We start from the raw sequence: 288,358 nt of genomic DNA on the forward strand, positions 1-288,358 counted from the left end.
GCTTCTCACTGCGGTGGCTTCTCTTGTTGCAGAGCGTGGGCTCTAAGCACCCAGCCTTCAGTAGTTGCGGCACGTGGGCTCAGTAGTTGTGGCTCACGGGCTCTAGAGTGCAAGCTCAGTAGTTGTGGTGCACGGGCTTAGTTGCTCCATGGCATGTGGGATCTTCCCGGACCAGGGCTCGAACCCATGTCCCCTGTATTGGCAGGCGGATTCTTAACCACTGCACCACCAGGGAAGTCCTCCCCATTTATTTAGTTTGATTTTATTCATCAGAGTTTTATGTCTTTCTTATATAGATTTTGTATATATCTTGTTAGATTTATACCTAAGTACTTCATTTTGGGGAGTGCTCACATAAATAGTATTATATTTTAAATTTCAAATTCCATTAGTTTATTGTTTGTATATAAGAACGCAATTGACTTTTTTATGTTAACCTTATGTCCTGAAACCTTGCTAGAATCACTTATTAGTTCCAGGAATTTTTTTTTTTTTTTGGTAGATTCTTTTGGATTTTGTACATAGATGATCATGTCATCTGCAAATGAAGACAGTTTCACGTCTTCCTTCCCTATCTGTATGACTTCTATTTCCTTTTCTTGACTCACTGCATTATCAAGGGCTTCCAATAAAGTGTTGAAAAGGAGTGGTGAGAGGAGATCCTTGCTTTGTATCTGATCTTGGTGGGAAGTCTTTGTCAATGAAAATTAAATTAGCCATCAAGTTAAGAAGAAAAAAAGGGATTTTTATTCGAGCCAAACTGAGGATTATAACCCAGGAAGCAGATTCTCAAAGCTCTGAGAACTGTTCTGCCTGTAGAAGTTGAAGGCATTAATCATATACATTTTTAAGACAAAGGATCATACATCAAAATGACATACTGATAGTTTACCAAGTATACATAGTCCGGATAAGCACGTACAGAGCAAGCAGCAAGTCACCATGACCTCCTACAGAGCTGGGAAAGAACACTATTCTTTTAAGAAGTTACTTAGCTAGGGTAAGAAGAAAGAAAAAAAAATTGATTTATGGTTGAGCGGTCCCTCCCAACTTTGAGAGGAGCTCTGGTTAATGTGTAATGCATTTGCACACTGCACATTAAGGAGGGAAGAGGCCCAAACAAACACAGAGAGAGAGTTTTATGTTTAATTTTTTTCTTGTTCTACCTTAAAATACAAATTTTATTTCATCAGCTTCATGTTTCTCACCATTAGGTACAATGTTATCTTGAGATATTTTGTGGATAGTCTTTATCAAGTTGAGAAAGTTCACCTCTCTTCCTAGTTTACTGAGAGTTTTTATCATGAACGGTATTGAATTTTGTCAAATACGCTTTCTGCATCTATTGATATGATCATGTGGTTTTTCTTTTATAGTTTGTTGATGTAATGGATCACATTAATTGATTTTCAAATGTTGCACCAGTCTGGCATATCTGGAACAAATACCACTTGGCTGTGGTATATAATTCTTTTTATACTTTCTTGGATGTGATTTGCTAACATTTTGTTGAGGGTTTTTGCATCTATTTCATGAGAGATATTGGCCTGAAATTTTCTTTTCTTGTAATGTCTTTGTCTGGTTTTGGTATTAGGGTAATACTGGCCTCATAGAATGAGTTAGGAAGTATTCTCTCTGTTTGTATCCTCTGAAAGAGCTTGTAGAGAGTTGGAATAATTTTTTTCCTTAAATGTTTGGTAGAATTAACCAAGGAATCCATCTGGGCATGTTGCTTTCTATTTTGGAAGGTTATTTATTATTTATTCTGTTTCTTTAATAGATATAGGCCTGTTCATATTGTTTTTTTTTTCTAGTGTGAGTTTTGGCAGATTGAATCTTTCAAGGAATTGGTCCATACTCCTTTCTAGAGACATTATAATTTAATGTATTAATGATTTACAATCTAATTTATTAATATTTCACCTTCTGTTCTCAGTGATAGACACACAGGCCTCAGAGAATTTATACCTTCTGTTCTATCACAGGTCAAAAGTCAATACAGAAACACAAGAACTCTCTGGCCATATCTCAAAGAGCTATTCTCCTTCCCAGTGGGCACAAAATATTTTCTGAATTGACTTGTGCTCATGAATAAACAAATACAGAAACAAAAAATGACTAATAGACCATATTCTTTGTCTGTCACGTTTCACCCAGTGGAAGATTGATCCTCATCATTCTCAGAGAGACCACCAAGGAGGCAGATGATGGAATCAGACCCTCAGTTATTGCAATTATTGCTGCCACCAATGAGGAGATTTCCACCATGTGCGTCACATGGAAGTGATGCCTGGAAGTCCATTACCCGTGACTTCCTGGACCATACTGTAGAAAAAATGTGCTCCAACCACTATTTCCTAAGGACTCAGGAATATACAGGGTGCTCTCTCAATTATAAAACAAAGACCCGTCTAGTGGTCCAGGACCAGCTGTGTGTTGCAGCAGCTCCACTGGCTCACAAGAACCCTTCCTAGCTTTGCAGCCAGGGACTCCATATTCGTAGCTCATCATTGGCTATATTGGAAGCATTTATACCACAGAAGTCAATAGATGCTGAAAATCAGCCCCTGTGCCACTTCAAAGAACCAGTTGTTAAACATTTACCAGCATACCACTCTTTTTTATCCACTAGTTTCTGGACCTAGTAATGAAAAGACAAATGGCCCAAATCACAAGTTAAACAGAATGTGGACAGATTAATAGTTTTGGCCAAGAAAAGAAATAAAAACAAATACACAGAATTAAAAGAAAAGGAGGGCTTCCCTGGTGGCACAGTGGTTGAGAGTCCACCTGCCAACGCAGGGGACGTGGGTTCGTGCCCTGGTCCGGGAATATCCCACATGCCGCGGAGCGGCTGGGCCCGTGAGCCATGGCCGCTGAGCGTGCACGTCCGGAGCCTGTGCTCCGCAACGGGAGAGGCCACAACAGTGAGAGGCCCGCATACAGAAAAAAAAAAAAAAATTTATTTCATTCATTAACGAGGGAGTCAACATGAGAATAAAGCTGATTCCAGAAATTATAGGAGAGACAGAATTATTTGTAGTCAGTGAAAGAGGGAATGCAGAAATAAGATAGCTAAGTTATTTTGCATAATTATTTAAACTAAAGTTTAAATTAGCGTATTTCTCAAATAGAAAGACCATTTTGACTTGGGGCCTTTGCAGATCCTTGTTATTATTCAAGAAGGAGTGTGATAGAGATTGTGTGACACTTGATTTAACGGCTAATGAATGTACTGCACTAGGACCACGAGGATGGAAGAGACTAATTGCCTCCCAAGAGTTTATCAGGTAGTGGAGACAGGTACTGCAGAGACCTCTCTAATAGATGATAGATTTTATAACCTGCCTAATAAAGAAACAAAGTGTTCTGGAAGGTTAGAAAATAGAGCTAGTAGTTCTTTTAGTATAGGACAGTTCACAGTAGGCAGACAATATTTTACTTGTTGAAAAAATATTTGAATAACTTAATTCTGGCTGACATTCACTGAGTATTGTCTCTGTGGCAGGTACCACTTTAAGCACTTTGTATGTTTGAAGTTGTGGAATGTTTACAAAACCTCTTCATATTGGTAGTATTATCATTGTTGTTTTCCCGATGGTGCTGCTGAAGCACAGAGAGGTTAAGCAACTTGCCCAAGGTCACACAGCTAGTAAGTAGCATAGCTGGGATTTGAAACCAGGCAATCTCCTCCAATCAGGACTTTTAACCACCATGCTCTGCTGCCAAGGAAGGAAGGGAGTTACAGAAGGAAGTGGAATCAGGGAACTCCGCATGAAAGAGGTGGCCTTTAAACTAAGTCTTTCTGTAAGAACAAAATCCTGTGTAAGAGAGTAATATATTTTTTCAAAACTGGCAGGAATATGTCTGCAACATCCGATGTCCCATATAATTAGTGTTTTTCACTAGTGTCACCACTCCCACTGAGAGGGTTTATGGGAAATTTGGAAAGTCAGTGAAGAGCAAAGAAACAGATTACAGCAATTCACCATCACAGGTCTAGATGGTAATCTCCTGGAAGGCAGTCCTAAGGTTCTGTTCATTTTTTTCTCTAATATCTTGATTTTACTTAGGTTCTATTCATTTTTGTACTCTCAGTTCCAAGAGATAAGAAAAAATTTTGTATTATGTACACATCTGTGTCACAAAGTAAGTAACCAGAATTTTCTGATATCAGGCAACTTTTCTTTCTTTTTTTTCTGTCTAATTTTTTTTATTGAAGTATTGTTGATTTACAATGTTGTGTTAGTTTCAGATGTACAGCAAAGTGATTCAGTTATATATATATATATATATATATATATATATATATATATATATATCCATTTTTTCAGCTTCTTTTCCCTTAAAGGTTATTACAGAGTATTGAGTGTAATTCCCTGTGCTATACAGTAGGTCCTTTTAGGTTATCTCTTTTATATATAATTGTGTGAATATGTTAATCCCAAACTCCTAATTTATCCCTCACCCCACTTCTCCTTTGGTAACCATAAGTTTGTTTCTTATGTCTGTGGATCTATTTCTGTTTTGCGTATGAAGGATAGCTGAATTTCAATTTCTTAGTTTTCTATAATGGATTTCGACCGCCCATTGACATTGCAAATCCAATATGGAAAAGCTCTACTTAAAACATGCATGTTTGTGTGTGTGTATGTGCATGTGCACACACACATACACACACAAGTACATGGCTTTATTTTGGAAATACTGGAAGTTAAAGAAAAGTAAAATTTGACTACTCAGAACTTCCATGTTAATAATTTGGGTTTACTTTTCAGGCTTTTTCCTTTTCTCTTTATATATTTGAGATCATAGTATATATAATTTGCTTTCATTTGCTTTAAAAATTTAAAGATTATTTTTGTACTATTCTCGTTTTATCAGCTTTGGGTGTCCCCCTGCCTTTTTAGTTGTATTTGAGAGTTAACAGAAGATCGACTCCTCAGAACTGTGTGCTGCAGAAATGCCACCACAGCTTTTTGAGCTGCCAAAGAGCTTTATTAAGTCAACAAAACACTTTCTCAGCTTTGAGCTGCTGTGCAGTGGGATTCAACACAGACATTCCACTTGTCTGGATTTTCCATTTTGAGACTCATGTACGTTAGAAAAATATGTAAGTTCTACCATTTTCTTGTTCTTACTTTATTTATGCTTTTATTGATAGCCACATTTTCTAAAATAAGAGGTATTCATAGACATAGGACTTTGGTTGGACATACAGAATATCTTCGAGGAAGGTGTTATAAAGTGTATAATTTACTTTTAAAAACTTCAGTGTAGTTGGCATAATATTACATATGTGCCAATTAGTTGAAGCTGCATTTCCAGGGGTGACCAGCTGCCCTGCTCTGCAGCATGTGTTCCAGGGTCGTTATCTAGCTCAGCACAGAAAAAGCCAGCTCTCTGCTATCCGAGCTCCACCATCAACCTTGGCAAATTAGCATATTGGATGTTAAATGTGGGTTTGTATTGCCAAAATTCATGTCTGTTTAGTAAGAGTGTAGATGTTAGAAGCTGGTTCTCACTGGGGAAAAGAATATTCTCTCTCGATCTATGTATAGGCAAAATAATTTAGGGACCCCCTCTAACTCAACTCACAATCAAAGGTATGATAGGCTCTCCCCAGTGAGCCCTGCCTTTGTGTTATCCCTGAATCCAAGTGTGGGCTGGATTTACTGACTTGATTATAATGAATAGAATATGGCAGAAATGATGGGATATGACTTCCAAAATTAGGTTTAAAAAGACTTTGCTATTCTTGGTCTGTGTGTGTGTTTGTGTAAATTCCTCATTTTCTCTCCCACTTTCTCTTGGATTGCTCACCCTGGGGGAAGCCAACCGCCAAGTTGTGAGGCAGCCGTGCTGAGAGACCCATGTGGTGAGGGATGGAGGCCTGCCAATAATCACGGGAGTGATCTTGGAAGTAGAACCACCAAGCTACACAGTCCCAGATTCCTCACCCACAGAAACTGTGAGGTAATACATGTTTATTGATCTGGGCCTCTAAATCTCGGGGTGATTTGCTTCCCAGCAATACATAATTGATAAAGACAGATGCGTAAGACCTAGAGAAGCTGAAAGAAACTACTTGGGGTGTCCGATATAATTTTGGCAATTATATAGCTAACACTCGGAGCGCCTGCATTGTGCTAGGCAGTGTTCTGTGTACTTTACATATAGCAGTTCATTTAATCCTCACTTTGATCACCATTTTACAGACAAAGACACTGCCACAGAGAGGTTAAGTCCAAGAGGCAGAGTTTAGAGGAAACTTCGGCAGTCTAGATCTTGAGTCCATGCTCTTAACTGCTCTGTTGTCCTGTTCCTCTTATGGTTAATTCTAGTGGGGTGAGTGAAGCAAGTTTGGTCAGAATAGGCAGGGGCCATTGCCATTATAGGCAGGGGTGGAGGGGGCATGAGAAGAAAGAAGAAGTTGGAACGGCTCCTTAAAGGCTGACTTTGACTTTACTAATCGTACTCTACATGAATAAAATCACCCCCCCTTTCTCCCACTAAGAACAACTAGCAGACTAGGAGGAAATCTGCCTGTTTTGGGAGGAGGAGCATTTTTCAAGAGATGCAGAAAGCCTAAGTAGTAGATAAGGCAGATATGGCCATCAGTGCCGTTTTGTGATAATATCTTTTTTTTTTTTTTTTTTTGGCTGCTTGTGGGATTTTAGTTCCCTGATCAGTTATCGAACCAGGCCCCCGGCAGTAAAAGCGCCAAGTCCTAACCACTGGACTGCCAGGGAATTCCTTGCGATAATGTCTGTTTGCTCAAATAAGTTAACATTCCCATCCCAACTGACTCACTCAGAAGAAATAAACTCATCAACAGATGCATCAACCATGCAGCCTTCCTCCAGGATAAAACAAAATATATTATGGTGATTTTTCACAAATAATGGAAGTCATAGGCTATTTTGCTTTCTTTCTCTTCCTTGTCACAGTGACCTCCGTGCAACCATATCTGGCACTTAAAATAGCGTGAAGGGAGCAGGCACTCTGGGGTCTCAGCAGAGCCTCAGATTCATTCACGCCGGTCCTGTCCATGCAGAGGCCACCAAGAAACCCCCAGCATCTGTGCTATGAGCACTGCCACGTGATTGGCGAAAAAAATAAATCCCAATAAAGTTGTAGAAAAGAAAATTCCTACATGAACTTGTCTTTAAGGTAAAAAATAAACAAATAAATTGATTTGTGTACTTAAAATAAACAAACAAACAAATAAATAAATCCCCAGCACACTTTGGTTGTGGTTGACAAAAATGCTATATTGAGGGTCAGGAAATGAAGCCCAGTTGAGTTGTCCCAGAAAGAGAATGATAGACAAAGCAAATTATTGGAAAGAATTTTAAAGAAGGTATAAGTATTGATGACTCTCTCTTATGACCTACACAGCGCTGACTTATATCACAGGGGTCAGGATCATTCCACCCTTGTCACAGTTTCAAAGGTGGCTGCTGATTTGCAGGACTAGAAGTTCTTGTCTGAGAAACTTCCTCTCTCCCATAACACAACAAAGCTGAATCTGTTGATCTGGGTATGTGGAGCATGCGCAGGTTTTACAGAAAGTGATTTATTATTCAACTCCGGGTGCTAGTTACTTCGTGAGTAGTTTTATGGGGGGAAAGTCATGGCGAATAAGTGATTGCATTTTGCATATCATAAAAAACAAGAAAGTGGGTGGAATATTTACGGAACACAACACTAACACTAATTCTTACCTGCCAGGCAGGAAAAGTAAAAACATGCTTGTCTTGCAAACTAAACAGAGCTCTGGTTCAAGTATTTATGATTGCACATTTGGGAGGAATGAAATTCCTCTTCCATTTAAAAACTATGGGTATGTGTTCTATTTGGTGTTCTAGTATATAATATGGACACATGAACCACTTGAGGGCTTGTTTTTGAAAGTATACCCCAGGCTGATATATAAAATATAAATGGCTCAGTCACTAGAGCCATACACAGCCTCCTCTTGGAGAAAGAACCTAAACTTTGGGTTTACAGAGTTATTGGAACACCCTACCACTGCCACTCATTGCCACAGTCATACCCTTGACCTTGTTTTTTTTTTTTTTTTTTTTTTTTTTTTGCGGTATGCAGGCCTCTCACTGTTGTGGCCTCTCCCATTGCGGAGCACAGGCTCCGGACGCGCAGGCTCAGCGGCCATGGCTCACGGGCCTAGCTGCTCCGTGGCATGTGGGATCTTCCTGGACCGGGGCACGAACCCGCATCCCCTGCATCAGCAGGCGGACTCTCAACCACTGCGCCACCAGGGAAGCCCCTGACCTTGTTTTTAACAATAGCCAGAACCCTGTCGAATCCCAAATTCTGGATTCCACTCTGACTGCCATCTTCTACCGCATCTTCACCGTTCTTCCACTCCAACAGGATCTCCCCTCCACTGATTCTGTTACTGTTGCATCGTCCTGTATCCCCTCGCTGACGTCCTATGTTTCCTCTCTGCCCAGGCTAAACCCCATGTCCATCAGCAGAGTCACTGCTTTGCACACACTCTCAGATCCAGACTCCTCATGTCTCATATCAAACTTGCTTGGATAAATCACAACCCTAGTTAACTCCAATTTTCCATTGACTCTGTGCCTATATACACCCACGCAGCTAAAAATCATGCAACTGTGCTAGCTGGTCTCACGTGAGATTTGGGACAATGAACCTTCGTGCTGACTCTCATACTGTCCAGCAATCATACTGTGCTTCCCTAATCCAGTCTCTCTCATGCTTTCTCCTAGGTTCTGTTATACGTTTCCCTCTCTCCTCAAACTTCCAACACTATTTCCCTTTGCTGAGATAATCGAAGCAATCAGAAGAAAACATTCACCACCCCTCCCCTGTACCCACCTACCTGCATCTGTGCCCAAACTCAGTACCTTCCCAGTCCTGAGGATAGGCTGTCTCTGTGGCTAGCCCTTACCGGCTACTAGGCCTCCTCCTCTGATACATGGTCACCCACAATTTCCACCATTCCCAACTCTCTCTCCTGCAATCTCAATTTTTCCCTCTGCATCAGATTATTCCCATAAACATGCAAGCATACTCTTATTTCTTCCAACTAAAAGAAACCCAAAGCACTAAACTCCCTTGACTCCATTTCCTTCTCTGCTATTTTCTGTTTCTTTCCTTCCTTTCATAGCAAACTCTTCTTCTTTTTAAACAGCTTCATTGTGGTAGAATTAACATCCAAAACCTCAGCACATACTTAATGCATACAGTTTGATGAGTTTGGACATATGCCTACACCTGTGACACCATCACCATTAACAAGGCAATAATTATATCCATTACCTCCAAAAGTTTCCTTATGTCTCTTTGCTCTTTTTTTTTAATTGTCAGAATACTTAACAAAAGATCTACCTCTTAACAAACTTTTAAGTGCACAATATAATTTTGTTAACTATAAGCACAATATTGTACAGCAATCACAGTGAACTCTTTTTATTAAAAAATAATTAATTAGGGCTTCCCTGGTGGCGCAGTGGTTGAGAGTCCGCCTGCCATTGCAGGGGACACGGGTTCGTGCCCCGGTACGGGAAGATCCCACATGCCGCGGAGCGGCTGGGCCCGTGAGCCATGGCTGCTGAGCCTGCGCGTCCAGAGCCGGTGCTCCACAACGGGAGAGGCCACGACAGTGAGAGGCCCGTGTACTGCAAAAAAAAAAATAATAATAATAAATTAATTAATTTATGGCTGCGTTGGGTCTTCGTTGCCTCATGCTGGCTTTCTCTAGTTGCGGTGAGCAGGGGCTACTCTCCATTGCGGTGCGCTGACTTCTCATTGCGGTGGCTTCCCTTGTTATGGAGCACGGACCCTAGGTGCTCAGGCTTCAGTAGTTGTGGCTCCTGTGCTCTAGAGCGCAGGCTCAGTAGCTGTGGCGCAGGGGGCTTAGTTGCTCCACAGCATGTGGGATCTTCCCGGACTGGAGCACGAACCCATGTCCCCTGTATCGGCAGACGGACTGTCAACCACTGCGCCACCAGGGAAGCCCCCTCCTGTTCATTTTTAAACACATATAATTGTCAACTGAAAAAAAAAAAAAGCACAACGTGAGAGCTGTTAAGTTTTATGTGGGGCCTCCTGAGGACTATAGCCCGGGTGTCTCTCAGGTAGCTTGAGGAACTGCTGCAAACGGGTGCAGGGGGAGGTCAGCATGTAGGTGATTTTGGTGAAGGGGTTACGTGCAACCAAGCACAGATCTTTGTAGAAGGTTGCTGCTGGGTCATGAGGAGCAGGTGTCTCTGTTAATGATTTTAGTGCTTTTCTAGGTATGAGAAGAGGCAAGACATTGGGTTCATAAAAGTTTCTCCTGAAGATAACTATCTGAAGGCCTGTTCTGCCAGTTTTTCCCAGAGCACAGAGTGCTGCATTCCTGTTCTCTGCCCTGAACTCCTTTCAGGGTGTGTTAAAGGTCAGTGACTGCAGTGGCTAGTGACTTCATTCTTGTAGAACTATATGGTGAGCAACATTCTTTTGTCTACAAAATGAAATCGCTTTTTTCAAGATTACCACCTACCTGCTCCTTTATTGCTAATCCAAAATCATGTCCTGGTCCTCATTTTACTTGACTGATCAGCAGTTGATCACTTTGTCTTCCTTGAAACTTTCCCCACCTGGCTTTGAGGACATCACATTTACTGGAGTTTCCTCCTTCTACCTTTCTTTCTTTTTTTTTTTTTTTTTTAATATTTGTTCATTTATTTATTTGGCCGCATTGGGTCTTAGTTGCGGCATGTGGGCTCCTTGCGGCATGTTGTGGTGCACGGGTTCTAGACTGCGTCGGCTCAGTAGTTGTGGTGCATGGGCTCAGCTCCCCCACAGTATGTGGAATCTTAGTTCCCCGACCAAGGATCGAACCCACGTCCCCTGTACTGGAAGGCGGATTCTTAACCACTGGACCACCAGGGAAGTCCCCCTTCTACCTTTCTGCTGCTCCTTTTCAGTCTCTTTTGCTGGTTCCTCCTCATCTCATTACCCATACTGATAAATGTTGATGTGTCATAGGTCTCAGGCCTTGGACTTCTCTTTCCCATCTGCCTTCACTTCCTGGGTGAGCTCAATAGGTCCCACAGACTTATATGCCACCTTTATGCTGAGGACTCCCTGTTTGTTTTTTTTTTTAATTTTATTTATTTATTTATTTATTTATTTTTGGCTGTGTTGGGTCTTCGTTTTTGTGCGAGGGCTTTCTCCAGTTGAGGCAAGCGAGGGCCACTCTTCATCGCGATGGGCGGGCCTCTCACTGTCGTGGCCTCTCTGGTTGTGGAGCACAGGCTCCAGACGCGCAAGCTCAGTAGTTGTGGGTCACAGACCTAGTTGCTCCGCGGCATGTGGGATCTTCCCAGACCAGGGCTTGAACCCGTGCCCCCTGCATTGGCAGGCAGACTCTCAACCACTGTGCCACCAGGGAAGCCACAGGACTCCCTGTTTTATACTATCTCCAATCCAAACTTCTCCCCTGAATCCAGACCATGTACTCAACTGCCTATTTGACAACCTCCACTTGAATATTTAATATTTATGTATGTATGTACGTATGTATGTATGCATGTATTTTTGTGGTACGTGGGACTCTCACTGTTGTGGCCTCTCCCGTTGCAGAGCACAGGCTCCGGACGCGCAAGCTCAGCGGCCATGACTCATGGGCCCAGTCGCTCCACAGCATGTGGGATCCTCCCGGACCGGGGGACGAACCCGTGTCCCCTGCATCAGCAGGGGGACTCTCACCCACTGCGCTACCAGGGAAGCCCGGAATATTTAGTATTTAATAGGATCTTAGGCTCAACTTTCTGAAACTGAGCTCCTGACACTCATCCCTCCCTCTAAGTCATCTCAGTTAATCGCAGCTACATTCCTCCAGTTGCTCAGGTCAAAATCTTGAAGTCATTCTTGAGTCTTCTATTAGTCTCATGCCAGTATATCCTGTCTCATCTAACAACATCTATCTATCTACCTTTCTATCTATCTATCTATCTATTATCTATCTCTCTACCTATCTGTCTATCTATTCATCTATCTATCTATCGTCATCGCCTGTCCATCTCTCTATGACTTCTTGTCATTATTTCTCCTCCTAGATTCTTGTTATAAACATCTAACTAATCTCACTGTTTCTACCCTTGACTCCTTTCAGTTTATTCATTTATTGAGAGCACATATCTGCTCTCCTTAAAATCCTTCAATGGCTTCCTATCTTGCTTAGAGTAAAAGCCAAAGTTCTTTTATAACCCAAATATCTTACATAATTAGTTTTCCCCATTAATGCTCTCACCTCATTTCCTATTACTCTCCTCTATCCTTTTCACTCCAGCCACACAGGCCTCCTTGCTCTTTCTCAAACATGCCGGGCAAACTTGCACCTCAGGACCTTTGCACTTGCTTTTCTGCCTGGATGCATTTTCTCGGGTATCTCCTGGCTAGCCCCTTCACTTGCTCCAGGTCATTATTCAAATTCACCCCTAGGTAAGCCCTCCTTTGGCTACCCTATCTACAATTGCAGCCTTCCCTCCAAACTCATTTTTCACATTATCTTTATTTGTCTTTCTTCAGCATTTATCAGACTAGCATACTATGTATTTTTTTTGTCAATTATGTTAATTTTGTCTCCTTTGGTAGGAAGTAAGCTCTATGAGAGCAGGAAGTTTGCCTGTTCACAGTGTACCCCAGCATTAGGTTGTGCCTGACACATACCAAGTACTTGATATCTGTAGAATGAATGAGTTATAACAGTGATGAACATGATGAAAATATACAGCCTGACAAGACATACACAATGTTGCTTACTTTTATACAAATTGTTGATAACTATTGTTAAAAATAGTTATTTTATTCTCAATATTCCAGCGTTCTGTACTCAGACAACAGTTAAAACTCTAGAATTGTGAACTGCTACAAAAATGTGTGATTTTTTTTTAACTTTAGGAAACTCCCACTGTGATTTTTTAAAATTATGATATAAAGTATTATTCACTCATGATATACTGAGCACATGATAATTATCACAAAATAAAGCATAAGATAGGTTTATTAATGATTTCTAGGTCATTGAATTTCAACTGATCACCAGCAGAGGGAACTGCTGATCCACATTTTTTACACCTATATATTAAAAAGTGCTAAACTAAGGGGCAGGTTTCAATGATGTAAATGATATTATCTTACAAATCTACATAACATGGTAATGAATCAGCCACCAAAATAGAATGACTTGAGTTTAAAAAATCTATTATTTTTTCTCTTTTTTATTCATTTATTTAAACTGATGATCTTGTACATGAATACAGTACAAAAAATATAAAGAAATAATTAAATCTCTTCTGTACCCGTTTCTTAGTCCCCCAGGTTATCCTTGTCTCTAGTTTTTTCTGTAACTATGTGTACCTATGTTTTGCTTTGGTTTGTACTGTATGTATATTTTAAAATCAGAAATTGTATAAACAGTGTTCTTCACATTAGGGTTGACTTAAAACTTGACCACATAATTTTGGGATTCCATATCAGTCCTTGGACAACCTCTTTCTTTTAAACAGTTGTATTTTATTGTAAGGTGTGAATAAACTCTAATTTATATAACCAGTCCTTATTAAAGGATGCAAAGGTTGTTTTCAATATGTTGTCATTCCAAACAAAACTATAATAAATATATTTTAACATTTATCTTTGTAAATATGTGAAAGTATATCTCTAGTATAACCTCCTAGAAAAACCTGAAAAATAATGAAGGTGGAGTCCTATCTCCCTAAACACTAAAATAAAGTCTAAATGTATTGACTCATGAAAGTACTAGAAAAGAACATGGGAGAATGATTTATGATTTTGGAGTCAGGAAGGACTTTCTAAGTCTAACAAAAACTCAGAAGCCACACAGAAAAGATTGAAATCTGAGTTTATTTTTTTTAAATATACGTGGCAAAAATACCATAAAAGTAGAAATGACAAATTGTACAAATGCATTTTTAACACATAAAATACAAAGAACTAAATTTCTTCATACGTAAAGAGCTTTTGTAAATTGGTAAAATCAAGCCCGTATTGAAAAATGACTAAAGAATACAAACAAATAGAACCTAGAAATGGAAACACAAATAGCTTTAAACACATGAAACCATATTCATAAGGAGAGAAATGCAAATTGAAATGAGGAGGTGCCATGTTTCACTTATCAGGTTGGCAAAGATCAACACATTGTTTTGATGAGGGTGTAGGGAACCAAGCAGGCTCGCAGATTGTTGGTGAGATGATAAACTGATACAATTGCTATGGAAACCAGTGTAGCAACAGCTATCCAAATTTTCAAAAGGAAGTTTATGGAGTGTTTTGTTTTTGTTTTTTTGTTTTGTTTTTTAAGTCAAATCTCTTTCTTTGAATTAGCTGCATGTACTTAACCAGAAGGAAAGGCTACTAGAATTTAAAAATAAAAACAAAATATTTTAAGGGAGGTATTATGCCCTTTGTGTAATGTGGATGACAGCCATATTGGGCTATGGAAATTAACATGACAATAAAAAGAATCTCTGAGTGTATATCAGTCAGGGTCCCTTAGGAAACAGATGGCACAGTTTTTTAAAGGGGAGGCTGAAAAAAATTTTGATCACGATGGTGTGGGCAAGGTTAAGGGAAATAATAAGGAGTGGGGAGCACCGCGTGGTGCTGGGTCGTGGCTCTAGGGAGCCATCAGCATTCCAGCAAGGGCCAAGGGAGGGAAGATGTTCAGAACCAAGTGAAGGTTGTCACTTTAGGAGAGGGCTGCCTGACAGGAGCCGTGAAAAAGCATGGACCACTGTCAGACAGACCTGGCAGGGTGGGATCCAGGAGAAAAATGTCCCAGGCTCTTTCTGCTCATGCCCATCTATTTTCTACTGGTGCCTTGTACTGGCCAAGTTCAACGGGAAATCAGAGGGCAGGGGAGCCAGACTGATGCTGTCCATAGAGGTCAGTCTGCTGGGAAACTGAATGAGGACGAGTAGGTCTTGCTTTATTTCAGGAGTGTAAATCTGGGAGGGCAACAGATGATTATCATTCAGCTAATACACACCTTGTAATATCTTCAGGGCCTCACGCTATTTTAACCTCCCTCCAAAAATATATTGCCGATTTTCTTCCAAAGTATTCTCTTCTGGGTTCTTCCTTTTCGAAATGTAACCCATAAATCCCTAAAATTCCCAGTCCCTTTCTTTCTGGGATAGTATCTTTATGAAAATTGGCTTCCTGAAGACACTGCCTTTGCTTATTAAGGTTTAATTAACAGAAAGCAATTTAAAGACAATGATACCTAGAATCTAAGGGAGCTACTATAAGAAATAGTCATTAGAAAAAAAGGAAATAGTGCATTTTACATAGAGCAGGTTTTTTGTGGGATTTTTTTGCTGTACGCGGGCCTCTCACTGTTGTGGCCTCTCCCGTTGCGGAGCACAGGCTCCCGACGCACAGGCTCAGTGGCCATGGCTCACGGGCCCAGTCGCACCGTGGCATGTGGGATCTTCCCGGACCGGGGCACAAACCCGTGTCTCCTGCATCAGCAGGCGGACTCTCAACCACTGCGCCACCAGGGAAGCCCTATAGAGCAGCTTTTGAAAAATAAAATATATGTTATGTTTGGCCATGCCGCTCATGAAGGAGGACTCTGCTATCTGGTTTTCTTTCTTTCCTTCCTTCTCTTCTTCCAGTAGTGCTCCTCTTCCCCTCCAATCCACTTTTGGTTAGATAAAATGAGTCCCTTAGATCAACCAGAGATTAATTCCAGAGATCCAGCTACTGGCTAATGTCTAACAACATTAAAGATTGCATTAGAGGGACTTCCCTGGAGGTCCAGTGGTTAAGACTCCATGCTTTCACTGCAGGGGGCATGGGTTTAAGCCCTGGTCAGGGAACTAAGATCCCATATGCTGAGCAGCATGGCCAAAAAAAAAAAAAAAAAAAAAAAAAATCGTTAAAAAAATTTTTAAAAGACTGCATTAGAGAGAAGGGGATATATGTTGTTTAAATAGATTTTTTTTAAACCTATTTACACAACAAGATTTAATTTCCTTGAAATGTAATTTTGAAGAGTTGGGGATGGCATTTCTTAAAGGTTCTCTAATTATAGCAAGACAAAGGGTTGTTTTCAGGTCTGGCAATATCAGGGGCCTTGTCTGGTCAACCTATCTTAAAGGGAAATGACTTGGCAAGGAAACATGTTATCAATCCTACGTGCAGTATATCCAAAAGTCAAAGCCCCATCTTAGCTCTTTTTGGGTAAAGTCTGCATTTTATCCCTTTGTACTCCCTCCCCTGTTAACAAAGCATGTTTTCGGGGCTGGAGAAGCTGTTTTGTTATATGCAAATACTATGTCACTTTACATAAGGGACTTGAGCATCCACAGATTTGGGTATCCAAGCAGGTCCTGGAACCAATCCCCCATGGATACCCATAAGCGACTGTATTCTGTTAGAATCAGCCCAAGGCAAACAATAAAAAGTGATGACATAAATAAGTGATAAATAATAAGTGATGAAATAACATGTTTATTCAATTCATTGCAGAGCCACTGGAATTTATTCAGACTATTCCTGAATAAATTCAGGTTACTCGTTTCACTGCTCTGAGAAACATCAGGTATGAAACACTCATTTGGAGCAGGAAGAAAGAGTAGAGTTTGCCAGACAGGTGATACAGTCTAGTGGATTCAGAATTTGAATATTATTTCTGGCTCTGCCACTGGCTTCCTTTATGACTAGGAGGAAAATCTCTCTGGGTGTCGCTAGTTTCAGTATCTGTGGATTGATAAGAAGATCACAAGCATGGATGTTATAAGAGAGTTCATTTCATGGGAAATTAAACAGGGCAGGTCTAATGAGAGGAATGGGTTAATTAGTTATTTCTGGCACTATTTTGTGCTTTAAGAGGACATTTAATATCCGAATAAATACACTGAGTTTCAGAAAGTGTATCATACATATGTTATCTCATTTAATCCTTGCAGTAAACTCAGGAGGTCATTCATAATATTGATGCAATTTTGCAGACGAAGAGACTGAGGCACAGAGAATTAAATATTAATACTTTGTCACAGTGTATGGACACCAAGGGGGGACAGTGGAGGGGGCGTGGTGGGATGAATTGGGAGATTGGGATTGACATTATACACTAATATGTGTAAAACAGATAACTAATAAGAACCTGCTGTATAAAAAATAAATAAAATTCAAAAAAATATAGAATTTTTCTTTATAATGTACTATCAGAGACCACTTTGGGTATTAAATGTTTTCCCTAGGAGAAAAAAAAATTACTTTGTCACAAAACTAGTGGGCAGATGGACTAGGATTTGGCTGAGGTTATTTGAATCCAGAGCCCCAGTTCTTAAGTACTACACTTCCTCTCCCTCTTGCCTGGTGACAGAAATGATGACGACCCACAGGCATAGGAGCATATATAAAAATCTTGATATTCTGAAAATAGATTTTCAGAGCACCCTATGCAGAGTGGGGGAAGAGAGAAAAGAGGAGAGAAGTAGGAAATCACCGATGCTAAGGTCTGTGAAGAGTGTGATTAGGGACTGCAGAGGTCGGGCTGGAGAAGCACCACAGGTAGTAAGTAAAGCTACCAGTTTGAGAACAAAATGTTCCAGTTATGATGCTTCGGGTTGTACATGTGGAACCCTGATTCTGGTTTGCTTTTCTGTTTGTTTGTGTTGTGGTGGGTTTGTTTTGTTCTGTTTTTAAGATGCTTGTCACAGCTGAATATCATCACTTCCTTGGATGGGAAATGGCGTTTTATGAGGTTTCATTTATTTCTGAATCCGCCTGTGTCTTCCCTACCTAAAATTACATTTTTTTCCACTACTCCACCCCCTCCCACCTATTTCACGGTTCCATCAGGCTGTTTACTCAGTGCCGCCAAAACAACAAGCTTAATCTCACCCCTAGGCTTTACTCAGGCTCGCCCCACCTCCCAGGTGTGTCCAAGCCCCTGTTATGCAAACTACTGTATTATTTAAAGCCCAGCTTATGTCCCACCTACAATACTTTATAATGGCTTCTCAACCCGCATGGAACTCACCCTATCCTGACGTCCCCTGGGGCTTAATGTACCACTCATCTACTTCTTTGCTCATTCACTGCACTTTGCATAATTTATATGCTGTGTCTCCCAAACCAGATAGGGTCCCATAAAAGACGCAGTGATGAATAGCATTAATCTTTGAGAAACCATACGGCATTTGGCCCAGTAGAAACATATGAAATTTAACTTAAAAAGTGACTTTTTGGGCTTCCCTGGTGGCGCAGTGGTTGAGAGTCCACCTGCCGATGCAGGGGACATGGGTTCGTGCCCTGGTCCGGGAAGATCCCACGTGCCGCGGAGCGGCTGGGCCCGTGAGCCTTAGCTGCTGAGCCTGCGCGTCTGGAGCCTGTGCTCCGCAACGGGAGAGGCCACAACAGTGAGAGGCCCGCTTAAAAAAAAGACTTTTCACCCCGATTAGAGAGTATATTCTAGATGATCTTCACTTTGTGATAACGCTGTGATTACGGGGTGGCGAGCACACCAATACGGCGCCGATCCTCTGCAAGCGGTGGTCCCCATCCTCCCCGTGCCCTTTCCTCACGCCCCTTCTCCCGTGAGCCTCGCCGAACCCGAGACACAGGTGTAGCTGGTGAGTGGCTTCCCTCTTCTCCAGCCTTTGTGCCTCACCTCGCTCCATTCCGCCCGGCAGACGTTAGCTCCACCCACATCATCTGATCCCGCGGGCCTCTCTCTCCATTTCCAGTTCTCAGAAGACGGTTCTTGGATGCGGGTGAAGGGAAGCGAAAATAAGGTGGTGAGTTTTCCCGGAGCAAATAATGAAACTTTGGCTGATGGTGGCTCTTGGTTATCGAAAGTCAAGAAAATCCTCCCCTAAACAGGGAAAAGCAACCCCAGATGTAGCTGCTTTGTTGTCTCCAGTTCAATGTGTTTGTTGTGAATGAGACAAACCTCCAAAATTGATACACGGAGGTTCAACAGAGCTCACTGAAAATTTGAAACAACTGTAGGAAAAACAAACCCAAAACACTGAAAACATTGGGAGAAAAGATGAGTAGCTGAAAGCGATAAAGCTAGTTTCCCCCAAAGCGTTTTTTTTGGAAACAAATCCCAGAATTGTTTTCAGAGGGTAAAGCACTGAGTTGTTGTCTCCAGCCTTGGTCATTTGGAATGTGTGTTAGTAGAAAGTGGTCATGTGGTTTTGTAGACTGTCAGAATGTGGGAACACCCGAGTTCTTGGAGTTAGAGATATATCATAGGTTTTTTTCCTGGTCTCTGAGAAGAAAACCAGACTTCTTATAATAAGGACTGAAACGGAAGAACACAGTTTTCAGAAGCATAATCTGTGACTCTGCTATTTCAGGAATGGTTCCAATATGAGATGTTTATAAGCTTGGTATGACCCAGCCAAGGAGCTTAATATAACAAGGTTAAGTGAGTGGTGGGAGGAGATGCTTCCAGTCTCACCAGCTTGCAATTATTAGAAGTGAAAAAGGTTTGTAGATGGCAGACTCACTGAGCATTTACTAAATCTGGGACTTGTGGTTTGCAAATCATTTTGATTAACAGCTGCTACCATCTATCTAGAGAGGGTGGGAAAAAGTGTTATTATTTTATCACATTATATACTAGTCACAAAGAGACTAAAAACAGCGTGATTTGGCAAATATAAGGTTTACTGGTTAAGTAGAAATCCATGCTCTGCTCTCCCACTGGGCTCCCTAAAGATGAGTCTCCTGGGAACATCTCAGTGAACAGATGTTTCTTCTTATGTGTCAATAAAGAGTTTACCGGCATCTAACTATGGAGAACAGTATGGAGGTTCCTTAAAAAACTAAAAATAGAACTACCATATGACCCAGCAATCCCACTACTGGGCATATACCCTGAGAAAAACATAATTCAAAAAGAGTCATGTACCACAATATTCGTTGTAGCTCTATTTACAATAGCCGGGACATGGAAGCAACCTAAATGTCCATCAACAGATGAATGGATAAAGAAGATGTGGCACGTATATACAATGGAATATTACTCAGCCATAAAAATAAATGAAATTGAGTTATTTGTAGTGAGGTGGATGGACCTAGAATCTGTCCTACAGAGTGAAGTAAGTCAGATAGAGAAAAACAAATACCATATGCTAACACATATATATGGAATCTAAAAAAAAAAAAAGGTTATGAAGAACCTAGGGGCAGGACAGGAATAAAGACACAGACATAGAGAATGGATTTGAGGACATGGGGAGGGAGAAGGGTAAGCTGGGATGAAGTGAGAGAGTGGCATGGACATATATACACTACCAAACGTAAAATAGATAGCTAGTGGGAAGCAGCTGCATAGTACAGGGAGATCAGCTCAGTGCTTTGTGCCACCTAGAGGGGTGGGATAGGGAGGGTGGGAGGGAGACACAAGAGGGAGGAGATATGGGGATATGTGTATACATATAGCTGATTCACTTTGTTATAAAGCAGAAACTAACACACCATTGTAAAGCAATTATAGTCCAGTAAAGATGTTAAAAAAAAAAAAGTTTACCGGCATCTAATTGTTAGTGAAGGACTCTTTTGGCAAAAGGAACTCCTTGTTTATCTATCTACATATACATATGTATTTACGTTTTTTTACATATATTAATTAAGGGCTTTGCCTTAATTAAACCACCAAGTGGAATTCACTTAGATGAGTCATGAAAGATTTGCCTGGATTTCATAATTAACAAATGATTGTTAAAATAAGCCTACTTGATCTTAACTTTGGAAGTTCAACATTCAAGCAATAACTATTAGTAAAGGGAGAAGAACTTTAAATGGTTGTTAAAGAAAAGATAATTACATTGTTAACATAATCTTTTTTGAGTCAGTTTGATTCAGGAATCTTTCTAAAAATCTTCTTCAAGGATGTTATTTTTGTATCTCTGTATAAATCTTATGTCTTTCTTTACAAAGAAATCCAACTGTTTTCTTAGTGACTGAAGAATATGGATATTGAAAACACAAATTATGCTCTAATATTTTTTGTAAATTCCTAAGGCATATGAGATAGTGTCTATGTTATACATACATGGTGAATTTATTCTAATCTATTGAAGACTTCTTTAGGAATTCAGAACAAATGTAGAAAAATTTCTGTAAGTCTCAAAGAGTGCAAATGCCTTAGAGATTAATGTTGAACTCTGTAGTTACAACACTGGTGAAAATAACCTTACTTCAGATAAGAAATAAATCACACTTGTTTTATAGATGTTGCCATGCATCAGAGGTTTTCAATTACTGCTTTATAGTTCTGGATCAGGGAGATGGTTGAAACGTGTTGATTCAAGAGCTTTTACTACATACAACAAGGCAATTCAGGCAATGATAATAACGGGACTCATTCTAGAAATGAGAACAATGGGATACAGGTAAAACAAGAGGAGAAATAAAGAAATAAAATTAGTGAAATAACTTGTTTGGAGAATCTCTAATATTATTTTATATTACATTTATCTAATGTGAATCCAAATAGACATTCCTACAGCAGATTTATGATTCCACTTCTTAATTTTCTGTTTATAACCTTGGATTTAGCAAACAATCTGTATAACATTATGTACAGTGCATGACACATAATAGATGCCCCCAATTTTTCCCTGTCCTTACTCCCAAACTAGGATAACCCCTACTATATGCTCTCATAGCCCCTAGCACTTTTCTTTCCTAGTGTGTAATTATTTATTATCTCTAGGCTTTAGGGTTGCTAGATTTAGCTAGTTAGAAATGCAAGATGCCCAGAGAAATTTCAGTTGTAGATAAACAACAAATAATTTTTCAGTATAGATTTTTCCTGTGCAACTTTTTGATGCCTGTGACATACTTATACTAAAAAAATTAGCCATTGTTTATCTGAAATTCAAACTTTATTCAGCATCCCAGATTTAATCTGGCAATTTTGGTATCTTACTTGTTTTTCTCTGTATCTCTCACAGACCAAACATTTTAGGAGAGCAGATATTCTGTTTTGATTATCATTGTGCCACCCATATCTGCACTGGGTTTAGCACATCTTAGGTACTTAGTAGATAATGATAGAATGTCTAAAGGGATGAATGGTATGGAGTACAACTGAGGTTCAGAGAATTTAAAAACAAAAGAAGCCATTGGGATTTCTACAAGTGTACCATCTTTACATAGTAAATATTCAATCACCTAAAACATAAATAAGGAGGAAATTCCTTGTAAAAGAGAGACTCCAAGCAATCGATTCTACTAGTACAATTAACCTTCAGTTTTTAATTTTCAGTTAGTACTCTTTAAATGACAGTTATTGCGCAAAGCAAGTTAAGCTTGTATTTTTAAGTGTTTTGGCAGATTGCAGTAAATCTTTTCTACCAGGATGTAAAACTAAAAAAAAATGTTTGGACAGGACGGACAGGAGATGTTTCCAGGCCATATATGGAGAAGGTAGCACAAATTTTGAAATCTTTATCATCACATCTTACTTATTGAACTCCCACAAATGTTCTGCGCTATATTAGAAAAAGCAAAACAAGTTAGTCTTGCGAAGCTTTGTTAGCTCATGAAGAGCCAGTGTCTTAAGTGTGCTCTTTGTAAGGTTTAGTTTATAAACTGTGGAGCAGGGCTCACTTAGGTGAGTCATGGACATTTAGAAAACAGATGGTAGGAGGAGAAAAATGCCTCGGAAAAGCAGATAGAAATGTAGTGTCTTATATACTCGGAACATTCATCTGGATCAGTCACAAATGCCCACAGAGCGAGGCTTTTCAATGGGGCTCAAATAGCATCCCACGTGGAGGTTCACAGATGTTCTTAGGCAGACAGATCTAGGAGCCTGAGGTTCAAGTTCTAGGGCTTCTATTAGACCCAAGCTCAACCTGTCCCTCAATTCACTGGCTCTAGAAGGGAAAAACAGTCACATCACATTGAGAACACTGACAGATACTTACCCAGTCTTTAAGAGGGTCTTTACTTGATACGGGGAAGTCAGATGGTTCCTGCCGTGTCCCCACCCCAGCCAGCCGTAGATTTGGAATGCATTGTATTCTCAGGTGAATTCTCTTCTGTCATTACCACTACTTCACTGCCAACCTCCCACCTGAGCAATGAGAAGCTCCCATTTGGATAGGGGAAATTCTTCAGAAAGAGTAGTAGCTACAAGTCGTTGAGAGCCAGCACTCACTGCAGCTGGGGGAGAAGTCCACAAGCCTTGTAATTATTTGTATTATATACAACTGTGGATTATCAGTGATGCCAACAATAATGTATTGAGTATCTAAAAGAGAATCACATCATGGCTTTTGAATACAAGAAATTAAAAGTGTTTTTGAGGAGACAATGTACATACACATTTGAAACAGTCCAAGAATAGAAGACAAAATCTAATTAAATGACAGAATATACAGTACAGTTATACATCCTAGGAGAGAACAGAAAGCTTGAGTTCAGTGAGTATACACTGATTCCAGAATTTTAATAGGGCAATGTGTTTCAGGCTTGGCATTGTAAGATAAGCCTTGAATAGACAGAGAGGAGGGTATTGTCAAGTGACAACATAAAGGTTCAAAGATGATCATTACCTTAAATAGTGAAGGATTCTGTTGATGGAAACTTCATTAGCTGTAGCTGGTGGCCAAAATCTTGAGGTAAAATGAGCCAGATTGAGAAGATTTTGAGTATCTTCTTCTTCCCAGTCTTTCTAAATGCCCCTTTGTTTATTTTCTTTTAGGGGACTTTTTTTTTTTTTTTTTCCTTTTTTTTTTATTAGTTTCTGCTTTATAACAAAGTGAATCAGTCATACATATACATCTAGGGGACTTTTTAAAAAGAGCCCTGAACGGAAATTTTTGTTAAGGTTCTAAAAATCATAACTTTCAAACTCTTTGTAATTATTCAACTATTTGTTTATAACTATTCAAGTTATTGTAACTCTTTGCATAGATTAATTTAAATTTTACCAGTTTAGGCAAAATTTTGGATTTGTTTCCAAGTTCTTTAATTACTATCTTATAAGAAGTGAGATCATGCTTTTTTTTTTTTAAAGGTCATATATGCTGCCATTAAATAAAATGCTGCAGTCAGACAATCTGGCACAAATCTTAGAGATGTGACCAATAGAAAATTACTTGACCTTTTTGAGACTTAGTTTTATTATCTGTGAAAAGAGGATATTTCTACATATCTGACGGGGTTTGTGTGAAGTTTAGACATAATACATGTAAAATGCTCAATAAAGTGGATATTTATTAAGTTCTCAATAGATGAGAATCAGAATAGGTACTCAAATGGGAGCTTGCATATCGTCACCATCATCATATTTGACATATACATGAAAAGCAATGTGGTTAGGAGTCCTCTGGAGCAAGACTGACTGGGTTCAAATCTGGACTCTGGCACTTATCTAAGGTAACTTTGGGTATGTCCCTATTCTCTCTGTGCCTGAAAATGGAGCTAATAGTAATGCTTGCCTCATAGAGTTGTTCTGAGGATGAATGAGTTGATACATATAAAGAACTTAGTACCACGCCTGGCTCATGGGAAATACTTTATATTGTTAGCTGTTATTATTTTCTAGAAATTTAAGGGCCAAAGTTAGACATGCGGAAATTTGTTTAATGAATTTATTTAAACCACAATGACTTACTGTATACCACAGGGAACTATATTCAGTATCTTGTAATAACCTATAATGGAAGAGAATATGAAAGAGAATATATATGTATAACTGAATCACTCTGCTGTACACCTGAAACTAACACACCATTGTAAATCAACTATACTTAAATATAAAAAAGGAATTGTTTAAAGATAGTTGTTTAAAGACATCTTGATCCCTTCAAAGTCGGTTTGGGAATACATAGCTATTGCTACATTATTGTTAGGACAATGCTAACTTTGAAAAACATGTCTACTTTTGCCGGTACTTTAGCCACTTCCTCTGTCTCATTGGAGGAAAGTCAACAATGGCCTCTGTCAAGAAAGCAACTGAGAAGCGGCATAACCCAGTGCAAAGCATCTATAGAAAAATCCAAGCCATCCAAAAGAGAGAAGAGAGTACAAGTTCCATCCAACAGATTATCAAATACCAATCTAGCAGGTTTGACAGTCCACAGACTAACCCCAAGAAAGACTTTGAAGAGGTACTGAAGAAAATGACGACTGCTCCCATTCCTCTGCCCGACCCTCGCTCCTCAAGTCCTGAGGAAGTTGGTGCCTTTACTTCGCATCCTCAACGAGTGTCTCCAAGAACCCCATCCATCTCTCATCTCAGCTCTCCTGAGAACGCAACATATTCTCTTATCCTCACAAGTTCGGAAAACATCTCAAGGCCTAGATCACAGAGCTCCCAGAATTACACATCTTTGATACCACAGATCAGAAAAAGGGAACTCTTCTCTAACAAGGATTTGAAAAACTGTTGTAGTGAAAATGATTTTAGTGCCTTAACACTTGACTTTGATTCCACCTCTAATCAGAGCTCTGAACTTTTTACTCCTCAGGATTCAGTGGTGAAAAAATTATCTCTGGATGAAGAGGGTAAATATTCATCTTTTAATATTTGTTCTTCTGATAAAGCCTTGAGCATATCACATGAGAATACCTGAACTAAAATGAAATACCAGTGTACATTATCGAAACTTGGAGGGAAGCATCCATCTTTCCCTTAAAATTGTTTTTTCCTCTCTTAAAAAACTCTTATATGTGAAATATAAGTATTTTCTATGCTTTCAATTATAAACCTGATAGAAATTCTAGATTGTATTTACAATCATAATCATTGGCATTTCTCTGCTGACCTGAAAACAAACTTTCTCCTGGGCAAATTAGAATGTCATGATGGGAATACATAGATACAGGGGAGCTAAAATTCATATAGTTCCAACATGCCTTTCTGAAAACTACCATTTTAGCATTTCGTGTGTGTGTGAGAGTAAAACATGTAAGAAAATGTAGAGCCAATAAAGTAGACCAGGGGAGAATGTAAATTTTGGAGGCCAATTTCAATGAAATTTTGGAATTCTATTTAGTGGGTTGCTTACAGAGTCCCAAATATGATAGGCCCTGAAAAACAAAACAATGTAAAATGGCACATTTTCTGTAGAGCTAGTCTTTACGTTCTCTCTATTTTTCCTTAAAATATTTCTATTTGTGCTACACTATTTGCTTTTTCATAGAGTGCTTCTAACATTACAGGGCAGTAAAGCTCATTTCCCTCTTCTTCATCTCTCCTTTTATTCTACCTCTATAAAACTTATAAGGAAAGGAAAATGAATAATCAGAGACCCTTCAAGACCACTTTTTCTGCTTGATCTATTCAAGTTAAGTAACCAGTATTGTGGACTGCTCTTTATTTAAATATGTTTTCTTTGTTAAAATTAAAACAAAAAAATTAGCAATTAAGCATATTAGCACAGAAAAGCATCTGGATATGCAAACTTTTTCTTCTACTAGGGTGGAAACAAGGAGCTGATGATGTCAAGGAAGAAGTAACCTATAGCAATAACAGGACCTGTGAAGAGGAGTTGCTTACAAGTATTTTTAATGCATGTGACACCAAATGCAGAGGTCAGTCGAAAATTATCTGCTCAAATGTTCGGTGGTACTCATCAAGTCATTGTACTTTCTCTTGCGAGAGAAAGGGAAATGGTTTATGTGTGGTGCTCTGTGTATCTGTGTCTACACACGTAGTGGGTACAACCTAATTTGGGAGGAAGGGTGGCTGTCTAGATGTTGATTAATTTCTGTGTACCTGTTTTGCATATTTTACCAGTGTCTTGAATTATTTTATTGAGCTTATCAACTGATTTACCAGCTGCAATCATTGACTGGAACTACTTGCCTCTCATAGTTGTTGCCTCACAAGCAATATATACTTCATACGTATGAAACCGCTACACAAATTTAGCTCAAATTTTTGAGTTAATTTTAGATTTTCAGTTCTGTTTTTCTTAGAGATGTGTTCTTTTAAAAATTTCCGCAAGTAATTTTTAGCATGTAAATGGCTCATGATCACTGTAATAAAATTAATAATATATAGAAAAGAAGGGAAAAAAACTCATCAGTAATCCTGTTTCCCTGAGTAAGCATTGTTAATGATTTGTTGTATAAACTTCCACAAATTCCTTGGTCAATATGGTTTTGTTTTATTTGGATTAAAACTTTTTTATTATAGAACATTACAAACATATACAGGAATAAAGAGGTGTAACCCTTATAATGTCATAAATAGTGTCATAAATAATGATGTCTCATTTCTAGCCCCACCCACTTTCCTCTCCTCCACTCTGGATTAGTTTGAGACAAATCCAAGACATCATATTATTTCACATGTAAATATTTCAGTACGTTCAAAAGATAAAGACTTATTTCAGACACAAATATACAATGTCATTTTTATGACCAAAAAGGTGACATACTTTCTTAATATCAAATATCTTATCAGCATTTGTTTTCTCATTTGTATGAGAAATTTATTTTTTCTTAAACAGTTTAATTGTTCAAATCAATATCCAAGAAAAGTTTGTTCATTGTTATTGGTCTTCTAGCTTATCTCTATGTTCCCTTCCTATTCTCTCTTTTTTGTATTTTAAGTTATTTGTTAATGAAACTGGTTCTTTTATCTCATAGTTTCCCCCAGTCTGAATTTTGGTGATTGTGTGGTCTTAGAAACACAACCTGTTTCTTTGTCCCCTGCATTTAGAAGTTTGATCAGATAAAATTTTGTATCTTTTTTTGGCAAGATTCCGCATAGACGGTGTATATAGTTTTATCAGAAGACAAAACTATTTGAGGATGAAGGCCTAGATTTATTCTTTCATTAGGTGTTGTGAAAGGTGATAGTCTATTATTCCTTCCTATTTTATCAGCTGGAATATCTATAAAAAGAAACTCTACCCTGCCTAGCAAATATTTGGCTGTGGCTGAGTCTTGTTTCCCAAAGGAAAGGCAGGATAAAAGCTTGATTGTGCTTCTGATTGAGAGTAAATTGCAGATATTGTGCCTTTTTACTCCTAAGTACATCAGTGTGTATTTCCTACAAAGAAGGACATTTGCTTGCATGACCACAGAATGATTGTCAAAATTAGGATATTTAACCTTGATACAATATTATTATCTAATTTAAAAGTCTATATTCAAATTTTGTCAATTTTCCCAATAATATTCTTTATAGATTTTTTGTTTCCATGTCCAGGATCGAATTCAATTGTCACATCTCTTTAGTCTCCTTAAATCTGGAGGAGTTCCTCGATTCCTTGTCTTTTATGACCTTGAAATTTTTCAAGAATATATGCCAGTTACTTTGTAGAACATCTGATATTTCCTCTTGATTATTCAGGTTATACATTTTTGCAGGCATACTACGGAAGTGATGTTATGTTCTTCTCTGTACAATATATCAGGATTTTTAACTTTGATCACTTGATTAGTGTGGTGTCTGCCAAATATCCCTATTGTAAAGTTACTATTTTTCCTTTATAATGTCTATAAAAAATCAATCAGTCGATCTAAGAAAGAAATGGAAAATTTTATTCGAGGCAAATTGAGGATTATAACTCAGGAACAGCCTTTCAGAAAGCTCTGAGAACTGTTCTGCTTGTTAAAGGTCAAAGCACATTTTGAGACAGAGGGCTGTACGTTAAATGACATATTATTGACAGTCTACACAATCCAGATCTAAGCACACAAAGCGAGTAGTGGTTCATGGGTCATCGTGGCTCCTTACAAGATTAAGAAGGAAGGTTATGTCCTAACGATTTGTCTTGCTGATGCTCAGAGAATGTTGCTCTTTATGGTTGAGCAGGTATTTCTGCTGATGGGGATGTTTGAGATGCATAATGTAGATACACAATGCACAGTAGAGGGGAGAGAGGAGGCCAAAGAGCAGAGAAAATATTTTATGTTTAAATTTTCCTCGACTTGCCTTAGAATGTGAATTTTTATTTCATCAGTAATTAATAAATAATTTATGGGAAGATACTTTGAATCTATGTAAACATCCTGTTCCTCATCAAACTTTCACTCACTAGTTTTAGCATCTGTGATATTATGATTTATTATAAGTAGTCTTTGGTCTTTGTCCCATTTTTGGCACAGAGCTCCTAAAACCATTAGAATTTCCTAAGTGATGAGAGTAGTAAAGGTGCCTTTTTTCTGTTAATGAAATGACTTTTGGACCCTACCTTAGGATGAGGGCTAGTTGCCAGTGGAGCCAATCATGTGATTAGGTGGTTGGAACTTTCAGTCCCACTCCCCAGACCTCCAGGGAGGGGAGAGGGGATGGAGATTGAGTTTCATCACCAATGGCCAATGATCTAATCAATCATGCCTATGTAATGAAGCCACCATAAAAACCCAAAAGGAGAGGTTTGGAAAACTTCCATGTGGAGATTTGGAAAGTGTGGCATGCTGGGCAGAGCACGGAAGCTCCATGCCCTTTCCCCATACCTTGCCCTGTATATCTCTTCCATCTGGCTGTTCCTGAGTTATATCCTTGTATAATAAACTGGTGATATAGTAAGTAAAAAATTTCTTTGAGTTCTGTGAGTTGCTCTAGCAAATTAATGGAACACAAAGAGGAGTCATGGGAACCTCCAATCTATAGCTGGTCCATCAGAAGCACAGGTGACAACCCTGCCTTGAATTGGTGTCTACAGGGGGTGGGGGCAGTTTTGTAAGACTGAGCCATTAACCTGTGGCTCTGACACTATCACCACATAGGTAGTGTCAGAAGTGGGTTGAGTTGTAGAACACCTAGTGTCTTGAGAATTGCTTGGATGTGTGTATGTTGTGGGGTTGGGTAGGGGGTAGGTGGAAGAACCCTACACATTGGAATTGGTGATCAGAAACATAGCATCTATTGATATTTCTTGCCTAAATCAATTCTTACCATGGTGGTTGCCAAATAGAAAATTTTCAATTTACAATATTCTTTCTATATTTTTTACTTGTCAATCTATCATCAGGGTTTTACCATTTCTCTAATTAAGTGAATTAATATCACTATGAATTTCTGGATTCTTCTTAATTCAATATATATGATCTGTTACTTTCATTATGTATTTTGATGCTCAAATTGTCCCAGAGTTGGCCAGTAAGCGGGCTCCTATGTCTGTTTGCATTGTCCCCATCTTTCTTTGAGCATCTCATTACTTCCTGGAGCAACCAGGTGTCCCAGGTACTAATACTTTTGAGACATCCCCATCCTTTTTAGTAGCTTCCTTGTTTTCCCTAGTATTATAAAAGTCTTTAGGCTTATCTCATACATTTCCTGCCCCAAACTTGGAATCAGTTATTTCTTCAAGGATCCATGGTTCCTTTTAATGGGAAATAATATATAGAGACCACAATCTGGAGGCAGGGGACGGTGGTTGTTTCTAGGCATTTTCAGTGGGCAGACCTAAGAAGTACTTAAAAATTTTGAAGATATATTGCATTATGAGTTCATAGTCTTCCTTCTAAAGCAAATTCAGGACTATAACGTTTTTACTCATCTCATATTCTGTATGCCCTTTTTCAACCACAGAAAATCTTGGTTCTCAATGACACCAGTATAAATGTTCCTTTGCTTTCTTCTACAATACATACACAATGGTTTCAGATGAGCAGTACCCAAACTACTTATGTTGTTTCCTATTGCTGAATTATGACAAACTTGGTGGCTTGAAACAACACACATTTACTACCTCACAATTTCTGTGAATCAGGAATTCACACATGGTTGACATGGGTCCTCTGTTAAGGAACTCACTCACAAGGCTGCAGTCAAGATGTTGGCCAGGGCAGCTGTCTCATCTGTGGCTCGACTGGGGAATGACCTGCTTTAGGTGGCAGAATTTAGTTTCTTGCAGTTGTATACTGAGGGCTTCAGAGTCTTGCTGCTGTCAGCTGGACAGTTTCTTACTAATTGGACCTCTAAACATAGGTAGTCCATAATATGGCAGTTTGCCTCTTCAAAGCCAGCAAGGGAATGACTCCAGCAAGATAGGCACTGTGATCTTATGTAACTTAATCATGCAGTTATATACATGTAATCCTGTCTCCTTTGCCATATTCTACTGGTTAGAAGCAAGTCCCAGGTCATGCCCACACTCAAGGGAGGAGACTACACAGGAGTGTAAACATTAGGAGGCAGGGATCATAAAGGGGCACCCTGGAGTCTGTCCACCTCACCACCACAATGGTTTAAGGCCTGTTTTTGGTCATTCTTTCTCCTTAAGCTATATACAACAAGTTCCCTAAGTATGTATGGGAACGTTCCCAGACTTGCTTTATAATCTGCTTTTGCTCACTTAATAATTTTGAGTACTTGTCTGGGTCAACAAATTTGCTTTATATACTGTACTTTTGGGGGATGTAACATAGTATATTTAAACAATATGTCTCAATTGGATATTTTTTTCTCTATTATGAACAGCACCATAATGATCCATAATGAACATTCTCATAGCAAAACATTTGCCGATACTCTTAATTATATTGGTAGGATGAATGGGACTTATTTATTCCCCAAAAGCCTCTCTGTTTGGACAGAATTTAAGGAACTATTTCCCTGAAGAAAATAAGGAAACTCCACCGAAGGGAGATGGAAGGTGTGTTAGAAACAGAACCAATGTGTGTGTGTGTGTGTGTGCATGCGTGCGCGCGTGCACGCACGCACGTGTGTAATGTACATAAAGAGATTTATTGTAAAGAATTGACTCACAGGATTATGGAAGCAGACACGTTCGAAGATCTGCAGGGTGAGTGAGCAAACTGGAGACCTGGAGAGCTGATGATGGTTTAGTCCCAGTCAGCGTCCAAAGACCTGAGAACCAGGAGAGAACCTGTCCAAAGGTCGACAGGCTGAAAACTGAGGAGGAGCTGATGTTTTTGTTTGAGTCCAAAGTCAGGAAAAAAGACAAGTCCTGGTTCCAAGGCAGTCATGCAGGAAGAACGCTCTCTCACTTGGGGAAGCGTCTGCCATTTTGTTCTATGCAGGCCCACACACGTTAGGGAGGGCAGTCTGTGTTACTAAGTCTACCAGTTTAAATGTTAACTGCATTCAAAAACACCCTGACAGAAGCAACCAGAATAATGTTGGATCAAATATCTGGGCACTCCGTGGCCCCGTTAAGTTGACGCATTGCAAAACCATCACAGAAGACCTTTCGAGTTTTGAGGTATATGATACAGGTTCCAGAGTTTTAGTGGAGGAAAATGAGATATAGGTATTCTTTTTGACTCTCCAACTCTACTGCAAACAGGAATAAAAATCATCTCTCTAAATAATTATTAATAATTTTATTTCCATTTCTTCCTGTCACAGCCAAATGACATTTTCCATTAAAGTAATACTCTCTTTAAAGTTGTTCAGTCTCCTTTACAACTCTCCCTTCCTTCTAATTATGTACTGGACTTATTCTATATATATACCAGGGTCTCTGCTTACCTCCTGGGGGAAGAATCTTCACTTCCGTATCTACCCTATCAACCTTCTACTTCCTTTTCCTTCTCCCCTTCAAGCAGCTAGCCTAAGTCAGGACTTAGTTCAAAGATGTGTCTTATGCTTAAGGAAGATTGGTGTGTTAATAACTAACAGAGTTTGTTTGACTTTAATTTCTGAATGTGATAGTAGGACTGACTGTGTCTAAGAATGACTTTTCTACCCCTCCCCCCAAATAAAAGTCAGACCACTTACTGGAGGCTGAAATTTCATCTAGGGCAGAGGAAACCCTTCCTTCACCGAATGTTTTTTAAGAAAAGAATGGGAGACAAAAATAGTGGCATTTTGATCACTTCCCACAAGTGATTATTGAATACATAGATCGTTCTTATTTAGATCTCACAACAACTCTGTGTAGTAGGCATCATCTCACAGACAAGGACACTGAGGCTCAAAGAGATTGAGTGATTTTCCCAGAGCCACACAGCTGACACAGTCCAGAGCCAAGATCTGACCCTAGTCTGTTAGACTCCAACCCAAGGCCAGTGCTCTTTTTACTCTGTGATACCAACTCAGCAGTACTGCGAAGGTTATAAGGCACGTTTAGGTTCCCAAGAGACCTAAAAGAGTTAAGTGCCTCATTTTAAAAAAATAATCTTTCCCCACCTTTTATAACCAACTTGGCTTTTTTCTTCCTAAGGCTCAGTCAGAGTTACCAAAGTAATAGATTACTTGAGACAGACAACTAGACAAGGTTCTGAAGATGGTAGCCTTGAGGAGCTGTGGAACATGCTTGATCCTGAAAAGAGAGACATGCATGTGAATCTGGAAACCTTCCAGGCCATCATGAGAGAATGGATAGCTCACTGCAGAAACAAATGGTAATCATCGTCCCAGCAGGATGGTGTTTTCGGGTTCTGTTTTAACAATTGCTTACAATGAATGCTAATCACTGTTTTCTGCACTGATGGAAATACTGTAATCTGGTGCTTCTCACATTTGAGCATGCACTGGAATCACCTAAATGATATTGTACCTGATTGTTGGGTATTTCCGCCATGATCAAGTAGGTCTGGGGTTAAGCCTGATAATTTGCATTTCTAGCATGTTTCCAGGTGACACTGATACTGATGGGGGGAGTTGGTGGGGGGTGATGGGCACACTTTGAGAACCTATTATGTTAATTATGATAACATTCATTTATTGTGATTAGGGGCAGCACATATTATTACGTTCTTCTGGCATAGGAGTCAAGCAAGTTATTGGTACTGACCACCAAGTCACCAAATGCATTTAAATTCAGCATGACCTCCCTTTTAAGGTCAGTGGGGAGATGTAGTCAGTGAGTGTAATTTAGAAGCCTAGAATATAGGGAGGCTGAAAGGAAAAGGAAAGGATGGTGAAGCTGAAAAAAGGAGAAGGAGAATGGTACCCGTGAGATCAGGTGCCCTGGGCGGATACTGGGGAAGCATCATCTTCTTTCACAGGAAGCCTAATCCTTTGGCTTTTACTCAGCCACCAATCTCCAGCTACCAGCTGATACGTACTAGGGGTTTTCTTAAAGAATGCTTTGAGCCCAAACGGTGGCAAAGCTTGCTAGATTTCGGGGTTAGATGCGGGGTTAGGATGTGTATGTTGCAGGAAGGGGGACCCGTTCCGGGTCCTGAGAGTGGACTCTTGTCTAACAGTCAGAAATGACTTGTCCAAGGAGACACAAGTGCTGACAAAGCAAGAGACTTAATTGGGAAGCGGTGCCCAGGTGGAGAGCAGCAGGGTAAGGGAACCCAGGAGGACTGCTCTGCCACGTGGCTCGCAGTCTCGGGTTTTGCGGTAATGGGGTTAGTTTCCGGGTTGTCTCTGACCCATCATTCTGACTCAGGGTCCTCCCTGGTGGCGTGCGTATCCCTCTGCCAAGATGGATTCCAGCGTGCGGGTTTCTGGGAGGTTGGCAGGACATAGAGTCTCTTCCTTCCTCTTTTTGGCGCCTCCCACATTCTCCCGGTTAGTTTTCTGCGGTAGCACTGTGGTTTTTTTTTTTTTTTTTGGCTGTGTTGGGTTTTTCGTTGCTGCACACGGGCTTTCTCTAGTTGCGGCGAGCAGGGGCTACTCTTCGTTGCGGTGCGTGGGCTTCTCGTTGAGGTGGCTTCTCTTGTTGCGGAGCACGGGCTCTAGGCGCGCGGGCTTCAGTAGTTGTGGCTCATGGGCTCTAGAGCGCAGGCTCAGTAGCTGTGGTGCACGGGCTTAGTTGCTCCGCGGCACGTGGGATCTTCCCTGATCAGGGCTCGAACCCGTGTCCCCTTCATTGGCAGGGGGATTCTTAACCGCTGCGCCCCCAGGGAAGCCCAGTACTGTGTTCTTTTTTTTTTTTTTTTTTTTTTTTTTTTTTTTTGCCGTACGCGGGCCTCTCACTGTTGTGGCCTCTCCCGTTGCGGAGCACAGGCTCCGGACGCGCAGGCTCAGCGGCCATGGCTCACGGGCCCAGCCGCTCTGTGGCATGTGGGATCTTCCCGGACCGGGGCACGAACCCGCATCCCCTGCATCGGCAGGCGGACTCTCGGCCACTGCGCCACCAGGAAAGCCGCCAGTACTGTGTTCTTTATCGGTACCTCCTGTTGTGAGACAATTCATGCACGTGGTTATCATCATGCCTGGCCAAGTCAGGCGGTTTTGGTCAATGGTTTCCTAATATATAATGACTTAAAAAATGTGACTGAGGGCCTCCCTGGTGGCGCAAGTGGTTGAGAGTCCGCCTGCGGATGCAGGGGATACGGGTTCGTGCCCCGGTCTGGGAGGATCCCATATGCCGCGGAGCGGCTGGGCCCGTGAGCCATGGCTGCTGAGCCTGCGCATCCGGAGCCTGCGCGTCCAGAGCCTGTGCTCCGCAACGGGGGAGGCCACAACAGTGAGAGGCCCGCATACCGCAAAAAAAAAAAAAAAAAAAAAAAAAAAATGTGACTGAGATGTTGTTTGCTATACACGAGTTAATTGTGAAGGCAAGATAAATATATATAAAAATATCTAATCTTACTAGTAATCAAAGAAATGCAAATAAAGAGAACATATCATTTTTGCCCATCAGGTTAACAAAGATTTAGAAGAATGACTCTATCCCATGTTATCAGGGCAGGTGGAGAAATAGGACCTCTCATACTTTGTTGGTAATAGTGTAAGTTGGCACAGTTTTTCACGGGCAATTTAGGAATGTGTATCAAACCCTTAAAAATATGTAATGTGGTCAAATAATGTAACTTCAGGAAAAACAACCAATCATATGCTCTATATATGCAGAATGTTGTTTATCATAGTGATAAATATAAGCAATGTAAATATTTAAAAGCAGATATTTGGACAAATGACTTACAGTACTTCCACACACTAGAATCCTAATTAGTCACTCAAAATTATAATTAGATAAATATTTGACAAGAGAAATATTCATATGTATTTATTTCAAACAATTGGCTATAGATCTGTATATGTAGTACGATCCCTAATTTGTCAAGAAATAAAAATATGCACAGAAAAGTTGGGAGGAATATACTCCAAAATGACTATCTCTGCATGATGACCTTAAGTTTGTGTCCTCTTTTCTTATGAATTTTCTATTCTTACTAAAATATTTATGTTTGATTGTTTAATAAAAATATCAATAATTCATTTATAAAGTGGAATGAGGGCTAAATAGAAAACTTATTTTTATAACAAATATAAAGGAAAAGAAAAAACATGGGAGATATAAATACAAAATATAAGAAAGAAACTCAGAAATGGTGATGGATGTAGGTCTAGGAATAGTAAGAGTGATATCTGAGTTATTCTCTCAGTCATCTTCTGACAGACATCTCACACTGAAATGCAACGGGATGTAAGTACAAATTTAGTGGCTTTTGTAGCTGCTCCAGAGAGGTAATCTAAGGGTTTGGCATTTAGAAAGATTAAGTGACAAAACTAAAATCATAGTATAAAGACTCTTGGAAAAGAAATGGTTGAAATTTTAATATGTTTATTTTGGGGATTAGAGCTAGCACTGGTGTCCTGGATAGAGGCTTGTGAAGAGGGTTCCCCAAATTTCAGGTGTGAAATATTCCGAAGTACAGTTAGTCTAGGTTCAACTTGGTTTTTCATGAGAAAGAACACCATCAGTGTATCCCAAAGTATTAGTTGTTCGTGTCTTTTCCTTTCCAATTCTTTAAGGCCCAAGGTCTTGCTACCTCTACAAGTGTCCACTTATCCCTTTAAACTACATCAACTTCCTGACCCACTGAGACCTCCCATCCCCTAAGCACAGCTGCTGTACATCAACACCTACCTACTTCTGTGCGCACATTTTCTTTTCATGTTAGATTAAAAGTTTATGGAAGGTGGAGATACGCCTTATGTTTCTTTTCTATGACCGTATTTAAGCACAGTGTTGGGTTCCAAGTAGTTGCTGAATGAATAGATGGTTTTAAAATTCAGAAAGAAAGACCTGAATAAGAAAGTACAGAACACATCTGAAAAATTAGCTAAGCTTTGGTTTGGCAAAGCATCCTAGCTCATTGGTTTTGTGTTTTGGTTACAGGGAAGGAGTGAATAGTGGATCAAGCAGCAGAGCGGGTAATTCTGCTTTGGAACAGGACGACATAAAGTCAGGTGGAGCAAGTATGAATGGATGTCTTTGGGATTGTTCTGCCACTTTCTTGTGGTTTGGAGAAATGGATTTTTCATAAACCTCCCTTATATGTGTTTCAGTTAAGATGACCACAGATATAACAGATTCTTTATCACGGAGCTTTGAGGCTTTGGGTGGAGACGTGTTTAAAGGAGTCTTGTAAGCATTCTTACTTACAGTGCTTTCTTAAGTGCCTCAAGTTTTCTTATTTGTTTCATAGATTTATGTATTTTATTTACAGTAAAGTCACTTAGCTCTTCTTGTGTGTGGTAGGGTTAACATAATTTACTTTTAACTTTTACCTATTCTATCCCAGTTGCATTAGAAGTAGTTTCACTAGGAACGCAAATTATGGAAGATTAGTATGACATAAATTAACATTTTCTCACTCATGAAACGCTTCTCCTTCTTTGACTGCTTGTGTTTTCCATGGAAAACAAATTCCATTTGAAGTAGAATTATGACATTGACCTTAAGCTCTTTGGGGGATTACTTTTAAAGCACTTCTTTAATAGATACTTGTAGATGTGAATGAGAAAAGCTGTTTTCTGCTAAATGTGAGTTTTAGATATTAAGGGGAGGTGACTCTGTCCTTCCTTATTATTATTGTTATTATTTTGCCACACACCACACGGCATGTGGCATGTGGGATCTTAGTTCCCAGACCAGGGATTGAACCCATGCCCGCTGCATTGGATGCACGGAGTCTTAACCATTGGACCTGTCCTTGCTTATTTTATCTTTGACACTTCAGGTTTATCCATGCAAAAATGGTGGAGTAGGACCCATGTAGCCAATCTGTGCTAAACTCTAAGAAAATATGGCAAAGAGGAAGAGAAGGCCTGCGACTCCATGAAACACACAGTCCTGACTCTCACAGGGTTGATGATCAAATGTCAGGGGCAAGAGAGACATCCACAAACATTAACAAGCTGTAGAAAATTATAGGAAAGATGAGTACTAAATTGTGAGCTTCAGGCTACAATTCTAAGACTCTAGGAATTGTTTCCTAGGTAAAGGCCTATTCAAGCCTGCCAAGATTCCTGACTGAAAGAGTACAGTGTCAGTTTATTTCAGGACTTTCCATGACCCAGGCAGAAATAGGAACTCTTCAGTGTAGACAGAGGCAGGTGTTGGGAGCAAAGTGGAAAAGGAAGAAATAAAAGCTGTAGAAGTCGACTTCACAAGTGGCAGATGCTAAGTATCTGGGAATTTTGGAAAAATCTTTGATGCTCTTGTAATAAGTACTTGAATAAATACTGTGTAAATAAACTACACGTATGAGGATGAAAGAAGATAAAGTAGAAAATCTCCTGGGAATATTTAAGCCTGTTTGGGCTTAACCATTCGCCTTCCTTTGATAGGAAGGGATTAGAGATGTTGAAGATTATTCTCATTCATTCTTTCACCTGCAGAGAGATGCCTGATTTGATTACCTGTGTAGCAGACCTGCATTTCAACAAGCAGAAATTGGAGGAGGAAAATAATAAGCTTAAATTGGCATTAGAAAGCTTGGAAGACGCTAACAGCCAGTTATCAGAGGACTGTACTGAATTGCGCCTTCAGTTAAAAAGGTGAGCCATGATAGGGTTACTGTGTGCTGGGGACTTTCAGTTCTTTTTCCGTTTTAAAAAAATATATATCTGTTTCTTATTGAGATATAATTCACATAGCAGAAAATTCACCCTTTTAAGGTATGCAATTAATTCAGTGGTTTTTAGTATATTCACAAGGTTGTACAGCCATCACCATGATTTAATTCCAGAATATTTTCATCACACCAAAAAGAAATCCCATGCTGATTAGCTGTCACCCTCCATTTCCCCCTCCTCTCAGTGTCTGGCAACCACTAATCTACTTTCTATCTCTCTGGATTTGCCTGTTCTGGGCATTTTCATAAAAATGGAATCATACAGTATGTGACCTTTGTGTCTCGCTTCTTTCACTTAGCATCATATTTCCAAAGCTCATCCATGTTGTAGCATATGTCACTGCTTCATTCCTTTTTATGGCTGAATAATAGTCCATTGTATGGATATACCTTAGTTTGGACACTTGGTTTATTTCCACTTTTTGACTCTTATAAATAGTACTGCTATGAACATTTGTGTACAAGTTTTTATGTGGACATACGTTTTCAGTTCTCTTGGGCATATACCTAGGAGTGGAATTGCTAGGTAGTAACCTATACTTAGCATTGTGAGGAACTGCCAAAGTGTTTTCCAAAGCAGCTGCTCTATTTTACTTTCCCACCAGTAAGGTTTGTTAGTTCTTTCCTAGCAATGATGTTCTCTATGTCATTCAATCTCTGTGTAAGACCAGTATGCCTAAGGATCAAGCGTGAATCCATCCCAACAGCCTGTGGTTCGGTAGAACTCTTACTCTATGCAAAGTCCCATGCTAAGTATTATGAGAGATATATTGATGAGTCATGTTTAAAATGTACCCTCAGGGTACCTGTAGCCTAGAAGGATGATAAGAATTTCATGATCTTAGCTTAAGATAGGGGGATAATGGACCTTGGAGACATACCAGATAAAGTGTCAGACACTGGTAAAATAGGTTGCTGGGAGATGCTTGAGCATCAGGAAACAAGCAGCATGGTTCTCACAAAGTATGTGTGTACAGATGTTGTAGGTCTAAAATTCCGAACAGAAAAGTTCTAAGTTAACTTGAAAAGACAGTAAAGCATTCTGACCATGAACTCTTACCCTCATAATTTTTGACCAGCCTCCAAACCAATCTATAAAATTAAAAAAAATATATGCTAACCTTGGGCTTCCCTGGTGGCGCAGTGGTTGAGAGTCCGCCTGCCAATGCAGGGGACACGGGTTCGTGCCCCGGTCCGGGAGGATCCCACATGCCGCAGGGCGGCTGGGCCCGTGGGCCGTGGCCGCTGAGCCTGCGCGGCCGGAGCCTGCGCATCCAGAGCCTGTACTCCGCAACGGGAGAGGCCACAACAGTGAGAGACCTGCATACCACACACACACAAATATATATATATATATATATATATATATATATATATATATATATATATATATACGCTAACCTCAAGCTCTCTCCATTCCATAATTGGCTCATTTATTATTTATTTGAAATATAATAATTCAAAGTTTCTTTAAAAAAGCAAACAAAGTATGCTTTGGGTGAATGTGCCAGACAGGGCTTTTGGTTGCAAGCACTAGAAGCTGACTCTGGTTAACTTAAGCAGTGAAGACACGTCTTGAAGGGAATTAGGTAACTTGCAGGATGGACAGAAAGGCTAGAGAATCTGGATGGACAGTGGGAATGCCAGTGTCTACAGAATTAAGGCTCCTCTTTTCTACCCCCCCCCCAATTCTCCCCCCACCCCACAGTCCTTCAGGAAGAGCCTGTTTCCTGTCGGCACTCCCAGTCTATTTTTGATATCATGCTGTTGTCCCATCATGGTATAATTTGCCTTCTGTGTTAATGTGTCCTCGTTAATGGGAGGAACCGCGTCTTATTTATCCTGGTTGCCCCAGTGCTTAGTAGAATGTCTGCCATAGAAGAGCAGTCCCTTCCTTCCAGTTGCCTACAAACCAGAAATCTCTGTCTCCTTTTACTTCCTCAGACTTCACTTCTACATCAAATAGCAAGTCCTGTTAATTTACCCACTTCATGTCTCGCAGATAGATTTACTTCCTTCCGTTCCCATAGCTGCCACTTAGTTCAGGTCAGCATCACCTTTCACCTGGGTCACTGCAGCAGCCTCCTGGTTAGGTTTCCCGCCTTTTCCAAAGCTTGTGCCACCCCAGCAGGCAGGTTCCCCCTAACTGCCAGTCTGACCACATCATACCCCTGCTTTAACCACTTCAATGCATTCCTTTCACACTCAGGGTAAAATCCAAAGTCCTTCATCTGGTTTGCAAACCCCTTCATGATGGGGCCTCTGATGCCTCGTCTCTACCTCCCATTTTCCCCTCTATGCTCAGCAATGTCCGACTGCTTGCAGTCCCTCAGTGAGCTTCTGTTCTCTCCCCCTCTGTCCCCCTCCCCTTCCTCCTTCTCATTATCTGAGCCATCTTCCTTTTATAGTGTCTACAGAACTTGGGTTCACTCCAGCCTTGGTTCTTATTATACTGTAATAGCCATTATGATTGTCTACCTTACTAGACTATAAATTCCAGGAGAGCAGAGTTCTTATGATTGGATTCATCTTTATCTTATTCAATGCCTATTAGAATGAATGGCATGGAGTCGGAGCTCAATAAATATTGGTTGAATGATCAATGTAATTTCTTAGTAAGGAAAAAATTATACCTTCTTCAAGACCCTGCTCAGAAAACAGTTTATAATCTTTTGGGAGTACAAATAGGTAATTCCATGATATAGATTACCATAATACATTTAATAGGTTCTCCTTTGTTGGACATTTAGTTTCTTTCCAATGCTTTGTTATTGTAAACGATGTTGCAGTAAACCTTTTAAATAAAATATATCATATAGAGACTATCTGTAACTACTTGTTTGTTTAGTTGTCATCTCCTTCACTAGTATGTAACCTCTCTAAGGTTACACCATGTGTCTTTTGTCCAACATCATGGGTTCTCTTGCAAGGTACAGCACCTGATCATGATATTATTCAATAACTGTGGGATTGCATTAACTAATATTACATCTTATTAGTAGCAGAAAAGAACCGTGTGATTCAGCCAGTGATGGATTTCAAAGGGAGTCTCCAAATCTCTATCTTCAGGAATATGTTTGTTTCCTTCTAGCCTTTTCCCCCCACCATGCTCCACCCAAATCCCTTCCTTTTCCAAGGACTGTGGAAGATCTTAAGTATGTTTTTTTTTTTTTTTTTTACTGTTGTTGGCATCTGGTTTGAGTTTTCAGTGGTTTTCAACTTGGGTTTAAAAATAGTCCATGGCTTTACTTAGTATCTTGACGGTTATATTTGAGGTTTTGCTCATTGCCTTCTCTCCCCACCCCACAGTGCCCACAAGGCTATTATGAGAACAAATCTGTTAAAAGAAGAACTGGAGGAACTGAAAATTAGTATGAACGCTTCAGAAGAGCAGAAGACCATGATTGTAGCCCAGAACAAACAATTAGTAAGTCATCCAAGCACTTTGAAATGGACCTATATTAATAGTTTATATAACTAAAATCCAAGAGGGTTTATTTGGAAACAAAAATCAGCAATCAGTAGACTGGTGAATGAATTGGTAACACCTTAGAAAAGTAAAGGCAGGTAGGATAAAAAACTGTGTTTTCCTTTTCAACCAGGATTAAAATTCTTTACAAATTAGTCATATTTGCAATGATTTGTGAAGATCTAGAATGCCTTCTGAAGTTAATAGGTGAATTCATAAATATCTGACACTAAAAACCACTTACATTTTCCAAAAAAATTTTCTCTGTCAAACTTTCACCTTTTTCTCAGGTTTTTTTTTTTTTAAATCCATTTCCTCAGCACGTAGAGATTAGTAATTAGTTCCATTAATCAGTCCTTATGCTAAAGAAGCACAGGCTTGTAATTTTTAGAGCAAAACATTATTTAGACTAAGCTTTAATTCAACTACCAGAGAAGTAATTATTTTTATTGGGAATGTTAAACTATTATCTAGAGCTTTAGTAATAATCTTCAAAATCCTTCCAGCAGTATTTGCACATTGCTAACCATGGTGGGGGGGTCAGCTGAAAGTCATTCAGACTCATTTATTTTTAGGTCTAAGTCATCAGAAGACTTGGATTCCAGGCCTGTGTCTTTCACTCGTAACTTCCTACAACCAACACAACTTAGCTTAGCGTTTGCCTCAACAGTAAAATTTGGGGACTGGACTCGTTGAGTGTCAGGTGACTGCAAGTCTCTGTGAATGCATTACAGCAAAGACTCATTCTGGGACCACTGAGGAGCTTCTATGTGGAAGCCATGTAGAGCAATGATCAAGAGCCCACCCTTGGGTGTCAGGCAGTGAGCATCCAAGTCCCGACTCTGAGGGCTATCTAACTTTAGGCAAACCACGTAACGTCTTTAAGCCTCAGTGTCCCCCTGTGCAAAGTGGACATGGCAATACTGCCTACTTTAAGGCTGAGAGGATTAAATGAGTTAATACATGTAAAGCAGTCAATGTCCTCTTTCCTCCTGGGGCTAGATGTTAGCTGCTACTAAAGTGCAGAGTCCTAGATATACAGTCCAAATCCTTTGCACTTTTACAATTCAATGTTTTACAATTTCAAAAGAATTTTTATTGTTTCCTCTCATGGGTCCTCACGGAGATTCTGTGAGGTAGAATCAGAAGCTGCTATTCTTCATTTTAAAAAATTAATAGAGTTATAGCTAAAGTTTAGAAATGTTTTGATTATTCAAAGTCCATTGTCTAATAAATGGTAGAGTGATAACTGAACTCAGGTCTTCTGATTCCAACTATGTGGTGTGTATGTTCCTTCCTTCTTGTACCAATGACATCCTAGCCTGAGATGGCCTCCCTTTTATTTTTATGTTATAAAGGTAGTACCTGTTCACTCTGTAAAAATAAGAAAATATATATTAGCAAAGAAAAAATAAAATCCCACAAAATCTTTACCCTACCCTATCCACAAGATTTACTGTTAACATTTTGGTGTATATCCTGTCCTAGAATATGTTTTCTTCTGATGGTTCTGAATTTAGGGCTCCTAATTATAAAATGATTTTTGATGTTCCTATGTTCTGGTAATGTTGAATCTAAGAATATCCGCAGCTTCAAATAGAAAGCTAGTACTCTTTGATTTCAAGGTGCTGTTTAAATAGATGAGTTCACACTATCTGTCATAAGCAGATGGCAGTAAAGTAGCAGGGGAAGAAACCACGCTGTTTTCTTTTGTTTTTCGTCTTTCCTTTCCTGTCATAGTTAGATTGAGTCAAGAAGAGTGACTTCTCACTGATCCCAAGAAACCGAAGCCAAAGGCTTAACCCCGTATTGAGAATATTTTAGACTAGGATTATTTATGATATGTCAATGCCATATTTAAGGTTGATAAAAAGAAACAATGTTGATAGCCCTGGAAGTAAATATTTGGTATTTTCATAAACTTCTCAAATACTTTAAAATTATTTTTCTCTTAATAAATCAGGAGGCAGAAAACCGGGCTCTGATTCTTAAGATTCAGATTCTCCAAGAAGAGGTATGTTGAAATTGTTAAAAGGGCACAGATAAGCATATGGAAATCATACAATCATGGGTCCTGACCCTGGGTTAAATATAAATCATGTGAATTTCAGGCTCCTGTGGACCAAATACCAGGTAGCTTTGTCAAATGAGAAGTGAGGAAGAGTAGACAGGGTTTTCCTTTCTGGAGAGAAGTATGTTATACCTTTGTAATCATCCATGGAAGAAATGGGATTTAAGAGATTCAGACTTAAGATGAACTGAAATTAACCCATCTAAAAAATATACAAATCAAGAAGGAAAGTATAGACATTATCTAATAATTTTCTATTATTATTCCACAAAGCTAGATGGAAAAGGTCTTTGAGTCTAAGACCCAGATCTTAAATTCACTGACAGTCTAACCTTGGAAAAGCCATTTATCTTTTGAGGGATTAATAATACCCATTCCCTACAGCTATTTTAAAGATTAAGATAATGCATGTGAAGCCATTTGGTTAACCATAAATACCTCATATATATTAGGAAATACTAGTAAAATTGCTAAAAAAAATTCTATGCAATATATATTTTTAAGCAACAGAATTAAAACATTGAAAGAACAGGTAGCAAAGCTACCAGAAAGTTACTATTTCGGAGGAAAATTCTCTATAGGTACCTTTTGAAAGTTAATCATTATGTAGGGTTTTTTGTTTGGGTTTTATATAAGTTTATTAGATGTATTTATTAAGCTGTGGTGAACAGTCTGATGAGTTATCCAATTTATGGCCCAAGTGGACATTAAAAAAATTCATAGTAGAAAGGAAAGGAACAACTAAAGATTGGAAAGAAACCCTATGTTAGATTCAGACATGTTACAGCTACAAGGCCAGGTTTCCATGAAACTAATGCTTTACAGTTAAGCTCCCAATGTAAGATATTTTTGTCCTCATATTTAAGATGATTGACTAGCATCAAAGAACTGTACTATACCAATTTAGAATTGAGATAGAAGGAAGGAGACTTAGAACCCTTCATCATGAGATAGCATTACAATTATTGATTTATATTAGAAAAGGCTTATAGGTGTCACTAAGATTCCTTTAGGAAGTAAAAATCTGATGTAATGTGAAGAGTAATGGCACAGTGGTTCGGGTAATTACTCCCTTACATTTATTTGTTTGTTTATTATACACACATTCATTGGGAGATAGACTCTATTCTAGGTGTTAAGGATACAGACTTAAACAAAATAGCCCATGTGAAACTAGCATGTTAGATGGTGATTAGTGCCATAGAGAAAAGAAGAGCAGAAAACAGAGTTGTGGGGAGTGCAATTTAAACTAGGGTGGTTAGGAAAAGTAGAACTGTGAAGTGAATCATGCGGTTAAAAACTAGAGGTTAAAACCTAGGAGGTTCGGGCTTCCCTGGTGGCGCAGTGGTTGAGAGTCCGCCTGCCGATGCAGGGGACACAGGTTCGTGCCCCGGTCCGGGAAGATCCCACATGCCGCGGAGCGGCTGGGCCCGTGAGCCATGGCCGCTGAGCGTGCGCGTCCGGAGCCTGTGCTCCGCAACGGGAGAGGCCACAACAGTGAGAGGCCCGCGTACTGCAGAAGAAAAAAAAAAGAAAATAGTAAGAAGTAGGGGAGAGCCAAGGGAATTGGAGGGGTGTGGAAGAGAGAGATTGTAACGATTGACCATGGAAGAATTTAAGCTGAGTCAAGAGGGAACGGAGCTCATGGGAAGGTGGAAAGATAATGAGAACGTAGTAGGAACAATGGATTGTAGGCTCCAGTGGGGATTGAAGGTTTGTTGATGCACAAAGAAGTAACCTGGAAAGACAAGAAATGGTGGTTGAAGAGTGAGATGCTTGCAGTTAAGGTAATGGAGGGATCCCAGTTGCTGGTAATTACAAGTTTGAAGGTGTGACTAGGGAGTGAGTGCTCGAGGTGAGATGGAAAATAAGAAGGGATTGCTGGGGAGTATTCCTGGCAGATCACGTTAAAAAGATTGTGTTATTTTTGGACAAAGTCTAAAGTTTTGTCCCTTAGTTTAAAATGGATTACAATGTCAATGATGAAAATACTACTTCCTAAAAAACACTTAGTGATTTCCTTTTATTTTTTTGGTCTGAATCTAAGAATACTATCTTATTTTACATTAGAATGCTAAGAACATTATGGATATGTATAAATTGGAAAACAAGATTGAGGAATTGTCTAAAACTGAGAAACAGCATCAAGTAAGCACTTCTCAAATACTGGTAAAATATTTTCTTTCATCAAACTAATATTACTTTTTGAAGTTGTATGTGACTCATTGACCCAATAACCTTTCGTTATAAATTTTGAAATTTGTACTGCTCTAGCTGTCTGAGTTATATAAAAGGCAGTTTCTGTTTTTCAATGTAGCAGCTTTACTGATATATAATACACATGCCATTAAATTCACCCACTTAAAGCATATGAGTCAGTGGTTTTTAGTATATTCAGAATTATGCAACCATCACTAAAACCAATTTTAAAATACTTTTATCGTCCAAAAAGAAATCCCTTTAGCAGTCACTCCCCATTCCTCCCCAACCCCAGACAACCACTAATCTGCTTTCTATCTCCATGGATTTACTGATTCTGGACATTTCATATAAATGGAATCGTATACATTATATGGTCTTTTGTGATTGGCTTCTTTCACTGAACGTAATGTTTTCAAAGTTCATTCATGTAGGAGCATATATCATTATTTTATTTCCTTTTAAGGCTGAATAATATTCCACTGTATGGATATAGCACATTTTGTTTATCCATTCATCAGTTGCTGGACATTCGGGCTGTTCCTACTTTTTTACTATTATGAGTAATGCTGCTATGAATATTTATGTACAAGTTTTTGTGTGGACATATATTTTAATTTCTCTTGAGTATATACCTATGAGTGGAATTACTGTATCATATGATAACTCTGTGTTTAACATTTTGAGGAACTGCCGGACTTTTCCCAAAATGACTGCGCTGTTTTACATTTCCACCAGCTGTGTATGAGGGTTCACATTTCTCCACATCCTTGCCACCCCTTGTTATTATTTATATTTTTTATTATAGTGACAATTTCTAATTTAACAGTATCTGATTTTGCAAATCCCTAAGTTAGGGAAGATTTTAGCTATTGTACCTTCTTAATGCAGAAAATGAGGAGAGATGGGGGAAAAATCTATCTTGATTTTTTAATTCAATTCTATTGCCTTAAGGAATGATATCTTACAAAAATGATTTTTATCTATATTACATCTAGAAAGTCTATATTTTGTATATTTTTGTTTTATCTGCAATACATTATTATCAGGAAACAGAAGACAACTGTTATTAAATTCAAGAATTTGTGTCATGCTTATTCTCATCTCTAATGGTTTATTTGAACAATATTTTTTGTTGTATGTGTTTGAAATGATGTTGTACTTAAATTTCATATCTATATGTGGAATTCTCAATTTTCTTAGCAGACACCCCAATTCCATGTGGGTGTGTACATATACATATATTATAGCAGTTATAATTTAGAGATTAAAATTGATTTTATTCTAGGAATGACTGTTTTGGAAAACACAACTGTCATAAACTAGTGAAAAGAACCAGAAGACATGGTTTCAAATCCTGTCTTCTCGACTTAAAAGCTTTGTAACCACAAGCAAGTAGTTAACTTCTCTAAATCTCAATTTTCTCATCTATTAAATGGATATGATAGTTTCTACCTCATCCACAAGCTTGTTGGAAACTCAAATGAGATGATTATGTGAAGATACCTTTAGAACTATAAAGGGATATCAAATATATATGATTATGATGATGATGGTTCTACTTCTGACTATGCTGATTATTTTTCCAGGTTTTCCATTCAATCAATATACATTTTTATCAATTACATCCTATTTAGAAGCCTATGCCAACAAGCCTGCTTTTGGTTTGAATAAACTGATATATCCTTAATATTCACTTTGCTAAAAGAAATCTTGAACATTTTTAAACTATGTTTTTAAAAGAGGAAGAGCTTTCTATATGTCCATATGGACTCTGTTCGTGTCCTATCTAGATTTTTAATTTCATCAAAAAAATGAAGACTCTCTATGTCCTCTTATTATATGAAGTGTGAAATAGTGGGAAGAGCCCTTGGCTGGAGTTGGTGACTCAGATTCTAGTCCCCATTCTGTCACTTACTGGGTGTGACTCTGGGCAAGTCTCTGGATGCGCTGAGCTTCAATTTCCTTCCTGGTAGAGCAAGGGCAATGACCTTGACCTCAAGGGTTGTTGTGAGGCCAATGTGAATGTTCTTTATAAAGTGAAAAACACATGCACATTTAAGGTGCCAAAGAAACATGTCTCCCTATTGGATGATTTTGTGGCACTGTCCTTTACCAAAGCAATGTCCCAATGGCCTTTCCTAAATGTGTTTCTTTTCAGATGCTGTTACACACATATGAGAACACTTTGCTTAATAAAGATGCAAGTTTGCAGAAGGTTGGTCCTGTCTCTTCACATGAGGGCCTGTGGGATTCACTAGCTCTCTCCAAGTCATAAAGGAAGGAGATGGTCATTTGTGTAACTTCACCCCTGTTAAAATATCTGATTCTAATATTCTATCACAAGACATTTCTTTATTTGTAAGAACAGAAATGTTCTTCTGAGTGAAGAATACTGACTTCTCCATCTGGGATGTTTTAACATATCCTCTGTAAATTCTGGTGAGGTTCATCCCTTTATTCAACAAATACTAGTGTGCCAATTTGCCAGTCACTGGCTAGATAGTGGTGATGCAATTTTAATTCATAACAACAGAAATGAGTGTGCAGTCAGTCATTTTAGGGAAAAAGAAGAATATATCCTCAGTTATTTTCTACCTAGTTTGATCGATTGATTTGATAGATAGATATTATTCTATTTATCTTTGTGTCCTGTGATTATAGCCTATCTGGTAACAAAGTTTGCCGGCTACCAAGATGCTGGTTATGGTGGCTTTAACAGACCCAGGAAGGATACACACTAAGTTAATAAACTTCCACATTCCAAGACAGGAGAGTGAAGAAAGAGCAGTATTTCACTTCTTTTCCTTCCCCTGCAATTTATGAGGTGTCAAAGGAGTCATTCACGGCTTGTGGACATTGATCAGGACACTGAATATTGTACCAACAGTATCTCCTCATCGTGGGTGTTCTCGCTCCCCATGTAGTGCCATGGGGTAGTGGTGGTTGTTCACTTCCTCTGTAACTCTGGTCTTTCCACCATTTTGCACTCTTGCCCAGCACTCATAATACACTTCTCATGCTCCAGGCACCATGCTAGTCATGGGATAGAACTATAGGTCAGACACTGACTGTACCCTCTGGTCTTGCAGTACAAAACTATGGTTTTAACAGAGATATGGTTTGAACTGGATAAAATTGGATGCCTCAATAATTCATTAGTCATTCTGCAGGTAAAAAACTGCTTTTTTTCTTAAATGTACCATAGTAATATAATTCTGACTTGGACTTAAGAATTACCTTGCAGGGTATGATTCCACTGGACAGGCAAAGACAGAATATAAATAACACCAGTCACATACAGTTGCCTTGCTGTCCCATTCTTTTCTGCTTAGTTTTTTTAAAAATTTTTTTGTGGTACGCGGGCCTTTCACTGCTGTGCCTCTCCCATTGCAGAGCACAGGCTCCGGACGCGCAGGCTCAGTGGCCATGGCTCACGGGCCCAGCTGCTCCGCGGCATGTGGGATCTTCCCGGACCAGGGCACGAACCCGTGTCCCCTGCATCGGCCGGCGGACTCTCAACCACTGCGCCACCAGGGAAGCCCTCTGCTTAGTTTTAATCACAAACACAGACTAGTTCAGTTTTCCAATAATGAGATTAGTAGAAGGTCTCATCATCATTGGGCATTTACAATTCTTCCATGGCTCAGATTGATAGTCTAGTAAATGCAATTTAGTGGACTCATACATTTATTTGCTATTAATTCTCTCTCCTACTTTTCAGAAGGATTTAAGTATAGAAGAACTTAAGTCAACCATCATAGAATGTGAAAGCATTATAGAGGTATACCATAATGATCTCACAGCTTGCAAGGTGGGGTTATTAAACGCAAATGTGAATGTCCCACTAGAGTAACACGTGCAGCCTAATGTTGTATGTGATTCCAGAACTTACGAGGGGAGAAAAACAAACTGGCTCATGAGTTACAGCACTTGCAACAGGAACTCATCGTGTAAGTTCAGAGCAACCCTTCACCAGCCTTCTGTCATGTGCCCCCACCCTACATTCTTCACCTACCGAGCTATGTGCAGTTCTTTGAATGTGCCACGTTCTTTTCTTCTGTACCTTTGTAAGTGATATTTTCTCTGCTTTTCTCCTAAGAGGATGAATTTCTTCACAAGTTTTCCATCACCTTGCCTTACTCTTCCTTGCTTTTCTGATACCTTGAGATTAAGTAATCCTTCTGAGTTTGTGCATGGCACGTTGTTCTTACCTCTTTCCTAGCACCCACTACCTTATATTATAATCGTTTGTTTCTGATTATGTGTCACATGCTAGTCCAGGAGTCCATAGGTAACAAAAATGAGTACAGTCAGTGGGGTAAGTGCACATACTTACATTAGGGAAGTGATGATGAGGAAAGTGCATTATCCAGGTAAAGATGGGGGTTACTCTGCTTAGCTCCAGACAATTGTTACATCAAGAATATATGGGGCTTCCCTGGTGGCGCAGTGGTTGAGAGTCCGCCTGCCGATGCAGGGGATGCGGGTTCGTGCCCCGGTCCGGGAAGATCCCACATGCCGCGGAGCGGCTGGGCCCGTGAGCCATGGCTGCTGAGCCTGCGCGTCCGGAGCCTGTGCTCCGCAACGGGAGAGGCCACAGCAGTGAGAGGCCTGCGTACCGCAAAAATAAATAAATAAATAAATAAATAAATAAATAAATAAATAAATAAATATATGGACCCAGTGTAGCCACATGTTCCCATTTTTTAAAGAAAAGCCAGAAATCTAGATTTTTAGTGAAAATTTTAACAATTTAAACTATTGGCTCCAATTCTTAAAAAAAAGAAAATATAGCTTACCTGTTTGCAACCACCTGGAGTCACTAGTGTGTGCAGCTCCTGGAGGGCAGGGACTGCCTACCTACCTACCTACCTACCTACCTACTTATTTATTTATTTATGGCTGTGTTGGGTCTTCGTTGCTGCACGCAGGCTTTCTCTAGCTGCAGCAAGCGGGGTCTACTCTTTGTTGCCGTGCATGGGCTTCTCACTGCGGTGGCTTCTCTTGTTGTGGAGCACGGGCTCTAAGTGTGCAGGCTTCAGTAGTTGTGACACGTGGGCTCAGTAGCTGTGGTACATGGACTTAATTGCGCATGTGGGATCTTCCCGGACCAGGGCTCGAACCTGTGTCCCCTGCATCGGCAGGCGGATTCTTAACCACTGTGCCACCCGGGAAGTCCCAGGGACTACCTCTTATTCCCCTCTGTATTCTTAGGTACCTTATACAATCCTTGGCACACATGGGTGTTTACTGATTGTTTGGTGATAAATAAACCTTATTCTGGTGACTTAAAACATAATATTGGAGGCATACCTAACCAGACGACTACTGGTTTGTTTGGTTTTTTTCCCCCAAGGAATGGAATCCAGTTCAGTGTCAGTGGAGAGCATAAGAGTGTCAACTCTGAAGGAGAAAAATCTCTACATTGTGAACTCATTCTTGCTCAGTCTGCAGAGGTATGTAATTATCATCAAATGGAAGGCTTTAAAATATAATCACCACGTGGGATAGCTTGCTATTAAGTGAAGTTCTGTAGCTTGCTGAAAAGCACTCATGACATTTTGAGGGAATCTGTTGATAGTTTATAGAACCTAAGTCTAAAGTCTCTTAGCCTGGAAGAACAGATCTTTTTCAAGTTATGGCTGAATACTATAGTGAGACTCCAGCATGGGGTTGTAGAAATGTGTGTTCAGTGAATCTGGACTTTAGAAATCTTTATATTCTTTATATTTTTCAGGACAAACTACCTGCAGTGATCCCCAGCCTGGGGTCTGAAAGATAGCGGTAGAGATCCATGAACTATTTTTAGTATTTCTCCAAACCCCCAAAGTAAATGTATCTACCAAAAATAAAGATGCTCAGAAACAAGATGAAATTTCTTTGCTTTAAGATGTAATTGTACCAACCCAAATTAATGACACTGATTATTATGTTCTGAACATAAATTAGCATTTTTATATGTTTTGGGTTAATTTTAAAATGGCAAAATGAATTGTTGCTTTAAAATCTCCAGTTTGTTCGTAGACCCATTTCTTTACAATAGGGGAGGAAACAGTCGAAAGCTTTCTTGTGGATGAAATGTTGGGACCCACCTCCCTACTATATTTTTACTCCTTTGTACTTTCTAGTTTTGTGCTTGTTATGTTAGGAAATGTTTTATTAGCAAATTGCTTTTTTTCGCTACTTTGATGGTCTTTCCATGTTGGGTAGATGATGGATATGCCCAGAATGTCCTCCTGTTGACAGCTGTGATATGACCTTGAAAGGAGAGAATGTCCTTGGGGCAAATGCTGTTTGAATTTCTCCTGCCAAGGATGCAGGGCAACATATGCTGCCTTCACCTAAGGCTGTCTCAGGCAGGCTTGAACATTCTGCTGAGGGCTGTGCTTTCCTGACATTCTGTTTCAAATACTCATCATTTTTGCTGTGTTTTTGATACCAAGCCAAACTTCCAGACTGAATGAGGTGGTGGCAGATCTGCCACGGCAAGGTGTTTTTATCCCCGGTCCTCCGAGATAATAATGAAGCCAAGATGCCAGCTTATAAAGCTTTATAGTTCTGAACAGGGGTTAAACAGCTGGCAATGTTTGGCTCTGAAGTTTATCCCACTAATGGATTAGGAAGTCTTTGCCTTCTAATTGGAATCTGGAATAAGAGCCCTATGACCTTCCTCCAACAGATAGCAAGAAGAAGTTAAATTTGTTGTCATATATCTAAAATATGACAGGACATAGAGGCTTTGAGAGACGTATAAGAAATTTGCTTTGTGAATTATCATCTGAGAGTATCTTCCATGAACGGAGGACAGACAAGAGAAACCAGTCTGTTTTCAATGGGATTTATTGAATGCCCCCCAGCAGTTTTTTTTTTTTTTCTGTGAATTTCTTTCCTTCCCCTCTTTTCATAAAATTAGAGCCATAGGGCTTCCCTGGTGGCGCAGTGGTTGAGAGTCGGCCTGCCGATGCAGGGGACACGGGTTCGTGCCCCAGTCCGGGAAAATACCAAGTGCCGCGGAGCGGCTGGGCCCGTGAGCCATGGCCGCTGAGCCTGCGCGTCCGGATCGTGTGCTCTGCAACGGGAGAGGCCACAACAGTGAGAGGCCCGCGTACCAAAAAAAAAAAAAAAAAAAAAATTTGAGTCATAAAATATCACCTACATGTAAATGTTATCTATTGGATACATGAATTTTCCTTAAGAATGAGTAAATGTTAAGTTAAAGCCGTCTAAGAGAGAAAATGAAAACAATTTTGGGGGGATATTAGGAGGATTTCATAAGACTATTTAGAGCTATTTGATGGGGATAATTATATTGACCCATGGGCATCATTTTCATAAAGTAAAAATAATGTTCTTTATTAAGATGACAGAGTTGTGGACATTTTGGTAATTATTTCAGAACAATGAAACCAAGTGGCAGTGCAATTTAATCAGCTTGTCACCTCTGGACACAATGATGGACCAAGAAATGCTACTGTTACTGAGAGAACTTGAACAAAAGGGAGTGGAGTTCACAGCTATGCTTCAGAAGCTGGTATTGTATAACATCTGCATATTGTGCTGTTTCACTGGCCAGGAACGTCTGTAGATAATTGACCTACAGTCTGTTTGCTGAGCACAAGCATATCTGTGTGTTGGGACCCAAATGTATCCTACTACGAAATGAGAAGATTTTTCTCAAACCTTCCTGATATGGATCTTCTAGTTCTGGGTCAATCCGGACTAACAAGTTGACCATTAGATGTGGATTGCTTAAGCTTATTTTTCCTACAGGTTAATCTTTAGTATCAAAGGGCTGAAGATGCAGTATCTGTTGAACAGTTTCCTTCTAGCTAATGGCTGGTAGTACCTCCTTCTCCATTTTGATTTTTAACTGGAAACTCTAGATGGTCAGAAAAAACAGAGAACAACATTTTCATGTTGGTATTTCCAGTCCCTTTCACAGTACCTAGCATATTGTAGGTAGTATTTCATTTGATGAATGAAAAAAATCCATGAAAATGCTTGTTTCCTTCTATTTGAGAGGGGAATGAAAATGGGTAGGTTTTATTCTGGAAAACAGTTCTATCCAATATATTCAGCATGTATAGGGCACCTGACGAGAGTTAGAATCTACACATGGCAACATCCTGGGGTAAAGGAAAGTCACTGGGTGGCCTTAGATGACAAGAAACTCTCTCTGGTGGCTTCTGAAATTACCTGTATAAAACCTTGTCTAAATTACTTTTTCTTATATAATTGCATATGGCTTTCACTGAATTCCTAGTTGAAGACGTGGAACTCTTTTTCAGCATGAAGATGTTTCTGAAGTTGAAACACTCATTGATAGTTCTCTACAGTGGGTAACTAATCCAGAAATTACTGTGAAAGAAAAGTGGGAGAACAAGCTTACTGTAAGTGTTCTATATTTTGGTATTTTCCTGGTTTTTCTTCTACTTTCTTAACCCAGGTAATGCTTATTATACACAGTATCATTTCTAAGACTTTATTGTAGTGTTCTGCCATCTCATTCTGGCGATGTGTGTGGAGTGTGTGGGGATGTGCATGAGTGTGCATATATGGGTGACAGTAAGAGTGTGATGGTTACAATAAGTGTGTGTGAGTGTGAGGGTGACCAACGAAAGAGACAGTGAGTGTGAGGATATGGGATATGCCTTGGAGAGACAAAGAGTAAATAAGCTGACTTAATTAAAAGTGTATTTTATTTGAATCCTTGTGAGGACTGGCTGGTCTAAGCTTGAATTTTTCCTATCAAAATTCTCTAACTTTGATAGAATGATTATTGTGCAAAAAAAAGAATCTTATTCCTGAGACTCTGACAGTTTTATTATACCAGAACTTAGCAGAATATCAAAAATGGAAACTTCTTAGGTAGCTGGTCCCAGTTTTGTTAGAAAGGAAGCATATAAAAAGAAATCTCTTTAATTTATCCATCACTTATTATCTCTGCTTCTTGACTGCCAGACGACTTCCTAACATCTCTCAGCCCCCTGAGTTAAGCTAAAGCATGAAGTAAACTCTGAAAACTCTGGAATATTAATTTCAGTCCTTGCCAAACTTACCTTTTTAAAAAGGTTTTTAATATGTGTTTGAATATGGTAATCAACAAATACTGATTTTATTGCATTTCCTAGTCCCATTATATTATAAAGCAATTGTGATTATTGATGAAATGGTCACGTATCTTAAGAAAAAGAAAGCAAAGCTCAATTTTAGGCACACTATGGGTACCTAATATGTACTTGTTAAATTGAGATAACCCACAGGATAATCAATCTGTAGGCAACTGCGAATTGGTATCTGTTCAATTAGAATTTTAGAGTCCAGTAACAGTGAATGCTATTGAGGTGGGAATGGCCACAGCATGTTATATTGCCTGTTATTTCTTTATATTTAACATTGGAACAGTGGAGTTTGTTTTGTGACTCTTCTTATAGGAATTCAAATATATCAAGGAAGAGAAGCTAAATCTTTGTATATTAATGCTGAACAGCTTGAGAAACCACAAAGAATCCCTTGATAAAGAGTTTGCCAAATTGATAGAGATTTTGAAGAGATTCAGGCTGGAATATTTTTATTTCAGAAAAGAATTTCTTCCCAGGTGATGATCCCTTATATATAAGAAACCCATGCTTTATATACATAACATGTTTGTAATTGTGCCATGGCATTCAGTTTACCTTTTTCAAATTGTATACCTTGATTTCAGATGACACTTTTTCAGGGAAGACATTTTGTCTGACAATTTTGGATTGTGAAAGGGTATGAAATTGACTTATATATTCAAAGTTGCAAGTAGTAAACTTGAAATATATGGAAATCCATATATTGAGTTATTTTTCCCAAGAGAAGGAGTTTGGAATCAGACTATAGAATTCTTTTAACCAGAAGGGGCCTTAGAGATTTTTTAGTAAAACCTCATAATTTTACAGAGGACTGGGGCAAAAGGATGTAAAGTGAATTGATCAAGACCTGAGAGTTATTAATGGAAAATCTATGAATAGCTCTGTTAATGGAAGGACTTGATGTTGGGACTGTTGACTCCTATCCCATTGGGCTTTATGTTCCATCTCAGGGTACAATGCATTACATTGGGCCCTAGTCAATTAAATTTCAAGTAAAAGAAGTCATAGGGAATAGAAGACTCTATATGTAAAGTGACTTAAAATCTTATCCTTCCTCTCACCTTAATTCTTTTTTTTAAGTACCTGTGTTTTATGTATGTGTGTATGTGTGTATGTATGTATGTATGTATGTATGTATGGCTGCACTGCCCAGCTTGTGGGATCTTAGTTCCTTGGGATCTTAGTTCCCCGACCAGGGATTGAACCCTCGCCCTCAGTGAAAGCACAGAGTCCTAACCACTGGACTGCCAGGGAATTCCCCTTAATTATTATGTTTTCTGGGGAAAACTCTCGAAATTTGTACACTATGTAAACCACATACTAAACAAGGACAGGGGTTAGATCTTTCGTTAACCACTATTTATATAGCTGCTAATGCCTTACTTAGCATTCCCTTAAGAAATGCTTTTTGAGTGAATGAATGAATGAATATGGGTGTATTTTGAATTTGAATAAAGTAAAAGAAAAAATTGTACTTAGAGACCAAGATTGCTGAAAGAAAATAGCAAGAAGAAACTATTTTATTCCCCCCAAATAAGGAAACTAGGTATCAGAGAGAGTTTAATACCAGAAGGAACTCTCAAGAAGATGATCTGCTTTCCCTAAGAAACCAGGAGCCCAGACTTCCCCATAGTGGTAAAGGCATGGGTTAAGTAGATATGCAGCTTCCTTACACAGATACCATCTCCACAAAAGGGAGCATTGAAATTCTTCTGTTTAGCAACAAAGGACTATTTGGAGAGAGGCCTGCACTAGAGTCATCTAGGAGTAAGTGAATCTTCTGTATTATCCTATTAGACACACGAACGGCCCAGTTAAATAATAGTAGGTACGATTTGTTGAGAGCTCATTGTGTTGCATATAGTGCTAAGAATTTGACACACATTTGTCTCCAGAGAGGTCACCCTAGTGGGGTTAAGTGACAGCTGGGATCAGGCCCAGATATGGTCTACTTCAAAACCTATATTCTTTCAACTATTAATCCCCCACCTTATACTTGTTAAAATCTAATGTAATATTTTAGGAACTTAGCATTGGGCAAAATAATACTCATCAATGGAAGGATGGCTTAGCCCCTGCCTTCTAAACATAATTTAAAAGACACAAAGCCATATAGAGGCTACACACAAAATGATCTGGCTATAGGTATTAACTATGAATAAGCACATGAGTGAAGTATTTTGTGGCGGTGAGAGGGAATTAATTCTATATTTAGATGAAGTAGGAAATATTTATTAAAAGTAAACTTTCAGGAGTTAGCTGTTTGCTGAGGAGAAAGCTTCTATTTTGGTGCAAGAGAAACAGAATCCAGTGCTGAAGAATGGAAAGAATTGAGTGAGGCAACGAGAGGCGGTGAAAGAAAGAAAAAAAAAAAAAAGGCTTTTGGAGGGCTTGGTGAGAAAAACATGTCATCATTTGTACATGCTTTTGTACATCCAAGTGCCACCTCTTTGCCAGACTTTTTTCCCCCCTAAATGCTAGGGAATTATAGAAAATAGGACAGAAATCTCTACCTCCATGAAACTAACATCTATTAAGGGACACAGATAATGAATGAACATATAATTATATAATATAATCCCAGGGAGTAGTAAGTGATATGAAGAAAATTAAAGCAGGATAAGAAGACCAAGAATGACCAGAACCTAATTTTAGAAAGAATGGTCAGGAAGGGCCTGTCTGAGGGATGATAAATTCAGTAGATAAATGAAGTGAGAGAGTGAGGTATGTGATGATCTGGGGAGTGTTCTGGGCAGGGGAAATAGCTAGTGCACAGGCCCTGGGGTTGTAATGAGCTTGGTATGTTTGAGGAGCATCAGGAGGCCGGCATGACAGGGGTGGAATGAGTGCTGGGCAGTGGTAGGAGATGAGGTCAGAAAGATAGGCAGGGGTCAGGTCCACAGCCTTGCAGTTCATATTTAGGAATTGAGGTTTTATTCTGAGTAGATGGGAAGCAATTGGAGGATTACAAGCAGGGAAGTAACATAACTTGTGTTTTGAAAAATCATTCTGGCTGCCATGTAGAGAATTGTCTATAGAGGGCAAAAGTGAAAGCAGTGAGACCAGTGAGAAGAGGTATTTTTCAATAACAGATCACCAATTAGAGATCCTGAAATCAATTTACTGGATTATGACCCACTTAAAAAAATAAATACAAAAATATCAGAATACACTGTATATAGTAAGTGTAAGTAATATATCATAAAATTTTTGTTTCAGCTAGGTGTGTGTGTGTGTGTGTGTGTGTGTGTGTGTGTGTGTGTGTGTGCGTGCTTATTTAAAATATAAAATATTTACTGAGTCATGGTCAAGAAAGCCCCTGAGATAAGTGTTGTTGTAATAGTCCAGGTGAGGAGTATAATGTGAGCCAGGGTGATAGTTATGAAGGTGATATGAAATGGTTGGATTCAAACTATATTTTGAGGATAGATCAGATCTGACTTACTAGTGAATTAGATGTGGGAATGCAAGAAAGAGAATCATCCTTGACTTAGGTGGTTTTGGTCTGAAAACTAGGTAAATGGGGTGCTAGATGACAAAGTCTGGGGGAGACTCAGACGTGGCAGGAGTAAAAAAATCAAGATTTAGCATTAGGACATGTTAGCAAGGAGAGTTGTTGAATTTAAACACACATGCACACCCAAAGCTAAAGCTACTATGCCTCTCAACATGATAATGAAAATCTCTATAGAAGAAAAATCTTTGAAGTTTCAACATTTGTTGAATATCTTTAATAAATGGTACTATCTAATTTTTTAAAGCTTTTTCTAAGGCTGCTGTGCTTCATAAAGTAAATAAATGTTATTGTCTTATAGGTACAAATACATATAAGTGATTAAAAGCTTTAGTATTATTAAATACGGGTTTCTGTTGGGCCTTACAGTCCTTCTGCTTTCCATTGAAAGATAATGGACACTCCTGATATCTTAGACTATTCCCGGAAAAGATAAAAGTAGATAAAATTGATGTTTTAAAAAATAGAGGAGGTGATGTCAGCAAGAAGGTGGAATAGGAGGCATTGGACCCTCATTCTCCCATTGGGTACACTGACTCAACAGTAATACATGAACAAATTCCTTTTGTGAGAAACCCAGAAACTAATATTTAAGAGGCTCCTTCACTTTGGGTAACCATGATGGGTAACCAGCCACATCAATGATGGTAGGAAAATTCTACATACCCTTGCATCATAATTCCTGCTCCTGGCACAGTATTATATGATCAGAAGGAAGCCCCCAGCTCCTAGCTTTTTCCTGAATAGGGAAAGAGTTGGACTATTGTGCCCAACATTCCAACTTTGCTGAGGACTGCCCAAAATACCAGCTTCTGTCTCACCTGTCTCAGAATGAAGACAGAACTGGGTGTACTATAGACATCTGAGGGACACTGAGAACGAAGACAGTGGTTTGAATTGGCACACAAGCACTCATCATAGTTCCTCCCCCTAGCTCAGCACAGAGTAAGCGGATGAAAAATTCCAGATCACAGCTTCTCCCTAGGGAAGGAAAGAGTTGGATCACACATCCAATATTCCAGCTATTCTGGGGGGTTCCTAAGAGACTGGCCTCTGTCACACCCATCTTAGAGCAATGATGGGACCCTTATACCCTGGATGCCTAGGTTCCACTAAGAACAAAAATGGTGGGTTGAACCAACATAAAGATTTGAGAGGCTCCTAGAATCTCTGCTCAAAGTGACTGGTAAGAAATTTTTCCTGTGTAAGTCCAGTCTGCTAATACTGGGAGAGGTGGATCTTTTTTCTGATGTGAAGATACCAATACAAAGAGTCAAGAAAAATGAAGACACAGGAAAGTATCTCTCCAACAAAGGAACAAAATAAATCTACAAAAACTGTACCTAATAAGACAGAGATCAATGATTTACCCCACAGAGAATTCAAAATAGCTGTCATAAAGTTGTTCAATGAGATTGGGAGAACAATGCGTGAACAAAGTGAGACTGTCAACGAAGAGACAAAAAGTACCAAACAGAAATCTTAGAGCAGAAGAATCCTGAAAATTTTACCAGAAGAGTTCAATAGCAGATGCAGAAGAAAAGATCAGTGAACTTGAAGAGAGGTCATTGAAAATTATCCAGTCAGAGGAGTAAAAAAAAAAGAAAAAAAGAAAAAAAAAAGAGAGATTGAGAGAGAGAATGAAAAAGAGTGAAGAAAACTTAAGGGACTTAAGGGATATTATCAAGTAGACCAATATATGTATTATGGGAGTCCCAGAAGGAGAAGGGAGAAAGAAAGGGACAGAAAGGTTATTCAAAGAAATAATGGCTAAAAACTTCCAAAATCTGGGGAAGGACACCCAGACCCAGGAGGCCTAGTAGATCTCAAATAAGATGAACCCAAAGAAATCCACACTGAGACACATTATAATCAAATTGTCAAAAGTCAAAGAGAGAATTTTGAAAGCAGCAAGTGAGGGGTTTTGTCAGGTACAGGGGGGATCTCATGACTATCAGTGGATTTCTCAGTGGAAACCTTGCAGGTCAGAAGGAAATGGGATGATATATTTGAAGTACTGAAAGTAAAGAACTACCAACCAAGAGCACCATACCAGAAAAACTAACTGTCCCTCAAAAATGAAGGTGATATAAAGACTTTGCCATACAAACAAAAGCTGAGGGAGTTCATTACCACTAGGCCTGCCTTACAAGAAATGCTAAAAGGAGTTCTTCAAGTTGAAACAAAAGGACCTTAAACAACAATATGAGAGCATATTAAGGTATAAGATTCACTGGTAAAGGTAGATATATAGGTAAACACAGTAAATCACTTTTAATTCTAGGATAAAAGTTTAAAAAAAGTATTATAAACAAAAGTATAAAATTTTGTTAATGGTATACTATATAAAAAGATATAAATTGTGACATCAAACATAAAATGGGGGACAGAGAGGTAAAAGTGTAGGTTTTTTTGTATGTGATTGAAGTTAAGTTGTTATCAGCTTAAAATAGGTTACTATAACTGTAAGATGTTTTATGTATGCCCCATGGTAACCATAAAGAAAATACATATAAAAGATACACAAAAGAAAAAGAAAGGAATCAAAACATATCAATATTAAAAAAATCAATGAAACACAAAGGAAGACAGGAAAAGAGGAACAAAAGAACTACAAGACAGAAAACAATTAACCAAATGGCAATGGTAAGTCCCTCCCTATCAATAATTACGTTAAATGTAGATAGATCAAACTCCCAAATCAAAAGACATAGAGCAGATTGAATGGATTAAAAAAAAAAAGACCCAACTATATTTTATGAGACTCATTTTTTGAAAAAATTTTTATTTTATGTAATGTTGTGTTAGTTTCACGTGTACAGCAAAGTGATTCAGTTAAACATATACACATATCCATTCTTTTTCAGATTCTTTTCCCATTTAGGTTATTACAGAATATTGAGTAGAGTTCCCTGTGCTATACAGTAGGTATTTGTTGATTATCTATTTTATATATAGTAGTGTATATATGTTAATTCTAAACTCCTAATTTATGCCTTCCCCCCACCTTTCCCCTTTGGTAACCATAAGTTTGTTTTCGAAGTCTGTGGGTCTGTTGCTGTTTTGTAAATAAGTTCATTTGTGACATTTTTTTAGATTCCACATATAAGTGATATCATATGATATTTGTCTTTCTCTATCTGACTTACTTCACTTAGTATGATAATCTCTAGGTACATCCATGTTGCTGCAAATGGCATTATTTCATTCATTTTAATGGCTGAGTAATATTCCATTGTATATGTATACCACATCTTCTTTATCCATTCATCCTTTGATGGACATTTAGGTTGCTTCCATGTCTTGGCTATTGTAAATAGTGTTGCAATGAACACTGGGGGGCCTGTATCTTTTCGAATTATGGTTATCTCCAGATATATGCCCAGGAGTGGGATTGTTGGTTGAAATGGTAGCTCTATTTTAGTTTTTTAAGGCATCTCCCTACTGTTCTAAGAGACTCAGTTTAGATTTAAGAACACATATTGGCTGAAAGTGAAGGCATGGTAAAAGGTATTATGTGCAAATGCTAATCAAAAGAGAACAGGGATGATTATACTTATGTCCAAAACAATAGACTCTAAGTCAAAATCTGTCACAAGAGACAAAGAATATTATAAAACGATGAGTCAATTCACCAGGAAGATACAATTATAAATATAATTGCACCCAATATCAGAGCACCTAAATATATAAAGCAAATATTAGCAGAATTAAAGGGAGAAATAGATAGCAATATAATGGCATTGTAGGAGACTTCAATACCCCACTTTCAATAATGGAAAGAACATTGAGACAGAAGATCAATAAGGAAACAGCACACTTGAACAATACTGTTGATACAATGGACCTAACAGACATATATGAAGCATTCCACCAAATAGCTACAGAATATATTGGGGCTTCCCTGGTGGCGCAGTGGTTGAGAGTCCGCCTGCCGATGCAGGGGACACAGGTTCATGCCCCGGTCCAGGAAGATCCCACATGCCGTGGAGTGGCTGGGCCCGTGAGCCATGGCCGCTGAGCCTGCGCATCCAGAGCCTGTGCTCTGCAACGCGAGAGGCCACAACAGTGAGAGGCCCGCGTACCGCAAAAAAAAAAAAAAGAAAGAAAAAAAAAGAATATATTAATACATTATCAGGTGCACCTGGAACATTCTCCAGGATAGATCACATATTGGGTCACAAAACAAGTCTTAACAAATTTAAGAAGATTAAAATCATACTCAGTATTTTTTTTTCAACCACAATAGAATAGAACTAGAAATCAGTAGCAGAAGGAAAAGTGGAAAATTCACAAATGTATGTAGAAATTAAACAACATACTGCTGAACAACCACAAAAGTATTAAAAGGGAGATCAGAGACTATCTTGAGACAAAAATGGGGACAACATATCAAAACTTAAGGCATGCAGCAAAAGCAGTACTAAGAGGGATGTTAGTAGTGATAAATACCTACATTAAAAAGAAGAAAGATCTTGGGAGTTCCCTGGTGACCTAGTGGTTAGGATACTGGGCTTTCACTGCCATGGCCCAGGTTCAATCCCTGGTTGGGGAACTGAGATCTTGAAAGCTGCACAACACAGCCAAAAAAAAAAGAAGAAGAAGAAGAAGAAGAAAGATCTCAAACAACCTAACTTTACACCTCAAGTAACTATAAAAGAAAAAAGAAAAAACTAAGTCCAAAGTAAGCACAAGGAAGGAAATAATAAAGATTAGAGCAGAAATAAACAAAATAGTTAATATAAAAACATTTTTTAGAAATCAATGAAACTTGATTTGTTTGTTTTTGAAAAGATAAACATAATTGAAAATCTTTTGCTAGGCTAAGGAAAACTCAAATGAGAAATGAAAGAAGAGACGTTAAAATTGATGCCACCAGGGGGAAAATGGGACATAAGAGACTGCTGTGAACAATTATACAGCAATAAATTGGAAAACCTTGAAGAAATGGATAAATTCCTAGAAACGTACAACCTATCAAGACTGAACCAGGAAGAAACATAAAATCCGAACAGACTAATAACTAGTAAAGAAGTTGAAGCAGTATTCAAAAAACTCCCAACCATTAAAAACCCAGGACCAGATGATTTTACTGGTGAATCACCAAACATTAAAAGAAAATTAATGTCAGTGCTTCTGAAACAGTTTCAAAAAATTGAAGATGAGGGATCACTTCCTGGTTCATTTTATGAGGGCAGCATTATTCTGACACCAAAACCAAAGATATTACAAGAAAACTATTCATCCTTGATGAATATAGATACAAAATCTTCAGCAAAATACTGGTAAACCATTTTAAACATCCCATTAAAAAGTTGATACTGCATGACCAAGTGAGATTTATCCCTGGGATGCAAGATGGTTCAACATATGAAAATCAATTAATATGATACACCACATTAACAAAATGATGGATAAATAGTACATTATCATCTAAATTGATGCAGAAAAGCTTTTTATAAGATTCAACACCTTTCATGATAAAAATATTCAAAAAACTAGAAATAGAAGGAAACTACCTCAACATAATAAAGGTCGTATGTGAAAAGCCCACAGCTAACATCATACTCAATGGTGAAAGACTGAAAGCTTTTGCTCTAAGATCAGAAACAGCTCAAGCATGTTCGTTCTCACCACTTCTATGCAACATAGTACTGAAAATACTAGCCTGAGCAATTAGGCAAGAAAAAGAAATAAAAGGCATCCACATTGGAAAGGAAGTAGTTAAATCATCTCTGGAGATGACATGATCCGCATATAGAAAGACTCCACAAAAAGCAGTTAGAACTAATAAACAAATTCAGCAAAGTGGCAACATACAAAATCAACATACAAAAATCAGTTGCATTTCTATGCACTAATAATAAACTTTCTGAAAAGAAAACTGAGAAAACAATCCTATTTAAAATAGTATCCAAAGAATAAAATAAGAATAAACTTTAAGGAGATAATAACTTGCATACTTATAACTATAAAACAACACTGAAATAAAGGAGATGCAAATTAATGGAAAGACATCTTGTGTTTATGGATTGGAAGACTTAATGTTGTTAAGATGTCTGTACTACCCGAAACAATCTACAGATTCAATGCAATCTCTACCAAAATTCAAATGACATTTTTTTACAGTAATAGAAAAGAACAATCCTAATATTCATATGGAACTACAAAGGACCAAAAGAATCTTGAGAAAGAAGAACAAAGCTGGAGGTATCACACGTTTTGATTTCAAAATATATTACAAAGCTACAGACCAATGGAATAGAATAGAGTGTCCAGAAATAAACCTTCACATGTATGGTCAACTGATCTTCAAGTAGGGTGCCAAGAATACGCAATGGAGAGTGGATAGTCTTTTCAACAAATGATACTGGGAAAACTGGATATCCACATGCAAAAGAATAAAGATGAACCCTATCATACACCATATGCAAAAATCAACTCAAAATTGATTGAAGACTAAAACATAAGGCTTAAAACTGTAAACTCCTAGAAGAAAACTTAGGGGAAAATCTTCATGACATTGGTCTTGGCAATACTTTCTTGGATATGAAACCAAAGGCACAAGCAACAGAAGAAAAAATATGCACGTAGGTCTACATCAGACTAAAAAGCACACAGCAAAAGATTTAACAGAGTGAAAAGGTAACCTATTGAATGGGGGAAAATACTTGCAAACCATATATCTGAAAAGAGGTTAATATTCAAAATATAGAAGGAACTTCTACAACTCAATAAAAAAACCCAATTTAAAAATGGGCAAAAGAATTTAATAGACATTTTTCCAAAGAAGATATAAAATTGGCCAACAAGTACGTGAAAAGATGTTCCACATCACTAGTCATCAGGGAAATGCAAATAAAAACCACAATGAGTCATTCACAATGATGAATGAATCACACCTGTTAGGAAGGCTATTATAAAAAAAAAAAGACCCAAAAGATATCAAGTGTTGGCAAGGGTGTAGAAAAATTGAAACCCTTGTATACTGTTGGTAGGAATGTAAAATGGTGCAACTGCTATGGAAAACAGTTTGGAGGTTCTCAAAAAATTAAAAATAGAGCTACCATATGATCCAACAATCCCACTTCTGGGTATATATCCAAAAGAATTCAAAGTAAAATCTCGAAAAGATATTTGCACACTCATGTTCATTGCAGCATTAGTCATAATAGCCGAGACGTGGAAACAATCTAAACGGTCATTAAAAGGATGAATAAATAAAGAAAATATGGTATATACGTGCAATGAAATATTCAGCTTTAAAAAAAATTTTTTTTGAAAGCTTTTCAAAAAAGAAGGAAATTTTGCCACATGTGATAACGTGGATAAATCCTGAGGATATTATGATAAGTGAAATAAACCAGTCAGAGAAGGACAAATACTGCATGATTCTGATTACATGAGGTATTTAAAATAGTCAAACTTACAGAAGCAGGGAGTAGAATGGTGGTTTCCAGGGGCTTGGGAAGGGGAAATGGATGGTTGTAATTCAACGGGTATAAAGTTTCAGTTACACAAGATGAATAAGTTCTAGAGATCTGCTGTACAACATTGCGCCTATAGTTAACAGTACTGTATTGTGCACTTTAAAGTGTTAAGAGGGTAGATCTCATGTTAAATGTTCTTAACCACAATTTAAAAAAAAAAGAAAAAACTGACTACATGCTGTTGAACAATGCTCAGGAGAATGTGTGTTTAGGTTGTTAGGTTGTTTTTATTTTTGGTTAGGGTTTTGTTTGTTGGCTTACCATAGTGGTAAAGCATTCTCTGAAACCATCCTTGTCTCTCATATGGTCCTTCTTGTAATCAGGGCTGGATTTGTGTCAATGTACAGTGGGATTCTGACTATGTATGAACATTGGAGAGGTATGCACAAGGCCTAAACCTGACAATGTCTTCCTCACTGCTTTGGAACTCCCAAAGGTTCTCATTCATTTGAGCTAAGGTCCTTATTCAGGTCAAGTTGTTTCCAGATAGCCATTGATATATTGATACATAGCATGGTTTAAATAATCTCATCAGCTAACAGATGCATTTTTATATATTTGGGGGATTAGGGTTGGATCCAAAAGAGAAGTAACATAACAACACTAGGAGATTTGGGGTGAGGAAGAAAGGGAGGGGAAAGGCTTTAGAAAAGAGAGGACTGCAGTGGAAACACTAGCAGCTAACTTCTGTGTGTTCTTGGGAGCAGCCCTTCCTGTGCTCATGGCACATTGTTATACCATGACTGACAATTCTTAAGGAGAAAGGCTAAGGTCATGAAACAAAACACTTATTTCTTTTTTTCTCTCTTTTTTCTTTTCCCTTTTCCCCCTTTCCTTTCCTTTCTTTCTTTTTTTTTTTTTAAAAGCTAGCTTTGATATGTAAATATGGCACCTGTGACCTTATTGTAGTACCAATGTAGCTAAGTACTATGAATGTAGCTTGTGGGGAACTGAATATTCCAGTGTAGAATAGGAAACTAAATATTCTTATCTGTAAAGTGAGGTTATCAGACTAAGTGATCAATACGATTGCTTTAATTAAAATTCTATATTTGTGAAGCATTTATCTATATGTAAATACTTTCACTTTTTCCTCTCATCTCTGAGGAAGTATATTAAGTTTGAATTTGTCATAACTTCCCAGGGGGTGACTCTTAGTTGAAATGTCACTGACAGCTTGTGGTTTGGACTTTTTTTTAACTAGGCAGAAACAACTAGAAGCCATCACACAACTGCAAGAGGGTGCTGTCAACCAGGAAGCCATCCTCAGGAAGAAGGTCCAAGAAGCCAGCCAATGGTTGGAGGGGGCAGCGGAGCAGGTAGGGTGGCCTTTGACTACATTATATGCACAGGAAGTCTCCTCAGATGTCCTAAAAACCCTGAAGTAAAAATGGAGGAGGAACCAAAAAAACAAAGAGGAACTGCGAAGTTCAGTCCCTCTCGATTAGCAGTGAGTGGAGGAAGTAAAGGGGGAGTTGTAAGAGGCGGTGACAACAGCCTGCTGATGAAAGAGGCAACTTTGCAGAAAGAGGCGACCTGACATACCAAGACTTTTGCCGCTGTAGAAATAGCTCAGGCATACGAAGCCCATGCAAACACAAAATTGCAGAAGTTCAGTGGAGGCTTATCACTTCCCTGAGAAGAAAAGCACATTTTCAGTTTCGTGTGCATAATAAGAGTGAGTGCTCAATTGCTTTCTTTCCTGGCCACCCTGCTAACATCCAGCATTAACTGTCGGTATCCAGGTGGAGGAAGGAGATCAGGCAGCCCACTCTGCCAGGGAAAAAGCTAAGCCTTTGCTGCGTAAATTAGAGGAAGCAATTTCGGATCAACGAAATCTCCAGACTATAAATACTGAGTTAGTGAACACTTGCCAGACACTTGAGCAGAAGACAAGAAAACCGAAAAGTGAGTAGCAAGTGTTCGTTATGTCTGAACTCAGTCCACTCTGAGGTGGGGCAGGACTACAGCCATTTTTCTAGATTCCAGCTGCTATCTTATTACTGAATTCATGGTGATGAAATGGCTCCAGAAGCAGTGTTCTGGGCTTCCAGAGAGATCTGCCTAGTGGCTAGGTGGATGGATTTAACCATTAACTTTCCCTTTTGGTTGTCTATTACAAGCTGGATTTTTCCATGACTGTTATTTCTTTAAAAATTAAACAAAACCTCTCAAGATCTATAAAAGTAAACATGGGAAAAAATCTTGTATGCATGAGATAGTTGAACTTGCAAATTGTTTACATATTCTACTCTGACTTTATTAGCTGGTTTGTACCCATCATATGGTAGAAGAGGCCCTGCCTCTCTCTTTTCTTTTAAGCAGTAATTTTAGAGTTGAGCAAAATACTTATGAATGCAATGTGCATCAAAATATTATATATGTGTGAAAATTCTTTTAAAATTTTGTGATCTTCACCTATATATTTTACTTTAAAAACTAGAACATTTGCCATTTTACCTAAAAGTAGATAAGCATTTACTGAGGACTGAGGTGAGAAGACAATTGTCAAATCACAGATGTCAGATTATTTTTAAGCTTATTTTATTCTAGAAACATGGTTCAGTAAAAAGGAAGCTTATGTATATGACCATGTATCAGACAACTGCTTTTGTTCAGCCAGCTTCTCATTCTAGCAGGATAAAGGTTCTTTTTATAGAAAGTTATTGGTTTGGGTAATAACTAAATATAAGCTTAAGGTAAGCTAGTGATGGAAATTTTCAGACTTGTGTTTGTTTTGGATTTATTGTACCCTTTCTACTGTTATCTGAGAAAGCTGTTTAAGAGTTTAAAGGAATTGGCTAGTTCTAAAATAGCAGTGGTTATTCAACACTTTATTATTATTATTATTTCTAAGCCTTGTAGAACTTGATCATTTTCAATAACAGTAAGTGTCATTTTACTCTGCTTAACTCTGTCAGACAATGTAAAGCATGCTTTAAATTACATAATCTTTATGTTATTTTTTTGTATTGCTCAGAGGGCATTGGAGAATGTCCCCTTGTGATTAGAGTTGTTAATTTTGAGCCATGAACATGCCTTCATTAAGGCATTCCAAATTTGCTTTGTGGTGTGTTTGCTTTAGACACTGTGCTTAGAGGTCTAATCTTTTGATCTAGTTATTTTTGTCCTTTGCTTAAATCAATATTATACCCCATAGTCTTATAAAACAAAGAATTTATCCCCTCCTCCAACCTACTATGGCTTGTAGTACCTTCTTGGAAAAGTCAGCTTTTGTAACTTATTCCAAAATATACATTCTCAATATTATGAACTTGCTAATGCCTTCCCAGTCTATCCTCAGGGGATAATTGGTCCAAATACCATTTAAAATGGAATATGAAAGCTGCCCTATGTTGAATACATGTATTTTTATTTCTGGCTGGATAAAGTAGGGTGGATGCTTCCTTTCTGTCTTGAATTGCTCACAATCTGCCAGGCTTTATTAGCTCCTTTACTTGTTAGTATCTTTTGCTGCCCAAAGAAGGCATACCTATCAAAATTTTGCTCTTAAGATCCTTTGCTTACGAAGATCTTTCTAATAATGCCCTTAAAAATCAACCTTTAGGGCTTCCCTGGTGGCGCAGTGGTTGAGAGTCCGCCTGCCGATGCAGGGGACATGGGTTCGTGTCCTGGTCCAGGAAGATCCCACATGCCACGGAGCGGCTAGGCCCGTGAGCCACGGCCGCTGAGCCCGCGCGTCCGGAGCCTGTGCTCCACAATGGGAGAGGCCACAGCAGTGAGAGGCCCGCGTACCGCAAAAAAAAAAAAACCCAAAAAACAAAAATCAACCTTTATAAGAAGAGGGGAAATTTGGGTAGCACATATTTTCAAAAAGTCTATAGAGCAGATTTTCCAAATAGACTGTCAACAAACGTCAACAAGGTAGGACAGTTACAACACAAACACATCCTCACACATTCCACCATGACCACTGCCATCACATACTGTTTGAATTCTGAGTCAGACATTTGAATTCTGAGTCAGACAACAAAACTGTTTAAATCCATTTAGTTCTTGTGAAACTTTCTGGTTAGCTTCATAAATTCATTAAGTGTTATGGCAATTACGTTCTCCTACATCTAAGACAGGTTCATTAGCAAATTGTGTGAGGATGCAGTTGTTGTGTCCAAATGTTTAGGTCAATGACAATGTTCAAAAACAGGAAGTAGGAAGTTGCTTATGACATTTGATGAGATACCTGAATTTAATGTTGAATAAATAATATTGTTCAAGTTTTCAATTGCCAGCAGGACTGGACTGATTTATGAGGTAATTAGTGTGCATGCTTGCCCCCCTGAAATGCACCATTAGAACTACGAAATTTCTTGAATGGTAACATATATTTTCTTCCTTCTGCTTCTTCATATGTATCTAAGTATCTTAACAAAGGCAACAGTGCATATGTAAATGAATGTTTGCTTTAAAAAGGAATGAAGCTTCTTAGATCTAGGGTATGCATGCAACATATTAGGGTGGATCCAATGTGCAGGAAACACAGACTAAATGATCTAATCCAAGCTATCACCCCTTTAGTATTCATCCTTTTTTGCCCTTATCTACGTAAAATCTTCATTGACTTGCTCATTCAACAGACAGTGAGTGAAACCGTAAGTATTTCCTTTAGAAACCATAAATATTTCTTTGGGGAGAGAGCCTGAGAAGCTCCTGTATATTATAATTCCTTATTTGAACATAGTATCTGATATGAACTTCATAGTTTAGAGAAGACTTTCACCTAGATGAACTCACTGGAAACTCTCTTCTAGCTTGCTATTCTTAGCGTGGAGGGCATGATGTACGGGGCAGATAACAGCCTACGGCTTTGAGGCTGAATGCAAGATGAGAGCCACATGTCCTGAGCAGTCAGTACACAAGAGGGAAATGAGACAGGAAGGGGGATCCAGGTGATGGAGACACTTAAACATAGGTGTTGGGGTGAGCACCAAGGAGAGAACCAAAGTCAGATACAGCTTGCTGGACAGCTCTGATGGGATGGGAGCCTACATTCTCCCAAATGAAAGATGCAGGTATGGATGAAATAATCTAGGAGAAAGTATTGCACAAAGGTAAAGAGCATGGGATTTGAGGTTAAACAAACCTAGATTCTAAGTCTACAAAAGGCTTTGATAAAGTTGGGCAAATCTCTTTCCCTCTCTGAGCCTCAGTATCTTCTTCCAGAAAATGCCAGAATTGTTGATTTACAAAGAACGTAACAAATGCAAACAGTAGCTAATGCTTGGCCATACTGGGTACAGTCTATTCTGCTAGAGTATGTTTCTATCACGTAAACTATCTCTTTCACGATTGACAAATGGGTGAAGACGTGTAAGGATAATATGGGCATTTCATTCACAATTTTCCTGGGAATAGGACCTAGATTGGTAGGAATAGAACTATAACCATCAGCAGGAGAGGAAAAAGCCCTCACCTTGGCTGCTGAGAGGCAGCAGGAGGCTTTCAGCTTTATTTTAAGAAAATTAAAAACAAGGGTCTGCACCCGGGCCTCCCTCCCAGAGACGTGCCGTCCTAGCCCCGCAGAGCTCCGTTTTGCGGCAGGTTGTGTTCCTGCCTGCGTTGCTGTAGCAACCCCACTGCCTCAGAGTTCCACTTCCATCTGCATTGTCTCAGCACCCCACCAGCACTGTGCCATTTAAAGTGTCACCAGCATTCCCACTCCATTGTTTTTGTGCATTTCTAGGATCCTGGGAGTCAGCCTTTAGCCATTTTAAGTTGCATGTCTCAGCGATCCATGTTATCTTCCTAAGTACTACTACTAATCGTGCTTGTTAGTGGTTACGATGTTGCATATACATTTTTAGTGGTCTCTTCCTAACCCTATTTATTTTATAAGCCCCATTATTTTCGTTCTTGTTGTAGTTTTTTAATTCTTTGTTATTGATGAGTAATTAACATATCATGAAACGTTCAGACCTTAAGTGCACTGTCGAACCAGTTTGACAAATGCACATCGAAACACAGAACTTCTATGACCCCAGAAAGTTCCCTGGTGCTACTTCCCAGTTACTCCCCACTTCTACCTTCACCACCACAAGGAGCAACCATTGATCTGATTTCTATCACTGGTGGGTTAGTTTAGGCTGTTCTAGAATTGAGTTATACAGTATATACTTTTGTGTGTGTCTGTGTGTGTTTCCTTCAGCGTAGTATTTATCTATGTTGTGTTTATCAATGGGATGCCCTTTTCATGGTTGAGTCACATTTCTTTGTAAGAACATTCCACAATTTGATTATCTTTTCTCCTATTATCGGACATCTAAATTATTGGGTTGGCCAAGATAATTTTCATTAATCTTATGGAAAAACCCGAACGAACTCTTTGGCCAACCTAATATTTACAGTTTTAGGTTGTTAGGGAGAAAGCTGCTATGAACATCTGTGTATAGGTCTGTGTGTGGACCTGTGTTTTTGTTTAACCTAGGATAAATATCTAGGAGCAGAGATATTAGATCATAGTAGAGCTGTAATTCTAACTTTTTAAGAAACTGCAAGCAGTTTTCCATAGAGTTTGTAGCATTTCACACTCCTAGCAGCAATGTGTGGGAGTTTCAGGTATCCACAACCCCAGCATTTGGTGATTCAGTCTTTTTCATTTTCTCTGCATGACTGAGTATCTCACTGTGATTTTAATTTGTTGGGCTGATTAGCCATTGTATGTCTTCTTTGTGAAGTATCTAAGTCTTTTGCCCTTTTTCAAATTAGGTCACTTGTCCTTTTGTTACTGAGTTGTGGTTGTTTATATATTTTGGATACAAGAACTTTGACAGATATGTGTGTTGTGAATTATTTTCTTCTAGTCTATGGATTTCAATGAACTTTAATATTTGTAATGCACAATTCTATAGAACATTGAGTAACACATTATATTACAGTGTTATGAAGTCCATAATCCATAAACGTCAACACATATTGATACCTAACATTATTACAGCTCAATATCATGGTTTTGATTTTCAGCAGCCAATTAATCGCAGGGCCTTTGCCTGAAAGCTTTAGTGCATAGTCATTTAGAAAGTTGTTTTATCTCAGCTTCCTTCAAAGAAAATGTATCCAAGACAACTGGTCTCATCCTACATCACAGATGGCAACAGCAGGGGAAACAGTGGCCATTGTTTTACTTGCTTCCATGTGAAACCTAAATGCCCTAGAGACATGGCAGGTCCAACTCCAAACACATAAAGAAGAATGCAAAGGTACATGCAAATTAATGTCATAAGCCAGCTTGTTTCGCCTTATGAAACATATGAAAACAGTTGCTACCCATTGCACAAAACATCTGTTGAAATGAGGTTTACAACTTGGAACTTGTTTTGAGATGGACTATTTCTAAAAATCAAGATTGCCTGGTGGGAAAGCAGATGGGCAATTTAGACAGTCTTATACTAACTCATTATTTCTTCTGAACACAAGCTTAATTTGGAAATTCAAAGACAGTGTTTTGAGATACACAACTTCAGAAGCATAATGTTGGCCACTTCTGAAATCTTTGATTGCTGTTGCTCAGATATAGGTCAGGAGGAAGACACAGCCTTATTTCTTTTTTTTTTTTTTTTTTTTCTTATCAAATTCTATTTTATTTATTTATTTATTTTTTTTCATTTTACAAATTTAATCAGTTATACATATACATATGTTCCCATATCCCCTCCCTTTTGCGTCTCCCTCCCACCCTCCCTATCCCACCCCTCCAGGCGGTCACAAAGAACCGAGCTGATCTCCCTGTGCTATGCGGCTGCTTCCCACTAGCTATCTACCTTACATTTGGTAGTGTATATATGTCCATGCCGCTCTTTCACTTTGTCACAGCTTACCCTTCCCCCTCCCCATATCCTCAAGTCCATGCTCTAGTAGGTCTGTGTCTTTATTCCTGTCTTACCCCTATGTTCTTGATGACATTTTTTTCTTAAATTCCATATATATGTGTCAGCATACAGTATTTGTCTTTCTCTTTCTGACTTACTTCACTCTGTATGACAGACTCTAGGTCCATCCACCTCATTACAAATAGCTCAATTTCATTTCTTTTTATGGCTGAGTAATATTCCATTGTATATATGTGCCACATCTTCTTTATCCATTCATCCGATGATGGACACTTAGGTTGTTTCCATCTCCGGGCTATTGTAAATAGGGCTGCTATGAACATTTTGGTACATGTCTCTTTTTGAATTATGTTTTTCTCAGGGTATATGCCCAGTAGTGGGATTGCTGGGTCATATGGTAGTTCTATTTGTAGTTTTTTAAGGAACCTCCATACTGTTCTCCATAGTGGCTGTACCAATTCACATTCCCACCAGCAGTGCAAGAGTGTTCCCTTTTTTCCACACCCTCTCCAGCATTTATTGTTTCTAGATTTTTTGATGATGGCCATTCTGACTGGTGTGAGATGATATCTCATTGTAGTTTTGATTTGCATTTCTCTAATGAGTAAAGATGTTGAGCATCCTTTCATGTGTTTGTTGGCTGTCTGTATATCTTCTGTGGAAAAATGTCTATTTAGGTCTTCTGCCCATTTTTGGATTGGGTTGTTTGTTTTTTTGCTATTGAGCTGCATGAGCTGCTTATAAATTTTGGAGATTAATCCTTTGTCAGTTGCTTCATTTGCAAATATTTTCTCCCATTCTGAGGGTTGTCTTTTGGTCTTGTTTATGGTTTCCTTTGCTGTGCAAAAGCTTTTAAGTTTCATTAGGTCCCATGTGTTTATTTTTGTCTTTATTTCCATTTCTCTAGGAGGTGGGTCAAAAAGGATCTTGCTGTGATTTATGTCATAGAGTGTTCTGCCTATGTTTTCCTCTAGGAGTTTGATAGTGTCTGGCCTTACATTTAGGTCTTTAATCCATTTTGAGCTTATTTTTGTGTATGGTGTTAGGGAGTGATCTAATCTCATACTTTTACATGTCCCTGTCCAGTTTTCCCAGCACCACTTATTGAAGAGACTGTCCTTTCTCCACTGTACATTCCTGCCTCCTTTATCAAAGATAAGGTGACCATATGTCCGTGGGTTTATCTCTGGGCTTTCTATCCTGTTCCATTGATCTATCTTTCTGTTTTTGTGCCAGTACCATACTGTCTTGATTACTGTAGCTTTGTAGTATAGTCTGAAGTCAGGGAGCCTGATTCCTCCAGCTCCATTTTTCGTTCTCAAGATTGCTTTGGCTATTCGGGGTCTTTTGTGTTTCCATACAAATTGTGAAATTTTTTGTTCTAGTTCTGTGAAAAATGCCATTGGTAGTTTGATAGGGATTGCATTGAATCTGTAGATTGCTTTGGGTAGTAGAGTCATTTTCACAATGTTGATTCTTCCAATCCAAGAACATGGTACATCTCTCCATCTATTTGTATCATCTTTAATTTCTTTCATCAGTGTCTTATAATTTTCTGCATACAGGTCTTTTGTCTCCTTAGGTAGGTTTATTCCTAGATATTTTATTCTTTTTGTTGCAATGGTAAATGGGAGTGTTTCCTTGGTTTCACTTTCAGATTTTTCATCATTAGTATATAGGAATGCCAGAGATTTCTGTGCATTAATTTTGTATCCTGCTACTTTACCAAATTCATTGATTAGCTCTAGTAGTTTTCTGGTAGCATCTTTAGGATTCTCTATGTAGAGTATCATGTCATCTGCAAACAGTGACAGCTTTACTTCTTCTTTTCCCATTTGGATTCCTTTTATTTCCTTTTCTTCTCTGATTGCTGTGGCTAAAACTTCCAAAACTATGTTGAATAAGAGTGGTGAGAGTGGGCAACCTTGTCTTGTTCCTGATCTTAGTGGAAATGGTTTCAGTTTTTCACCATTGAGGACGATGCTGGCTGTGGGTTTGTCATATATGGCCTTTATTATGTTGAGGAAAGTTCCCTCTATGCCTACTTTCTGCAGGGTTTTTATCATAAATGGGTGTTGAATTTTGTCAAAAGCTTTCTCTGCATCTATTGAGATGATCATATGGTTTTTCTCCTTCAACTTGTTAATATGGTGTATCACATTGATTGATTTGCGTATATTGAAGAATCCTTGCATTCCTGGAATAAACCCCACTTGATCATGGTGTATGATCCTTTTAATGTGCTGTTGGATTCTGTTTGCTAGTATTTTGTTGAGGATTTTTGCATCTATGTTCATCAGTGATATTGGCCTGTAGTTTTCTTTCTTTGTGACATCCTTGTCTGGTTTTGGTATCAAGGTGATGGTGGCCTCGTAGAATGAGTTTGGGAGTGTTCCTCCCTCTGCTATATTTTGGAAGAGTTTGAGAAGGATAGGTGTTAGCTCTTCTCTAAATGCTTGATAGAATTCGCCTGTGAAGCCATCTGGTCCTGGGCTTTTGTTTGTTGGAAGATTTTTAATCACAGTTTCAATTTCAGTGCTTGTGATTGGTCTGTTCATATTTTCTATTTCTTCCTGATTCAGTCTTGGCAGGTTGTGCATTTCTAAGAATTTGTCCATTTCTTCCAGGTTGTCCATTTTATTGGCATAGAGTTGCTTATAGTAATCTCTCATGATCTTTTGTATTTCTGCAGTGTCAGTTGTTACTTCTCCTTTTTCATTTCTAATTCTATTGATTTGAGTCTTCTCCCTTTTTTTCTTGATGAGTCTGGCTAATGGTTTATCAATTTTGTTTATCTTCTCAAAGAACCAGCTTTTAGTTTTATTGATCTTTGCTATCGTTTCCTTCATTTCTTTTTCATTTATTTCTGATCTGATTTTTATGATTTCTTTCCTTCTGCTAACTTTGGGATGTTTTTGTTCTTCTTTCTCTAATTGCTTTAGGTGCAGGGTTAGGTTGTTTATTCGAGATATTTCCTGTTTCTTAAGGTGGGATTGTATTGCCATAAACTTCCCTCTTAAAACTGCTTTTGCTGCATCCCATAGGTTTTGGGTCGTCGTGTCTCGATTGTCATTTGTTTCTAGGTATTTTTTAATTTCCTCTTTGATTTCTTCAGTGATCACTTCGTTATTGAGTAGTGTATTGTTTAGCCTCCATGTGTTTGTATGTTTTACAGCTCTTTTCCTGTAATTGATATCTAGTCTCATAGCATTGTGGTCGGAAAAGATACTTGATACAATTTCAATTTTCTTAAATTTACCAAGGCTTGATTTGTGACCCAAGATATGATCTATCCTGGAGAATGTTCCATGAGCACTTGAGAAAAATGTGTATTCTGTTGTTTTTGGATGGAATGTCCTATAAATATCAATTAAGTCCATCTTGTTTAATGTATCATTTAAAGCTTGTGTTTCCTTATTTATTTTCATTTTGGATGATCTGTCCATTGGTGAAAGTGGGGTGTTAAAGTCCCCTACTATGATTGTGTTACTGTCGATTTCTCCTTTTATGGCTGTTAATATTTCCCTTATGTATTGAGGTGCTCCTATGTTTGGTGCATAAATATTTACAATTGTTATATCTTCTTCTTGGATTGATCCCTTGATCATTATGTAGTGTCCTTCTTTGTCTCTTCTAGTAGTCTTTATTTTAAAGTCTATTTTGTCTGATATGAGAATTGCTACTCCAGCTTTCTTTTGGTTTCCATTTGCATGGAATGTCTTTTTCCATCCCCTTACTTTCAGTCTGTATGTATCTCTAGGTCTGAAGTGGGTCTCTTGTAGACAGCATATATATGGGTCTTGTTTTTGTATCCATTCAGCCAGTCTGTGTCTTTTGGTGGGAGCATTTAGTCCATTTACATTTAAGGTAATTATTGATATGTATGTTCCTATTCCCATTTTCTTAATTGTTTTGGGTTCGTTATTGTAGTTCTTTTCCTTCTGTTGTGTTTCTTGCCTAGAGAAGTTCCTTTAGCATTTGTTGTAAAGCTGGTTTGGTGGTGCTGAACTCTCTCAGCTTTTGCTTGTCTGTAAACGTTTTAATTTCTCCATCAAATCTGAATGAGATCCTTGCTGGGTAGAGTAATCTTGGTTGCAGGTTTTTCTCCTTCATCACTTTAAGTATGTCCTGCCACTCCCTTCTGGCTTGTAGAGTTTCTGCTGAGAGATCAGCTGTTATCCTGATGGGGATTCCCTTGTGTGTTATTTGTTGTTTTTCCTTGCTGCTTTTAATATGATTTCTTTGTGTTTAATTTTTGACAGTTTGATTAATATGTGTCTTGGTGTATTTCTCCTTGGATTTATTCTGTATGGGACTCTCTGTGCCTCCTGGACTTGATTAACTATTTCCTTTCCCATATTAGGGAAGTTTTCAACTATAATCTCTTCAAATATTTTCTCAGTCCCTTTCTTTTTCTCTTCTTCTTCTGGAACCCCTATAATTCGAATGTTGGTGCGTTTAATGTTGTCCCAGAGGTCTCTGAGACTGTCCTCTGTTCTTTTCATTCTTTTTTCTTTATTTTGCTGTGCAGCAGTTATTTCCACTATTTTATCTTCCACCTCACTTATCCGTTCTTCTGCCTCAGTTATTCTGCTATTGATCCCATCTAGAGTATTTTTTATTTCATTTATTGTGTTTTTAATCGATGCTTGATTCGTCTTTAGTTCTTCTAGGTCCTTGTTAACTGTTTCTTGCATTTTGTCTATTCTATTTCCAAGATTTTGGATCATCTTTACCATCATTATTCTGAATTCTTTTTCAGATAGACTGCCTATTACCTCTTCATTTGTTAGGTCTGGTGGGTTTTTATCTTGCTCCTTCTCCTGCTGTGTGTTTTTCTGTCTTCTCATTTTGCTTATGTTACTGTGTTTGGGGTCTCCTCTTTGCAGGCTGCAGGTTCGTAGTTCCCGTTGTTTTTGGTGTCTGTCCCCAGTGGCTAAGGTTGGTTTAGTGGGTTGTGTAGGCTTCTTGGTGGAGGGGACTACTGCCTGTGTTCTGGTGGATGAGGCTGGATCTTGTCTTTCTGGTGGGCAGGTCCACGTCTGGTGGTGTGTTTTGGGGTGTTTGCGGACTTTTTATGATTTGAGGCAGCCTCTCTGCTAATGGGTGGTGTTGTGTTCCTGTCTTGCTAGTTGTTTGGCATAGGGTGTCCAGCACTGTAGCTTGCTGGTCGTTGAGTGAAGCTGGGTGCTGGTGTTGAGATGGAGATCTCTGGAAGATTTTCGCCGTTTGATATTATGTGGAGCTGGGAGGTCTCTTGTGGACCAGTGTTCTGAAGTTGGCTCTCCCACCTCAGAGGCACAGCACTGACTCCTGGCTCCTCAATTTGGGATGATTTGTTGTCTATTCATGTATTCCACAGATGCAGGGTACATGAAGTTGATTGTGGAGCTTTAATCCACTGCTTCTGAGGCTGCTGGGAGAGGTTTCCCTTTCTCTTCTTTGTTCTCACAGCTCCTGGGTCTCAGCTTTGGATTTGGCCCCGCCTCTGCGTGTAGGTCGCCGGAGGGCGTCTGTTCTTCGCTCAGACAGGACAGGGTTAAAGGAGCAGCCTCTTCGGGGACTCTGGCTCACTCAGGCCGGGCGGGAGGGAGGGGCACGGAGTGCGGGGCGAGCCTGCAGCGGCAGAGGTCGGTGTGACGTTGCACCAGCCCGAGGCGCGCCGTGCGTTCTCCCAGGGAAGCCGCCCCTGGATCCCGGGACCCCGGCAGTGGCAGGCTGCACAGGCTCCCGGAAGGGCGGTGTGGACAGTGTCCTGCGCTCACACACAGGCTTCTTGGCGGCGGCAGCAGCAGCCCCAGCGTCCCACGCCCGTCTCTGGGCTCCGCGCTTTCAGCCGCGACTCGCGCCCGTCTCTGGAGCTCCTTTACGCGGCGCTCTTAATCCCCTCTCCTCGCGCACCAGGAAACCAAGAGGGAAGAAAAAGTCTCCTGCCTCTTCGGCAGCTCCAGAGTTTTCCCGGACTCCCTCCCGGCTAGCTGTGGCACATTAGCCCCCTTCAGGCTGAGTTCTCGCCGCCAGTCCCAGTCCTCTCCCTGCGCTCTGACCGAAGCCCGAGCCTCAGCTCCAGCGCCGCTCGCCCTGGCGGGGGAGCAGACAAGCCTCTCGGGCTGGTGAGTGCCGCTCGGCACCGCTCCTCTGTGCGGGAATCTCTCTGCTTTGCCCTACCCAGGTATGTGGGGAGTTTCTTGCCTTTTGGGAGGTCTGGGGTCTTCTGCCAGCGTTCAGTAGGTGTTCTGTAGGAGTTGTTGCACGTGTAGCTGTATTTCTGGTGTATCTGTGGGGAGGAAGGTGATCTCCGCGTCTTACTCTTCCGCCATCTTACCCGGAAGTCGCCTTATTTCTTAATACAGTTCACACAGAGAATTTTTAAAAACTGAATCTTTACTAGAGTTCTAAGCATTAAGAGTTTAATTTTTCTTACATATGTTAGAAATAGTTTAAAAATATATTTTCCTCCTTGTGGGCCTCATAAACACTGTCAAGGTTAGTTGGGAAATGTTATTTTTACAAAAAAATATTCTTACAAAATAAATTTTACATGGGTAATTTTCCACATAATTGAAGATTTTCAAGCTTTTTTCCCTGAAAAATATTTATAATTAGATTCTGTAATTTCCACATGTATTACCATTATTTTCATGGCTCAGAATTTCTTCAGGCTACTGAGATGTAAAACTGTTGGTCTTTAAAATAAGAAGCACCAGATTTCTATGTGTTTTGGACACCAGAGTATCTGCTGTTAATTTTCCTGGCTGTTAGTGGTTTTTTCTTTTTTTTTAAGTGGCAGCTATTAATACACCTCCATCTAACAGAGCTTCGTACCCTCATTTAATTTTTGTTTTTAATCATCTGTGGGCTGAGAAAACAGTCAAGCTTGTGAGAATTATGTATAAATTCAGAGCCCACTGTCTGAGTGAAGTGTGAGGATCTGCCACATGAATAAAGGGCATGGATAGCAACATCTATTTTGATTGTTCCAAAGATTTCAGCCTATTTTCTGGTTCTTGGCTATCTTTCAAAGGGTATAGATTGTCAAATAAGTAATATGTTGCTATTTAACTTAAGAAGTTAAATAGGTATTTTTATCACTTTCATTATTCCAGAGAGGACAATTTGGAAGTTACTGGGAAGCAGATTTCAGTTAGGTAGAGAGACAAATATTTTTAATTTCACAAAAGAGTATAGTGAATGGAGCACTGTCCTGTGAGTCTGATCTCAGCTCCATGAATAACCATTTATCCACTTAAATCTTCTGGACATCAGTGTCTTCATGACCCCAGGCCTACTTGTAGGAATCTAGGATTCTATGGCTCCATTTCCAGGGCTTCCATTGCTTGTAGCTCAAGCAAAGGCTTATTGAAGAGACAATTTCCCCATGGGTAGGAGGTTGGACCGAGTGACCTCTGAGGTGTATTCCCTTTTTAGCATGAATAATTCTGTGACTCACTTCTAGAAGATAATTCACTTGCATCTATCAAGGTTAATTTTAAATACTCAAGGGCAATAATGGTTTAGTTGCTCCTACCTGTTTTGTTTCTGCTTTCCCAGTTTCACGAGTCATGAGTTGAGAACGTCATTCTCAGAAGCCATTGTTTTCTCTTTCCTTTCCTCAGGCCTCAAATTGAAAGCTGTTAAAAGTTTATGAAATGGGACTTCCCTGGCGGTCCAGTGGTGTTAAGACTTCACCTTCCAGTGCAGGGGTTTCCGGTTCGATCCCTGGTCAGGGAGCTAAGATCCCACATGCCTCGGGGCCACAAAACCAAAACATAAAACAGAAGCAATATTGTAACAACTTCAATAAAGACTTTAAAAATGGTCCACATCAAAAAATCTTTTTAAAAAAGTTTACAAAATGAACTAAGGGAAAAGGGGGTTACGAATTGTCATATTAAGCTGGTTATAAATTCTCTTTATAGCAACAATTGAGCCACTAAGAAAGAAGTTAATTGAAGGACAACTCCATGGCTTGCTGTTTCAGGTAAAAAACAAACAAAAAGACCCAAACCTCTGTGATATGTGTTTACTGTGGGGAAGTTGTCCAGTTGGTGTAAGATTTTGAAGCTAAGTTATAATATATAATAATTTTAGTCATAAAATTAAATAATCAAGTTAGAAAAGATGCTCTGGTAGACTTTGTTTTCTTATGCACTGAAAGCTTTTAACGAAACAGGAGGGGAGAATGCACATGAGTGAGTGGCTCCTAATAACATCTTTCAGAGAGGAAGCATTTCAGAACTGTATCTATTAGCAAAGGGCCAGTTTGCTAGTCTTAGGCACCTCCTTTCTGAGCCTCTTGAGTGGGCTTTGATGGTTGCTGTCTCTTTTCTCTCCTATTTGAATTAAACTTTCAACTCCTTTCTGTCTGGATATCTCAAGATATCCATGGTACAGTTAAATGTATTTCTTTCCCTTTGACACTTGGTGAGTTTCTCCTTTCTGTTCATAAATGAAGAACATAAGGAACAGCAAGGTTGGCACCGGAGGGAAGGGGCTGGAGGAGGAAAGAGAGAAGGGTGATATTTGCATGTATCTGTTTCTAGGGCATAATGCAGGCACATCTGTTTAAGCAGAAAAAATATATATATTCATGTAGGAGATTAAGCTAGGCAGAGTGCCTGAAAAACCCCTTACAATAAGTTGAACTGGAAAAATCTCCATAATCTTCTCAAGAACACCAATTTTCTATTATACTGTACCTGATAGACATGTATCTACCTCTTGGACAAAAGTCGCAATTTTATTGCTGTAAAATTTTCACAGACAGCATTTTCACTCTCTGAGTTATGTCTCCAGCAAGCTTCTTTGGTCTCTGCTTGAAGATTTCAGTGACAAAAACATTCAGTTTCCTGTTCCTGATCTTTGGATTTCATTCCTAGAACAAGTAATGGGAAAGATGCAGTGAGAGGTTTACCATTACAAACTTGTTCCCTTAATGTAAAATACAAGATAAAGAACTAGTCAACTTTCTCCTTCTCAGGTAGCATCACATCTTAAATCTAATGTATTTTGTATCTGTCACTCTCCCATCATTCTGTCTTTGAATGCACTCCACCATTTTTCTCATGACAGAGCGGTTTAGATGAGGAATTTCCTCACTACGATCCCTTGTCCTGCACAGATAGAATCCATCAACCTCTCCAGGAACAGTTGGTGAGTTGAAGCTTTTTGAAACTATTTAAGTGCCAATTGTGAATCTACTACTGTGCCAAAATAGAAAGTTAAGTCCAATGTGTATTAGTAAGTTAGAATTCTAAGCTATACTGATTTTCTTGAGAGGGTATCAGACAAAGCAAGATACCTATTTTTTTCTTTAGCATGTGCACACACACAATTTTGATAGGCCCTAGGAAATGGTACTATTTAAAACTTTTTGATTATGGTATCATGAAGAAGAATTATATAACTAAACTTGCCCCTCACTCATATTTCTTTCCTTAGAGCCTTTGTTTATATGAAAGTGTTGATTATTGGGAATTGATGTTATCTTTCTGTTAAATTATTGAAGAGTGATTTTTAATAAGAATTACATTTTTACTTATAAGGTATGTACCTTTTGATCCAAAGCATGGAAACTTTGTGACTTGATGTCATTTATTTTCTTCTCAAACTCTCTTGCGGGAGAACAGTGATATTCTTTCTAATTTTGGAGATGAAGAGAGATTATGAAATATATTACAGCCCTTTGGAAAGCTAATAGTACTTGATTTTCTGTTCAGAGGCAGTGTTGCCATAAACGACATAGTGGTCAAGAAGCAAGAATACATCAGCTACCCCTGACCTTCAAACATACATGCTGGTACACACCTCTGCTGGGTAAGCATGGATAGACCCTTTCCTATACCCTGTCAGACACAGCTGGGGGTGGGGTTCTTCTTGAGAGAGAAAATAGTTAATCACAATTATATAGCAAATGTTGAAAACTTAGATGTTTATCCCTGAATTCAGTCAGTCAGCTTATATTTGACCACCTACTCTGTACAAGGCACTATTTTATGTATACTAGAGAGTAAGTCCTAAAGTAGCTCACACATTATTAAGGAAGTAAGACCTGGGTTCAGAGAAGGCTCTGTAGAAGAAATGAGTGTTGAACCAGGCATGGAAAGACGGGCTGCATCTGGAAAAGCAAAAAGCATGGAAAAAGTATTCCAACTGGGGAGAATGACATGAGGGGGAAAAATGCAAAAGTTTTAAGTGTTTGGAGAAGAGTCCATGCTGGATAAGTCACTGTGGATATAAGAGGGCTTGGGTCAGGATGGAGTAGAATTTAAGTTTGGAGCATGTTGTAGGTCACATCAGGGACTATTACTTAATGCCAGTCTAAGGAGAATGAACTTTATCTTAGGAAATGCTGAAAGTGGTGGCATCTCTCATCACAACCTGGATGTGCTTGAAAGCAAAAGTTAATGGTTGGTTCCGAAATGACAAAAGAAATGGGATGCTTATCAAAATAAATTTAAGAAGGAATAAAAAGCAAGTAGAGTGACTTGTGGATCATTTCAACTAGAAGAGAGAAAACTGCTATCACTACTAACAAGTGGCCAGTTTGTGTCAGACAGTAGATGAGTGCTTTATAGAGACGATTTTACCCACACTAACTCAGTGATGGTACCAATACTATGGCAGCACTGAAAGAGTGCCCGCTATGTACCAGGCACAGTTCTCTGCTCTCAGAACTGTATGTTCACGTACCTGTTAATTCATTTAATCCTCACCATATCCCTGTGAGGTAGATGCTAATGTAATTCACATTTTAAAGATAAGGAAGCAGGAACACTGAGTAATTTGCAGAACTGTATGTTCATGTACCTGTTAATTCATTTAATCCTCACCATATCCCTGTGAGGTAGATGCTAATGCAATTCACATTTTAAAGATAAGGAAGCAGGAACACTGAGTAATTTGCCTAAGGTCATGTGGCACTTAAAAAAATATTTATTTATTTATTTTTGGCTGCATTGGGTCTTAGTTGTGGCACGCAGGATCCTTCGTTGCAGCGTGCAGGCACTTCATTTTGGCATGTGGGCTTCCCTTTAGTTGTTGCACGTGGGCTCAGTAGTTGCGGTGTGTGGGCTTAGTTGCCCCGAGGCATGTGGTATCTTAGTTCCCCAAGTAGGGATCGAACCCCAGTCCCCTGAATTGGAAGGTGGACTCTTAACCACTGGACAACCAGGGAAGTCCCCATGTGGCACAGAGTTGGTTTAGTTATTTAACTGAGATCACATACCTGGTATGTGTCAGGGTCAGGATTTGAACTAAAAATTGTGATTAATTCCAAAGCCTATGTTTTTTCTATTAAATTCTGCTGCTTCCTATACTCAGAAAAACATAACAAGACAGTTTTCTCAAAAAAAAAAATTGTCACCCTATTTCCTGCACTCTTCAGTGGTTTACAATTACAATGTCGAATTGTTTTTCTCTTTAGGAGTTGATAAACTGTTTCTGTAAAGGGCCGGATAGTAAATATTTGAGATTTTGCAGGCTGTACGGTTTCTGCAGCAACTACTCAGCTTTGCTGTTGTAGCCCACAAACAACCTTGGATGATACTGAATGAATGGGTGTGTCTGTGTTCCAATAAAACTTTATTTACAAAAACAGGAGGCTGGCTGGATTTTGCCACCTTGCAGCAGATTGTTATTGACCCCTCTAGTTGCTTACTAGGTAAGGGTTTCTGTTTCCCCTCCTTCACCCCTACCCCCTGCTTAAAAAAAGAAATGACATTTCTACCCCTCATAACTAGGCATCAAAATTTAGGGGGTGGGGGGGTGTAACGTTAAAATGTTAATTGAATAGATAAAGATGTGGTACATATATACAATGGAATATTACTCAGCCATTAAAAGGAACGAAATTGGGTCATTTGTTGAGACGTGGATGGATCTAGAGACTGTCATACAGAGTGAAGTAAGTCAGAAAGAGAAAAACAAATATCGTATGTTAACGCATATATGTGGAACCTAGAAAAATGGTACAGATGAACCGGTTTGCAGGGCAGAAATTGAGACACAGATGTAGAGAACAAACGTATGGACAGCAAGGGGGAAAAGCGGCGGGGGGTGGTGGTGGTGTGATGAATTGGGCGATTGGGATTGACATGTATACACTGATGTGTATAAAATGGATGACTAATAAGAACCTGCTGTATAAAAAATAAATAAAATAAAATTCAAAAATTCAAAAAAAATGTTAATTGAATTGAACTGACTTTTGTTTTTTCAGAAATGATCTTATCTCCCAAGAGGAAAAGAAATAGTATATATATATAATTTGAACCATTAATTTCTATATTTATTCTTTTCTGTTCTACTGCAGATGCCTTGTATCTGGATAGTCTTACAGCAATTCCAAGACTAGAATTGACACCTTTCTCATGTGTAGCCAACCGAATCCATGCTTCATGTGAAAAGCCCAAATATGGAGAAGTAGAGGATGGTGCTTTGGATGTGACTGAGAGGCACAAGTAAGTTAAAAGGGCAAAATACACTTGGCCTACTTTTCATGGGTGGCCTATTCCTACTGCCTAAACTTTTACTCAGTAAAAGTTTCATATCTTGACATCATGACATCTTTATTGTGGAATTTTTTTTGTGTAACTTCTCTAACTTTCTGAAAATTGACAATTTTAAAGCAAAGATACCTTTATAGTTTTCTCTATAGCTCTTTTGAATTTCATGATATCCATTCCAAAGTGTAAAAGACAAATTAGGCTACTTAAAATGTTTCCCAGTTTTTAGGAATATACTGTGTACTGTTAAGTTAACTCATTCAGCTAGGTTTTGATCATCTTTCTATTCCTTCACACTCCAGGTGAACAAGTCTTTGGGACTGCACATACCCTCTCCCAAAGCTCACCTGAGCTCACTCACCTTTCTAAGTACACAGACATTTCTTCTTTAGGAAAAGTTCAGAAATGTCAGTGGAGTTTGTGAGCACTGTTCACCCCAATGAAATTTCCTTTCTGTATCGAGGGTCAGGAAGCAAGACTCTGAATTGCAAATACTTCATTTTCATTTGGGACTAGATTCTCTATGGTTATAACCTCTCTCTCTGATGGAGCTTGGAGCTCTCTTTCATCGTGTCTCAGTTAAGACATGAACTTAATTAGAAATTCGGTAAAATTGGGGCAGGGAAGGGGAACTATGTGATAGACTGGTATCTGCTGAAATTTGCAGTTTTTCCACCTGTATTAAGGAACTTTACTGTCTATTATTAGGTGTCCAGGTGCTACAGGTGGTCCCCACCCAGGAACAGATCTTTCAGGTTGCATCAGGATGAATAATGACCTAAGTATGGAAGTGAGTATTGGACTATATTTCAACTTCATTTTTAGCTCTACCGTATCCTGACCCTCATCTATGGTGTTTTTTGGTTTTGTTTTGTTTTGTTTTGAAGTATTATAGAGACTCTTATGGCAAGTACAAGTCTTATACCACAGAATTCAGATGCATGAGAAATGTCAACCTTTGATGGCATCTGGGGGGATTTCTACCCCTTCTATAGTATAAACTCAAGGATATGATATCAAAATGGAGATTTTGATGAAGTGTGCTGAACTTTTTATTTGAAAGGCAGGCTGGTTTGGGACTTAAATTCACTATTGGCTCTCAGGAGTCTCAGGTCTCATTGACTCTCTAAGAATCAAGGTCAAGGCTAGATAATCTTTGAGGTGCTGGTACTTTGCTGTACAAAGTAGGGCAATGCCCAAGGAGTACCCATTGCTGCAGTTAGGTGCTAATAGTACTTCTCTACCCAAGAAGAGAATACTAAGTAGCTGAGGGCACTTAGGCAAACACCCCAGGTCGTGGAGATGTGCCTGGAGCACTTTCCTTGGTCAGCAGTCTGAGCCTGAGGGAACATCTTCTCAGGCAAATGGAGCAGACCATTCTGTTCCAGAATCTGGAAATCCATCACCCTTCCTTTTTTTTTTTTTTAAGATGTTGGGGGTAGGAGTTAATTAATTAATTAATTAATTTTTGCTGTGTTGGGTCTTCGTTTCTGTGTAAGGGCTTTCTCTAGTTGTGGCAAGTGGGGGCCACTCTTCATAGCAGTGCGCGGGCCTCTCACTATCGTGGCTTCTCTCGTTGCGGAGCACGGGCTCCAGATGCACAGGCTCAGTAGTTGTGGCTCACGGGCCTAGCTGCTCCACGGCATGTGGGATCCTCCCAGAGCAGGGCTTGAACCCGTGTGCCCTGCATTAGCAGGCAGATTCTCAACCACTGCGCCACCAGGGAAGCCCACTCTTCCTTTTTTAAAAAAAAAGGTTTATTGTGATATAATTCTCCTACCAAACAATTCATCAATTTAAACTGTTCAATTAAATATTTTTAAAAATATTCAGAGTTGTGCAGCCATCACCACAATCAACTTTAGGACATTTTGATCCCCTTAGAAAGAAACCTCATACCTATTAGCAGTCTATCCCTATCCACCACCACACTCCACCCTAGGCAGCCACTAATCTGCTTTCTGCCTCTATAGACTGGCCTATTCTGGATATCTGATATAAATGGAATAATACAATACGGACCTCTTGCGACTGGCTTCTTTTCTTAATATAATGTTTTCAAGGTTCATCTGTGTTGTAGCATGTTATCAGTGCTTCATTCCTCTTTATGACTGGATAATATTCCAATGTATGAATATACCACCTTTTATTTATCCATTCACCACTGATAAGCACTTGGGTTGTTTCTACCTTTTGGCTACCATGAATAATGCCACTAAGAGCATTAGTGTAAAACATTTTGTGTAAACATATGTTTTCAGTTCTTTGGGGTATATATTTAGGAGTAGAATTATTGCATCGTATGGTCACTCTATGTTTAACACTTTGAGGAACTGAAAAACAGATTTTCAAAGCAGCTACACCATTTTACATTCCCACCAGTAATGTATAAGGATTTCATTTTCTCTACATCCTTGTCAACACTTGTCTATCTTTTTCTTAATTAAATTAAATTTGATTTTTTAATTTCTATTTTATATTGGAGCATAGTTGATGAACAATGTTGTGTTAGTTTCAGGTGTACAGCAAAGTGATTCAGTTATATATATACATGTATCTATTATTTTTATCTATCTTTTTGATTATAGGCATCTTAGTGGATGTAAAGTGGTATCTTGTGGTTTTGATATGCATTTCCTTAATGACAAATGATGTTGAGCATTTTTCATGTACTCGTTGGCCATATGTATATCTTTAGAGATATGTCTACCCAGATCTTTTGTCCATTTTAAAAAATGAGTTTTTTTAAAAAATTGATTTATATGAGTTGTTCTTATTCTTTTTTTTATTATTAGTTTCTGCTTTATAACAAAGTGAATCAGTCATACATATACATCTGTTCCCACATCCCTTCCCTCTTGCGTCTCCCTCCCTCCCACCCTCCCTATCCCACCCCTCCAGGTGGTCACAAAGCACCGAGCTGATCTCCCTGTGCTATGCGGCTGCTTCCCACTATCTATCTACCTTACATTTGGTACTGTATATATGTCCATGCCTCTCTTTCGCTTTGTCACAGCTTACCCTTCCCCCTCCCCATATGCTCAAGTCCATTCTCAAGTAGGTCTGTGTCTTTATTCCTGTTTTACCCCTAGGTTCTTCATGACATTTTTTTTTCTTAAATTCCATATATATGTGTTAGCATACGGTATTTGTCTTTCTCTTTCTGACTTACTTCACTCTGTATGACAGACTCTAGTTCTATCCACCTCATTACAAATAGTTCAGTTTCGTTTCTTTTTATGGCTGAGTAATATTCCATTGTATATATGTGCCACATCTTCTTTATCCATTCATCTGATGATGGACACTTAGGCTGTTTCCATCTCCGGGCTATTGTGAATAGAGCTGCAATGAACATTTTGGTACATGTCTCTTTTTGAATTATGGTTTTCTCAGGGTATATGCCTAGTAGTGGGATTGCTGGGTCATATGGTAGTTCTATTTTTAGTTTTTTAAGGAACCTCCATACTGTTCTCCATAGCGGCTGTACCAATTCACATTCCCACCAGCAGTGCAAGAGTGTTCCCTTTTCTCCACACCCTCTCCAGCATTTATTGTTTCTAGATTTCTTGATGATGGCCATTCTGACTGGTGTGAGATGATATCTCATTGTAGTTTTGATTTGCATTTCTCTAATGATTAATGATGTTGAGCATTCTTTCATGTGTTTGTTGGCAGTCTGTATATCTTCTTTGGAGAAATGCCTATTTAAGTCTTCTGCCCATTTTTGGATTGGGTTGTTTGTTTTTTTGATATTGAGCTGCATGAGCTGCTTATAAATTTTGGAGATTAATCCTTTGTCAGTTGCTTCATTTGCAAATATTTTCTCCCATTCTGAGGGTTGTCTTTTGGTCTTGTTTATGGTTTCCTTTGCTGTGCAAATGTTCTTCATGGGTGTCGAGAACATGTGCAAATGTTCTTATTCTTTTAAGTGAATGTATCTCACATTTTCCCATTCCTTAGTACCCCATCTTATTGAATAGCTAAGAAAAGGAAAGAAAAAGGAAATGAATCAATTTTGCTACTCCTTAGCAGTTCTTGTAAAGTTTTAATAAAGGAAGTTGAACTTAGAAGCTTACAGGATGTTTGGTTGTTAGTAATTTCCCTTTTATCTGGTACTGACTTCACCAAGAAAGGGGAAGGAACCAACATCAGTTGTGTACCAGGTACTTTGTAGGAAAACCTTTCCACATGCCATGTTATTAATTCTCTCTACAACTTTGGATGCTAAGTATTCTCTGTTTCTACAGATGAGGCAACTGAAGTTCAGAGAGGTTAAATAACTTAACCAGGATCACTCAACTAGTAAGTAGCAAACCTGGGATCAAATTCAAGTTTGTATAGCTTCAAAGATTAATCCCTTCTTACAGCTCCTCTGAGAACACTGAATTTAGACATTTCTATCATAATAACTACTCCTAGTTACCTTGAAAGTAGTTTTTTGGCTAAGAAAGTTTTTTGGCTACCCCTTCATGCCCCCCACCCATCTCTTAAACAAATAGAACTCTCTCCTTTGATAATGCTTATCTATGCATTCTCATTCATAAGAATTAGGATGAAACATGAAATTAAAATTATAAAACATATAATCCGTGTTTGTCCCAGTGACCCATAAATCGTTGTGTTTTCCTAACTCTTTGGCTTCAAACTCTTGGAATTTGGTTAAGTGTTTGGTTAAGTGGAATTTGGTTAAGGCCCTCATCACTCTTGAGGGCCTTCAAAACAAACAACTTGCCGTGGTATTCAAGCTCTTCTCTAATCTGGTTGTAACCTAACTTTCCATCCTTTCCCCATCCATGCCTTATAGTTGCCCCTAAATGTCAGCCAAACCAGGTGGTCTGTATTGTTGGAATATGTGACACAAAGCTGTTTATGCTGTTTTCTCTGCCCAGAACACTTCCACTTCTCCACTTGTCAAATTCTATTTGACTATCAAGGCCCATGCCAAAAACCAAGCGTTCCATAAAACCTTTTGTGGTAGCGAGAAATGTTTACCGTCAAGCATCTGTAGTCCTTCCTGAGATGGAAATCATAATGGGTTAGAAGTCGAGAGGTGAGGGTTTTCCCTGGTTCGACCTCTCTGCTACTATGGAAAAGTCTTGTCATTCAGGCCTCATTTTCCTCATTTCTCAACTGTAGCACTCAGGAAAACATAAGTTCACCCTTTTCTTTTAGACCCCGGTAACTCTGTGCTCCTCTCGTCTATATTTTGGTTACATTGTAGTTCTTTGTTTTCTTAACATGTTCCTGTATCAGATTATAAACTTGGTGTAGAGTGCCTTTGGCCATTAACTGATGTGCATCTAGCAACCTGAATAGATTTGGTATACAGTAGCTGCTCTATTAATATTTGTTGAATGCCTATTTACTTATTTATTTTTGTACTCCCTACAGGGTCTATTTAAAACATTGAGAGTGAGCACCCAGTGAACTTGTTGAATTGACAGTCTTGCCCTATTGCTTTCTGACTGGTGTTCCTGAGAACCTTAGATTTATTTATTTTTATTCCTCTCCCATATTCACAGAGGTAGCTATATTCTAGCATCTTTTTCAGAAAGCACAATAGGAGATAAGAGTGAACATCAGTATTCATAAGGGGATCTTTGGGTGACCAAAGCACTCTAGCAAGACTAATACCTCAAAAAGAACGTGTCTTAGTAAAATAATTTGGGGTCCAGTTTGGGACATTCCTGGGGAGAACAGAGCTACTTTACTGACCCAGTGAAATCTATTTATTTGGGATATTTTAGTGTAAAGAGGAAAAAAGGAAATAAATTATTTCCAGTCCTCGTCTTTTAGAGACTCAGACTAAAATATTTATGAAAGAAATGTCTATGGTATCTAGGATATGCTTCAAAACGATGCTAAGGTAGTGGGTGACGGTATAATGAAAGGAGATGGGCCATAGGTTGATAATTGTTGAATCTGCAGAATGGGTACACAAAAGGTAATTATTCTATCCTGTCTACTTTTGTATTTATTTGAAATATTTCCCAGTAATGACCTAGAATTTTTAGCCACATAGCATAGGCTTTGGAATTAAGCAGTTGTGGGTTTAAGCTGACTCTGTTACTTATTAGCTGTGTGAACTGAGACAAGTGGCCTAACCTCTTTCAGTTTGTGTGTGTTTCCTTGTGAAACAGAGATATTACTTTGCAGAGTTCTTTTCAGGATTCAAATACACACATACACATATACATATATTATGCATATATATATATACACCTATATATATCTGCAACAGCTAAATTCTGGCCTAACCAGTCCATGGAAACAAACCAAGTAGGTCATATTTAGAGGAGAGACAAATCTCAATGCTCTGTTTCCCCACTTGCTGATGAATAGGAAGGCCTTTTTGATTCATGGGGTCCCTTCTCAGCATTTCCAAGAATCCCTATACTGGTGCCTACCTGTATATCTTAATGTCCTTCTGATCTCACCAACTTGTGGGTCCCAAGGAAGGACACTTAACCTCCTGAGAGATCGTTGGAGAAGGTAGTTGGTTTCACCACTCACATCTCTGCAGTCCTTTCTGGTTGTTGTCCACACTGCCCACAGTCCCTGCCTGCTCCTCGGTCAACCTCCTTGGAATGCTGTGTCTGGATCTTTGGTGATCTTCTCTTCCTGGTCGGTAGGGAGATGACTCTCACTTCTTTTTTCAGCACCTTCAGAGCTGGGTACTACTGTGGGGTTGGGTGGACTCCTTGTGATGCAGTTAAAATTATCCTCTACTTTTCAAGGCAAATAGATAATCTAGCAGGGCTGGCTAGTAGCACAGTCTCCCACTGAATCAGGGATTGCTGCTCCCTTCAATAGCTAGACCCAGCTGTTCATTTGGCCCAACTTTCTCAGTTCTTCCTCACTCTTGGCAATTTCTCTTGGGGGCTCAGTTGTCTCTCCTTATAATCTTTCTTTCCTTATTCACTGCTCCCACCCTGAAGAGCAACCAAAGGATTTCTGGGACTTTGCAAAACTGGACTTGTGATTAGGTACCTGTATTTGTCCCCAAACACTCCAAGAATTAAGAAGCTTCATGAAAATTACATGACAATGAAACTGATTCTCCCCTCTACCTACTCCAACCTCAGATTTGACCCCAACAAGATACTTTATAACATATATAAAGTGCCTGGTTCATAGTAAACACTCAGAAAATAGCAACTGTAACTATCACCCAGAATCAGAATTATCAGCAGTGTGAAGCTCAGAGGATACAGGTCAGAGGATAGGAAGATGAATTTCTGTTTTCTCTTTGGCTGTTTAAAAAAATCACATACACTAAATATTAAGTGCTTTGCCATCCTTTTGAGGTCTCCTTCATGTCATTACATGTTTTTGCTTAAGATATACTATCACTAGGAAAAGGTGATTTATGAGGCAAAGGACAGAATCAGTTTTAAAGTATCTCAGATTTTCTGGCCATTGTCTGTCCTGTTCTCTCAAGCTGTGCGTGGGTGCAGCTTTAATAAACTTGGAGAATAAATAACATTGCCAGGGCCTCCCTGGTGGCGCAAGTGGTTGAGAGTCCGCCTGCCGATGCAGGGGATACGGGTTCGTGCCCCGGTCTGGGAGGATCCCATATGCCGCGGAGCGGCTGGGCCCGTGAGCCATGGCCGCTGGGCCTGCGCATCCGGAGCCTGTGCTCCGCAACGGGAGAGGCCACAACAGTGAGAGGCCCACATACCGCAAAATAAATAAATAAATAAATAAATAAATAAATAAATAAATAACATTGCCAGTTGCAAAACTGGGACATGTAGAGAAGTTGGCTGATAACTGTATTACAAATGAACCTCAAAGTGGTGGGTGTGTCCTGTGGATCTGAAGGTGTGGTGTCCTTTTAGTTAGAAATTGCAAAAAAAAAAAAAAAAAAAAAAAAAAAAACTTGTGAAGGAATTTCATTTTATTTAGGTTATAACAGTGATAATCTTTTGATGTTTAATTTTACATTCTTTTCTTTTTAGAATATTGAAACCAACTTCAAGTCAAGGGCAATTTTTTTAAAAGTTAGAATAAAATAAGTCTATATAGACTCCTTTTGTTCGGTTTTTCTTCTTTTCTCAGAAAATCATATTAGTTTATTTGAGTAACGTCAATTGTCTAAAATGGATCTAAAAGTAAAAATTACATCAGTAACGTGAATGTTTATTAGTGGAAGGGTTTCTGATCATAAAAATCTATGGATGAAATAGCACTTCATCTAGAAGAGTAACCCTGGGAGATTATCTAGGCCTGTTAATTGCCCTTACTAATATCTTAGAAGTTATTTCTTATTGTTCTTCATATTTTCTATCTAAATATTAAAATAATACTGCTGTGTGTGTGTGTGTGTGTGAGTGTGTGTGTGAGAGAGAGAGAGAGAGAGAGAGAGGGAGAGAGTGAGAATATGTGTGTGTGCATCCTGCATTTGCTATCTAGCCTGTGGGAGAATGTCTCGCTTTGTTCCATGAGTACCTTAGCTACCCCACCCTACGTTAGACTTTTACTCTCAAAAGCAAATGGGCTGGACCACGGATTTTCATGTAAATGTTATGCAGGTTGATATTTAAATGGCTCAAACAGGAAGAACATGCTTCCTGCTCTATGCTGTCGGCATGTGTTAGACTCATTGACTTGAGCCAATCTTCTACATGTAGGTAAGTCTCTCTTCTGAAATTTCTTTTTCTTGCTTTTAGTCAGTTTCTTGATTTTCCTTGGTTTTAAAATATATCCAGTAAATTATCTTTTTTATCATCTGCCCAGATCCTACAGTTGTTGTGTGTGTTAGGTTCTCCTGTGGGTTTAAATAGGGGTGCCTTTTGAAACTGGAAGAAAAGAGCACAATTGTAGAAAGTTTTTGCTGAGATATTTTTCACCCCCCCTTCACAAGTACAGACACCCTGAGGGGCTATATCTCCAACTTTCATTAACTATAACCCTAAATTTGGAAGAAATAAAATCTCCTTCTTTTATCTGCTTCTTCTTGTAAGGAGGAAAAAAATGTTAGACCAAATGTATGAAAATCTAGGATTGAGATATGTTGTATATAATGTTGTTTTCTGATTAGTGAGATTTATAAAGATTAATGAATTGGGAATAATATCCAATAATATCCAATATCCTTGCAACAGAACAATGTAGTAATGTACAGCTACAAAATATATGCCATTTCTCGAAAATCACAATTGTTACTTATTTAATCAATAAATATTTTATGTTTACCAAAAGGTTTCACATATAAAAAATAGGACAAAAGAAGGGCTTTACACAGACCATTATGGCAAATGAGATTTATTTCTAGTATAATGAAAGCAAACTGTATTTTTGCTATATTTATTATTTTGTCTTTAAAAAATAAACTTTTTTTAAAAAACAAAGTTTACAGAAATAATGTGTTCCCTTTCCCCTAATACTGGAAATCAGTTTAATTGAATAGAAAATAACTGCATTCTCTTTCATACCTCTTAAATTCAAATACAGGTATTTATGACTCTGATTGGTAAGAAGAAATATTTTTCTGACAAAATTAGCTTTTTAGTTAGTGCAATATAATTATTATATACAATATATATTATTAATTATAGCACAGTAATAAGTGTTTTTTCAAGCCACACATAATAACTGATTTGTATGTTATGGAGGGTTAAAAGGGCCTGAATTTTTTATTATTAAGGAATCAATCCTTGTTGACTTTTATGGAGGATACTTAATGAGACTGAAGAATGTTTAATTTTTTCCTATTTTTATAGCTTCATTTCTTATATATATATTGGCAGACAGTTAAATAAGCATATACTAATTACTAGTGCAATCTATTTAAATATCTTAAGGATAGAGCCAATATCATTTAACTACCTGTGAAGTATAAGGTATAATTTCTCTTCAAAATTTAATGAAAATATTACCCTACTCTGTTCTGTGCATGTTACTTTCCTCTGTGGAATGCTGCTTATAATTTATGAAGTATTTGTTTTACATATTTGTCTTTCTGACTGGCCTATGAGCTCCTCTGGGACAAAGAATGTGTTTTTGGTCTCTCCAACCTTTCTGCTTTGTGCCAGAAACAGCCTTTCACTGTTTCTGGCACAAACTGGGCCTTTGATGAAAGTTGTTGACTTAAATTAAACTGATGTCACAAGAGGCTTCAGTTACATATAATCTGACACAAAGACATTTAAAGCAGGGACAAAAATGAAATAAAAGAGAAGATTGTGCAACATTTATATGTAGGAGGATTAGGTGTAAATTCTTGCTGTGCAAGTTTGTGGAGTTTTTAAACATTTGAGGGGAACATTTTAAAAGTTTTTATTCAAATCATCTACCAGTCTAAGACAATCATTGTGAAGTCTTTGCCTCTCCAATAGCCTTAGGGTATTTCAGAGACAGTTCTGTTTACAATGAAGAGGACACTGTATTTAGTCTGATTGTTTAGACTGTTTAGAGGCTGACACCACCACTCTGAATACTCCTGAGAAATTACTTTATTCATTGGTTTTATTTCCTTACCTGAAATAAGTAAATCTGTTTTTTTCTTCATAAAACCCACTGCATAAAGTTGTTGGGAGAATTAAATGAGATGATACGTAAAAGGGCTTTTGTAAATTTTAATGTGCTGAACAGATGTAAGCTATTGTTTTTTGTATTGGATAACTATACATTCAGCAAACTCTTGCTAAACCTTTATCTTTCTGTGACTATAGTCAGTATTATCTTGGAGAGATTCTAAATACGGTGTATGATATACGGCATCCTTCCATTGAAACATGTTGTTGGATGTGCCAGTTAACAAGAAGCTGTGTGTTTGATTATGGAATATTTAAATGTCTTCAGTTTTGCATTGTCTGTGCATATTTTGGATATGTCGAAGTGATTTCAGTTTTAATTTATTAAATTTTGATTTCTTTTCCTAAATAAACTGAATGATAATGAAAATATACTTATTATTGAATAGAAAAACTTTTTATTAAAGAGGAACCTGTATTCCCACTGTATTTTTTGAAAGAGAGTAAGTGAACCTAATCTCCTGAAATTCCCCCCAAATTAGGAACTCTTGATAAAGGTTAAGAAGCTCAAATGAGACTTTCAAATGCTTGCCCTGGAAGGCTGGGACCACAGTTTTGTTAAGTTCTTTTTGAGCCCCAAGTAAGAGGTGCTGACGTAGATGGAATCCCTCAGATCTTTGAGAATTGGATTAACTTTAAAATGTATTATGTGTCTAGCTAGAAAATTGAGAACCATTTTAAAATCAACAGGCCAAAAGTTTTAAGTTGAGTAATATTTCCATAAATAGAAATGTTGTTTTATGCCCACCTAGAATGTTCTGTTTAAAGAAAACTTAAGTTAATGATATAAACTCTATCTGCCCTTTAAGTTTAGAATTTGTTTTGCCCAAGAATTTAAATTTTCTTTAAATATTGGACTTGTAAGTATACTTAAAATTGGATTTCTTTTGGCAAGTACAGCTTTGAGGAAGTATGTATATCAGTCTGCCCTGTGCCATCCCATTCCCATATCCTCTCCAAAAGAGCAAAGCAAATATGGGTTCATTTAAAACTCTATGAAAATGTTTGCTTAACACAACTTCTCTGGAATGGAAAATGTCAAATTGTTAAACTTGTTTCTCTCTCTCTCTTTTTTTTATCTTAAGGAGAATGGTGTTGAACGCTTATATTCTGAGAGCCTGCCACAGTCCAGGTTTGCTTGTTTGTTTCTGTGTATGACTTTTGATGCGTATTCAGTTAATTTCTAAGAGAATTCTTTGGACCAGACACTCTAAAATACTTCTACTTTTTTGACAGGGACTATTCCACCCTACCATCTTCTGGACACACTTCATCCACAGAGAGTACTGTAACTTCAAGTGGTGAGTAGATTAGAAAAGATATAAAAATAGAGTGTTAGTATTATAACTATAAGCTTGGATGTTCTGTGACCTGCTAAGGTGTGTGCAAATGAAAAGGACATAAGCAAATAATTCTTTTGCATAGTATTCATGCTGTTAGTTTCTTCCTGTTGATAGATTCTGGATCAGAAATTTTGCATATGGCTTCTGGTGTCATTGATTGTGAGAAAGAGGAGGATAAAAGGTCAGCTTCTGCTGTGAAGAAGATCAAAGGTAAGCTGTTGAAGGGTTCAAGAAGAGTTTCCATTCTGAAACACTAAGCCAACTTGGAAGCTAGTGGAGTAACTATCCTCAGTGGCTCAGTAATACTATTTTATAAAAGAATTTTGAAGACATAGTCTGGAGAAAAGAAGTCCGGAGGTGACCATGGCCTTCATATATGACAATGTTACCAACTTTTTTCCAATTCTATATTTAAAATAAAAATTACAGTATATTTTAATGGGATTTAAATATTTCCTTATGGCCAAAATTGATTGGACACACCTGAGTCTCAACTGTGCCACAGATGTGGAATCACCTACTTAGGAAATTCTCAGAATCCTAATTAGAATCTATTGGGTTAAAAGGATGGATCGATTAGTGATGGTCCACTCAGGAGGCAGATATTAACTAGATAACATGTTAGATCCTTTTCTGCCATTTGAGTCTGAAAATAAAGTGCTTATTCTGAACCATTCCCAGTGAGACATCACTACAGTTGACACTCATGGGAAACATAGGCTCCCATTCCAACCAAAAACACTGATCAAGGAAAATTCATCTTATGTTTAAATTGGACAATTAAATTTGAGATACAGGTGCTAAGTTAAAGGAACTGTAAAATTGTAGAAATGGAATCCATTCCTTCAGTTGACTGAAGAATATCTTTATATTCTACCTCACACCAAATAAGAAAAATTTTAATTAAAACTGCACTAGGATACTATTTTTTACCTGTCATGTAGACAAAGATAAAAAATTTGATTGCACACTGTTGGTAAGGTTGTTGGGGGGAAAAGAATTCTCATACACTGCTGCAGGGAATGTAAATTGCTGTAATTAGTATGGAGAGGAATTTGACAATATCTACCCAAAATTTAAATGTACATATTCCATGATAAAACAATTTGGTTTCTGGGACTTTATCCTGTAGATCTAAGTACATACATACTATATGACATATATGGAAGTTTATTTACTGCAGCATTGTTTGTAACAACAAAATATTGGAAACAAGTTAACTATCAGTAGAAGACTAATTAACATATTTTGGCATAGCCATGTAATGGAATACTAGTATACATCTGTAAAACATATATAAAGAAACTTTTTTCTTGGAAGGATATCAAAGAACTATTTTGGGGGGGGGAACGCCAAAGTACAAAACATTATGTATTGCATGTAAAAATTTGTGGAAAAAAAATAGAAAAAAGTTTTTGTGTATATATAAAATATCTCTGCAAGGCTAGACAAAAATTTGTAACATTGTCTATGAGGAGGTAAAGTAGGTTCTGGCAGGCGTGATAGGAGGGAAAACTTTCACTGGAAAACAATTTTACACTTTTTCATTTATGGGGCATATGAATCTACTACCTGTTTTAATTTTTTTTAAAGAACTAAAATAAAATTTCCATAGGGAAAAAATTTTATAGCCCTGAAGAAAGGGGTTACCATTTTGCTCTTATTTCCATGTAAATTAAAAATATCTAATACATCCTTTAAATATTCTGTTTCTGTTTTCTTAAGAAGAAAGAAACAAAATCTGACTATAGCCGCTGACCTTTGTCCCTGCACTGAACTAAATTCAGGACAATGGATCATGTGAAGAGGAAAATCATCATCAAGTACATTACAATACAAATAAACAAAGGGAAATTACAAAAAAGAATGGCATAAATTAAAAGTGCATCTTTTCTTCTTAGTTTGATTACATTTTATTTAGAAAGATACTGTGTTTTGGAAGGATATACTTTGTTATCAGTCTTGCATATATAATTGTTAAAAACCTGTTTGTCAATCTATAAAGAAAAAAGCTACTAAGTTACTAATTGTTCATCCTTCTTTCATTCGGTTTCTGTAATTATACTAGTAATGTGTTTGATTTAAAAAAGCAGCAGTAGCTGCTTTTTATTTTAAAAACCCTACTGCTTGAAGGCCATTTATACAGATATTCATTTCTGTTAAGAAATCTTATATGGTTAGCTTCCTTGGGAACTTTAGCTGACCTAGTCCTGATTCTGAATGAATGGACACATTTAAAGTTTTTTAGTACAAAACTTGTCTCACATGTTAAGCACTTTGCCACTTACTAGTCCGCCCGTATTGCCACCCTCACTATTCCTTCCTCTTTTACTTGTTACTGCTCCCCCTGCCCCCCAACACTGTTGATGTGTTTCCTCCTTCTTATAGGTGGAAGTCCAGCTCCTGAAAATATTTCACTCCAAGGCTCTGTGAGTGAAGAAAAAATCATGTCAAATCAGGTAAGGAAATACATGCATGTTAACAGTAAAAGTAATGATATGTCACAATGATATTTAGAACTGTCCCTTTAAGTTTGCAAAGTACTCTTAAAAGCACTATTGCATTTTATCTTTTCAAAATATTATGAGGTTAATAGAGTTTAGTTATACTAATATTGTATAGATGAAGAAGTTGAGTCCAAACCATCCAGGGTCACTCAGTAGACTCAGGTAGGACCTCCTGACTCCACACTGATTTTTCTTTCATTCATTCATGCATTCATTCACTCATTTATTCATCAAAGGTCTGCTGGAAACAAGCTAAATATCCATCTGTAGACTACTCTTAAATAAATGAAGGCATTAATAAATAAGGCTAAACAAAACAATGATCTCTATCTCAAAGATGTGTTCTAATTAATGGAAGAAACATACAATTACTCAGTAATTAGACTGGTCAGTGATATGAAAGAGAAATGGTTGGGGTGAGAGGACAGAAGAGGTGTCATGGAGGAGATACCTCCTCCATGAGGAGGTATCGAATGTGATCATTCGAGTGAGTGGTATCGAATGTTATACAGGTACATGGCAAACTGCTATAAAACATTATAAGGATGAATATTTAAATGTTTATAGAAAAAGAATTAAATTCCTTTCCTTAAAGGGAAGGCATATCGCCACTGGTATGAATTAACAATTATTTGAAGGGTAACTTACAGACTATGGGCAATTCTACGTTCCTTCAAGGGTCTTATTTATACATCAGTCCCTCTCTGTATTCTATGTGCGGAGGTGTGTGTCTGTGTGTCTCTGTGTGTGTATTATTATTGTTTTCCCCTCAGTGTATAAACATTCTTTTAGTTAGGCCTATTTGATTACAAGAAACAGAGACTCATGCAACTAACTCAGGTTAAGAGAAGGTTGTGGCATGTATACATTGGAGGTAATAAGATAGATAAAAATTTTATACTATTCTTGTCTGAAGGGAGTGGAGTAATTGGATATGTGATTTGGGATAATTCTTTGTAGTGTAAAGTATATATAAAGTGTAATGTTGGCTAACCCACATGCTGAAAGTGGTTGCCCCTTATAAAAAATGGACAGAGGAAAATTCAAGTCCTCTAGTCTTTCCTAGCTCATCTCAAAAAATGAAATAAAAAAACTTTTAAAAATAATGGATTAGAAAATGTAATAACGGAGGTGGAAAATTGGTTAGAATGCTATAATAGTAATTCAGGCAAGAAGTGAAGATAGTATGAATTTAGCGATGATGGAAAAACTGAGACTAATTTGAGAGATACTTGAGGTATAGCATTCACAGTACATGATAACTGATAATCAGGGGTCTGGGAAAAGGTCAATACCCAGGTTTATGGCCTAACCTACAGAATGAATAGAATGACATGAGAGTAGGAGGGAGTTAGAAGAATTTGTGGGGTAAATTTAATTTAATTTAATTTGGGATAAATCAAGTTTCAGGTTGATATGAGACATCATTAATTCCCTGTAAGGAGATTTTATAGATAACTATATACCCATATTCATAAGCTCACCCGTGGGACTTTCAGAAGCAGACACATATTTGTGAGTTATCAGCAAAGAACCAAACAGGTGGATGAGATTCCCCAAGGAAGGAGGGCAGGCAGAGAGAGAGCACAGAGGGTAATGGACTCTTGATGATTCCATTGCCTAATAAGAGAAGGCAATGGTGGAGGAGACCAAGAAGGAGCTTTGTAGTGATGGGGAGACATCAGGAGAGGGGAACCAAGGGATGAAAAAACTTCAAGAAGGAGAGGACTATAGATCGATTTGGATGCTACAGTGAGGTCACATAAGATAAAGGCTGGGGCTTTCCTGGTGGCGCAGTGGTTGAGAGTCTGCCTGCCTATGCAGAGGACACAGGTTCGTGACCCGGTCCGGGAAGATCCCACATGCTGCGGAGCGGCTGGGCCCATGAGCCATGGCCGCTGAGCCTGCGCGTCCAGAGCCTGTGCTCTGCAATGGGAGAAGCTACAACAGTGAGAGGCCCGTGTACTGCAAAAAAAAAAAAAAAAAAAAAAAAAAAAAAAGATAAAGGCTGAAAATTATCCATTGGATTTGGCAGTAGGGAGTTCACTGATAACTGGGGAGGGCAGTTTCCTTGGAGCATTAGGTGCAGGGGCAGAGTAGTTCAGTGATCACAAATGGGAGATGAGGAGCTAGAAACAGCAACTGTGGACAACTCTTCCCAGAAGAAGTGTAACCACGAAGCGCAGGACAGGAAGAAAATGCCATAGCCGGAAGATGTCACAGGGTTGAGGGGGGATTAAAAAAACTTGAGTATGTAAATATTGATAAGGATAATCCAGTGTTTTACCTGTATTCTTTCATTTGTTACGGTTGTCCAAAAATTACATGACATGGTATCAAGGGCCCTACCAAGGAAATTTGTCTTGGCCTTATTTTTTATGGAAAATTTCTGAGAATGTTGAATCATGATTATCCTAAAATAATAGTATACCTATAGCTTCTCCTTTAGATTTCCCCAGGCAGTAGAGTGCAACTCTCCTATTATGGTGATTCCTGTATGGATACATTTGTAGGACAGTTGGTCAGTGACCTTAAAATATATCCAGATATAGGCTTCCCTGGTGGCACAGTGGTTGAGAGTCTGCCTGCCGATGCAGGGGACGCGGGTTTGTGCCCTGGTCCGGGAAGATTCCACATGCTGCGGAGTGCTAGGCCTGTGAGCCATGGCCACTGAGCCTGCGCGTCCAGAGCCTGTGCCCCGCAATGGGAGAGGCCACAACAGTGAGAGGTCCGCGTACCGCCAAAAAAAAAAAAAAAAAAAAAAAAAAAAATATATATATATATATATATATATATATATATATATATTCTGGTAGAGTAAAAGCCAAACATAGCACAATCTTAACAGCTATTTTGCCATAATTTCCCCAACAATCCATCTGGAAAGCTGCGTGTGATAGTCCTAGATCACCGCGCCCCCTCTTCATCCATCCAGTCCTATCTCTCCCTCAAGCTCCAGCTTGTTCCTTGTCTGCAGAGACTTTCCATGCTTCTTAACCCATGGTGTTGCTCTCTTCCTTTTGCAAAGTGCATATTTATCTATCTCTCATTTACTTGGCAAATAATCCTAGTTTGCTTTGAAGTAACTTGTATCACGATTGCAGCTTCTCATGCACTTCTGTTCTTTACGCCTCGGCTAGATTAGAAACCCCCTTGGAGTCAGTCCACCTTTCTTCTGAATGCCAAGCACAGTTCTTTGCATACTATAGAGTGTTTTTTGAACAGGGTAAGCAGGAGAGGACAGGAAGTTGAGAAATGATTGGTTACGAAGGATTTCCACTCTGTGTTCAGCAATAAAATCTCTTTATGATTTTAGGAAGCCAAAGGGGAACCAGAAACAATAAATGAGCACAGAAAAGAATGTGTGGCAGGAGGTAAGGAATGTTCTCTTCCAACCCCCATGTGAACTTTTCTTCACTGCTGGTATGTTTTATGGATGAAATCTTTCTGAGTGAAGATATGGCATCGACAACTCTGCATCTCTAGATAAAATCAGCCAAATAGAACTGATTTTGATTCAATTTGTAGCGTTTTCAGAAGGCCATATTTATGTTGCATTGCCTGTTAAGCCCAGAGGTCTTGTAATAACTAGTGCCCTATTGTGAACTAAGAACCATGCCAATGTTGGTAGCAAATTCTAAGCTCTACTCTGAGATTTTTTTTATTGTTCCGTCTAAAAGCAAATAAGCCAGTATTTGAAGAATGAGTGCTAATATGCTTCTCTCCCCATCTCCCTTCTGTTAGGATGGAATAGTGAATAGAGTTCTGGCTTTGGAGCCACTCACTGTATGCTTGGTCACTCTCTTACTTGCTGTGACTTTGGCAAGCTATTTAACCTTGAGTCTTAATTTTTTCATCTGCAAAGTGGAAATGATGAGTAAAAAAAAAAAGAAAGTACCCTTTATGAAATATAGACTGTACTAAGCACTAGGCTAAATTCTCTACATGCATAGTTTTATTTACTTCTCCCCAATACCTGTGTGAGGTAGGTAAGCTGCAATTCAGTTTCCTAGCCTATAAACTGTAGATAAGAATGGTACCCACTACAGAAGTTTGGCTGTGAGGATTGAAGAAATTATGTAAAAAGCATTTTAAAAAGTGCCTGATAAAAGTTCCCAAAAAAGTTAGCTACTATAGAAAAATCATCCTTATTTTGTAGATGGTTTGATGAAGTTGTGACTTGTTCCAGGTCACTTAGTTTTAAGGATCAAAGTGTCGACTGAAAAAAAATGCACAACCTAAAAGTTGAGAATTATGTTTTATCCGCAGATTTACTGAGGACTTAAGCCTGGGATATAGCCTCTCAGATAGCTCTGAGGGACTGTTCCAAAAAGGTAAGGGAAGAGACAGGACATACAGGAGATTTTGCAAAACAAAACAAAACAAAAAACCACCAGGTAGTCCAACATCAAAAGATAACTGCTAATTATAAAAAAACCCAGACATCTCAAGTTAATGAATTTAGCTCTTTTCTATGGATGGGAAGATGCAAGAGTCTGGGCTTATTGAAATCATTCCTTTGATATATAGGGACAGTATCCTGCTTTTCTCCATCTTAAATCCCCTCAGGGTGCACCGCAGCTACGCAGCTATGGTGGCTGATGGCTTGATGACCACAACATCATTTGTTTACTGAATGGCAGGCCACATTCTTTGTCCACAAAAGCTAGGATTTAAACCAAATCTTTTCAACTCTATACTTAATGCTCTTAATAACTATTATTGTCTTCTTTGTGAAGTAGTCATGAAGAGTATCATTAATATGTATAAAGAGCTTTGTTCTGGGACTGGCATGTAGTAAACCCGTGATAAACGATTGATATCATGTTTATTGTTGCTGTTATTATTAGCAGTATTATTATTATTATACTATTGCTACTACTCCTAGTACTCCTAGTACTCCTCCTCCTCCTCCTACTACTACTACCACCCCAATACCTGTGTGAGCTAGGTAAGCTGCGATTCAGTTTCCTAGCCTATAAACTGTAGATAAGAGCGGTACCAACCAGAGAAGGCTGGCTGTTGAGGATTGAAGAAATTATGTATAAAGCACTTAGAAAAGTGCCTGATAAAAGATCTCATAAAAGTTGCAGGTTTTGGGCTTCTCTGGTGGCGCAGTGGTTGAGAGTCCGCCTGCCGATGCAGGGGACGCGGGTTCGTGCCCCGGTCCAGGAAGATCCCACATGCCGCGGAGCGGCTGGGCCCGTGAGCCATGGCCGCTGAGCGTGCGCGTCCGGAGCCTGTGCTCCGCAACGGGAGAGGCCACAACAGTGAGAGGCCCGCGTACTGCAAAAAAAAAAAAAAAAAAAAAAAAAAAAGTTTCTGGTTTTAAATCCTTGGTCCGCAGGAAAACCAGGGTACCAGATGAAGCTATGCATTTAACCATGGAATCAAATCAAATAAACATTCAAATGCAGAAAGACCAAATTGGGCTGTTCCTTGACTCTGAGACATCTTCAGGTTTTCAAAGACTATTCACGTGCTGAAGTGTGAGCCAATAATTTCAACATGATCGTGATCCCCAAAGCGTAGCATGACATTATCTTATATTTAAGCAAATGCATTATTAGCTGGCAGTCTTCTCAGACATATTTCAGTGAACGCCTTTGTTTAGTGGAGGGAGGCCCTAACAACATTGGATTGAATGTGCCTGTAGCTGTTAAGCCTGTTTAACCAAATACTATCTTATTGTCGTTTTTTAATTGTCTTTTAATAGGCGCTGCTGTTTCCTCTCTTCCTGTGAAGTCAGTTAACTTTAGACAAAGTGACAAGTAAGCTCCTCCTCATATAGCATGCTCACATGTTTTGCTTTTCTGTTGAACTATGTTTGAGTAAGTTCTTTCTCTTATCTTACAGCACTTCTGCTAATGAGAAGGAGGTGGAGGTAAGTTTCAAGCAAATGTTTTTCCTTTTAGTAAAAAAATACGTGTTTCAGACTCACTCGCCTGCAGTCCCTGCGAGCTTTTGCACAAGCTATCGTACGTTTGGTGTCTGTCTGGCTTGGCCATGACAAAGTGCAGGGAAAGCCTATGTGTGCCAGCATTACGTCACTGGGAGGAGAAAGAAATGCCTCAGTGTGATTTGGTATTAAACTGGAAATGTGACTACATCCAATGTTCCGTCCTCACCCTCACATTATTTTGACAACAGGCCGAATTTCTCAGGTTATCTTTGGGATTTAAATGCGACTGGTTCACCTTGGAGAAAAGAGTGAAGCTTGAAGAAAGATCCCGTGACTTGGCAGAAGAAAATTTGAAGAAAGAAATTACTAACTGTTTAAAACTGTTAGAGGTGAGACTCCTAACGTGAGGACTACACGTTCGATTGTATGATTAATACAGTTTTCAAAATTACATAAGAGTTTACTTGTATGACTAAAACCAACACTAGGTACCAAGCCCTGCCTGACTCAAATGTGAATTAATAGGAGGTAAGAATTCAGGATCAGGCTAAGATAAAAGGTTCACCAATAGAAGGGTATAAGCAATAAAACAAATAAATGTCATTTAACATAGTTATGTGAATCTTCTGCCATCTCTCTGTATCTTCTTTTTTTTTTTTTTTTTTTTTTCTTTTTGCTGTATGCGGGCCTCTCACTGTTGTGGCCTCTCCCGTTGCGGAGCACAGGCTCCGGATGCGCAGGCCCAGCGGCCATGGCTCACAGGCCCAGCCGCTCCGCGGCATATGGGATCCTCCCAGACCGGGGCACGAACCCGTATCCCCTGCATCGGCAGGCGGACTCTTAACCACTGCGCCACCAGGGAGGCCCTAAAATAGGATATATGATTTGCAAATATTTTCTCCCATTCCATAGGTTGCCTTTTCATTCTGTTTATTATGTCCTTTGATGCACAAGTCTGTAAGTTTAATGTAGTGCTATTTGTCTATTTTTGTTTTTGTAACCTATGCTTTTGGTGCCATATTCAAGAAAGCATTGCCAAATACAATGTCATGAAGATTTCCCCCTATGTTTTCTTCTAGAGGTCCTACATTTAGGTCTTTAATCCATTTTGAGTTGATTTTTGTACATGGTGTAAAATAAGAGCCCAACTTTACTCTTTTGCAGTTTTCCAACATCATTTGTTAAAGAGACTATCCTTTCCCCATTTTGTAGTCTTGGCACCCTTGTCAAAGATCATTTGACCATATATGTATAGGTTTATTTCTGGGCATGCTATTCTGTTCTACTGGTCTGTCTTTATGCCAGAACCATACTGTTTTGGTTACTGTATCTTTGTAATGTGTTTTGAAGCCAAGACGTGGGATACCTTTAGCTTTGTACTTCTTTTGCAAAATTGTTTGGCTCTTCGGGGTCCTTTGAGATTCCATAAATTCCATTTCTGCAAAAAATGCCTTTGGGATTTTGATAGAGATTACATTGAATCTGTAGATTGATTTGAATAGTATGGAAATCTTAACAAAATTAAATCTTCCAGTCCATGAACACAGGATGCCTTCCCTTTTGTGTCTTCTTTCATGTTTTTCAGCAATGTTTTGTAGTTTTCTGTGTACAAGTCTTTCATCTCCTTGGTTAGGTTTATTCTCAACTATTTTATTTTTTTGGATGCTATTGTAAGTGGAATTATTTTCTTAATTTCCTTCTTAGATGGTTCATTGGTAGTGCATAGAAATGCAATTTATTTTTGTGTGTTGATTTTGTATCCTACAACTTTGCTGAATTTGTTTATTAGTCCTAACAGTCTTTTTGTGGAATCCTTAGGGGTCTCTTTATGTAAGATCATGTCATCTGTGAACAAAGATAATTTTACTTCATTCTTTCCAATATGGATTTTTTGAATATATTTTTTTACTTGCCTAACTGCTCTGGATAGGACTTCCAGTACTAAGTTGCACAGAAGTGGTGAGAGTAGGCATCCTTGCCTTGTTTCTGATCTTAGAGGAAAAGCTTTCAGTCTTTCACCGTTGAGTATGATTTTAGCTGTGGGTGTTCATATATGGCCTTTATTATGTTGAGGTAGTTTCCTTGTACTTCTGTTTTTTTGAATATTTTTATCATGAAAGGTGTTGAATCTTGTCAAATGCTTTTCTTATCAATTTAGATGATCATGGGATATTTATCCTTCATTCTGTTAATGTGATGTATTGCACTGATTGATTTTCATATGTTGAACCATCCTTGCATTCCAGGAATAAATCTCACTTGTCATGGTGTATAATTCTTTTAATGTGCTATTGAATTCAATTTGCTAGTATTTTGTTGAGGATTTTTACATCACTATTCATAATGGATATTGGTCTGTAGTTTTCCTGTAATGTTGTTGTCTGGCTTTGGTATCAGGGTAATTCTGGCCTCAGAGAATGAACTTGGAAGTGTTCCCTCCTCTTCAATTTTTTGCAAGAATTTCAGGAGGATTGGTATTCTCTTCTTTAGCTGTTTGATAGAATTCTCCAGTGAAGCCATCTGGAACTGGACTTTTCCTCTTTGGGAGATTTTTTTTTTATATAACTGCTTCAATCTCCTTACTAATTATTGGTCTACTCAAATTTTCTATTTCTTCATGATTAAGTTTTGGTAAGCCATATTCTGTTTGACTAACAACTAATATATGCTCTTCTCTTTCTAACTAATGGTGGTTATTTAAACTGCACTAAGAAACTGTATGTCTGACAATTGTCATTCCAGTTGTTTAGCAACTTTCCAGTTGCAACTCATACATATCTGTCTGTTTCAAAAGTGGCTGCTATTCATTGAGCATCTACTGTGTGACAAGCAATTGGCATCTATTACCTCTCATGTCACAATATTCCTGGAAAGATGATGCAGTTGTCTCCATCTGACAGATGAGAAAAAAGCAAATCAGAAAGCTTGATATTATAACATTTGTAGAATTAAGATGCAATTTACAGTCAATGATGCCTTATGGTTTTACTGGCAGCACTTTTCCTTTCTGATGCTATACAAAATTTATGGTATTTTAGACATGGGCAAGTATTAGAAATTTGCTCATGATTACACAGCTAATGAGCAATGGCTTGTTGGTTTCCAAATATGCTGTTCTCTTAATTCTTTCTCCACCCCAGTGAAACAGATGGGCTTCCATCAGGAAAGCCATCATCTTGGTTCAAGGGCACAGGTTTGAGATAAATATTCATAAGGCAATGAAGGCGTAATGGCCTAACCAGCCCAATCTCACCTTGTCATCAATGGAAGAGCAAATATAGTAATCAGAGTCATATCTAATTCGAGTATATTTTTATTACATTTCTTAAAAGTTAAAACTATGCTCTTCATGTAGTGCATTCAATTCATTTATAGGCATAATTTCTTTACCATTGCCAATTAATTCATCCCATCCTATTAATTGTAGAAGAAAGATATAAACACACATGAAGGAGTAGCAAATTTGGGAAGTAAAGAAGGAAGGGATCAAAAATAGTATAAAAGGCTTTGTCAATACCTGCATAGGTCTACCTCATAACCAACAAAGATATTAATATTTCAGTATCATTCATTATTGGTCTTTGCTGCTGCTTTTCACCTTCCACACAGATAATAGATTCATCTGCATTTACAATATAGTCAGTGTTAGAATCACTTGCTGAATACTTGGGTTGGATACTTTTTAATACTTTACTTTCTGTACAGTCTTTAACACCTCTTTGTGAAGATGACGGCCAAGCTCAGGAAATCATTAAGAAGCTGGAGAAGAGTATAACATTCCTCAGTCAGTGCACAGCACGAGTGGCCAGTAGGGCTGAGATGTTGGGAGCCATTAATCAGGTAATTTGTTTCTCTTTCTCCAGTTACAAGGAAATTACTAAAAATGGATTACATTTCTAGGAAAAAACTATATTTGATCATTTCAGAATGTTCTTGATATTTTCCTGCTTTTAACAATGCTACAATAAATATCCTTGTTTATGCATCTTTGCACACTTATTCATAGAGAAGTAGATTTTCAAAATTTTCTTTGTGGGAAAATCTGGGGAGACTTTAAAATTTTGAATCTCTACCTAAACAAACTTGTTAAAATATATTTTCCTAAGAAGGAGACATTTCACTGTGATGATAGTTTTAGTCTGAACATTTGTTATACACTTCTAATATTCTAGTTTCTTTTTAACCCCTCACCCGGTAGTAATATTCTTTGTTTTATTTTTATTAAAGTTACGTATGTGCATAGCTTTTTTAAAAAAAGTCAAGTAGTTCTCAAAGCCTTCTTATCCCATTTCCCATGTTCCAGAGCAACAATTTTCAACACTTTTGGTTTGTTTTTTATTAATATTCATATCTCCAAATAATATGCTTATACTGTCACTAAGTGACTTATTTTCAGTTTTAGATATTTATTGGTTTCCTACTACAAAGATGAATATTTATTTATCAATCTTTCCCCCTCACACCTTTTCACTGTCTTTCACCTTATTGTTGATCTCTCTTCTTTCCTAACCAATCTTAAATTCCATGGTCAAACACAACATTAGCTCCCTTGCATGAAACCTCAACACTTTTCCTTCTCTTGTTTTCTTGTAATCATTAGGAAAAACTACAACCTTGTTTTTTTATTTTATTTTATTTTTTTTTGCTGTACGCGGGCCTCTCACTGTTGTGGCCTCTCCCGTTGCGGAGCACAGGCTCCGGATGCGCAGGCCCAGCGGCCATGGCTCACGGGCCCAGCCGCTCCGCGGCATATGGGATCCTCCCAGACCGGGGCACGAACCCGTATCCCCTGCATCGGCAGGCGGACTCTTAACCACTTGCGCCACCAGGGAGGCCCTACAACCTTGTTTTAAATCCATTTCTCCACCTGATTATACCTGCATAGCTGGAAAACCTCACACCTCTATGCTGACTGAGTTCTTTTGAAATTCATCACAAACCTCAAGTGGTCCTTGGGGCTTCCCATCTTTCACACTTTCTCCTCAAATCACCATCATGTCCTCCCCTCTCTCTCTGTCAAATAATGACTTTGCTTCTTAACTCAGTAAGAAAGTTGAGGCAATCAGAAGGGACCTGCCAAAAGCTCTGAACCTACAAGCACCTAAACCCTTGACATTGCCTTCCTTCCTGGTATGAAAGATGAGTTGTCTCTCATCCTATCCATGGCTAACCGTCCCACCTGATAAGATCTCATCCCTTCTAAATTACTCAGAATCTTGGGCCCCAATTCCCCTTGCATTCTTCCATCTCCAGTTTTTCCCCACGCTACTGAATCATTCCCATCAACACACAAATACGTTGTTTTTAAGACAGGAAAAATAATGCAAAACAAACACAAACAAAAAAATCTTTCACTCTTTCTCCTTTGGCTACCACCCTGTTTCTCTGTTCCCATTTTTAGCAAATCTCCTCAACAGAATTGTGCTGTTTCCAATTTCTCTCCTCCCAGTCTCTCTGAAACATATTCTCGTCAGCCTTAACCTACTCATTTTCCTTAACCTGTCTGCTACATTCAACATGGCTGAGCTCTTCCTCTTCCTGGAAACACTCTCCTCACTTGGTTTCCAGGTACCACAGTCCCCTGGTCCTTCTCTCTACATCATGGGGCAATCCCTTCCAGACTCCTTTATGGGTCCCACCCTTTCTCCCGGCCCTCTTAATCTTGATGGGCCCCAGGGCTTCACCTATGCATGTCTGATTTCCATCGTCACTCAATCCCCATACTATCCCATGTAGTCAACTGATGACTCCCCAATTCACACACTTATCCCAAACCTCTGCCATGAATCTGCTACTGTTGATGTAGCTTGGAAGTTTGATAAACAGTTGAAGCTTAACACATCCCAAAATAAACTTCTGACAGTCCCTCCAAAAACTGTTCCACACATAGTCTCCTTACCTCAGTAAAGGACAACTCTGTCCTTCCAGTTGCTGGGGATGGAAAACCTTGGGGGCAATTCTCAACACGTTTCTCTCACACTCCACATCTAATCCTATGGACAATCCCATTTACTTTACCATCAGAACATGTCTGGAATTTAACCACTCATTTCCCTCTCCACAGCTACCACCTTAATCTAAGCCACCATTCTATTTTTTTCCCAGATTACTACAATATCTTCCTACATGATCTTCTTGTCTCCATCTAAATCCAATCCCCACCCCACCCCCATAGTTGCTTCTCAATAAAACAGCCAGAATAATCCTTTTAAAACTTAAGCCATGGGGGCCTCCCTGGTGGCACAGTGGTTAAGAGTCCGCCTGCCGATGCAGGGGATACGGGTTCGTGCCCCGGTCTGGGAGGATCCCATATGCCGCGGAGCGGCTGGGCCTGTGAGCCATGGCCGCTGGGCCTGCGCATCCGGAGCCTGTGCTCCGCAACGGGAGAGGCCACAACAGTGAGAGGCCTGCATACCGCAAAAAGAAAAAAAAAAAAAAAAAAAAAAACTTAAGCCAGATCATGTTAGTTTTTTTTTTTTTTTTCATGTTACTTATTGGTTCAAAGCCCTCCAGTGGCTCCTCATTTTTTTCAGAATAAAAGCCAAAGTCCTTATGATGGCTTAGAAAGATCTACATGATTCTCCTGCCTTCTTACCCCTTGGACTTTATTTTCTGTGACTGTCTTCCTGGGTTATTGCACGCCAGCCACATGGGACTCATTTCTGTTCATCATGCTGCCAACTCAGGCCCCCAGTCCAAGCTGTTCCTTATGCCTAGAATATTTTTCCTCCAGGTGTCCACATGACTTAGCCCTCACCTTCTCCAAGTCTTGTCCAAATGTCACCTTCATAGAATAGCGCAGCTGACCACCTGAGCTCCCTTGTAAAATTTCAATGCCTTCCACCGCAGAGCTTCTCATCCTCCCTTTCCCTGTCTTTTTTCATAATGCTGATCACATTTTAGCATACTATTATGTTTTACTGACGTCTTATTTGTTGTCTGTCTCCTCCCACTAGAATATAAGCTCCATGAAGGCAGGAATATGTGTCTGTATGGCTCACTGCTTGTCTCCTCAATGCCTAAAATGTGCATAGCAGGTACTCAAAAAGTTTTTGTTAAATGAGGGAGTATATGACACCAAAAGCAAAAGCAATGGCAAAAGAATAGATAAATTGGACTTCCTGAAAATTAAAAACTTTTGTGTATCAAAGGACATTATTAAGAAAGTGAAAAGATAATCTACAGAATGGAAGAAAATATTTGAAGATCATATATCTGATAAGGGTCTAGTATCCAGAATATATAAAGAACACTTGCAGCTTGACAGAAAGAGAAACAACCCAATTAAAAAAATGCAAATAAGACTTGAATAGGCATTTCCCTAAAGAAAATATACAAATGGCCAATAAGCACGTGAAAAGATGCTTAATTATTAGGGAAATGAAAATCAAAACCATAATGATATACCTCTTCACACCCACTAGGATAGCTATAATAATAGAAAAAGAAAGGAAGGAAGAAAGAAAATAACTAGTGTTGACAAGGGTGTGGGGAAATTGCAATATTATTATTGTATTATTAATATATTATTTAGCCATGAAAAGGAATGAAGTGTTGATACATGCTACAATGTAGATGAATCTGGAAAAATTTATGCAAACTATAGGTGCTAGACACAAAGGTCACATATTGTATAATTCTATTTATATATAGTATCTAGAATGGGTAAATCTTTAGAGTAAGGTAGCAGATTGGTGTTTGCTATGTTCTCGTGGGGGGGCTGAGTGGGGAGTAATTGCTTAGTGGGTAAGGGGTTTTACTTTGGGGTGATAAAAATGTTTTGGAACTAGATAGAAGTGGTGGTTGCACAACATTGTGAATGTACTTAATGTCACTGAATTGTTCACTTTAAAATAGTAAATTTTATATTGTGAATTACACATCAATATAAACAAAAGAAAAAATACAATGAATGTATTTTGTCAGGTTCCAATTCGAACAGAACTGTAAATAGATGTTTTTGAGACAATTGGGGAAATTTGAATATGGATTAGATGATAAGATGTTTCTGTTAATGTTGTTAGACGTGATCATGGCATTGTGGTTATTTAAGACAATACATTCCTATTTTGTTTTTTTTTAGATAGTTACTGAAATGTTTATGAGTAAAACAACATGATGTCCATCACCTGTACTTAAAAAGAAATAGCATTCAAAACTTGAGATGAAACTCATATAGCAAAATGTTGGTGGTTCTTGAAACTGGTTAATAGATATGTGTGGGCTTATTGTCTACTTTTTGTGTCTGTTGAAATTGTAATAAAAATTTTTTTAATTAAAAGAAGTGGATGAATAATATTAGATCTATATTATCTGTAAACATTATTATGCCCGTGTAAATTCTATTCATAGCAGAGACAGTAGTCTGTTATGATGATGTCTTTTCCTTCTTTGCACAATGTTCATGTTCTTCATGGAGTTAATCATTTTCCTTTGCCATGATTGTTATGCTTAATTTTCTATTTACTTATCTCTAATTTATTCTCAGCCTCTCCCAGGGAGTCTAGATCTCACAATACATTCAAACTCATCAGGTATTCTGTCAATTTCTTCACTGAGATGTTGCTTCCAGAGATTTTTGACCTGTCAATCTCAACTGACTGTTCTTCAGGCTCACCACAAAAGTCTTAGGAATTCTTAAATAAAGATTTCTTTCACTTCTTTCTTGAGTTGAATCCCATTTCGTGAATCCCATACCTCCTTCTTTGCTGGTTTACTTTTTTATTTTGGTGGAACATCTCATGCATTTTTCTGAGGGAAAGAATGCCTGGGAGGTAAACTTTTAAAAATGTTATATAACTGAAAATGGCTTTATTCTTTATGTCTTTATGGTAGCTGGGTGAAGGATTCTAGGTTAGAAATCATTTCCTTCAAAACTTTTCATCTTCTTCTTAGCTTCTGGAGTTGCTATCAAACTTTGATACCATTCTGACCCTTGAACTTTTGTTTATAACTTCTTTTTACTTTCCAGAAGCTTTTAGGATATTCTCTTACCCCTAGTGTCCTTCCTTGGCATGGGTTTATTTTCAACAACTGTTTTAGGTCCTAAGCTGGAAAGTTATTTCTTGAGTTCAGAGATTTTCTTGAACTGTTTCCTTTTCTATATTTGATGGAATTTTTCTACATTTTCTATACTTCTTGAATTCCTTTCTCCTGAACTGGTCCTTTCTTGTCTGTTTTCTAAATTTTTGTCTTTTTGCTCTAGTTTCAGAGAAATTTCCTTAACCTTATCTTGAAACTCTTCTCTTAAGTTATGTATTTTTTATCATATTTTTAATTTCCAGACTTTAAAAATTCTCAGAATGTTGCTTTTTAATATCTTGTTCTTATTTCATAGATACAATACTTATTATTACTTTTCTGAAGATATTGATAGTTTCATTGAAATTTTAGTTTTTTTTTCTTTTGTTTTGATTTTCTTTTCTCAGGCTAGAGGCTTTCCTCTGACTAGTGATGATCCACTATACAGCTGACTGGGAGCTCTGTATATGTTGGGTGGGGAAGTTTCTTGTTGGCTCTGAGCTTCACACAAGCTAGGTTGTGTGGGATACTCTTAACGTTGGTAGTTTTTTTTTTTAACGTTGGTAGTTTTAAGACTGTCATCTTGCAATGTTAGATTCCTCAGAGAAAAGTCTTCCAACTGCCAGTCTTGAGAGTATAAGCTTGGCTACAAGTGTTTGATAGTTGGAAGAATAAGGCTCCATATCTCTAGATTCAATATATATATATATATAGCCTTTTGCTTAAATCTATTCTTTTCTGTATGATCCACTCACCATCAACTATTTGTTACTGCTCAATCCACAGACACTTTGGTTAACTCTCTCTAGATAGCCAGCTTTTGTAGTCTTTCACCAAAGTGGTAGAGGGGCTCAGCTGACCTGAGTAAGGGAGGGGATCTGTGGATCTAATCACTTTTTACACAGATTTTCAACCATTTCTTCTGTTCTATCTTCAAACTTAATTCGAAAGGCACCACTAATTCCTGAACATTTGTAGCTTTCTGTGGTATAACCCAGGTGGCTTCTAGGCTTTTCTTACTGATTTTTTTAGGGTTCAGCTTTTCAGATCTTAGTCATTTACCACTGGTCCTTCTACTTGGCAGGTGTTCAAAAATGTGTTATATCCTCTTCCATTCTATTTACCCTTGTCTACTCATGCCTTAGAAAAATCCCTTGTCATTTTTGTAGGATTTAAGGATGGAGTAAAGATAAGTGCACGTGTCTAATTCACTGTCTTTTAACTGGGTATCAAGAATAGTGTTTTCAATGTAAATTTGTTCTTTTTTTTTTCCTGCTAGGAAAGCCGGGTTAGTAAAGCCGTCGAAGTGATGATTCAGCATGTAGAAAATCTGAAGAGAATGTATGCCAAAGAACACGCTGAATTAGAAGAACTAAAACAGGTTCTTTTGCAAAATGAAAGGACTTTTAACCCTCTTGAAGATGAAGGTAATAAAAGTTTAAGATAATTGTATCAGTTATGTTTTTCTAACTTTCTTCTTTTTCATTCTCTCTCTTACTAATTCTTATTATTTAATGTCTTTAGTATAAGACCCTTATGTTAAGATTATATTAGAAGGATATGATATATAGAATATAAGAAATAACTCATTCCTGTTATTTATATAGCCCAGAGTAAGATGTCTGTTAGAAAACAAATTAGGAGACAAGATGGATTTTACGGTAGACACCAAGATTTCATTAAAATGATGACATGAGAGAATATAACTAATCCAACTCATTGAGTTGACCCCAGTGTTGTCTTACTTAGGATATGTTAGAATTGGCTTTCTCCACACATAAAGCAAGGCACAATAGCATAAATGAACCACTCTTATCAACAATGGTTTTGTATCCCTCGAACAAGGAAGGACTGTGACAGAGTAAGCTGATCAATAGATTGGAAAATAGGGAGACATCTGAGATGATGGAGAATATCTTAACAGAAGGCTTATATAAATCTTATAGTTTTATTTTAAATAGACAGTATGAATGTTTATAGGCAGAATTTTCATTTTAATGATCTGTTTCCTCTTCTTGAAAAGTAATAACATTTGATGATCTTCTGATCTGTAATTTTGGACTCATTGATTCAGCAGACATTCATTTAGTGCCCCCTCTGTGCTAGGCAGGCATTGTGGACATTGGCAGTGACATAGAGGACTGTATTCCATTGGTTCAGATTACTAATGTTATGAATCACCAAATAAATGATAATCAGATATTTATATTGCTCAGTACTCTCTAGGGTCTTAAATAAATACTTTCTAACCATTGCTTTTCTTTGTAAAGAATTAAGACCATTGCGTTAAATTGCACATGTAATTCCAAAAATCCACAAATGTGTTTTCCCTTTCAGGTGACTGCCAAATTAAGAAACGTTCAGCTTCTCTAAACTCTAAGGTAACAAAGTCTATCAAATGTTATAGCTGAGATGGTTTTAAAATATTACTTGAAGCAACATGGCTTTAAATGTAAATCATAAAACAACAGTGATTTTAATTCATATATGTTATGTATATATACGTGTGTGTTTATGTTTATATATGTACACTTTTGTACTTCTTGCAATATTTGTATATCAATTAAGTTTGCCTGGCAGTGAGAGGAAAGCCAGTATAACGATAGTTTCTCTCTCATGTGAAACCAAAGTTGGGAATAAGCAGTCCAACAATGGCAGAGCAGCTTCACAAAATCCCAGTCCCCGTCTCTCTTGCCAAGTCATCAACCTCAGCGCTTTGCTTCCATCTCATAGTCTAAGATAGCTTTGACATTTCTGTACCAAGTCCTGGGCATTATGTTGAGTCATGCTCCAAGAAAAAGGAAGAAGCGAGAACAGGTGTTCCTCTACCTCTGAAGACACTTCCTAGAAGTCCCAGATAACATTTCCCTTTTCATTCTTTGCTGGAAATAAGATGAAAACAGCTTTTATTCTGGAGGCTGTATGCCTAACTAAAAATTAGTGGGGTTTGTTACTAAGGAGAAGTGGAAAACAGGATATTGAAAGTCAACCAGCAGTTTTTGTCAGTTTGAAAATCAAGATTTCACTGAATTTTTGAGTAAAGGACTTTAAAATCATTCCATCCAAATCTTTTTCACAGATGAGGAAATTAACTTTCACAGAAGTTAAGTGATTAGTTATGACCCTGTAGTGATAGAATCATGATTAGAACCCAGGTTTTTGGACCACAATTTGATATTTTTGATGTTCAACTAACCTATAAAATTAAATTAGGAATGGTGGTTTAAGAAAATAATTCACATAAAACTTCCTCAGTTTATTTCCTGAAGTTCTACTTATTTAAATGTGAAGAGTCACAAAATATAACATTCTCCTCTACAAATCTCAAGGCTGAGGTATAAACACATCCGTTCATTATAATGTCATACTCATCCTTAAATGTATTAAATGGAAAAAATGAAACCATGAAAAAAAAATCCCTAAATAGGTGTGTATTTATCTCCTCTTGAGTTGGGGAAAACCTTTCCAAGCATAAAAGAAATGGTAGCAAAAGAGGGGAAGAGATGAGGGACTTCCCTGGCGGTCCAGTATTTAAGATTCCACGCTTCCATTGCAGGCGGCATGGGTTCAATCCCTGGTCAGAGAACTAAGATCCTGCATGCCACACGATGTGGCCAAAAACAAAACAAAACCAAAGATAAAAAAAAAGAGATGAAAAGATTTGGCTACATTAACAATAAATAAATTCTGCCAAGGGCTTCCCTGGTGGCACAGTGGTTGAGAGTCCGCCTGCCGATGCAGGGGACACGGCTTTGTGCCCCTGTCTGGGAAGATCCCACATGCCGCGGAGCGGCTGGGCCCGTGAGTCATGGCCGCTGAGCCTGCGCGTCCGGAGCCTGTGCTCCACAGCAGGAGAGGCCACAGCAGTGAGAGGCCCGCGTACCGAAAAAAAAAAAAAAATTCTGCCAAGAAATATCATTAACAAAATTAATATAGGCAAAAATCATAAACAGGTGGTTCTCAGAGCAGATACATACAGGGTTATTTGGCATAGAAAAACAGTGTTCAGGGTTACTGGAAACCTAAACAGAAAGCTTTATATTCCTTACTTGATTGGCAAAAATTGTCCATTGTTGGAGAAGGTAGAATATAAATTGGCAGCATATTTCTGGAAGGCAATCTGGCCATAACAAAATCCTTGAAAATATGTCTCCTGTTTAACTCATCAGTGGTCAAGTACATGGATGTGTACATTCAAGAATACCCATCAGTGTTTCATACAAGGATAAAACATTGAGAATTTTCTAAGTGTACATTTTCCCCCTTTGGGTAGCCATCTTCTCTTCGAAGAGTGACCATTGCCTCTTTGCCCAGAAATATTGGAAATGCAGGAATGGTAAGCAAATCCCTAAGTGTTCTTAGTCAAAAGCAAATTTATTTTCATATGACAGAAATATAAATTTACTTCACTAAATTCATATTTTATTATTTCCTTAACATCTGAACTTTAAAGGTGGCTGGGATGGAAAATAATGAACGATTCAGTAGGAGGTCAAGCAGTTGGTAAGTGTAATTTTATGGTGGTTCTTTGGGAACCTTACTGTTTTATAACTGGGCTAAAGTAAATGTTTGAAATAAGTGATATAGTAACATTTGATTTGCATGGAGTATATGCAGAATAATTATAAAAATTGGCATATGTTCATGAAATTATTTCTTATGAAATAAGCATTACATGAATATGCCAAGGAAAAAAATAAGAATGTATCATTTTTGTATTGATTTAGGTAGTGGGAAATAAATTGGTAGTGGCTACAGAAGTATTTGATTTGACAAGTGGCTATAATCATCTTTATTTAGGCGTATTTTGGGGTCAAAGCAGAGTGAACATCGTCCCTCATTACATCGATTTATTAGCACCTATTCCTGGGCAGATGCTGAAGAAGAAAAATGTGAACTAAAGTAGGTGAAGCTTGATGTGTTTATTAACCTGATGTGCCGGGCATACATAGTGGGGATCACTTTTATTCTGTGGAGATGAGGTCAATGCTGCATCATCAAAAAGATCCTTCATTGTTTAAGACTTTTGTGAACTATAAAGTACTATATAAGTGTTACTTGCTAATACATTCACTCTCATAGCACTCAGTACTTCAAGGTTTGAGCTCTTAAGTTAGAAAAGAACCTGGAATTTGCCAGATATGTGAAGAGAATTTTTTTCCTGTATAGGTTTCTTGTCATCAGGGGGAAAGGTCAATAAAGAGCCCCAGAAATAAAATTTTCATCTACTTAGATGAATTATTTACAACATATAATGTAATATGTAATATATGCGCATTATATATACATGTCTTCCCTTTAAGTAAATGAAGACTAGGGGAAACATAAAATTCTACATTGCTATCTCTATATCTAGCAAGTTAAACAAATAAAATATACTTCTATAATGAAAGGTAGAGGGCAAGAGGGATGGACAAGAAGAAATGCTGCCTCTAAATCCTTGGGTAACATTGGACAAATTGCTTAACCTTATTTGGTCTCAGTTTCCTCGTCTGTAGAGATCTTAATGAAATGATTTTACGTTGATTTTATAACATGTTCATTGCATGCCTGTTATGTGAGACACACTATGCTCAAGCTTAAGAGATATAAAGATGAAAAAGACATAGTTCCTACCCTCAAAGCCTTTATTTTTTCTTTAAATAATCCTGGGAGTCTAATTGCATGTATTGAACTCTTTTTAGATTTAGAGTTAACATAATGGATATTTTCTGATTTGGGTTAAAAAAATTAAGAGTTTCCTTGAAAAGATTATAATCTATTTTTAAATTTTTGTCAGTATGGTATGATTTCTACTGAGAAGTTTTCCCAAATGAAAGACTGAAACCTTGAGAATCCTATAAGAATTCTAGCTTTGGGGCTTTGTTGCCTTTAAAAACCAAACTAAAATCTATCACATGCATTCCCTATAGGTATTTGACTAAAAAACAAAACCAAAAACTTTGAGACACAATTCCCTTTGGCAATTGTGAGGGGATTGTAAGTTTGGGATTTCAAAGTTCAAATCCAACTAGGGACTCATCAGTGAACATGAAACATGGAACATGAACAATGAAACAAGTTTTGTTCAGGTAAAGGACCCCTCTTTAGATAATATGATTTTATTTAAATACAGTCAACCCATTTGCTACTTCCCAGCTCACTGACCACTAATAGTTTATTTTAGGTAGTTTTATACCAAACATATCTTCATAAACATGTTTAAAAGTATTAAGATTTTTTAGAGAAAGAAGAAATGACACTTTGACGTTATTCCACTTTAGCACTGCTCAAAAAACGTACAGAAAAAAGAGTAAAATCAATTGTTAATGAGAAAAATTTTATGATACGTTGAATGAAGAATACAGAGGGAGAAATATAGCATCCACATTTGCTTTTTAAAGTGTAGTTACTAATACACACACAGACACACACACACGCACATGCTGAGAAGGAAAATCACAGTAACAACACTGGTTAATTATGAGTGGTGAGAATTGACTAACTTACACATGTTCTTTGTAAATCTCCCCTTTTTATTTGTTCTTTGACTAGCATCCCAACTTTCTACAACAAACATTTGCTATTTTTCTAAATACAGAAAGTTACTTTAAAAAATTAAATTCCTGGGCTCCCCTGGTGGCACAGTGGTTGAGAGTCCGCCTGCCGATGCAGGGGACACGGGTTCATGCCCCGGTCCGGGAAGATCCCACATGCCATGGAGCGGCTGGGCCCGTGAGCCATAGCCGCTGAGCCTGCGCGTCCGGAGCCTGTGCTCCGCAACGGGAGAGGCCACAACAGTGAGAGGCCCGCATAACACACACACACACACACACACACAATTAAATTCCTATAAATGGTTAAAAATATAAAGTTGGTGATTTGACTTTTAGAATTAGCTATTTATCAAATCTTTCTAAAGCAAAACGAGTATCTGTGAGCTTCCTTAGTAATACAGGAAAATGTAGCAGTATCTTATAAATAATAATAGCACATTATCCATAGTTTAATATTTAAAAACATTTATTTACAGAACTAAAGATGACTCAGAACCACCTGAAGAAGAAACAGTAGAAAGAACAAGAAAGCTAAGTCTTTCTGAAAAGAAAAATAATCCATCAAAATGGGATGTCTTTTCAATGTAAGTTTTCTACTTGCTAAATGATACCATTTTGGTGGAATGGGGAAAGGTAAGGCAGGGTTAGCAGAATTAATCTTAATCAAATTACTTTACTAAAACACCTTTCAAAATGTTAAATTTGGGCTTCCCTGGTGGCGCAGTGGTTGAGAGTCCGCCTGCCAATGCAGGGGACGCTGGTTCATGCCCCGGTCCGGGAGGATCCCACATGCCTCGGAGCGGCTGGGCCCGTGAGCCATGGCTGCTGGGCCTGCGTGTCTGGAGCCTGTGCTCCGCAATGGGAGAGGCCACAACAGTGAGAGGCCCACGTACCACAAAAAAAAAAAAAAAAAAGTTAAATTTAAGATGAATAACAAACTCCATATGGTGTTTAACAATTAGCCCTGAACCTATGAACTACAAGAGGCAGGTGAGTTCACAGTGTTAAGAACTTGGCCTTGGAACCAGATGGCCCAGGCTTGAATTAGCTCTCTGACTGTGTGTGACCCAGGCAAGTTCATCCATTTTTGAGCACTGATTTCTTCATCTATAAAATAGAGATGATAATAGTACCTATGTAATTGCTTTGCTGTCATGAGTAAATGAATTAGCACATGTAAAACACATAGTTAACTATTTTCAAAGACTTATATGATGCTGTAATTAGCTTTCTTGGTGGGTGTTTCTAAAAGGAATTTTAGCATTTCAGTACAGCAAAAGTCCAGGGTATGGTGAGAAATAAGTGACATGTTTATAAGTACATATATCTTGCTCTACCCAATGAATAACATTATTTCTTCTACCCCAGGAATATAAATTGCCTTACCTGATTGAAAAAATGAACTTAATACTCAAATGTACTTGTTAGGAGTTAAATAATGCCTAAATCACATAATTTTCAGATTCCTACCTTAGCACATCATTTCTTTAATTCTAAAAATTATAAGGGGTGTAGGGAGCAGATTGTGGCCAAAGCCAAGAGGCTAGATCATACTATGTAGCTTATTATGAGGAAGTGTTGGTGGAATTCTGCAGGGCAGATGCATGACTTGATTACTGTTGACAAAAGGAGTGTTTCTAATAACAGATTATTGTGATTACCACATGCTGATTTTGTGTTTTCCTTGTAGTTATAACACAATAGCTTCCTGGGCAACAAACCTCAAGACTTCCATCAGAGAGGCCAATAAGGCACTCTGGCTTTCTGTCGCGTTCGTTGTACTATTTGCGGCATTGATGAGCTTCTTCACAGGCCGATTTTTCCAGAAGTCTGTGGATGCTGCTCCCACACAGGATGGGGACTCCTGGATGTCTCTAGAACATATCTTGTGGCCATTTACCAGACTCCAACACAATGGGCCACCGCCAGTGTGACTGCAGCACATCCTAATGTGCTAATGCTAATCTTGATTTTTAAAGTTTCAGTATCTGAACTTTGTAAATTAGTAACTTTTAGCTGGGAAATGATAGCATGGAACCAGAGGTTCTCAGAATGACTGTAAGATATTTTATATTCCCTCTTTTTGTGATTACCTTCCTAACTAAAATACAATGGGGAGGAAGCCCACCTATATGATTTTTTAATGAGCTTTTTGAGGAGGAGATATTATTGTTTGTTAAAATTTATTGAAATAAAGAACCATTCAAATTTTCATATGGTGAATGTTGGAAGTCTCAGTAGGTCACATGCATAAGGAAAAAACCCCTAATTCTTAGAAAATAAAATTTGAGTATAAAATGCTGATTAGATCATTTTAACAGCCTATTTGGCATATATTCACTCATTACACTTTATTGTAGGAATACTGGATTTTTCTCCAAGTTGCTTCATTCTTCATACTGAATAAAATCGATCAGTGGGGATTAAGAATAGCTGAGTAATCTAGTTGAGAGTAGCATGTGGCATACAGAGTCAACAAACTGGCAGTTGGAACACCTAACTTTCTTCATTGCTTCTTCAGAAGCAAAATCCTTAACCATGTGATATAAAGTAGAATGAAACTCAGTTTCTTCTTTAAGGGCTTCAGAGAATGCATCACTGGATTCATTGATTTTGAGACTTTGTGCCCTATCACCACTAAACATTAAAAGGGTCCAATTAGGATTTTGAATGGGTTCTTCTTTAGGAAGGTGTTCCCTCACCTAAAGAAAAAGAAAGAAAAATATGTTAATAGTTCTTCTTTTATTGGGTATTTTGACAGTACTGTATTTTATTTGAAGGGCTCAGTTGAGTTCCCTGAATTGCTAAGATAAAAAGAAACAGTCTTAATGTCCCATTTTTTTTAAAGCATGAAACTGTTTATATTTTGGTGTTTATGGAACTTATCAAAATGTATTAATTCCTTAAAAAATATTTATAGAGTGGCTTCAAGTGTCAGGTACTGTTCTAGGTGCTGGGGATAAAACAACAACAAAGAAAAAATAACTAAATGTATTAATGAGTAACTAACAACCGCAACCATAAAAACCTTGTCTTCAAGGAGCTTATATTGTAATAGGAGAAACACACAATAAACAAGATAAATAAATATGGTGGCTCATTTATGCTAAAATATTCATCAGTCATCTTGTAGAATTTTATAAGACAAATTCTTTATCAGGCAGTAGGAAATGTGCCAGAAAGTTAAACTGGAGGCCTAACCCTCTCAGAGGAGAAAGTCTGTGAATCATAGATATATTCACGTGAAAGGCTGACATTTGTTCTTCAGCTGATGTAAAGAGAGATAAGGTCTCTAAGCCTGAAATCAAGAGCATTTGATACCATAATGGACAATGAAAGTATAACCTTTACATGGTTTGGTTTTATATTTTTGACAAAATTAAAGAAAATGAAGTTGTAAAACTCCATTTTGAATGTTAATCTTTTTCACCTTTTTAAAAGGAGAAGCCATGGTCTACATTCATTTAGCTTTTGAGTATCTTCTTTTGGAGCACAAAATAGTTTAATGGGGTTTTTGCATACTATACCTGAAATACAACTTTTTTAGAATCACATACTGTATTCCACTTGCTCCAACCAAACGCAAAAGCAGAACTTAACAGGGCCATTTGTCGATAAGCTTTCACTTCTACCAAAGGAAGCTGTCAATATACAAACAAATAGAGTTGATCGTAGAGCCTCTCTAGTCTCCCTTCCATCCTTGGGCTCTTACAGTCTGGTCTGGTCTCAACACAGATCCATTTAAATGTAAGTCGGGTGAAGTTAATCAGACAGAGAAGACAAATATCATATGATATCACTTATAAGTGGAATCTAAAAAAATGGTATGAATGAACTTACTTACAAAACAGAAATAGAGTCACAGATGTAGAAAACAAAATTATGGTTAACAAGGGAGGAAAAGCTGGGGGGGGGATAAATTGGGAGATTGGGATTGACATATACATACTACTATATATAAAATAGATAACTAATAAGGACCTACTGTACAGCACAAGGAACTCTACTCAATACTCTGTAATGGCCTATATGGAAAAAGAATCTAAAAAAGAGTGAATATATGTATATATGTATAACTGACTCACTTTGCTGTAGAGCAGAAATTAACACAACATTGTAAATCAACTATAATCCAATAAAAATTTTAAAAAACTATTAAAAAATAAAATAAAATTCAAATATTAAAAAAATAAAATAAAATGTAAGATTACATGACTTCTTTCTCAAAACGGAGCAATGGCTTCCCTTTTCAGAGTAGAATCCAAAGTCCTAACTATGCTCCACAAGGGCCTCTGTGGCCTGACATCCCCCGTACACCCCATTATCTCTCTGACCTTATCCCCTGTTCTTCTCCCTTTGCTCTCTTGGCACCCCGGCCTCCTTGCTGTTCCTCCCATCCTCAAACACATCAGGACACGCCCTCTGGGCTCTTTCCCCAGGTCTTCTCTCCACCTGGAAGCTGATATCCTTCCAGAGATATCAACTTGGCTAAATTCCCCACCTTCAAGCATTGCTCAAATCTTGTCTCCTTATTGAACCCCTCTCCCCCTACACCCTATTTGGTATTGTAACTTTCCTTTTTCCATACCACTTAGCACCTTTTGACATATAAGATAATTTTGTTTATTATGTTTGTTGTTTATTTTTGCCTCCCTCAACTAGAATGTAAGCTCCACAAGGGCAGGGACCTGTGTTTTATTCACTGTTTCCTAAGCATCTAAAACAATGTCTAGAATATAGGTGTTCAGAAAAAAAAAAGTCTTGAGTATAATATTCTGAAAAGATGACTAGTATATGACATTCAGCATTTGTAGAGTAACTGGCAATTTGAGTTACTAAAACTAAGGTTGGTTTTTTTTTCCCTACGCATATATGTATACACTCTTATTGACAGGATTATTTTCAAATGTTGTGTCTACCTATATGGCCATTTTCTGGTATATTATAAACTTGTTCTTGAGTATAGAACTGCCCAAAACACCTTTCATGATTAGAAGCCACTTTGTCTTTATTCATGCATCATAAATATTTGCTAAACATCTACTGTATTCTAGGAATAGGCTTGGTACTAGAAGAATCAAAGTTGATTAAGAAACGGCCACCCCCCTCAAGGAGCTCACAGTTTAACATGGAAGGATCTCATTTAACTAAACTTATGCATTATATGAAGCTGTACGCAGACAGGGAGGCTCTGTCGAGAAATAGAAGGAAGTGGGTTTGGTGGTCCTTGTATGTCTAATTTTGCCTGACTTCTCATATTTGGGAAACTGCTGCGTCATTTACTCTTTTAAGAAATCTTACATGTATCCAGTCTGGAAGGAGAAAGAAAGCATACGAAATGGGAAGTTGCTCAGACTACCTTTGCACTAAACTGACCAGCTGTGGTTATGCTCCATGTGTCATTATGAAGATCATACAACAGATTATTAAATTTGAGAGAACCCTGGATTTTTGGTCATGCTATTTATTCCTTCCTAACTATAATCTTATATAAGTGAATATAGAAAACCATTGGTGTACCTTAAGATTTATATAAAATTTAATACTTGCTAACATTCTAAATGTCCAGCACATTAAATTTGGAAAGATTCATTCTTACCTTATAGTTTATAACAACATAAAAGTGAGAGTGTCCAGTAGGGAAGATATTCAGTCCAGCTTCTTTCAAAGCAATAATGAAAGAAACAGGAGTCATCCACTTTTCTTCCAAAATAGAGGAATGCTTTTTGTTATTTAGTTTGATTGACGCTAACATGCAGAGGTTTTCCTAGTTTCAATAAGAAAAAAGAAATGTTTATACAAGTTAAAAAACTATTACCTCATTATCATTCTAGGTCCAGCTGTTAGGTTCTTTACACTATTAAAATAAAATCCTATATTAAAAAGAATGCAGGACAGATATGTTTTAGGCCTGATCCAAAAGCTCCACCGCAAAGTCTCCACGTTACCTTAAGCAGTTTATTAACTCTTCTTGGGCTCATCTGAGCAATCCAGGGACTAAACTGAAGGATCTCTCAGGTCTCCTACTTTATAAATTATGATCTAAGAATACTGCATGTGTTCATATTGATATATAATAGCTATTTGACAGCAATCATGTTGCAACTTTTAAGGATCATAATTTTTTATACATATATAATAAAATTTTAACATAATAATGCAAAATTATTATCCAGTTTTAAAGTTTGCAAAGTGGTGGGACTTCCCTGGTGGTCCAGTGGTTAAGACTTCATGCTCCCAATGCAGGGGTCCCGGGTTCAATCCCTGGTCAGGGAACTAAGATCCCACATGCTGCAACTACTGAGCCCTCATGCTCTAGAGCCCACGTGCTGCAACTAGAGAGCCTGTGCGCCACAACTACTGAGACTGTTTGCCTCAATGAAGACCCAGCACGGCCACAGTAAATAAATAATTTTTTTAATAATAAAAAAAATGTCTGCAAAGTGGCAATTTGAAGGTGTACAGAGTTCACATCTCTCATCTGACTTTAAAAGCCAAATTTGATGATATTCTAGCCTTCCTGCCACAGTCATAAGGAATTTCAGGTTATCTCTTTTTTTTTTTCTCTCTCTCTTTTTAAAAACAACTTTCATGAGGTGTATCTTACATATCATAAAATTCACCCAAGTGCACAGTCCAGTGATTTTTTGGGTAACTTTACTGAGTGGTGCAACTATCACCATAAATCAGTTTTACAGCATTTTCATCCCTCCGATAAAATCACTTACGTCCATTTACAGTTAATCCTCATTCCCACCCTCAGCCTCAGGCAACCACTAAATCTACTTTTTGTGTCTCTAAATTTCAGACTGTAATTTCTGAGTGATGAGCAATGGAGGCACTGAAAAGGGATTTCAAATGGCTAGGTGATAAGATCAGGAAGCCTCTTTGGAGTGGATCAAAAACTCTGAAAGTCATACTGCAACCAGGCTTATAGCTTCACCAATTGTTCTATTCCTAGTAACTTTAGGGTGCAAATTTGTACTTTACTTATTACATGCTATTTCCTATCTATTTAATTTATATTTCATTTAGAAATTATAGTTCAAGGTATACTGTAAATAGATTTATAAAAGATACATTTCAATATGTAAATCAGCAGTGATTGATTGCTTTGACACACTTACAGTCATCAAAGAGATTTAGCTCTTTGACATGACTTGCTATAACAGCAGTTTACCTTAATTTGTATTTGAATCTCAGTAAATACTGTAGTCACAGTCAGAAGTACTTTATTCACATCCAGTGGTCTTAGCTCCCATGACTGGTATGGCATATTAACATGAGCATCTTGAATCAAGGTAACAGGGCCAAAAGTTTCCAGGCTGAATGTTATAAGTCTGTCTTCCGATTTGTAAGATACATTGCTGATGCCATCAGTTTTCCAGTGTTTACCTTTATAATTAGGAAGAATGTGACATTAGTTCCATTTTTTCCTCTGCAAAAATAAGAATGAAACCACTCCCATAACTGCAATATGTATACATTGATTTTTCACATTTAGAATAGAATCTCCACAAAAAGCCAGCTGCAACAACATCATATACCTCTGAGCCTCTGCACATGCCACTCTTTCTTCCTAGAGGACTCTTCCTTTAGCTCTTAGAGAAACTCTCTTCATCTTTCTTTTTAAACAACTTTAAAATTCACCTGTCTTGAGTATACGATTATTTTTAGTAAATTTATCGAGCTGTGCGACCATCATCACCATCCAGTTTTATTCAGTTTTAGAACATTATTATCCTCCAAATAAGATCTCTTATGTCCGTTTATAGTTAATTCCCATTCCCATCACCAGCCCCAAGCAACTATTAATATACTTCCTGTCTCTAAAGATTTGCCTTTTCTGGACTTTTCATTAAATACAATCATATAATAGGTAGTATTCTCTGTCTCTTACAACTCAATAATAAAACACAACCCAACTTAAAAATGGGCAAAAGATTTGAATAAACATTTCATCAAAGAAGGTACACAAAAGTATAGTAAATACATTAAAAACGATGCTCAACATTACCAGTCATTAGGGAAATACAAATTAAAACCACGAACTACCATTTCACACGCACCAGAGTGGCTATAATCAAAAAAACAGATAATAACAAATGTTGGCAAGGATGTGGAGAAATGGGAAACCTCGTATCTTGCTGGTACAGCTACTTTGAAAAATAATTTGGCAAGTTTCTTAAATAGTTAAGCATCAATTTACAATTCAACCCAGCAATTCCACTCCTAGGGATATACCCAAGAGGAATGAAGACATATGTCCACACAAGACTTACATGTGAATGTTCTCTTAGTCTCTTAAGGACCTGTTCAATATTCCACCCTAGGAGAAGCCTTCCATAACTCTCCAGATGGGACCCAGCCACTGTTCTGCTCCTTAGCACTTCTGATTTTTTTCCCTCTCTGCCTCTCCTACAACTTTGAAAACTCCTGGAAGAAGGAACTATGTCTCATTTATCTCTATCTTTCTTATTGATTAGCATATTTATGGAACAAATGAATCATTATCTTTCTAGAACACCCTCTTCATTCCCACTTGGCTTTCTCCTCTTCTCACATGGAGGGTTTCACTAACTATTTTTGAGTCTTAAATTCAATATAATAAATACAATTATATTGGAAAACTAAGATCTTTATAATTCCTCTTTTTGTTTTTACATTAACAAAATTATTTTAATTTGTAAACGTAGAAATTAAGTATTGCCTATAAATAAATTCTTCAACTTTCTAGTATTTCCTGGCAAAAATGTTTCCCCATGGTTTAAAAATTACTGGAGTTGTAGATTATTGTCGTATAATTACTGTAGTTAGAGTCAATTTTTACATATTGTATTTCCCTGAATCATGTGGGATAATTTACCTTGTCTAATACTAATTGAGTATGAATAAATTTTAATGTGATAAATATTTAGGAACATTACCATTAAAGGAAAGGAAAAGTGAAATCTCTAAAAGCAACATGAAAGGAAAAAATTAATGTTCATTTTGATATACTTTATGGTTTAATGTATTGATAAAAATACTGTTTTTAATATATAAATTATTTCTAGAATAAATAATGTCTTGTGGCTATGTCTATACAAGCAAAAATATGGAGTATTGTAGCAACCATGAAAAAATTTAAAGTATAAAATATTCTCTAAATTCTCTGCCCCCATTAACTAAAGTAATAGCTCTGTGCTTTAGTGATCTTATCTGTTCTAAACCTATCATCTAGTATGTAAACCCTTTCACAAATAAATAGATGGATGTAGAATAATTCACCTACACTAAAAACAAAGCTATTTGGCTTTCATCTAAGAGCCCCAAAATGTGCATATATTAATTCACAAGACCGAGACCTTTCAAAGTTTAGCCAGCCAACCCCAAATAAGGTATCTGTTAATGACTGGTGGATTATTAGCTCGTATTTCTGTTAGTACTTCTGATTTTATTGATATTTATTTAACATTTTGAATAAGCAATAATTTCCCATGATTCAACAGCCAAAAGTTATAAAGAGGCATACAGTGGCTAGTTTTCCTCTTTCTCAGGTTTCCCATTTGCCCACTCCACATCCTCAGTACCTGGCTGTAATAAGCTTTGCAACTTATAAATCATTAGCATTAAAATAATCAAATTTTAATCACCCCAGTGTGAATTATTTGGCCATTTCAAGAGAGAGTAGGCTTTTCATATGTTTGTTTTGATTTGCTATACTATCTTGATATTTTTATTCATTTCCTTTTTTTAAAAAACTTAATTGTATAAACATAAAGAAATTTCTCAGAGAATATGGCAGATATAAACACTTCAGCAACTAATAGTTATAAAAAACTCCAATCCCTATTCTTTTCCATCAAGAGCAAACAAAACAAAGACCCTAGAATTGGCAGAGAAATACGTAAGATTAGAAACTCAGTTTACACGCTGCATTTCCTAATTTGATTTAAGAATTTATATTATTGTATCTCTTTTCATTACATAATTATCAAAGCTGGTTAAGGCATTGCTGTACCTTCAGCATCCCACCTTGCAACCATAGGATTCTCAAAAAAGATTATGTTCTCATGAACTTCAAGCATGACCTCTATGGGTGGGAAAGCATTTTCTGTTTCAAAGTCTTCTGCAGTTTCTGGAGGATATGTATATTTCTGTAATCCTTCTTTGAGTATCTTTTAAAAATGACCAAAATAATACCAAGTTAGAAGCTGACTGGTAACAGTTAAAGATGTAAATACTGCTGAATAAACTATACAGTTATTTTAAATAAGCACTGCAGTTTGGTCACATTTAACTATAGATTGACTAACAAAATGTCACAATAAAATTAAAGATAATGATTTGAGGAAAAAAAACCCACGACATTTGAATGTAATTCAGAACCCTCCTGTGGGCCAGGTTCTATGCTGGCTGGGACTTAACTATTCATTTTATCCCTCCAAGTAACTCTACAAGGCATATATTTAACAGAGAAGATAACTGGGACTTACAGAAATCAATTAATGTGCCAAAGATTACAAAATGACTTCAAGAAGGTGCCAGAAGTCAAAAATAGATCTACAGGATTCCAAATCCCATGTTCCAATACCTTGGTTAGGGTGTGTGTGGAAAGACAGAAAGAAGTATAAGCAACCTTTTGAGAAGTGTAGAAACAAATGAATGAAATTAATTAAAAATCATCATATTGCATACCTTAAACTTACACAATGTTATATTTCAATTATTTCTCAAAAAAGCTCTGGGGCAAGGGTGGGGAGAAAGTAAATTAAGCCAAGGGCAGATGTCTGTGGGATAAAGGAGATTTGTCCATTATCAGAATTTAGCAGAGAAGGATCTAGGAAAGGGGGGGAAGATTAAAAATGTTACAAAATAGGGTTTCCCTGGTGGCACAGTGGTTGGGAGTCCGCCTGCTGATGCAGCGGACACGGGTTCGTGACCCAGTCCGGGAAGATCCCACATGCCGCAGAGCGGCTGGGCCCATGAGCCATGGCCGCTGAGCCTGTGCGTCCGGAGCCTGTGCTCCACAGTGGGAGAGGCCACAACAGTGAGAGGCCCGCGTACCGCAAAAACAAACAAACAAACAAACAAAAAAGTTACAAAATAGAGGAAAAGATTGGATGGGGAAAATTTCTAGGGGACGTGTGAGATTATTAAAAAGGGACTTGGAAAAAAGGAGGAAGGCCTCTTTGTTGCAGCAGAGAAAAACAGGTGTGAAGGAGGATACTCTGGGCTCAAACTGGGAGCCTGGAGTGGTGGTATCAGGATATCCTGTCAAAATTCAAGAACAACAACTCTTTGGATGAATCCTTGAAATTCCCAGTTCAGGGTAGGACCTTCCTATGGATAAAGAGTTTTGAAGGCCTACCTCCACCAAAGGGTGTCTTTCTTGGACTCCTCCCTGTCCTTCAATTATCCCTGAGGTAGGGAAGGTTGATTCAAGTAGATTCTTCAAAGTGGCTACAGACCAGATTATCTCCCCACGTTCACCCTAATAACTGCATTCTCGTTTGTGGGGAGAAGGGGAGAGGATCAGCAATATCATCCCTAAGAGGGTAAAAATTAGCTTACGGGGATCATGAAACAATTGTACTCTTTTAGGTATAAAATACAGATACACATATAGCACATAAGCAGATACACAGTATATCTGTGGTATTAATATTTTGGCAAGGGGGCAGTTGGGAAAAAAATGTCTACAAAGACTCCTTAGAGGGGTGATAATGGAAAAAAAATAAAAATTGAGAAATACCTCTGTAATTCAAGAATGCATGAAGATCCTTAATGGATAGGATTGTGGGTGAGAAGTGCCTGACAATCTATGTACATGATGTGTTAGAGCAGAGAGATGGGGATGGGAGGGGGTCGGGAGGGAGCAGGGAGAAAGAAAAGAAGGGCAGGAGAGAAAGAAAGGAAGGAGGAAGGGGCCATGACAACATAAGTGGGTGTATCTGGGACGTAGGCCACCAAAAGTTAAACCAAGCCAATGCTAGCGCAAGTGTTACTGCTTATTGAAACAGAAGTGAGAAACTCCTTGAAAAATGATGAACAACTGCTACCATCAGTATCCTTACTACTCATGTGGGCTATCTGTACATCAGCAGCATTGGCATTGCCTGGATCAGTGCTTCTCAAACTTTAATGTGCATATGAATCACCTTAGGGTCCTGTTAAAATGCAGATGAAGTAGATCTGAGGTGAAACACCAAATTATGCATTTCTAACAAGTTCCCAGGTGATGCTGATGCTTCAGGTTCATAGACCACACTTTGTATATCAAAGATCCAGACCAGTGGTTCTCAAAGTTTGGAATGTGTTTTGCTAAAACACAGACTGCTGAATCTCACCTCCAGAGTTTTTGATTCAGTAGGACTGAGGTGGGGCCCATGAATTTGCATTTCTAGCAAATTCCCAGATGATGCCAAATGATGCTAATGCTTCTTGTCAAGGGACCACATGCTGGGAACCACTGATTTAGACCAGAGTCCACCAACTGTGGTCCCCGAGAGATCCAGCCCACCACCAGTTTTTGTAAATAAAGTTTAACTGGGACACAGCGATGCCCGTTCATTTACATATGACTGTTTTAATGTTACAGTGGCAGAGTTGAGGAGTTGCGACAGAGCTGGTATGGCCCACAAAGCTGAAAATATTTACCATCTGGTCCTTTACAGAAAAAGCTTGCCAGCCTCTGAAATAGACTGTCATTATTAAGGCCAAATTGGCACAATATAATCATAGTGCTATAGGTTTACAATTAAGTTAACATGTATGAATTCTAGTTTTAAAATCCATATTATTTCAGATTCCTTTCCTTTAGTATCTGATTCAAATTTATACATTCAAGACAGTTTAAAATTACATTGTTTCCTTTGTGCTTGCTTAATAGGGTTAAATTCATTAGATGTTTAGATCGTTTGAGATGAAGTAAAAGCATGAGAAATTATTTTATTCATAAATTTTGATTCAAGAATTAACCTACTTCCACAATCATCCAGCCCTTCCTCGGTTTACACTGTGGAGGAAGCTCCAAAATATCCAAGTGGTGCACTCCACCCAGAGCTGTGAATTGGCATAAATCAACCTCATTTTCTTCAGAGAAATATGGCTTTTCAGGGGCATTCTCTAACAGCAACAACTGCGCTGAAATTCATCAGATTAGTTCAGTTTCTAAATAGATCATAACATTTCTGTATTTTCTTAGTGGGAAAATGAAAATGTTCTAATACAGGTAAATGAAGTTTTTATTTAGCTGCTAAATATTTTCAAAATGTGGTTGATTCAAAACTATTCACAAAGCTAAGCTTGAAAGTGGGAATAGGCATGCATAATGTTAGGGTGCAGGAGAGGGCCCCATTTATATTTTATATACTAACATTATAGGAATTTGTATACAATAAGGATGTGTTACAATTAACATAAAAACTTTAAAAATATGGTTTTCTGTATGGGAGGAAAAATAATTTTCCCACTACCCTTCTGAGTTCTTGGCCAAGACTCCTGTAATAAAAGACAGATTAACAAGAGAAAAATGAACAGAATTATTAACATGTACACCTCATGTATACATGGGAGATACCCTGAGAAAAATTGGTAACTCAAAGAGGTGGTTTAGAACTCTGGCTTATATAGCATCTTCTACAAAGAATAATAAATTTGTGGAGAGATAACAGGACAAAGGAAAGCAGTTTTAGGCTTCCAAGGGCAGAGATAAAGCCTGTTATGTAAATTCCTCTGGCATCCTCTCCAGGCTGATGGGGTCTAAACTTGTCTCTGGGAATTAACCTTTGTCCCTCCTGGTAGAGAGGGGAGGAAAAACACTTTTGAAAGTTTATGCCCTGCTTTTAGGCAAATAGGAGGAGGGTAAGGACCTTTTCTTGCATCTTTTTAACTGTTTTCAGCTCAAAATAATTCTTATGCCAAAGTGGCAGATTTTGGGGTGGCATACCCTGCTAACCTTCATTATAAAAGATCAAATGTGGTTTAACACAAAATTTAATAACTGACAAATTAATTTTTTTAAATTGGACCTTATGGAGCTAAAAATCTGAAAGAAGTAAAATGTTAAAAAAAAATTTTGGCCCATATATGAAATGAAAGCTAATTTTTTTTTTTCAACAAAAATAGGCCCAGCTTATAGAAAAACAGGGATGGAGGTTTGAAAGTGAAGAAACTGGACTGGATAATCTTTGTGTTCAGACATTTTACAGGGAAATTCTATGATCCCATAAATCTCAGTGCACAATCAGGGGATATCTGATGTCACATACCATCATTCCCACCTTTCACCAAAATTCTTTCAATAGAGTGTAATAGATAAGAAGAGGAAATCAGACCCTTACAGGTTCCACCCTTGACTAGCTGTGTGACCTTATACAAGATATGCTAATTAACAACTCTAGTCTCAGTTCCTTCCTCAACAAATGCATATAATAGTAGTATCTATCTTCTACAATTTGGGGGAGCTGTGATTTAATACAAGAAAGGAGTTTAGAACTGGTGCCAGACCCATAGTAAAAATTCAGGGACTGTTAGTCTTATTATTTATCATTACAATTTTCCTCTCCCATTAAAGGAAGCACACTGAGATGGCACTGAATTTAACCCACAGAGATTAGGCACTGAAAATAAGTGGAAATATCCAGAGAAAATTCCAGTTAAGCAATTGCCCCCTTTTCCTTGTATACATTCAATAAAATGTATACCTTAAGTAATTTTCAAATGTATCTAATTAATAGTCCATTTACCTGAAAAGAAAGTCAGAAAGAATACTGTGTCCCAATTTAGACTATTTATGATATATATTATTTGGGGATCACCATGTAGAAACCTTGGTATTATTGACAGAGTTTCATGAATTGAATATATTATCATATTTCTAACAGGAAAATTATCTCATAAGGATTATAGAAAAATTATAAAGATATAAACCTAGTTCACTGCTGACACAAAAGTGTATTGGAAAAAGTGAAGTAGACAAGAAGCCTGTTATAAAAAAGTATGCTAAGAAATATATAAAAAGTATATTCCTTAGAAGTTACTGGGAAAGAAGCATAATGATAAAGTTAGTGGAAAACATGTATATAAACCTCAAACTAAAAGATTTTCAAATTAGACATCACTATCATTTTGACATATTAAAACTATATCCAGTTTCTATTTGCCAGGATAAGACTGAATACAGAAGTGTTGAAAAATTTCTGATCATGTACACGTGCTTGAGAATGTTCAGTGCAACACTGCTTATAATAATAAAAAAAATTAGAAATAATCTTATTGTCTACTAATAAGGATTTAAATAATGTCCCATTATTGGATGACATTATACAGATACTTTAAAAAGTAAGGTTACTGGGCTTCCCTGGTGGCGCAGTGGTTGAGAGTCCGCCTGCCGACGCAGGGGACGCGGGTTCGTGCCCCGGTGCGGGAGGAGCCCACATGCCGCGGAGCGGCTGGGCCCGTGAGCCATGGCTGCTGAGCCTGCGTGTCCGGAGCCTGTGCTCCGCAACGGGAGAGGCCACAACAGTGAGAGGCCCGCGTACCGCAAAAAAAAAAAAAAAAAAAAAAAAAGTAAGGTTACCAATGTGCTCTGACTTAGAATCTTGTTGAATATTATTCATTTAAGCAGAATATATATTGTGTTCTATGTATGTATGTACAATGACAAATATTATTAGGTGAAAAAAAGTAATTTTCAACAAAAACATCTGTATGATATGATCCCATGGTTTTATTTAAAACCAAAAGAGAGAGAAACAGAGACAGACAGAGAGAGATTGCACAAATTTTAAAAAGTTGTTAACATTGGTTATAGCAGAAGACAGATGAGGAAGAATTTTCACTTTATACTTCTGCAACATCTGAGTTTTTTTTTTTTTACAATGTCCCTGCATTTCTTTTATAAGCAGAAAAATCCCAATAAAATTAAATTCTAAAAATGTAATTTAGAGGAATACCTGCTAAAACTGTTTCACTTAATAATTTCATTTCCAGTTCATATTTTGTGGCTTCAGGTTCTTCCTGGACAGAACTCTACAGAGAACACAAGGACAGATGGGTGTGATCGTCAGTGTCTGCTGCAGCCCAGATTCACTCTCTTCCTGTTCCAGTTCCCACTAGATTTCTGCTACCTTAATTCCAGGGCCTCAGATGGACACTTGCTCTGGCCTAAAACTGGATTCAAAAACAATATTTAAAAAATTAATTTAAATGAGAGCACATCTCCACAGAACCTCACAAGGGCAGCAGCTAGCCTGCTCAGATTCTTTGCTGAAAACCCTTTGCTGAAAAGTGTAAAACAGAGAGACTAGGAAGCAATGCAAGCTATAAAAATATTTGTATTTGCATTTTGGTTTTAGCCAAGTTTTAGATTTTGCTTGATTTTGGCAATAAACTCTCTGATAGACTAATTCCAAAGCCTGCTTTTGGGTAAGCCTCTGAGGGGAATTAAAGATGCTATGTACCAAGTAATGTAGAAGACATCATTACATCCTGGTGTAGTAAAAAGAATACTACAAAAAGAGGACATAGGAATTTATATTTAAATCTGCCACTAACTTACCTTTGTGACCTTGAGCAAGTCATTTAACCATTATGGGCCTCAAATGCCTGATCTAACAACCCATTTGGTATGTAACTGTGTGCCAGACATATGATACCTCTTGTAAACAATCGTAAAAGATAGCTATTATTTTCATTTTACAGAAAAGAGAACTGAAGCTTAGGGAGATGACTGGTCTAAGGGTCAAATAAAATAATAAAAGTAAAGAATTTTGTACACTGTAAAGTACTAGATAAATGCAGTATTATGAAAATTTGGTACGTGTGTGCTAATATTTGCAAACTGGATCACATCCAGCAAACTTCATTTGATCTCAAATACCACCTGTACTTTTCTACAGCAATAAAAGAATCTTATACCCGAATTCTAGTCAGAAGCTTAATGCCAGTTCATCCCACCATGCCTCTCACCCTCATCCACCATCCAAAGCCAAGTCCCCCTTAGTAAATTATCTTTTCCCTACTCTCATCACCATATTGCCCTGTATCTTCCTCTTGACCAGTTTTAACACTATGCATTCTCTGTCAACTCTCTCCATCAGGCCTCTGACACTTCTCACTTATTAACTCATTCATTCAAAGAATTTTTATTGAGTGCCTAACTTGTACAGGCATCCATAGATGCTAGAAGTAAAAGGAAGGAAAAGACAAGGTCCCTGACTTAAGGAGCTGCCAGTCTATTAGGAAAGCAGGTAAACAAACAGGCATAATACCATTTGTGGGTGCTGTAGTGTAGTAAGGGGTCCACAATAGAATAGTAAGGAAGAACAGTTAATTCTGTGGGAGAAATAGTCTGTGGGTGGTGAAAAAAGGAAACGCTACCCAAAGGTGGTAAAGTTTGAACTAAATCTTGAAAGATAATTAGGTTTTCCCCAAAACGGTGGGAGGGAATTTTAAGTATGAGTGAAGGCAGAAAGGTATGAAGCAAAACAGAGGGTTACAAGCACCCCTGAGTAGTCAGGCATGGTTGGAATGAGACAGGCTAGGAGGGTGTAAAGATTTGAAGCTGGAGAGAGGCAGGCCAGCTTGTGGAGAGCTTTGGATGCCACTCTAAAGGCTAGAATTTCCTCTGTGGGTAAGAGAGAGCCCCCAAAAGATTTTTACTAGGAAAGTAACATGAAGAAATTTGCATTTGGAAAGAGAATTCTGGTGCCCACCTGATGAATGTATTGCTTTGTAAAGAGTAAGAAGTCCAAGGTAAGAGGATCAGGGCCTAACTCAAGATAGAAGCAATCAGGACCATTAGAAGGAGCATATGTGAGAGATGATAAGGAAGTAAATCAACATAACTTGGATGGCAACTGGATATAGAAGTAAGGCAAGGGACAGGCAAAGACTGATTTACAGATGCTTGGCTTAGGTAATAAGATGGATGGTGGTAACAATTACCAAGAAAAGAAAAGGAAGAATAGGTTTGGGGAAAAAAAGTAGTGAATTTGATTGTGGATATGTTGGATTTGAGGTGCCCATGGAACATCTAGGTAGCCTTTGATATTATCTACCATTAAAAAGCCAGTTGCATTTCTTTCTTACAGGAAGGATTTTCTCCAACAATATCAAAGATATCAAACCAACAAGTGAGTCAGCCTTTCCAATTCACATCTTCAAAAAGTTGAGAATTCTTCAGCATGTAGATCAAACTGGTTTTCTACCTTGCAGGGAGTCCAAGAATTTAGACTTTCTCAACAGAACGTTCCCCTTAATAACCACAGTACTTCAGTATGCAACAACAGGAATTTATCAGTGTCCGTATTATCACATAAGAGAATAATCTTGTATTTAAGTCAACACATTGCCTTTATCTAATTCATAATTTTTATAATTCTATGTTACTCTTTAGTTCTATTGACTCTTTTTGAAGTTAGACTTCTGGAGGAAGGAAGCAATGGGTCAGTTTACATTCTGATGCAAGTTCCTTACTCTTAATAACTATCCTAGAATGTTTTCCTGTCATTGCAGCTAGAACATACTCCTGCACAATAATTAAACTCCAAACCACATTTATTGATACTATAAGCCTTCATAGTTTTATACATTCTAAAACTCCTTGTGTTTGTTGGCAATGAAACTGAAAAAAAACTTTTCTTCATATTAATATCATGTTTATATCTGCTAATGAAAAGTCTTCTTTCATCATAATTGTTTTAGAAAAATTTCCATGTATTATTTTTCTTCTAGCTAAACTTTAATAGTGTTTTGTCAAGTCTCAACAGTTACCAAGTGAAATTTTTATTTGAATTGCACTAAATTTATAGATTATATAATAAATCTATCTAAAAAATAACATTCCTTAAAACTGTTTGCCTGGAAATGTTGACAGAATATGAAGCAGAGAAGGTAGTTAAAGTATAACTTTTCAATGACACCTTGGTTCAACAGGTATAGGAATTGGCTTATAACAGGGAAGAACTTCACAGAACACAAGCAATTTTTCATTGTAACTTGATTAATGTGCAGTTATTGTAGTGTGGAAATTATTTTAATATATGTGTAATTTGAATTTGATATAAAAACATATGCTGGGTCATGAATAGATCATGGAAACAGATTAGAAATTCCAGAAATAGATCTCAGGATCCACTTGGGAATTTAGCATATGGCATTTCAGATCAATAGAAAAAGCCTAGGTTTATATGGTAAGTGTTTTGAGACAGCTGGCTAAGATTTGAAATAAAATAAATTTAGATTCTCCCCATTTTACACTAAAATAAATTCCAGATGGATAAAAGATTTAAATGTGAAAACATAACGAAACCAATCAAAAGCCACAAAAATCATGAAAATATTAGAAGAGAACATGGGAGACTTGATATCAATAATTATCAATGAAATAGGTGATCTTGAGATTGGACATCTGCAAAATGTCAGTACTGAATACTGTACACATTTGATAGAATGTCTTGAATTTTACTGTCCGTCAAGAGAATATCTACACAAAGGAAGTTCATTGATCTGAAATCCAATTTTTTCATCATCCAAAGATAATTTAACTACAGCTTCAGAATAAAGTGTTAGAATTGGTTCTTGATAAGGAATTGAAGATGAATTTTGAAAATTCAGCATCATATGCTTCATTTGTATAAAAGATAAGAATGATTAGCCTGAGTGGGCCGAAGTCTCATTCATTCCTGTGGCTTTAATACCTTCTATAGGCCAGTGGTTCCCAAATCCCTGCTAGTGATGCTCTTCAGGCCACATACACTGTGCTGCTCAGCCCTGGAAAGACACAGTCTACACACACACGGTGGCTGGATCTGACTTTCCTCAGAACTCCAGGTTCACGTTTGCCTACTTGACATTTCCATTTGTGTGTTCCAAACTTACCATGTCGCCACCAAAATCCTCTGGTTTCTGTCACTCTCAACCAATTCAGCCCATACCTGTCCACCTCAGTAAATTGCGCTACCACCTTCTTAGTTCCCCAATCAAAACTCAGCAGGATTTGTTTATTTCACCTCCCAAACATATCCAGCTTTCCATGTCTCTTACCACCACCTTTGTCCAAGCCACCATGACTTCTCATGCCTTTCTAGTACTACTGAACTCAATACCATGCTTCTACTCTGGCCCCTCATAATTTTTTATCTACATAATGGCCAGAATAACCTTTCAAGGTGATAAATCATGCCATTCTCATACTTAGAGCCCTCTAATGCCTTCCTACTGCATTTACAATAAAATCTTAACTTCTTCTGGCCTACAAAGCCCTGCTTCACTTCGCTTCTGCTTTTCTCTCTGACATCATCACATATCACTCTCCTCTTTGCCCACTGTACATCAGTCCACTGGCCTTCTTCCTGGTCTTCACTTCTGTCTTATGACCTTTGCAGTAATTTTACCCTCAGATCAGAATATTTCTACCCTAATAATTACATAGCTGATTCTTCTGGTCATTTGGGTTTCAGCTTAAATAATAACTCATCATACAAGCCCTCCCTAAACACCCAATCTAGTTACCACCCTGATTAATTCTGTGCATGCCATTTATTAGTATCTGCTATTTTCCAGTTTTTTCTTATTTATTGTTGGTTTCTCCTGACTTGCAAGTAAATTGCGAGAGAAGGAATCTCATTTGTCCTTTACCACTGCCCTCTGAGGGCCAGAATAGTGCCTGGCATATAGAGGTAGGCATTCAATAAATATTTGCTGAATGAGTAAAGAAATAAGAACAAGGTCCAGGATATGACCGGGGAAACAGGCTGAAGTAAGTCTGTAGGAAGTTAAAGGTTGATGAGTGCTAAAGCTAGGTTTTTCACGTGGGTTATCCTCATAGATTTTTAATTTATCCATGATGATGCCAAGAAGTCCATGAATCTCTAAGGCTATTTATTTCATGCCTCCACACTTTTCCCTCTGAGCAGAACAATTTCCTTTCCTTCCCATCTAAACTCCTCCATGCCTATCAAAAGATTTAGCTCAAAGGTTACCTCATCAGAGAAGACTTCTGGTCTGTTCATTCTGGTTTTTTTTTTTTTTTTAATTCATTTTGATCTCTTAACTCCCATGCCTAATATCTCTCATTGCACATATCAGAGCGTATGGTAACTGTTACACTTATCCACAATCATGTCAAATTCCCCATAAAAGGCACTTAGTAAATTTTATATTTCATATATATGTTTTATATATTATATATACTCATATTTATATTAAATATATAATACATATATACTCATATTTATGTTAAATCTGGTATCTGTTTGTTTACTTATTTTTGGCTGCATTGGGTCTGTGTTGCTGTGCGGGGCTTTCTCTAGTTGCAGCGAGTTGGGGCTACTTTCCTTGTGGTGCGCAGGCTCCTCGTTGCAGTGGCTTCTCTTGTTGCGGAGCACAGGCACTAGGCATGCGGGCTCAGTAGTTGTGGCTTATGGGCTCTAGAGTGCAGGCTCAGTAGTTGTGGCACACGGGCTTAGTTACTCCGCAGCATGTAGAATCTTCCCGGACCAGGCCTTGAACCCATGTGCCCTGCATTGGCAGGTGGATTCTTAACCACTGTGCCACTAGGGAAGCCCGACAAAAACAATTTTTAACTTGAACTTTAAAAAGTTCAAAGGCCCATTATATCATGCATGCCCCTTAGATCACCAAACTATTTCTGAAGATAATTATTATTTTTAAAAAGCAACATTTCTCATATTTTGCTACACTTAAATTAGACTTTTCAAAAAATTTTCTAAGATATATTAATTGGAAAGACAGTATTAGCCAATACTGACATTATTGTAAATATTATTATTATTACACATTTAAATGAACTAAAATATGGTATTAAGAGCCCTCTAGTGGCGAAATTCTTAATAGACCCATGAAAAAGGAAGACAATTTGGACCATCCTCTAAACCTAAGAGATTTAATTTTTAAACTAAACCAAGTACTAAATACTTGGTATTTGTAATCACATCACATATCAAGCATAATTAAAGTATTTTGGGCCATAGATTTCTGCATTATTATACTAATATTTGCCTTGCAATCAGCCTCCAAATTTATTAAAAAGATACAAGAAATGTAATATTATATTACAATATGCCAACCTAAAATTATAAAAATAAGCAGCTTATCCTAAAGAAAAAGTTTTAAAAATAGAGAAATCTCTTCCTCTAAAGCCAAAACACAGTAAATTTGCCTACTGATCCTACAGGTAGTCCCTAATTTACATACACTCACACAAACACATGTACACATACACATACAAGTTAAATTTCATCAATTTATATGCCAGTTTAAAAAATGTATACCATATTTTACCATACCAAGAAAACAGTGTTATGAGTGACATTTAGGGTTATGATAGTTTCTATATTGCCATGATTATAAAGGAATACAAACCTCACCACTGCCCATAAATATTGTTTCACATTCTGAGTTCCAACTGGACTGCAAGAAGCACACTTCTCCTGAGGCCGCTGTGGGGTTGGAAGTGAAGCCTCCCTATCATCACCTGTACTACGCCAGATCACTCCAGGGGTCACAACTGCTGAGGAGAGGGTCCCAAGAATCCCTAGTGACAAGCTTGTAGATTCCCTAAAGTGGCAGAAATGGTTCCCAGCACACCCAACTGTAACTGAGAGTCTTAAGTGTCTCAAAAACACTGGATAATTTTAATGTGGGGACTGGTTGAATTCTTTGATACGAGTGATTGTTCTTACACAGGTTGTTCACGACAAATCAGACTCAAGTTAGGGCCTACTTTTAATCACTTAACCGTCCATTCATTTGCTTATTCCTTCATTCATTCAATAAACATTTATCGAAACTCTATCACGTACCAGGCCCTGTGCTTACTGTAAATATTCAATCTATCAGGATATCCTCGTCCTCGAGATCATAATTTAGTGTTTAAGTTAAGAATTTTAATAATTAAACAGAATGATAAGAGCATAGTAAAGATACATCTAATTTAGTCTGAAAATAAGGGGAGAACTTTGTGGAGGTAAAATTGAAAGTGATAAAATAAAATTTATATTTTAAAGCAGGACTAGAAAATGTAAGCATAACATATTCCCTGCCTGTATTGGGCCCTCCCTAATGTACAATCTGCATCTGCATTATACATTAGCCAGACATCCTCAAAGGTAGGAATGCCTGCCACAAAGATCAATGTTTTTATCCTTTTTTCTGATGTCGGCAAAGTAACTTCTTAGATTAGCATTCTTTCACAACTCTGTAAGGGGTCATGGTGATTTACTGCTCACTTTGTACATGCTTACCTGGATTATGCATCTTTGGTGAACTTTATGTAAAATGTCAGTGTGTGATTTTGATGTACAATCCTTTGTCTTGAAAATGTATATGACTGTGCCTTCGACTTCTAACAAGTGGAGCAGTTCTCAGACCTTCTGAGAATGTGTCTCCCAGGTTATAATTCTCAGTTTGGCTCAAATAAAATTCTATTTTTTCTTCTTAACTTGATTGTTAACTGAATTTTTGTCAACAAAGGTAAGTCTTAAAAGACAAGTAGGTGTTAGGTAAAGTGGATGAGGATGATGGGAGGAAGGGAATTTCACAAGGACAGAATAGCAAGTGGAGTGTCATAAAGGTTTATCATGAATTGTCCCTTTTTAAAAAGAAAAAAATAAAAGGAAATATATTGTTTCATTTTCAATCAGGAAAGGAATGTGTGTTCAGTACTTATTTATTGAAAATTCAAACAATATAGAAGTGTAAAGAGAATAAAAAATCACTGATAGTATATCATCATCCCATCCTTCTCACACTCCCTCCTCTCTACTCCAAGATAGCCACTGTTTGGATAAGCAGGCTGCCAGATTTTTTCCTACGATTTCACAAATAAGTATTTTTTTCCCTTACAAAAACAGAACCCTATTGCAAACATAGTCTTGTATCTTGAAAAAAATATCTTAAAAATGCATCTTAGGTATTTTCCCATATAAAAGTATACATGTTCTAGTCCAAGATGGCGATGTAGGAGTATCCCGAAGCCACCTCCTCCCACAAACACACTAAATCTACAGCTGCATATGGAACAATTTTCTCTGAAAAAAACCCCGAAAACTAGCTGAGTGACTCCTACACATCGAGTGAATGGGAAAAAGCCCACACTGAAGCAGGTAGGAGAGGCTGAGACACAATCTCGCCATAAACCCACCCCTGTACAGCAAATCACAATCAGGAGGGAACTTACAAACATGAGCTTCTCCCCGAACAAAGAGATTGAACTGCACACCAGGCCTCAACTTTTAAAACTTGCACCTGAGAAACTAGCCCCCAAAACATCTAGCTTTGAAAGTCAAGAGGGCTTGCTTCCACCAGACCCAGAAGGCTATGAAAATTGAGAAGCAGTTTTTAAAGGGCCCCTGTGTGCAGACTCACCTGCCCCAGGGCCCAGGGCAGAGGTGGCCAACTGGAAAGCAACCTGACTTTCTGTGAAAGAGGCTTATTTGATTATCTTAAAGCGTAGGCCTGAGGGGCAGGCATCTACTATTTAACACACAGCTAGGGGGCCTACTGAATTACTCTCCAAAAACAAGAGGCCAGCAGGTGCCATATCTTTGTGCTCTCCTTCTATTTTGGTCCAGATCACCAGGATCTCCCAAAAAGGAGCTTGTATCACCCAGCGGACACCTCTTGCTTACCTGTCTCTGGTGGCTGGTGGGGCTCACATTTACAGGTCCCAGGGACTGGAACAAATGAAGAAAGAGTTCTTAACTGGCTACCACCCCCAGGGCACAGCAGAGAGGCTACGCACCCAGGAGCTCAGTCTTTCTGTGAAAGAGGCCTATTAGTTTATCTTCATAGCTGTGGCTTGAGGGGTAGGCTTCTAACTGAACACACATCTAACGGCCCACTGTAATCCTCCCTAGAGACCTCAGAAGGAAGGCACTATCTCTCTTGAGCACCAGTGTTTCCCAGGGGAAGCTTGTACATGTGTCTGGTGCCCTGGTTTTTACATTTGGTGCCCTGGTTTTTCTGGCTGCTGCCCAGGGCCTGGCCATTGATTGCCTGGTTCTGGTGGCCAGCAGAGCTTGTATTCATGAGTTCAACAGGATGGTAGCAAAGAAAGAAACAGTTCTTAACTGGCTATCACCTCAAGGCTCAGCTCAGAGGGAGCAGAAAATCCCAGAAGACTATCTCCCAGTCCTCCCCTGAAAGATGCATACTTGTATACTTTAAAATTTGTTGCTTGAAGGTCTGGCTTCCAATCAACCTGGACCTAGGTGCTGACTGAGCTCCTTCCTTTCGGGACACTGACAGGTCTTGGTACACCCTCAACTATTGGGAGCCACTAAAAATAAAGTAGGTGCTTGGACAATCACAAAGAATTGAGAGACAACCAAGGTAGTGTTGAAGGATATATTTCATCTCCTACACTAGACTACTCCTTCAATACTGGGAGAGGTGGCTGTTTTATCTAACCAATACAGAGAGTCAAGAAAAGTGAAGAAACAGATGAATATATTCCAAACAAAAGAACAAGATAAAACCTCAGAAAAAGACCTTAATGAAACAGATGAGTGATTTACCTGATAAAGAGCTCAGAACAATGGTCGTAGAGATGCTAACTGAGCCTAGGAGAAGAATAAAGGAACATACTGAGAATCTCAACAAAGATAAAATATAAGAAAGTACCAAATAGAAGTCACAGAGCCAAAGAATACAATAACTGAACTGAAAAGTACAACAGAGAAATTCAATAGCAGATTAGATAAAGCTGGAAAAAACGATCTGAGAACTCACAGACAAGGCAGTAGAACTCACCCAAGCAAAAAGAAAAATGAAAGATAGCTTAAGAGACTTATGGAACAACATCAAGCAGACCAACATTTGCATTATGGGGGTCCCAGAAGGAGAGGAGAGAGACAAGGGGGCAGAAAACTTATTTGAAGAAATAATGGATGAAAACTTCCCAACCTAGGGAAGGAAACAGACATTCAGATCCAGGAAGCCCAGAGAGTACCAAAAAAAATAAATTCAAAGAAGCCCACACCAAGACATTTTATAATTAAAGTGTCAAAGTTAAAGACAAGGAAGAATCTTAAAAGCAGCAGGAGAAAAGCAACTTGTTACATACAAGGGAACCCCCATAAGGTTACCAGTATATTTTTCAGCAGAAAATTTGCAGGCCAGAAGGGAGTGGCATAATGTATTCAATGAGCTAAAAGAAAAAAAACACACACACACACAAAAACCGAAGCAAGAATACTTTACCCGTCAGTGTTTTCATACAGAATTGAAGAACAGAAAAAGAGTTTTCCAGACAAGCAAAAGCTAAAGGAGTTCATCATCACTAGACCAGCCTTACAAGGAATGTTAAAGGGACTTCTTTAAACTGAAATGAAAGGGTGCTAATTAGTAACAGGAAAACATATGAAAGTATAAAGAAAAATATATGTATAATTCAGAATGATGTTGTAAAAATGGTGGGTTAATCACTTATAAAGCTAGTATGAATGTTAAAAGACAAAGTAGTAAAAATAAATACAACTACAATATTTTGTTGAGAATAACACAAGATAAAAATATGTAAATTATGACATCAAAAACATAAAACGTGGTGAGGGGTAAAAGTGTAGAGCTTTAGAATACATTCAAACTTAAATTGTTATCAATTTAAAATAGATTGTTATAAATATAAGTTGTTTTATGTAAGTCTTGTGGTAACCACAAAGCAAAAACCTATTGTAAATACACAAAAGACAAAGATAAAAGAATCTAAGCATACCAGTACAGAAAATTATCAACTCACAAAGAAAGAGAACAAGAAAAGAAGAAAGGAACAGAGGAATTACAAAACATCCAGAAAACAATGACCACAATGGCAGTAAGTATATACCTATCAATAAATACCTTAAATGTACATGGGGTAAATTTTCCAATCAAAAGACATAGACTGGCTGAATGGATAAAAACACAAGACCCAGCAATGTGCTGCCTGTAAGAGACTCACTTTAAATATAAATACACACACAGACTGAAAGTGAAAGCATAAAAAGGGATATTCTATGCAAATAGAAACCAAAAGAAAGCTGGGGCAGCTATACTTTTATCAGCAAAAATAGACTTTAAGAGAAAGAGTGTAATAAAAGACAAAGAAGGTCATTACATAATGATAAAAGAGTTAATCTAATAAAAGAATATAACATTTGTAAATATTCACACACCCAACATAGGAGCACCTAATATATATAGCAAACAGACATAAAGGGAGAAACAGAAAGCAATACAATAGTAGTAGGAGACTTTAACACCCTACTTTCATCAATGGATAGATCATCCAGACAGAAACCAATAAGAAAACATTGGCCTTAAACAACACATTAGACAAGATAGACTTAACAGACATATACAGAATATTTCATCCAAAAGCAACAGAATACCCTTCCTTCTCAAGTGCACATGGAACATTCTCCAGGGTAGATCATATGTTAGGCCACAGAACAAATCTTAATAAATTTAAGAAAACTAGAATCATATCAAGCATCTTTTCAGACAACAATGGTATGAAACTAGAAAACAATTACAAGAAAAAAAACTAGAAAATTCACAAACATGTGGGGCTTAAACAACATACTACTGGACAACCAATAGGTCAAAGAAGAAATCAAAAAAATATCTCAAGACAAATGAAAATGGAAATAAAATATACCAAAACTTATGGGATAAGGTAAAAAAGGTTGTAAGACAGAATTTCACAGCGATAAATGCCTACATCAAGAAACAAAAAAGATCTATAAACTACCTAACTTTACATCTCAAGAAACTGGAAAAAGGACAAATGAAGCCCAAAATTAGTAGAAGGAAGGAAATAACAAAGATCAGAGCAGAAATAAATGAAATAGAGACTAAAAAGACAATAAAAAGATCAATAAAACTAAGAGCTTTTTTTTTTGCAAAGATAAACAAAATTGACAAAGCTTTAGGTAGATTTACAAAGAAAAACCTTAACCCTAACTCCTAACCCAGGCCCTCCACCCAAACCCAAACCCCAAACCTAACCCCTGGTTCATACCTGTAACCTTACCTGTACTATAAACCCTAACTTAACCAAAAAGCCATAAAATCATGTATCATATAACCATATAGCTATAGTCATAAACCATAACCATAAACCATAAACCTAACCATAACCAGAAATTGAAACCAGAACCATAATCCATAAATTATAACCAGAAACTGAAATCAGAACCACAAACCATAATTTATAACCAGAAACAATATACATAACCAGAAACCACATCCATAAGCCATCAACCATAACCATTAACTATAACCATAACTAAAATATAAACCATAAATTATAAACCATATACTATAACCATAAACTCTAACCTTAACCCAGCCCCAGGTCAGCTCCCATACCAGCCCCAGCCCTAGCCTTAGTCCGCTAAATCAGCTGTCCCCAACCTTCCTGGCACCAGGGACTGGTTTCGTGGAAGACAATTTTTCCACGGATGGGAAGGGGGAGGGGGGCAGGGGTGATGGTTCAGGCGGTAATGCAAGCACTGGGGAGCAATGGCAAGAGGCAGATGAAGCCTGACTTGCTTACCTGCCGCTCACCTCCTGCTGTGCAGCCAGTTCCTAACAGGCAGCAGACCAGTAGCAGTCCGTGGCCCACGGGTTGGGGACCCCTGCTCTGAACCACTAACACCAACCCCAATCTAATCAAATCATACAAAGACATTATAAAAAGAAAAGAAAAAGAAAACTACAGATCAACATTCCTTCTAAATATAGATGTAAGAATCCTTCACAAAATAATAAATATGAAACCAACAGCATATTGAAAAGATTATGCACCAAAAGCAAGTGTCTCTACACCAGAAATTCCAGGTTGTTAATATACTGAACCAAGCAATGTAATAGATTATTAAATTAAAACCATGTAATGTAATACATGACAATTATTGCATGTTCATGTAACTTGATGCAGAAAAAGCTTTAAACAAATGCCAGTGCAATTTCATCATATAAACACAAAAGTAGGAGGAAAGGGACATTCATTCGATATGATACAAAGCATTAGACAAAACACACAGGAAGTATCATGCTCAATGTTGAGGACTGAAAGGTTTATCCCTGAATTCAGGAGCAAGGCCACGTTGTTGGCTTTCACCATTGTTACAACATGGTACTGGAAATTCTACCCAGAGCAATGAGGAAAAACATAAAAGGCATCCACATATGAAAGGAGAAAGTAAAACCATGGCTATTCACAGACACAGATGACAGCATCTTACATATACGTTTCCAAAGGATCAACAGAAAAATCATTTGAGCTAGTCAACTAATATCAGCAAAGTTAGAGGACAAAATATCAATACACAAAAATTTGTTTATTTGTATGTACTAGCAATAAATATTCTCAAAAGGAATTTAAGAAGACAGTCACATTTTAAATAATGTCAACACCAATAAAATATTTAGGAATAGATTTAATCAAGGTGCAAGACTGTACACTGAAAATCATAAAACATAGTTGAAAGAAATGAAGAAAACCTAAATAATGTGAAGACATCCCATGGTGATAGAAAGACTTAATATTGTTAAGATGTCAATAGTACATAATGCGATCTACAGTTCAATGTGATTCCTATGAAAATTCTTGAAGGCTTTTGGGAAGAAATACACAAGCTTATCCTAACATTCATATGAAATTTCAAGGGACCTCGAAGAGCCAAAACAATCTCAAAAATCAAAGTTGGAGGCTTACTCTTCCCAATTTCACATGTTAGTACACAGCAACAGTAAATAAAACATTGTGATACTGGCATAGAGATATACATATAGATCAGTGGGATTGAATGGAAAACTGAGAAATAAACACATCCATCTATAGTCAATTGATTTTTGACAAGGGCGGAAAATATTAAATTGGGGAAAGAATGATCTTGTCAACAGATGGTGCTAGGCAACTGGCTATCTATGTACAGAGGGATGAAATTGGACTCTTACCTCATACCACATACAAAAATTAACTCAAAATAGACAAAAGGCTTAGTCAGCCCTCCATATATGTGGGTTCTGCATCCACAGATTCAATCAATTGTGGATCAAAAATAATCCAAAAAATAATTCTAGGTTACAAAATGAAAAACTTGAATTTGCCTTGCTGGTAACTATTTACATAGCATTTACATCATATTTACAACTATTTATATAACATTTACATTGTATTAGGTATTATAAGTAATCTTGAGATGATTTAAAGTATATGGAAATATGTGTGTAGGGTATATGCAAATATTATGCTATTTTATATAAGGGACTTGACCATCTGTGAATTTTGGTATCCACAGGGCAGTCCTGGAACCATTCCTTCATGGATACTGAGGAATGACCATATAAACTCTAGAAGAAAACATGGGGATAAATCTTCATGACCTTGGATTTAGCAATGGTTTCTTAGATCTGACACCAAGGCACAGGCAATGAAAGAAAAAAATAGATAAATTGGATTTCCTCAAAATTAAAAACTTTTGTGCATCAAAAACACTATCCAGAAAGTGGAAGAAAGCCCACAGAATGGAAGAAAATATTTGCACATTTTAATAGATCTGGTAAAAGTCTGTTATCCAGAATATATCAAGAACTTTTACAACTCATCAACAAAAAGACAAAGAAGTCAATTTTTTAAATGGACAAAGGACTTGAATAGATCCTTCTCCAGATGAGACATACACATGGTCCACAAGCACATGAAAAGATGTCAAATATCAAAATAGTAAAAATGGTGTGAGGCCATGGGCAATTATTAGGGTGGTAGCCTCTACAAAACTTCAAGGTGTTTGGATGAGGATAGCTACAATGACAAGTGCCACGTGGTTAACAGAGGAGTATCTGATGAGTGTTTTAAGTCTGTTTGGTGCAAACAGATTAAGCTGGTTATAATTATTCCTCATAAGGATAATATAAGGGATGGATCCACTATGTAGTTTAAGGGGTTTAGGATTATTGTGATTTGTAGTATACCACAGGCACCAAGTTTGAGTAGTACAGCTGCAAGAACTACAGATCTGGCAGTGGGAATTCTACATGCCCCTTTGGCCGTCAGAGGTGTAATCTGTACAGGGGCATTTTTTACTGTAAAAGCTATCATGCATGCTAATCAGATGAAAATATTGAATCAAGAGTTAGATATTGTTTGGGCTCAGTACTGGATTATTAAAAAGTTTAACGAACCTATAATATTTTGGATATATACTACAGCAACTAGAAGTGGAAGAGATCATACTAGTGTGTAAAATAAAAAGTAAATTCCTGCAGTGAGTAGTTCTGTTTGGTTTCCTCAGTGAGAGATAGTAGTTAATGCTGGGACTAGTGTTTTTTCGAATAAGAATAGAATCAAATCAATCCTGTGGCAGTGAAAGTTATAATTAGGAATATCTGTAGCATAAATAGTATAGTGATATATAGGGGCAGTGATTTGAGCTAGTGATTCTTTATATAGGAGGAACTGGCTGGCTATGAGTATTAGTGATGAGTCGTGTCAAAGTAAAAGTGCTGATAGAGAATCAGAGAAGATTAATGAAAAGTTACGGCTGTTGTCATTAAATTGGTTAAGAAGGAATAAGCTAATAAAACTAGTAAACTGAAAGTGGTGGTATTAATTCAAATTATATATATATATATATTTTTTTTTTTTTTTGTGGTATGTGGGCCTCTCACTGTCGTGGCATCTCCCGTTGCGGAGCACAGGCTCCAGACGTGCAGGCCCAGTGGCCACGGCTCACGGGCCCAGCCGCTCCGCGGCACGCGGGATCCTCCCAGACCGGGGCACGAACCCGTGTCCCCTGCATCGGCAGGCGGGCTCTCAACCACTGCGCCACCAGGGAAGCCCAAATTATATATTTTTAATAATGTTAGTGGTATTAATATAATAGGTGGCATAATAATTTTTAAAACTGGAGAAGGTTGAGATATTGTACATAATCAATATCATAGCTGTTTGATACTATTACTAGCAGGGGTAATCCTAGTGAGGCTTTGCAGGCTGTGAAAACTGGTAAGATGATGGGTATTATGCTAGCTAGAGGGAAATGGATGTTTAGGATTATTAGGGTTGCCATAATGAATAATGATATTATTCCTTCCAGAAATAGTAGGGAGGATATTAAGTGGAATTGGTATATTAATACTCCCTAAGGGAAACTGTAAATGCTAGAATAATATTTACGTAGGCTAAAGGAACTTGATAATTATGAATTTAATCATAATTTAATGAGCCAAAATAATTTGCTTTAATTTAAACTATCATATTTGGTCCCCTCTAACCCCTTTTGAGTCCACTTGTAGGCTAAACGTATTGCTAGCAGTTAAATTACGAGTAGCGTTATAATGAGTATTGTTATTAGATTGTTTGTTTGGGACGCTGAGGGTAAGGGCAGAAGGGTCATTTCTAGGTCAAAGAGGAGAACCATAATGGACACTGTGAAAAATTTTATGAAAAAGAGTAGGCATGCTGATCCTATAGTGTCAAATCCACATTTGTAAGGACTTGATTTTTCTGTGTGTTTAGTTGGGGAAGTTAGAATGTGATAAATACAAGTAACGAAGCTTTTTTGGATGATGTCTTGTCATCACTGATACATTGTTAGGATGTTGGTTAATAAGCCCAAGGATAATAAAAATGTTGAGTTTAAATGGAATCATATGACTAGACCAGATGCTCTGTGAGGGGCTGAGAGGGCTCCTGTAAGAGGTCAGGGGCTGGGATTTACTATATGGAATGCATGGGTTTCGTGGGTCATTATGTGTCATTGTGTAAGTAGAGGCTTACTAGCAGGGTGCATACGTATGCTGGAATAAGGGCTGCTGCAAATTCAAGGATCGTGAGTAGAATGAGAATAACAAAGGTAATGAAGGCTGTGGTAGCGATAATGCTTATTAGGGCCAGGGTTGCCCCTTCAATTAAATAAATTAATAGATGGCCAGCTGTGATATTAGTCATGAGTCATACAGCTAGGGCCATTGGTTGGACAAATAAGCCAACAGTTTCAATAATTACTAGCACAGGGATAAGAGAAATTGGTGTTCCTTGTGGTAGAAAGTGGGCTAGAGATGCTTTTGTTTTATGGTGGAAGCATAATTACAGTTCCTGCTCATAAAGGGATTGCTATTGCCAAATCTATTGCAAGTTGTGTGGTGGGTGTAATGAATGTGGTTAAGAGACCACTATTTATACTATAAACAAAAATTACCTCAAAATGGATTAAACATTTGAACATAGATCTGAAACCACAAAACTCCTAAAAGAAAACATAAGTGGGGTAAATTCCTTGACATCAGTCTTGGTGATGATTTTTTGGATTTGACACCAAAAGCAAATATAGCAAAAGCAAAAATAAACAAGTGGGACAACATCAAACTAGAAAGCTTCTACACAGCAGAAGAAACAACTGACAAAATGAAAAGGCAACCTACCAAATGTGAGAAAATATTTGCAAATCAAATATCTGATAAGAAGTTAATATTCAAAATGCATAAAGAATTCATACAACTCAGTATCAAAAACGGGGCTTCCCTGGTGGTGCAGTGGTTAAGAATCCGCCTGCCAACGCCGGGGACACAGGTTTGATCTCTGGTCCGGGAGGGTCCCACATGCCCTGGAGCAAATAAGCCCGTGCTCCACAACTACTGAGCCTGAGCTCTGAAGCCTGCAAGCCACAACTACTCAGTCCGTATGCCTGGAGCCTGTGCTCTGCAACAAGAGAAGCCACCACACTGAGAATCCTGCGCACAATGAGGAGTGGCCCCCACTTGCAACTAGAGAAAACCCGCGCACAGCAGTGAAGACCCAATGCAGCCAAACAAACAAACAAACAAACAAAAAGCAAAACGCCCAACATTCCAAATAAAAAATGGGCATAGAATATGAATAGACATTTTTCAAACGAAGACATACAGATGGCCAAAAGGCACATGAAAATGTGCTCAACATCACTAGTCATCAGGGAAATGCAAATCAAAACCACAATGAAATATCATCTGTTAGAATAGCTATTATCAAAAAGACAAGAAATAAGTGCTGGTGAGAATGTGGAGAAAAGGGAATCCCTGTGCACTGTTGGTGGGAATGTAAAATGGTGCAGCCACTATGGAAAACATTATGGAGTTTCTTCAAAAAAAATTAAAAATAAAACTACCATATGATCCAGCAATTCCACTTTTGGGTATTTATCTGAAGGAAACAAAAATACTAACTTGAAAAGATGTATGTACCTCCATGTTCATTGCAGCACTATTCACAATAGCCAAGACATGGAAGCAATGTAAGAGTTCATCAATGGATGAATGGATAAAGAAAACATGATATATAGAGAGATAATGGAATAATATTCAGCCATAAAAAATAAGGAAATCTTGGGGGCTTCCCTGGTGGTGCAGTGGTTGAGAGTCTGCCTGCCGATGCAGGGGACACGGGTTCGTGCCCTGGTCCGGGAAGCTCCCACATGCCGCGAAGTGGCTGGGCCCGTGAGCCATGGCCGCTGAGCCTGCGTGTCCGGAGCCTGTGCTCCGCAGCGGGATAGGCCACAACAGTGAGAGGCCCGTGTACCGCAAAATAATAATAATAATAATAATAATAAATAAAATAAAATAAAATAAGGAAATCTTGCCATTTGAGACATCATGGTGGACCCTGAGGGCATTATGCTATGTGAAATGTCAGACAGAGAAAGACAAATACCATATGATCTCACTTTTAGGTGGAATCTAAAAAAAAAAAGTGAACTCAGATACAGAGAACAGATTGGTGGTTGCCAGCCTCAGGGGTGGAGGTGGACAAAATGGGTGAAGGTGGCCAAAAGGTACAAACCTCCGGTTATAAATAAATAAATTCTTGGGTTGAAATGTACAAATGGTGACTATAGTCAATAATACTGTATTTTATATTTGAAAGTTGGTAAGAGAGATCTTAAAAGTTCTCATCACAAGAAAAGAATTGCAGCTATATGTGATGATGAATGTTAACTCGACTTATTATGGAGATTATTTCACAGTATATAGAAATATCAAATCATTGTGTTGTACACCTGAAACTAATATAATGCCGTATGTCAAGTATATCTCAATAAAAGTTTTTTTAAATAAAAAAAGGATATAAAGTCTATATCATCATTTTGAAAGGCTACTACTTGACTGAATATTTTATAATTAATCTGTGGACTATATTTGCTAATACAAAAAAACTTCAATGAACATTGTAGCATTCATTTTTATTTACTTGTCCTATTATTTCATAATAATAAATCACTAAAATTAAAATCACTAAAAGGTACATTTACATAGTGCCAAATTTCCCTTAAGATTGTACAAATTTTTTAACAACAGTATGTGAAAATGCCTGCAACATCTCATGCTCAATCTGATAAGAAGTGATATAATGTCAGTTCGAATTTGATTATTTGGTTATTTTTTCATATTTTTCTTAACTAGTTGCATTTCTCTTCTCATCTGTCTACTCAAGTCCTTTGCCTAATTTTATATTAGGAAATTGTCTTACCAATTTGTATGAGTTCTTTTTTTTATGTATACAGCAGGTTCTTATTAGTCATCAATTTTATACACATCAGTGTATACATGTCAATCTCAATCGCCCAATTCATCAAACCACCACCACCACACCCCACCCGCTTTTCCCCCTTGGTGTCCATACATTTGTTCTCTACACATTTGTTCTCTACATCTGTGTCTCAATTTCTGCCCTGCAAACCAGTTCATCTGTACCATTTTTCTAGGTTCCACATATATGTGTTAATATACAATATTTGTTTTTCTCTTTCTGACTTCACTCTGTATGACAGTCTCTAGATCCATCCATGTCTCAACAAATGACCCAATTTCATTCCTTTTTATAGCCAAGTAATACTCCATTGTATACATGTACCATATCTTCTTTATCCATTCATCGGTCGATGGGCATTTAGGTTGCTTCCATGACCTGGCTATTGTAAATAGTGATGCAATGAACACTGGGGTGCATGTGTCTTTTTGAATTACTGTTTCCTCTGGGTATATGCCCAGTAGTGGGATTGCTGGATGATACAGTAATTCTATTTTTAGTTTTTTAAGGAACCTCTATACTGTTCTCCATAGTGGCTGTATCAATTTATATTCCCACCAACAGTACAAGAGGGTTCCCTTTTCTCCACACCCTCTCCATCATTTGTTGTTTGTAGATTTTCTGATGATGCCCATTCTAACTGGTGTGAGGTGATACCTCATTGTAGTTGTGATTTGCATTTCTCTAATAATTAGTGATGTTGAGCAGCTTTTCATGTGCTTCTTGGCCATCTGTATGTCTTCTTTGGAGAAATGTCTATTTAGATCTCCTACCCATTTTTGGATTGGGTTGTTTGTTTTTTTAATATTGAGTTGCATGAGCTGTTTATATATTTTGGATATTAATCCTTTGTCTGTTGATTCGTTTGCAAATATTTTCTCCCATTCTGAGGGTTGTCTTTTCGTCTTGTTTATGGTTTCCTTTGCTGTACAAAAGCTTTGAAGTTTCATTAGGTCCCATTTGTTTAGTTTTGTTTTTATTTCCATTACTCTAGGAGGTGGATCAAAAAAGATCTTGCTGTGATTTATGTCAAAGAGTGTTCTTCCTAGGTTTTCTTCTAAGAGTTTTATAGTGTCTGGCCTTACATTTAGGTCTCAAATCCATTTTGAGTTTATATTTGTGTATGGTGTTAGGGAGTGTTCTAATTTCATTCTTTTACATGTAGCTGTCCCATTTTCCCAGCACCACTTATTGAAGAGACTGTCTTTTCTCCATTGTCTATACTTGCCTCCTTTGTCATAGATTAGTTGACCATAGGTGTGTGGGTTTATCTTTGGGCTTTCTATATTGTTCCATTGATCTATGTTTCTGTTTTTGTGCCAGTACCATATTGTCTTGATTACTGTAGCTTTGTAGTATAGTCTGAAGTCAGGGAGCCTGATTCCTCCAGCTCCGTTTTTTCCCCTCAAGACTGCTTTGGCTATTTGGGGTCTTTTGTGTCTCCATACAAATTTTAAGATTTTTTGTATTAGTTCTGTAAAAAATGCCATTGGTAATTTGATAAGGATTGCACTGAATCTGTAGATTGCTGTGGGTAGTCATTTTCACAATATTGATTCTTCCAATCCAAGAACATGGCCTATCTCTCCATCTGTTGGTATCATCTTTAATTTTTTTCATCAGTATCTTATAGTTTTCTGCATACAGGTCTTTTGTCTCCCTAGGTAGGTTGATTCCTAGGTATTTTATTCTTTTTGTTGCAATGGTAAATGGGAGTGTTTCCTTAATTTCTCTTTCAGATTTTTCATCATTAGTGTATAGGAATGCAAGAGATTTCTGTGCATTAATTTTGTATCCTGCAAATTCACCAAATTCATTGATTAGCTCTCGTAGTTTTCTGGTGGCATCTTTAGGATTCTCTATGTATAGTATCAAGTCATCTGCCGTGATGACATGTTTTACTTCTTCTTTTCCAATTTGTATTCCTTTTCTTTCTTCTTCTTCTTCTCTGACTGTCATGGCTAGGACTACCAAAACTATGAGGAATAATAGTGGTGAGAGTGGACATCCTTGTCTTGTTCCTGATCTTAGAGGAAATGCTTTCAGTTTTTCACCATTGAGAATGATGTTTGCTGTGGGTTTGTCATATATGGCCTTTATTATGTTGAGGTAGCTTCCCCCTATGACCACTTTCTGGAGAGTTTTCATCATAAATGGGTGTTGAACTTTGTCAAAAGCTTTTTCTGCATCTATTGAGATGATCATACGATTTTTCTTCTTCAATTTGTTAATATGGTGTGTCATATTGATTGATTTGCATATATTGAAGAATCCTTGCATCCCTGGGATAAATCCCACTTGATCATGGTGTATGATCCTTTTAATGTGTTGTTGGATTCTGTTTGCTAGTATTTTGTTGAGGATTTTTGCATCTATATTCATCAGTGATATTGGTCTGTAATTTTCTTTTTTTGTAGTATCTTTGTCTGGATTTGGTATCAGGGTGATGGTGGCCTCATAGAATGAGTTGGGAGTGTTCCTTCCTCTGCAATTTTTTGGAAGAGTTTGAGAAGGATGGGTGTTAGCTCTTCTCTAAATGATTGATAGAGTTCACCTGTGAAGCCATCTGGTCCTGGACTTTTGTTTGTTGGAAGATTTTTAATCACAGTTTCAATTTCATTACTTGTGATTGATCTGTTCATATTTTCTATTTCTTCCTGGTTCTGTCTTGGAAGGTTATACCTTTCTAAGAATTTGTCTGTTTCTTCCAGGTTGTCCATTTTATTGGCATTGAGCTGCTTGTAGTCATGTCTTAGGATGCTTTGTATTTCTGCAGTGTCTGTTGTAACTTCTCCTTTTTCATTTCTAATTTTATTGATTTGAGTCCTCTCTTTTTCTTTATGAGTCTGGCTAATGGTTTATCAATTTTGTTTATCTTCTCAAAGAACCAGCTGTTAGTTTTATTGATCTTTGCTATTGTTTTCTTTGTTTCTATTTCATTTATTTCTGCTCTGATCTTTATGATTTCTTTCCTTCTGCTAACTTTGGGTTTTGTTTGTTCTTCTTTCTCTAGTTCCTTTAGGTGTAAGGTTAGATTGTTTATTTGAGATTTTTTTGTTTCTTGAGGTAGGCTTGTATAGCTATAAACTTCCCTCTTAGAACTGCTTTTGCTGCATCCCATAGGTTTTGGATTGTCGTGTTTTCATTGTCATTGATCTCGACGTATTTCCTGATTTCCTCTTTGATTTCTTCAGTGATCTCTTGCTTATTTAGTAACATATTGTTTAGCCTCCACGTGTTTGTAGTTTTTATGTTTTTTTTCCTGTAATTGATTTCTAATCTCATAGCATTGTGGTCAGAAAAGATACTTATATGATTTCAATTTTCTTAAATTTACTGAGGCTTGATTTGTGACCCAAGATGTGATCTATCCTGGAGAACGTTCCATGCGCACTTGAGAAGAAAGTATAATCTGCTGTTTTTGGATGGAATGTCCTATAAATATCAATTAAATCTATCTGGTCTATTGTGTCATTTAAAGCCTCTGTTTCCTTATTTATTTTCATTTTGGATGATCTTTCCATTGGTGTAAGTGAGGTGTTAAAGTCCCCCACTATTATTGTGTTACTGTTGATTTCCCCTTTTATAGCTGTTAGCAGTTGCCTTATGTATTGGGGTGCTCCTATGTTGGGTGCATATATATTTATAATTGTTATATCTTCTTCTTGGATTGATCCCTTGATCATTATGTAGTGTCCTTCCTTGTCTCTTGTAGCATTCTTTTTTTTTTTTTTTTCTTTCTTTTTGCGGTATGCGGGCCTCTCACTGTTGTGGCCTCTCCCGTTGCGGAGCACAGGCTCCGGATGCGCAGGCCCAGCAGCCATGGCTCACGGGCCCAGCCGCTCCGCGGCATATGGGATCCTCCCAGACCGGGGCACGAACCCGTATCCCCTGCATCGGCAGGCAGACTCTTAACCACTGCGCCACCAGGGAGGCCCTCTTGTAGCATTCTTTATTTTAAAGTCTATTTTGTCTGATATGAGTATTGCTACTCCAGCTTTCTTTTGATATCCATTTGTATGGAATATCTTTTTCCATCCCCTCACTTTCAGTCTGTATGTGTCCCTAGGTCTGAGGTGGGTCTCTTGTAGACAGCATATAGATGGGTCTTGTTTTTGTATCCATCCAGCAAGCGTGTGTCTTTCAGTTGGAGCATTTAATCTGTTCACGTTTAAGGTAATTATAGATATGTATGTTCCTATGACCATTTTCTTAATTGTTTTGGGTTTGTTTTTGTAGGTCCTTTTCTTCTCTTGTGTTTCCCACTTAGAGAAGTTCCTTTAGCATTTGTTGTAGAGCTGGTTTGGTGGTGCTGAATTCTCTTAGCTTTTGCTTGTCTGTAAAGCTTTTGATTTCTCCATCGAATCTGAATGAGATCCTTGCCGGGTAGAGTAATCTTGGTTGTAGTTTCTTCCCTTTCATCACTTTAAGTATATCATGCCACTCCCTTCTGGCTTCTAGAGTCTCTGCTGAGAAATCAGCTGTTAACCTTATGTGAGTTGCATTGTATGTTATTTGTCGTTTTTCCCTTGCTGCTTTCAATAATTTTTCTTTGTCTTTAATTTTTGCCAATTTGATTACTATGTGTCTCGGTGTGTTTCTCCTTGGGTTTATCCTGTATGGGACTCTCTGTGCTTCCTGGACTTGGGTGGCTATTTCCTTTCCCATGTTAGGGAAGTTTTCGACTATAATCTCTTCAAATATTTTCTGAGGTCCTTTCTCTCTCTCTTCTCCTTCTGTGACCCCTATAATGCGAATGTTGTTGCGTTGAATGTTGTCCCAGAGGTCTCTTAGGCTGTCTTCATTTCTTTTCATTCTTTTTTCTTTATTCTGTTCCACAGCAGTGAATTCCACCATTCTGTCTTCCAGGTCACTTATCCGTTCTTCTGCCTCAGTTATTCTGCTATTGATTCCTTCTAGTGTAGTTTTCATTTCAGTTATTGTATTATTCATCTGTTTGTTTGTTCTTTAATTCTTCTAGGTCTTTGTTAAACATTTTTTGCATCTTCTCAATCTTTGCCTCCATGCTTTTTCCGAGGTCCTGGATCATCTTCACTACCATTATTCTGAATTCTTTTTCTGGAAGGTTGTCTATCTCCATTTCACTTAGTTGTTTATCTGGGGTTTTATCTTGTTCCTTCATCTGGTACATAGCCCTCTGCCTTTTCATCTTGTCTATCTTTCTGTGAATGTGGTTTTTGTTCCACAGGCTGCAGGACTGTAGTTCTTCTTGCTCCTCGAGGGAAACCTTTTTATAATAAAGGACAGGGACTTCCCTGGCAGTCCAGTGGTTGAGAATTCACACTTCCACTGCAGGGGATGTGGGTTCAATCCCTGGTCAGGGAACTAGGGTCCCCCATGCTGTGTGGTGCAGCCTTTTCCCTCAGTGGCATCATGACCCGGCAGGTCCTGAGGAGACCTGGCTTCTGTTAGTGTGGACTCGACCCCAGCTTGTCCCGAAGCCCAGCCGTCAGCATGGACTCAGTCCCACATGTTCCAGAAGCCAAAGCCCCAGCGGGTCCTGAGGAGACGGGGCTCCCATCAGCTGTGCCCGGAGCCAATTCCACAGCTATGAGTTCTTTATATTAGGATACTAACCATTTGTTTTATATGTTTAAATATTTTTCCCAGTCCATTGTCTTTCAAGTTTGTTTACAGTGAGGTTTATTTGGCTATACAAACGTTTGAATTCATAACCTCCTTTTCTTGTATGGTTTTGGTTTTGATGCACTAATAAGTAAGAAGGAACTTCTTAGTAAATATGATAAAATAACTTCCTTACATTCTCTTCAAATACTTTTATTATTTTATGAGTTTTTGATTAGTTTTTTTATATTACAAAAAATAAAATCTGTTACTTTTTTTTAGTCTGTAGAGGGAAGTATGAATGGAAATTTATTTCATAGCTTAGCTAGCGGTCGCAGTACCAATCATTATATTAAACTCATCCTTTCCTTTGTGTTCTGGAACTTCTTTTACATAGATATTGGATCTCCTATTTCTTTCCCCATTTATTTTACTTTCCCCCCCCATAAATTCCACCAAATTATCTTTATCCCCTTCTTTTGAGCTGCTGACTCTCTTTATAAATCCAATGATTTTTTTTTTTTTTTTTTTGCCACTCCACTTGTGGGATCTTAGTTCTCTGACCAGGGATGGAACCCGTGGCCCCTGCCGTGGGAGTGCAGAGTCCTAACCACTGGGATGCCAGGGAAAGTCCCTCCACTGATTTTTGCTCCCTGAAGCCTACTCACATTTACAAAATGTGCTCTACAAATGTTCTCTGTTCAAAATTAGTGACAAGTGGAGGCCCAGCTAACAACTGTTTCTATCAGCTCTCTTCCCTTTCTTCCCCAGCTTAGCAGGGCAAGTGGTTCTGAGGTGGGAGATTGATTCTTCACTCTCTGCAGTTTACTGCCACTGTCTCCCCCCTGCCCCAACAATCCTCTTTCAGCACAGGAGATGGCTTTTCCCACCTGCCTCGGTACACTTAGGCACTACTATGGGATTCTTCTGCTTCTGTGGAAATCATCCCTTCTTCAGCATTACTCATGTTAACTTTTCAGAATGCCGTGGGGGTTTTGGAAGGATGGGAGAGCACACATCCATAAGCATAAGCATCTACACACATGCCTGTTTGGTGTGATGAGAGGACTGGTGCCTGGAAATAGGGGTGCTAAATAAATTAAGTTTAGGCTCATCTGCTAGGCAATTTTCTCTTTTTCAATCCCTTGATAACAAAGTTCTGCCAGGCAGGTTCCTCCATATACCATTCACACAATTCTCAGTCAAGCTTCCCAGGCTGTGGTGAAGTTTCATAGGGTAAAACTATTTCTGCTATATTACTAATCGTCTGATCTTTACTCTGGGTTTCCTAGGCTACTTATTTGAGAAAAGCTTCAGTATTCCATAAAATATGCATTACCATCCAGTAGAATGCTTTTCCTTGATGTACTTTTGTGGCATTATCAACATTAGCATTGGTATACCTGTAGTCATCATTATAAATTGAAATGGTTCAATAAAACATTAAAGAATAATAGGAAAAAAACCAGATATAGTTAAACATGTTGGAAAGTGTCATTAAACTGAGGAAAGCTTAGCTTGGTAACTTTGAGCTCACCAGCTGAGAGTAAAGGAAATGACTTCTTACTCTAATAGATGATGGACCTGGAGAAAAATATATAACTGCACTGTTTGGTATTATAGTGAATTCATATGATGATATATTTAATATAAAACTGTTTTTGGTAGTTTTATACACAGAACTATAATGAGTCATTACTGCATAAGGCTGCTTTAACTGAGACATACATGAATAAGGAAGAATTGCTTTAGCCATCTATATTCAAGTAATATTTCAAATTATATGTTTTCTAATTATTGTTTCATAACTTTTAAATTAGTAATGTCAAATTCTTAGGTAAACTGTTGATGGGTTTTTCATAAAATATGATCAAGGAACTTGAGGAGCAGAAGTTATTCAATATTTTTATCAGATCAAGACCAAACATTTTAGATACTCTTTTCATCCAACAATTTTGATAGTTTTTAATTTGTTCTCTGTTTTCATGAATTTTCAGTCACAAATCCCACCAAATTTTATTGTAAGTTTATGGGACTTCATTTTATTTTTTACTGCACATTTAAATAATGTAACATCCAGCACCCATTTACTCATTCTTTATTTTCCCTCCCTTAGAAATCAGTGTGTCACTTCCACTCACATCTTACTAGCTAAAGCAAGTCACATGGTCACCCCTATTTCAAGGGGGCGAGCAGTGTAATTCTTCCCTTCCTGTCCAGGAAAGGGAAGAAAACTGGAAATATTGTTGAACTCTAGTAATGTTACCACACTACCTGAGAGGGAAAATGAACTTTTTCATTATAAAAGCTACCAGATTGCTCAAAAAACATTCCTTTAAAAGTGACACATTTTTAAAGAAGAACCAATCACTTATTTCCCACCTCTGTGAAATATCAGCTATATACAGGTTTCTGGATTCTCCTCCCCTTATGCCTTTTTAATTTTTTCATCATTGTAATCATACTCTAAATACTGTTCTTTGTACTGACCATCATGTCTTATCCATTTTTTATATTGCTGTAGAATCATTATAAGTTTTGATTCTGGTGGAATCAAATGGAATTTTTCAATTAAATATGTTCTTAGAATATCTAATAATCCTTATTCTGATTTCAAATTTGTATTCAACTTAATTCTTAACCCTCACCTCTGTTTAAAGAAAACAAACCAATAAACCAGTACACTTCATATCTTAAGTACTTGTAGGAAAACCTGGTCCTTCCTAAAACGCAAATTGTCCATGGCCAAACAAAAAGCTGCTCAGTTCTGAGAAAGTATTACTAAATTCTAAAGGGACAATTTATTCTACCTTAATAAGTAGCTTGAAAATCCTTGAAATAGAAAGAAAAAAAGAACAGAAACCAACTAACAGGATATGATTATTAAATTGCTCAACTAACATATTATTATATCTAAAGATGTCAAATTTTGAGAGAGTACAACAGTTTAAAAAATATCAGTTTTTACTTCATATAATTCTTTCTTACAAAACCAAAAGCTGAGGAAGTAAGAGTAATGTAAGATAATCCTTAAGTTTGTGAAAGTATTTATCACAAGTTCCCTTGAGTTTGAAATATAATAAATATGCACAAATTAAATTGCTTCAAAGCTTTTTGGGAGTGAACCTAAAATAAAAATTAGCAATTCCTGTCCTCAACTTTAGGATATGGAAGCAACAGGCTCAACTATGAATAGTGAGTATGAATAGAAGGCAAGAAAAAAACACACACACAGAAAACTGAGCCATTGGCAAGAAAGTAGCTTTCAGTTTCTAGTTGTTTAGGAAAAAATCTTGAGAATGTATCAAGGGAATCTATAACACCTGTTACATGAAGAAAAAATGTACATTTAAAGTGTCTTCGGGAATTCCCTGGTGGTCCAGTGGTTAGGACTCCACTCTTCCACTGCAGGGGGCACAGGTTCGATCTCTGGTTGGGGAACTAAGATCCCACATGCTGCACGGCACAGCCAAAAAAATTAAAATAAAAAAATGCAATTAAATTCTTATTTAAAAAAAAATAAGTGTCCTACCGTTTGTCCTTCAATACCACCTTGTTCGTCAACTTTTGTTTCTTCCTCATGAACTGAGTTAGACTCATTTTCTTGTTCTTTATACTCTTCTTGGAGATCTTTGCTGACTGCTGCTTCTACACTCTTAACTTCGTCTTTGCCAAAGTAAGTTACCATGGAAGTGTGTTCTTGTGATCCTGTTGGAACAGGGCCTAATGGCGTGACATGATCATAGTGAGTATGTAGGAGTCGTAGAGCAATGTCAGATGTTGCTAATATCCTTGGAATTTCAAATCCAATTTGTGTCTCAGAGAATCTGATACTTCTGTACCTGTTAATTAATTTAAAAAAAAGGATGAGGCTCTAGAAAATTCTATGTCTGTTGTAAACTTATACCTAAGCAGTATTTCTCTCCACTTTAATTTTGCCACAGTTTTGAGTCCTGACCCATACTTGCTTTCTTTGCAGCATTTGGATCCAGTTGCTGATGTTACCTTCTCAAAACTCTCTCTTGGGATCCATGACTCCATACTCTTCTCCTCCATCTCTGGCAGCTCCTTCTCTGTTTCCTTTGTATGGTCTCCTTCCTAAGCATCCCTTAAACGTTGATGTTACTTGACTCTCCATCCCGAGCCCTTCTTTCTTCTCCCTCTACATACTGTCTCTGGATATTATTATTTCTATGACTTCAATTATTATTTATATTATCAGGAGTGTTTAACATGAGTTCTATGTTTCCTAGGGGAAGAAGCATCCCTGAATGAACTTTAAAAGGTCTGAAAATGCCCTTACATATGTGTGAGCATATGTAATAAAGTTCATAAGAGTCTATGACTCCCCAAAAGTTAAGAACTATCAATCTGTATGACTCTGCAAAATATGTCTCCAACTCAGATTTCTCTCAATGCTTTCAGACAGTTGCACTTTGATGTGTCATAGGTACTTCAAACTCAACAAGTCCGACACTGAGCTCATCATACTGACCACCCCCTGCTCTCTCACCATCACCATCAAAGTAAAACAAAATTTGTTCTGCTTTCACTATTCCTTATCTTAGTAAAAGATACCATCTAATTCTCTTCTTAAGCCTGGATAGTTAATACAGGGATATTCATTTTACTGGTCTTATTTTAAAATTATACAGATTAATTTCCTTCATCCTTCTGGATATAACATATTTTACAATGAAAAAGGTTATATTAATATATTGACTCTGATTTAAACCACAGAGTATTTTGTAGCAAATGTAACTTGGAAAATAACTTTGTTCCTTACTTTTACTAAATATCAGAAAAAAAGTCCAATACTTTCCACTGTCATAGGACTAGTGTTTTCAGAGTTGGGACCAGAACCTAGGCCTCCTAACTTTTATTCAGATCATTTTTTCCTAAAACTTGCTGCCATACTAACTCAATTATTTTGAAATGTTTGAGATAAAGCAGCAACCAAGTGATCGTGAATTTATCATTATCTCTATCATTCCTCAGAATGATATTACTTTGTTGAAAATAATCAGGGAAACATCACTTAAATTATCTAAAAAATAATAAATATGAAAAGTATTCTTTTTTGAAAGTATTAACATTTCACAAAAGATAAATTTTTTAAAAGTTTCAGACTGCCATGTAGAAAGCACCTACCACTTCTACTTTTTGGTGGGGAGGAAGGTTAAGTGGGTGAAAAGAAGAGGAAGACCTTGATATTTAGTCAGTGTATATTTGTGCTAGACACCACGCTATGTATGACCTTTACATGTGTTAACAATTAATCCTCAGCCCAATCCTATTAAGTGATATAATCATCATTTTACTGTTGATATACTGAGGCATAACAAGGCTAAATAACTTGCCTAAGATAAATGGCAGGTCTCTGAGTCAAACCCCAGGTGGCTGACTTTCTAACATGGGTTTTTATAAGTATGCCATGCTGTAATGCAACAGGCATCTGCCTGGTCATGTGACTATAATGTCTTCAGACCTATAGTATCACCCATGGGAATACCTTGGATTCTTCTTGAGGTTTGCCCATACATATAGAGTCACATTTTCATCTCGAATGACTTTTTCCATGTTTCCACTGTCCAGATCTGCTAAAGTACTAGCTTGCTGTAAGAGAAAAAGAAAACATTATTAAGATTAGAGGCCTCATAAATTATGCAATTTAGATAAGTTACTTCATCACTTAGGTGTTGGATTCCCTTCAATATTAAAAGAGTAATTTGGGGACTTCCCTGGTGGCGCAGTGGTTAAGAATCCACCTGCCAATGCAGGGGACATGGGTTCGATCCCTGTTCTGGGAAGATCCCACATGCCTGTGTGCCACAACTACTGAGCCTGCATTCTACAGCTCGCGAGCCACAACTACTGAAGCCCGTGTGCCTAGAGCTGGTGCTCCTCAACAAGAGAAGCCACCGCAATGAGAAGCCCACACACTGCAACAAAGAGTAGCCCTCGCTCGCCGCAACTAGAGAAAGTCCACGCACAGCAACGAAGACCCACGCAGCTAAAAAGTAAATAATAATTTAAAAAGAAACCTTGAAAAAAATAAAAATAAAAGAGTAATTTGGGTAAATATAAGGTTCAATCAAAATAACAAAGAATTGTTTTAAAAAATTCTCTAAACAATAAAAACATATTTACTCAATTAAATGTGCTCCCCATTTTCTACTCAGTTTCTCTTACGGTGTCTAAGGATTGAAGTTGCTCCTGTATTCACAGGTAGCACTTGTGGATTACTCTTAGGTTACCCTTTTCAATTTTACCATTATTGTGACTTTTCATTTTAACTATATGCATGCTTCTTTATCCTTACCTTATTAAAATGTAGATTATGCTACTGCAAAAGTTAGCCTATTTCTGAACATACCAAGTTTAGAAAACAAAATATCCAGATGAGTCATGTGTTTTACTAGTCCAATACTTGATAATCAACATTAAACGCACAATGTAAGGATGTTCTTAAGAATTCTTTTATAAAGACTTACATAGCTTGATGCCTATTGCTTAAGATATTAGCTCTTTCAAAGGGCTTAAATAAGTCAATATGTATTTGTTTCCTATAATGTAAAAATTTAAATGTACTGGGAGTTGAATTTATTACTTTTTTTTTTTTTAAGTGATTGTTCTGGGAATTCCCTGGTGGTCCAGTGGTTAGGACTCTATACTTCCATTTCACGAGGCACAGGTTCGATCCCTGGTGGGGGAACTAAGATCCTGCAAGCTATGCCAGTGTGGCCAAAAAAGAAAAAAAAGAAAAGAAAAAAGAAAAGAAATAAAAGTGATTGTTCTCCCACACTTTTTTTTCTGTGACATTAACTTTTTGAAGTGCCCAGGAAAATTGCCTTGAAGAACTGTTCCACATTGTGAATTTATCTAGCTGTTTCCTCATGGTTTAACTTGCTCCGCTATTCCCTTTATTTTTTGTACACCGGAAGTTAGGTCTAGGTAGGTTTAATCAGATTAGATGAACAATTTTCGGCAAGAAGGCACAATAGGTAATGTTGTGTTCCTCACATTGCATACTATCAGGAGGCATATGATGTCCTACTGTTAACAGTATGGACTTGATCACTTAGTTAACGTGGTGACTACCCCTATCTCCCCTTGCAAAGTACATTTATCCTAGTCAGTAAGTAATCTGTGGTCTAATACTTTGGCACTATGAGAATAATGTGTTCCTAAACTTTTCGCCTACTTATTGAGGTAGCCATTGATGATCCTTATCAATTATTACATTGGGGATTGAAAAATGGTTATTATCTTACTGATCATTCCTTCCACATTCATCAGGTGGTATTCTTCTGTAAAGAACTGTTCTCTCTACCCGCCACTCCACTTTCCCCTTTCCATTTTGGAATATCACTATAGACTCATGAATTTTTATTTTATTGAAGGTTCTATAATCCAGAGGTCCCCAACCTTGTTGGCACCAGGGACCGGTTTCACAGAAGACGATTTCTCCACGGACTGGGGTGGTGGTGGGGAATGGCACAGGCGGTAATGTGAGCAATGGGAAGCAATGGGGAGCGGCAGATGAAGTTTCACTCGCTCATGCACCACTTACCCCCTGCTGTGTGGCCCCGTTCCTAACAGGCCACGGACCAGTACCAGTCCTCGACCCGGGGGTTGGGGACGCCTGCTATAATCAATTATAGTCATTATTCTTTCTGATATTCAAATTATCCCCAACTTGATCAGTGGGAGCTTCTTTAAGCTAGTCCTGTCTCTTTGGCTATGACTCCATTAGTCTTTGAGTATTTACTTGTTTTCTAGCAAAAGATAACTCAAACTCAACTTTCAATAACAACCTTATCTTTCACTTTCCCTGCCCCAAACTCGAATCAGCCATTTTCCACAATTAGACCTGGTTCCTTTTTATGGAATAAAAAGAAATCGTTTCATACTGATACTTCCATTACAAATTTAACATTACAGTATTTTTTTCTAATCTTCTTTTCTTCTATATATCTTTTTTTCTCTTAGAATAAAAATCTTGATTACTAATAATTATAATACATTTCCTTACTGGCTTTTTCTTACAATATAGATAAAATAGCTGCAAAATTATAATATGAATATTACTGCCAAGAATAAACTTAACAATAAGCCTTCTTTACAGTTCTTTTTATAATTAGAACATATTCTACCAAGCCTATAAAGGTGATTGTGTTCTAGACCAAAAGAAACCAAGAGAGAAAATAGCCAAAAGCAAGGTGTGACCTTACATTGTTTTCTGATTTAAAAAACAAAACAAAACAAAAACAGCTATAGAAGATATTCATGGAATATTAGGGAAAATTTAAATATGGACTGGATATTGGAATACATTATGGAATTATTATTAATTTTCTTAGGTATAACAATGGCTCTATGATTACTTGAATATTATCACTAGTGCTAAGCTATTTGGGAAAAATAGAGTGACTACCAGTAATTGTAATCTTGTGTCAACTGATTTATCTAGAGTGTATAGCTAACATACAAGGTTTTGTGAATTTATTTTCATAATGGTCCTGGTAAACTTTAGCAAGTATAAGAAAAAAAAATCTAGACTTCAGCTACACTGATAATGTTTCATTTCTTTAAAAATAAAATATTCACAGTTGTTAAATCTGGATAAATACATGTGCCTTAAATTGTTCTACTGACTTTTCCATAACCTTTTACATCTTCAAAAAAATAAAGGACACTGGACTTTAAAAATTATACAATATAAAATCTTAACTCTTACAAAAGTCAATAATAACATATAAAGCAAAATATCACACTTACTCTGAGAAGTATTTCTGTGGCTATGTTAAACTTAAGATGAAGGAGCTTTTGCAGTTCTAGAATTGATTCTTGGTACTGTATTATATTTTTCTCTTGCAAATCATATGATGGAGTTTCCAATAAAATTAACTTCAATTTCTCAATTAACTATAAGTAAAAATATAAAGTAAAAATTTACGATGAAAGTAATCTGACACACAAAGAAAAAGTGAAATGGGGGACGTTTTATCACTTTTGAATTGAGGGACATATCACCAGTAAAACATATAAAAATACTCTCCTGTATTTATTCTATTATTTAAGATCCTGGAAAAATAAAATATTTCCTCCCCAAACTCCACTATAAGAATTCTATACTATGTGTAACAGAGCTGTCATTAGCGAGCTGATAGAGGAGGCACAGCTTGTCACTACTTAAGACTGTGGAAGGATAGAAACAATAACAATATGATGAGGAGAAGGAGAGTGAGGAGAAAGAGGAAGAGGAGGAGGAGGAGAATTACTAACATTTACTGAATGCTTACTATTTGCCAGGAACTGTTCTAAATGCTTTATATGTTTTAATCCATTTCATCCTCATCATAATTCTATAAGGTAGTTACTGTTTATTGTGCTTATATTATAGATGAGAAAACTGAGGCAAACTGGTTCCACCAGTAAGGAGCTTGGAAGACGCCACTCAATCCTAACAAGTGAAAAGCTGAACAGACTGAAAAACCAACCACTATTCTTTGATCCATAAAAGAGGGGAGGACACAGAGCAAATCCCTGTTCCCAAGATTGGAGAGACCTACAGGTGAATACAGGGAGTCGGTTTATCAGAGCAGAGTGTCAGGAGCAGAAACCACTGCAGGAACCAGTGCCAGGTCTGTAAACCCGAACTGTAAACGATGAATTGCTGGGAACTCAGGGTGGACAACTCTGAGAGTTAAAAACTCCCGGGGTGGGGGGCTTCACTGGTGGTGCAGTGGTTAAGAATCCGCCTGCCAATGCACAGGACACGGGTTCGAGCCCTGGTCCGGGAAGATCCCACATACCACAGAGCAACTAAGCCCGTGTGCCACAACTACTGAGTCCACGTGCCACAACTACTGAAGCCCGCATGCCACAACTGCTGAAGGCCGTGTGCCTAGAGCTCTGCAACAAGAGAAGCCACCGCAATGAGAAGCCCGTGCACCACAACGAAGAGTAGCCCCCGCTCAGTGCAACTAGAGAAAGCCCATGCACAGCAACAAAGCCCCAACGCAGCCAAAAATAAATAAAAATAAAAATAAATTAAAAAAAAAAAAACCTCCCGGAGGATGAAGTCATGGGAGGGTGAGAGCCCATAGTACTGTGAGACTTACCTGCAGGAGCTCAACCAGGTCCCCACAATAAATATGGGGGAAGAAATTCCCTCCCGCTTCTGGCAGGAGGAGGGGGAAAGGAAGCATTTTGAAATACCACAGAGCACTCTGTTCTTAACAAGGCTTGATCTCAGGGGAAATTAATTAACTAGAGCCTAAACTGCTGGAATTTTATCAGAGCCTAACTCACCTGGGGGAAAGGAAATACCCAACTCCAGCTGGCTCTAGCCATTTCCTCTCACCTAAGAGGGGATACGAAAAATTAAAAACGCTTGTGAAGTTCACCATCCAGAGGCATAGGCTTATTTAAAGACTGAGACCTAATGACAAGACTACAGAACTCTTCCCCTCCCCCAACCTACCTCACCACCACATTACTAAAGGCTTATTTACAGCAGTTCTTTTCACCCAGTACATCATGTCTGGCTATCAAGAAAAAAATGACAAGGCATACCAAAGGGTAAAAAGCACAATTTGAAGAGACAGAGCAAACATCAGAACCGGACACGGCGGGATATTATAATGATCAAACCAGGAATTTAAAACACCTGTTTTTAATATGCTACGGGCTCTAATGGATAAAGTATTCAGCACGCAAGAATAGATGGGCGATGTAAAGCAGAGAGATGGAAATCCTAAGAAAGAACCAGAAAGAAATGCTAGAGATCGTAAACACTGCAACAGAAATGAAGAATGCCTTTGAAAGACTTACTCCTTAACTGAACACAGCTGAGGAAGGAATCTCTGAGCAAGAGGATTTATCAGTAGAATCCTCAAAAGACCAAAAAGCAAAGAGAACAAGGACTTAAAAAAACAGAACAGAATATCCAAGGACCTTGGGACAACTACAAAAAAAAGGAAGCACACACATAATGGAAATACCAGAAGGAAAAGAAAGAGAAAGGAACAGAAGAAATATTTGAAATAATAATGACTGAAAATTTCCCCCAAACTAACATCAGACACCAAACCACAGATCCAGGAAGCTCAGAGAACACCAAGCAAGATAAATGCCAAAAAAAAAAACAAAAACCGGGCCTCCCTGGTGGCGCAGTGGTTGAGAGTCCGCCTGCCGATGCAGGGGATACGGGTTCGTGCCCCGGTCTGGAATGATCCCATATGCCGCAGAGCGGCTGGGCCCGTGAGCCATGGCCGCTGGGCCTGCGCGTCCGGAGCCTGTGCTCCGCAACGGGAGAGGCCACAACAGTGAGAGGCCCGCATACCGCAAAAAGGAAAAAAAAAAAACCTATTTAAGCATACCATTTTCAAAATACAGAAAATCAAAGATAAAGAAAAACTCCTGACAGCAGCCAAAGGGAAAAAAACACCTTACCTTTAGAAGAACAAAGTTAAGAATTATATCCAACTTCTCAGAAATCACACAAGCAGGAAGAAAGTGGAGAGATATTTAGAGTGTTGGGAGAAGTTAAGGTACAGCATGATCAAGGAACAACTAACAAATAGCAACATTTAATTTTGAACAGTGACATAGATAACATACAGAAAATTTCTAAATTAAGAGAGATAGCTGGGTAGTATGGGCTCAAGCCAGAAAGCTGGGCTTCCATCCTTGCCACCTCTTACCAGTGGTGTGATTTGGGGCAAGTTATTTAACATCTCTGTGCCTCGCCTTCTTTGTTTGTAAAATGGGGATAACGGTGCATACCTCACAGGGTTATTGGGGGAATTCAGCAACAACATGAATAAACTGAACCAGGCTGAGAAAGCCTGTCATAGTAAATATTATATAAGAGTTTGTCAAATAAATAAATTTGATAATTTGGAACTTGGTGTTTACCATGCGATCACTGCTATCCAATTATTTCTGTTCGTCTTGTGGCTTCCTGTTTTAGTTTCCTATTATTATTGATTACTCTACTCATCTATCTCCTGTTTTGCTTCACTTATCCTTTTCTCATCTTCCCTACGATTCATTACTTCTGCTTCTGTATCCCACATTCATAACAGGAAGGTGTCACATCCAGCTCATCACTGGTGAACTTTAGTACTACTTCCTGCTGCCTTCCTGCTAATCAAAGAGTAGCAGATTCCTGGACCAGCATCACGCTATGGCAGCCTCCCTGGGAGAGGGAATATGAAATGGCAAGAATACTGTATGATGAATCCATTAACATCCAAACACTTCATGGGAGGCTCTTTGGAGTCTTTGGAAAGTCAGAGTAATGCCCATCTAAGGTCTCATAGGGGACCGTAAGCAAGTCACAACCCGTTTCTTCATATGTAAAATGAATCTCATAAGCTTGTTTTCCAGATTAAATTAGGCGAGCATGTTATGACCTTAACAGTCTGGAGTTATTCCATTTTATAGCAACATGGAGAAGAAGTAAACCACAGTGACAAGAAGCACAACATGGCAGAAATGGAAACAAAAAGCACTAGAGGATAAAAGGACCAAGAGGAGTGAATTCCTTCTAGTTTCTAATATTATGTAGGTGTGTCTAAGTGTGGATTCCTTTCTTTGTATCCTAACTTGGGATTCGTTGGGTTTCTGAGGATTCTGGAAAATCGTCAGCCACTATCTCTTTGAATATTGTCTCTCCCTCATTCTTTTTTTTTTTTTTTTTTTTTCCTCTGTACACGGGCCTCTCACTGCTGTGGCCTCTCCCGTTGCAGAGCACAGGCTCCGGACGCGCAGGTTCAGCGGCATGGCTCACGGGCCCAGCCGCTCCGCAGCATGTGGGATCTTCCCAGACCGGGGCACGAACCCGTGTCCCCTGCATCGGCAGGCGGACTCTCAACCACTGCGCCACCAGGGAAGCCCTCTCCCTCATTCTTCTATGTCTCTCTGTCTCCTTCTGGACTCCTTGTCAATATACATTTAGTCCTTTTTGCTTCATCATACATGTCTGTAAACTACTCTTTGATATTTTTCATCTCTTTATCTCTTTGTGCTGTATTCTGATAAATTCTTCAATCTAACTCCTGACTCACTCACTAATAAGAATTCTCAGTACAGACATTTTTGTTTTCCCTTCATTGAGCTAAACGTGAGCCAATCAAGCTCTTACCATCTCCCTTTGCAAAGCAGGTTTCCCCCTACTTATCCACATTCCCTTTTTGAGGCTCCCAGCCATAAAAGCGTCTCTGATCCAACTTGCTACCTTCCTTGTACCCTAGGCTTTGCCTCCTGATTTCCCTTTAAACCAGTGCTAAGCCACCAAGGGTTAACAAACAGACATTCTCTGGGAGGCCACTGACCTTGAGACTTGCCCACTTTTCTGAATTGTTTTATGGCCTCCAAGATTCTCTTTGGCCTTCTTTTGAGCTAGGCAATGGATTTAAATGTCGTTAAATTTTTTTTCCTAGCATTTTTAAGTGCATTTGTAATGTGGTAGCTCCTCAGGTTAGCCTATCCATTCTATTTGCAGAAACAGAAGGTAGGATATTCTTATTCATCTTTATACTTCCAGTGCTTAACAGAGGTGCCTGGCTCATAGTTAACATTAAAAAAAAACATGTGTAGTGAATCACTGAATAGTGCACAATTCTGGCTGAGGATAAAATCATACATTTTTGCACTCGAGTTATCTACATAAATGGATGCAACTTGATATTTTCTTGAATTAGATATACATACAGTTACTATTTCAAATTTATGTTAGGCTGATCTTACCTAAGGTGGCAAGAGGTTTTTAGGAGTGGCAAAAAGAAAAAAGAAAACAAAAATATGAGCAAATATGTTTCTCCACAGCCAAGGAAGTAGTAGTGTTATTAACTGAAAAATACTTTATTTAATTTATTTCTATTTTTAGAGTCAATATCAGACAATTGTAATTTACATAATTTAAAATTACAGAATAATACTTAAATACTTACATTTAGCACTAGTTTACTCTTCGCAGTCACTGCCTCAAAAGTCTCATTGGTTTCCTCTTTCCACAAGCTAATAAAAGTATTAATTTCTTGGGATATTGAAGGATCAGGACTCCCATCACATTGAATGTAGTGTTTCCACTGTGGAATAAAAATGTTTGAAGGTTCACACTGATGAAAAGTCAACCAAAGATTAAATTACTTCTTTTTTGAAGCTTATAACCTTGTTTTCCATATTAGGCAAAAAACATATTATGACTTTAGTTACTTGAGATATCTCTAAAATAACCAAATTCCTCTTCATCAAAATAATTTAAAAGCCTCAATATTTCAAATAAATAGAAATTCTATTTATTGTCATATTTTTATTTTTAAAAAGTATTTATGAGTTGATTTTGTTTTGCTTTCCTCTCTAATCATACACCTCCTGTATGTACAAAAGCCAACACTCGAGCTAATTTCTACTTCTCAAATGACTACTAATTGTTAACTGCCACTGTCATTTTTTTTTTTTTTTTTTTCCCCTTTGCGGTACACGGGTCTCTCACTGTTGTGGCCTCTCCCATTGCGGAGCACAGGCTCACGGGCCCAGCCGCTCTGCGGCACGTGGGATGCTCCCGGACCAGGGCACGAACCCGTGTCCCCTGCATCGGCAGGCGGACTCTTAACCACTGTGCCACCAGGGAAGCCCCCGTCACTGTCATTTTAGTATTAGTCCTTCCATTCATTTTGTAGTCTATGCAAATTCTACATTTGTAATCATATTGTACTTACAATTTTTTTGCTTTAAATTATACTATAATCTTTTGCCATATTATTACAGTTTTTCCTTTTTATCCCGATAATCATCTACATTGTTTCCAAAGTTATGCTGTTTTGAGCAACACTAGATTGCTTTAGGCTCAAACTTTTTATAATTTAATTTAGGATAATTTCCTCAGTATAGATTCCCCCAAATTAAATCAGAGTAAAAGGATATAAAAATTTCAAGGATCTTATTACTGACAAATAGATTTCTACAGAGCTATATGAATTTACTTTGCTACAAGCAATGTAAGAGAGATTTGTCAGATTCGAGATTTTTTTATAGACAAATTTAAAGTTTCTTGTTATTTAAACAGATATTGGATTATAACTCCCTCTTGTGGTACAAAAGTATTAGCTTAATAAATAAAATCGGTCTTACCTGAGAAAGCAATCTACTGTCTCGTTTCAGTTTCTCTGCTTCAGGAAAACATGCCTCCAATAAATAAAGTTCTTCAAGCTCTTCATTTCTTCTTTCTAGATACTGTTGCATGGGGATAGATACATTGATACCTTCTTTAATTTCAGCTTTGTGTTTCATAAGTAGAACCTAAAATTTACTTGACAAGTATTTAATTTCAAGATGAATACTACAATCAGTTTAAATGTAACTGATATTTCCAAAAGTTTTCATCTGAAACAGTGGTGTGCGAAGTGTGATCTGCAGACTCCTGGTGGGTCCCCCAAACTTTTTCAGAATCTGTGAGGTCAAATCTATTTTAATAATAATACTAAGACTTTATTTGCTTTTTTTGCAGTGTACACATTTGCAAGATGGTGTAAAACTGCTGGCGCCTTAGCGCAAATCAAGGCATAAGCTATACTAGTGGTCATATTCTTCCGGGGAGAGGGGTGATAGCAGTCAGTTTCACATAAGAATGACCTGATGAAGAAGTGAAATTTATTAATTTCATTAGATGTCAAACCTTAACTATATGTCTTTTTAATATTCCGTGTGATAAAATGGGAAGTATGCATAGAGCACTTCTGCTACATAACAAAGAACAATGCTATCTTCAGAAATAAACATTTACGCAACTATTTGAGTATTCTGGCAGACATTCTGTCAAAAATGAATGAATTGAGCATGTCACTTTCAGGAAACAACTCAAAGTATTTGTTGCCAGTGATAAAATTCAAGCTTTCAAATAAAAATTAGAATTTTAGAAAACCTATATCCACCACTAGGGAGCCTGACAGTTTCCCAATCCTTAAAAACTTTTCTGATTTGACTGGAGATGATACTAATGTATGTGATTTTTTTTTTTTTTTGGAAAATGGATGATAAAAATGTGTCAACATTTGGAAGCAAATAATTCAGTGAACCAATTTTTTCCAAGCAATCAATGCATGATGTTGCAAAATCATGCATGGATACAAGATCTACTCAAAGTGTAAGAACAGATTTAGTATAATAGAGTACGTAAAGTTCGTTGATTTGGTTTCAGATTCCACATTAAGGTGCTACCACCTATCTAGTTTCAGTATAGTATCAAAGAAGAATATCCACAATTATCTGAAAGGCTGTTACAACATTCCTCCTTTTTCCAACTACCTATCTGTGTGAGGTCAGATTTTCTTCACATACTTCAGTCAAAACAACACATTGTAACAGATGGAATGATGAAGTAGGTATGAGATCCAGTTGTCTTCTGTTAAGTCAGAGATTAAAGAGATTTTAAAAATATAAACAATGCCACTTATTTCCCTAATTAAAAAAATATTATATAGGTGTGGTGATGGATGTTAACTAGACTTATTGTGGGATCATTTCACAATATATACAACCATTGAATCATTATTTTGTATACCTAAAACCAATATAATTTTTTTTTTTTTTTTTTCTTTTTGCGGTATGTGGGCCTCTCACTGTTGTGGCCTCTCCCGTTGCGGAGCACAGGCTCCGGACGCGCAGGCCCAGCGGCCATGGCTCACGGGCCCAGCCGCTCCGCGGCATATGGGATCCTCCCAGCCCGGGGCACGAACCCGTATCCCCTGCATCGGCAGGCGGACTCTTAACCACTGCGCCACCAGGGAGGCCCAAACCAATATAATTTTAAATGTCAATTATACTTCAATAAATATATATATATACTGTAATTGTTTTTTAAATATGTTAATGTATTTACTTTTTATTCATGTTTATGTTTAACAATGTTTAATCTCTATTAATATAATAGATGTTTTTAAGTTTCTATTTTAATTTCTAATATAGTAAATATTGATAAACATAAACAAAAACTCCTTGGGGATCTTCACTTTTTTTTTTTTTTTTTTGCTGTATGTGGGCCTCTCACTGTTGTGGCCTCTCCCGTTGCAGAGCACAGGCTCCAGACACGCAGGCCCAGAGGCCATGGCCCACGGGCCCAGCCGCTCCACGGCATGTGTGATCCTCCCGGACCGGGGCACGAACCCGCGTCCCCTGCATCGGCAGGCAGACTCTCAACCACTGCGCCACCAGGGAAGCCCGATCTTCACTTTTTAATAGTAATGAGGTTTTGTCCTGAGATTAAAATATCACAGAACTACTGAGCCAATAATGAAAAATTCTGGTGAAAAAGAGAAGTGAAATTTTAAAAGGAGAGGTAGAATTTGAACATTTTTTGGTCCCTATTTAATTATCTATACGACAGATTGAGAATAATAACTTAATGGTTACAAGCATGGGCTCTGAAGCAAGACTACTTCTGTCTAAGTCCTGGCTCTGAAATTTATTAGCTGCTTAATCTCTCTATTCACCAATTTCCTGATCTGTGAAGTGTGGGTAATAATTTACCCACCATAACTTTATGGTAGGATAAAATGAATTAAACCAGTTCATATAGGCCTAAATATTACTGGTAGCTATGGGGGAGAATGATGTTAAATGGCCAAACAGATCTGATGGCCACATAGTTTGTCTTCAGTAATAATAGCATTAATGTTTATTTACTTTTGTTTCAAGTTTTTGCAATTTTTCTTTCTCAGTTCGTTGTATTTCAAGTCTTTCCATTTCTTCTTTTTCATATTTCACACGGGCTTCCTCTAAAGAACAACAACAAAAGAAATTTTTAGTCTGTTTTTAAGCACTTAAAATTATTTAAAATATTTAAGATGTAGTATTGGTGGAATATTTGATAGAAGTCACAACCTTTACTGTGTGGTAGAAATAAAACTGCTAGATTTCTTTCAAAAAAGTAATATGACTCTCTGACTTCCCTAGTGGCACAGTGGTTAAGAATCCACCTGCCAATACAGGGGACACAGGTTCAAGCCCTGGTCCAGGAAGATTCCACATGCCCCGGAGCAACTAAGCCCATGTGCCACAACTACTGAGCCTGTGCTCTAGAGCCCGCAAGGCACAACTACTGAGCCTGCGTGCCACAACTACTGAGCCCGCGTGCCACAACTACTGAAGCCTGTGTGCCTAGAGCCTGTGCTCCGCAACAAGAGAAGCCACTGCAATGAAAAGCCTGCACACTGCCACGAAGAGTAGCCCCCACTCTCCGCAACTAGAGAAAGACTGCGCACAGCAACGAAGACCTAACTCAGCCAAAAAAAAAAAAAAAAGTAAAATGACTCAAAATTTCTGGCCTACAATGATATTTCTCTTCTCCAAAAAATTTATAGCAATCCAATAATGATTTTAATCAATGAAAAATGACAAATCTATCATGGGTAATTAAGAGGTAAAATCTTCAGAAGATTTCCATAATCTTGTGACATCTACATTATCAGAAGTAACTATCTTAATCTTCCCTTGCTTTCACTATTAAAAAACAAAATATGAAATATATGTTGAAGAATATGAGTTTAACCCAATATAATAAAACATTCCCCAAGATGTAGATCCTGATACTGTGTTATTATCATGAGTCACCTAAAAAAGATTTATATGATTATACATTAAAAAATCAACATGGAAACTAAGAACAGACATTTAAAACCTGAATCTGAATCAACAGAAGTTCTTCATGCTAAAAGCTACAACCACCTGAAATATTCAGATTTTTTTTTAACATCCTTATTGGAGTATAATTGCTTTACAGTGTTGTTAGTTTCTGCTGTATAACAAAGTGAATCAGCTATATGCATATGTAGATCCCCATATCCCCTCCCTCTTGTGTCTCTCTCCCACCCTCCCTATCCCACGCCTCTAGGTCATGACAAAGCACTGAACTGATCGCTCTGCTATGCAGCTGCTTCCCACTAGCTATCTATTTTACATTTGGTAGTGTATATATGTCAATATTACTCTCTCACTTCGTCCCAGCCTACCCTGCCCCCTCCCCGTGTCCTCAAGTCCATTCTCTACGCCTGTGTCTTTATTCCTGTCCTGTCCCTTGGTTCATCAGAACCTTTTTTTTTTTTTTAGATTCCATACATATGTGTTAGCATATGGTATTTGTTTTCTCTTTCTGACTTACTTCACTCTGTATGACAGACTCTAGGTCCATCCACCTCACTACAAATAGCTCAATTTCGTTTCTTTTTATGGCTGAGTAATATTCCATTGTATATATGTGCCACATCTTTATCCATTCATCTGTTGATAAACACTTAGGTTGCTTCCATGTCCTGGCTACTGTAAATACTGCTGCAATGAACATTGGGGTACATGACTCTTTTTGAATTATGGTTTTCTCAGGGTATATGTCCAGTAGTGGGATTGCTGGGTCATATGGTAGTTCTATTTTTATAAACTATTCAGATTTTTTTTTTTTGCGGTATGCGGGCCTCTCACTGTTGCGGCCTCCCCCGTTGCGGAGCACAGGCTCCGGACGCACAGGCTCCGGACGCGCAGGCTCAGCGGCCATGGCTCACGGGCCCAGCCGCTCCGCGGCATATGGGATCCTCCCAGACCGGGGCACGAACCCGTATCCCCTGCATCGGCAGGCGGACTCTCAACCACTTGCGCCACCAGGGAGGCCCAACTATTCAGATTTTTAAAGTCACTTTTTATTATTTTAAATGACCAAATTTTCATTAATTTTTACTTGACATTCTTTAACAAATGAAAGTCCTCTTTAAACTTGACAAATAAATATTATTAAACTATAAGAACTTAGGCTGCTCTGTGTATTTCTTGCTAGTGTATATTCCCCATATTTGAGTTTCAGAATTCTTATTGCACAATCAGTACCAATGCCCTTAATTTAATCAATAAGTATAAACATCTTATACTTAATTAAGATAGGGTTGCCATATTTAGCAAATAAAAATATAGGATGCGCAGATGAATCTGAATTTCAGATAAACAATGGACTCTTTTTTTTTGGTTCAAGTATATCCTAAACACTGCATGAGGCAAATTATCCCAAATTATCCACTGTTTATCTGAAATTCAAATTTAACTGGGCATCCTGTATTTTAACTGGCAACTCTCCTTCAAGATATATCTGAAAATGATTGGCATGTACTAACAGAAATTTCTGGGTACCCTTTAAATAGTAAATAGCTATTATAAAACAGATTAAGTTCAAAAAATTAAAAATTTTGAAAACTGTTTTTTAAAAGTATTGACTGGATGACAGAAATACAAACCTATTGTTAGTATTACCTGCATATGACAATAGTTATCACTGTGTGTTTTATACCTTCCTCCTTTTGTCGTTTCTCCTCCTCCTCTTGTAGCTGCTTCAACCGGTCGGCTTTGGTGATTCTCTTTTTCTTTCTGCCAGACTTAATAAAGGCCACAATTTTTAAAAAGGTTATTCACATGTACTCAAATTACTTAAAAATACATATCCCTCAACTAGCAATTATGAAAAACACTTTTACTTTCATGAATCCAGTCTTCTACTCATTCAAATAAGACTGCCTATTAAGTGCAAAGCCTTGACTCAGTGCCTTGAGGACAAAGTATGGAAACAAGTAGGAAAATTAACATACAAATTATTCAAAGGCAAGAGTGACAGTGACAAGTATATACAATTTAATTCTCTCATTTTCAGTTTTCACATCTTTAAAGTGGTGCTAAATAAAACCTCATTTCATTTTTGTAAGGATTAAAATAAAACATATGTAAAAATATCTTTAACACTGCTACATGTCTATAAAAATTAAAGATATTTTTATGACTAACAGATATAGAGTTATTTTGCAAGTTTGGAGTAAGGCCAAATTGTTTTCAACAGCTGGGATCAAGTAAAATTTTTATGGAGTATCTAGTATTTAAGTTTGTGCCCGAAAGATTTTAACATTCAGATATGAGAGGAAGATACTCCAAGAAGGGGGAAAGGCAGGCATAAGATACTGAGTTGGGAGAGCACTGGATAGGCCCTAGGAAAACCCCAAGAAGAGGTAATGATGGACATGAGAATGGAAAAGAAGGTTGGAGCCTATGCTGTAGAGATTGACCATTATGCTAAAAGAATTGGAAACCCCCTATAAGTTTTCCAGGTCTGTGGCTATTATCTGGAAGACAAACCTGGTGTTAGGGGAAAAAATGATTGTAAAGATGATACATTTTGGCTACTATTAACAATAATTAATAAAGTCATGACAGTGGAAATGCAGATGGGGGATGGATCCAATAAATATTTTATAAGCTAACTTGTTTGATAATGATTAAAACTGGAATCATGGAGAGGAAGGAGTCAGAGAAGAACCAAAAAAGAAGAATAGTAGTCCAGAAGATGCAAACTTGAAAGAGAAACTGTTTAGAGAAATTTAATTAGTATGAAGTGCTGGTGGAGCATCCAGGCAATGCTTGCAGGCTTTGAAACTGAAGAACTGAGATGTAGCAAAGAGATCAGGGCTACAGAATACAGATTTGAGAACTATCATTGTGATGACCGCCTCCCTTCCATTTTCCCTAAGGGAGGGTATGGAAAGAGAAGTGCACCATCTAAATTTAGGAATCAACTGAGTGGTTAATCCTAGGGATACACAGACTCTTGGATGACCACCTGCTCTTTTTGGCTCACCTACTGCAGGATGCTCCATTGGAGTCTCGAATCCATTAGCCCTATCACTTTTTCACCATTCATCAACCCCCGCATACTGTCACTTCTTCCTTACCCTGGTAAGATTTCACAGTTCATCACATAATCACGAACTTATATATCTCTGCCTCCCCTATTTTCCTCTCCCTCTGAGAAGCTCAGCCAGCAAATTCCTAGTTCTAGTTAAACCCAACTCTCCACTTATTCTGAGCTAGCAATAGGAGCAGCTGGACCTTGCCAGAGAAAAATACATGAGCTCAAATTTGTGAGCGCACATTTTAAACAGGCTCTAAGCACCATACAGCATTCCTACTGCTATTTCATTCTCTTCACTCTTCCAAAATCCTCTCCTCTTTCCTACTCTCAGCTGTTGACTTTACCTCTTACATCACTAGAAACTTTTAAGAATAAGCTCCTTTACACACCAGATCTTTTAATCTACCTCTTTGTCTCCCTTCCTGTTACACTGGATGAACTGGATGTACCTTCTGCTATTTAAGTCTGAATCCACCACTTTTACACTAGATCCTATCCCTTATTGCCTATATAAGACTTGGGTCCTGTAATTAACACCTCTTGTTATTCATAGATCTCTCCCTCCCTGGATTTCACATCCCTCTTGCTCTTTTGCTCCAATGCTGTTACCCTTTATATTAGACTGCCTAAAAGGAGTTGCCCACTGCTTTCACGTCCCCATTTTCTGCATGCCCCATTCTAATCAGGCTTTCATCTTTATTGTTCCATTGAAACCTCTCTTGTCATGGAACCTTAAGATGGCCATGTTTCCAATGACAATGGCCAATTTTCAGCCCTCATTTTACTCATCTGTTATCATCATTTGACGAAATTTTCTTCTTCCATCTTGAAATATTTTCTTCATTAGGCCTTCAGGTTGGTACTATCTGATTTTGCTTCTTCCCTCCTTCTTAGACTTCTTTTCTGGTTTCTCCTCCTCAGATGTAGTCGATTAGTAACTTTAAAAATTATTTGTTCATATAGGCCCTAAAAGGATTTTGAAAAGCTATGTACCCCCTTCACACATTTTTAAGTTGACATTGAAAACTTTTTACCACAAGTTTAAATAACTTCAAATGTTGCACTTTCTAGTATATCATATATAAAGGAAAACTTTTACATCACTCCTTTAAATATATCCATCACTATTTAAAATATATCCAGTGGATCTATTGATACATACTATAGTGATTTGACGGCCAATATCAAATAAAAAAATATGAACAAGCTTTTCTTTAATAACAATTTTAATCCTTTTCTCTTTGAATTCATATTTCCATTCCACTTCCCCCACAGAATCTTATCCTAGTGTAATACACTTGAACAATTTTTGTTGATCTTCCTATCATATTTATGTTATAAAAATATGTATGAAATTTTTAATTTCCTTGACTCTAAGTTTCTAAGCAGTACAAATTTTGCTCTGGATTGAGTTAATTTTATAATTATTTTCGGTACACAATTGAACAAAGCAACATTTTATATTACAAATTTTGATAGGTAAATATTAAAACATAAAAAGTAAAACTTTACTAGATATGCGCCTTTTGATGAGATTGTTGGGTTTTTTCGTTTTCCTGGTCAGTTCATGATCCAAGGATAAATGTTAGCTATTGCTGAATGAAACAAGGATTCAGACAGATTCTATTTTAATTTTTATAGCTATAAGAAATGAGAAATTTGGTTTATATTACAAAGCCGATGGGAATAGGTTTGTTACAGCTGTATCGTGCAGTTCTTTGAATTCTCTCCACAACATATGCCAAAAATTATGTTGACTTACCAAAAAAATTACTCCTAGAGATAATCACTGATATTTGTAATGTCCTTCTTGTTTTTCTTTAAAGTTTTATTACATATGTATATATTCCTAAATAATAGTTTTCTTACCTTTGAATTTTTTCATAAATCCAATTATACTTTATGTATACAATTGTAATTTACTTATTTACTTACTGTCATAAAATATACATAGCATAAAATTTACCATTTTAACCGTTTCTTAGTGTGCAGGTCAGTGGCATTAAGTACATTCACATTGTTGTACAACCATAACCTCCACCCATCTCCAGAACTTTTTCATCATCCCAAACCGAAACTCTGTATCCATTACACATTAACTCCACTTCTGCCCTCAACCCAGCCCCTATCAATCACCATCCTACTTTTTGTCTTTATGAGTTTGACTACTCTAGATATTTCCTATATGTAGGGTAATACAATATTTGTCCTTTTGTGTGATTTACTTCTTTAGATACAAATTATGGTTTGTAAGATTCACCCAAGGGAGGATATAGCAGTAGCTGTATATTTTCACTGCTGAATGGTAACTCATTAATTTATTTATCCATTCTTCTACTGATTGACATTGGATGGTTTCTAGTTTACTATCATGAATAATGCTGCTATAAACCTTTGAGTGTATGTATCCTGGTGTCCATACAAGAATTTCTCTACAATGTATACCTAGAAGTAAAACTGGTGGGTATGTGCATTTTCAATGTTGTTGAAGCTGAGTTTTCTAAAGTAATTATTATTTCTAAAGTAATTATTCCATTTACACTCTCATAATCATTATCCTAGTCAATATTTGTTAATTTCAGTATTTTCCTTCTCTGGCAGTTTTTTGTTTATTTAAAATATAGATACTTCTATCAGGCTAAAGAGGTGCCCTTTAGCTATTAAACGGTAGGGCATAGTAACTGAATTCTTAACTCCATCTAATTGTATTTGTTTAATTTCTTACATTAAACCAATTCTGCCTCCCTGGAATAAGCTGAATTGGGTCATGATTTATTATTATTCTATATACTTCCAAGTGAGCTTGCTAACATTTTGTTTAGACATTTTGAATGGGCTTCAATTTTCCTTTCTCATGCTATTCTCAGGCTACCCAGGTAACTCAAAATTAATTAGGAATGTTTCCTCTTTTTTCATGCTCTAGAAGGATTTGTATAAAAGTGAAATAATTTATCTTTGAATGAAGAACTAGCTAACAAAGACTTACAGACCTAGAATTTTCTTTCTGGGAAAAATTTTAACCACTGTTATCATTTCTTAAATGATTATAGGACTATTGAGATTTTCTACTTCTTCATGAAACAGTGGGAGAAAGGTTTTTTTTTTCTATTTGTCTAATTCATCTAAATTTTCTAATTTATTGGCATATAAAGCTGTTCAAATTATGTCATGTATTGTTAAAGTCATGTCTCTCTTTTCATTCCTAATACAGGCATACCTTGGAGATACTGTGGGTTTGATTCCAGACCACCACAGTAAAGTGGTGGAATATTGCAAGTCATAAATTTTTTGGTTTCCCAGTGCATATAAAAGTTATGTTTACACTATACTGTAGTCTATTAAGTGTGCAATAGCACTGTCTAAAAAATATACACACCTTAATTTAAAAATACTTTATTGCTAAAAAATGCTAAATATCATCTGAGTCTTTAGCAAGTCATAGGGTTTGAAATATTGCAAGAATTACCAAAATGTGACACAGAGACATGAAGTGAGCAAATGCTATTGGCAAAATGGCACAGATAGACTTGCTCAACACAAACCTTCAATTTGTAAACAATGCCATATCTGTGAAGTGCAATAAAGCAAAGCACAATAAAATAAGGAATGCCTGTATTGATTATTTATGCCATTTCTTCTTTTTGATAAAATTTACCAGAAAATTGTCAATTTTATCAGTATTTTCAGAGAAATAAATTGTGGCCTATTTGTTCATTCAACTATTTTAAGAAATACTGAGAGTCTAATATATGATAGGTATTTGAGATATATCAGTAAACAGAAATCCTTGTCTTAATGAACTTATATTCAAATGGGAAGAGAAAGACAAAAACAATAAACAAAAATTTTAAAAATAATGTTTAAAATTGAGGACTAGTTGACTTACAGTATTAAGCTTCAGGTATACAACATAGTGATTCACAATTTTTAATGATTATACTCCATTTAGTTATTATAAAATATTGGTTATATTCCCTGTGCTGTACAATATATCTCTGTGGTACAATAAACAAAATTGTAAAGTAATTTATAAAATATTTTAGAAGATGAAAAGTGCTATGGGAGAAATCAAAGGGACTCCAGACTGCAGGGGTCATTGGGGAAGGGATGAATTACAATTTTAAATACAGTGTTTAGGGTGGGCCTCATGGAGAAGGTAACATTTGATTGAAGACTTGAAAGATATGAGGTTATAAATCCTCTCTATTGTATGTTTTCTATTTTATTAATTTTTATATTTGTCTTTATTATTTCCTTCCTCCTCCTTATTTTGAGTTTCTTTTTCTTACTTCTTGAAAATGATGCTTAGTTTCATTAATTTTTCATCTTCTAAAGTATTTAGGGCTACATATTTCCCTCTAAGTACTTCTTTAGACACATTCACGAATTTTGAAGTATTTTTCTTATTACTGAGTTAAGATTATCTTTTACTTCCATTATATTACTTCTTGACCCACTTGAGAATTTTTTTAAAATTCCCAGCATATTGTATCTTCCTGTTTATAATTTATTTCTTTGATTTTTAAGCTTAATTTCATTGAGGTTATAATACATGCTCTGAATTGTTTCAATTCTTTGAACTTTGAGAATAGTTTTATGTCACAGTACATTGTCAGTTTTGGAAAAAAAAATATATGCTTAAAATTCTCTAGTTGTTGAGTGCAATGTTCTAAATATGTCTAATTCTTATTCTAACAAATCTAATGATTTGTTCATGTTGTTCCAATCTTTACGTCCTTACTGTTCTATTTTTTTTAATGCTTGTTCTATCAGTTACTGAAAGAAGAAATCTTCCACTATGATTGTGAACTTGTCTGTTTCTCCTGACAGTTCTCTGAATCTGTGCAATGTATATTTCAAGGCATTATAATTAGGCATATACAAATTTAAAATTATATTTTCTTGGTTAATCAAAATTTTATCATTACAAAATGACCCTCTTTATTTCTAGAAGTGCTTTTTGTCTTAAAGTCTACAATGTCTAATATTAATATAGTTATACCAACTTTCATCTTTCTATTATTTGCATAGCATGCCTTTTTCCATCATCTTACTTTAACTCTTCTGTATTTTTATTCTTTACATGGTGTTTGTAAAAAGATTATTGTTAGATTTTATTTTTTATCCAATCTGACAATCTTTCTCTTTTGATTTTGCATTTGTCTTGCCTTCTTTTCATATTTCTTGGTATCTTCAATTGATTATTTTTTTGTTAGTGCACTATTTTCCCTCTACTGGTTTGGAAGTTATGTACTCTATGTATATCATTTTAGTGGCTATCCTAGAAAGTCAACCTATGTACCTAATATATAAATACATTTATCATACTACCAAACAGTACAGGGACTTTAGAACATCTTAACTCAATTAATCCTTGCCCTACCTAAATTATACATTATTGCTGTCATATATCTTTTATAAACAGTTTTACTGAGATAAAACTTACATACCATATAGTTCACCCATTTACAGTGTAGAATTCAATGGCTTTTAGTGTATTCAGAGTTGTGCAACCACCACCATAATCAATTTCAGAACATTTCCATCACCCCCAAAAGAAATCCCATACCCATTAGCAGCACCCCCTTCCATTTCCTCACAACCCCCCAGCTCTGTGAAACCACTAATCTACTTTATCTACAGATTTGCCTATTCTGGACATTTCATATAACTGGAATCATACAATGTGTGATCTTTTGTGATTTGCTTTATTCATTCAGAACAATGTTTTCAAGGTTCTTCCATGCTATAGCATGTATCAATACTTCCATTTTATGGCTGAAAAATATTTCATTGTATGGATATACCACATCTTGTTTATCTACTTATCAAATGATGAATACTATGTGTTGTTGTCATGTATCTATTTTTTAAACCCACATGTTATTATTTGGGTTACTGTTTAATACTTTATGCATATAATCTGTTTTGCAGCAGGTAAAAAACACAGTTTTAACCTGGGAAAATATTTTTCTTTCACCTTTATTTTTGAAAACTATTTGAGCTGATACAGAATTCTAAGTTGGCAGTTATTTACTCTCAGCACATTGAAGACATTACTCCACTGTTTTTGGCTCCCATTATTGCTGTTAAAACCACAAGTTCAAGTTTTGCCCTGTACTGCAAATGCCCTCATGAAAAAGAGTTTTAGTGCATCCATTACTTCTTTGGTTCCCTCCTTAATTTAGGTTTTCTCCTGATAATTTCTTACTATCTTATCAGCTCTTAAGTGCCTTTAAGATGGAAGTTTTGATCTATATATATATATTTTAGTCAGCATTATTTATTGTTTTCAGCAGAAAGTTTGATCCAAAAAATCTTAAACCCAACATTACTGGAAATGGGAAAATCAAAATAATATTTTGAAAAAATTATTTTATTTTACCACTTGCTTTGATTTTAAACTGATCAAAATTTTCAAGCTACAGATTTTGCTCATTCGAAGTATTAAAAAAAAAGTCAATTTACCTAATTAGCAAAGCCCAGCCTTCGAAGTTAAACTAACTGGCCATATCATACTTGCTTTCTATCACAGACAGTTTGACTTCATGTTTCTCTACAAATAAATGTGTTAATATGTATCCTCATGATAAGCTATCTCTTTTTTTTATTATAAGCCAGGTATAAGTTGATTCCATTTCCTCACACATTGTTTTAAAAGATGTAATTATTTAATGTCCTGAACTTAACATCATTTATATTTTAGGGTAAACACTGAATGTTCCATGGAAACCAGTACTCAAATTTTAGGCAACCAAAGCTTTTTTGTGAATATGGTATTCCTAAATTAAAATAGGATATAAGTATAGATATGAGTTATAGGGCCCCCTTTTTGCCCATTCTTTACAGTTCCATGCCTGGAGGTACTTGGGCACCAGTCTCAATCTATTCAAATAAAATCAATTCAAAGTATTCCAAGTTCATCTATGCATTAATCAGTCTGTAAGGCATTTTTCCCTACAATCTAATCAATGTCTTCTGCTATTTCATGCATTCTACGAAGTACAGTGGTTTCTGAAGAAAACATAGTGATGTAAATGCAGCGATGGGTGTTTTAACAGGGTACCAGGTGTTATAACCTTTTCTATAGTCTTGTACAATTTCCTAGTTTTTGCAATGAATAATACTAATTTAAATTATATGACGTTTCAAAGGCAACTTTAAGGTCTATGTAAAAATATTAAGCTCATTTACATTTTTACTGATACCCTTAATCTTTCATTAAAAAATTGATGTTATTATTTTTGGAGTCTGAATGTTTTATCAATAAATTACACTGTGAGAGCATTTTTTTTTTGCATCATCATTTGACAATAATTTTACAAGCAATGTCACTAAATAAAGATTATTACCAGTCCCACCACTCCACACTACAAAATATAGGACATTCAGAATATCTCAATATTTCAAATGCCACATTTCACCACTTACTTTAAGACAGACAAAAACAAGAAGTCATTAGTGCCTTGATTAAAGAAAGCCTTGCCAACATGAGTGTTTTGAAAGGTCCTTTAGTTTCATAGCCCAGGTTCTAGGGCAATGAAGTACAGTAAGATTTAGAATGGATGAGGGATAGACCTTTGTTATGTAAAGCAGAAGCGTACTTGCAAAAGGGGAAGATGCAATAGCAAAAGTGCGGGGCTTCAAGACAGTAGATTTTTTCCAGGAAAGAGTATGTTTTACTTTTAGAAGTAGGTTCACCTTGGTGTAAAGACTTCTGACCTACACTGATGCAACAGTTTCCTAACTGGTCCTCCTACTTCTACTCTTGCTTCCCTACAGCGAATTCTCCACTGACCATTTAAAGATATAAATCAGATCCTGTCACTCCTCTGCTTACAACTCTCCCACACTCAGAATAAAACCCAGACGTTTCACCGGGGCCCAGTTGGCTAAGAACTGGCTCCTACTTATCTCCCCCAACCCTTCTGCCCACCCCTCAACCCTCACCATCCCTCCACCTCACATTTTATCTTTCACTTCAACTTTGCTCACTCTATTCTAACCACCAAGGTCATTCCCAACTATGGGTCTTTGCAATAACTTTCTTCTGCGTAGAATGCTCATTTCATCCAGGTCTCTTCTCAAACTTTAGCTCTTTAATCACCATTATAACATTATACCCTACCCCACATTTCCCACTGACCCCTTTCTTGGTTCTCTGCACATTCAAAGCAATCTGAAATTATATTTTTTCTTCACCTCCCCTCCCCAGAAAGAATGTAAGCTGCATGAAATGAAATCACTCTCTTGAAGAGATATCTGCACCCTCATGGGCATTGCAACATTATTCACAATAGCCAACACATGAAAACAACCTAAGTGGTGTCTATCCACAGATGAATGAATAAAGAATGAGTGAAGAAAATGTGATATATATATATATAATATATAATATTATTGGACAAATTGGACTAATATATATTATTATATTATAATATATTATAATATTATATATTGAATATATTACATATTAATACAATATTATATATTATAATATATTGTAAATATTATATTGTATATATATATAATGGAATATTATTTAGTCACAAAAAAAAAGAGGATCTTATTTGCAACAACACAGATGAACCTGGAGGGCATTATGCTAAGTTAAATAAGTCAGAGAACGACAAATACTGCATGATCTCACTTATATGTGGAGTCTAAAAAAGCCAAACTCATAGAAACAGAGAGTAAATTGGTAATTGCCAGGGGCTGGGAATGGGGGAAATGGAAAGGTGTTGGTCAAAGGGTACAAACTTCCAGTTATTAAAATAAATAAGTTCTGAGGATCTAATGTACAGTATGGTGATTACAGTTAACAATACTGTATTGTATACTTGAAAGTGGCTAAGACAGTTGATCTTAAATGTCCTCAACACACACGGGTACACACACAAAATGGTAATTATGTGAGGTGACCAACCTTATTTTGGTAATCATTTCATAAAACATACATACGGCAAATCATCACATTGTATACTTTGAAACTTATAATACAATGTTATACGTCAATTATATCTTAATAAAGCTGGGAAAAAAAGAATGTAAGTTTCATGAGGACAGGGACTCTGTCTTGCTGCTGTACTCTTATTGTCTAGAATACTGCTACATCAATGAAACAACTCTTTTCCCATATGTTTGCAAGGCCTTATATACAAGGATCTTCATTTCTACCTTGTTTGTAGTAGTGAAAAATAGGGACAATATAAAAATCATAGATATACTTTCAATGGAATGTGATACAGCTGTGAAAAGAAGTGATATAATCTCAATGTGCTGAAACAAAAAAAGGTCCCCAAGACATATTTACTCCATAGAATCTATGATGCCATCAGATGTAAGATGCACATTTAAATTATTGATATTATACCAAAAAAGGAACTGCCCAAGATGTGAATGTAAAAGGAAATGCCTGTATATAGCTGAATAATAGGTAAACACAAATGAACCTACAATACAGAAAGATACAACAAGGAAACTTGCACAGCTCAATCCTGAAAAATGAATAGAACAAAGAAAAAAAAAATCCCTGAAGATTTAAACCACAAGTCAGTGAATGTGGATTTGCAGTCTGACTCATACTATTAGTGTGATCCAAAAACTCTCAGGAAGAGAATTTAAAGTAGTATTAGGTTGGTAGTAAGCCCAAGTGACCGACAGAAGCAAACATCTCCGGAGGAAATAGATGTCAATTCAGGACTACAATGATTGTAAGTTGTTATCAACCATAAAACATATCTCAATTTCAGTCATGTTAAAATGTGAAAAGGTGAGTATACTAGAATTAATAAAATGCATCATCATCAAGTGAAAACTAGAAGGTGCAGAATGCTCCCATTATGTGGGGAGAAAACGGGTGTGTGTGTGTGTGTGTGTGTGTGTGTGTGTGTGTGTGTGTGCGCACTTTTTAATGATTAGAAAATGAATGAAAAGATTTGCAGTGGTTCTTTTAGTCTTGGCTGGGAGGAACTTTTACATTTTTATGCTACTTTAATTTTGTACCATATGTGTGTTTATTACTTTTTTCCCTTAAAATAAAGCTTTAAGAAATCAGAAATAAAATATATCTTTCCATGCTTTTTTAACCATACTGTAATTATTCCCTTTACAGGCTCACCTCATCCCCAAACCATAATCTTTAAGAATGGAAATAATTAAAAAGTGAGTAATTTTTTCCTTATGTTTGGTTTCAAATTTCACAGGATGAATCTCACCATTCTTTAAGGGAAACAACGATATGAAGAAAATAATCCAAATGTATTTATTTAGCACCCATACATCCATGGTTAAGTACCAAAGTCATTAGAACAATGAGTTTTCAGATTTAAAACAATGCCCCTAAGATTTCACAATCTAAAGCTGAAAATGAATGCCCACACAAACTAATAAACTATTGTAGACAAACATATATATGATTGTAGTCCTCCAGAATACTTCCCCCATAAGAATGTGCCCAGAGCCTTCATAAATTTTGTTCAGTTATTTATATCCACAGTCCCTAAAACAGTATCAGGTTGGTAGTGGGTTCAAGTGACTGAGAAAAGCAAACATAGATGGCACTCAATAGCATTTTTGAAGAAATGTTGAATTGTATAAATATTGAATGCACATTTATATAAGCATTTCTTCTTAAATAATCAAGGGCCCAAGTGTTTTAAAGTAGTGGTAGGGTAAATGGGGTTTCACATATTCATCCAACAAATATTGATTGAATTTCTACTATGTGCCAGACTAAATGCTATGGACACAAAAATTAATACGACATGTTCTTGACCTTGAACAGCACATAATGATAAATTATTACAATAAATGATAGGCATTATAATTGCGGTATGGACAAATTCATGTGCTATGAGAACACAGAGAGTATAATTGATTCCATAAGAGAAAATGGTGGGGAAATTAACAGAGTAGTGACTTTTCAGATATGCCTTAATGCTGGCATTCCAAACCTAAATCCCTTTGGGGACCAGGTAGGTAAATAATGTAAGGGATTTGGTTATAGTCTGGATGACAGCAAACTGAAGAATTTATGCATTTCTCAAAGGGGTAGCTGCTACTTAGTCTAGCCAACTGTTCCCGTATAGGACTGTAGGTCCAATGTTATCAGGTTTCCAATTTTTCAAGAATAGGTGGAAATCACATTTTTGCATGAAACTACTTTGGCAACTGATTTAAAAAAACCTTTTAGATCAAATGAACTATGTCTATGTTTGCCAGTCAAGAGATAATAATCTCTGCTTTCAGGTATAAATCTACTAAGAAGAGAGAAAAAGTTATTTGAGACACCCCTTAATGAACTCAAATTTTTACAAAGCACAGAAAAATTCAGTATGTGTTACCATGAAACCCATTGAAAGACATATTATCCTAGGGTTCGCTTTTAAGTCACAGAAGGTTTTAGAACTAAATTTTTATGTGTTTATCTGAAATGAAGAAAAGTGTTCCTAATCCAAAATTTTCTAGAGCGCAAGTAATAAAAAAAACCTCAAATCTAGACACAAGTAAAAATTAAAAGGTATTTTTCAAACTCTTTGTGAAATTAGAACTATCTTTTTATGTCAAATTTGAAATACGTCCTGTTATTGTAAGGGATTATTCCATGATTTAAATAGCATTAATGTCTAAAAACTAAGCTTAGTAAACTCTATAAACTATAATAAAACTACTGGAAAACGTTTAAAAATTGTTTGTACAATGTCAGTGCTTTAAAACTATTTTGAGAAATAATTTCCACCTACCTTTTTTGCTTTGGGACCCTAAAAGTTGGAAAAACAAAAGAATTGATAAATTTAAAAAATAATTCAGACGTTTAAACAAAACTATCCTGATTACCTAGCATATTAAAATTAGGAGAAGCTGGGTAAAGAGTATAAGGGAACTCTCTGTACCCTCTATGCAACTTTTCTGGAAATCTAAAATCATCTCAAAATAAAAAAGTTTTTTTAGAAAAGAATTCAGACAAAACTACAAGCAAGTCTAGGAAAGACTAAGATAGTTCACCCACTGAAGCATCTTTTGTAAGTAGAGTTTACACTCTTTCTTACGACGATCAATGGTCCATGTTTAACGAAATGCCCGATCACGAAACCGAGCACCAGTCAAGAAGGCACTAGTTTAAAGGGTCCTAAAGAAGAAATCACTGACATTAGTATTGGTACTAATGTCAAGCTTGAAAGTGTGGGAATGATTTCATTTTATAAAGAAACCATCTTTCTGTAAAGTTAGATTGCTGATTTTATAGAAAGAGAACCAGTAATTTAAAACAGGCAAAACTATGACAAAATGATTCTATTCAGCAATGTGTCCTAAAGCAGATCTATGCTTTTTTGGATTTTGGAAAGTGCAGTATTTCAATCAATATTTACAAGTAGTTTTTAGTAACAGTACTTGTAATCTCCTGATTTGGCCCATGTGTTCATTAGATTTCTGGTAAGGAATTTGTAGGGGACCATGTGACTATAAGATCATACACTTTCCACATTTGACGACTTGTACAGGAGAAGTTAGTGGTTCAAGCCATAAGGTTATCACTGTATAAAATATAAATGTTAAAACTGACACAAAGCAGTAGCTCATATCTTCTTGAAAAGTGCATATATTTCACTAATCTGTTCAGCAGGTATTTATTAATGATTTACACACAAAGTACTCTGAGATGCTGGAGATGATATGAATTATAATGGAGACTGGCTCTCATAACTTTTACAAATGTGTTTTATTTTTATCATACTTGCTATCAATTAATAGTTAACGTGCTTCCATCTTGAAATAACTACTATACAGCAGGATAGGTAAACAGCATTGGCCCTGTTCCCAAGTAGCCACATTTTAAAGGTGGGGGAATTGTCATCTCTCACCAGTGCTTTTAATGTGATGCAGGTTGAGTTTACGTACATATCCTCACCCATCCTGCAAATCATAGGAGCATCATGTAGTAGAGAAGTTCTCAAAGTTACGAGGGCATAAGAATCACCGAGGATGCTTGTTAAAATGCATATTCCTGGGCTAAAAGTGTACACACTCACTTCTCTCTCCCCATTGTAATTCAGTTCATGTTATTGGTTGAATTGTGGCCTCTCAAAATTCATCCATTAAAGTCCTATCTCCCAGTATCTCTGAATTTTACTTTATTTGGAAAGAGGGTCCTAGCTGATGTAGTTAAATTAAGATGAGGTCATACTGGAATAGGGTGGATCTCTGATCCAACATGACTGGCGTCCTTGTTAAAAAAAGGGGAAATTTGGACACAGACACGCACACAGGGAGAACGCCAGTGAAGAATGAGGTAATGCTGCCACAAGCCAAGAAGTACCAGAAGCTGGCACCTGCAGGGGGAGCATAACCCTGACAACACCTTGAACTTGGACTTCCAGCCTCTAGAGCTGTGAAACCGTAAGTCTCTATTGTTTAATCCAGTTAGCTTGTGGTATGTCGTTACTTGGCAGCCTTAGGAAACTAATAATGTAGATCTGGAGTCCAGTCTGTTCCTGGAATTTGCATTTTAACTGGTATTCCAGGTTTATTAGAGGCAAATTTTCCAGAAACCACATTTTGAGAAAGATTCCTAGAGGGATCTAAGAACAAGAAACTTATGGACCGATTGGAAGATAATAAATAGGTGCTTCTTGTTCCCTTAAGTTATCAGCAGTTTTCAGTCCCCTTAAAATCCATTTACTTTCTATTCTCCCTGACATGAATGCTCTCCAGGCCCTATTTCTTCTCATCACTTCCGGCAAATTCATAATCATACTTTAAACCACAGCTTGAAAAGCACTGCTCTTCCCTTCCTGTTCCCGTCCCCTCTCCTGCCCCAATTTCAACATTTCCAACTTTGCGTTACTCCGTTGTAGTCACTTCAATTATTACAGTTATAAAACTGTATTGTAATTAATTTGCTAAGTCTATCTTCCATACCAGGGAGAGATGGTAATTTTCACCTTTGTGTCCTTGGCTTCAGCCTAGTGCCAAGCACAAAGAACATGCTCCATATTTTCCCTTAATCAACGAATTAAATAATTAACTAATTACATTTTCCACTTCCTCTGGTTTTAATCATAGAAGAAGATGGAAATCATGTTTAAGAAAATGGGAAGTGAGAACATCTTATAGCTACATGTTGGCCTGTGTTCTTGGAGAAGACATGACGCTGAGGAGTGCAGAAGAACAAAACAAGAAGCTTTATCATACTTAATAAACACAGGGCAGGTTGCATACCCTGAATTATGAAACAATTCAAATTTCCACAAAAAAACCACATAAAATAACTTGTCAAAGCAGAGTAAATTGAAAAAGGTTTAAATTAATTGATGAGGAGGCAAAAAAACACATTTCCCCCAAGCTGCAATAAAAAAGCAATTTCATGGGAATGGCTATCACTATTGGAAGTTACTAAATTGAGACCGATATTTAAATTTAGCAAGAGGTCGAGATTTTAAGACATCAGCTGACCGCACTGATCATTCCCCGCTTGCAGAAACTGGTTATTACTCCCACCTGTCCGCCGGAGCCTGGACAGAAGGCCACAGATCTGGGGAAGGTCCTTCCCTCGCCCCCACCCCAAGGGTATGGGCTCTTTCCTAAACCGACTCGCTCCCCTCTGATAAAATATGACAGGCTCTTGTTACATAATTTAACACGGTGCAGGAGAATCAATGCTCGCCCCTTCACCTTCACTTTCCCTGCTCACCATGCTGAGGCAGACACTACCTCCGTAGTCGGCCAAGTCGGAGCTCAGGACTGTGAGGACAAACGCTCCCGAGTTGTGAGGAGAAACGCTCCTGGGTTGTCAGGACGACAAGCCCCGCCCACTGGCGCCAAGGCGGGAGCGGAGATCCGCGCGTCTCGGTCCGCGCAGTCGTGCCGGGGTTCTTCCGGACGGCGCCCCGCCCCCTTCCCTGACAGGTTGCCCCACCCACCTCCGCCGCCCCGCCTCGGTCGACTGCCGCAGGAGTCGGAGCGTGGGGAGGCTTTTACGGCTGCCGCGTGCCGGAAAGTGCGTGAGTGCCGGGCCCGAGGGTTTTATTCTGTTTTCCGAATCCTGAGGTCTGGAGGCGGTGAAGTATGCCCTGGGCGAGGACCAGCGGGTGTGGGAAAGGGTTTCTAAGCGTCTTCCGACGTTGACAGTCCCTCTCCCTATTTCCCTAGAGTAGCTGGGATGAATCTTTCTGTGCGGTTTCGAGAAGGAAGGGCGCCGCCGGCTACGCGACTGGGTCTAGTGACTGACACCGGCTTGGCTGCCTGGGCCGCCACCGCTTAGACCAGCGTGGGGCGGGTCTCGATTGGCAGTTTAGAAAAAGAGGTAAATAAATTGGCTCCCAGAGGGTTGTTTATTTCGAAATTAATAACCTTCGGATTCTTCTCCCTGCACCTGGTTCTTTTTACTTCTTGGGCACGCAAGGTATATGCCGTTTTTTGCTTGGAGGCGCTCTAACCAAGAACTGGAAATGATTTGAAGCAGTTCCTGGGTAAAGTATTCCTTACAGGTGGCGGTCTCTGAGACCCAGCAAGACTCGCTAAATTATGTGCCCAGGGTCAAGGTCATTCGAATGTCAGTGTCCCCGCATGAAACTCTGGCAATTTAGACCAACAGGAAAACTAGAAGAAATTAAGAGATTGAGAAATTAAGGTCCTTCCAAAGCCTGTCTGAATTCTCTGATTTTACATCTAAACCCTGTTTTAGCCTGACAAGACATGAAATGCTTTCAGATTATTGCCACCATTTCTTATCTCTGAATTCTCATTTTATAATGCGCTGTCCCTTGCACTTTCATTGACTAAAGGTATTATTAGTAAATAAGTATTACTGACTGAGCTGGTCTTTGTGGGTTAAAGTGTTATTCTCCCCACAGAAATCCAGACTGTGTCATAGCTATGCCATCTCACCTCCACATCCCTGGTAGCAAGATTAAAAAGTCTTAACGTCGACTTCATATAGAGTTCTGAAGCTGTGTGGTGTGGAACTAAGCTTTTGTTTTAGTTTTTCAACCAAGCTACTAATATTTATGATACAAAAGCTCAGTCAACTCTGATGCGGGTAAGGAGGTGTGATGGTAATCACAAATAACTTTAAAATGGTGGGCTTCTAGAGGAGAGACTTGCTCAAGTTCTCATTCCACCAGCTTCCCTCCTAGGGAGAAGGATTTGCTATGGATGTGTTAAAACAGGCTGGACTGTGTTCTAGGGGGCCACTGTGCTGTGAGATTATACCAGTGAGCTTGTTAAGTTCTTCTCTACTACTTCTCTTACAAGCTGTGTAAGAAGGCCCATTTCCTGTTCTCTTTGTTACCTTCAGACAGGTGTAGTACTTCCCCCGTATGAACATACACAGCCATCTCCTTTCAACTCACTTTTATAATCTGGCTTCTAGGTAGGCCTAGACCAAGCAGTATACCAGCTTTTGGGGGGCAAGCTCTCTTGCCACCTACCTCTTGGATTATGTATCCTTTGGTGCTGCAAGTGTATTGGGATAAATTTTTGTGTGAAGCTTTTTAGGCTTAACTACTTTGGGGAAATGTGCTTCATCTGTTTGAGTCAAGTCAGAACTTCATGGAGAACAGTGACTAATAACAGCTCTAGACACCATAACCCCTAGTTAAATGACAGTTCTCACTTAACCCAGAACTGGAGTTAGTCATGTCTTACCTCCTTGGCCCACAAGTCATTGGGAAAGAGCCATCAGTGTGGATTGTATGCCCATCCCCATCCAGATTCTCAGGATGATGGGGGACTTCTCTCAGTCCCTAACTCGTTTGGCTCTCTACAAAGAACAGTAACCTCCATGACTTCATGCAGGGTTAAGGAACAGCTCCAGGTCCCTGCTGTATTTAAATTGTTCACCAATTCTGAACCCAAGGAAACCTATTTCTCCCAAAGGCTAAAATAAACTGAAATGCCTGAAGGTCAGCATGCAATAAAAACAGACTTCCTTAACTCATAAAGTAACATATCAAAGAATGGGACAAGCTTACCTTAGTCACAGCAGCTACTTTTTTGCTGGGCAGATCCTTTATTATGTATAATTTGTAAAAAGGGCAACAGCTGAAGAGGATGATTTAAGCCACATTTCTAAAAAGTTTTACAAATTAAAAATTGTGAATTAAATAGAGCTATGCTCTTTGCCAGGAATTAAACAGCTTATAATTTGCAATTTTAAATTACATCTAATGTAGATTTAATTTATAATTATTTTAAAAGCACAAGGTTCCTAAGAGTCATCATTCTTCAGTAAGATTAAAACACATGAAAAATGGCTGTCAGCAAAAAAAAAAAAAAAAAAGTTTTAAAAATGAAATTCGGTGTTGATGTTCCCGGTTAAATACACTCATCTAATTTCACTCCCTTCCAAAACCACTAAATCTTCAGTAAACCAAATTAAAAATAAAAGAATAGAAGAGGAGATGACAACCGTAAAACTTCAGAAGCTGCAAAACAGATGAATGTGACCTAGCACACTAGAAATCCCAGTTTATACTGCATAATGCTCAAAAGGCACTGGAACAGGGCCACTGTAATTGGAAATGAAGAATGAAGTAAATCAGAGAGGATTAAGTGAAAGCTATTTGAAAACTACCCCTAAGTGTCTGCACCCGTCACTCCCACAGAAGACAGGAGGTTTATTTCTGGACAAAATAATACTAGTCTCTGGAGTGGGGTGTCCTCAGGCATACTAAGTACACCAGAACCACACTGGAAGCAGATGAGGTGAGTTTGGGTATACATAATGCTGAATGCAAGGCCCTGGTTCCTCTTCTGCTTCTTAATGTTACATTAGCAAATGCTCAGAAGATTCGAAGACTTTTCTCTGGGGAATCTAACCAGCCGAGGAGAACCGTCTAAGATACTACCATCAGAGGTTCCCCGATAAAGGGCCCACTCAGATCACCCTAAGTAAAGCCCAAAGTCCCTAAGCTGCAACCATGTATGCAGATCTTCTAAAAAGTTTTTTTTTGTCCTTTCATCTGTAGGAGCAGATGGAAAAGGACTACCTTTTCTGGAGGAAAGCTCTGAAGTGATAACAGACAAAAGCAGAAAAATAGCAATTTGGAGGAAGACAAGAAAGCTAATATTAATGAACTCAGAAAAAAACTGCTCTGCTACATTGTATGCTTGTAATGTGAGCTAACTCATAAATTATTAGTAAACAGAAGTATACAAGTATTAACATGGAAATAATGTTGGCTCCTATGTGATTTTTTTTCCCTAAGAAAGAGGAACGAGAGAAGCAGATTTATAAACTTCAGCAAGAAAAGGTCTTCACTTAGTTGCTGTACTGGCAGCAGGAGCCTTTCAAGTATGTTTGTAAAAAAATTTAAAAAGTGCTCACCCCCAGGGCTCCCTCCTCAGAGAGGTATACCCCGTTTTTTGCAACTGTTGACCTGGTTACAGTTGAATCACCTATCCTGACCACTGATTGGCAGCCTTGTGGTTTAGGTAACTCTCTCCTTCCACATATACCTGAATATCTCCCAGCCCTACTCTTAGCATTTTGCTAGCATATATATCTACACTATTTTTTAAACAGTTTTACTAAGGTATAATTGACATCCACTAAGCTACAATTATTAAGCATAAATACAATTTGATAAATTTGACACATGCCTACACCTCACCCCAAGCAGGACAAACATATCCATTATCCCCAAGGATTTCCTCCTGCCTCTTTTGATACCTTCCTGCTCTCCAGCCTCCCACTCCCATTCACAGACTATTATTTTTGAGCATTTTAAACATCTCTGTGGTATCCTCCAGCTATGCTGAGAGCAATCTGTCCCAAATTAGCTCTCCAGGCACCAATTTCTGTTGTTTTATTAATAGTGCTCCATTTACAGTTGTATACGATTTGAGTGGTATGCCCCAAGCCTATCCCCCCTCCCAGTAAACAGTTATTTTTAATGTTTTTGTAAGAGGAAATTTTTTCTGAACTACATGTACTTAGGTCTCAAAGTACCTCCCACAAAATACTAATTTCAAAGGGAAAAAAGTAACTTAACTGAGGAGAGTCCTGACAAACACCTTTATCAAGTGATCAAAATTAACATCAACCATAATGGAACAAATGGGAATTGTGTCCACCTAATAGGACGCAGTGAAATGAACAAAGCACCATGTCTAATATTTTTGCCCAAACTACATAAGCTGAATCTAGCCATGACTTAACATCAAAATGAGACATATTTCTACAAAATAAATGGCCTGTGTTCTTCACAAATGTCAGGTTCATGAAAGTCAAGGAAATTCAAAGGAATTTTTTCAGATTGAAGAAGGCTAGAGACTTGAAAATTAAATGCAGTGTGTAATCATGGACTGGATACTTTTGCTATAAAGGGCATCTTTGGGACAACTGCCAAAACTTGGGGTTGTGGATTCGATGGTAGTAATGTAACAGTGTTTGTTAATTTCCTGATTCTGATGGTTGTGTTGTGCTGCAAGAAAACATCCTTGTTCGTAGGAAATACATTCTAAAGCTGTGCTGTCCAGTATGGTAGCAACGAAGCCATTGGTACCTATAAGCGCTTCTGGCATGACACACTGAAATAATATTTTGGATATAAACAATATAAGAGTAATTTCACCTGCTTTATTTTTTTAATATGGGCTACCAAAAAACATAAAATTACATGGGTGGGCTGCACTGTGTTTCTGTCGGATGGCACTGCAAAGTGTTCAGGCTGATTTGATACCGGGTAAGCAACTTATTCTCAAATAGTTCAGGAAAAAAAATGTTCTTAGTAGTACTAAGCTGCAGCTTTTCTCCAAGATGGAATGAAATTATTTCAAAATAAAAATTACGTTAATGAGGGACATAAAAAGGTATAAAAGTCTTTTTAGGTCAATAGGAAAATGGGCATCACAGAACTTTAAAGGCAGCTTTAAATGACGTTAACATTTATTTGGGGCCTGTCATGAGCGGAACGCTTATGACGTTAGGATTTTAAGATTGAGCCACCACAGCCGTCACAAGTATTGGGAATTATTTTCTGGTGAGGCTATCGTGGTGCCTTTACAGAGCTGCCTCTCCCTAGCAGCACGAACCAAGTACACATAAAGAAGCTTATCTGTCCCACTGGATGTTGCCGGCTCCTCGTGTAGCCCCTTACGGGTCGTTCACTTGGCCTCTTCACCACCGATGTTACTGCCCATCTCCTGTTAGTTGTGAACCTGCTTGACCCTCACACCCAGTTTTGCCTCTTTAGCCTTTCTTAGGAGGGCACTCTTGATTTGATCAGGCCTCTTCCCAGTGTCCAGTTTTAGACTTGCCTTGAAAGCAGGGTAAAGGCAATTCTCCTTCTGACAAGAAAACCGAGGCTCAGAAAGGTTAAGTAACCTGTACAACACTGTGCAGCTGGGATTCAAATCTAGTTCTAATTCATTCCACTCTGGTATACAAGGAGGTACACCTACATATCCAGCTTTGACAATCCATTTTCTCTAGTTGTCCTGTATCCTTCATAGAACTTATCACAATTCATGATACTGTTTGTAGTATACCCCTCTGGAGATGTTAGTTCTGTGAGAGCAGGTATCTTATCTGATGCATTCATAGCTACATCTCAGTGCCTGGAACATAAAAGTGCTTAATAAATATTTATTGAATGAAAAAAAAGGGTACCATTTTACCAATGTGTAAAATCCTTTTTCTTTGATTCTTTTTTAAGACGACAATGCAGTTATTTGTAAAAATTTTTCTTTTTCTTTAGGTACATTAAATATAAAAGTGAATACTTCCCATGATACGTGCAAATGGCCAGTTCTTTAAGAGAAGTACTGAATCTTTATAAAAATGTAAGTAATTATGTTGCCAATTTTATAAATGTTATATGACCTAGATTGTTTAGAAATATATAATCTTTCTTTTTTAAGCTGCTGTATCTTGGACGAGACTATCCAAAAGGAGCAGACTATTTTAAAAGGCGTCTGAAGAGTGTTTTCCTTAAAAACAAAGATGTGAAGGACCCAGAGAAGATCAAAGAACTTATTGAACAGGGCCAATTTGTAATGAAAGAACTAGAAGCATTATACTTCCTTAGGAAATATAGAGCTATGAAACAACGCTACTACTCAGATACCAACAAAACTAACTGATCACTATTACTATAATTTGAAAATCAGTGCCAGCTGTTTATGTATACCAGCTACTTCAAAAATAATTCTAAAATGTCAAGATAATACATTTTGTTAAAAATACCTTACTGAACTAAAATAGGTTTCCACTTCTGTTCAAACTGAGAGCTTTATCAGCAACCTTTATGCTCAATTTTTATACTAAAATAGCAATTTAACTATATGATGCTGCCAACTACCGATGAAAAATTGATGAGCACCCAATTTTGAATGAAAATATAATGTACTTAATTTTTAATAAATTTTTGCGGATTCTTAGCCCATCTCTGCATTTTACTGAAAAGAGAATGCCGTTTAATGCACATTTAAGTAAGCAGAATAATTTCTTGCAAGTTTATTGCCCTTAACTTTTGAAGGAGTTCCTTATTTTTGACCCCATTTGGTACATTAACAGCACAGAGTCAAGGTTCACTGCAAAAGAAAGAATGACTTAAGTGCAGTTAGTAGAAATAATAAGTATAGAGTAAGATTACTTCTGAACTCGAAACAGCCTGCCAGCAACTGGCATCACATATATATACCTATCTAATTATTTCCATTATTAATTTTTGCCACTGGCTGCCTTTGGGCCTTAAATCACCCGTTGTGTATCAATTACCTTCTTCAATAAAAAGTAATAAATAATGTTATTCTATTCTTTTGTCATAAAGGCAGATTTGTTTTGCATCCACTTCTAAACGAGTTAACATGGCACAGGACCTAAACCTAACGTGATTTCAAGTAAACACTTAAACCTTTACATAATGTTCACAGCACCTTTCATAAGTAAAGAATATATCCAACTTACAAGCTGCAAAAAAAGATGTACTAATATACTATAGCGTCTGTGGCTTATACACTACCCCATATCAGTTATGGGGCTAATGTTTCAAATTTCCATCAAGAAGTACACACTACTGGGAATCCCCTGGTGGTCCAGTGGTTAGGACTTGGCACTTTCACTGCTGTGGGCCCAGGTTTGATCCCTGGTTGGGGAACTAAGATCCACAAGCTGTACGGCACAGCCAAAAAATAAATAAATAAATAAATAATTAAAAATAATAAAAAAAAAAGAGTACATACTATGATAGTCACCATAACTATTTTTATTACATTACAATAATTAGGAGCAGTACAGTTCATGACAAAAATATTACAAATTTCAGATCACTTCACAGCACATACTCCTATAAACATTTAAAAGTTAATTTTAATTAAAAGAGTGGTCATTTTTAAATTTAATGTTTGATATGACCAACATTCCTAGGTCAGCGCAACCAAACGATGGAAAACAACTGGATCACACTGCATATGTCCCACACACACACAAAAAAAGCACAATGTACAAAATGTGCATGTTTCAGTTTACACTATACAAAAATAGTTAAAATACATTCCAGGTAAACATGTTACATTAAGAAATAGTACTAGTAAGAAATTGGCACTCAAAGGAAAAATGCAAAAGTATTTTCAACATGAAAACACAAGACAGTGGAATTGGAAATTTTTGGATAAAACATTACATAACCCATTTTAGCTCTATAGGGAAGGGGACCTTCTGTAATTGACACTTCTGTAGGTAATAACTTTGTTTTTCCTAAATTCATCTAAAAATTGCCTATTATCATCCCAAACAGGCACTTAAAACTATTAAACTAAAACAAGTATTACTAGTTACAACTCTTTTTAAAGAACTGACATGAATATATCTTTAGAAAGAAAGAAATTTCATTTTCTGAAGGAATTTACAGCTGTTCAATTTATGCTGTTCAATTTCTCAATGCAGATTTCATGCTACCCAATATCAACACCAAAGTTATTAAATATAAGTTCAGCTTTAAAATAACTAATGGGTTGTTAAAAATCATTAATACATAATCATCAAGAAATTATTACTTTTTGGCAAATGGAAATGGCAGATAGTTCTTACTGCCTACAAAAAAAACCTAAATGTGTATATATTGTTTAGAAAAAATGGATAGAAGAAAAAAAAATCACGAATACAAATGAGATGAACTTGTGCAAACTGCAACTTAACATACCTCACAAAGTTTAGTTTCTACATATTTTAGGACAAAATTGTGCAATGGTGGCTAAGATTTTGATAACCTATAAAAGTTAGGTTCTAATTCCTATGCAGTGTGACTCAGTTAAAATAGAGCCTAGAATTTCTAATTGGAGATATTCACTCAAATTTTACTACATACTTCTGCTACATTCTTCCATAAACATGTTAATTTCTAAAACTGTAATTTAGCAATTTTTTTCAACTTCAACAAGGATTTTTATCTTTAAGGCTATAATAATTAGATAACATTTGTTATTTCTAGGATTATCTCTCCCCTTTTAAAATCTCTACAAAAACAAACATTTTATTAAACCATTCAAAATTCACATAATGAAGGATAATTACCACTGCCATAAAAAAATTGCCCAGCTACATCAAAAATTCAAGAGTCCTAAAAATCCCCTCAGTTACACACTGCAATTTCTGAAGTATGGCCATTTCTTTCTCGTGTGTGGAAACAAGAGGAGGTACTATATAAGTGTAAACACCCTACCTAGATAATGTTCCATAAACCTGTAGTTTAGTATAGCATCTCAGAAATCATATTGATTTTTACATAGAAGTTTCCTTTTCTGTGAATTAGATCTGGCATCTGTTTATTTTTACCCAGATAAACGACTATTTTAGAATTCAATGTTTAATTTTTAAAGTCTATTTTAATTACTTATACAAAGAGACCATACTACACACAAGGGGATTTTAACATTATCTGACATACAACTTAATTGGTACTATAATTGTCCCAATAGAATCACATCATTATGCCAAATAAAAAACAATATTCAAATTTTATTCCTTTGAAACAATGAAGTAAACTGATTTAATATTAACACGTAGCTTGATTAAACAGTTACATTGGAATCAGAACAAAACAATTATTTCAGAACTGGAAGAAACTAAGTTTAGAGACCAAATCACTTCTTTGCAAAACTACAATATGCATTATATCTGGATCATGTGCCAGATGCCTCACTAAAATATAGACTGTTCTAGAATATAAGCACTACCTAAGGACAGGGATTATGTCCCTTGTTTGAGGATACTCTAATATCCCCAGTGCCTTGTGTAGTGCCTGGCATCTAGAAGGCACTCAAATATTTGTTGAATAAATGAATTCTGCTAAAGAGTAAGATTTATGAATAAATTTTAAAGTATCTTTCATTGCAAAATTTTCGTTTTTAAAACAGTGGAATTAGCAGGGCTAGTCCTCGTTGTAGATTACATAAGGAATTCTTTCAGCACTACCTTTGTTAAATTCTCATTCCACTGGATAGGGTTCTGACTCCTCAGAGCAGGTATGAAAATTCCTACTTTGTCCCTGATGGACCAGGCAGCAAAGAGATGAGGTTCAAAGGATCAAGATTAAATTGCTACAGCCACCACCTGAAAATTAACTCTTAGGTCAAATCCCATTATAGCGTCTTTCGGATTATGTTGAGCCTGAGGAAGTAAGATGTAGGGCATTTTGATGTGACTTGATGGGAAGCCTTCATGGAGATATCCAAAGCAGCAATAAATCTTGAGGTTAGGGGAATTAGAAGTATTAAAAGAAAAAACATCAAGTCATGGGGCATGTAGAAGAGTAGGCAGGCAAGATGACACTAATATGGGAGAAGTCCTGAAAGCGGAGAATTCAGAAATAAACTTCACCTCTTGCACAATTTTGCCTAAGACTGGCACTGAAGATGATAACACAGGTAAAAAGTTACAGATTGTGCTGAGACTGACAAATAGGTATATCCTTCTGTAAACTGAATGTAAATCACATAGTTATAATGCTAGATACAGCCTTTGAGATGACTTCTTTTAACATGAAGAAATGGATAGTAAGTGATTTGCCTAAAATTGGAGTTATGAAAGACACGTAACTAGAATCTAAGTCACCTTCCTCCTTGTCCAGTGAGATTTTCACCTCAACACACCATCTCAGTTCAAATATTTTAAAATAAGTTAACATTTTAAATGCACTGAAAGAATCATTTTGTTAACATTAATTTATCTATTTTATAAGCATTAGATATTCTTAATTATGGACCAGACTTGTAAAGTGTTACTTTAGCCAGTGTTGAGAACTAATCAATACTCAAGATTTTGAAACTTTTTCATTTTGTTTTAAAAAAATTAAAATCTTGCCACCCCACCCTAAAACCTCATTTAAAAATAATGTTTTTTTAAAGTTTCATTTCGTTTCGTTTTAACAAAAGTGACATTCCTGAGTAGGACTACCACATAGTGAGAATGTACCCTGCTGAGCTATCCAAACTCTCTCCATAGTCCCCATTTTTGACCAACCAAGGCATGACAACATTGGAAGACCATAGGGATGCAGTCCATACTGTGAAACTCTCAGTGAAGCTCAAAGCTCACACAAGGCCTGGCCTTGCCACGTTGGTCTCTGTAACACCTACTAAGCTAACTGGACCAAATAATTTTTAACACCATTACCAGTAGAATTAAAACTACTTTCAAAGACTGAAGTTCAAGAAAAGATTTATGCTAAGAAAGAGCAATCTGACACGGGGAGACTATATTTAATTCCTATGAGAATTTTTATATATTCAATACATGTTAAATTTTTTTCAATTATTACAAAAATTTAGTAGCATGTAAATATAGTCCCAAAATGGTTGCTATAATCCTCATTACCTTCTGGGTTTGCCTTAACAGGAAAAGCTATTCAGAGTATTATAGGAATTCACCTAATGTGGAAAGTAAATGGCCTTTTAATATTTTCTATTGCCTTGTATTTTTTTCCATTTTTTCCCTTTTTATAGAAAAAATATAGTATTTGGGGGAATGTGACCATTGACAAATAGCAGTGGAAAGAAGGAGAAAACCTTTGTGAACAGTGTAACTTTACATTCATTAAGGGTAACTGAAACTACAGGACATGAAACCTACAAGATGAATCTACAGGAAGCTCATAAATTTGTGTTCCCTCAATGCTTCAGTAAAACCAATCATGAAATCTCAACTGAAGTTATAATTAGTAATTAATCCATGTATGTGATTGATAAAACACAGAATAGGGATGATTTGAAAGGCTCATTAATTTGTTTCACACTAAAGTTCACAATTGGTAAGAAAAATAGGAAGTAATCAACTGCATGCACCAAAAACCCCAGGACAGAAATCTCAGGTGTTCAGTTTCTTTTTCACAGGCATTGCTAGTTCAAAAACCAAAACTCAGGGAATACTGGCACTTAGAGGAAAAAAGTTTCCACTGTCATTTTAAAATAAGCATTCAAGATAAAAGCTAACAGTATGGATGGAGCAGAAAGACAATTAGGTAATGCTAAAACAAATGCTAATAATTTAGTGTAATGTACAAAAATTACCACTTTTACTTAAGTACGCCTTAAGAAAAAAGTACAAATTGTATTTACATAATTATACACTTTGTCTTTGACTTCTTTTTCTTCTTTTTACCTTCTTTGCTCATCTTTTCTTTATGTTTTCGAATTTCTCGAACTAATGTATAGAAGGCATCGTCAACACCCTGAAACACATAAGTATTAAAACGTGAATATATATGATGGTTTGAGGTATACAGATAACAGAAAAGATATTATTACTGATGGTAACATTAATATTGAGAAGGAATAAGGATACGTAACATTTCTCTTTAGACAACTGAATATATATCAGACTTTTAGGATTTGTCTTCAAGGATATTTTGTTAACATTATAGGAACATTGATTTTCACAAAAGGCAATGAAAATCAACGGCACAGAATCTTACGTATGCTTAGTTAACACATGACTTTCCCCCAGAACTTAATTTGCTACTAATTTTTCCATACTGGCACACCTCAGGTCACTGAAATCCAAATGTATTTGTGTATATGTGTGAATAAGTATTTATACTTAATTATCCCTGAGTTTCTAGATATTTGATATAAGCCATGCAAGTATATACTAATTTCATAAATATTCACTGCATCTCACCTCTGGTTCAATACTTATTTAAATCCATTAGATTTAAAGAACTACCATGAAGTATACAGTATTAGATTATACTTTCAGTTTTCTAAAGGCATTAGTTTCAGTTCATATACTTATGATATGAGAAGGAAATTTAAAGTGACCACAACAGGGGACTTCCCTGGCGGTCCAGTGGTTAAGACTGCGCTTCCACTGCAGGGGACGCGGGTTCAATCCCTGGTAGGGGAACTAAGATCCCACATGCCGCGCGGCGCGGCCAAAAAAAAAAATTTAAAAACAAGTAAAGAAAGTGACCACAACACAAGACACAATACTTTGAAAAATGTAATGCCTCTATTTGTGGAGAAATGAGCTAAATCATTTAAATGGTGGTAGAGTCTGCTGATTTGGAGATTTTTTAAAATTCATTATTTTTTTAGTTTCTGTTTAGTATATTAAGTATTCAAAATACTTAATATAAAGTCATATGAATATTTGACATATAAAGTCAAATGCTGTGTATCTTCAGAGAAATTTCCACTTGTTCATTTTGGCCTACATCTAGCTGTGATCAAAAGCAAGGTATCCAAATCAGTAATGGTTTAAAGTGATTTCAAGTCAGAATAATTTTTAACCTAATCATTCATACAGAACATGAAAAATGGCACTTTGAAACTGGTAGCAGGACAGATTTTAACCCTGCAATCCTGAATTATACAAGATCTATACATAAGTCAATTCTTGTCCTACCCCTATTAAAAAGCAAATTAAATATAAAAGCAAAATAAAGAATTAAAGAAAAAATATGATCCTCTATGTATTTTAATATCTGTTTAACTGATTAGTAACTGTCAACAGAAGCCTGTTAACCTAATGATGTTTTCAAACCTAGACACTAGAGGGAGTCTTAGGAACAAATACACAACAAATAAAGTATAAATCAAGCCACTTTAAGAACAATGAAAACTGGTTTTACTCATTTTAGCCACCTCTGCTGAATATTAACATAAACACATTCATTAAGTTATATTATCTTGAAAATAACTGAAAATTTAACAGCGATATGATTTCTCCTTTATGTATTACTAAGATCTTCTACAATTACTATTTCAAAATAATAACTAAATTAATTCGGGCATTTTCATTCTAGTTACATTTAACTAATTTTCACAACAGATCTAAAGTTTAGAAAAGTATTACCAATATTTTTAAAGAATTAAACACAGAGTGGGAATGAGAGGCTTGCCCACATTTAAACAACAGTAGTGGGATAAAAACCAGCATTACTGATTTGAATACTAGTGAATAAAAGTCCCCAGTAAAGCCCCCAAACTGCACTCACTGATGTTCCCCACTTTCTGATATCATTACTGATGTCACATACACTTCTGTTTCACCCAAAGGAGAGAGAAGAAGTGATGACAGTTTATCAGCAATACAATCAAGGCTTAATATATATAAGCCTTCATGCTAACCTTCTAAACACATAAAGAGCAAAAAACTTCCAATGATATAATAAAGAATAATTCTTTTATTATTATAAATAATACCAACCTTGACTAATTTCTAACCATAAACTCTTAGAATGGGATGGAATCTTAACGGAGGATCTACTGCAACTCCCCTACCCTTCACAAATTCCCTTTGATCACACATCCTTATGTAGTCTACTCCATTTCCACTGTATTTATAATGAAGAAAAACATCAATGATACAAAAATGCTAAAGCAGATAAAATGAAAAACCATGAGATGGATATAGAGAAGACACATCCTAAGGTGAAAACAATATATAAGTATCTAGGAGACAATGAAGGCAGAATTTGATAACATTACCTTCTTCTGAGATTCTGACAAATACTTTTAGTTCATACTGCACTGAACTCTCCTTTCTATATAGTCTTATTAATAATTTCAATGATTAGTAAAATGTTAAAACTGATCAAAACGGCAGTGAATACCTCTTTTACATTCTTATATACACATTTAAAAGACAAAATAGGGTACCAGTAATTATTTTGTTTAAACCCATCATTTTAGGACTAAGAAAAACTAATTTACATGTATTTATCATTGTCAAATTAATTTTGTAAACATATTTAAAATTTTAAATATTACCAAGTACACTTTTTTCTTATATAAATGCTATTCATGATCACTGAAAAAATAAGGATTTAATTCATCATGCCCAACAATTTCACATTCAGACTACACAGCCACTGAAATATAGTTTGCACTATATGAAATTTTAAAAAGTATATGCTTTCACGTTTGTTTTAAATAAAAAAAGCATAAAACTTATTTTATTCTAAATAATTATACTGTAAAAATCATCTGATAGTAAGACAATGGGAGAAAAGAAAAGAAAACTATCACATAACTCTGGTCATGGCTACCGTTATTTTAGAAGTTTTACTTTTTTTTTTTTTTTTTTTTTTTTTTGTGGTACGTGGGCCTCTCACTGTTGTGGCTTCTCCCGTTGCGGAGCACAGGCTCCGGACGCGCAGGCTCAGCGGCCACGGCTCACGGGCCAGCCGCTCCGCGGCATGTGGGATCTTCTCGGACCGGGGCACGAACCCGTGTCCCCTGCATCGGCAGGCGGACTCTCAACCACTGTGCCACCAGGGAAGCCCTAGAAGTTTTACTTGTCAAATTGCATTGCAATGTTAAGTTTTATCAGAACTTCTAAATTAAATACTGCTTTATACAATGATACTCAAAAAATATTAAGAGTTTATAAATCTCGGGCTTCCCTGGTGGCGCAGTGGTTGAGAGTCCGCCTGCCGATGCAGGGGACGCAGGTTCGTGCCCCGGTCCGGGAAGATCCCACATGCCGCGGGGCGGCTGGGCCCGTGAGCCATGGCCGCTGAGCCTGCGCGTCCGGAGCCTGTGCTCCGCAACGGGAGAAGCCACAACAGTGAGAGGCCTGCGTACCACAAAAACAAAACAAAACAAAAAAAAGAGTTTATAAATCTCAATAAAAATTAATGCCAATCATTAATTTTGCTTTGTTTCTTCTTCTGAGTTTAGTTCATTAGTATACCACATAATATCTTTTGGAACGTAGTCTACCATTCAGAAGTATATTTTATATTTTGGGGAGATACATTATTTCATACCTTCAACTCATATAGTAAAGAATACCAACCCTTTAGTTTAATCAGCACAAAAAATGATATCCTACAATTTTATTTCATGTTCTCACAGAACATTATATGTTACAAATAATATGCATCAAAATCTTAAGCTCTAGCATGAATTTTCTGGCACCTATTGAGTGAAATATTTCCTAAACAAAACCAAATTTAATATTGGTTGGTTTAGAAAGGAAGCTGAGAGATTCCACTCAGTAAATCCAACTGGGCAGCTGCTGTGTGCCAGCAACCTCGTTAGGTCATGGACATGCAAAGATTAAAAATATGTGATTCTGGGGGCTTCCCTGGTGGCACAGTGGTTGAGAGTCCGCCTGCCGATGCAGGGGACACGGGTTCGTGCCCCGGTCCGGGAAGATCCCACATGCCGCGGAGCAGCTGGGCCCGTGGGTCATGGCCACTGGGCCTGCGCGTCCGGAGCCTGTGCTCCGCAACGGGAGAGGCCACAACAGTGAGAGGCCCGCATACTGCAAAAAACAAAACAAAACAAAACAAAAATATATGATTCTGGCTCTCTTAAGATTCTCACAATACAGGACAAACACAGAAACGGTTATTTCAATTTAACATGGTTAAGTGTGTACCCGTTAAGAGCAGTAAACTGGGAATACACAAGAAGTGCATTATGCCCAGTCTAATGGTTTTTAAAGAAAGATTCTTAGAGAACAAGAGATGAGACAGTCATGAAAGTGTGTTAACTAGTAAGACTAGGGGATAAGAACACTGGCATTCCAAACAAGAGCAACAGCCAAGACACAAGGGAAGGTAAGAAATAACATGGTGTTGATTTACATACGGACAAAAAAATTTCAGACAAGGAGTGTTTAAGAGATAAAGCCAAAGGCTAGAGGGGAAGGAAGGTGTTAAGAGCCATATATATGCTACGAAACTTGAGATTTTATTCTGTAGGTAACAGGAAGTCAGTAACTAGATTTAAAGATAAGAAAATGACATTTCTTTTAAATCTCTCTCTCTTTGCGCTGTGAATGAAGGCAGCAACAGGTAAACCTAGTAAGGGGTTTACAATAGTCTCAGCAAGAAATGATAGGGGCCTGAACTAATGGTGTGATAAAAGTTAGAATGTACCATAATAGGAATCTGTGGTTGCCTCCAAATGGGTGTGAAAAAGAGGGATTTAGGAGTCACCCCAACACTCTAGGTTTCTCATCTGGGTAAAAAAGTGATGTTGATGCCACTAAGTTAAGAGAGCACAGACAGAACAAGTATTTGCTTGTGGAATGTCCAAGAGAAGACACGCACTGTAAGAGTGACCCTTTCCCACCTTCTGGGCCATTCGACTTACTCCTTTATATAGTTCCTCATATTTTTTCTCTCTAGACTCTATGACAAATGCAGAGTAGTCTATAGGCATCAAAACCATCTCAATTATAAGACCCATTAGATGAAAAATAAATGTAATTAAAAAAATAAAATGAGAAATATAAATAAATAAATGTATTAACTGTGGAAACAAACTACAAGTTTTTTATTTTTTAATACTTCAAATTCAAATCCCACACCTAGGTAGTTCTAAAGCGGTTGCTACTTTGTTACCTGTGAAAGACATCTGCTTTCTGCCGAAATTAATATGCTGAACTTACCAGATTACATTACAATGCATTTTTTAATTTTCACACAGCCAGGAGTCTTTTCTTCTTTGCTGATTTTTTTCAATCTGTATTGTCGGATCTCTCTCACCAATGTATAAAAAGCATCCTCCACTCTCTGCATTGTAAAACACAACTTCTTTAAAGTCTGTTTCATTGGTAATAGTAATTTATTGGGACAGCCATGTGCAAGAAATTTGGAATTATGAGCTTTACTTGAGAATTTTTTTTAAACAGACATCAGATTGAATAAAATGGGGGATTCAATTTTAAAATATGGGCTTAAATCCTGGTTTGTTCTTTGAAGTCAGTTTTGTTTTGTAATGGGATTAGAATTTTTTTTTAATTTAAATTAGGAGTTAGGCGAGATTATGAAAAACCTAAGTACATGTATTATTAATACCTGTGTATTAATAATGCAGTCATTTTAGTTTGCTAGTCATGGAATTAATCAAATCCTAAACTGAAGTTAGATTTAAATTATTTCTTTGACTTAGGGAAAACAAGTGATTTCTGTACCCCAGCTCTGAGTGGAGAGTGAGGAGAAAAATGGTACAAAAGGGACATTTAAACTTTGTTTAAACACACACAAAAAACACCTCAAAATATAGTTGCATCAAGTGACCGGAATCTTGGGTTCTATCTTCAATTACAACTGTCCAGTCAATTTCTAGGACCCAAACTGGAACTGAGACTGGGACTTTTGTGAATGGAGAACTATACTATTTAAATAAAAATGCTAAATGAGGGCTGTTTACCATAAAATGAAAATATTTTTAATTGTTTAAAAAACACAAAGTAGTAGCAATGCATTTTGTATCCTTATTACGCGTCTTAAAAATAATTTTTAGAACAATATCCAACTATACTGGCTTCATATCTTCTACTCTAGTTTACATACTCTAAAGGGGCAAAGGGGGCTTCTCCTGCTTAAGGCTATGGTAAGAAAGCTGTGACAACAAACACAATCATATGGCCATATAGAGATCGATGAAGTTTTTTTTTTTTTTTTTTTTTTTTGCAGTATGCGGGCCTCTCACTGTTGTGGCCTCTCCCGTTGCGGAGCACAAGCTCTGGACATGCAGGCCCAGCGGCCACGGCCCACGGGCCCAGCCGCTCCGCGGCATGTGGGATCCTCCCGGACTGGGGCACGAACCCATGTCCCCTGCATCGGGAGGTGGACTCTCAACCACTGCGCCACCAGGGAAGCCCCAATGAAGTTTTTAATGTCTTTTCCAGTCTAGGAAATTAGGCAGTAGCCAAGAGGACAAAAAAAGTTTAGATAACTGTACTGTTAGTTTGTCCAGAAAAACATAACCATCAAAGTAGGAACTTACATCTAAAAGAGAAATCACATGAACTGCTTCAGTCGAACTCAGTAACTTACCTTTAAAGTAAAACTTTAAAATTCATAAAAAATTAGGTTTCAGTTAAGCAGTAGGGATTTAAATAATATGTTGATTATATATTAAAATGTACATCTCAAGTTACTTATACCAACTTGTGATGTATTTCTACTCAACTAATACAAAAGTCATTATAGCCCAAGAAAATCTGAATATCTTATATATTTTTTGTTTTGTTTTGTTTTTGCGGTACGCGGGCCTCTCACTGTTGTGGCCTCTCCCGTTGCGGACCACAGGCTCCGGACGCGCAGGCTCAGCGGCCACGGCTCACGGGCCCAGCCGCTCCGAGGCACGTGGGATCTTCCTGGATCAGGGCACGAACCCGTGTCCCCTGCATCGGCAGGCGGACTCTCAACCACTGCACCACCAGGGAAGCCCTGAATATCTTATATTTTTAATGAAATCAATTTAATCGACTAGCTAGCTAAACCAACTACAAAATAAAAATTCCAACTATTTTTAAAAATCATTAAATATGTTGGTACTTTAAATGAGATAGCCACTTTGTACCCATATATAAAATTTTTAATATTTTATATTTATCAGTAATTCTTAAGAGGAGATGGTTTGTTTTTACTCATAAGTCCTTAAAAATTACAGATTAGAAATTCTCATTATTAAATTAGAGAAATAATTTAAGGCACTAAAATAACTCTAGTAAAGCATGTAAAATATAAAGCATGAGCTGGCATTTCAGATATTTTCACAAATGGTTCTCTTTCAATTTGAAAATCAATGCAAGAAATTTAAAACATATGTATATATAAATAAAACAAACCAGGTAAAGCTCATATTTTTTAAGAATAAAAACTTTTATTCCTGTTTAAAAAAAAGTTATAAGGTCGATGTAGAAGTATTGAAATCTACTATGATGGAGGAAGAAACAGGGTTTGTCCTCTACTAATTTAGCAGAAGCAAATTTTGATTGTGACTTACTTCTAAAATTAGTTTGAATGTGTCTACTTTTTAAGTGTGCTCATCCCCATCACCAATATCAGAATATATGATTTTTGTTTCCAGCAATGCAGAGAGAGAATTGGAAGCCAGTAATTAAAAAGAAGAGATTACTACCCACCACCAAGAATTCAGTATCAGGACCTCGGAGGCTAAGATAATTAACAACACTGAAAGACAGTTATTCCAGAGTGACTTTTTTCATTTCTCATTTTTACTAATAGGAAATTTAAATTAGATTTTAAAGAATCCGTTATTTACCATATTTTCTCAGACTTAATTACTTATTTCTTGATAATATGCTTTAAAGTCATACGGACATGAACAGAACATTATTGATCCTTGTATATACCTTAAACCACTGGCACAGAACACTGGCTTCATATTCCAAAATTTGTAGGTAATTTTAAAAGATTAAGTACAGCCGAAACAGATGTTTAATATCTATTGTGGCTAGCTGCTAAGGTCTTAACTGGCACGCAATGATTTATTCTTGGGCATACAGCTTGTTGCCACATATACTCATTTTCAGATGTCACTTATTAAACTTTAAGAACAACTGAAACAAGAGTGCATGTAAGAACACATGTGCATGTGTTTATATATGTAAAATTTAAAGTAAGTTTTTAAAGATACATTTGTAAATTTTTTTAAATCAGGAGCTCAGCCATTATCTGAAAATGTACTGTGAGACTATGGAAATAGAGCACTTCAATACAGGAGAAAGAACTGTTAACAGCGTCATTCTGTATCCCGGTGCCTATAATGCTTTCACTAAGTGATTTAATTTTAAACAAGCACTTGTTCTAGTTGAATAGTTTATTATGTGCAAAAGCTCTTTCAAGGAAATAAACAACACCTCAAATACCCTAACTATAGGCAGATGCAAGAATATTAAATACTAGCCCTTCTTGGGGGAGAGGAATGGGAGGAACAAGATGTATTCTAAAAAGCAACTCTGCATCACTGAATTGGAAAGAAACCTTGCCAAACAACAGCCCACCTCAGGAACTACTGAAATGCAGCAATACTACTACTTGGGAAGCTATACTATGCACTGGTGCACAGCAGGTGCTCAGTACTTGTTTTGTCTAGTTTTAACTCATAAACAGCAAAGTTCAAATTATTGATCTTATGTACAGAAACCCAACTATTATTAAACAGAGAAATATGGCACAAAGTGTTTTTGTTTGGTTTGCTTTGTTAAAATAATTCGATGATAAGCTTTCTTTAATGGAGGTCTTCTAACAACTAGATTTAAGCATCTAGAAATTAACAACAAAACCCGGAAAATTAATTACTCAACATTTTTAAGTTAGTAAAACAAATTTTCACATTATGCTCAAATTGAGACCTCCAGAAAGCAAAAAAGCTGAATCAGGAGTAGCAGATACTCAGAGAATTCTGCTTTTGTCATCTGCTTTACTGAATGATCCCCACTTTTGATTTTAGCAGACTGGAAAACACACAGCTGATTACCACGATGTCAACGTTTTGGTTTCAACAGCCTTTGCAAACACTGCCATACACTGCCCAAAGAGGCCAGAAAAATATGTCAATTACTAACTGCCCAGATAGATGTGACTTAAGTAGCAGCCTTTATACACTAGGAACACAGGGACCACATACAGCATACTTGCAGAAAATAAAAACTACTTTGGCCTTTCAGATGTGGACTAAAATGATAGTTAAAAATATAATTCACTGTATTCTAGCCATAAAATAGGCTTTTTAAAATAAGAAAGTAATTAAGTTGGTAAAATATATAGTCTACAACCCTTACCTGTAAAAAGACTAGAGTAAAACTCCTCTTTCTCTTTCACAGAATACATAAATTTTAAAATTCCTAATGTTAGCTTGTAAAATTTAAGTTGAAAGTCTGACCTAACTTCTTATGTCTAGCCAAAGAATACAGTTCCCCAGAGAATCAACGGTCAGCACACTACAACTTGGTCAGCACACTACAACCCACAAACCCAATGCAGCCACAGCCTATATTTTTGTACTGCCCACAAGCTGAGTGATTTTTGCATTTTTAAAGGGTTGTAAGAAAAAAAAATGCAACTGATACCACCTGTGGCCCACAAAGCCTAAAATATTTATCATCTGGCCCTTTGCAGAAAAAGTTTGCCAGCCCCTGACTTATATCTATGAAAGTTCTAAATGAATGTCCTGTTCCTGCTAACTTGAATATAATTTTTGTTGTTTGTGTTTTAGGTTCGTGCTCAAGACCAAAGCTTAGGGCATGAAGCGAGTAGCTGCTGATAAAATACAACAAGGATATGCATATTCATTTTGTTCAAATAATAAGTAATAGCAGATGAGTAACAAAACACTGCAGAAAATAGGGCTTCAAATTTTCACAAAAACTGGAGGTAAATTAAAATTTATGAAAATTTACATATTTCATTTTCTCAGTTACTTGGAATAATTCTTAAAAGCCTTCTAAAAGCATGCAAATATCAAATTAATTTCAACAGAGAAAGATGAATAAACTTTTGAAAGGCAAATCAACAAGTCCATGTAATAAAGAGAAATCAAGTATCTAGGAAACTAAATATCTAAGTTATAGTTTAGCAACATAAATTACATAACGATATCAATAAAACAGGACATAAATATAAGAAAAGCTGAGCACTAGAAGGTTAAGAAATAAAGTACAAGTATTCCTTTGTATTATATCACTGTATATTTTTTCTGGATGATCCATAAAAATGTCTACAAAGCAAATTTAGGTTAATCCACTTGGTATCACACACACTACATCCTCTTCCCTACCCAACACCCCCCAACCACCCCCCCCAAAACCAGAAGGAAACTAGGTAGTTTTCTAGATTAGTTATGAATGCGGTGGTATATTAAAGCATTAATGTCAAACACTTAAGAATCAACAGTACTTCTGAGATAGTAACCATACAACAAGGAAAGAAGACAGAGCTATTATTTTAGGCTCTTATCAAATGAGAGTGGAGGGCAATACTGCAGGAATAACAAGACTTCCTCTTACTGTCCTTTATTACCTTTCTACTCCAAATGTGGTCCATGTACCAAAGTCAGCACCACCCGAGAGCTTGCTAAAAATGCAGAATCACAGGTTCCAACCTAGATCCTAATTCTAATTCAGAATTAGAATCTGGATTTGAGTAAGAAGCCCAGTTGATTCTTGTGCATATTAAAGTATGAGAAGCACTGCTTTATTTGCAACCCTTTACAACATCAGGCAAAGTCTTAGAGTTTTTCTTTTCTTTGTACAGTGTGAACTAATGTGTCCACTAGTCTAAAATGTATACTTTAAAAGTTACAACTAATACCAGTTAATAAACCGTTAATAGTATAATCTAGGTAGTAGGTTTGCAAATGTTTTCAATAAAATTCCTTCAATTTTATATCTGAAAATGTTTCATACAAAAATGGGAAAAAAAGTTATAATATTATAATCATGTTTTCTGAGTACCTCCCAAGGGAAATCACAGAGTACGGTCAGAGAAGACCAACACAAAGAAGACAAAACCCAAACCTCTTCCCAGTCTTTGGGACCTGGGAATGATATGAATGAAATCTTAATTCCTCCAAAGTAAAGTGAAGGAATGTATACACCAAGTATTTCTCTAACTTATAAATCAGGTTTTAGAATGAGATAATCTGTATTATGGTCAAAAACTATTCTAATTCAGCTTTTAATCCCAAAATGAAGACTTAAAACAGAATTCATTGTTTTTTTTCACTGTGTACCAAATTTGTACAACTAGAAAGTGGTATGTATGATCTTCCACTAGGGAAACAGACATATATACTAGCTGAATGATGGTTTACTTTAAAATTTTTACCCCTTTACAAAATTCAGTGAAAGGTCTAGAAGGTGTTTTTATAAGTTTAACCATGTAATAAGTTGTTCATCACTCTTCTTAACTTCTAGCATTATAAAGTTAAATTCCATGAAATTGGTTTTCTGGGCTCATAGGTTCAAATAACCAGACAAGGCCCCAAACAAATGTTCATCTTGTATGAAACATATTAATATTCCATCATAACCTTATATTTTCCTTTCTAGGAATTCATTTTTTCTGTATGTTAAACTCTTATTTCATACAAATAAGGCTAAATAATATCAATTATTTTATTTTACCTAGAGAAAAAGTTACTTTTAAAATAAAGATAGTTTCTGAAACAAGATTCAAGATCAATCTGGTGTTATTTCTTTCTCAGAACACAGTAAATGAATAACTGAGAATTTCTATTTACTTTCTAAATATTCTCTTGCATTAATAAAAGCTTTCCTGAAAAATATATCCTTTAAACAAAAATTCTACCTAAGTAAAATTCTTCAAATACAACAAAATTTAATCTAGAAACATATGACATAATACTCTTAAAAGCACTTCGAAAATAGGAAACTCAAAATTTGTTTCCCTGTTCTTTGACTTTATAAATAAAACGGTAAAAAAAAAAAATTCCCACGTTTCTCGAATCCTGACTATAACATGTGCTGAACTGTTCAACGTAGAAAAAAGCCAAAGCCAAAGATAATACCATGGACACTGGAATAAGAAGTGCTGCCCTCTCACATCCTTAAGAGAACATTTACCAAGTAAATATTGTTATATTTCCTATTTTACTATAATGGAAGAAAATTGATAAATCACATCAACTCATATAAAAGTTATGCTATCAGTATGTACATTTATTAATATTCATGCCCCCTGCTCCCAAAATGACATTATTAGAATATATATTAGTAAATAGTGATTAATGATTAAAATCACTTGATATAGTTTGAGAGAACAGATTTGTATTTATTACAAATTTACTTACCTGTCTTGTCTTTGCAGATGTTTCAATAAAAGGAATTCCATAACTTCTTGCTAAGTCCTGAGCCTGTTTTGTGTCTACTGTTCTAGAAGGCAAATCACATTTATTTCCTACTAGAACCATAGGTACATCTTCAGAGTCTTTAACTCTTTTTATTTGTTCTCTGGGGAGGAAAAAAAAAAGTTACATCAGAGGAATTAGTAACAAAAATCTTTCAAAAACTATTCATAACTTTGTCTCATAAAATGTGGTCAAAAGACTTTTAATGTAATTCCTAGTTCCCATCACACCAAATTTTCCTTTCTCCTCCTTCTAGTTATTTTTCTCTATCCTAAACAGAGAACTTCTATGTCTCTTAAAAGATCAAATACCTAGAAATATAGTAAAACTACAATCTAGTAGGTTCATATGCAGGTAGGTTACAATAAAACAGAAATATTGGAAAATTCTAGGCCAAAAAAGTGCTATGCCTAATTTTAAAAATTATAATCTTAGAAACATATACTATATATGTTGTTAAATGTACACATATAGAATGTTTTTATAAAAATATGAATTACATTAACATAATGCTTTAACTTCATTCTTAAAAAAGAGAGCACCAAGTGGAAAGATTTTGATTTCTATATGAACATTTTAATAAAAGTAGTCGCTTTTATGCAAATTTGTTGAGATTCTTTAAAAACTGTATTGCTCTAATACTTCAATCTTATAACTTCAGAGTTGTGTTTTTTCCTTAATTATCTAAGGCCAACATTTATCTGATTCCAAGAAATTCTACACTATACAGATTTTTAAGGCTATTTGAGTGGTGCCATCTCAATTATCTTTTCACATTTTTGTTCATGGTTTTCATTTTTATGATGGATCTAGCTTAAAGCCTTGTTTCTCAAACAGGCCTACCTTTCAATTCTAGCACTACTACTAGGTGATCTGGAACAAGTTGTTCAACTGCTCTAATCCTTAAGAATTTCACTTGTAAATCAGGGATATTACCTATCTAACAAAAATTATTTTAAAATTTAAATTAATTTGTGCAAATTTGTGCATGGCAGTTAGTAAAGACTCAATAAATGGAAGATACAATTACTCCAAAATGTCAACTTATTTTATTCAACTTAAACCCACCTATAATGGTGAATATCTTCAAATGATTTAGTATTATTTATGGCAAATACACAAAGAAAGCCCTCCCCAGTCCTCATGTACTGGTCCCTCATTGCACTGTACTCCTCTTGACCTGCTGTGTCGAGAATATCCAAGAGACAGGTTTCTCCATCAATTACTACTTGTTTTCTGTAGGAATCCTGAGAAGGGAGAAGCACAGTCTGGGTTATTATGGTGCACCTTTTACTTCTAAAAAGGTGTTAGACACAACTTAAGAACAAAAAAACAACCCAATTCAAACTTGGGCGAAGTACGTGAATAGACAGGTCTCCAAAGAAAATACACAAATGGCTAATAAGCACATGAAAAGATGCTCAACATCACTCAGGAATTGCAAATCAAAACCACAATGAGCTACCACTTCACACCCATTAGGTTGACTATTTTTTTTAAAAAAAGGAAAATAACAAGTGCCAGTGAGGGTGCAGAGGAACGTGGACCCAGCGATTCCATTCCAGGTATAGAAACAAAGGAACTGAGAGCAGAAACGCAGACACTTGTATGCCGATGGGCAGAGAAGCATTATGTATAATAGCTAAAATGTAGAAGCAACCCAAGTGTTCATTGAACAGATGAATGGATAAACAAAATGGGGGGGGGGCACGCACACACGCAGTACAATATTGTTCAGCCATAAAAAGGAATGAAATTATGATACAGTCCACAACATGGATGAACACTGAAAACATGATGCTAAGTGAAATAAGTCTGACACAGCAAGACAAACATTCTGATTCCACTTATACTGAGACACCTAGAATAGGTAAAGTCACTGAGACAAAAAATAAAATAGCGGTTACCTGGGGCTGAGGAGAGGGGAGATGGAGAATTGTTGTTTAATGGACACAGAGTTTCAGTTTGGGATGATGAAAAAGTTCTGGAAACAGACAGAGCTAATGGTTGTCCAATACTGTGAACTTACTTAATGCCACTAAACCGTACACTTAAAAATGGCAATGATAGGGCTTCCCTGGTGGCGCAGTGGTTGAGAGTACGCCTGCCAATGCAGGGGACATGGATTCGAGCCCTGGTCCGGGAAGATCCCACATGCCGCAGAGCGGCTGGGCCCGTGAGCCATGGCCGCTGAGCCTGCGCGTCCGGAGCCTGTGCTCCTCAATGGGAGAGGCCACAACAGTGAGAAGCCCGCGTACCACAAAAAAAAAAAAAAAAAAAAAAAAAAGCAATCTTACCACAGTTTAAAAAAAGTTTTTTTTTATAAAAAAAAGGTATTACACAGAGATTCAACAATGCAAGTGCATAGATTAATAACAAAAAGACGCAAATTCTCTGTAAAGGAAAAAAATTTTTACAAAATGGGATAGCTCTACCAACTACTGTTATTCTGGATGATTTAGGTGGCAAGAAAAATCAAGCAACTTACAAAAGTGTCATGCATCTATTTTATTTATAGTCAAAGGAATACATAAGAGAATGGTCAATACTGAGAATTTTAATGCCCTTATTTAATCCATTTCTGCAGTCCTGGGAACAATATTTAACAGCCAGATAGATATTATGATAATGCTAAAGAGAATGATTGTTCTGTCTGCCAAGTTCTGTGAGACCTCTAGTAAAAAGAGAGGGAGTGGTTGAAGGAGAGAGAAAGAGATGGATGTCTTAGAGACCATGCAACTCCAAGACGGTGTAAAGGAAAGAAGGTAGGTGACATAACTGAATCTTGAAATGAAAATCTGATTTTCCTCTGACTTTTGATTAATACGCCTAAAAGATTTCACATACTGTCTGCCAAAATAGGCTTCAAAAAATAAGGAAAAGGGCTGGTGCAAGGTGAAGTCATAGAGTCAGAGGCAGGGCTAATAATGGGTATAAAGTATAACCAAGGACACTGTTTCTTATTGTTCCACCCTTAGTTCATGAATTACTTCACAGACCAATCTATCATTAAGAAAATGGTCATTAAAAATCATGTTTTTGGTAAAGTGTTTGAAAACTGTTCACAGCATAAGGAGAATACAAAGATACACATGTAGCATGATCCCACTAAAATATCTCTACACATCTGTATAAATGTATCTGTACATATATTAAAAAACTCGTGGTGGTATGTACATCAAAATGTTAACAAAGGGTATGTCTCTGATGGAGGTAATTAATCTAAGAAATAATTGATCTCTTGCTTACCTTTTTTTGTGGTAATAGATATAATTTTTTTTTTTTTTTTTTTTTTTTTTTTTGCGGTATGCGGGCCTCTCACTGTTGTGGCCTCCCCCGTTGCGGAGCACCGGCTCCGGACGCGCAGGCTCCGGACGCACAGGCTCAGCGGCCATGGCTCACGGGCCCAGCCGCTCCGCGGCATATGGGATCCTCCCAGACCGGGGCACGAACCCGTATCCCCTGCATCGGCAGGCGGACTCTCAACCACTTGCGCCACCAGGGAGGCCCTAGATATTATTTTAAATGTATTCTTTCTTTGCCTTTTAATTTTAAAAAGTGTGAAAGATTACCATATTAGAATGATCTCGCGCTTATTGTTTAAAGTGAACTGTATTTTCCAAATTTTCTAAAATAAAAACCAAATATCTCAACAGTCGGAAAAAAAAAGGATGGATATTTAATTTTCTAAACAAGAAGCTCTTGACTAAAGATTTGAACATTTGGTTGACATTTTATTTGAGCCTATTCCTTTAATTAACTATTGATCCTTGAAAGAACTCCTGTATGTTATAAATCGAAAACCATTGTTTTTGGAGAATGAAAGAGCAGGAATTGAGAGCAAAGTACAGTTTCTTGGAGTCAATCCGTTCATTACCCCGGTGTGGCGACGGCACATGTGAAACAGACGAAAGACTTTTCCTCACCTACTGCTGTCACCTTGCGTCCTTCACTTACCAGTACTGGCTGAAGTTAACCTTATGGTTAATGGTTTCTTTAATCTTTAAAATTTTCTATCAACAATGAAATTAAAGACTATAGCTTCTGGAGCCACACAAATCTATACCTAAGGTGTGGCTGGAGGATCACGCACATGTGCCCACAGGTATCGCCTCTAAGATGTATACCTCAGTGAACTCCCATTTACAAAATTTTCAAACACTTTGTGTTTCAAAAGCATACACTGTGAAATATGAGTAGTTTCTGCATGCATTTCATAGCATATTCCCGTGATGAACACTCCATCAAAGGGACTGAGAAACTGAGAAAGCAGTCCCTATTCATTCCTATTAACTTTTCCTTTCTAAACCCCAAAGATGTTGAAAGCAAAATTCTGAGTCACATTCTGTTATTGAAAAAAAGTAATCTACAACCTGCCTATAAACAATGAGGAAGAATCTGCTGATTACAAATAACAGGTTTAGGCTAAAAATTCAGTATTTCCCAAGTTAATTTTATTTATTTGCATTTCTTTTTTTAAAAAATAAATTTACTTATTTTATTTATTTATTTTTAGCTGTACTGGGTCTCTGTTGCTGTGCACAGGCTTTCTCTAGTTACGGCGAGCAGGGGCCGCTCTTCGTTGAGGTGCACGCGCTTCTCATTGCGGTGGCTTCTCTTGTTGTGGAGCACGGGCTCTAGGAGCACGGGCTTCAGTAGTTGTGGCTCGCGGGCTCTAGAGCACAGGCTCAGTAGTTGTGGTGCACGGGCTTAGTTGCTCCATGGCATGTGGGATCTTCCCAGACCAGGGCTCGAACCCATGTCCCCCACACTGGCAGGCAGATTCTTAATCACTGCACCACCAGGGAAGCCCCCAAGTTAATTTTAACTACAGTCATCCTTAGAAGCATAATTAGTCACTGAGCTATATAAAAAGGCAGTGCAACTTGGTAAAAGCTTAAGAACAAAAGTGTTAAATGGCAAGATCTGATCTGAAAAGAAATAACAGGTTTTAAGACAAAGCAGACAGCAAGCACAACAAAAATGATATATAAATACTAAAGATTTTGTTTAGCCAGAAGAAAAAAAGTATATGGAAGTAGAAAAAAATATATGCATCAATGTAGAATCTTTCCCAACATGAGAGCCTAAATAAGGGTACAGCAAACTGTGGCCCACAGGCCAAATCCTGCCCACCTGTTTTTGTATGGTCTATGAGCCAAGAACAGTTTTTAAATGGTTTAAAACAAAAAACAAAAAAACCAACAACAACAAAGATTATGTGACAGAGACCCAACTGACCCTTTACATTTTGCCAACCCCTGCTCTAAGCTAATAAAATACCTTGCCACAAGTCTAAAGTACTCTCAACACATATTATTCCTTTTACATTTCAAAAAAAATCATCACTGATAAAGAACAGGTTATCAAAGCCTAACCAGTTTAAAACCACATAAATTCCACAATGAAACTAGTTAAAGACAGAGCAAGAAAAGAATCAAGACTTTACATTTTTAATTAGTATTATTTCCAGCCTTTCAAACAGAATAAACTTTTAGATCAGATACATAGGTTACTAACATCCTTTGGAAACTAGGATAAAAGAAAGCCACTTAAAAACTAACTCAACATAATAAAACATTAAATGAAGGAAAGTTATTCCATAGATTTCCCCTTACTTCCAACTAAAGTACTATTTTTTTAATTTACTGAAGTAGTAGGAAAAAAAAAAAGAGAAAGAAAAAAAGACTTTTCTAAATGAAATACACTATGCTGGTTAAACATAGAAGTCAAGCATTTCTCGTGATACAGTAACAGGTACAATCCTTTTGGAAAGCAAGTACAGTACTTATCAAGAGCCATACCAATGTTCATAGCCTTTGACACAGTAATGCCACTTCTGGTGAGAGATGCTAAGAAAATATGGTTTATTTTTTTAAAACGATAGATATACTTAACATGGCATCCTAAATCATCATACCATAAAAAAAATTACATAGGCGCTTAATACCCACAATCTTATGCCGTTTATCTATTTTCAAAACATACTCCAAATCCAAGCACTCACCACCATCACCCTAGTCCAGTGTGACTGTCTCATGCAATCTCCTGCAACTGCTTCCTAGCAGTTGTTGTTACTCCTACAGTCTATTCTCCACATAGCAGCTGGTGATCCTATTATAATTTGTAACTACGTATTTATGTGTAATTGTTCAAGTCTATACCCCCTACTTGGCTTTAAACTCCATGACGGTAGGGCTCACATCTGTTTTGCTCACCACTATGCACCCTGTGTGTCAGTCTTAAACACAGCAAGTAATCAGTACTGTCTGTTGAAGAAATGAATAAACCCGTTCAATGTAAATATACGCAGACACTGTAAAAATAAACACAAGTTTAAGATATTATAAGTTCTATTAAAACAATGAATCTGTAAATTTTAAAATTATACATTAAGAGTATTTTAATAAATGTATCCAAGCAAGTTTCATATAATATTAAAAATTTTAATTACTATTCATGTCAAAATATAAACAAAATATATAGAGGTTTTTAAACAGTTTGGGGAGGGAAGAGAATAAGATTACAGAGAACATGGAGGCCTTTAACTGTATTAAGTTTCATAGCTTGAAAAAGAGAAGAGGATCTAAAGCCAATGTGGCAGAATGTTAAGACAGGGAAACCCTGGTTTGGGGTGCACGTGGCACCCATGGTATTTCTCTTCCACACAGCATTGAGGGTGTGCCCCTGCCACCGCCACTCACGCAACAACAGGTTTCATATCTTTATTTTTGTCAGCGTGTTAGACCAAAAGTCCTATTGTTTTAGTATCTATTTCTTTGAGGACTTGTAATGTTACATAGGTTTTCTTTTTCATATTTATTCCCATTACCTGTGTCCTTTGCCCATTGGGAATTTTTGTCTTTTTTGTACTGGCTTAATTTTTTTAAAGTGTTTTCCAATTTATTAACATGCCTTCAAATGTTGTTTTATGTACAGAAACTCATCTGCAGACCCAATGGAGGACTTCGAAAGTTAAGACTGTATCTTTTGAGAATGAGATACACTCACTGACCAGGACATCATTTTGTCATTTTTCTATTATAATGAACAGTAGCCAAGTTACTCAGTATGTTCATATGTCAACATATTCAATTTAGTTTTCCAACTGAGGCAGTTAAAGTTAACCCTGTCATGGGAAGACATAGTATAGTAAAAAAAAAAAAATTAGTACCTTTTACTAAAAGTAACCATATTACTATTAATAGTAATTATGACAGCCAACATTTACTGAGCCCTTATTTATATGTTGGATATTATGATAAGCATATTACAAGCCTTATCCCATTTAATTTCCATTTTCATGCTGCTGATTCCATCAGATGCTCTTGTAAATATGGACAGGACTGCTGGAAATGTCAGCTGAAGTATTATTTGAGGATTTACTTTTGAAATGTTTGTAAGATTTTCTTAATGTGTTATTATAAGTATTTTTCATGTACTGCTAAATAACACCTATAGGAAAAAACGTGAACTTACTTTTACCCTCTTAATGCTCAAATATTTTGTTACTCTTCTAAAAGATTACTTGAATCTATCACAGAATAATGTGTTACACTATTGGTTATAAACCATCAAAAGTTGTTGTACACAGCTAGTTCTCAAAGACAGCTAAAAACATGTACAATAGCCCGGTATGTTAGAATTATAACAGGAAAGAAACAAGGAATTGGGGATATATAAGCACAGGCTTATTTGTTAGTTCATTCCCACCTACCTACTCTATTCTCCCTTGCATCACAGGAACACTTAGTAAAAATCTTCTGGATGTCTTATACTGTGCCAGGCATTATAGTTTCTAACCTCAAAGAGCTAGGTCTGGTGGAAGAGATATGAATGTAAACAAGTAATTTAAACACAATGAACTAAATGCAACACCTTATGGAGAACAAAGTACAATGGTGACAAACAGGAGAAGACATCAACTTTGCTTGTATGAATTAAGAAAGACAGGAGGGCCACTCCAGGCAGGAAGGAGCAAAGAGAATGCACAAAACCAGGAAACAGCATGTTGAATACATGGAACCAAGAAGTTCAACACAATTTTAGCTTAGAGGGATTATAGGTAAGTAGAACTGAAACTGCACCATCAAGCAGAGGACAGCTTATGGAGGGTCTAATATGCCATCTTAAGTTCTGAACTTCATCTTATACTAAATCACTAAAAGATTTTTAAGTAGGAGGGAGGATCAGATCAACAATGTCCACTGTTAGCATTACTATGACAAATGAGACCAGTCTGGAGGCTGGGAGATGAGTTTAGGAAACTTTTACAAGAAATTACAGAACCTGGCCCTGGTGGCGCAGTGGTTAAGAACCTGCCTGCCAATGCAGGGGACATGGGTTCGAGCCTTGGTCCGCGAAGATCCCACATGCCTCGGAGCCACTAAGCCCGTGCGCCACAACTACTGAGCCTGCACTCTAGAGCCCACGAGCCACAACTACTGAAGCCCGCGCACCTAGAGCCCGTGCTCCGCAACAAGAGAAGCCACCACAATGAGAAGCCCGCACACTGCAACAAAGAGCAGCCCCCGTTCGCCGCAACTAGAGAAAGCCCACGTGCAGCAAGGAAGATCCCACGCAGCCAAAAATAAAATAAATAAAAGAAATGACAGAACCTGAACTAAGGCAGCAAAAGCAGTAAGATGGAGAAGATTAAACAGTTTTGAGAAATACTTAACGGGTAAAATTGACAGAACAACCCTCATACATCACTTACAGCAACGTTTACAGCAGCATCATTCAAGATGGCCAAAAAGAGGAAACAATCCAAATGCCCATCAACTGATGAATACATAAACAGATATCCATACAAGAGAATATTATTCAGTCATAAAAAGGAATGAAGTATTGAAACATGTGACAACATAGATGAACCTTGAAAATATTATCCTACATGAAAGAAGCCAGACACAAAAGGCCACATATTGTATGATTTCAATTACATGAACTATTTAGAACAGGCAAATCCACAGAGACAGAAAGTAGATTAATGGTTGCCAGGGGCTGGCAGGAGAAGGGATTGGGGAGTGACTGCTAATGGGTATGGGGTGATAAAAATGTGACAGAATTAGACGGGGTGATGGTTGCCTAACTTTGTGAATATACTAAAAACCACCTAACTATACTTTAGAGGATGAATTTTATGTCATGTGGATTACGTCTCCATTTTTTTTTTAATGGCAGAGCTTATTGTTTAGAGATGGGAACGTAATGGGAAGGGGACAGGAGGAGATGAGTTCAGTTTGGGGCACGGTGAGTTCCGTATGTTCGTGGGCTGCTCTGGTGCTATGACCTGTAGGCAGCTTTGATATATAGGGCTGATGCTCAGAGCCGAAGTCTAGGCTAAAGATACACTCCTGAATCTTCAATCTGTGTCACCTGCAGAACTCCACTTCCTTGCGGTGTGAGTATGGGCAAACTACTTAATCTCTAGTCTACTCTAAGCTATTGTTTCTTTTGCTGTAAAAGTGGGTAAATAATAATGCAGAGGACTTTGTATACAGGTTGGGATTAAAGACCATGAAAAAGTGCTCTAAAAAGTTAACTGTATTATTTCATATTTTACATTGTACATGCTATTACAGGCCCAAAGGGTAGGGGGCAGGCCACTGGCTACTAGGAACTGTATAGCAACAGCAGTATCTTGCCCTTATACGAATCACTGGACATCTACATTTGGACTACTTTTTCCAAAACCACTCACTGTATTTCAAAATAAATATAATGGAGCTGGACAAGCTCCAGGGAAAAAGAGTAAAACTCTAAGGTGTATGAAGGATTTCTGTACTGATTAGGGAGCAAGGATGTTAAAAGAGCTTAACACCTTCTGTCTCATGACAGAATTTTTGGTTAAGACATTCATTAGAAGTAAGGATAAAGAAAACAAAGACTTCTTTACTAAATAATGGACATTTGAAATTATAAGAATGTTGAATCTTAGCTTAGGACTAGAGAGAATAAAATGTGTACTATGTCCAAGAGATAAAATCTGAATAAACTCAAGGAAAATTTGCATAACACATTTTGAAAATAAGGATATTATAAGCCTACATCTGTAACCTGTTGAAGTCATGTGGCATTCTCCCATAAATTATCACTTGATGCCAAGGTCAGAATGTGAGGCTGGATCAATCATGGATCCAATCTTAATAATTACAGATATCAATATAATTTTCATATTTTGAATTATTATATCTCTCAGCTGTTCTTCAATTGGTCTAATACCAATTCCTTTAACTGTACCTCTTTATTTGTAATACATCTGTATTATCCAATTTGTTGAGGTTTTAAAAAGGGGGAAGCAAGTAAATATGAAGTAATCTGATGGTATCTAATACTCTAGTGACTCCTCTCCCTCAAAAATTAGGATTTATTTTTCCCTCTCAAACAGTATATGCTCATTTTAAAAAAAAAAAAAACCACTACAGGGCTTCCCTGGTGGTGCAGTGGTTGAGAGTCCGCCTGCCGATGCAGGGGACGCGGGTTCGTGCCCAGGTTCGGGAGGTCCCACATGCCGCGGAGCGGCTGGGCCCGTGAGCCATGGCCGCTGAGCCTGCACGTCTGGAGCCTGTGCTCCGCAGCAGGAGAGGCCACAGCAGTGAGAGGCCCGCGTACCGCAAAAAACCCCAAAAAAACAAAACACTACAGAGTTTGGCATATGTCCTACCATATTTTAGTACCTATTCACATTGTTTTTAAATAAACAGACTCATACTCTACACAAAGTGCTACGATAACAGCTTCTCTTACATAATGGACAGTTTTTGAATGTCAGTACATATAGATCTACCTAATCCTTTTTGAAAACTGTATAATTTGTACAAAGATACCATAACTTACCTCACCTATTCTCTACTGGTAGATGTGTAGATTATTTCCACTTTTAAAAATTATAAACAACACTGCAATAACACTCCTGGGTATACATCTTAAACACTTATCCAACTGAATCTTTCAGATAAATTTCTGTAAGTGGAATCAATTGGTCAAAGGACATGTAGTTTCCATTTTGATACATACTGCCAAACTGATGACCTCCAGAAAGTTTATAAGAAGGTATACTCTCACTACAGCATAAAGAGTACACATTTTCCATAGCTTCCAGGCCTGTTATCATTTTAATCTTAGCCAACATGAAAATAAAAGATGTTATTTATTGTTTGAACTTGCATTTCTACATTAATGAAGTATCTTTTAATATGTTTCAACAGCACTTTTTGTGTGAGTGTGAATAGGTTGGCTATTTATATGCCTTTTTTTTCCTATTTGGATGTTTGCTTTTTTCTAATTCAAATACAGGAGCGCTTCCTGATTGACAGATGATGCAAGTAGTTTTCCCAGGTTTCCATCTGTCTTGGATTTTTGTTAAAGGTGTTTTCGTCTTTATGTAGCCAAATAGCTCAATCTTTTCCCAGATGGTTTAAGAATACTTTGAAAATGAAAAGGATCCCTACTTTTCTCTCAGTGGAGAAAAATACTTAATCCCAATTCCACAAATAAAAAAGCTAACCTAATGTTAAATTATTCAATCTGTGCTGATTGACATTATCATTTTTATTTCAATAGCTGGCTAATATTTAACATTAAAACTTATACAAGGTAGAACCAGTGTTCTCATCATGGGAGAAAGAAGACATGGAAGAAGAATGAACTCATGATTTTTAAATAAAATCTACTGCTTAGCTCTGTCTATTGAAAGGGTCTAGAAGCAGTGACACTCAGTAGCAACACCACCTAACATCCAGGACTTAATTTCTAAATATCATTCCCTAGTAAAAGGAATTAGGGCTCTCTGGACAAATGGCTGAATCCAGGGTAGGGACAGGGAAAGAACAAAGGGAACCTGGAATACACTGTGCCAGAAAGCAAGAAAGAGCTCAAAAACTGATGGGGATGTGTCAAAACTGATGGGGATGTGTCAGAGGCCAGCTTGAAAGGGATTCCACTGGCCAAATCAAAAATATATATGAGCACCAAAATCAATAATGACAAGAATAGTCTTTAACACATCAAATGAAAAAAGAATCCAGGGCTCCCTGGTGGCGCAGTGGTTCAGAGTCCGCCTGCCAATGCAGGGGACACGGGTTCGTGCCCCGGTCCGGGAAGATCCCACATGCCGCAGAGCGGCTGGGCCCGTGAGCCATGGTCGCTGAGCCTGCGCGTCCGGAGCCTGTGCTCCGCAACGGGAGAGGCCACAACAGTGAGAGGCCCGTGTAACACACACACACACACACACACACACTCCATGAGTCTGTACGGATACAAATAAGACAAACCAAATAAATAAGGAGAGGGAAGAGAAAAGAGAGAAACCTTACTTATGGTAGATGTCAAAAAATAAATGTAGAAATAATGACAGAGTTAGATTACCTACCACTTTGCAGTCACTATGGTGGTAGTTTGTTCTGGTTAGAATTATCAGTGGCTACTACATCCCACTGGGTGCAAATATGTTGGAGAACAGGATATTTATAGTCTCAAAGTATCTCCCCACAGAGTACATATTAATTATAAAAGAACTAAAGATACCTTTACAGAGAGACAACTGATAGATATGACCTTAACCAAATAACCAATGTTAACATAACATCATCAATAATGGGACAAGCCAGCATCTTGTGCCTCCTGATGTGATACACCAAGGAGGGTATAACATCACTTACACAGTATTTCTACCAAAAATGTTTAATCCAAATCTGACCAAGAGGAAACAATGAGACAAAACTAAAGGAGAGGACATTCTACAAAACAACTGGCCTGAATTCTTCAAAAAGTGCCACTGTCACGAATGACTAAGAAAAGCTGAGAAACTGTTCTAGATTGTGAGACATGACACACGATTTTTGATCCTGGGATCAGGAAAAAAAAAAAAAAACAACGAATTGCTGAGAGCACATTCTGGGAACTGATAAAATTTGAATATGGACTATATGTTAGATAAAACATTGTATCAATGTTGAATTTCCTATATTTTGTCACTGCGTTGTAGTTATACAATGAATTATTCTTATTGTTAGAAGAGGGTCAGCAAACTTGTTCCGTAAAGGACCAGACAGTACTTGGTCTCTGCTGCAGCCACTCAGCTCTGCCACTGTAGTGCAAAAGCAGCCACAGACAACATGTAAACACTCAAGCACAGCTGTGCCCCAATAAAACTTTACAGAAACAGACACAGGCTGTATTTGGCCAGCAGGCAGGCCATAGTTCACAGACCCCTGTGTTTAGAGGTAAAGTGTCCTAACATACGCAACTTATTCTCAAAAAGTGCAGCAAAAATAAATAATATGTATTCAAGTATGTGTGTGTACATACACAGGCACACACACATAAAGTAACTATGTCTAGTTTAAAGGTTAAGAGGTATTCACTGTACTATTTTTCACTACTTTTCCATAGGTTTGAAATTTTCAAAATAGAAAGTTCAAAAATTACCTAAGGTAAGCAATATAGCCCTACTTAATCCTCTCAAATATTTTGTTTTTACTACCCATTTCTAATTTTATTACATTAAGATCACAATAATATAACTGTTCCATAAACCTAGGCACTATGAGACAATTAAGAGAGATAAGAAATCTATCGCCCTCCTAAAGCATAAAGCCTCTAAATTAAGTTATATATAATTAGGATCACTGTCTAGAAACACTGCTCTCCAAATACATCTAAGACTAATAACCTCCATGAAGGCACTGATGCGGTTCCTTTTGCTCCTCAGTGTATCTCTAGACCACAGGAAGGCTGCATGGTACACTGTAGGCACTAATAACATTTATGGAATTAAGAAATTAGTTGCATTGCTTAAACCAGACTCTTAAGAGACGCCAAACGGTAAAGGATAAAGTTTTCTTTTCCTTTCATTTATTTCCATTGCCAACTTTCATTTGCATGTTTTTAAAGCTTTGTATTTATAAAAACCCAAGTTAGAACAAAACGTGTCCAATAATTTTCAACATTCAGGGCTCAACAGTTATTATTAAGTAAATACTTATTCTTAAATTGACCTAAATACAGTGCCTGAATTTTGTGTTAGTTTATTCTAAAAATCAGGCGTTCTCAACTATTCTACAGTCCTATAAAAATTTACAAAATGTGAACTTTCACAATTTGCCACTTTCGAATAGGCCCTTCCTCACACCCCATGTAACACATCACTAAGCTCTGAACTCTGTAAGGTACCTCCTGTGTGCATGAAAAGAAATTCACAGAGCCACAGTGCCCCTTCTCATTCCCTCAGACAAAGTGACCTCAAGCAGTGCTAACAAGGGCACCACCCGATTTTCTCCTACACTGCCACATTTCCTTTCTTAGTCAAAAATATTCACCCACATATTTAATTAGTTAGGCCTAACTGGTCCGCACAGTAATCTTAATAACATTAGCAAAGTAAAACTGATACTTCAGATTTTTTTTGACACTTTAGGTTGTTAAAACATTACTTATACAAAATAAGTCTTTTAAATAAAATTTATATAGTTATAAATTGATTATACCCACAGTTTAAAAAGAAAAGATGTCCAAACTTAGGATTTCATTTTTTATTATAAAAGCGAATAAGTTGACCAGTAGAGGGCACTCACTTGAAAGCGGGGTGGGGGGGAGAGTGGCCACAGTCTTGAAGAGAAATGGATTTACAAAACTGCTGTGTTGTACCTTGTTTTAAAAACAGAACGTTTTAACAGAACGCTGGTGTATGCTAATATAACATATTGTTAGTTTAGAAAATGTAAGGTTTAAATCTGTATTATGTTAAAAAAATCTAACATAAACCATATTCAGGGACTTGAGCCTCACAATTTACAGGACGTTTAAAGCTATATGTAACGCACAGGATTGGGGTCTCAACCTCAGCACTGCTGACATTCTGGACCCCGTCATTATTTGCTGGGGGGCCCTCCTGTGCACTGCAGGAGGAATAACAGAACCCCGGCCTCTGCCCACTACAGAGGCCAGTAGCAGCCCCCTCCTCAAGCTGTGATAGCCAAGAACATCTCCAGATTTTGCCAAATGTCCCGAGGGGCAAAGTCACCACCTATTCCTTGTTAGTAACTACTGATACATATGTTAAAAAACAAAACCAAAAAAACAGAAAAATAACAGCTTACAATATTAAACAGTGCTTTTCTTACACCACTCTTCAATACTGGTTTAGTATTACAAATTTTCTCTCTATAATTTAAATACCTTAATCAGCAATTCCATAATTAACACGGAAAAATTTTTTAAAAGAGAAACTGATATATCTTGGTGAATAAACACTCCACGGCTCAGAGCACTAAAGATGGAACAAATCAATCCAATTATGACTCCATTCTTTCTTACTGACTAGAAAACTGTCTCATCAAAGAAGGGCATAATGGACTGAATTAGAAATGTCACATTAACAGAAGCATACAGATGTCAATGAATTGGAGACTGGGAAAAAATACTTCTTTCTATGTCTATTTTTATATTGTAGCCAGTAGATACTTGTTATATATTTGCTAAATGACCAACTGACAGTTCTGATCTCTACTTCCATTTTTCTGCTTCCACCAAATTTTACCTTAGAAAACACATTTCAGAGAACATGTTTTTATAATAACATGATCTCCAAACTATAAAAACATATACTATTTCTAGACTGGTATTGTGTTTGGGGACTGAGTTTTTAATAATCTTGCACCACTAACAAGGTATTTCGTTATCTCTTGGAACTCTTCAGTGGGCTTCATAAAAGATAAAGGTAAAATCTTTTCAGAACAGAAGTAAAGGTGATCATCATGTGCAAATATAAACATGCTCCATCTATGTGTCATACCTAACTCTATATCATATCTCTGCTATTAAGATGCCATTAGATAGTACGCTAAGTTCAAATTTTGATATATTAATAATCTGAATCAGCCTCCAACACTAAATATTTTTAGCTTGAAGGCTAATTTTTCATTTTTAAAAAGCTATACAAGGGTGCAGTGGAAATTCCACTTAACCTGGTCTCAGAAAACTTAAAATTCCACCACTTGCTAGCTTAAGTATCCTTATGCAAGTTACAACCTCTCAGAGACCATTTTATTGATAAAATGAAAGAAACAATGACCACCTTCCTTACCCAGCTCATAGTTTTGGGTTGGCAAAAAAGTTCATTCGGGTTTTTCCATAACATCTTATGAAAAACTCGAACGAACTTTTTGGCCGACCCAATATAAATCTCTGAAAATTCTAAACCACTAGAAAATATGGTATTAGTTAATTAAAATTTTTTCCTACACTTCTCTCCATTTGTTTAATGCAGAAAAACTGATGAGAACTCCAAATGTGCAAAGTCTATGACCTCTCTTATTTTCTCTGACCTACACTGTTCACCTACCAGAAACTTAACAGCAGTAGTGATACCCACTACCCTTCAACTTTTTACAAAAACGCCATGTCAGTATTTTTGTTTAACCACTTATAAAAACAAACTACTAAATTCTCTTGCTTTTCTTCTAGTTGAACTACACCAAGAATTCAACGTGTCAGTTCCCTCAGAGACTCACTGTAACTTGGGAGATAAGGGACAATCTCTGATAACCATTTTCCAGGTGGCTACACTAGTGACGGAATGTCAGTTTCAAAGTTCACAGGTAATCAATGCTTCCCTGGGGCAAGTCTTCTGGTCTGGCAGAAATCATAATCAGAGTTAATGGGTCTGAGTTTATAAACTTTTTTTTACCTTCCCCCAAAATAAAGGATTGACTTTCAGCTTTATTTCTTTAAGATTTATATTGCGCTTTAACAATTTTGACCAAAAGGTTTCCTAACCTTTTTTTTAAATCACATTCTTATACATTATTCTTGACCTCTGATAGGAAACAGAGTGTAATAGAATTCTTTGGATTTTCAGAAAAGATGGAGGGCACTTCTGCTAAAATCATATTCCAGAATCCCAGGAAAACTGCCATGCTTAACTTAAATTCTGTTAAAATGTTCTTTTACTTCCAATTTAAATGGTGGAGTATGACGAGTAACCTTGGCTTCAGAAATAGGTGAACTATTTAATCCTCCTCAAAGTAGAAAATAAACAAAACCATTAGCACTGAATTGACTTGCCAAGAGGAAATACAGAGAGACTATTACATAGGTGGTCCACTTCAGTTAGATTCTTCCCTTTTACTAATGCAAATTATTAAACTTGGAAGCCAAATGAAAGCTGCTTCTATGTTTAAATCAGATCTTTATAAATAAGGGTTATTTCTTCATTTTTTTCCCTCCAGTACCAGAAATATATGACATTTCCTTATGAACATTTCCGTGTCAATCCTCAAAGTTCTACACTGCATAAACATCTTCCCAAGGCCAACAATGCCCTCAGAACCTACCTAAGTGCAGTCAAGGTGTTGTTTTTTTTAAGACATTACACAGCACAGTATCTTAACAGGGCATTTTTGACCTATTCTAGACCCTACAGCTTGGGACTCAGAGAAAATTATGGGAAATTTTTCAGAGCTGATTAAAAAAACTGGTGTATCAGGTCTAGAATAAAAGCTAAGGGATTAGGATTGCTTACCCTGGGGTAAAGAAGTCTAAGAAATAATCTAATAACATAAATCTATTTCAAAGATGAGCTGATATTATGTTAAACTTCACAGGAAGATTCAGATTATGCATGAAATACGCTAATAATTACATTCTGGAAATTAGTTAACAAGGACAGTTGTGTGCCACTCCCTCTTGCAGGTCTTTGGGATTAAATAAATCCTTATCTGCTTGAGATCATCTGAGTATAGTGCTGCCAGAAGGCAGTGGGAAACATACTACGTGACCTCTCAAGGTCTCTGCTAGGCCTTTAGTCTATCATTTTGCTGCTGGCCATTCCTTTGGTACATTTTTATGAAACTGAAAAAGTCTGAAAATTATTCATTAATCAATTTGTAATAAAAAAACAATTCTAACATTGCCTTGATTAAATTGAAAAAGGGCTGTAAAGCAAAGGTAGGGATTGGTGATGGTATTCTTACATATCACCTGATATACATATACATAAACGCAAAGAATGAGCTTTCTAAAATGCATCAGGTAGCTGTAGGTTCTCCACTACTTCAATGTGAAGAGAAAATACGAAAATACTACTAATTCAGTGTTTTTAATTCAATCATCAAATGAATACACTTCACCAGTATAAATCAACTCTATATGTGACATCAAAATACCAAAACCCCATAAAAATTAATAGGCACATTAAAAAAGAAAAAGACTGTTAGATATGTCTCATCTTACAGATAAGATGTAAATTCACATTTTCACCCTGTGAGAAAAGTGAAATACACTTCCAATCAAAATGCACATACACTAACACAGAGTGAACGCCACAGCTAGTATTATTGTCCTGAGAGAAAACAGGCTGGGGTCTCATATCTATGGTTACTTATAACATCAGAGTCATGCCTTGAAATCCTAGTACATTTTAGATAACTTAATAAAAGTATGATCAGTATAACTACCTTGTAATGAGTAGTCACAGAAAATGATGAGAGAAACCTTTTTTTGTACCCAAAGGATGGGCCTGCACACATCAATATGCATATGAAAACAAGATTTACCTCTATCGTAGGGTCATATTCATCCACAAAGTGATTCTGAATTAGCTGTATCGTCAAGGCACTCTTGCCTACGCCACCAGCTCCAACTACCACAAGTTTATATTCAGTCATTTTCAGCAGGCCTTATGACAAAAATGGAAATGTGACTCAATTAGAACGTGTGCCACACGTGAGGTTAATATAACCCAAAGACTCTATCAATACCTCTTAACACAAGTTCACCTTTATATGGAACATTATTTCAAAATACCTCACAAAATTCAATGACAAAACTCCAGATGACTACAGACGTGTATTGTAATGAATTGTACTTCGTTGACCAACTCTTCCATCAGCATTTGAGAAAAACTCATTCGGAGTACATAGTTCTTTTACCCTGGATTCAGGTTGCTCTATCCCAAGAGCCCGTCTGCTCTTCGGCAGCAGGTAATGGCTCTCGAAGGAGCAGGCCATGACTTCACTCGGTACAAGTGTCAGGCACACTGCTCTATACCCTGAGGACACACCCACACAAAACTTGCTGACAGCTATCGCCACAGTATTCCTCATCGACTCGGGCCCCTAAGAGTTACAGTGGATATGCCGAGTGCCTCTGTTGGGGCCAACAGCTGCAGAGAACTTTTTAAAAGCATCATCATAGTAGTTCTCCTGGACAGTTAGCAAGAATCAGATGGGGGTGGGGGGAGGACCGTCAAATAAAGCTGGACAGTACACTGGGAAAATAAAAACTGAGATGCCAAAGCAGATAAGGACGATACCTGGTGACATTTTAATCTGTACATTATCTGCTGGGGAAAATAACGGTGTAAAAACTAAGAGAACTTCGAGAATTTTAAACTAACTATTCAGTACAGATGATCTGAGCATCAATCACAATCTATAATGCTGTATCAGTGCTGAAAAATAGCACTTTGCACAAGAAAAATATAATTATATAATATTTAAAGACAAGCACACTTTTAATGAGAGAATTTTTAAAAAGGTGTATTTCTCAGTAATCCACTTGACTTTTATTGTCTGCTTTTCATACATTATCTCCCAACAGTAGCAATAAATATCGACAACTTGTAAGGTTAACGGCGCCAAGACAGAAAATATGTTTTCAGTCAGCTGTTTCAAACTTTTTGAAATGAAAATGAATTTATTTACTTTAATCTCCTTTCCCTCAATAACTACATGATATTACTACAAATAAGTAGCGAACTGCAGAAAGAATGGCAGTCAATGAACGATAATTTATTACAGGGTAAGTAGCTCAGAATTAATGAATGTACAGATACTGTATATAAACACTATATACACGCAGCATCCTATTTACCGAAGACCAAGAATTATCCCAATAGGCACCTCACCACCCTACCCCCCAAAAAGTAATATGTTTTTCCAAGTGATAACATACTAACTACCTCTTCACGCTATTCCTGAACCTACTCACAGAGAGCAGACAGGCCAGACAACTGTCGTATCACAGTTCCTCCTTGGCCTGCTCTGTGCCACCTAGCCTTGTCTAGGGCCACCACAAACATGTATCACATCCTGTTTGCTCCCCCTTTTCATTCCTAATATTGACCACAGCAAATGGGATAGGTGAGGATAATCTCACCAAAATGTATCCTCTAGTTCCCTGCCCAGCCCACCCCTGCAATAAAATCTGGATAACCTAGAAGAGTAGCTCTCAAAATGTGTTCCAGGAACCCTAATGGGGTTTTGGAGAGGGCCCAAGAGGTCAAAAACTGGTTTCACGATAATGCTATGATGTGATTTACCCTTTCCACTCTTATTCGCTCACAAGTGTACAGTAGAATTTTCCAGATGTGTGATAATAGATTGAATACAGAAGCAGATGTGAGGATCCAGCTGTCTACTAAACCATATAATTAGGGATTTGCAAAAGTGCAAAACAATGCCACTCTTCTCACAATTTTTGTGTTTGTTTTGGAAAAGTTACTTTTCATTAAAAATTCTACTTCTGTTACCAAGTAATGGGCTTATTATTTCTTTTTTAAATGAATTAATATTTTTTTAATTCTCAATTTTAATTTCTATTGTGCTAAATATTGACACACTCCAAACTGGGATCTTCAATAATTTTTAAGAGTGTAAAGGGGTCCAGGTCCTTACGACCAATAAGTTTGCTAGCCTAAGAGAGATTGTGGACAAATACTGGATTAGGGCTTAGTTGTACATACACGTGTGAATTCTGAAAGACACACACCTTCTGGTCTACTTCTTTACACAGTGGTTATTTCTGAAAAAAATCTTTGACTTGGATTTCAAAAATCAAGTAATATTTAAACCCACTAGAGAGAACTGGGTTCCCAAAGAAGATCAATAGGCCAGAAGGAGCCCCCTCACCCAAAGCTACAAAAGCAAGCAAGCGGTGGCACTGGGAACAGAACTGAACAGTCTGTCCAGGAAAAGAATTTTCACTTTGTCATAAAACAAAATGAATTATCATTTCGTCTACTATCTCTTAAAACCAAGAATGCCTGTGGATGGATACAGTCTAAAGTAAACAGTATTGTTATCAACCATATTTGTCATCTCTAGTCTATTACACGCCCGAGTCAGCATTTTGGACCTTAGTCACCTAAGAATGACATCACTCATAAGGTTGATTCTGAGATGATTATGAACAGACTTTTTTTTCCCTTCGTGATTTCTTTTTGAATGATTTTTTCAATTACAAATGTAACATGTATATTGTGTAAAAAATGAGAAAATACCTTTCTGTCTTAACCCCTTATTTTGGTGGATATCAAGATTTAAGAAGGCTACTTGAGGACTTCAACTACAGCATGCACATGCCTAAGAGTATTTCAGGCAGTCGGCTGGCAGATTGCTACAATTAACTCCTCTGGTAGGTCAGTTAAAAAAAAAAATTGTGTGACGGCAGTTTAGGAGTACGGTAATAACTCCTGGGATGGGGGTCAAATTTGTACGCATAAGGGTAATACAGAAGAGATGGTGGAAAGGGCAACGACAGGCAAATTAAACTTCAAATACAATTCTAGCTATTGCTGTCTACACTCAACTAGCAAGGAAAAAGCCCTGCTTCTGCTCTGCGGGTTTGCTGCGTGTGTTTAACTTGACAAAGCAAAACAGACCTTCTGGGATTAACTTTTTCTTTTTCACTAAGTACAGGCTTTATGTTGTAGGGTGTTGGCCACCTGTTCTTCCACCACCATCTCTACCTCCACCTCCTCCTTTGTGGCCACAGCAATGTCACAGCCCATACATGGGGGAGGGGAGCAGTCAGGAACTCGGCTGCAGATGCATTTTTTTCCAAACACAATAACCTCAAACAGTGGTCTCTAAGCACTTTCTTCTGCGCTTCCAAAACGCGACCTCCCCTCTTACTCATATATCCCCCTACACACTGAAAAAAGGACCACAAGCCGTCCAGTCTGCGCTCGAGGGAGAAGTTTACACCCCCGTCCTAGAGATGCGAGATGCAGCAGAGAAGGCAGTAACCGAGGCAGCCGAGTGCTGGGAAGGGAGGAAGAGGTGCGGGAGCGAAGGGAGAGAGAGGGAGAGGGAAGGACGGCGAGGGGGAGGGGAGGCTGGAGCGCAGCGGGAGTAACCTCCACCGCACCCGACCGCCCCGAGGGGCGGCCCGCCCGGCCCGCGAGTTTCACCCCGGCCGCCTCCAGCCGCGGCTCTCGGGGAGGAGGAAGGAAGGGGTTCCCCGTCCAGGAAGCAGCACCAGCGGCGGCCGCCTCCAGCCTCACCCTCCTCAGCCCCGCACCGCCCATTCCTCATTCCCCGCGTCGCCGCGTCCCCGCGTCTACCCCGGCAGACCCCCCCCACCCCGTCCGCCCGCCCGGGCCCCGCGCCCGCGCCCCCTCCCCGCCCCTCCGGGGACCCCCAATTCATTCACTCGCCGCCGGCCCCGCCCGGCGCCGGAGAGGAGGGTCGGGACCCCAGTAGGGGCCAGGAGGGGTGGTCCGCTCCGTACCTCTCTCCCGCACCTGGGAGCCGCCGAGCCTCTGGCCCCCGCCGCCGCCTTCAGTGCCTGCGCCGCGCTCTCTCCCCGTCCGAAATGGCGGGGGCCGGGAGTACTGGCCGAGCCGCCGCCACCACCACCGCCGCCGCCGCCGCCGCCGCCGCCACCGCCGCCGCTGTGCCTCCGCTGCCGCGGCCGCCGCCTAGGGAAATCGAGCTCCGAGAGCACCGATGAGTTCGGGGCCGGGCGGCCGCAGAGGGCAGTGCTATCGATGCGCTCGGCGCTCGATTCCTCTCCAGACGAGAGTGCGGGGAGGGAGCGGCTGAGGGCGGTGTGGGAAGAGGGAAGAGCGAGCCTGCGAGCGCTGCCGGGGAGAGGGAGGGGGCCGGGCCCGGCCGTGGAGGGGGCGGACCGGGCCGGCGGAGGAGGGGCGGGGGCCGGGCCGGCGGAGGAAGCAGGCGGCCGGGGCGGTGGAGGGTTGGGGGCGCGCGGCCGGCGAAGGCGGGGCGGTTCTGGGCGGTGCCTCGGCGCGCGCGGGTGGGCGGGAGGGGCACCGGCGGACCCACGCGGGACCCGCCCCCAGTTTTCAGCTGCATCGCCCAGCTCGCAGTCACAGGCTCGGACCCGGGCCGCCGCGCGCTACGCTCCGCGCACCCAGGAGACGCCACAGGCACCCCACCGCGCCCCTCTCGGGTCCACACGGTGGAGCTGCGAAGATCCCGCCACCCCTGGGGTCGGCCTACACTTGGGCACATTCATTTACTGTCATTTACTGCAAGTAAATAAACATGCAGTCACCCAAAGTGGGTGGCGACTTGGGTGATTTACGGAGAGACCTGGCCGCCAGTTCCCCGGTCCGGGGCTTTCTGAGCACGCCTTGGTGAATACCATTCTCCACACTCTGGGGCTGGGAACCTAGCCCCGGGCCCAGACAAACGCGACAAAGCCTTTCATCACTAATTAAGGGGGAGGGGGGTCTGTTGTTTTTCGTTGTTGTTTTTATGGATATTTCGAAGCCATCAAGGGTCACTCAGAACGGCGACCTCAAATGTACCTATTGCCCCTGACAGCACAAGCAGGCGACAGACTATTTTTAAATAGAAGTGCCCTTAATAGTCTAGACCTGAGGAGAATCATTCAAACATTAATTAGAAGACAGATTAATCACTTAACGTTCAGGGAGTTAACACATTAAACAATAGAACCATTAAAACTGCTAGCATGCCCAGAGCCTGCGTTGATAAACTACCTAGAAAGATTTGGGGGAGTTTTCTTCTAAAGAGTGAGGCCTGGCAGCCCAGCGCCTATACCTAATAGGACCACCCATCTGCGTCTCTACTTGCAGTTCTGTGCCTCTATTCCGCCTCATAGAACAGGAAGGATAACACAGTTATGTGAAATACCAACTAGTAAGTCCGTTAACCTAGGCCTGACACCACCTGCCCCCTTTTCTTCCTACCCCTTATGTGGGCTGTACTCTGCAAGGCTGGGTCCTGCCTCCCCCTCCCGGCCCTTGGTACCAGGTGGAAGAGGCAGAGAGAGGAGGTGGAAAACAGGGAAGGGAACAGAATATACCTGCTCTAGTTCAGGTAGATGCTAAACGTTTTGCACATAGCATCTTATTTAATCATCACAACAACCTCATGAAGTCCGATGCTTTCCTCTAGTTTACACAGGAGGAAACAAATTTAGAGAGGTTAGAAATGGGGCCCAAGTTCACACAGCTGAAAGGAAGTCTCCTTCAAGACAGATCGCGTTCGCCTCTCTGCTTCCCACTCAGAGGGGCTCCCATCCTGCTGAATATACAAGCATGCATCTTCTCCAGGTTCTCCGTGGGCTTAAGTTATTGGACACCCCTGCCTCCTTTCCTCTCTGAGCTCTTACCCAAGAGTCCACCTTCCTCACTGCCAGAGTTACATGCTGGTTCCTGGCTGTTCCTTGAAAATGCAGGCAGGCTTCTGCAGGGAATTAGCACGTGCTGCTTCTGTATCTGGAACACACTGTATATCCACAAAGCTTCCTTTGACAGTTACTTATAAATCTTTGTTCAAATGTCTTCTTCTAATGAGCTTCCCAAAAGATCATCTGAAATCCTCTCTCTCTTCCTTTTTTTTTTTTTTTTTTTTTTTTTGCGGTACGCGTGCCTCTCATTGTCGTGGCCTCTCCCATTGCGGAGCACAGCCTCCGGACGCGCAGGCTTAGCAGCCATGGCTCACGGGCACAGCCGCTCCGCGGCATGTGGGATCTTTCCGGACCGGGGCACAAACCCATGTCCCCTAAATCGGCAGGTGGACTCCCAACCACTGCTCCACCAGGGAAGCCCCCTCTCTTCCTGTTTTATTTTTCTCCAGATCACTTATCACCTTCTAATATACCATATAACTTACATATTTTGTTTTCTTGTCTCTCTCCCGTCAGAATATAAGCTCCATGAGGGCAGGGATTTTTGTCTGTTTTACTTACTGCTACAAACACAATAGGCACTCAGTAGATGTATGGAATGTCAATGAGTGAAGTTACGTACCCTGCTTTGGAACTGTGTAAATCTAAATCCTTCCTTAGACACAACGCCTTAAAGTCTCTGTAATCTCTCTGTTCACCTTCTTACAAAATCTGCCTTTAAACTCACCCACATCACTTTCTGATAAACCACACCCTAGGGAGTTTAGAAAAGTCTGCACATAGTGGACACGGTTTTTGTTAAGTGAATGAATTTGCACTTATTTGTACATTGCTTTGTAGTCACTCTTCAATGTAAATCACATATTTATTTTGTCCAACTTCAAGTACATGATAAGCTCTTGTTTTCTCTGACAGCTGCTAATACAATGTTCTCCCTGTAGTTGGTGCTCCATAAATCTTAAAAGGACTGTAATATAGAAGAGGAAAAAGCTTTATATAGCACTTTTATGCTGAGTGTGAAAATTCTGGCATTAGCAGAAACCTAATCCATCCACGTGTCTCAGTTATTATCTGGGCTCAGGATTGCCAAAACAGACCTGTATCCCACTCTCTGTTCTGTGCACTCTACACCCCTGCCTCACCTCACACACTTTCTCACCTCCAGTAATGGATACACATGCATGACAAGCCTTTCCACCATTTGGTCCTGAGCGCTGTCTCAGAGCAAGCATCCTCCTCCCCCACTCTTTCCTTGACCCAGGGCTTAGAGCAGTGGGTCTCAAGGGAAAGCACTTCATGAATCACCAGGCATACTTACAGAAATGCAAGTTCCTAGGCCCCTGATCCAGATATTCCATTCAGTTGGTCTAAGGTGACCCGGAAATCTTCATTTTTAACCAATCAGGTGATCCTAAGCTGGTGGTTGGCAGTCTGGACATTGAGAAACTTTGATCTAGTGACTCAAATTCCTCTCTCCTTGGCGGCTACACTTTCTGCAGGCTTTGGGGATTTCTATTCCTCAAGCCCAGTGGCTGCATTGAAGAGCCTCTCTGGCTCTCCCTTTCTTTGCCCTCCTCAAGGACAAGTGCACAGGCCCGCACGGTGATCACAATGGGAAAAGAGAGAGGGAATAATAAAAAATATAAACTTGGGGCTTCCAGACTTGCTCTAAGATGTAACTGAAGTTTCTACCCTCTACTGTTATACTCTTCTGGGAAGGCAGCCACGTATACAAATGCACACACACACATCCTTTTGATCTTGCTTAATGAAGATCATACTACCCTTTTCTTCACGGGATACCCTGTGATATAATCAAAGCCAAAACAACAGGAATACCCTTGTGTTAATTGGGCTTTTATGAGATATAAAATGCCAGGACATCTTCAGAACACTGCAAATGCTGAGGGTTTATTTAAAAGAAATTAGGAAACTTTAGAAAACCGTATCCTATCATCAGCCAGAACTCCTGTCCATTCCAGGAATCAACTGCAGTTCCTGTGATCCAACAACAGGCTCTGGTGCCTTGGTCAGCCCCTCATTAACAAGCATCCATTGCCCATACTCTAGTAATTTTGCCATTCTCCCGAGAATCAGCGCCCCCCTGCTTCTTTCTCGTACAGTCTCCGTTTCTACTGCTATCTCTGCTTCTAGTGACCACTCCCTGTGAGTTGCGTTTAAAACATCCCAAGAGAGAGGATCTGAATGCATGTCATTCATTATTCAATAGGGAGGGCCTTTATGGGACACAATTTTCCTGATGGGGCCACCTGATTGGTGGCTGGCTTTCTTTATGTCTGCTTAGAGACTATTGCCTTTGTTTGGGTGCCAATCCTAGATCCAGACAATGGTGGCCAAGCAGCAGGACACAGAGCAGGGAAAGTTAAACAGGAGGAACCACCTATGGATGCTCTCATGGACCCTCGATCAGTTTTCTCAGGTGGGAAATTTGTACCGCTGAAGAGGTGCTATTGAATTCACTTATCCAGCACATAGTCTCCTCTGGACACTTATTTCATTAGACTTTTGCGTTCCTCTTTGACATATCTGTTTTCTCCACTAGGTTGTTAATTTCTCAAAGTCCCTGCCCCATTTAACTCTACATCCTCTAGCACATAGTAGGGCCTCTATTTCTTGTAGTGAATGAAATTATAACAAAACTTCAGCCCTGTCTCTACACAGTTACTTCATCTTCTCTAGTTAATTTCCCATATCATTTCTAAATGAATGTCCAGTCATCATCTCAAATGCCTGTCCAAACCCAAATTCCCCATCCTATTCCCCAAATGAATTCCCTCTCTCAATTTTTTCCATCTCACTTATCACTCTCATGATCCTTCAGAACATTTAGATTTGAAAACTTAACGTTTAACCCATTCGGCATGCCAGTTCCTTGTAGTGATACTTCCTAGTGTTTTCTCATATCTGCCTCTTCTACATTCCTTCCTTCACACCTGTGTTTCTAGAACGGCTTCCTTAGGACTCCCCCACCTCCTGTCTTTCTTCTTTTCAGTTCAGGTGCTGTTGCCAAATGAATCTTCCTTACACATGTCTTTCATCATCACCAAACATTTACTCTGCACCTACTGCATAGAAGCTGCACTCATACAGATTACATATTTTAGAAGTGCAAAGAGTTACAAGCTAAGTTCCTAATGAATACCTAAAGACTGATAATTACCTTAGAAAATTAGAGAGGGAAATGATCACTGGCCCCAGCTAAGCCTTCACTAAGACTGAATCTTGCTGATATATCTTTAATAACTGCATCAAGTCCAAATCTTTGCCTCCCAGCTTTATATAGCACACGTGGTCCAGCACCATCCTGTCCTGCAATTTCATTCCCCACCTTTTCCCAAAGCAGATGCCTTCCACTCCTCTGGCAAATCTCCACTCTGTGCCACAAAGCTAGGATATTATGTCTTTGCTCCTTTTTTTCACCAGGTACCTTTTTGCCCTTCTCTTTGCTAAAATTCTCTCTCTTTCAAGATCTAGAACAAGTCCTTCCTCCTTTTTGAAAGCTTTCTTAATTATGCCATCTCTTTTTCATCTCTCTCTCTGTCTCTATTCTTTCATATGGGTTAATCATCTCCCCAAGTAAATTCTAAAATCCCAGAGGCTGGGGACGTGTGTATGCATATGGCTGATTCACTTTGGTGTACAACAGAAACTAACACAGTATTGTGAAGCAATTATACTCCAATAAAAATCTATTAAAAAAAATAAATAAAATTAAATCCCAGAGGCAAGAACCATAACTTAGGTGTGTGACCTCACCCACTCATACAAGCCTAGTTTGCTGCAATTACTCAATAACTACATGAATACATACAACGCTGTTATCAGCAAGGTAAACATGATGAAAGCAATGTTTGAGGAAGATTACAATGGCAGCTAAAGACAGAAAAGATTAGAAGGAAAAAAGACCTCAGGTAAAATGTTTTGTGGATGGTATAACAGTACCTAGTGAGAGTGGGAATGGGGCACTGGCTGAATTTACTAGTCCTGTGAACTAAAACAAATTGATGAATCTCTTCAAGCTTTGTGTTTAAGAATGGGGCGGTGGGGCTTCCCTGGTGGCGCAGTTGTTGAGAGTCCGCCTGACGATGCAGGGGACACGGGTTCGTGCCCCCGTCCGGGAAGATCCCACATGCCGCGGAGCGGCTGGGCCCGTGAGCCATGGCCACTGAGCCTGCGTGTCCGGAGCCTGTGCTCCGCAGCGGGAGAGGCCACAACAGTGAGAGGCCCGCGTACCGCAAAAAAAAAAAAAAAAAAAAGAATGGGGCGGTGACATAAGAGCTACCATTTGTTAAACTCCTCCTACAAGCCAGACAAGTTTTATATACTCTTTAAAACAAAGAGCACATCTGTCCCATATCTGTGCACTTCTCCTGTTCCTCACTGCGACCCCTGTAGTCCAAGTCCCCCATCCAGGGGGACAAGTCATCTGCTAACAGGTCTCCTGGCTGCTACTCTTGCTGCTCTGAAATCATGTCCCAGAGTTGAGCAGCCAGACTGATTCTTTCAAAATGCAAATTGAATCACGTGACCAGCTCAAGTTCTCCAAAGATTTTTCACTGTACTCAGAATAAAATTCAAAATCCTTCAAATGTTTCACGAGGTAGTTTCTACCTATTTTGGGTCACACCACGCACGACCCTTCTCCTCACTAGGTTCCAACTACACTAGCCATCTCTTCCTTCCCCACAGGTATCAAGCTCTTCCTCCCCAGGGCCTGGCTCCTGCCTTCTCCTGCCAGAGAGTCTCGGCCTGTCTTTCAGGTGTCAGCTTAACACCACCACTTCAGCGAGAGATTCCCCCACCCCCGGTCCAAATCAGCACTCCCCACCCTGTTCCCTTACGTCTGTCCTCCAACTAATCCCTCTTTAGCACAGTGGCCTGTTTTATTCCTTTATTTAGCACTTACATCTGAAATTATCTTGGTCATTTGTTTGCTTGTCTGTTCCTCCCCTGAAGTATAAATTTCATGAGCCAAAGACCACTGAATCCTCAACGCCCAGAGAGAGCTTAGCGCATAGGTGGCACTTAATAAAGATTTGCTGATAAGTTGCTCTAAAGAAAATATAAGAATGAATAATCCACTCTAAGAGAGGTCTTTGCAAGTTAAAGTCTCTTGCTTTTATTTCTGTCTACCTAATGCACTAAGACTTTATTGAATGCTTGTTTTGTCTTTAAGAAAATTAGAAATCAGAGGTATATTTTAAGATTGCTTCCTTTCAATTCCCCAAGGAGGTGCTCATTGGATGACCTATTGATTATAAGCTTGATTTTCCTACTTCCTGTCTCTCCTCCTTAATCAATTATTAGATAAGTTGTAAGTTTCTTGTATTCCATTTGTGGTAATGTGCATTCAACAGAGCTTTACTTGTGCATATCAATTTAACATTCTGGAGTCTAGGGGTATTAACCCTTTGGGACCAGGTGTTTAATTCAGTATCCATATGTCCTCAGTTGAAAGAAGCAAGTCACTTTTTTTTTTTTTTTTGCTAAATTCTTCTAGTCTCCGTGTAAGATTATTTGCCTTGTCAAATATCCAGTGAAAATAACTATGTTTCTAAAAGTAGTGAGAAGAGTAGCATTGTTTTAATGTGTTTGCAAATCTCTTAAATGTCTGGCTTAACAGAAGAAGCTAGATTCTCATATCAGCTCGTGCATTCTCTGTTTAGACATCACAGGTAGCATCTAGCAAACTCCACTATACACTCATAAGAGAAATGAAAGTGAGAAAAGAAAACAACATCTAGGTATTGTTACAAATATAGGTTTGATCTTGCAGAACACCTAAAAAGGTCCTGGAACCTCCAGGGGTACCTGGGCCACACTTTGAGAACTACTGTTCAAAAGAACTCTTTCTTACATTTTTGCTAGTAAAACAGGGTCAAATTTAATAAAGACCAATGCAATGGTGAGCTTTTATAAAGTTATTGTTTTACTTCTCAGAACAGGCTCTCTAATACAGTCCATATTAGACGGCATCTACTGATAATGGTATGTGGGAGAAATTATCACTAAGATAATATACAAAGGTAAAACAGAGGCCTCAAATAATGTACTTCTTGCAATGACTGAAAACTTGTTTTTAGGCCCGTTTTGTGTTCTTCAGGATCTTGAAGCCCTTTACAGGCGTTAATTAATTGAACTTCCCAGGTCACCAAGAAAATGTTTCCAAATATAATTCTTGTGCATTGGGCAGACAGTTTAACTGACAAACAAGGTAGCAGGGCTTGTCCTGGCTTGAAGGAAAGCTGTAAACAAAAACAAAGAATTTACCATCTACTTATTGTGACTATAAATGCACTATATGTTCCCCAGGTTGTGTTAATTTACCAGGTTTGTCAGGAGTATGGATAATGTTGTTATAAGGAAAGTGTCTACTCTATGTCTCAACAATACTTGACTTTTTTTACTTCCTTCTTTCCTTCCTTTCTTTTTTTTTTTTTTTTTTTTTGCTGTACGCGGGCCTCTCACTGCTGTGGCCTCTCCCGTTGCGGAGCACAGGCTCCGGACACACAGGCTCCGCGGCCATGGCTCGCGGGCCCAGCCGCTCCGCGGCATGTGGGATCTTCCGGGATCGGGGCACGAACCCGTGTCCCCTGCATCGGCAGGCGGACTCTCGACCACTGCGCCACCAGGGAAGCCCCTTCCTTTCTTATTTTTTGAAAAAATACCAAAACTATGAAACTTCTCAGACACTAAATCTTAGCCCAGCTCCATAAAGTACCTTGGCCTTCTAGAAGTCATCAATTAAGTGACTTCAGACTCTTACTGTATCCCATCCACTGATGTTTGTCAGTCCCAACAAAATCTTGTCACTGCTCTGTTTAACACCTCCAATAGCTTACCATCTCATTCAAAAGCAGAACCCTCAAAATGACCCATGAGAGACCCCCTTACCTTCCTAATGGTGTGTCCTCCTCCTCTTTTGTTGCTACACTGGCCTCCTCTTTTTCCCTGGACAGATCACCAGATGCTCACCTCAGAGCTTTTGCACTTGCTGTTCCTGCTACCTGGGAGGCTCCTTCCCTCAGACCACCCCATGATTCCCTCCCTCATTTCCTTCAGGTCTTTGTTGAAATACCACTTTCTCAGTGAGGTCCCTGACCACCCAATTTAAAAATGCAGCTTCCACTTCAGAACTGTCTCTTTTCTTTATTTGCATTTCTTTTCTCCATAGAACTTATCACCATCTGTCATACAGTATGTTTCACTTACGTATTTGGTCATGATCTGTCTTCCCCCAACTAGAGACTAAGCTATACATGAGCTAGGATTTGTGTCTGTTCTATTCACTGTTGAATTCCCACCACTAGAACACAGAGCAGACACTCCAAAAATATCTGTTGAGTAAAAAAACAAATGAACTTTGACGTGTGTCAGAATGGTAAGAATGGGACCAACCACAAAAATACACGAAAATGTAATAAATATGTATTTCCAGAAAACCATCCTGAAACAAGCTATTACATCAACAAACGAGGACTAATGGACACTCCACTCAATTGTTTCTCCTGGCTTCAGAATGTTGTACAGCTTGTATCATTTTTTAAAAGTTAATGGTAGGACTACCCAAATGAGTTCTTAATAGATAAAATTGTAAGTGGTGTGCAAATTCTCCTCATGATTTTAGATGAGAGAAGGTACTCTACCTTTGAACATATGTTGAATATTTCTTGTTTTCTCTTTATGATTTAGAATACTTATTAGCCTGATATCAGTTTCATGAAAACAAATCAAAATGAACTAATAACGAATCTAATTTTCTAAGTGAAAATTCATTGTGATTAAATATACTTATATATATATAATCAAAGAGCAAATTCCATACAAGTGTATGTAATTGTTGATAGAGTTTGAAAAAATTGAAGTTCAGAAAACAGAGGTAAAAATGAAAAAAATATAGAGTCTATGTCTAGTTAAGACTGAGAAGGTGCACACGTCCGGATGGTGTGGGAGTATGCTTTGTGTGTGCTTTAATCACACTGAGTAATGCTTACTGGTGAGGACGTCATCAAGGCCTGCAGCTGTCAACTAAGCAAGGTGTAGAGATGATTTAGTTGTGAGAATATCACAAGTCATTTGTAACTAATATTAAGATATTTCATTCTTGAGTTGGCTTTAAAAAATTTAATTCATGTTCAGAGTTATCCCTAGCACATGCTTCTCAAGCTGACTTGAATTCTCATATGCTTTCTTGCGTAGGAGTTGCAGCTAGTTCCCATGGGAGTATATGATGAATGTGATGATCTTCAATCGTTTCTGTCTCAGAGAGAAAATATAGAGAATCAACGGTCTGGTTCTTTTTCTAAGGAAAAGCAGAAATCCTGCAAAATAAAGAGAAAGGAGAAAGAAAAGGAAAGCTTTGATGCCATTATCAATATACTGTTGGGCCGTCTTTTTCAAATATTTCTTGAATAGAACACTTGAAAACCATTCATCATGAGCTTGCTTTCAGATGGTTAGAGGCAGGCTGCTGTGATTCATGTAAGTTCACAGGGTGAAATGTGAGTCTGTAAAATCCTAAACGGTGTAATGTTATACACTGAGACATTAACATGTGAAACTCAACGTCCAAAGGTTGAGATTGCTTTTGGTTTTCTTTCAAATCTAAGAATTCTCAGAGCATCTGAGAAAAAAGCATTACTTTGTAAAAGAATTTGGGACTGGTTAGGTTTCAGAAACATCTCTACCCGAAATAGTAAACAGTGTGTGGAGTGGTTTTTATTTTTCCTTATGTGCTGTGGAAGAAACAAGCAGTTATGGAATTTTGCATCTTGCATGCAATCTTATTTCTATAAATCAAAGAAAGATGTATAGTATTGCTGTGGTACTGACTTGCCATAACAAACTGTAATAAATAAATAATGACGATGCCTATAAATGCAAGACACTTACACAAATAGTAAATAGTAACCCTGGAAAGTATATAGTTTTACATTGATGATAATCCACTTTACCTTTCACCAGGGCTTTTGTGCTGGGTTCTTAACTTGCCCCACCCCTGCCCCCCCGTACACTATGATGCTTTTCCCTCTTTAAATCCACTTCCTATGCTATTTTCAGATTAATCCACTTGAAGCACGGTGCTGACATCCCTCCCTCGTTTAGAAATCATAATTGCCTACAGCACAAATACCTACAGAATAAAGTTCAAATCTGAATCTACTTTTCCAACCTCATTTCCCACTAGGATCCTATCCTCCTTCAGGTGCTTTATTAGAAGCTAGACTTCCTTACTTCCCTACTTTTCCTGCCACTAAGAATTTGTCTGCTGGCTGGAATTCTTATTTTCATGTCTGAATTCTCTCTAATCCTCAAACATTAGCGAAAACCAGGTCTAATGGGGTAAGAGTGGAGACCCAGGTGTAAGAACTATTCCTTGGGTTTATGGGGCAGTGAATAAAGTAGGCCCTCCAGATCCATGGGTTCTGCATCAGCAGATTCAACTAAGCTTGGATTGAAAATATCTGAGAAAAAAATTTTGGAAAGTTCTCAGAAGCAAAATTGAATTTGCTGCATATACAGCAAGTATTTGCACAGCATTTACATTGTATTAGGTATTATAAGTAATCGAGGGGTGATTTAAAGTATATGGGAGGATATGTGTAGGTTATACGCAAATCCTATGCCCTTTGACTTGAACATCCTCGCATTTTGGTATCTGCAGGGGTCCTGGAACCAATCCCTATAGATGCTGAGGGACCACTGTACCTTCAAACGGTGCAACCTTTTAACTGCTATTTTCCTAATGTCCTCTCCAATGTATTTTCATCTTGCCCTTAAAAACTTTCATGACAACATAATAAGTTTAAAACCATGTAAAAGTCCCATTTTTAGAGAATATGTTTGGAGCAGCCGTCCCTCCCTCATTCCCAATGAGGCACCCTCTGACTTCAAAGCTCTGTTCAGATGACATTGTCTCCATAAAAGCTTGTCTCTGATTCCTTTAGCAAGGAGTAATTTCCACTCCTCTCAACTCTCATTATACTGTATCCACTTCTTTTATTCGATATCTGTGGGGACTTCTAGGTGGCTGGTGCCCAAACTACAAGGTAAGAATGATCCTGCTGCTAAGTATTTCATGTAACCCTTTGACCCTCCCATGTTTTTGTGGTGTTAGGAGGTTCTTTTCAGTGTGCGAGGAATAGCCACACCCAGGTTATCCCCTAATTGTTAGAAATACATTGTGAGGGACTTCCCTGGTGGTGCAGTGGTTAAGAATCTGCCTGCCGATGCAGGGGACACGGGTTCGATCCCTGGTTGGGGAAGATCCCACATGCCGCGGAGCAACTAAGCCCATGAGCCACAACTACTGAGACTACATTCTAGAGCTCATGAGCCACAATTACTGAGCCCGCAAGCCACAACTACTGAGCCCGTGCTCTGTAACAAGAGAAGCCACTGCAATGAGAAGCCTGCGCACTGCAACGAAGAGTAGCCTGTGCTCACCACAACTAGAGAAAAGCCCGCACACAACAACGAAGACCCAAGGCAGCCAAAAATAAATAAATTAATTTAATTAATTTATTAAAAGAAAAAAAAGAATACATTGTAAAACTCTGTAGGGCAGTAAGAAAAAGAACCACAGTCTCTACACTCAAATCAATGGACAGCCTGAACCCAGGGCATAGCAATGCTCTGGACCCTCCAGGCTCAGAAGAAGCTCTAGCGATCAGCTCAGCTAGCTGTCCCCATTCTAACTCAAGTAGCACATCATTGCTTGCTCCTTATTCTAGCTTTCTGCTGTCACAATGACAGTGACCATTTATCTCTACTTCTTCAACTTCAGCCACATTAACTTCTGGAAGGTGAACTTAATCAAGCTGGCTGGTGAGGGACTCACCAATTTTGGACTCCTGTCTTGGGCAGAGCTTGTGCCCCAGACCGCTTCTGGATTTTGGTGTTGGTCTCAAATCCAATCTCCAAAGCATTGGGATGCATCATGTATATCTAAAGTGACAATTTTCAGCTGTTTTTCTTTGAAGTTGGCTATGAATATATCAGACAACAGAAGCTTCACACCAGGCATACCTTTATTATAGCTGGTTGTAATGTTTCATATCTCCTAGTTGGATTGCAACCTTCTTGAAGGCATAATTGTGTTCCATTCATTTGTGCATCCTCCATAGAGACTAGTTTTAGTACCTGGCACAGTGTAGACACGCAATAAATATACGTTGGTATGTGCCAAGATTATACCCCAAATATAAATCCTACACCTCCCAACAAAATGCTGTAAAGTCCAATCTGGCATTGGTTATTCTCTAAGGTGGTTGTGCATCACCCCTGTTCTCAGCAGCCATCACACTAAAACAGAGTTTCACTGCTTTTATGTATGGTTCTAGCCAGAAGGGTGCAAAGCCAAAGGTGGCGGGGGGAGGTGCAGGTTGTTTGTCAGTTTGCTTTTTTCTCTACTGTGATATGTTATAAACAGTTTTATAAGATTTCACTAGAGCCTAGGGCCTCTACATACATATGAAATGCTGAACAAATTACCAGTTGATTATTTAAATGTAGGAGAAAAGAACTTCAGTGGTGGAGCAAGAATGTGAAACAAAGTTTAGATCCCATAACCACATTTCTAGTCCAGCTCTGGTTTGGCAGCCCTCCAGAGGGACCACATTAAGATATAGGTGACATCCTGAAAAGAGAGACTTACTAGTGCATTTTCTGTTATATATATTTTTCTCTCTGAGTAATTTGTTGTTTCCCTTCTTCTTTATATCTTCTGGATTGTATTTCTAGGTAGTGGTCCAATGCTCATGTAAAACAAAACATTTTTATTTTTTTGTCTTTAACACTACTCTCCTAGAAATTTTATCACTAAGTTCTGTCTCACGTTCACTTTGCAAGATTTTTTTGTTTCTCTAACACAAATTATCTATAACTGTACTTTGTCATACATATTTCTGATAAGTGCATATTTCTTTCAGTAATGATCTTTCCTAGAAAGAATACCAATAAAAATAAGTCCATAAAAAATGTAAGATGTTTATGTAAAATCTCATTTGACTTTCAAATCACTTATCAAATATGAATGCTTTCACCCCAAAAGAGAATGATTTATTTGCTCTTCCTGTGTGATTCACTTAGTTTGTGAAAAGAGAAACACAAAGTCATTTTGTTAGACATTTAGTTGGAAATTTTTTCATTAGAAACGTCGCTACTTGAACTGAAAGAATGAGAGGAATGAATGTTACATGCATAGTAAGAAAAATTTTATGAATTTATGAAACAGCACCACCCCTGTTTAGAGAATAATTCTAGTCTAAAGCATTAATGAATTAAACAAATGAATATTTCGCCTTTCCACTGGAAAAAAAAGAACAGGATGAATTCTTTAGACAGTTCTATTTCAGTATATGACCCATCAGTTTTAACCTCTTGTGTTGCCTTGGGAAATTATATGCGTAGTTTCCATATTAAATGTTTTGTTACCCAGGAAATGCAGCCTTTTGTGGCACAGCTCTTCAATATTATACATAATGTATGACCACCATCAGCCTCAATTTACATTCAGCAAGTCTTTGTTGCAAAGCATCCATACCATTAACAGAGATAAACATATTTACCCAAAACTTTACAAACCACTCTGCATTTGCCATAATGAAAACTTTAATAGCCCAAATGACATTCTATTATTTGCAAATTAAGCTATGTCACTCACGTACATAAACTGCTATCATCAACACACCAAGTGCCCTTCAAGAATCTCAATATAATACGCCATCTGTGCATTGCTTCTGCAGGAATCTGTGAGCACTAACAATATGTTCAGAGTCAGAGGTACTCTCGTAGTTGAAAATTCCTGCTAGAGAATCCTTTCTGTGTTTACTTGGGAACAAGGAGCCGTAAGGTACTGTTCAACAGCATAATTTGCTTTCCTTTAGGAGATAATTTCCTTTCCTAAAAGAATATATATATTTTTTTCTTTTTTAGGCCTAAGCCAAGGGATTTTCAAGATAGAATACAAATTATTTCATAACAGAATAAAGTAGAAGCACAGCTAGCAACTGGGCTTGAGCGTCAACTTTCTCCCTCACTTATTTAGAGTAGAATGATATGGTGAAAAGCTTTGACAGCTTTACTTTAAACTTCTAGTTTGTTCTCTGATGAGAAAAGTTCCCTTTAAGTATTTAGAGCACTTTTTAGAAGTTAGGGCCCCTTAGTAACTCAGTAACCCACAGGACCCCCTGCCCCCATCCGGTTTTATTGTTCTAAGGGCCTATACTGCTATTTTTCCCCTTCTCCTTCTCTGCTTCACTTTAATACTTGATCAGAAACTATAATGCTTATAGCAGTGATAAAAATTTTTTTAATTTTATATTAAAATTATTTACAGAAATTTATGTTTGGACTCTAATGATAGACAATAAAACGGAAATAGGTATGTTCAAGGTATACCCAACCATGAAGAAAAACTAAAGTTATAGCTACACCTAGTAGGAAACTGACTGAGAATAAAAACTTTGCTTCAGTTCAACACATTTTGTCTCTTGAGCAGAACCGTTTGGCTAGGAGATAGAAATATTTGTTTTCACACCATCCCAGCCTTACTACAGCCTGTGGCAAACTGGGAAGACCAAATTCTTTAGTCCCCAGCCTTCTTAAACCACCTACAGACTGGGTTTGGTAACTTTGTTCCCACTGTGTTCATCCCTATAGGAGCTATGGTCTTTGTTTCTTGTTCACTAGAATGTAAGCTTCTTGAGGTCAAGAGTCATGTCTTGTTCATTCATACATCCAACAAATATTCACCAAATGTCTACTATGTACCAGTCACTATTTCGGGCACTGGAGATAGAGCAGTATAAAAACAAAACAAAACAGAACAAAAAAACTCCCTGCCCTGGTGTAGCTTGGAGTCTTAAGAGGTTCAGTGCTGTGTTATATTGCCTTTCTCAGACCTGCTTGCCTATGTGTTTTCCATGCTTTGATGTCTCTTATCACCTCAATGTCTTCATTCAGCGCCTCTGTTCCAACTTTGTCTTGCTCAGTGTCTGGTATTCAATAAATATGTGTTGAATTGAATAATTGTTTCTCTGTGTTCAATGGAGACATGGCCTGTGGCATTTCTAAAGTTAGAAAAAACATGAATACCTTGCTGTGGGGCCCACCCAAAGGTAATGTAGGACCTGAAAAGAAAGAAAGATTTGTGGAGTTGACTTGGGTTTGCAGAACAGAAGAAGTGGTCCAGGGTCACTGTGGCAGGGCCTGTGCCAGTCCAAGATCAGCTCAGGATCTTGGCTGAGCAGAGATGAAAGTGGCTAAAAACATAAAAAAGTAATTTGAGAGGTACCAGGAAACTCCCTTTCACCACCTAAGAGCATAAGCCTTAAAGAGCTGGGCAGAAGCCAAAGAGCTGGTTGAAATAGGGAGGTCACCCTAAGAGATACAGATTTTCTTCTTGAATCTTACCCTGCTAGGATTACATTTTCTGGCTGGGAATGGAGGTAAAGGGAGAATGGACGTGAAGATGGACCATGGGTAATGAAGCTTTCCTAAAAAATAAGGGGCAGAGCCTATTCTAAAGATAAATCAAAAGATGGATGGGGATGAGGAAACTACAGTGGGGCAGCTGACTATGATTAAGGTTAAAGATGGCCTATAGGCCCTTGGGGAGCCCTGTGGACTCTGAGAGTTACCAACTCTACTATCCAGGTTTAGGCCTTCAGTACTTTTCTCTCCAGTTAACCTCAGCCTTCAGTAAAAACTTGTTCAATGTTTGAAAATAAATAAGATATATATTTAGCATAGTTGTAGTAGCAAAAAATGACTAAGAGATTGTTGATATAGAATATAGTATAGTCACTTAAGAATGTCATATTGCCACTAAGAATGGCAATACAGAAGTACATTTATTTATTTGCTTGTTTGTTTGTTTATTTATTTATTTATGGCTGCATTGGGTCTTCGTTGCTGCGCACGGGCTTTCTCTAGTTGCGGCGAGCGGGGGCTACTCTTTGTTGTGGTGCGTGGGCTTCTCATTGCAGTAGCTTCTCTTTGTTGCGGAGCATGGGATCTAGGTGCACAGACTTCAGTAGTTGCGGAGTGTGGGCTTTGCAGTTGTGGTGCGTGGGTTCTAGGGCATGTGGGCTTCAGTAGTTGTGGTACACAGGCTCAGTAGTTGTGGCTCACGGCCTCTAGAGCACAGGCTCAGTTGTTGTGGCACAGGGGCTTAGTTGCTCCATGGCATGTGGGATCTTCCCTAACCAGGGATTGAACCCATGCCCCTATATTGGCAGGCACATTCTTAATCGCTGTGCCACCAGGGAAGTCCCAGAAGTATATTTATTATAATTTATTCCCAATATATTGCTAAATGAAAATAATAGATTATAAAATTGTATCATCCTATTTCTGTAATGAGAAATAAATATTTACATATGTGTTCAGAAGGCTATCCACTAAATTATTCATGGTGAAAAATAGTGGGTGGTGAAATTTAAAGTTTTTAATTATTTAACAATTTTAATAAGTTTGCTACTTGTAAAATAGAACAATACGTAACTTTTAAAAATAGAAATAAAGAAGTAAAGGGAATCAAGAATAAGAATCACTCTTGTAAAAGCTGTACAATCATTACAGCTGCCAATTTGTATCCACAGGCACTGTATCATTGCTCAGGGCACTCCATTGAGCAGGTCAGACGGGACTCCCATCTCTCAGAGTGGAGAACCTAAGAGGAGAGCCATGCTAACAGTTCGCCACTGTCCAATCACAATGGAGTAGAACGAGGCCTGGCTTTGCCATCAGGCAGAAGTGGGTTCCGCCATTTTAGCTGTGAAGTCCCTGAGTGAAGAACTCAGTTACTGTTGCCCAGGTCTCAGGGCATCCACGGTACACAATCTTCACCTTACTGCCTAGAATCATACTCCTTAGTTTTCCTTGCCTGGAGTCCAGAAGGCTCTTTTGAGCTGTCACATGCCCTTTAATAGAGTTCTTCTTCCCATCCTAAGGCTGACTATGCAGTAAGACTTTCCCTTTATTACTTTCTTTAAATGAGCATTTATTGACTTAAGGAGCAATTTTTTAAGTGGTGCAAGTTAGACAGTATGGCTAGTGAATGGAGAGAATGTTAAAGCATGTGAGTGTGTGTGTGTAAGAGAGACTAGGAGTGCATCCTCAGAGCCCCTTAGAGTCTCTCCCATCCTAAGGGACTTAATAAAGCAGTAAGTCCCTGCACTGTTTGTTAGTTGAAGACCTTAATGAAAACAATGCCTGACAATAAGTTTGATAAATTAGTGGTATCTACTCATTGCATTTCTTACAGGCCACCAAGGAGAAGGGGACATGTATTCATTCAATACATATTTAATGTGTATTATTTTGAAAGGCAAAGATAGAACAGCGAATAAGACAGACAACACTCCTGTTCTCAAGAAGAATACAGGGACTTCCCTGGTGGCACAGTGGTTAAGAATCTGCCTGAGAATGCAGGGGACGCGGGTTCAGGCCCTGGTCTGAGAAGATCCCACATGTCGCGGAGCAACTAAGCCCGTGAGCCACAACTACTGAGCCTGTGCTCTCGGGCCCGTGAAACACAACTACTGAAGCCTGAGTGCCTAGAGCCCATGCTCTACCACAAGAGAAGCCACTGCAATGAGAAGCCCACACACAGTAAGGAAGAGTAACCCCCACTCGCCGCAACTAGAGAAAGCCCCCGTGCAGCAACGAAGACCCAACGCAGCCAAAAACAAATAAATAAATAAATTTATTTAAAAAAAGAAAAGTACAACCCAGCAGCAAAACAAATACCCCACCCACGTAATGGTTTCATCTTATTATAAATCCCATATGCAAGCACTAGGAAGGCAGCAAACCATAGGCTCTTTGCACTGAAATCAAGACAGATCTCGGTTTATTCTCAGGTCTAGTGATTTTTTTTTTCAGATTCTTTGTTTTAGAAACTTATTTTTTTATTCACCTTTTTTTTCTGAGGTTTTCCATTTATAAAGGAAATGTTTTAATTTTATTTTAAAAATAAACTTTATATTTCAGAACAGTTTTAGATTTATATAAAAATTGCAAAGATGGCCTAGTACAGTGATTTTAAATCTATTAGCCTTTGAGCAAGTGACAGTCTATTTGAGTTTCGTTTTCCTTATCTGTAAAGTGGGAAATATAGGGTGGTTTTCATAGGTTGTTGTAAAAATTAGAAATAATATTTATAAAATATCTCACAGTTAGTAGGTGTTCGATAAATTCTAGCTCTTATTATGGCCCTCCAGCCTTGTGACTGGGTTCAGTTAAAGGCTAATGTCATTCTTGGACTTACAGACAAGTCATTTATGGCCTTTCAGTTTCTGTGTCATCTGTCCAAGGGACACTTGGGCAGTGGCCACATCTCCAGGGTGACCTGAATACATTCTGTTCAAGGTCACAGTTGTGCCAGTGTTGGAAAAAGAAAAATCTTACTCTAGGAATTCTTGACTATGTAACCATTAAATCATGGCCACTCTTTTAGACAACTGACATACTTATTAGGCTGGAAGAATCTAGAGTTACAACTCTTCATACTTTTCGACATGCCTGCTCCACTGCCAACTGAATTCATCCAGAAATGAGTAAGACTGAATGACTCATTAATGGTGAGAATGGCCAACCAGCCAATTGGAAGAAAAAAAAGAGATTTACAAGAGAGCATCACCAGTGATGCTTCAGGCTGTGCTGATAAAATGTGCATGACTACATCACAATGCGTGTTTAAAAAAAAAATCTATCTTCATTTGGCCTTTGTAAAAACTGTCTTTTCTTTTTATTAAAGAAAAATGCTGAGATTCATGGCTATGGGGAAATACTAATGATTACTTTTACAGAGAACATTTTTTTGAACACTACCAATAGGCCAAGCACCTTGCTCAGGACTGTATGTGTATTTTTTCATCTAATCCTCCCTACAACTCAGTGAGGCAGGCACCGTTGCTCTATTCACTCTGCAGAGGTGGAAAATGACACTGAATTTGATTCCAGTGCTTTTAACCCCTAGACAGTACTGTGTTATAAGGTTTTACTGAACAAATAATTTGAACACCTACTCTGCTAGGTATTATGCTGGTTCTAGGGATAATGGAGAACAAAGCAGACATGCACCCTACCCTCACACAGTTCACAGTGCAGAGGAAATATCGTCCATTATGAAGGGATTTCAATAAAGTTTGATGATTATTATAATGGGAGCAAAGTAGGATATCAAGAGAGTAGAGTCAGAATATAATTTCCCACTGGCTGAGCTCTCCAGTGAGTTCTGAGACTGCATGCATTCCACAGCGAAATTTGGATTGTTGATTACATGTCATTTAGTTCACAAACCTATAATCCTTTATCATCTCACTAGTTCTTTTTTCTTCTTTCTCTCTCTTTGTTCTTCATCCCTTTTTTTTTTTTTTTTTTTTTTGCGGCACGCGGGCCTTTCACCATTGTGGCCTCTCCCGTTGTGGAGCACAGGCTCCGGATGCACAGGCTCAGCGGCCATGGCTCACGGGCCCAGACGCTCCGTGGCATGTGGGATCTTCCCGGACTGGGGCACGAACCCGTGTCCCCTGCATCGGCAGGCGGACTCTCAACCACTGCGCCACCAGGGAAGCCCGTTCTTCTTCCCTTTTATCCTTTCTTTTCTTTCTTTCCTTTTTTTTAACACCCAGATTAAGAATATATTTGGTTTCTTTCCTGTTGCCATTAATTTTCGGGAATTCAGATTACTGTATTTTTGTTCATAACTGGAAGAAGGGAGATTTTTCAGAGATTACTTTTTTCTATTATACAAAGGAAGGAAAAATATTTGGTAAGGTTTGAAGGCCAAGCTCTAAGACCCTTTTGAAAAAACATCTAATTCAACTCTTTTCTGAAAAGGCACTATCAACTGTCCAGAAACATCTCTTAGTTAAAAAACTCATTGAATTTTTAAACATGAATCAATTCCTATTAAACAATACTGAGTTATGTAAAATGAGTTAGAAATATGTACATTACATTTCCCTTGAGGACATTTGAATGCTAAAAAGAGAAATTCCTTTAAAGAATCATTTTGTTTTTGCCAAGCCTATAATATTTGAAAAATAATTTGAAATATTTTGTGAAACCTCATATCCCAAGAGATTCATCCATCTCTCCCAAATTGTTCGAACATGTGTTTTATTTCCACACCTAAACTTATCCAATTTAGTCACTCTCCTCGAATTAAAAAAACCTTTAAAGGAGTAGGGGAAATAAAAGCTACCAAGCTACAAATCCAAACGAACTGTGACTCAGATTTGATGATTAGTCTGCAGTTTTTGCTTTTGCTTGAAGAATCTCTTTGCAAATAATAATAACCACTTGGGCTTCCCTGGTGGCGCAGTGCTGGGGGTCCGCCTGCCGATGCAGGGGACACGGGTTCGTGCCTCGGTCCGGGAGGATCCCATATGCCGCGGGGAGGCTGGGCCCGTGGGCTGTGGCCGCTGAGCCTGCGCGTCCAGAGCCTGTGCTCCGCAACGGGAGAGGCCACAGCAGTGAGAGGCCCGTGTACCGAAAAAAAAAAAAAAATAGCCACGATACACGGAGCTCCCCTTATATTCCAGGCACTGTGCAAGCTTTCAGTATTGTGTTAATTAGATTCTTCTGGGGTGCAAAAACAGAGAAATGGTCACTTGGTTCAATTACTGTCGGTTTCTTTAAAAGGATACGATATGGGGAAGTAGAAGAGATAGATAAAAGTATCATGGAAGCCTCATGGAAAACTAGATTTTTGTTCTAGCCACTCAGCAACAACTGAGTAAAAGCTCTGGTCTAGTCGTATAAGCTACCCTCTGGTGACCTCACAGGAACTCTTGGCTTGTTGCCACGCACATGACTCAGCTCCTCTGTCTGTTTCTCTCTACCTGCTTATTTTTCTAACTATTGCTACTGACTCCATGCCACTCACTTTCTCTCTGCCTCATGGCTTTGCTTACTCATGGCTTCTGTTTCCTGTCATCCTTCTCCTCACTTCTGCATTTACCCAATGCTGACCCTCCCTGGATGTTTCATACTCAAACTCTGCAAGAGAGAAGAAAGTGCACGCCTCTCGTGCCAGGCTTCATCACAGGCCACCAGACTCCAGGCCTTGTCAATCCCTGTCGAATTGGCAGGGTTACGTGGCAAAAACACAAGGTTAATATGCCTATACGGAACCTCTCACACAGAGCTACTCTGACGCTTTTCAGGAGAGAAGAGTGAAACTGGCTGGGTGCCTGCACATGTGTTATTATTTCAGTTTGAAACTAAACAAATGCCATTTATATAGAGAGGAAATTCTATCATCATCATCATTATCATCATATCTACCTTGTATAATAATATCTAAAGCTTGACAAATATTACCTTGAATTAGTGTGTTGCTCTGGTTTGTCAAATAGTCTTGCTAGTAGAAGACCGTTTGGTACTCTGAATGAGGATTGTTGACTTTAGAAAAACTAGAGTGAGAAGGCATAATGGCATAACCCAGTAGTTTTCAAACTGGGGATGTTCCAGGGCCGTGGAGGGACAAGGCAGGAAGAGAAGTAAAGCAGCAAAACCAGCTGTTCAACTGAAGCATCCAGGAATTTACCTGTTTTCTATTTTTCACATGCACAGAAGCTTTTGCCTTAAGAAAAGATTCCATAGCTTAACACAAAGTTTGAAAGCTATCCTAAGAGATGTATGTCAAATCCCAGTTCCTCCTCTTTTTTGTTATATCAAAATGCGTAAATTAATTACTTTCTTTTGCCTTTCTTTCTTCGTTTTGAAAACAGGGAGAATGGTACCTCTTTCACAGGTTTGATATGTGGATCTAATAAGATACAGCATACAATGCACAAGGGTCATTGTAACTAAATGAATGTTAGTTCCTGTCCACATCAAATACTGAACAGTATAATTCTACTAGTCATGACAATCTTCCATTACTGGTTTAGAGAAGGATTTTTCAGGAGTGTCATAAATAAAATGCTGACTAACTGAGTTACATTCAGTTTTGCTATAGAAACGTTTATATTGTATAATAGATATTGAACCACACAATTATTGTGAAAATTCAGCCTTCCAGAAACTTTTCATTGTACAATCAAGGAATTAGGAAGAACATAAGGAAGGGGCATTACCCCATTGGGTTATTCACACAGATTATTTAATATGCAATTCAGTTGTCGTTTAAATCATAATTTCTTGAAAATATTAAGTGTTTTTCAAATATAAGGTATTATCATTTTTATAATTATGACTCATTCCTGGCTTCTAGGTACTTTTTCTTAACAACATTTTAAAACATTCATTTTACCTTGTTGATAATGTTTCTTTTTCAAAAATCTTTCCAACAGTGAGATCATTGTACAAAATGCAGTTCCAGGTATCAAGAACACGAGTGTGACTACAATCTATTGCCTTATGCATAAAAATGATGATTTTTCTGAAGTGCCAGTTTACAAGGTGGATAAATAAAGATTCAATATGCAGTGACTTTCCCAATTTTATAGAATTTTAGGATTTTACATGTTCAGGGCACTTATTTGATAAATGAGAGAAATAAGTACAGAGAAGGTATGTGAAGTCACACCATAGTTAATGCTGGGACCACAAACAAACATGGGTCTTTTGGCTTTTAAGCCTCTGCCTCACATCAAGATCAATAGAACAACCACCTACAACCATTTGCTGAGTTATCATTTGAGGCTGAAGCTGAACTGAATTCCATGCAAAAAAAAAAACACATGTAATAATTATCAAAACTAGAAAACATGGAAAATAAAAGCAGGGGAAAAAAGAGTAAATTTTTTTTTTTTAGGTAAGCGGGCCTCTCACTGTTGTGGTCTCTCCCGTTGCGGAACACAGGCTCCAGACGCGTAGGCTCAGCGGCCATGGCTCATGGGCCCAGCCGCTCCGCGGCATGTGGGATCTTCCCAGACCGGGGCACGAACCCGTGTCCTCTGCATTGGCAGGCAGATTCTCAACCACTGCGCCACCAGGGAAGCCCAAGAGTAAATATTTAATGCTATTTAACAAGCTTACAAACACCACATGAAAAAATAAAACTTTGTGTTGTATTTGTGTATTATACTGTAATACATCAAGTTAAAATCCAATATTCTAATAGAGAAGCCAATTAGAAAATCCAGTGATTAGAGTCCTCCTTAGATGATAATAAGAGAAGTCCTCAATTATTCATTTGTCTGACAGAAAGTCTTACCTTTATTATATTGACCAGTGGGAAAAATGTGTTTAAACGTCTACAAGAAGTTAATATTTATTTTTCTATGAGCAACAGCAACTGAGATTTAATATGTTTGAGTCAATATAGAATCTTATTTAAACCAACAGATTATTCTTTGTCATGAAATGGAATTCAAATGAGTTGATTTGCTATTTTTCTTCTATATTGAGATAATAGTTTCTGTGAGGGTTGGTGCTAATGTGTATACCAAGTTAAGTGTGCAAAGCAGATAGGATAGGAATACTGGGTATCAGCGGCTGCCAACTTAGTCTCTGACCATCTCTCTGGGAAAGAACTATATTATTGTAGTAAGCTTCTCACTTTTCTTTCCAGTATTCCTTCAAAGCTGTATGAGTCATCTGTTGTGATATAGATGACACATTTGTTTGGGCTAACAAATTATCCCCAAACCAGTGACTTAAAATAACAGTAAACATTCATTATCTCTTACAGTTTCTATGGGTTTAGGATTTGGGTGTGGCTTGGCAGGGGGTTTTAAATCAGGTGTCTCATGAAGTTGCAGTCATCAGAAGGCTTTTCTGGGGCTAGAGGATCTGCTTCCAAAGTGGCTCACACACATGGTAACAAGTTGGTGTTGGCTGCTGGCAAGTGGCCTTACTTATTCTCAATGTGGTTCTCTTCTTGAGACTAGTTGAGCATCCTTACAACATGGCAGCTGGCTCCCTTCTCTGCAATCAATGGGAGAGACCAAGATAGAAGCCTTAATACTTTCAATGATCTAGCTACAGAGTCATGGACCATCACATCTATTGTACTTTATAGATCACATTCCTATTCAGTCTATGAGGATATTACACAAGGGTGTGACTACCAGAGTTGAGGATCTTTGGCAGCCATCTGTAGGCTGACTACAAAAAGGATAATGTATTAGTTAGGACATTTTTTGTTCTCAAGTGACAGAAGCACAACTCAAATTCACTTAGGCAAAAGGAAATTTATTGGCTCACATAACTGAATTATCATTAAGTGTAAGCTGTATCTCTGCCTGAAACATTAATAAAACCCTAGGATACACAAACACCCTGAGAACTCTGTCTTTCCCACAAATCTGTTTCTCTTTGCATGTCAGTGATATGCTCTCAAACTTATCACATGGTCAGGCACACCCCTGTTCCTTTGCTTTCTTTGGCGAAGAACAACTCTCTTTCCTAAATCCTGGGGGAAAAACTCTCATTGGTCCAACTTGCATCATATCATTTTTTATGGCCATTGGTTTGGGTACTACAGTCGGCCGTTACCACCAGAACCACCATGTTGGAGTTCAAGGCAGACAAACTTCCCAAAATAAGTGGTGCTGGTCCTAGAAGAAGAGAAGAACCAAATAATAGTGGTCTACAAGAATTAAATATCTTAAGTTACCTAAAAAACAGCCACGTTGTCAGTTAAAAAAAAAAAATTAATCCACCTTGAATAGGCAACAACTGCCTCTCCCCACTGTCACCATTTCCTTTCACTCACTTTTCATCATTAATACACTTAAAAATTTTTGCCATCAAAGGCAGTATTTGTTACACAAGAAAGCCTTTTAAGTCCTTTATCAAAGGTTTATTTTGAAACCTATAAGTGCATTATTTTACTTTGGTATAAATGTCATTTGCAAATAGTTCAAATGAACAATGCAGGTGCTGAATAACGTGAAGCTAATAAAAGATAGTTACAGGGCTTCCCTGGTGGCACAGTGGTTGAGAGTCCGCCTGCCGATGCAGGGGACATGGTTTCGTGCCCCAGTCCGGGAAGATCCCACATGCCGCGGAGCGGCTGGGCCCATGAGCCATGGCCGCTGAGCCTGCGCATCTGGAGCCTGTGCTCCGCAACGGGAGAGGCCTCGACAGTGAGAGGCCAGCGTACTGCAAAAAAAAAAAAAAAAAAAAAAAATATATATATATATATATATATATATATATATATATATATATAGTTGCAGTGGTAGAATGGACAAATAGAATATTTGAAATCTGGAATGAGACGAAATTTGATGAAAATGTTAAGGACATAAAAATTGATTCTCTATTTGTCTACCTACATGTATCTAATATTCAGAAAAAGAAGATACTACATTTATATACATATGTATAAGTATATTTACATAAATGCATGTACATATATATAAGCATATTCAGAATAGAAGAATAAGGAAGAGATATACTCACTGCTGACAATATATGATAAAATACTAATGGACCAAAAAATGCAGAATTCCTCAAATCCTCCTTCCTTTTTCTATGTAGAGAACACTGAACTTTCAGCTGGAAAGTGTAGATCAATCACCTCTAAAGGGCACCGGAAGCTAGAGATAGATAAGAGGATGACAAGAGAGCACCTAATTGCTTTAATGAATTTAATACTTCTGAGCCAGCCAAAGACTTATTAAGTTACTACACAGCTTGTAAATGTGCTTGAGGACTTGATTTCAGTCATCTTAGAGAAATCATGAGGTTCTTCAAGTAGACTGTGCTGACCAGCTGTTATTACTGAACTGAACCCAGAAGTATTTCCCCTTGTGGATGTGAATAAACAAAATAGAGGTACTTTCAAAAAGTAACCTCCACAAATCACCTTATCTGTCTAGTAATAACAAGGGCCATATGCTTCAGAAGTGTCATTTGGAGAGGCTCAGTTCAATCCCAGTGTTAGAATCAATCCACACAAGTTACCCGGATATCAGCCAGTGTCATTGACATTTCATAGAAGCTGAGCAAGAGATCCCAGAAAGAACCTGAGGTCATTTATTTGAGCCAGTTTGCCACATCCTTCCTTTCGGAACCCTCAGAGATGACTTTCTCACAGATCCTACGAGCATTTAAAAAAACTGTTTCAATGATAGGACAGCTGTAGGACAAACTGAAATAGAAATATAACATCAACAAATGTGAGTCCCGTATGTAATTTTAAATACAGTAGATACATTAAAATAGTAAAAAGACAAATACTGTATGCTAACACATATATATGGAATTTAAGAAAAAAAATGTCATGAAGAACCTAGGGGTAAGACAGGAATAAGGACACAGACCTACTAGAGAATGGACTTGAGGATATGGGGAGGGGGAAGGGTAAGCTGGGACAAAGTGAGAGAGTGACATGGACATATATACACCACCAAACGTAAAACAGATAGCTAGTGGGAAGCAGCTGCATAGCACAGGGAGATCAGATCGGTGCTTTGTGACCACCTAGAGGGGTGGGATAGGGAGGGTGGGAGGGAGGGAGACGCAAGAAGGAAGAGATATGGGAACATATGTATATGTATAATTGATTCACTTTGTTATAAAGCAGAAACTAACACACCATTGTAAAGCAATTATACTCCAATAAAGATGTAAAAAATAAAAGTAAAAAGAAACATGTGAAATTAATGTATTTTATTTAACCCAGTATATAAAATATGTTATACTCTCAACATGTAATCAATACAAAAAATTACTGTGATGCATTTCATTTTTTTGGTACTAAGTCTGAAATACAATGTATGTTTTAAACTTACAGTTCATCTCAATCTGAACCAGTCACCAGATGCTCAATAACCACATATCCATATCGCAGGTGGCTGCTGTATTACCTGACAGCACAGGTCTAGTTCAGGATTATGGACAGTGGTCCTCAAAGTATTGTTCTTCCTTTCCAGGAGGACCTGAAGACTTACCAAGATTACTCTTTTCCAATGTAAAGGGAGCTTCAAAACCCATTTAACACTTCTTCATCTTCTTGGCATCCCCTGTCACATACGTGCTCCTTTTTTCAGTTAACTTGATAATGCTAAAAATGGGGCCAATTCAACATATTCCTTATACTTTTCTCCATGGACCAAGCTGTGTTAGAAAGACTATGAGGGCAGGACATATGTGAGTTCAAATCCCGTCTGTGCCGTTATGACTACCGCAGAGGCTTCTGGTTGTCCCTAATATCTGTCTTCCCCTCTGTAGATGGAGAAAACTTGGCTGGGTACAGAGACACTTGGAAAAGGAACATCTACATTTCCAGCATAATTTGCAGCAAGATATGGCTACCTGCCTAAGTTCTGACCAACAGGGTGTAAATGGAAGGGTCACAGGGAAGTTTCTGGGAATCTTCCTAAAAGACAGCATGGTGCCCTTTTTGACCTCTTCTTCCTTCCTCTTGCTTAGAGTACATATGCAACCATCTTGGACCATAAGGTCAAGGCCATGCATAGCTTGAAACATCACATCAGCTCACGGTCTTTTATACAAGAGAGAAATAAACTTCTATACCTGCCACTGCAGTTTTGGGTTTTCTGTCACTTGCAACAAAACTCCTAATACAATGATCTCGGGTAAAGATTTAACCTCTAAAGTTATAAGAAAGGTGACGAACATGTCTGTTCTAATGCCTAGTACAAAGTAGTTACTTTACACTGTTAGATTTTTCTTAAGTATATTAAAATTACAAATCTACTAAACTCTATAGGTTTCTAAATAAACTCATTTGTTCCTCTTCCAGCTCAGTTTCCTGGCTTCTTTCTGAATTTGCAGATGATGCAAAGATCTTCATCGCATTTGCATTTCTCTCCAGAAAATTGCCTGACTGCCAGTTTACTCATGTTCATGAATGCCGGATGGCTCAGAAAAGCCTCTGCAAGAACCTCTCAAATAAATATTTAGAAAGGCATTATGAGAGCACTTAGGAGTGCTATTCTAGAATTTCTAAAGCAACAAGATATCAAGATCATGAGGTCCTTTCTTACTTTAAGTCACATCTCTCAACCAAGCAGATCTATTTACTGTGCTATTATTTTTAATAGAAAACAAAATCATTAAAGCATTCTTTTAACAGATTGCTCAATTTCCAGGAGAGTGAGAAGCATAGGGAATACTCAATGTTCTATCAGTTGTTTTTCAAGTTCCTTTTTTGATAGTGGAAAAACATGTGAAAAATTTCAAGGAACTCCACTTTTTTAAAACAAAACTTCAAACGAAAACAGTGATATCAAGAAGTATTTATTGAGAATGCCATAATTAAAGGTACCTGCCAACATAGATTAAGTTTTCAGAGGATGCCAATGTGTTTAAATTGTACATGACACACTTTTGTGTGCGTTGTCACTTATTATGCTTTCAAAGAATGGTTAAAACCCAAAAAGGATGGGAGTATGTCAAAAAGACACAGGAGTTAACCCCAAAGAACTCCCAAGGACCAAAGCTGGAAAATTTGAGCAACAAAATAGAGTATTGGTTTATAATTTAAGAAATAAAATAAATATCCATAAGTCCACACTGCTTTAAATAAATGATTGAATAAGTAAAGAAATTGGGGATAAGGGACAAATCTTTCTTATAAGAAATTGCAAATAATATATTTAGACACTCTTGCTCCAGGAGGTGGAGCTTAATTCCCTGCCCCTTAGGTATGGGCTGGACATAGTGACTTGCTTTCAAAGTGTGGAAAGGAAAAATAAAAAAGCCAGTAACTTTCCAGCACAGAAACCTGGCACACAGTACCTTAACAAAGAAATTAAGGTTAATATCATCAGTGATAAGTCATATGGGTGTTGTGATGCAAGGACAATGACAATTCACCTCTGTAGAATTCTTCCCCAAATCCATAGTCCTAGTCTAATCATGAAAAAAAGTCAGGCAAACCTACAAAATGCCCAACCAGAGCTCTTCAAGATTTTCAAGATCATGAAAAATGAGGAAAGACCAGGGCACTGTTGAGATAGGAGGAGACTAAGAAGACATGACACCTAAATGTCATGTGTATCCTGTACTAGATGGTGGAATGGGGAAAGGACATTAGTAGGAAAAAACTGGCAAGATCAGATAAAGTCTGTAGTTTAGTTAATAGTTTTGATGAATGTACCATAGTTACATAAGATGTTATCACTAGGAGAATGTTAAATGAGCATTTGTAGAAAGTTTATTGGGTGCCCAACACTGTACAAAATTATAAATATAAAATAATGGATATATAATATATAATATTCATATTATGCATAGTTCCCTCAAGAGTTATTAAATAAAAGAAATATGGTTGCCCTCAGGGAGTTAAGCTATAAAAATGAATCAGAGAAAAAATAATGAAGATCACCTTTAAACGATGGCTAACATTTAAATAATGCTTAATATATACCAGGCACTATTCTAAGGACTCTGCATATACACATCAAATTATTTAATCTTTATGAAACTCCATGAAGTAGGTACTATTACTATTCACATTTTTTCTAACTTTTTTATTTTGAAATAATTATAAATTCATGGAAAATTTTGAAGAAATGTATAGAGAAGTCCCATGCACACTTCCCCCAGCTTCCCCCAATATTAACATCCTACACAACTATATAGTACACTATCAAACCCAAGAAATTGATATAATCCACAGAGCTTATCCAGATTCCACTACATATATGTGCACCTGTTTGTGTGTATCTCGCTCCATTATTCTCATTCTACAGATGAGGAAACTGAGGCCTAGAAAAACTAAGTAATGTTCCCAAGGTCACTCAATTTGTATGTGATGAAGCTGTTCTTCAAATCTGGGTTATTTGGCTGCAGAATCCATACTCTTTTTTTTTGCGGTACGCGGGCCTCTCACTGTTGTGGCCTCTCCCGTTGTGGAGCACAGGCTCCAGACGCGCAGGCTCAGTGGCCATGGCTCACGGGCCCAGCCGCTCCGCGGCATGTCGGATCTTCCTGGACCGGAGCACGAACCCGTGTCCCCTGCATCGGCAGGCGGACTCTCAACCACTGCGCCACCAGGGAAGTCCCAGGACAGAATTTTGAAGTTGTCCATGTTACTTGTCTCCTTCTTTCTTCCCTTGAAATCACTCTTCAATCCACTATGATCAGGCTTTGTGAATACCACTTGACTGACATGGATTTTACTAAGGTGGCCAAATAATTTCATTTTGCAAAGTTCCTACATGACAGCTTTCAACCCATCATTTGACTTGACCTCTTACTTATATCCATTGTTAGAACATTTACTTCTCTGGGCTTTGTTGACATCACAGGCTTCTGATTTTTATCCTATCACAGTAGCTCCTCATTCCCAATCTCCATTGTTCCTCAGTCCTCTTTTTCTTCTCTCTAGTGATCTCCTCCAGGCACATGGCCTTGGATAGCTGCCATATGCTTATGTCTCCCAAGTACATCCAGTTCTGACCTTTCCTCTGAATTCCAGACTCATACATCCAATCATTTACTCGACATCTCTTCCTGGATATCTAACGGGCATCTCAAACTTACCATTTCCCCAACGGAACTCCTGATTCCTGGCCTCTCCCTCTTTCTACTCTCTCTGTTCAAATGTGCACCTTCTCCTCATCTCAGTAAGTGGGCCCATGACACACCCAGGCCAGAACAAGTGGCACCCATTCGCAATCCTGTCCTCCTCATGTCTCATAGTCAATCATAGATAAGAACTGTTTGTGACATCTCCAGTATAACCTGAAGATGACCATTTTCCATTCATTCCACTGAGGAACTCCAGTACAAATCTCCCTTATCTCCCACCCAGTCCCTGCAACAGTCTCCCAGCTGTCTCAGGGCTTCACTCTTCCCATCACCCACCCATGTCTATCTGCTACTTAGGACCCACAGTGGTCTTCATGAAGTGTATGCGCTATAGACCTCTGACCTTAGTAACTTTCTTTTGCAAACGGAATAAAATCAAGTTCCTTCCTAAGGTCTACAGACCTGCATTGCTTGGCTTCTGCCAACATCTATAACCTCATCTCCTACAACTCTCCCCTTTGACTATGTGTTTCTCCCTGCCTTATAGAGTTCCCTTTGTCTAGAATATTTTCTCTGTGACTTCTCTGACAGGGTAACATTCATTTTCTCAAGCCTCAGCTCTGTGAAGCTTTCCCAGACACCCTTCTCTGCTAGACGCACTTAATTGCCCAATAATTGTCCCTTCCTTGGTCTAAGCTTGATTTCACCTCAGGACTTTTGCATTTCCTGTTCCTTTTGCCTGAAAGGCTCTTCCCCCCAGAAGTCCTTATGGGTGTTCCATTTTTATCAATTATTTCTCAGCTCAAATATCACTTCCTTGGAGTCCTTCTCTGACCACCTGATGAAAAGTGGTTGCATCGCATTCTCCAGTCCCTTCTATCCCTTCCCTTGGTTTTATTGTTTTTATATCATTTAGCATTATCTGTAATTATTTTATTCATTTATCTGTGTAGACCTTTCTTTTCTGTATTCCTCAGCCAAGGTGTAGCCTCTGGTATATAGTTGACACACAATAAAGAGTTTAATGGATAAAAATTTAAGGATAGTTTACTATGTGCCAGTTAGTATATGAGGTGATAGGGAATAACATTGAGTAAAATACTGGTCCCTGCTCATGACTTTTCAGGCTAGGAAAAAAAGATAGGTAACCAAAAGCAATCCTAAGACTATATAATAAGTTATACTGAAGTATGCATAACTGGTTGCGGAGCACCAAAGAAGGAATAAGCAATTCATTCTATCGCACAGAGGGCTGGATGGGAAGATTTAACAGAAGTGCAATTTGAACTGAATCCTAAAAAATGATAGGAGTTGCCTTTTAGTGAAGACAGAAAAAGTATGTTTCAGGGAGGGGGACTAGCATATAAAAAAGCATGGAGAAAAAGAAAATTTTTTAAAAGGACAAGACCCAAAATTGTCTGTAGCTCAATGCCATCCAAATTATAATCCCAGAAGGATATTTTGTAGAACTCAACAAGCTGATTCCAAAACTTATATGGAAACACAAAGGACATGGAATGCAAGACAAACAACAGCAACAAAATTTGAAACATTTATACTACATGATTTCAAGACTTACTACAAAGTTACAATAATAAATAAATTATGGTAACTGGTGTAAGTATCAACCAAGATCAATAGAACAGAATTGAGAGCTCCCAAATAAATGCACACTTATCTAACCATTTGATTTTTGACAAAATACCAAAGCAATCCTATGGGAAAAAGAAATTTTTTTTGACAAATGGTTCTTAAATAACTATATATCAATATGGAAAAAAATGACTCTCAACCTTTACTTCACACTGAATACAAAAAATAAATCAGGTTAGATTAGGGATCTAAACATGAAAGCTAAAACCATAAAAGTTTTCAAGGAAAAAAAAACATAGGGAATAGGCAAATGTTTCTTAGACAAGATATAGAAAACAATAGCCATGGAAAAAATAGCCAAGGAAAAATTTGATAAACTAGACTTCATGAAATTAAAAACTTCTGATTATTAAAAGATACCATTAAGGAAATAAATAGGTAAGCCACAGACTAGAGAAACATTTAGAAAACTTACATCTGAGACTTCCCTGGTGGCGCAGTGGTTAAGAACCTGCCTGCCAATGCAAGGGACAGGGGTTCGATCCCTGGTCCGGGAAGATCCCACATGCTACAGAACAACTAAGCCTGTGTGCCACAACTACTGAAGTCCACACCTAGAGCCCGTGCTCCCAAAAAGAGAAGCGAAGAGCTCACCACAACTAGAGAAAGTCTGTGCTCAGTACCAAATGTTGATGGGTGTGTGTGTGGAACAGCCAGAACTCTCATACATTGGCAGAGAAGTGTAACCTATTACAACTACTTTGGAAAGATATTTGACTATTACTTATAAAGTTAAATATATAGCTACCCTATGACCCAGCTATTCCACTAATTTTTATCCAAGAGAAATGGAAACATATGTTCAAAGAAAGACTTGTACGAGAACGTTCATAGTAGCTTTATTTGTAAGAGACAAAACCAGAAACAGCCCAATGTCTGGCAACAGGAGAATGGATAATCAAACTGTGATATACCCATACTAAGGAAAACTACTCAGCAATAAAAAAGGAATGAACTGCTGATATACTCAAAAACAGTATGCTGGGTAAGAGAAGGGGGTATACTGCATAATTCCATTTACATGAAATTCTCTGACAGGAAGAACTAATCTCATCTCTGGTGGAAAAAATTTGAGCAGTGGAAGCCTGGGGCTGGAATCAACTGGGCATGAAGGAAATTCCTGGAATGATTGTAAAGTGCTATATCTCAATAGGGATTTATATTACACAGCATTAGTCAAAATTCAGTGAATGGTACATTTATGATTTGCATATTTTACTACATGTAAATTTTACCTGAGCAGGAAAATAAAAGGCCATAAACAAGTATAATCTTTGGTTAATGAATATGCATGAAGTGTTTAGGGTGAAGGCTACAGATGACTGCAATTTTCTTTGATGGATAGAGGGATGGAGAGATGGGTAGATATATGATAAGTACAATAAAACATTAATAACAAAATATAAGTAGTGAACATATGGGTGCTCACTGTAAAATTCTTTAAAACTTTAAGCTTGTAGATATTAAAAATGAAATGTTGGGGGAAAGGCAGGGAGATGTGAAGGATGTGGGGAATCCTAGATAGTGTTCAATGGCTGGAACTTGGGGTAGTTTGGTAAAAGATGAAACAGGAAAGGCAATCAGAATCATGATTGTGATGCCCTTTCTTGCCACGCTAAGGAGTTTGTATTTTATCCTGTGTAGCAATATTGCTCAATCGTCTTTGTATTCTAACTGCTAGTGTTTTTAGTTATGCCCTCATTAAGCTTCATCTAGGATTTTGCAGTGTATTTATTTAGTCGAATTGGATATAATTGAATTAGATATGAAGGATGCACTTATATTCCCTGTGAGTTTACATAACTTTTCCTGCTTTAATGTCAGTCAACTTGAGATTTTTGTGTATAAACAGACATTGCTGTTTGAATGCATTGCCAGTTGACAGTAGTTTCAAAACTGTATTTGTGTTTCTAACCCTTAGCACTGTACTTTGAATTTTTCCCCAAATGAGCAAGTTTTACAAATGGACAATGAGAAATGAATTCTCTTTTTCTCAGTATAAAATACTCAAGCAAATGTTGAATATAAAATATCATAGTCAACACTAGGGGGTTGCATAAATTATGTAATTATAAAAAATAGCCTCTGCCTCCAAGGTGCTGACAGTCAAAATTCCTACATTTTATGAAACACAAATATAATTCTTTAAAATGTATGCTTCTTTAGCTGGACAGGCACATATTTGTCAGATTCTGTGAGTCTTCCCCCTTTCATTATTCTATTCACATTTGATAATGAGGTAACTACTTGCAAAGGTGTAATGGTCGATGATATCATCAGTTTGAACACATTAAGTGTTTACCATCTATGGAGATAAGGCAACAGGGACTGAGAGCCTTATATTTCCCAATAGCTTCTTCCAAAATGCAAATTCACCTCCACAAGAAGCTTTTAAGAAAATAATACTTTTTTTTTTTTTTTTTTGGCTGTTTCTCGGAATCCTAACTCCCCGACCAGGGATTGAACCCAGGACCATAGCAGTGAAAGTGCCGAGTCCTAACAATTGGACTGCCAGGAAAGTCCCGAAAATAATTCTTAAAACACATTATTTGTGTACCAGACCATTTCTCCCTTTGAATAAAATTTGGCTATTTAAAATTTTTTTTCTTTCTTTCTTACTTCTTGCAGTCTGTTTACATTTGGATGATTTTAAAAATATGGGTATCCTTCAAGAGATTAAATCTTCTAAAGCTACATCCTTGTTGGTTATCCATTTTAAATATAGTAGTGTGTACAACAAGGACCTACCGTATAGCACAGGGAACTCTGCTCAATATTATATAACAACATAAATGGGGAAGGAATTTGAAAAAGAATAGATACGCGTATATGTATAACTGAATCACTGCTGTACACCTGAAATTAACACAACATTGTTAATCAACTATACTCCAATATAAAATAAAAAGTAAAAAAAAACACCTTCTAAACCTACTATGTAAAACATCTATTTGTTCATGAGAATTCTTTCAGTTTTTGCCAGACTTTCTATTCTTAGAGTGTTGCTTAGTGCCTGGTATAAAATATATAGATAATAAATACTGTTTGAATAAATAAATGGATGAATAAATAACAACCATGATACCAGAATGCTAGAAAACGCAACTAGTGACTATGCATCTAAATATTAAATTAAACAACATCTAATCTCCTCTTAGCACTAAATCACAAAATATTAGGTACCCATGCATGTATCAAGTTACCTGTTCATTAAATTACAGGGCACATGTAGTATTTTGTCTGTGAAACCATTATCGCAAAAATTAGTTGTTTTATACTAGCTTCGGTTGGGAAAAGGAAGCATCATGTCCTAGTTAGTATATTCAATAATTCTATTAATAGACTGTTTCTATTAACAGGTACTTGGCAAATAGAAAATCTCTGTTGACAAGTGTTTCTGTGACTGGTGTACAATTATAATGGATATTAATTAAAAATAAATTTAAAACCAGAGTTGAACTCTAGGCAAAAGTTTGAAGCTTACGAATTTTGTATTTGGAGCCCTCTCCCTTTTGTGTCTTCCCCTCTCTTTCACTTCATAGAATTGTGTATCCTTTACCAAGCAGACACTGGTTGCATAATCAATAACCAATTTCCTTGACTTTTCTGCCTAACAGACCTCCACTTTCTTAGGTATCCATCCTCCTCCATGGGGCTAGGTGCTTCAAGGGATATTGGCTCTACTTCCAGCTTCAGGGGCTAAATTCTGATTGATCTAAGGCATTCATGGCGTTCTCACTTCCCTGGCCAGAGATTGATTTAGGCACCCATTTGTGACATAATTCCAACCAAAACGGCATAATGGGGAAGTTTGGGGGCTTCGGGAGGAGGGTTGGCCCTCCTGCAGTGACACAGGAAGAGACCGTGTCATCTTCCTTTGGATATTGTTGTGTTGTATCTGGAATTGGCATCTGGAGTTGTTACAGCCTTCTTTACTAGGCTGCAGGTGAAGCCAACACGCAGAGAAAGGCAAAGGCAAGAGATTACAGAGAAGTAGAGCTGAACTCTGTGTTTGTAGTCTACTGGAATTCAAAGCCAATTTTGCTGCTAAAAGTAGCCTAACTAATAACCTTTCCTCTGAGTACTGGATATTCTCATATTTTCCTTTGGTATCACAAAGCCCTTAACTAGAAACGATCCAGTCTACCCTCTACAGTGTTCCTCCCTCTACTTTGCCACTACTTCTAGCTCATTATTCATTAAAACTTTCATTATCTGACTGCCTCTATTTTCAACTGGATTCTAGGAGAAAATCCATCTGATGCTAATTTTCACTAGAATGTTTCCAGGAGACAACCAATCGGATACTGAATGGTACTAAGCTGAGAATGACTGGGCCCCTTGAAGTGTCCATATTCTCAATGTAGAACTTGTTAATTGAAATAAAACTTGGATTTGTTCAAGTTTAGAAATGTGACAAAATGAAGAGAATTTCAGGCAATGTGGGGTGATATCTAAAGTTAGCTATTAACTCATTCTTCCTGAGGCTAGGCTAAACTATATCAATGTATTTATAATGTTATGTAGATTTTATCAACTGAATCTTGGAACCCTGACCATCTATGACTGACATACGTAGGAAGATAATTAACCCGAATGTTTGCCTTTCATTCTCAACCTGGTCTGGAAGATGAGAATTTAATATGTGTGTGTTTAATAATTAACATAAAGCCTTTCCTTAAAGTCTTTTCGTTAGGGCAAAAAAAAAAAATATGTGAAATCAATTACATTAGAAGGGAAGAAAATTATTTTCTTAAACAAAAGGAATGCCTTAGCATCGTGTCTTGAATAGTTCACCCTAAGAGCTGATTGCGAAGAGTAAAGCTTACTTGATGGTCTGTGATTTTTTACTTTCTAGATGCCCTGTAAATCTAAAGGATTTCATTCAAATGGGGTTAGATAGCCCCATGGTCACATGATGGACTCAAACATAATTGGCGCCACTTAATAGGATCGTGGTTAGTATTGCTGTCTGAGAAAGGAGAGCATGTGACTGAGGATCAATTTCACATCACAACTGAAGATTCTTTTTCCAAATCAGATTCTTCTGGGGATACTTTGAAAACCCCAGGTCAAGTGACAGAGAAGCTGAGACATGCTTGTATGAGCCTTTATGATGAAAGGAACTATTTTAAAGGCTAAGATAGAAAAAGAAAAGCCGATCCTTTTGGCATAGGATATTCCAGGCATCTCCTATGAGTGAAGGCAAATAGGAAATATTTTTCTCAGACCCAATCATGGTAGGTCCATTATTCCACCAGGTATAAAGAGCTATAACAATGGGATTATGATTCATTGTGTCCCAGCACCTGGCACAGTAACTGGTACAGAGGAAATGTCTAATTGTCATTTACTGAATGTCCATGGAGTTGAAAGTCTTAAATGAAAGTGTCAATTCTCTAGCAGTGGCCATTGCCAGGTCCCTCAAAGGAGTTTCCTTATTCATTTGCTACCATTGTTTTTATCTTTCATAAAAATTAGAAAAATAAGAAGAGTTACATTTTACTGGGCACTGATAAGTAAATATATATAGTACTATTCAGGTACTAGGTATTATTCAGATACAAAGATCAATAAAATGGGGCTGCTATTCTTGAAGAAAGACTGCAGAGTTACAAAACAATAATCAGGACAGGAACCAAGTCACTTTGGGAGCCCAAAGCAGAAAACAATTAAACTCCTGGGGGAGCCAGAAGCCTCTCCCTAAGGGTCTAACAGCCTTACAGCCAATGTGCACTTATTGAATGCCTACTGTGTGCCAGTGGAAAGAAATGGGAAGCTTACACAGGCACAGGAAGGCTGGGTTGGACAATGCCCAAAGGTTCAGTGTAATTGTAGCATAAGTTATCTCTGGAGTCCGGGGGACGTGGGGGGAGGGATTGGCGGCAGGCGATAAAACTAGAAGCTGAAATGAGCCATCAGGATTTCAGGGGGAGGGACTGACACAATCGAACCTTGTTTTGGAAAGTGTTTCGCATGAAGAATGGATTAGAGGAGAGAGAGATTAAAAGCAGAAGAGCCAGTTAGGATGTATTTTTAATAACTCCTAGGAGGGAAATAAAATCATTGCCAGTGAGAAGGAAGAAAATACAGAATCCAGAGTTTTAAATAAAAAGACAATCAGGAGGACCAGGTGACTGATTATATTCTTTATTTATTTATTTATTTATTTTTGGCTGCGCTGGATCTTCGTTGCTGCGCGCAGGTTTTCTCTAGTTGTGGTGAGCAGGGGCTACTCTTCGTTGCAGTGTACGGGCTTCTCATTGCGGTGGCTTCTCTTGTTGCAGAGCACAGGCTCTAGGCGTGTGGGCTTCAGGAGTTGTGGCCGGGCTTAGTTGCTCAGCAGCATGTGGGATCTTCCAGGACCAGGGATTGAACCTGTGTCCCCTTCACTGGCAGGCAGATTCTTAACACCCTAGGTGACTGATTATTTGTGGAGTGAGAAAGGGGGAAGTTGAGGATTATTCCTAGGAGATATACAAAATCCCAAGGAGATATATAAATGATTTTTCCCATAAAAACTCCTGTCTTTATGGATGACACTAAATCACTGAAGAGAATAGTATAATGAAAGTAATAATTTATTAATAATTTATTAATAATAATAGGTAACAGATTGCAGACATGGAAGGGTACTGATAATTGAAGAAAAGATCCTCATTAAGTTCATAAAGAGAATGATATTAAATAAAACATTCCCTGAAATTCAGCACTATTTATTATTATTAATCTTATCATAGATGTTATCAATAGTAATAAATTGTAATTGTTTAAAATAAACCTCAACTATACACAAGATATTGGAAGAAACATAACTTAAATTATGCTTCTAGATCTTCAATTAGAATTTTTCTCCTTGATTTTCAAGTCTTACCTTGAGTTTTCTAACTTAATTTTCACATATTTAGCCCCAAAGTCATATCAATGAGCATTACTAGTCATATTTAAAAAGAAAAGGAAATAGCTAAGTCATCTGTTTTCAGTTTTGATGCTGAGTTGGTCTAGACAGGATGAATTTATTTTAACAGAGTTTTCAGCTGGTAGCCATTCTGCCCTTAGAAATGTGATTTTTCAATTGAGGAGATGTTATTCTAGTATTGGCATTGTTAAGAATGGCTCTTTGGTTCTTTATAGGTATTCGCCTATTGTTATTGATAGAAACAACAATAGTATAAATATATGGTAGATTATAGTTTTAAAATGCCTTTAATTTCATATTTAACTTAGACATTTGATATAGATAGGGCTGATAGAATTAGGTCCTTTAAAATAAAATTTAACTCCTTTATTATGAAATATGACACACATACAATAAAGCATGCAAACCATGTAGCTCAAGGAATGAACATAATCATGTGTGTAACCATCTCCAGATCAAGAACCATTGTCAGATCCCCAAATCCCCTCATGCCTTCCTCAATTCTCACCCTAACCTCTACTGCCCATGTGACCACTCTTATGGCCTGACTTTATGGCCATCATTTTCTTTCTTCTCTTTATAGTTTTACTACCCATCTATGCATCCCTAAATACTATGATTTTTGTTTGTTCGTTTAACTTGATTTATGTAGAACATATAAATAATAGTAAAGAAAACTCTGTTTTCATTTGTGCATGGCTTCTTTCACTCAAGATGTTTTTGAGTTTTACCAATGTTGTTTCCAGCTGTAGCTCATTCATTTTCATTGCAATGAAGTATTTTCATTGAATGTGTACCCCACAACTTATTTATCTATTTACTGTTGATGGAAATTTGGATTGTTTTAAGGTTAGCTAATGCAAATAATGTTTTTATGAACTTTCTTGTACATGTGTCCTGGAGTGCACATGTGCATAAGTTAGGGTAAATATACATGGTACTGAAATTGTTTAGTCACAAAATATGTGCTTACTAGATAAAGCCAAATTGTTTTCATTTGGTTATACCAATTTATACCCTTGTCAACGGCATACAAATGTTCTTGTTTTTCTTGCTATTCACTATCATATTGCGATTGTTGGTCTTTAATTTTATCCTTTCTGGTGGGTGTGTAGGACTATCTCACTTTAATTTGCATTTTTTTTTTGATTACTAGCAATGGGATT

At 37.8% G+C, this 288,358-nt stretch overlaps 4 protein-coding genes across 10 annotated transcripts; 2 read left to right on the forward strand and 2 right to left on the reverse strand.

Annotated features, from left to right (window-relative positions):
* The first annotated feature begins 24,983 nt into the window (after positions 1–24,983).
* On the forward strand, positions 24,984–125,109 carry IRAG2 (inositol 1,4,5-triphosphate receptor associated 2). Of its 2 annotated transcripts, XM_060112043.1 has the most exons (39): positions 24,984–25,557; positions 26,473–26,586; positions 33,144–33,324; positions 37,005–37,084; positions 37,175–37,253; positions 38,510–38,668; positions 42,055–42,172; positions 44,178–44,228; positions 46,356–46,433; positions 48,646–48,702; positions 50,209–50,268; positions 50,373–50,437; positions 51,844–51,943; positions 53,884–54,018; positions 54,776–54,877; positions 55,922–56,085; positions 67,818–67,932; positions 68,359–68,521; positions 82,377–82,438; positions 83,530–83,610; positions 84,177–84,273; positions 86,771–86,918; positions 87,672–87,753; positions 98,590–98,636; positions 98,741–98,805; positions 98,962–99,057; positions 101,236–101,306; positions 104,671–104,728; positions 107,071–107,125; positions 107,211–107,238; positions 107,505–107,645; positions 110,962–111,096; positions 117,557–117,704; positions 118,615–118,658; positions 120,551–120,613; positions 120,731–120,780; positions 121,078–121,179; positions 123,290–123,397; positions 124,504–125,109. In XM_060112043.1, exons 1-39 carry the CDS (start codon positions 24,984–24,986, stop codon positions 124,745–124,747), a joined length of 4,320 nt encoding a protein of 1,439 aa, XP_059968026.1. In that variant the 3' UTR covers positions 124,748–125,109. The 2 variants fall into 2 exon arrangements, with proteins under 2 accessions (XP_059968026.1, XP_059968027.1); XM_060112044.1 differs by lacking the exons at positions 24,984–25,557; positions 26,473–26,586; positions 33,144–33,324; ... (13 more) ...; positions 67,818–67,932; positions 68,359–68,521 and adding an exon at positions 71,602–71,643.
* A 127-nt stretch (positions 125,110–125,236) lies between these two features.
* DNAI7 (dynein axonemal intermediate chain 7) lies at positions 125,237–181,739 on the reverse strand. 2 transcript variants are annotated; one of them, XM_060112045.1, is made up of 13 exons: positions 181,663–181,739; positions 179,113–179,214; positions 177,930–178,067; positions 172,747–172,893; positions 169,478–169,581; positions 167,498–167,807; positions 138,755–138,830; positions 135,781–135,941; positions 132,817–132,973; positions 129,994–130,208; positions 128,413–128,580; positions 126,341–126,454; positions 125,237–125,515 (listed from the first exon to the last, which is right to left on the reverse strand). In XM_060112045.1, the coding sequence occupies exons 1-13, from the start codon at positions 181,720–181,722 to the stop codon at positions 125,237–125,239; spliced, it is 2,031 nt and encodes a 676-aa protein (XP_059968028.1). In that variant the 5' UTR covers positions 181,723–181,739. The 2 variants fall into 2 exon arrangements, with proteins under 2 accessions (XP_059968028.1, XP_059968029.1); XM_060112046.1 differs by lacking the exons at positions 132,817–132,973; positions 135,781–135,941.
* An 18,887-nt stretch (positions 181,740–200,626) lies between these two features.
* On the forward strand, positions 200,627–207,076 carry ETFRF1 (electron transfer flavoprotein regulatory factor 1). Of its 4 annotated transcripts, none has more exons than XM_060112035.1 (3): positions 200,627–200,694; positions 206,395–206,479; positions 206,558–207,076. In XM_060112035.1, exons 2-3 carry the CDS (start codon positions 206,438–206,440, stop codon positions 206,777–206,779), a joined length of 264 nt encoding a protein of 87 aa, XP_059968018.1. In that variant the 5' UTR covers positions 200,627–200,694; positions 206,395–206,437; the 3' UTR covers positions 206,780–207,076. The 4 variants fall into 4 exon arrangements, with proteins under 4 accessions (XP_059968018.1, XP_059968019.1, XP_059968016.1 ...); XM_060112036.1 differs by having other exon boundaries at positions 200,642–200,690; XM_060112033.1 differs by lacking the exon at positions 200,627–200,694 and adding an exon at positions 200,848–200,996.
* An 817-nt stretch (positions 207,077–207,893) lies between these two features.
* KRAS (KRAS proto-oncogene, GTPase) lies at positions 207,894–247,442 on the reverse strand. Of its 2 annotated transcripts, none has more exons than XM_060112032.1 (5): positions 247,308–247,442; positions 243,337–243,458; positions 225,845–226,023; positions 224,720–224,879; positions 207,894–212,364 (listed from the first exon to the last, which is right to left on the reverse strand). In XM_060112032.1, the coding sequence occupies exons 2-5, from the start codon at positions 243,445–243,447 to the stop codon at positions 212,248–212,250; spliced, it is 567 nt and encodes a 188-aa protein (XP_059968015.1). In that variant the 5' UTR covers positions 243,448–243,458; positions 247,308–247,442; the 3' UTR covers positions 207,894–212,247. The 2 variants fall into 2 exon arrangements, with proteins under 2 accessions (XP_059968015.1, XP_059968014.1); XM_060112031.1 differs by having other exon boundaries at positions 247,295–247,440.
* Positions 247,443–288,358: the final 40,916 nt, after the last annotated feature.

The sequence above is a fragment of the Mesoplodon densirostris genome, chromosome 11, assembly GCF_025265405.1.
Source record: "Mesoplodon densirostris isolate mMesDen1 chromosome 11, mMesDen1 primary haplotype, whole genome shotgun sequence".
Lineage (NCBI taxonomy): Eukaryota > Metazoa > Chordata > Mammalia > Artiodactyla > Ziphiidae > Mesoplodon > Mesoplodon densirostris.

Excerpts from the sequence above, each read along its gene's own strand:
- IRAG2 (XM_060112043.1), top strand. The coding sequence starts at position 24,984 with ATGGCCTCTGTCAAGAAAGCAACTGAGAAGCGGCATAACCCAGTGCAA. Across the intron at positions 25,558-26,472 it reads ATTATCTCTGGATGAAGAGG|GGTGGAAACAAGGAGCTGAT; the intron begins GTAAATATTCAT and ends TTCTTCTACTAG. Across the intron at positions 67,933-68,358 it reads TGGAGGGGGCAGCGGAGCAG|GTGGAGGAAGGAGATCAGGC; the intron begins GTAGGGTGGCCT and ends GTCGGTATCCAG.
- DNAI7 (XM_060112045.1), bottom strand. The coding sequence starts at position 181,722 with ATGGAAAGACTTGAAATACAACGAACTGAGAAAGAAAAATTGCAAAAA. Across the intron at positions 179,215-181,662 it reads TGCAAAAACTTGAAACAAAA|TATCTAGAAAGAAGAAATGA; the intron begins GTAAATAAACAT and ends CCCATGCAACAG. Across the intron at positions 138,831-167,497 it reads GTGGTATTGAAGGACAAACG|AGTTCTGTCCAGGAAGAACC; the intron begins GTAGGACACTTA and ends TGTTCTCTGTAG.
- ETFRF1 (XM_060112035.1), top strand. The coding sequence starts at position 206,438 with ATGGCCAGTTCTTTAAGAGAAGTACTGAATCTTTATAAAAAT. Across the intron at positions 206,480-206,557 it reads TACTGAATCTTTATAAAAAT|CTGCTGTATCTTGGACGAGA; the intron begins GTAAGTAATTAT and ends TTCTTTTTTAAG.
- KRAS (XM_060112032.1), bottom strand. The coding sequence starts at position 243,447 with ATGACTGAATATAAACTTGTGGTAGTTGGAGCTGGTGGCGTAGGCAAG. Across the intron at positions 226,024-243,336 it reads AATATGACCCTACGATAGAG|GATTCCTACAGAAAACAAGT; the intron begins GTAAATCTTGTT and ends CTCCCTTCTCAG. Across the intron at positions 212,365-224,719 it reads CATCTGCAAAGACAAGACAG|GGTGTTGACGATGCCTTCTA; the intron begins GTAAGTAAATTT and ends TATGTGTTTCAG.